This window comes from Mya arenaria, chromosome 12, assembly GCF_026914265.1.
Source record: "Mya arenaria isolate MELC-2E11 chromosome 12, ASM2691426v1".
NCBI lineage: Eukaryota > Metazoa > Mollusca > Bivalvia > Myida > Myidae > Mya > Mya arenaria.
The window spans coordinates 62,497,370-62,785,727 of record NC_069133.1 but is presented as its reverse complement, the minus strand read 5'-3'; the positions used below and the strand labels follow the sequence as shown (position 1 = coordinate 62,785,727).

General features: G+C 34.3%; 7 protein-coding genes and 4 long non-coding RNA genes across 26 annotated transcripts; 8 read left to right on the top strand and 3 right to left on the bottom strand.

Moving 5' to 3' along the window:
• The first annotated feature begins 6,102 nt into the window (after window positions 1-6,102).
• LOC128212423 (uncharacterized) lies at window positions 6,103-15,418 on the top strand. 3 transcript variants are annotated; one of them, XR_008257453.1, is made up of 6 exons: window positions 9,992-10,060; window positions 10,828-10,971; window positions 11,218-11,328; window positions 11,934-12,011; window positions 13,927-14,033; window positions 14,868-15,418. It is a non-coding gene; the product is annotated as an uncharacterized LOC128212423 (long non-coding RNA). The 3 variants fall into 3 exon arrangements; XR_008257452.1 differs by lacking the exon at window positions 9,992-10,060 and adding an exon at window positions 6,103-6,149 and having other exon boundaries at window positions 10,828-11,328; XR_008257451.1 differs by having other exon boundaries at window positions 10,828-11,328.
• A 15,542-nt stretch (window positions 15,419-30,960) lies between these two features.
• On the top strand, window positions 30,961-36,207 carry LOC128210870 (uncharacterized). The gene has a single exon (XM_052915224.1). The coding sequence runs from the start codon at window positions 30,961-30,963 to the stop codon at window positions 36,205-36,207; it is 5,247 nt and encodes a 1,748-aa protein (XP_052771184.1).
• A 38,467-nt stretch (window positions 36,208-74,674) lies between these two features.
• LOC128212129 (uncharacterized) lies at window positions 74,675-159,661 on the bottom strand. Of its 4 annotated transcripts, none has more exons than XM_052917414.1 (2): window positions 159,615-159,661; window positions 74,675-76,546 (listed from the first exon to the last, which is right to left on the bottom strand). In XM_052917414.1, the coding sequence occupies exon 2, from the start codon at window positions 76,518-76,520 to the stop codon at window positions 75,717-75,719; it is 804 nt and encodes a 267-aa protein (XP_052773374.1). In that variant the 5' UTR covers window positions 76,521-76,546; window positions 159,615-159,661; the 3' UTR covers window positions 74,675-75,716. The 4 variants fall into 4 exon arrangements, with proteins under 4 accessions (XP_052773374.1, XP_052773373.1, XP_052773372.1 ...); XM_052917413.1 differs by lacking the exon at window positions 159,615-159,661 and adding an exon at window positions 89,122-89,222; XM_052917412.1 differs by lacking the exon at window positions 159,615-159,661 and adding an exon at window positions 81,263-81,396.
• A 16,667-nt stretch (window positions 159,662-176,328) lies between these two features.
• Window positions 176,329-191,211, bottom strand: LOC128210349 (WD repeat-containing protein 54-like). Its single transcript, XM_052914640.1, has 9 exons — window positions 190,927-191,211; window positions 188,377-188,442; window positions 188,086-188,155; window positions 187,334-187,390; window positions 185,504-185,581; window positions 182,336-182,468; window positions 181,749-181,911; window positions 181,031-181,096; window positions 176,329-178,607 (listed from the first exon to the last, which is right to left on the bottom strand). Exons 1-9 carry the CDS (start codon window positions 191,152-191,154, stop codon window positions 178,479-178,481), a joined length of 990 nt encoding a protein of 329 aa, XP_052770600.1. The 5' UTR covers window positions 191,155-191,211; the 3' UTR covers window positions 176,329-178,478.
• A 3,127-nt stretch (window positions 191,212-194,338) lies between these two features.
• LOC128211930 (uncharacterized) lies at window positions 194,339-201,093 on the top strand. The gene is made up of 2 exons (XR_008257357.1): window positions 194,339-195,460; window positions 196,476-201,093. It is a non-coding gene; the product is annotated as an uncharacterized LOC128211930 (long non-coding RNA).
• A 141-nt stretch (window positions 201,094-201,234) lies between these two features.
• LOC128211927 (uncharacterized) lies at window positions 201,235-229,996 on the top strand. 7 transcript variants are annotated; one of them, XM_052917071.1, is made up of 9 exons: window positions 201,235-201,741; window positions 208,209-209,211; window positions 209,636-209,812; window positions 214,824-214,877; window positions 219,066-219,179; window positions 220,025-220,151; window positions 227,081-227,276; window positions 228,859-229,047; window positions 229,329-229,996. In XM_052917071.1, the coding sequence occupies exons 2-9, from the start codon at window positions 208,227-208,229 to the stop codon at window positions 229,611-229,613; spliced, it is 2,127 nt and encodes a 708-aa protein (XP_052773031.1). In that variant the 5' UTR covers window positions 201,235-201,741; window positions 208,209-208,226; the 3' UTR covers window positions 229,614-229,996. The 7 variants fall into 7 exon arrangements, with proteins under 7 accessions (XP_052773031.1, XP_052773032.1, XP_052773034.1 ...); XM_052917072.1 differs by lacking the exon at window positions 201,235-201,741 and adding an exon at window positions 202,683-202,954; XM_052917074.1 differs by lacking the exon at window positions 201,235-201,741 and adding an exon at window positions 206,871-207,097.
• A 4,264-nt stretch (window positions 229,997-234,260) lies between these two features.
• On the top strand, window positions 234,261-243,872 carry LOC128211912 (RING finger protein 122-like). The gene is made up of 6 exons (XM_052917037.1): window positions 234,261-234,333; window positions 235,962-236,064; window positions 236,497-236,536; window positions 237,762-237,800; window positions 239,476-239,555; window positions 240,975-243,872. The coding sequence occupies exons 2-6, from the start codon at window positions 235,973-235,975 to the stop codon at window positions 241,183-241,185; spliced, it is 462 nt and encodes a 153-aa protein (XP_052772997.1). The 5' UTR covers window positions 234,261-234,333; window positions 235,962-235,972; the 3' UTR covers window positions 241,186-243,872.
• A 1,507-nt stretch (window positions 243,873-245,379) lies between these two features.
• Window positions 245,380-260,544, top strand: LOC128212474 (protein regulator of cytokinesis 1-like). Of its 5 annotated transcripts, none has more exons than XR_008257462.1 (16): window positions 245,380-245,490; window positions 245,789-245,912; window positions 248,119-248,241; window positions 248,552-248,785; window positions 249,003-249,173; window positions 249,846-249,995; window positions 250,538-250,685; window positions 251,244-251,380; window positions 251,492-251,590; window positions 252,169-252,315; window positions 252,569-252,688; window positions 253,117-253,182; window positions 254,438-254,569; window positions 254,892-254,961; window positions 256,151-256,235; window positions 257,495-260,544. XR_008257462.1 is itself a non-coding variant. In XM_052917952.1 (16 exons), exons 1-15 carry the CDS (start codon window positions 245,480-245,482, stop codon window positions 256,220-256,222), a joined length of 1,905 nt encoding a protein of 634 aa, XP_052773912.1. In that variant the 5' UTR covers window positions 245,380-245,479; the 3' UTR covers window positions 256,223-256,235; window positions 257,495-260,544. The 5 variants fall into 5 exon arrangements, 4 of the variants coding, with proteins under 4 accessions (XP_052773912.1, XP_052773915.1, XP_052773911.1 ...); XM_052917952.1 differs by having other exon boundaries at window positions 254,892-255,062; XM_052917955.1 differs by lacking the exon at window positions 256,151-256,235.
• Window positions 260,545-266,962: 6,418 nt separating this feature from the next.
• On the top strand, window positions 266,963-272,007 carry LOC128212049 (uncharacterized). Its single transcript, XR_008257376.1, has 3 exons — window positions 266,963-267,078; window positions 268,440-268,513; window positions 269,407-272,007. It is a non-coding gene; the product is annotated as an uncharacterized LOC128212049 (long non-coding RNA).
• A 95-nt stretch (window positions 272,008-272,102) lies between these two features.
• LOC128210996 (uncharacterized) lies at window positions 272,103-273,904 on the bottom strand. Its single transcript, XR_008257185.1, has 3 exons — window positions 273,419-273,904; window positions 272,795-272,858; window positions 272,103-272,345 (listed from the first exon to the last, which is right to left on the bottom strand). It is a non-coding gene; the product is annotated as an uncharacterized LOC128210996 (long non-coding RNA).
• A 219-nt stretch (window positions 273,905-274,123) lies between these two features.
• LOC128211529 (antiviral innate immune response receptor RIG-I-like) lies at window positions 274,124-284,685 on the top strand. Its single transcript, XM_052916427.1, has 12 exons — window positions 274,124-274,252; window positions 275,743-275,835; window positions 276,426-276,580; window positions 277,426-277,610; window positions 278,675-278,873; window positions 279,713-279,881; window positions 280,176-280,271; window positions 280,495-280,667; window positions 280,939-281,014; window positions 282,141-282,368; window positions 282,672-282,839; window positions 283,384-284,685. Exons 1-12 carry the CDS (start codon window positions 274,210-274,212, stop codon window positions 283,977-283,979), a joined length of 2,181 nt encoding a protein of 726 aa, XP_052772387.1. The 5' UTR covers window positions 274,124-274,209; the 3' UTR covers window positions 283,980-284,685.
• The last annotated feature ends 3,673 nt before the right edge of the window (window positions 284,686-288,358 follow it).

Below are 288,358 nucleotides of genomic sequence, written 5' to 3'. Positions count from 1 at the left end.
AATCTGTAATTGTATTGTGACAAATCACTGGATCTAAAAAATAATTGAACGTATATGTTTATACCTTATGCAGGATAATACACTCAAAATAAATTCGATCAAGGCAACATCCGTCAGCAACGTTATGGATGCGTTAAGCAAATGTAATCATGGAAAAATTGTAATAAACAATTCATGACAATTTTTAGGGAACTTCCAATGCGCACGGACAGTGAATGCCAACTATTCTGAATTGTTGAATTCGATGAATTTTCAGTTAGCCAAAGTTCTGTTTTTGAATACATGTTTCATAAAACAGATGCTTTATTTTTTCTCTTCTTTACTTTTCTTAGTTAAAGTGTGCATTGTTCTGTATACACTTATATCTCCTGATATTTGTATAATTGGTTTATGTAATAAATGATACATATTAAACTTCCTGCACAAGTTCGATTGCCAGAAGTCGAGCGAAAAAAACAACCATGAAATATGTTGATACTACAATATTATCAACACAATTCAGGGCCACAACTTTAGAATAAATAGTGTCAAAAATACAACGATCATTACATTTGAGGTAAAAGTCTTCGAACATACAGAGTCTGATATAAGACTATGAATATACTTCGGGGTAAGAGTATTGGAACGGTCAGTGTCAAATAAACATATATCAATAAATTTTGGAATAATAGCATTGAACTGGTCGGATTGAAAAAAAATAATACAAAAAATCAGGTACACGCTCAGTGGTCGAAATTTAAAAAAACCCCACCTGTTTAGAGGCGTAAGACATGACTTAAACGACATTGGACTAGAACCATTTACAAATGAACAACACATACACAAATAAAAACACCACAAACAAACCATTCATGCATCAAAACAACTTTACCGATGATGGAATCACCACCTTCGAACAGTCAGTGAAACACGAGTTCACTTACATATGAGTCTACTGGGGGCTGAAACTTGTTCATATAGACATAATATCACCAATGTTCAAAAACAAAGACTTGTCAAGTCAATATAGTTCCATATAACTACATTCCACTATCAATGTAAACATGCAACTACCAATATCAAACATTCCACTATCAATGTAAACATGCAACTACCAATATCAAACATTCCACTATCAATGTAAACATGCAACTACCAATATCAAACATTCCACTATCAATGTAAAACATGCAACTACCAATATCAAACATTCCACTATCAATGTAAACATGCAACTACCATTATCAAACATTCCACTATCAATGTAAACATGCAACTACCATTATCAAACATTCCACTATCAATGTAAAACATGCAACTACCAATATCAAACATTCCACTATCAATGTAAACATGCAACTACCAATATCAAACATTCCACTAGCAATGTAGAACATGCAACTATCAATATCAAACATTCCACTAGCAATGTCAAACATGCAACTACCAATATCAAACATTCCACTAGCAATGTCAAACATGCAACTACCAATATCAAACATTCCACTAGCAATGTAAACATGCAACTACCAATATCAAACATTCCACTATCAATGTAAAACATGCAACTACCAATATCAAACATTCCACTAGCAATGTAAAACATGCAACTACCAATATCAAACATTCCACTATCAATGTAAAACATGCAACTACCAATATCAAACATTCCACTAGCAATGTAAAACATGCAACTACCAATATCAAACATTCCACTATCAATGTAAAACATGCAACTACCATTATCAAACATTCCACTAGCAATGTAAACATGCAACTACCAATATCAAACATTCCACTATCAATGTAAAACATGCAACTACCATTATCAAACATTCCACTAGCAATGTAAACATGCAACTACCAATATCAAACATTCCACTATCAATGTAAAACATGCAACTACCAATATCAAACATTCCACTATCAATGTAAACATGCAACTACCAATATCAAACATTCCACTAGCAATGTCAAACATGCAACTACCAATATCAAACATTCCACTATCAATGTAGAACATGCAACTATCAATATCAAACATTCCACTAGCAATGTAGAACATGCAACTACCATTATCAAACATTCCACTAGCAATGTCAAACATGCAACTACCAATATCAAACATTCCACTAGCAATGTAAACATGCAACTACCAATATCAAACATTCCACTAGCAATGTAAAACATGCAACTACCAATATCAAACATTCCACTAGCAATGTAAAACATGCAACTACCAATATCAACCAGTTAACTTTGTCAAACATGCAAAAGTCAATGTTAAACATTTCACTAGCAATGCAAATCGGAAACATTTAAAAAATAAATTGATACATTACAAAATAGTTCATTCACGTTTTCTATAATGTGAAGTATTGAGCAGAACTGTGTATAGTTTTGACTTGATCATTTAATTTTATATTTTGTTTTCAATAACAACGAAACAATTTTCATTGAAACAAATATAAATTAATGTAAATAAATATGACATAAAATTAAACATTAAGGTTAATGTCACCATTTAAATATGGTAAGCTTATCTGTGCGTCGAGAATCCTTTGTTATTCTCAAAATCAAAGCGATGATATCTTGCCTAGACAAAGTTTGAATTACGTTGCATTGGTGTGAACAGGGTATAGTAGGATTAATATAACATCCTTTTGCTCTTGGAAGTTGTGTTCGAACGAAATGTACTTTTACAGAATCGAAATTCACGAGACACCAGCCGAGTAAAATCAATCGTGTAAGTATCATCGAGTGTCAAAGGCGACACCGCTGATCAAAACGAATAATTTATAATCCTGTTAGTATACACGTTATTAAAATCACATAGAAGAGTTAGTATAATATAAAAGATTAATTTGAATAACGCATTTTTTTCTGACGTCATTTCGTTACACCTGAATAAGACTTGCGACGTGACGTAAGCAACGTGAATATATATATATATAGCCATATTGCATTGGATTGGAAAACAGACCACAGTTTTTTTGCAATATATATCTATTGCAGATATATGATGCATATATAGAATAATCCTGTATGATTATTGTCGATTCTATTTTTTTCTGAATGTTACAATGATAGCTAACGGTCCTAATGGGCTTCGTCGAGTACAACCATTTATATTAAAACAGTACGTTGCGTGTCTAGTTTCAGTCTAGTCTTCAATGACATGTTTGACACACATCATCGTTTATACAATCATATCGCTACACCATTTCTGGCCGATAATGAAATTTTCGCAACTGACATTCTTGAGCAGGCGTTCTAGATTAAGTGGAGTTGAAGTGTTCTTTTCGAAGATCCTCATTTGCATATGATTTCATGTGAAATAATCAACGTTTATGGAAATTTCATAGAACATGAAAGTGTTAAAAGGAGAAAAAAAAATGGAAATATGCGTTGGAATTCACAACATTTTCGTTTGATAAATATGCTTCTGCAATGTCTAGTCAGAGTAAACGACTATCATATCAATTCAGTTGAATACTATTTACGTTTCATTGTTACAACTGTTTAAACTGTCTGTGACACTTGCTATATCGGATTGTCTGTTGGTGTGCAAGATTTGGAGGCAATGTGCCAGTCTACAATGATTTACTGAAAACTAGGAGACCAGCAGGCAATTAATAAACAATAAGCTTCAGTCGGGTTGAGAATCTTGGTGTTACTGTTGGTCCACATTTCTTATCTACTATCGCCTAGGATGTTTTAACATTCACCTGAAAAAACAGCAGCATATGTATATAATAAATGCTATTATAAGCAGTGCCATACTGACAAAGTTTTACTTGGTAATGTTTTAACAAGTGAAACTTTTACTTAATCCAAGATATCCACGTGTACTTAACATATCAGGCAAAACAGGTATTTGGTCTTCGGAAAACTGCCAGAAACGCACGGAAAAGGCCATGTAATTAAGAGAGACTAGGCATAAAATATTGTATTCCAACGTCTCAGTGCTGTTGAGAACCTGTCACGGTATGACGTTTGTTTCTTACTGCAGTAATTCGCATATTTATGCCTATGTCAAGATAGTGTTAGACAATCTGTACTTTGCTGTCTGCTATATAATTAGGTATGAATATATATTCATCATGTCTTATAACTATAGTCATATCTAAACAACATATAGATCCTTTAAAGTCATGTAATTATTCTCGTGACCTATAATAATTATTTTTAAGAATGCTTATTAAGTTTGGAATTATAGAGATTGAATATCAAACATTTTCATCAACAGTTGTGATGAAACAGGTTAAAGAATGGTAACTATGTCTATACAATATACATTTTTAATAATATCTTTTGTTTACATATAGGTAATTAAAACTTGGAATAATTCAACTGTTTACACGTGAAACATTATTCTAAACATACATACAATGCTATGGCGAAAAGAATTATTGTATATAAATTTATAAAATATATCTTAAACATCGTGCAAGGTTATACGATTATCCGCTTTAATTTTAGTATGACAAAATCACCTGATAAATGTAGTAGTATTGTAGACAAGTGCTGTATCGTTATAGCTGGACAGGAACAATGTTCATCAGAAATTGTTATATGTACCAGTTTGAAAAGACGGGAATAGATATATGTGATAACTCCTTATATGTAATACTCTTAGATATTACTATACCATATTGGAAATCTGCGTTAAAGCAAACGTTTTAAATTAAAAATGAAAATACAATTTGATTAATAACTGCATTGCAGTTATGATTTTTTTATTTTGTCTATATTAAGATGACGAGTCTACAACTTGCAATCTACTGCCGTTATATGAAGGCTCTGAACAATTATCTTGTGTTATTTTTCATCAATGGCTTGAATTATATCTAATTGATAGGTAGTGAAACTTAAATTGTTAAAATTTGACCAAATTGGCACTCTAAGTGTTCGGTGAAATATCAAAGCAGGTACCAAACAGATAAGGATTCCTTGTTTTAAGCCAATAAACTCTGTTTCAAACGAGACAAACACACAATGTACACATTATTCAGACAGACCACATATCCATAAACAACTATTTATGTGTGAACAATGGTTAGGATCAAAGCCTTATTGCGGTCAGGAAAACCAAAACGCACTGGTATTTAAACTGTTTTATCTGTTATATGTAGAACAATAATTCAAGTCGTTTGCGTAAACAATAGCCGTGTAGTGTCCGTTACTTCAAAGACAACTTTTTTTACGTTACATTAGTCGATTGCAATGTACATATATTGGTATTAAGAAGACAAGGGAACTGCTTCAATGCGAAATGTACTGGGTCGTGGGAAATCGGGTTGGGACAACTTTTGTAACATAAATGTCTATTAATATATATGCAAAAAGCTACAGAAACATGCTCAGTAGCACAAAACTTAAACATAAACCCGGTTAAGTGGCAATGGACAACGCCAAAGACATAGAACACAAATTCACAAACAAGAAACATAGAACAGCACACAACTTACAAACAGCACAGTACAAAAATAGTATATAGGTTGTTCAAATTGGCAAAATATCCCATTGAATTGAATTTGTATATATATATATATATATATATATATATATATATATATATATATATATATATATATCTACTACAGATATTAAGGTGACCATATATATATTAATCTAGGCATTATGGGGACCGCTGGATTAAGGCGACAAAAATTGGTCTCCTTAATATTTTCAATCCAGATTTGATGTATCAAATGTCAATAAAAATGTCCATTGACAGTAAGTTGATAAGCTTGAATGTTTATTTACGAGATCGTTTCATTGTTTTAAATCTTATTCTCTTTTAATATTAAAAAAAATATTCTTAAACTTTTGTGTGCGTATATTTGTGTATCCATAAAAATAGCCATTAAGGCGACCAGGGAAAAAATCATAATTTTGGTCAAAAATAGCTATATACTAAGCATTTTTTATTTGTTTTACTTTATTTAAAGCCTATTGTATATTATCCCGAAGTTTCATTCCATAAAAAACAGAAATAAGGAAATTCGATATTTCGTGTACCATCAGCATCCAAATTTTCAAGTATACAGAAATTTAACTTTCCGGAATATAACGGAAATTTTCGGGTATCTCCGTGGTACCATCTCCGTGGTACCATCTCCGTGCAATTATGCAGTATGGCGTTCATCTCTTACGGAAAGAGAATGGTAACTTGGTAAGTGTTTAAAATATATATTCAACGTTTTTTGCGTTTATTTTTATGACTTTTGTACAGTAGTATAAATCGTCCACCCTTTGGATAAAAAGCAAATGATTTATCCGGATTTTGTTCATCCGAAACTAAATCACTAGTATCAACATCCGGTGTAATTTTTGCTTGTATTTTGGAGAAACTCGATTGATTTCTAGCAAACTTGGTTTACCACTACATCGTCGCTTATTATTATTTGGTATGTTCCAATCTAAAAAGGGATTTGCTCCCTTAACATCTCAGATTTTAATAAATAAAAGACGAAAGGATACAAATGCCTTACATTTTGTTTGTCAATGTCATGTCATTATTCATTCTCATCACCTTTGAATAGCAGAACAGAACAAACACTTTCACCAATTCGTATTGTGGCTTTTTGCATGTGTCTTAAATTCTCATATTTGATAATAAATGCAACAATAAAATATTTCCCTTATTCTGCCACAGTTATGCACCAGTCAATTGTAACCATGGCCCCAGGTCTTGTTTATACCGGGGATATCAGGGGAAATGGGCCATGTTTTTACCTTCCAGGTGGACCGGCAGTGCTGAGTGAATGCGGTGTTATTGTTTTTGCGCTGAAAACAGGGAATGGGCCTAACCTAGGATGTCCCCAGGGGCATTTGACGGGGATCTGGTCATTTCGTAACCTTACCATTTCGTAACTGCTGAATAATGGTTATTTCGTAACCATTCTGTTAGTCAATTCGTAACTGTCAAGAAATCAATTGCTCATATGGTACCATTTAACAATGTGATAAATAGTACACTTAGCACCTCGTTAAGTGTATTGTTCGAACCTGGATGTATATGGCACAGCAACCAAGACACCAATTGGGAGACAATAAATTTGCTCAAATTCTCACTAGTAACAAGCCAATAATTTATGTTACTCAATAGTTATTAGATTCATATATATATATCATGCTAAATTAGAAATGATTTGTTACCAAAATATGTTAATTATTTTCTTACATTTTGCTTACTTATAAACAATAATTTAAGACTGATTGCGATGTATTTTTGAGTAAAATTATGTTTACATAAATGATCATTCTTGACCTATTTCATTGACTATATTTGTTTGAATTGTTTAAAATGAACAAAATTTTGTTCTGTTCTTTTCTCAATTGATCCATATTCTGCATACTTTATATCTGAAACTGACAAAAAAAACTGCTACAAAATTAAACATATCGGCACATTTTTAATACAATAAGCATATAAAAAGCGCATACTCTCATTCGGCAAACTCACTACATTTTACAATACTTCTATGCAATTTAAAAAAAATGAAATTCTAAAGTTATATGGTCTATATATTTAAAAAATATTGGCTTAAGGTCACAATTCCTCTCAATGGTAGAACATCTATGAATTAAAAAAAAAAATTACATTTAATATTCAGCCTACTAATAATATTTCCTTCGCAACATAAAAAAATAGCTAGTGTGAATGTTTCTATTTGTCATAGTTTCAGAGTTTATTGGCAAATCACACTACACTATTAGGAATAAAGAAGGAATACAACTACTAGATTTAACTTTGTTGATGTTGTTATTTTTATGTTTTATACTTACAGTAAACTTATTTTGTAAATTCAAATGGTATTAAATTAATTCCGCATAATTATAGGAGTTAACGGTTAAGATATGACCATTCGATTTCTTAACGGTTACGAATTGACTAACACAATGGTTACGAAATTACCAACAATGAGCGGTTACGAAATGATCATAATTCATTTGACAGGGCTTTTACCAGCTGTTTGTCTGTGCAGAGCGGGAATTTTACCTGGGATTGGCTGGACCGAAAGTCAAAGTCCCCACTATTAGCAGGACCTTGGGGGCCCATGCTGCAATTGACTGTTGCATTATTTGGATTTTTTCTTAACTTTACGACACGCCCCCCTACAGTATTTTATAGTCAAGTTAAGTAATATTTATTTACAGAAATTGGATAACTTAACAAGTAAAGTAAACTGTACTGAGCTTTTGAACAAACCTACATACTTATAAATCAAAATTGATATTTTAGGGTCTACACTGAATAAACCCAAAATGTTAGTTTTGATTTGCTAAATTCGAGTATTTAGTCTATCCACACAAAATTTACAGGATCATCAGGTAACAAATTTTCTAAAAATTCTCTGTTTTCCAAAAAGGGAAGACAGGTTTAAGTGGGATTAAAAGGTTGCTATCTGTGACTCAAAAATACTGTTCAAAATTGTGAGTATTCATTTATTTTTTGTTCAGTAAAGAGCATGCAATGGCATAGTGGTTGGATTAGATAATCTGACAGTGGTGCAGGACGTCAGGAGTTCAAATATTGTTGTGAGTTCAATGTACCAAAAGAATACCTTTAGAATACACAATTATCTATAAAAATGGCAGAGCAAATTGCCCATATTGTAGTAATGTCTTAGATTCAGCTTGGATAACTTGGACACAGTAAGCGGTTCACACCCAGGGAAATTCTCAGATAAAACAGTGCCTATAAACTTGAACAATATATTTTTCATTGAGACAATTAAAGAAAATACATTATTGCTGATCTTCTGAAAACAAATCTTCTAACATTCAAATATTTAATTTGTTGGATGAACTAAGGTTTATATTGATAAGAGATTGCTTCAGTTGGATATTAACTAATCACCAACAAAAATATATGCATTTAAATCACACAATGTAAACAACTGCGCCACAGATAGGTCTGGTTGGTCTGTTGCTTTAGTTGCTAAGTAAACATAATGTCAGTGATTTCATCACTATTTCTTTTTTTACCATTTGAATCATAAAAAGATAACAAACACAAGAACTTAACACTTTGTGAATATTTAAGGAATGTAAGGGGTCAGATTTCAGATTGCTCATTATTTCTGGAACACTAAATAATTTATTTGATTGTGTACACTGCACTTTCTTGTTAAGCATTCATCCAAATCATTTGGGTAAATTTTGGCAGAAAAACTGCTTTTGGATTTATACTGGTCATCAAAACCGGCACTGACAAAACATAAGACGTGTTTAATTTATGTGCGGGAAAGAGGTTTAAAGGTGTTGGCCCACAGCGAAAGGCTTGCGGGATGCAGTACCCCTTCAAGTAGTTCTTGAAAAAAATGATTCTCTCAGGTAGCATTTGATTATGTGTACATTGTATTATTGTATGTATTTTCAAGTTTACACATGATTTATATCAGGTTGGTATAATTTTAGTTTTATTTAAGTCTTAAAATTTTGACATTTTTTTTAAGATTTGCCTGCCCCTGTCAGAACACTTAAATTCTTGGTCTTTGGACTATTGTCTGCAACTTCAAAACACACTTTTTGGAACAGGACACATTTTCCTGATATTTTATCCAGTTTGACTGCAATATAAGTTGTATTTATCAATAATTTAAGTAAAAAATGACATTTATATTTCCATAATTACCTGGTAGTTATTTGTTAATTTGTTTTAATTCATGGATAGGTTTATTGCGAGTGTCATGGAAAGCTGGAACTTTTCAGTACACAACATGCAAACTGAGAATGAACTGTGTGTGCCGGCTTTGTGAACAAAAACGCAATGCGGCTATGGTAAGTTGCGTCAAGATAACCTTGGGCCCCCCCCCCCCCCCCTGGACACGCAATACAATTCGTGTTTCGCTGATCTGTTGGCTGGGATCAGATCATCCATTTAGGGATTTAGATATGTTACCCCAGCCACCAGGCTGAATGTGTAATTTTACTCAATACTAAGCTTTGTTTTATTGCGAACATCATGTTTATCTAATTGCAGTTGCTGCTTGGGACAATTAAGTTAAGTCAGCAACCTTCTACCAGACTGCAAGATTCATCTCTTCCAAAGGATGTCGTACCTTTCCAGGTGGGTGTGCATTGATTGTTTGATTGATTGATTGATTGATTGATTGATTGATTGTGAGTTTGTGTAAATGAATAACTGTGAAACCATAACCAAATGTTGGGCTGTAAAGGTGTGTGAGTATGTGCATGCTTCACATATTCGCCATCCTGGTTGGCATACTGGATCGTCATCAGACACTCTGCCATGAATGTGAAAGAGTTTAAAGCTATTTCTTATTTTCCTGTGTAACTATATTGATTTTTTATTAAATTTACGCTGCCGTGTTACTGAGTAACAATTTGAAATTGGGCCAAAATCATCAAGCTAGAGCTTTGCATAATCTTTTTGAAACTTCTGGGAGATTTCTGCCCTTGAAAGTATTTGCTCGCAGCCCGCCTCAAAGTTACACTTTGTTCAGTATTTAAAGCTTTCGGATACACTTTTTTTGTTAATTTGAGATCTTAATGAGGCTACATTGTACTTCTAAGTAAATAGATGCTCAAAGTAACAAGATGCTCTGGGTGTTCACTGGGTGACAACGGCTACCCAGTATTGGTTGTTTCTTTTTTCTGAAAAGATATTTCTTGTGAATTGCCCAGTTGCAGTGGTTTTGACGCCACAGAACCAGCACAGCTCCATGACAGATATACATGTTTTCGTCATTGATGTCAGTACTGCTGTATTGGAGGCCTCACAATTTCTGTGTGGAAATGTCATCTGATACACTCATAACGGCGTATTTCTAGCATAGCTTTCATAAGTGCATGGCCATTTTCTGTCATTTACAGATACACTGTGTTGTGTGTGGATAAGAAATGCAGAGTGGTACCACCAATCACCTAAGCCACCATTCCCCTAACAGACAAAAGGCTCATGGGGACAGTTCCTGCAGTTTACAGCAAAGCTCTCAATTGTAGCCCTACAAACTTCAGGTAAGTGATAAATCTGGGCTTCAAGATATCTCTGTACTCACTTTAAGTTTATACTTCATTTGAACAAAACTTACAATTTCAGCATCAAAATCCAGGTTTAGATCCCAGACCGAACTTTGTCTCCTTCATTAAACTTCATTTCAGATGATCTATAAGCCACATACATGTTCACTACTTATGGCGGATAAGAACTTTCGCAAATTGATTATAAATGCGTTTTCCCAGATATACACCCTCCTCTTGCAGACACTGCCGATGGTGAAGCTTGGGTGCACTGGGCCGGTTATCCAGCCGTGTGGAATCAACATCTCCAGCTGAACTGGGGCCGGGAATTATATAAGAATCCTTAGCAGCATGGTGAGCTTTTGTGTATTTATTTCCAGGCTTGTATACCCGTCCAGACTTCTGCGTTTAACCTTTCCTTTCGTCATTTTTCTCAGAAAATGTAGCTGTCTAAGTGCCTATTCCATCAATGAGTATCACTGTCTTTCAATTGCTGTTGTGGTACAGTTTAAATAGCAAAGGTTTATGGCCCTGCTTGTTTGCAACTCCTCATTCAGTTTTGTACAGCGAGAAAAGTAAGGGAATTCTAGAGGTTTACTAGAATTATGGATTGTTTTTCTTGAGTTACACAGTATATAAGGAGGAATTAGTGGGTACACAACTCCTCATTTTATTCCTGTTTATTATTTATATATGTAGCATAGATGTGTACAAGACTTACGGTACTTTAGAAACATGACATAAAAGAGCTCACTTTGATTTATTTTCTCAAAAAAAGAAACTTTTACTGCATAGTAAGTAATGTCTTCTGCTCATCTTTACGACATCATTACATGGAATGATGTCAACTTCCCAAGACACATTTCCACATGGCGCAGCTCATTTATATATATTGCTGATGGATTGTTTAGAATGGGACAGTTTTAAATCAACATAATGTTTTAATCGCCATTTTACAGAGTGCCAGCCAGTCATTGCTGTTCTTTGCAGTGCTGAGGAGGACAGTCCTGCCAACATAACAGTTTGTTCAATAACAGGTAAAAAACTGGTCTCACTTTACATTTTCAACCACTGTTCAATCGTAACAATTATCAACGAACCGGCTAGTCTCAATCATGCAGCCGCTCTAATTAGAGTCAATGAACGATATAGATCCGGATACAAGCGTCTAGATGATCGAGACTAAATTGGCAACATGAGAACATTTATTTCATTTCCTGATTCTTGAAAATTACGTGAACAAATGACAATTCTACTACCATTTAAAGTTTGATTAATTTTCGGACAAATGTGTTTGTTTTAATTTGCCTTCCGCTTAAAGTGAACGTATATATACTGGGCAAAAGTGCTGAATTTCATCGTCAATGACAGTGATTATCCAAAGTTTGAATTTGGTTCGGACATGTTTGACGGGAATTCAAAGACATTTTTTGTCAGCAGTCTTATATCACAGGTTTCCATGTGAAACTTAACTCTCGATCAAACTATGGTAAAAGATCAAATGCGGGGCTCTGTGTGCGGCATAGACTGCTAATTTTTATTTAATATGATGAAGAGCTAGTTAAGTTATCTTTGTTAAAAGTCTTCATTTGAAGCAAAAAAATGTTTCAATATCCTGTATGAATTTTCTTCACCGGATATCGATTCATAAAAAACATTGCTCCAGGGTGCGGAGCTACTTTTTGCTATATGTCTATATGGAAAAATCTTCTCCTCAGAAGTCAACTTTGTTCCCCAATGTGCAAGGCACAATCGGTGAAAATAATTTCAGTAAAAGTCACTGACCATTATGCCCCCCCCCCCCTTCGAAGAAGAGGGGTATTGTGCTTTGCACATATCGGTCGGTAGGTCGGTACCGTCTACCGTCTGTAGACCAAAGCTTATCTGAGTGATAACTCAACAATTCCTGGACGTATGGTCTTCAAGCTTGACATGAAGGTTGGGCCTGACCAGTAGATGATTTTAGGGCTCATCAGGTCAAAGGTCAAGGTCACAGTGACCTTGAATGGTAAATTAATTTTAAAGCTTGTCCGATTGATTACTCAACAATGCCTAGACCTTTAGTCATCAAACTTGATATGGAAGTTGGGCCTCACCAGTAGATGACCCCTATTGTTTTTAGGGATCATCAAGCCAAAGATCAAGGTCACAGTGACCTTGAATGGTAAAAGGTTGTCCAAGTGATAAATCAACAATGCCTGCACCCATGCCCCTCAAACTTGACGTGGAGGTTGGGCCTTACCAGTAGATGACCCCTATTCATTTTAGGGGTCAAAGGTCAATGTCAAAGTGATCTTGAAAGCAAACTCGACAATTCCTGGACCAATCATGCAATTCAGTCTGAATGGTCATCAAACTTGACATAAAGGTTGGGCCTGACCAGTAGATGACCCCTTTTGACTTTGAGGGTCATCAAGCCAAGGTCAAGATCACAATAACCTTTAATGCAAAAAAGATAACAAATCCTCTCCCAGGGATATCTCAACAATGCCTGAACCTATGATCATCAAACTTGACATGGAAGTTGGGGTTGACAAGGAGATGATGATTATTGATTTTAGGAGTCATTGGGTCAAACGTCAAGTTCACAGTGACCTTGAATGCGAAAATGTTTGTCTGTGTGATAACATGTCAATGCCTGAACCCATGTCCCTCAAACTGGACATTTAGATTTTTGTAGACCAGCTGATGACTCATATGGATTTTGAGGTCATAGGGTCAAAGGTCATGGTCATAACACACTCTATCCTCACACTTTGAATGGTCATAATCTTAAAACTGCCCCAACGGCATCCAATGTCAGTGACTAATCAGCTGTCATTTCGGTCCATGCTTATTTCATTCAATTGTTCATATAATCCTGACAACATGGCGCTCAGGTGGGGGCATAATGTTTGACAAACATCTCTTGTTATTATTATGATTATTATTAATAAACTTTTACTATTTCAGGAGACAAACAGAAACACAGAGGTGCTATACATTCCGATGGAAAAGACAACAAAAGCATCTCCCATCATTTTGGCGTGGCTCAGATCAAGAGGAGAATTTTAAGAAAGGTAATAACTGAGCAGCTAAGAACATGCAAGTTGCACTGGTTAGAGTGTAAGACCCATCTTGCTTCATAAGAATTGATAATCATCAATGTATTAAATCAAGAAATTGAAACATAAGTGTCTTGTCTTTTGCAGTGTTTTTGAAATAGAATATAATTAAAAAAAAAAAAAAAATTAATATGATTGTGAATGTGTGATGTTTTCTTCTGATCATTCTCTCTCAAAAACCAGATACAAAAACATATTTGTAGATTTTTTTGTTTTACTTGTAAATATAGTTTTAAGTTTGTATTTTAGGCAAAGCCTTTTATTCTGCTCAATACAAACTTAAATATTGTAAGAGTTATGGCCCTTTGTAATTTTATATATTTTCACCAGCTGCATTATAAAGTCAGACCAAAAGTGTCCAGTTAGTGTCCAAACAATAACTAAGTTAGAATCCTTTCTCAAATCAGGTGAGCAATATAGGGCCATCTCTGTGTTTGTCTGACAAAAAAAACAATAATCAATCTTTGAGTTAAATTGACAAATATTGTTGTAGAATGTTTTGTGAAGACATACAATTGGATTACTTTTGTGTCAATAGGATTAAGGTTTCTGCACATAAAATTTATTTAGAATAGCATTTGGGTCAGTCGGTTCACGTTCAATATTACTGATAGTATAAGTGGAAGCAGTGACTTAAAATTAATTACCAAACAGTTTCTGCTCATTTGCTTTGAGTTAACATACGAGTTATGAAACTTGAAATACTAGTTCTTGGTGGCATAAATGAAAGACCTTCTTTTGTCACATTGACTTGTAATCAAGCACTAACTTCCTCTAAAAAAATTTCAGGTGATGGTTGGGCACACACAAGAAGACATAGATCACAGGTGTCCAGGCATATGAGTAGACTGGAGTTTCACACTCTGCCAAACTTACTTCATCAGAGGATCAGAAAGCTTCTCAAGATCCCGCACTGCACACTTAGATATAGTCTTTGACTACAACAAGGGGATGAAAGTACAGAGAGGTCCAATTGAAATCAATTCTGTGCTGCGTCATTTCTTCTTCTGGAAGTCGATGGACATGATTTATCATGGCATCAAGTGTGCAGTTTGTCGACTATCAGCAGTCTTGTTCACCAGCTGTGCAACTTGAGCTGGTAGCTTTATTGCTTGAAGCCACTGCATAAGAGGGGGAAGGTGCAGGCTCATCAAAGTCTCAAAAGTTGAAACTAGGAAAAGAATTTTGTCAAGAGTGTGAATCTATTTGCTTTGAAAACAATCGTTACAATGATTTGGTTTCCTTTGAAACTTGATACATACTATGTGTATGTTGAATGAATTGAGATGCTTAAATAAAGAACCGCTATTCAAATATCAGGAAACTGCATTTTTCATACTAAAGGGTAAATTATGTTGCCATTTCCTGTATGTATTTAAATAAGATATGTTTCCACAATTAATATTTTTAGGGAATTTTTCTCAACCTAATGAATGAGATTAAATTGTTCCAACGTTATATGAGCTTAATATGTGTTTTCTGTTTCTTTAAAATTGGTGAAAAATTGTCAGAAGATAATTAGACCAGTATCCATTACTGCAATCATACAATCAAATATACAGGGACAAGCCCACTGGGAATATAATATAATTAAATCCTGTTTAGGGGCATGAGGCAAACAGAGTTACTTTCAAACGTTAAAGCTGCACTCTCACATTTTGGACGTTTTGACAACTTCTCTCATTTTATGTCTTGGATTTGAACCATCCAATTTTTGCGAAAAATTAAATGGCAGATTTTTCTATTTAAGATGCAAAAAGCTACAGAAACATGCTCAGTCGCAAAAAGTTTAAACATAAACCCAGTTTAGTGGCAATGGGCAACGCCAAAGACATAGAACACAAATTCACAGACAAGAAACATAGAACAGCACACAGCTCTACAAACAGCACAGTGCATAAATACTATATATATATTGAACAATATATATATAAATAATTGGTATGTTTGTCAAGAAAACATTGATGTTTTATGCACTTTTCTTAAACCGTTAGTAACATTAATTTTCGAACGGAAATATGAAATCTGCGATCTGATCTTTTGTCAGCAATCTTTTATCATTATCATATAAGTTTGCAGATAATTACGCAACCATTTGCTCATTCCAAGACAACAAAAAAGTTGTGAAAACGGTATATCTGTGGGAGTGCAGCTCTAAATGTTTAATTGCTTGATTTTACTACTGTATTAGAAATTACAGGGGGTGGGGCATATTTTTAGTGGTTTTATTGCTTTTAATGATTCATACAGTCTTACTTCAGTCCTCAGGGCACAACTTACAAATAGACAAAACTGGATAATGGTCATATCAAAAGGTCAAAGATAATGCAAGCTGAACAATCATATTGTTCATGGCTTGTATTTTTGGTATATTTTATTGCATATGCTATAGAAAAGTTGAAAATTAAAAATAAATTCATAGTTGAAATGATGGCTTTGAATGGTATTGTCAGATGAGAAACAGCACTATTAAAAAATAGGTATAATGATACTTTATTTATTTTAATCAATTTTAGATATTGTATGAAAATTATATTATTTAGTACATGAGACCTTTTAAACAGTTATTGACAATATAACAATGTGTATATGAAGCTTTAGATCAACACTTAAAGCTGCACTCTTACAGATTGTCAGTTTAGACACAAAATTGTCTCAAAATCTGCTGATTTGGTTATCATTCCTTTAATTCAGTCATATTAGATAATTCACAATAGAACCAATCAAAAATGTTTGGTAAAACTACCGAAAATTTCATTTACATTAAATTGTTCGTAAAGCTTTTAGCCATAAAACATCATTTTTTTTTTAACATAAATATGATAAACTGCGATCTGATCTTTTTTCACAGTCTTATATCACTTAAAATTGGGTCTAGACATTTCTGCAAAAAAATAGTCCATTTATAGACAAACAAAAGAGTACCGGAAGTCAAAACGATCAATCGGTGGGATTCAGCTTTAAATACACCTTTTAAGACCGCTGTAAAATTCCAATGGTTTGCCTTAATCTTTAAAGCTAGCATACTGTTTAATTGACAACCATACTTAATGTTTAAAAGTGTCATGATAACTTTGTACAATGTTTTTATATAATTCATTAAAGAAGTCAAAACAAATTTGTTTATCTTGTAATTTGTTTTCTATTATTTAAATGACCCAGACAAAATTGGGAACGTCAGTGCTAGTTCTTTTACTATTAACATCCCATTAAGTTTCTATTGGAGTAGCAGCAAGGAGGTGTTACATTAAGGATGCATCATTTAAACCAAATTTTACATTCATGTGCACATCATACAGGCGTGTAGCCGTCTATACGTGAATACGCGGCTGAATCCTCATGATTCTGAAAAAAAATCAACCAAAGTTGCAGTATACGAACTTGACTACATGAATCTAAAACTGGTTATTTTCCAGTACTAAATCATGCACATCGGAACGCCCAGAATGCACTAGAGTGCACCATGGTTTTCAAAAAAAAAGAGGGGGCATGCCCCGGAACCCCCAGCACATTTATGAATCCACATGAATAGAGGGGTAGCTACGCCCCTGACATTATTGAAACCACAGTGTGGCTAAACAACACTTGTATGTTTATCCTACGCAGTGATCTCCCATGGAAATGCAATCGTCAAATAATCTGAAGGGGCTGTTTATATGGACTAGATTTGAAATGCACCAAGTGTTTAAAAAAGTTGATTTCAGTCACGAAGAGAAACAACCATACCCTACACTTGTTGGAGCAAGATGAAATGTCCACTTTACGCGAGAAAGAAAGTACATTGAAAATGTTCATTTGATTCAATTGACTTTATCTTTTTATAAATATGTTGCAATACATAAAATACGTTATTTGTTATAATTGTTTAACAATGTTGAATTTTATTTGGCAAATGTATAAGAGATTTATATATTAAGAAACTCAGCCGATAAAGAGGATATGATTATGACATTCTTTTTTTTTTTAAATCTTTCGAACATGAGTTTTTGAGTGAATATAAGCGAAGCGTTAAGGGTTTTTTGAAAATGCATTTTTACTTGGATTTTATAGATTGTTATTACGAAATAAAGTATGGCGAATCAAACGAAGTGTTAAAGCTAAGCTTTTGATGGCTGAAACCCTTCAATAAATGTTGAAATGTGCTAAAATATAATCTGAAGTCCAAAATTTTGAAATGAGTTACTAACCCGATTCAACAAAAGGCTGTTGCACAATCAGTTATTCGACACCTTAGTATGAGTCCCTGTGGGCGAGTGGATAATCGATCCGTTTTTTTTATTCTATGTGTTATCTGCACCCCCATGTGCTTGCTCCCAACTTTAACAAGATTAATTTTTAATACTTTAATCGTTTTTTAGAAATGCAATTGAAGTATAAAAGAAAATCAACCTGGTTACTATTATTTCTGCAATTTCAGTACCAAGGAGTAAAATAAATATACATGTAAGTGTTTTCAGATGCTTTACAAAAAAATATGTTTGGTGCCAAAACATGAGAGAGTCTCTTTAAACGGAAAAGTTTTGGCAGTTACTCAGTCAGTCAGATGATGATAAATATAATACATAGCATCATCGCTCTGGGGTACGAGAACGTTGTATACAAAGTATGTTTTTAGTCTTTTTACTGAACATGCGTCTGTTTATTTCGATGTCATAAAAGGTTTAAACTGTTTAAAGGAACTATAACATTATGAAACAACAAATCTGATTACAGATATCAGTGGCAGATCCAGGAATTGACTTAAGAAGGGGTACGTGAAACTCATGGGCTTAATCTTTCCACACCCGCCCCTCCCTCAGAACAGAAATTGAATGGCTTAAAATGTTGGACCGGAGTGGGGGTTAGACTCCCCTAATTTATAGTCCGAAAAAGTGCATTTTTATCTTAATATTGTATTTTTTTCCCGATATTGACTGAGAACGTATTATAAACGGACGATTCAAAGGGGTGGGGACAGCGCGCGCGCTGGGACCGACCCCCCAACCCCCCTTAATCTGCAATTGAGTACATGCATTAAAACCGTCTCCGTAGCCTATTGGTTAAGGCGTTCTATACCCTTCATTCAATGGACTTAATACTTCACACATTTGTTCAGGACCATCAGCCAATGAGGTTACATAACTCCATATCCTTAATACAAGTTATGGCCCCTGATTGACTTAGGTTAAAGTTTTAGGCAAGTAAAATTTAAGGGAAAAGAAGTTGGGATTTTAATAAAAAAAACTTCCATGGGTCACAATGAACCCAATGAACAATGTTCTTTAATCATGAGCTAACTGTTCAAGCGTTAACAGACACATTCGTGTGCAGACTAAACTTTTATTGTTTTTACAAGCACAGAACTTGTATTTAGCATTTACAGTTTCTATATAATTCAACTGAAAGTTCTATTTAACCATAATATATCAAATATTAAGTCACCATTCACTAGCGGACTGAGAAGGGGGCGCAGTCGGCGTGCGCTCCCTTTAAAATCGTCCAAGTTTACTTTTTGTGTCAATATATGAGAATAAAATAATAAAATACGCACATAATGCATCATTTCCGACTACAAATTGTTAAAACATGGATGGCCTTCATTGAGTAACCCTCAATCCTCCTGCAAACGCCCCTAAGTAACGCCCCCTTCTAACGACAATTCCTGGAACCGCCCCTGGCCATTATATATTTTGTTTATCAAACGGTACACATACCAAGTGACTGAAGCTGAATTTCATTTAATGAATGAGATGGTCTGTAAACGATTTTCGATTAATATCCAAAGAAATGTGCAGTCCTCCCGTTTCGACTGGTCATTGTTTGTGGATTTATTACACACAATTATAAAAAAATACTATTACAAAGTTGTCTCTTAAGGTTACGGGAGCCTTCACTGTCAAAAGTAAGATATATATAATTTGTCCCCCTAATGCCATAAAATATGGATGGTCCCCTTAATGCCTCAAAAATAATATAATATATACACTGGTCTCCATAAACCCTTCGACATATATACCTGTCTCCTTAAAACCTGCAACATACTTACAAATTATTAAGGAGACCGCAAATTACGTATATTTTTTGTTAATTAATATAAGATGCCTAAATCTTGTACACATAATAAATGATCATTTCAATACTAAATTATCAACAAAAAAGCAAAATAAAGTATAAAACAAAAAATATACAAATTGTCTCCTTAATGCCGTAAAATATATACGGTCTCCTTAATGCCCTAAGTAGATATATATATATATATATATATATATATATATATATATATATATATATATATATATATATATATATATATATAATTGGTATGTTTATCAAGAATTGTTAGGTACCGCCTTGGAACGGTCAGTAAAATGTAAATTTACTGGGGGTTTAAACCAGTTTATGTGCACAAACCTCACTCTTATCCCAACAATTCTTAATAAAGATAAAACGCAAAAGATAAATCTTATCAAAGTATGCATAAACTTGAGGAAACTTATCAATAAAACAAATAATAATAAAAAACGAAAAGGTAAACCCCAAGTTCTTCAATGATTAGAGATCCCAACTCTATCTGCAGACGGAGGGAAACAATTCAGAGCACCTAATGCAAATACTTTTCAAAGATACGATGTTGGCTTTCATAGCTGTGTTTGGCATGATTAATTCTCTCTCAGCCATACACTGGCGTAAGTATGTGCCGTGAGCAAATAAGTTACAGTCAGACGACTTGCAGCAACATTCCGGCATTTGAAAATAAGTATGTCACGTTAGTGTCGCAGCGAATATACTGGTACACATTTGGTATAGTTATACATACAAAATGTAGTGTATGTTGCATTCCATTTATGTTGTCGCTTTTTAATTTTCATCCTGTCAGTTCGGTTATTTTCGTCAAATTTCCTGCTATTTCATATATGAATTTTTAGTTGAAAATATTATGTTTATTCCTTAGGGCACTAAAAGTTTGCATTTAGCTTGTTTATGGTTGTTTTACAACATCAGCATCCGTTTTGTACAAATTAGGCGTATTTACTGTTGTTTTACAAAATAAGCGTATTTGTTGGATGAAATTAGCGTATTTGTTTAACAAAATCAATGTAATTGTTGTACAAAATGTGCATAGTTCATTTGTTTAACAAAATCAGCGTCTATATTGTGCGAAATCAGCGGATTTCTTGCACGAACTCAGCCTATATGTTGCACAAACTCAGCGTTTATGTTTTCCAAAATCAGTGCATTGGAATACATAAGCCGCACGGCGGTCTAATTCGTTGGTCATCTTATTTGGTATGCTATTATGAATTGCACCATTTATAGTTTTAAATCGATTCTTCGTAATTGTTGTTCATAGGGATAATTTCTGAAATGAACATATTTAAATCGGTATCGTGTCCCAAATTGCTGGATCTCAACTAATTGTAATCATTTATCCATAACATACAACATACAGTGTAAATTATGAATAAAAATATTCGATTAAAGCAAAACACATTAACTTCTTCATGTATTCGTTATGCATATGAAATCAGGGAAAATTCGTGACCAGAATGCAGAAACGTCCAATATACGTGAATTGCAAATGCCAGCTTTACAGAATTGATAAATTCAATCATTTTTCAGTCGACTACAAATCTGACAATGCCATCCATTTGAAAATGTACGCAGTAAAATATTCTTTAAAGCAAACTTAAAACGACAAAAAAGAGCATCTGTTTTATGAAATATGTATTGGGAACTAAAACAGATAAAATACTATCTTAGCGAGACAGTTATGTTAAGATTGGTAAAAGCGACATCTATCACATAGTTTACCATCTGTTAACCCTTGCTTATATTCCGTATAATCACGAATGGTAAAAATAAATTTTAAACAACAACTTTGCGTGGAAAAGCCGGGCATCAGAATTTACATTTAAGTTGATTTCACGTATCGGGATAGAGATGGCTTATTTGTGCGTCGAACTAAGAGGTCGTACTCGGCTCGAGGTTATTCGGAGTCGCATCGTGCAATTTAAGACTTGTTATCACTTAAAGCCAAAAGAAATGGATATGGTCGTATTTCACTACAGTGCAATACGGACTACGATATTTTGCAATATGTATCGCTTCCAGTTTGATTATGCGTATATAGTAAATGCCTGCTTGGCTAATGATGAGTAATTCTTGAGCAGGTCAAAATTACCTCAGTGCTTTTAACGTAGAGATAGTTAAAGGTTGCTTACCAGCGCCGTCTAGTAAAACCAATTTATATAAAATCTTAAAAAAGATATAACTATTCCGTCGTGTGACTAGTTTTATCTTACTATGGACATCGGAGTGTTACAACTTAGCCATTCAGTTAAGAAATATAGGAGCGGAATTTTACACTGCAAAAGCATGCTTGACACACATCATCGTTGATCCATTCATGACAATACACCATTTTTATCCGATAATGCATTTAATAAGATGTCAGAGACAGAGATGATTGTTACAAAATCCTGTCATCTTGAGCAGACGTTCTGAATGAAGTGATATTGAAGTGTTCTATTCCAAGTTCTTCATTTGCATAGGATTTGGGGTAAAATATCCACTATAAGTAATTATAGGAATTTCATCGAGCATGAAAGCGTTATAAAGAAAAGTCCGACTTGTTTCTTGTTTGTGATTTATTGTGTTTTATGTCGTTGGCGTTTACCCTGTGCCATTAAACATGGTTAATGTTAAACTTGGGCTACTAGGCTTGTTTCTGTAGTTTTTCATAGAAATAATGGGAACATGCGTTGGAATCCACATTTGCATTTGCATTTTGTTTATCCGAATGTTAATTGCAAAGTTTAGTCAGAGTAAATATCGACGAAATTTACTCTGAGTAATAATATTGACGTTTTCCTAGTTCAACTTTTAGAAAGTGAAGCGTCAGTTTTCATTTATTTTATAGACACTTGGACAGCAAAGTCAAATATTCAAAAATAAGCTTCAACTTATTCGACAGTTCTTGCACCATTGGTAGTGTTCTGAACATTTCCAATGTTAACCATTACCTAAGATATGTTCATAATCACCTAAAACAGACATTCAGATGTGAATTATAATAATGAGCAGTGGTGTTTTGCGATATACAGTTTCAAGAGTTAAACCTTCTATAAACTTGTACAAATGTAACCCTATCATTTAAATCCAATATATTCACTTGTATATCTTCCAATCTTATATATGACGTTACACATAACAGATCACATTATCTTGACAAACTATGTCAAAAATATTGCTCTTTGATAAACATTATGAACTTTAATATAAAGTTAAATAACTCGAAAAATTCGCTTCTCTAAATAATCATCTGCTGAAACTTGACTTGCATGTAAACACATTATAGTTTAAGTATTAAACGTCATATCTTTGTTTGAAATGTAATCCGACTCAATTGAAAGCTGATTGAGTTGCTTACCTTTGTAAATGTAAGAACATGTATGAAAGTCTCGTACTTTAAAATACAAATAAGATTGTGATTGTGAACTAGACTCATTTTGCATATATTTTAAGGACACATTGGTTGAAATATTTAAGATGCTGCTTGTAAAAAAAAAAACAATTAAAAAGTAGGTATTTACCCTTAATGATTCAACCTGGGATTGTCCCAATGCCAAGAACCATCAATATTGTTAAATCAATAATGAGCACATAACCTCAGGGTCAATTTAATGTATTTTTTCTCATGATGTTGACACAAAGTGAAACACTTTGGTATTCTGTTAGCAATACTGACAACCAATCGCATATCTATATATATATTATACATGATAAGTTGTAAAGCTGACAAAAGATAATAACTCTTTTTCGAAAAATAGTTTATGATTCTGTGCCTAACATTTCTTTATATGTGAATAACAGTAGCAACTTTCGGAAAATGTAAACGCGTGTATTTTAATTAGGATAATTTTCTTTTGTCTATAGTAACCCATTCAGTTACAAAATATCTTAATAGCAGTGACAGCTTTAATACTAACACTGTATGTATGTCTGGTGAGTTAATGATTGTTTAATTCTTTGAATATGAAATATGTTTTCTCTTATAGTGCTTGTATATTCAATCACCTTCTACCACAAAACATGAAGCGTTACATGAAGCCTTACAGTGTGAAGAACATGATGTTATAAACACATTTCCTAGTACAAGGTCACACAATCCAAACAACGATATTAACACGGTATCTTCAACAAATGCATTTAAATCCATCTTATTAGCAAGTAAACTAAAAACAAGACTAGGAGCCGATGATTCGTCGTCAAATTTATGTTCATTTGATTCCATGACAATCGCCACAGAGTACTTCTTATAACGAAAATGTCCAAGACCAATATAACTAACAAACTAACGTCACTCGATCTTTGCTTTTCCCGCCTTGTTGTATGTGTGTTCGTAATGAGTCAGGTCTTCAATACGGTGTGACTCTTTACAATTTAACCCGGTAAGATAATATAATGTTAATGATTAGGTGATTTTATATTGGCCTAGTTATTCGTCCGAGGTTAGCTGTATTTGCCTGAGCCCGAAAGGGCAAATACAGCTGAACGAGGATAAATAACTGGGCCAATATGAAATCAACTAATTAATAAGTATTTTATTAATTAACTATTACCATTTTGGTTAAAAACATTCTTATCACTTACTTTTAGTTTACATTGAATACGTATTTTAATATCCTTTATCCATTCATGGTGTCAGTCTGCTTTCCTAGACTTGATTTTGCTGATTTTGACATGCATCCTTAAAGTGAAATTGCACATACTTATGAAAAAAGCACTGTACATTGTAAGGAAGCATGTCTTTTCGTCTTAATTTTGTAAATCATTTGCTAAAACGACAAATGTTTCACCTTCGTCGTCCATTTTGTCGGTGTACAAAATCATAATAGTCGTAAAATCCAACAACGAGTTAAATACAACTGTTTTATCAAACCGTACACAGTGGTTCAATCATTCAATAGGTTCAAGTATTCCAAATAGAGTTATACGAAGCACAACAATTTCAAAACAGTCGGAAAACGGAAAACAAAATGGCTACCGTTAAAAATAACTTCCAGCATATTTCTCATATAAGGCGAGTTTTGACAGCCAATGAAAATGGCCCATTTCTCAAATCCTATATTAGGCGAGTTTTGTAGCCAATCAAAACGGAGGAAACTCATATTAAGCGAATTTGGTTGATATTGGCCGAGTTTGGTCGATATTGAGCGAGTTCTGGCATATATTGTCTTCAATTGTCTGGTATTGGTACAGCAATTGCCTCTGTATCTCGTCAAATACGTAATAGTTGATTAATAATGATATATACACCGGTTCAGAAGGAAACAAATGAGGTATCAAAGTAAACTGCAAGGAAATATTTCGGCATCTATCACCACAAAATATTTCAATCTTGGCATGTCAAGAAATAATTCAAGGCTTGGTCGTTACAGTTGAAATCCAAAGGCCAAGTAAATTGAATTAGTCATACTGCTAAACCTCGAACGACCCCTTAAACAGTAATAAAATTTCTGACTGCAACACTTAACCGGCCTTGTAAGTATAAGTAGGTGATCTGGAATAAATAACAGAGTGCAGAAAACTTCATTATAATGCAATTGCAAGAAGGAAATTCTAATTAATATGTTATATTAAGCCTGTTCTAAATCCTAAGAGTCCTTGATATTATTGCTCTTCTTTTCATTTCTTCACAGTTGTACAAGGACTTGAGTGAAATGTGCAAGTAATACAAATATGACCTATCAGTAATATGACCAATACGACCATAATAAGTCTATATTCCCAGCGTCCTGTGGCCTGTGAGAAATAATATATTTGGATAAGTGTTGGATTTATATAAATAAACTAGAACAATTAACCTTCTTGACATTGATTCAAGATATTTTATTCGTACGACGCATGCTGTCTGTACAGGACGGTCTGGTTTCCACAAATGATAGAAACCAATCCGACCATTTCACACTTGAATGTGCTTGGTGCGTTATTATTCTGTCTTCCAATACAATTATTTGGTGGCTCTAAAAACACCGCGAGTATTGCGACCTATATTTGTTCTGTTGAATTAAAAACAACCAAGCCATACTTGAATAATATATGTGCAATACGATAGAATAAGATAGGGCTGGGAATGGAACCATAAAATGGTTTCTCTTATGCCAAATAACATAATTGCACGGGGCGTATCCCAATCTAGATATATCCTCTTTTAAAACTTTATACGAGTCCATACCGATGATTATATATTCTGGTCAGATCTCTTCTGTGCCTCTTTGTTTAACCCATCTTTGTTACTGGCGTTTGACTGCTTTGCAGCCATTATCACTAGTTATGTATCACAATGTACGGTTGCTTGGTGGCGTTCTCCACAAAAAGTGTCATTGTTTCGATACTTGTGGAAGCTTTCTATCGATTTTAGGTGATTGTAAATATAATGTTTTAATATGCATAAATTTGACAAGTAAAGATTTTGAAACATGCACTTTTGAGTTCGTAGGAAGTAGTGAGGTACTTCAAAACATCAATATCACAGTAAAACACAAAGAAGTTGCCAAACCATATCATGCTGCTATGTAAAAAAGACTAGACACTGCAGGTTCGTGTATGTTTTTATTTGGTAAAACCTTTGCCAGTACTTAAATATATTAAATGTGAATGAGTATAAAGACAGCTTTATTTTGTGTTCGATAGTTTTCTTCTCTAATGGAGAATAAATGAAGGTAACGATGATATTTCAATAAATGGTATGTTTATCAAGTAGAACTGTCTGCCTAATAACAAACATTGACTGGCATTGTAATGGCACAGGAACGGAAAAAGAACGAAGAATTGTGAAATGTTTTTTTTCAGTGCTCATTGTTTTAAATAACAACATAAACAAGTGTTATACGGTATCTTATATCTCAAACGGTGGCATGTTAGAGAGTTTGGAAAATTAAAGTGAACGTCTTTATTGCGTTCATAGAAAAAGTGGTAGGTCATTAACCTCAGTTTGTATTTGTTATCGGAGCATACTTTGCTAGTTTTACGTCATTCAAGTTTCATTTGATTTCGGTTTAAATATTTCTGTGAAAAGGAGTCATTTACTAAATTACGTGCACACATTCTACATATCTTAGGTTTAGGAAAGTATTAAAAACATTTATAAACAGATAAACATACACAGAAATGATTTATTTTACAGCTTATAATCGCAGTGTGATACCGATCCAATCGCGGTGATATGGTAGTACTTTACGCGGTGTCGATGTTTATGTGTGTGTACGTATTGTTCGTGTTTGACCGGTAATGAGCTGTTGTCGAATTTCAAACCTTTACCATCAAAATGTTTTTGACAGTTCGAATTCAAAATCCCACTTGCAGTAAGCATCATATAAAAGGCGATGTTGCTGCAATCCGCAGTACTAGAACGAACACTGTAGTTGTTTCAGTTTCCGTTGAAGTTTCAGAACCTCGTTTGGGTGTCTGGGTGTGTCCAGCCGCAGGGTAAAATGCATGGCTGTTTTTTTTTATAAAAATGGAAGACAACCTTGAACTCTACAGTTCTGGAAGACATTACTGTATACATCGATAGGTTTTTTAAATGATAAAATTGTGCTTTGACTTTTATATCCTCCTACGCTAAATGCTCCTTTTAAATTGTGTTTTCATTACATATGACACATTCTTGTTCTTGTCTGAATTAAGCGTGCCGTTATTTTTAAAAAACAAAACATGTCTTTGAACTCGGGTTTAACTCTGACGATTTCAGAGTATAGGTGAGCAACTCATGTCCCCCTCGTTAAATTTCAAACTTGCAAACCTCTATGGCAACGCATTTGCGCATATTTCCGATAATATTTCTTTCTCTCTATCTAATTTAATTTAAAATGTATTTGCGATAAATCCAAGAAAGCCCTGACTTATTACAATGTGTAAAAACAGGTGTAAATTTTTTTATAATCAAGTCCCTTTGATTTGAAAATAGAACTTGAAAAATGAACAAATGATTTACAAAATAAATCGTTTCGTAAGTGATGATTTTTATCAAAAGCTTAACCCTAAACCACCCATCCATGATTTCAGAGAGTTGAGTTTGAAAGGGGCAGATGGGAACAAAATACCTTATTTAGGTTATATTGAGGCTGACATAAGAATACCTCATGCGAACAATGGCAGTTTTGCAGTTCCAGTGTTAGTTGTAAACAACACTGATTACAAATTGACAGTGCCAGTTGTAATTGGCACTAACATGATTAGAATGTTAGGTGGTGAAAATGAAGAAAAGCTAACGGCGGTGTGGAAGTCAGCGTTAATGTCTGTATCAGCCAGCACTTCAGTGGGTACTGTTAAGAGAACCAATACCAGAAAGGTAGACGTTCAGCCCTTTCAAATTATTACTATTTCGGGTTTTGTTAGGAAACAATCTGATAGTACGACTGCTGTCACTGAACAATCAGAAATAGCTTCTTCTAGAATAGGTGTTTGTCCACGTGTGGTTCAATTACGTGGCTCAACCAAGACTGATAGAAAACCTGTCAGAATTTTTAATATGTCAGCCAAACCAATTTCCATCCTGTCAAAGTCCGTTTTATGTGAATTGCAAGATGTGAAAGTATTACGACCTTGATCACCATCCGACGATTATTCAATACAAAATGATAAAACTCAGACGACCAAAGGAGAATTTTTACAGAAAATCAAAGTTCATTTGGATCATTTTGATACAGAAGAGAAAGGGAAGGTTGAAAATTTGTTGTGGAAATGGCAGGACGTGTTTTCACAGGGACCTCTTGACATCGGTAATACTGATCTGGTAAGACATTTGATTAGATTAGACAATCCTGAGCCGTTGAAGGAGCTTTATAGAAGAGTACCACCTGGAATGATTGATGAAGTTCGGGAGCACCTTCAGAAGATGCTTTCTATAGGAGCAATCAGACCATCCAACAGTCCATTTAGCTCCAATGTCGTAATTGTACGGAAGAAGGATGGGACGATTCGCTTCTGTTTCGACTTTCGGAAGTTAATTTTCGAACGCACAGAGATGCATATCCCCTTCCTCGGATAGATGACACTCTTCATCTTCTCGCAGGCTCCAGGTATTTCACCAAATTGGACTTGAAGGCAGGTTACTGGCTGGTGGAAGCTGACAATGAGAAAACGGCATTCCAGGTTGGAAATTTAGGTTTCTTTGAGGCAAATCGTATGCCATTCGGACTTTGCAACGCACCAGCGACCTTCCAGAGATTAATGGAGCGTTGCATGGGGGCGATGAACCTCGAGGAATGCCTGATTTATCTTCACGATGTCATTATTTTATCCTCAACATTTGATCAGCACCTCGAGCGTCTTGAAGCAGTCTTTCATCAGTTGAAATCCCACAACCTCAAGCTGAAGGCATCGAAGTGTGAATTCCTGCAAAAGGAAGTAACCTACCTCGGTCATGTGGTTTCGGAAGAAGAAATTAAAACAGATCCGTCCAAAACGGTAGCTGTAAGGAACTGGCCAATCCCTAAGACATAGAGGTACGTAGTTTACTCGGGTTTGCTGGCTACTATCGGAAGTTCATTGAACATTTTGAATCGATAGTACGACCGTTAAACGATCTCTTAGTTGGAAACTCTGGCAAAACACAAAAGTCGAAGAAGCCCGTCTTCATTTGGGGTACTGCTCAGCAAACAGCGTTTGATAGCATCGCTGAGAAGCTGCCTGTGCTCCAGTCTTGGCGTATGGGGACTACAGTAAGCCTTTCAAGGTCCACACAGACGCTTCATCAAGTGGCTTAGGTGCTGTTCTTTACCAGGAGTATGAAGGTGTTGACAGGGTTGTGGCATTCGCAAACAGAAGTCTGAAATCCGCCGAACGGAACTACCATTCAAGTAAGCTTGAATTCATGGCTCTTAAATGGGCAATCACTGACAAGTTTCATGATTACTTGTATGGTATCCCGTTAGAGGTGTATACCGATAACCATCCGCTCACCTATGTTCAAACTACCGCCAAACTTGATGCCTGTGGTCAGCGATGGGTTGCAAATCTGGCAAACTATGATTTCAAGATCAACTACCGTTCAGGCAAGTTAATCATTGAAGCTGATGCCTTGTCAAGAAAACGTCCTGTAACGCCGACTGAGTCTGAGGAATCCCTCTCTGAGAGTTCACACACACTAACCGAAGATGTTATACAGGCTTTTCTACACGCGTATACAGCTACTCCTCGTGATTCATCTCCAGACACTGAGCTAGGGGTAGAGGATGTTGATCTGTCATCGCCACAACTTCTCAAGTCCGCGGATTGGGCTTAAGGTCAGGATGCAGATTGTACACTTGCTCGAGTAAGGTCACTTGTCGCTCTTAATAAAACACTAGATAAGGATACTTACCTGCATGTGACGCCTGAAGTTAGGAAATATCTTAGAGATTATGACCGTTTATTCCTTGAAGATGGTATCTTGTATCATAGAGCGATACTGAAAGATGAGAATGTCAACCAAGTTGTCCTCCCACAGTCTGCACGTTTTACTATTTTTAAGGCATTGCACGACGACCTTGGTCACCAGGGCCGTGATCGTACTATCAGTCTGGTTAAGGAGCGCTTTTTCTGGGTTGGAATGGACTCTTGTTCTGAAGACATTAATTATTGTTCCTTCTATAGTCTATAACAATTTAGTGGACACAGACCTTATTCGAACTGATAGTAAGTTTCACGATGTAGTTAATATTACGGACCGCAAAGTACTGTGGACTTCCGGGGCCATGCTTTCCGGTTTAGAATTTTCGTCGCGATAGAAAAATAAAGAAGTTAAATCAGAGTGTTTCTTCGTTGTAAATTCGCCATCGACTTATCGTATCGAACATTTGGTAGCAGAGCGTGGTTGTAAATGTTATAGACAGTGTATCGTCGCTTGTTATCAGCCATGTCGGAAGCGATCGACGATGAAATCTTCGAGTTGAAGCTGCAGAAAAGCCGTTGTAAATCGGCTTTTACGAAGACAAAAAACAAACTTTTGAGTGCCGTTTCGATAGAGGAAGAGTTAGAAAAAGAGGAAATAAGAACACTTGAACAGGAATTTGATAAAACTCAAGAAGATGTGTCTCAGATATTTGAGAAACTGTGCGTTCTGTACAAAGGAAAAAAGGACAATGGAAACCTGGAAAAAACACAAAAAGAAATGGAAATTAATGAGGCGGAGTACAGCAAAACATATGAAACTGTTCAAAATTTGGTAGAAAAATCCATCTTGAGTGACAGTGATGCTGGATTAGTTCACGAAGATCCAAAGGAGGACACAAAACTAGGAAATGATATGTGGAGACAAATGAAACGCGTGTCCATTCCAGTGTTTAATGGGGACAAAAAGAAGTATCAAGCCTGGTTTGCTGCGTTCAGTGCTTGCATTCATAATGCACCTGCAACAAAGGAATATAAACTGTTGCAGCTGAGACAGTATATATCCGGATCGGCATTGAAAGCAGTGGAAGATCTCGGACATTCCGCAGCTGCATATGACGCAGCATTGGAGCTCTTGGAGAGAAAGTTTGGTGGAGAACGGCGGCAAGTGGCAAGGTACTTGGAAGAGCTGGAGAAGTTCACTCCGATGAAAGAGGAAAATGTAAGATCTATTGAAAAACTTGCAGACTTGGTTGATTTAACAGTGGTGAATCTGACTGATGCCAAAAGACTTGAGGATTTAAAAGACGGTGCACTTTACATTCGCATTAAAAAGAAACTGCCCGAGAACATGCTAACACGCTATCACCGCTACATCCATGTAAATAGTGAAGAAGAATCAGTAATCGCGCTTCGTAAGTGGCTCCTTCAAGAAGCAGAATTTCATACGCGAGCCGCAGAAACTGTGTATGGAATGGCGTACGGACATAGTGCTGAGAGACAATGTGCTGAAAGACATGGCGCTGAAAAACAGTACGGTAAGCAAAGACCACAGCATCGTTCTTTTGTCACACGGAATAAAGAAACATGTGTCTTTTGCAATAGTGACGGTCATGTGATCTGGAAATGCTCCAGGTTCAAATCCCTTCCGGTGAATCGAAGATGGGAAATCGCAAAAGAAGCTAGGCTATGTTTCCGTTGTCTGGGAGACGACCATCATGGGGGTGAATGCAAGTGGGACAGGCGTTGCGGGATAAACGGGTGTCCCAAAAATCACAACAGACTGCTACATGCAGACAGCAGGCCCGCCCAGAAGAACAACCAGAATGAGGCTGCCGGCTTTCAAAGAACAGCAATGACGCATACCAGTACATTCGTGTCAAGAAAAGACAGTACGCCAGAAAAGAGGTATATTGCTCTTAGAACTGTCCCTGTGATTGTTAAGCATGGAGGGAGACACATGCAAATAAACGCGTTACTTGACGATGGTAGCACAAAGACCTATATCAACGAAGATGTCGCGTGTGAGCTCGGTGTACAGGGTCGCGCATCGGAAATGACTGTAAATGTTCTAAATGGAATCTCGGACACATTCCAAACAATGCCTGTTAGTGTAGGGCTGGAAAGTTTGAATGGTCATGTGAACATGAATGTTGATGCAAATACGACAAGAAATGTGACTGGAACATTAAAAACAATAAACTGGAATGAAGAAGGACAAAATTACCCTCATTTGCATGGAATAAAGTTTCCTTGCATTAAGAATGACAAAGTGGACATGCTAATAGGTAGTGACTACGCGCAGCTACATTATTCCTTACATGAAATTAAAGGTGCTCCGAATGAACCGATAGCTCGACTGACACCTTTAGGATGGACATGTGTTGGTCCATACTCTAGTTCTGGAGAGAATAACACTTTCAACACCTTTTTCCAGAGTGACATAGAGTTGAACAATACACTGAAGCAGTTTTGGGAAGTTGATAGTTCTGGAACTACCGAAAATAATGTTCTGACAGTGAATGAAAAAAAGGTGATAGAAAAGACAGAAAAAACTGTGAAATATGAGAATGAAATGTACACAGTTGGATTACCGTGGAAAGAAGTAAATGTTAGTTTGCCCGACAATTATGACTCTGCCTTGAAACGCTTAGAAAATACAGAGAAAAGGTTGAAAAAGAATCCAGTGGTCTTCAGTGCGTACCAAAAAACACTTGAGAACTATGAGGAGAAAGGGTATATTCGCCGAGTTAAACCATCCGCAAAGAACAATCAGGGTTGGTACCTACCGCATTTTCCAGTAATACGTTTAGACAAAGAAACTACAAAGATCAGAGTGGTGTTCGATGCTTCAGCCAAGTGCCAAGATGTATCGCTCAATGACAAGATTGAACAAGGGCCAAAACTGCAGAGAAATTTGTTTGATGTTCTGTTACGTTTCAGAAGACATGAAATTGCACTGATTTGTGACATACAAGAGATGTATCTTAGAGTTGGAATTATAGAATCGGATAAAAAATTCCAAAGATTCTTGTGGCGGACAGACCCAGAAGATCCTCCAACCGAGTACGAGTTCAACCGGGTCGTATTTGGTGTGAACGCATCGCCCTTCTTAGCTCAGTTTATTGCTCAAAGAAACGCGAAAGAATATGAAAATGATTATCCAAGGGCGGCAGAAACAGTTCTAAAATCTACATACATGGATGACAGTATGGATTCGGTGTGCACAGAGAAAGATGGTGTTGAACTTTACAAACAGCTGTCATCACTTTGGAGTAAAGCTGGAATGTATGCGAGAAAGTGGCTTTCCAATTCAGCAGCAGTGCTAGAGAACATTCCGCAAGCAGATCGATTAAAGGAGGTTGATCTCAGTGAAGGGGGGTTACCAGCAGTCAAAACTTTGGGTGTTTTGTGGGTGGCCGACGACGACCAGTTCACATTTCGAGTGAGTGGGCCATTAGAGGGTATGCAGTTTACCAAGAGAACATTTCTGAGTAAAATCTCATCGTTGTATGATCCGCTAGGGTTTTTGGCTCCTTTTACCGTGCGTGCTAAGCTTCTAATGCAAGACATTTGGGTATCGGGAATAGATTGGGACCAAAAGCTTAGCCAATCAGACAATTTTAAGGTTATAGAGTGGTTTGAAGAACTAAAACTGTTGCCAGAAATCAGAATTCCTAGATGCATTAATATGGGATTAAACACTGATGACTTTGAGATACATACATTTGTAGATGCTAGCAGCAAAGCTGTCGGTACAGTTGTTTATGGTAAAAGTTCAAATGGAAGTAGTGCCGTCATCACTCAAATTGTTGCAAAGAGCAAGGTCGCACCGATAACTTCCGTCAGCATACCGCGTCTTGAGCTCATGGCAGCTATACTAGGGTTAAAAACAACCGTGAACGTGTGCCGGGCAATAGAAATCGACATGAGCCATGTGACATTTTGGTCTGATAGTATGAATGTTCTGTGGTGGATTCGTGGACAGAGTAGGCGCTACAAACCATTTGTGGCCAATCGTGTTGGAGAAATACATGAAAAGTCAAGTCCGAATCAGTTGCGATATGTCCCTTCGAGTGAAAACCCTGCAGACATAGTTTCGCGTGGTATGTCTGTTGACAGTTTGGTCGAAAGCAAAATGTGGTGGCAGGGACCCGGTTTTCTTAAGGACTCTGTAGAATGCTGGCCAAAGAATCCAGTCGTAAAAGGATCGGATGTCGATGTCGAAATGAAGAAATCCCTGTCCGTAGAAGAAAACTGTACATTTCTTGAACTATCAAAGAGAGGACCAATGAGAAGCGACGACCATTCTTGGCGGCTTATTCCGGAGAGGTTTTCAAGTTGGACGCGATTGGTCAGAGTATGTGCCTGGGTGTATCGTTTCGTTACAAACTGTGTCATCGAGAAACAGTCACGCGCTACTGGAGAGTTGACTGTTTGCGAAATCCGCAATGCTGAAATCGTGATCATAAAGCAAGCACAAAACGACTGTTTCAAAGAAAAAATCGCAAACATATCGCGGGGACAGAAACTTTCGAATAAAAGTAAGCTAGTCGGGTTGAATCCAGTGCTAGATCAAGATGAGCTTGTTCGATCAGATGGTAGACTGAAGTATGCTGAATTCCTTTCGTATGATATTAGATTTCCCATCATCCTACCAAGAAAGCACTGGGTTACCAAACTGATTGTTAAACATCATCATGAACAGGGTTTCCATGTGGCAGGGACAAGTCAGACGCTTGCAAGCCTATCCTTGCGTTTTTGGATCCTGTCTGGACGAGAAGCCATCCGCGAGTGGGAAAATGAGTGCATGAAATGTAGAAGAAGAAAAGCACAACCAGCAACGCAGATCATGGCGCCACTACCAGATATCCGGCTGCGAAACTCTATGAAAGCCTTCTGTCAAGTCGCGGTCGATTTCGGTGGTCCGTATATCACTGTTCAGGGAAGGGGAAGGCGCAGAAAAAAACGTTATCTGTGCTTGTTCACCTGTCTTATGAGTAGAGCAGTTCATTTGGAAGTGGCTTTCGGGTTGGACACCAGCTCCTTTATGAACGCTTTCTATCGTATGGTAAATCGACGTGGTCTTCCAAAAGAAATGATATCAGACAATGGCACGAACTTTGTTGGCGCAGATCGTGAATTGCAAGAGTTGGTAGCAATGTTAGACACTAGTAAAATATCAGAGGACGGTGCAAACAAAGGTATACAGTGGCATTTCAATCCCCCGCTTGCGCCGCATTTTGGCGGGGTTCATGAGATTATGATTAAAGCCGCAAAGAGAGCTGCGTTTGCGGTTTTGAAAGGTGCTGACGTGACAGATGAAGAGTTAATAACCGCATTCACTGGAGTAGAAGCGTTACTGAACTCCAGACCATTGACCTATCAGACCGCAAACCCGTTGGACCAGCTTCCGCTGACTCCCAATCACTTCTTGTTTGGGCAAGCCGGTGGACATTTTGCCCCAGAGTCGGTCGACACAACCGATTATAGTCCGCAGAAACGTTGGAGACGTCTCCAAGAACTCGTGCGTCACTTCTGGGGACGTTGGATGCGTGAGTGGTTACCTAGTTTGACATCCCGGAAGAAGTGGTACTTTCCACAACGAGACCTGAAAGAAGGAGACGTCGTTCTGGTAATCTCACCAGACACACCACGAGGTCATTGGCCCATGGGACGAATAGAGGAGCTCCACAAAGGCAAAGACGGTCGCGTTCGTGTTGCATCGGTGCGCGTTAAAGACACCACCTACACTCGTTCGATAACAAAGTAATGTCCACTTGAAGTGGATCGCGTATAAACCAGTGTTTGAATCAACAGACAAGCGCGTAAAGACGCTGTAGCGCGTTAAAGACGCTATTATGTTCAACACAGTGATTCCGCGAGTGTTGGTGTAAATTATTAATTGGGCATAATAATCCCAAAGTGTTTCCGCGCAGCCATATCTTCGCGTGTGATCAAAAGTTCCCATTAAATAAAGCGCGAATCGGGAACGAACCCATGACTTGATGTGCAGAATAACAAATGACCCGCCAAGATGAAGACATGATGTCGAGCAGAGACTCATATACATGCAATTGTCTAGGGCATGTACAACAGATTTATGATTGTATCATAAAAATGTGTTCTGTAATAATTTTATTAAGTCAGAATCAGAACTGCAAGTGTTAGCAGTTGTCTGAGTGCCAAAAAAAACTTCATTTTTTTGTCTCTTATTTAACAGAGATTTTATGTTCTTCTTAATTCAGAAAATTATCTGTATTCATGGGTTTTGGCACCCAGAGTTTTTTGACTGTATTCTCTAGGAGAGTTTACCTTTAAAAAAAAAAATGGTTATGTTAGCCTGTGTGTAACATTTATAGAGTATTATAGAATTTTGGTGATTATTGATGCAAGATGGTATCTGCATTGTCTGCATTTAAGCAAAATTATTCAGTTAGGGTCATATTTTCCTAATGAAAAACAACACAAAGCCGTATCTTGGGTTTGATGTTGGGTTCATTTGGAGAATGTGCTTGAATTTTTTTTTTAAGTATTTTACAAAGTTGACAGGTAATGCAGTTCTTGCAGATCATTTAATGGTAATTCTGAATGTGTGCCAACTTTAACAGGCTGTCAAGTAACAGGCTTGTTATCAATCTGTGGAATTTTGTAGGTTGATTTTGAAATAAGGTTGGATCTTGTAAATACTTAACTGTTTTGGGGGTAAAAGAAAGTGCCTTTTAAGTAAAAAGTATAATTTCACACATTGATGTTGGAATTCGTTGTCAAGAAGGTATCCTAGTTGATAGGCAGTATTAGAGATGTGGAATCAAAGTAAATGCTGTTTGTTTGTTAGTCTAGTGTAGAGTTAGTGTTAGAAATGACAAATAGTGTAGATTCAGATCAGACCGCCTGGAATGAGGGTTTGATCCAGATCTACCCTTTTTGACTAACAAACGTGTACATGGGTTTTGTACCTTTTATAAGTGTAATCTGGTATGATACAGATTTATAAAAAGTATTTACTAAGGTTCACCAAGAATTTTGTATTTTTTCATTTTTGTAGGTAAATTGTTAGAAGAAGGGAAATAACTCTTGATTTTTACCATTATATTGAAATACAAGTTTTGTAGGAGTTGTCTTTCTTGCAATGTGCATTTGAGTACCTTTGGTTGAGAATTTTATAGAATTTTTGCAGTGAATAGTAAGTCTTTCAACTTGAAAGTTGTTGAAAGTTGTAAAATGTAAAAATAAATAAATAATAGCACACATTTGAAATTTTACTGTCGCCAAGTATGGGAGCGGTAGGGTTCACATGCGTGGAAAAGGTACTTGACGGCATTTTGCTGTTGGAATTGTTTATCTTATAGTATTTGGCAAGTTATGTTGAAAATTGCATTAATTTGTCAAGAAGGGGGAAATGTTCTGAAGACATTAATTATTGTTCCTTCTATAGTCTATAACAATTTAGTGGACACAGACCTTATTCGAACTGATAGTAAGTTTCACGATGTTGATAATATTACGGACCGCAAAGTACTGTGGACTTCCGGGGCCATGCTTTCCGGTTTAGAATTTTCGTCGCGATAGAAAAATAAAGAAGTTAAATCAGAGTGTTTCTTCGTTGTAAATTCGCTATCGACTTATCGTATCGAACAACTCTTGCATCTCAAAGTGGATGTGACCGGTGTATCCGTCGGAAGACACCTCCCGCAGTGGCGACAGGATTGGTAAATATAGCTTCATCAACACCGATGGAACTCGTCTGCATTGATTTATTGTCATTGGAAATGTCTAAAGGGGGATATGAGAACGTTTTAGTTCTCACGGATCACTTTACGTGTTATGCACAGGCCATTCCTACACGCAACCAGACTGCTCGTACCACTGCACGTGTCCTGTTCGACAATTACTTTGTTCATTATGGATTCCCGGAAAAATTACACAGTGATCGAGGACAAAACTTTTTGTCTCGAGTTATACAGAGACTCTGCAGGACAGCTGGCATCAAGAGGACTCGCACCACTGCATACCACCCCAAAGGGAACGGACAGTGCGAGCGGTTTAATCAGACCCTGTTAAAAATGTTTGGTACTTTGCAGAATGACCGGAAGACTGATTGAAAGTCAGCGATTCCCACCCTTGTCCATGCGTATAATTGCACAGCCCACGAATCGACGGGTTATTCACCATACCAGCTAATGTTTGGTCGCCGACCTCGTCTCGCGCTCGATGCTGTGCTTGGTCTTAAACATCAGCAGGTTAGTGGAGCTAGTCCATCTGATTATATGAAGCAGCTCGAATCTCGTCTTCGTGACGCCTATAAGATAGCTGGGAAATCAGCTAAGCGTAGTGGACAAAGGGCGAAGCACTTCTATGACCGGCGTGTCAGCGAGTCCAAGATTTTGGAAGGTGACAGGGCTCTGGAGAAAAATCTTGGTCTTAAGGGAAAACACAAACTAGCTGACGTCTGGAGTGAGCATGTCTATATTGTTGCTGATCAACCAGATTCCACTATCCCTGTATTTCTTGTTAAACGGGTGGATGGAAAGGGGGACATGAAAACACTGTATCGCAACAACTTACTTCCGATGTGACACCTCCCTGTGGCTGGTTTGACAACATCTGATAGCAACATAGATGCATCTGATGTATTTCAACCTTTTTCGCAGGTGGAGGATACAGATGTTAGGTCCAGTTCAGACACGGATACCTCTATATTGAACTCATCTTCGACGAAGATATACAGACCGCCGCATAGAAGAGGACCCGGAGAGACAGGTATCCTACCTCGTCGTTCGAAGCGACAACGACAGGCTCCCGCATGGCAGACAAAATGCGAATTTGTGCTTGTTTAGTGTGTATATCTCTTGAGTGTTGTGCAACATACTGGATGATAGTATGTGTTTGATATGATGTGTTGATGGTATTTTCTTGAATTGTTTTGTCATTATTGTGCACATGTTTGTTGCCATGCTTTAAGCTACTTGTAGTCTATTTAATGGATGTTTGAGCATTCGACTTTCGGGTGTTGTATTCGAGAGTTATTGGTTTTTAAAAAAAGGGTGATAAAATATTATTGGTCTGGATTTTGCTTATCTGGTTGATGTTATAACTGAGCGGACATTTTTGTTAGAGGTGACATTAAAATGTTTTCTAAGTGGTAATGTTCTTATCTGGACTTGACATGTTTTAGCATTGTCGAGGACGGCAATTTTCTGAAGGAGGGAAATATGTCACAGTGTCATTTTAATGCTTTATTGAAATAACGTTTATCGTAATCATTGAAATAAACATTGAATCGATTACTGAGTTTCATATCATCATTTGTCCCATCTGCAACTAAACTTGCTATGCATTCATGTACGTGTTAGGTTATTATAGCCAGAGCGTAGATTACTTGTTAAGGTAATTTATACCTCTAACAATAGCATCTCATTTAAACCATTATTTGCATGCAAGTTTACCCAATAACAGTACCTATACACCTGAACTGTTTGCGGTTGGTCAAGCGTAGCGAGAGATAAACTCTGCCATTATTCGCTTGACCATTGCTGGACTAGCATGATTTACAATGTATAGTGTACATATATATTGCAGTCTTCCCGTCTTCTATGAACCCTAAAAGCCCATCCGGCAACACTTACACTGCACCTCATGTTTAGAGTTTCCAATTAAGCTCGTTTAATAAAGTTATCAAATAAAATATAAATCATACACACGTGTGTAGAAGTAAGCATAAGGTACAGCTGCATCATGGAAGTGTTGAGAGTCTGCACCACCAAAAGTTGTGGAGCTGGCGTTTAATGGCCATGGTATGGTTTCATCATCCATATTTCATATCAATATGCAAACCAAAATGCAAAATAAACACTCCTTGCGATAACGAATCCGCATGCCAACAACAACTACACTCGATAAAATTACACATTTAAAATTACATTACGATGTCATGGAAATAACGAATGGACCTTAAGATATCGATACGTTACTAATGACCTGTCTCGTGCTGCTCATGAAAATCAGCTTGGCTTGGGTTGTTGTTAGCTGCCTTCGTATTAAGGAAAACAAATGAAACTGTTGACATCGATGTAAACGAGATAATTCTGTCCAGATCATGTTTGTTTCCGGAGATGCCTAAGTGACACGAAAAGTGTTCTTGAAAGACATTTAGAAATTGTTTTAAGGCATTGTTTTTATGGACGTTTTACTTAGACCACGACATGCGCTCTAGACAAAAAACACTTAATGTAAATTAAAAGAAGAATACTAGGATTATTTTCCAGTTGTGCCAGAATACCTTTTTAACGAGCTTTATTGTTAATTGTAAGCACGAGATGTTTTTGTTAAGATTCTTTCTGTAATATCACGTAATTATGAAAATGTTAAATATAACAGAAAACTCGTTTTAAATTCATTATTAATAAAAGACACTAAAACCCTGAGCTGCCTCTACTAATGTGATTCATGTTTTAATCCTGTGTTGCATTGAAGATCCTCTCGAACATTCAAAACAGTAATGCATAATTTGTGTCTTTGTGTAATGCATTCATATTTTTGAGTTGCTTTATAATTTCCATCACTGCATCAGCCGATTTTGTTATTTTGGAGAAAGATAAAGCTAAATTATGCAACGCCTTTGGAAAATTCGAATTATTAGTTCAATAAATATTGTTTGTGCCTTTCACACTAATCGAACTACACGGTTGAATTTTATTTTCGGAGGTACACCTTATTATTCATTTCAATTTCGTTATATTTTATTTAACGGCCAACCGTTCATAACCAGTCATAAAAGTGTCTGCAACCAATCAAACGGTTCTCCAGCGGTCTTCGTGTCCATGTAGAAATTAATTTTACAGATGTTGTCTTGTACCAGACGTTGTTCAGAATCAGCGTATTTGTTCAGCAAAATCAGCGTATTTTTCGGATAATATCAGCGTACTTGTTATTTAAAAGCGAATACTTGATGTGGGGAAGCAGCGTTTTTGTTGTACAAAATCGACGCAACTTTTGTACATAAACAGTGTATCGTGTGTGCTAAAGCGATTATTTATTCAGCAAAAGCAGCGTATTTGCTGTGTAAAAGCATAGTACTTGTTTTGTAAAAGCAGCGTGTTTACTCAAAAGCACATAGTTGTTGTTAAATATAAGCTTTGTTGTACTAAATCAGCCGGATGTCGTACAAAACCAAGCGTTTGATGGACAAAGTCTACGTATTTGTTGTGCGAAATCAGCGTATTTCTTTAACAAAGTCAACGCAATGGTTCTGCAAAAGACAGCGCAATTGTTACAAAATACACGAAACAATAATCTTTATTTTCATGCAGGTATATGGTAACAAGAAATATTAGCAATATTAATAAACATCAAATTTAAACATTATGGTTAATGTCACCTACTTCAATATGGATAGCTAATCTGTGCGTCGAAAATCCTATGTTATATGTTATACTCAACATCAAAACGATCGTATCTTACCTAGACGAAGATTGTGATAAAATTGCATTGGTGTAATAAGGGTATAATTGGATTATTAGATCAGCACTTTTTTCTGTGTGGTTCTGTGGTATGGTTCTGGGTGGTTCTGTGTGGTTTTGTGTGGTTCTTTTTTGGTGTGGTGCTGTGTGGTTCTTGGTTCTGTGTGGTTCTGTGTTGTTCTTGGTTCTGTGTGGTTCTGTGTGGTTCCGTGTGGTTGTATTCGACTGAAGTGGACTTCACAGAATCAGATTTCACGAGACACCAGCAGGGTAAAGTCAAAATAAGTTAAAACCAAAGAGAGCCGAATACGAAACCCCTTATCAAAGCGAATTACTAATAATCTATTATTATATGCAGTATATATTTGTTTTCTGACGACATTTCATCACCTCACAATAAAACTTGCTAAGACGTGACGTCAATAAACTGTAATACGTCCGTTTTGTACAAGGGAGGGATATCGACAACAATACTCTGCAATTCATATCGTTTGCAGATCTATGACGCGTATATAAAATATGCGTATATATGGTTAATGTCGATATTTTTTCTGACTGTAGAAATGATAACCAAAGTCTTCTAACGTGCTTCGACGAGTACACCCATTTATATATATCAATACAATTATTTATATTTGTATTGTTTCCGTTTTAAAAGTATTTCGTTATGTTTCTAGTTTCAATTTATTAAACTATGGAGACCGGACTGTTATAACTAACTAGCAAGCCATTCAATACAGGAAATATGGAAGCGTCATTTTAAACTTCAAAGATGCCTAAAACACATCATCGTTGATTCAATCATGTCGCGACAACATTTCTTGCAGATAATGCAATACACGAAATGTTCGCATCTGACAATCTTGAACAGATGTTCTGGATTAAGTGGTGTTGGAGAGTTCCTTTTTTTCAAAGATCCTCATTTGCATATGATTGGGGCTGAATAGGCAATGTTAATTAAGAAAATATTGCAATTTCATAGAAGTTTAAAGCGTTCAAAGAAGATATGCGTTGGAGTTCACATTTTCTTTTTGAAATAGTGGCCTTTTTTCTTCGACTGTATTCTGCAATGTTTAGTCAGACTTAACAGCGACAAAATCTATTCAATTGAATAATATTCGTGTTTCCTTGTTTTAACTGTCAGAGCACGGTGTCACTTTCTATATAGGCTTGTCGGTGAGTGTGCAACCTGCAAAGTTTTGAGGCAATGTGTCAGTCTTAAATGATATAATGTAAACTAGGAGACCAGCAGGCAACTACTAAACAGTAAGCTTCAGTCACCTTGAGAGTTCTGGTTTCCTTGTTTGTCCAAATTTCAAATTTACTATTGCCTAGGATGTGTTTACATTCCCCTTAAAAAAGACAATCAAGTGTATATGATAAGTGATATTATAAGCAGTAACAACCTAACAAATTTAACCCTCGATCAATTTGTTAAAAGTTAAAACCTTTACTTACCTCCAAGATATTTACGTGTACTTGTACACATCGTGGTATTTACATAACAGGTCATATGACCTTGGCAAAATATGTCAAAAACTTGATCAAAATTAATTACATTAACTCCAAACTGTCGCTAAATAAAGGACTCAAACGGGATAGCTTTCTTAACATTTCAGCAAAAGAAAATCATTAAAAATTAGCCTATTAAATTCAGGTACATAATATACCACCATGTATAATGCAATATTATATTATATTATGTTTGTATTGAACAAAAACATTTTTTCTCAAACTAACACATCTTGCAAAACAGGTGTTTGGTCTTCGGATAACTACCAGAAACGCACGTAAAAGGCCATTTAATTAAATCCGACATGGCTTAAAGAACATATTCCGACGCCTTATCATCATCACGCCTGTCACGGTTTGCTTCTTACTGCAGTAATTTGCTTATTTATCTCTATGTTAGGATAATGCTAGATAATCTGTAGTTTGCTGTCTGAAACATGATTAGGAATCATTGCATATTCATCAGAACAGAACAGAACAGAACATAATTTTATTAGACGAATACCATCACAGTACATAGTCAAATAATATCCAATATAAATTCACATTTACCAATATAAATTCAAAAAGTCACATAATACAGAGTAAGGGAAATTCTATGTTTTACAGATTCTTTAATATATTTTGACAGATAAAATATTGTATTTTTATTTTCAGATTTCAACAATTCTATAAACTTGTACATACTTGGTCTTATGTAAAAATATTTCTTAATATAATTTCTTCTAATAACAATATAGAGTTTCAGAGTTTATTTCAGAATACAATAGGCAATACGCCCATGCGTACACAATCAGTAAAATACGTTAATGTTTATAACATAGTCAATGGTCACTCAATCTTCCAATCATACAGTTACAAATCGGTTTAACAATCACAGTTCCATAGAACAACATAAACACAGCGAGAGGAATAACCAAATCCGTAATAACTATCGTAGGCATTTCTCAACTCGAAAGCTTTAAAAACACACATAGATAATTTTCTATTTACATTAGTATTTTGAGAGGTGAATAATTCTATAAATTTAAGCATATTAGGTCTTGCATAAAAATATTTATCTATGTAAGCTTTTCTTATATCAGTATACAATTTACATTCAAGAACAAAATGATATTCATCTTCCAGTGACTCACATAAATGACATTTTCTTTCCGAATAAGGTATAGCAGCTGGTTTATGCCATCTACCAGCCTCTACCTGTAATCTGTTTGCAGACATCCTTAATCTTGACAATGCAATTTTATACTTATCAATGTTAACATCCTTTAAATATGTTGTTATGTTGAAATCTGCAAAAAGTACATAGGTTCTAGCTCTGGTAGACTCTGTTAATTCAGAGCTCCAACTCTGTATAAAAATATCAGTAACTCTTTGCTTAAAAACATTTAAAAATAAAGATGTATCCCCAACTCCTTGGTTTAACCATACATCATTGAATCCAAGCCTCTGTAATAATTATCTTAACATATATATCCATGATCTATTATTTGGATTTCTATCTACTTCTAAATACGTTTTATCATATACAATTCTGACATATTTTATGGTTTGCATGTTTACTATTTTAAGCCAATATCTAATCACATTTACAGAACGTTTACTAAACAATGAAGTCCTACCTAGTTCACCATAAACAAACTTATTTTGAGTTTGTTTTCTTACTCCTAATATTTCTTTACAAAAATTTAAATGTACTCTTTCTATTTGCTGACTATTAAAAAGACCCCACACTTCAGAGCCGTAACTTAAAACTGGATATATAAGTTTATCAAAAATATCTAATCTATGCTCCACAGACAACGTCGGAAATTTGGATAAGCACTGTCAAAGTTTATATATACCCTTCATAGCCTGCCCTGACAATGTTTCAAAAGTACTAGTAAAGGAACCACCTGGTGTAAATACAATTCCAAGATATGTAAACTTGTCAACAATTTCTAATTCCTGGCCTTTATACCAAAATTTTAAATTCCTCCTTAATCTACCGCCTTTCCTAAATATCATGGCCTTTGTCTTTTGTGAGTTAACATTTAACTTCCATCTATCACAATATTTCTCTAGTAATAAAAGACCGTCTTGTAAACCAGCCTCTGATTCTGACAACAAAACGATATCATCAGCATACAATAATATAAATAGTTTAAACACATCTAAATCTATACCCTGATGGTTATAAGTCATAAAATACTTTTCTATATCATTTAGATACATAGAAAATAAAAATGGAGATAAGGATTCTCCTTGACGAACACCTAACAAACATGTAAAACTTTCACTTAAAGCATTGTCATATTTTACTCTAGACTTAATATTCCTGTACATTGAACGTATAATATCTACCATTTTACCTCTTACCCCAAGTTAAATAATTTTATACCATATAATACCCCGTACAACATAATCGAATGCCTTGGTAAAGTCCACAAATGCAGTAAATAACTTCTTATTTGTATTTGTGAAATAGTTTATAATGCCATGTAGAACAAAAACATTATCAATAGTTCCCATATTTTGCCTAACGCCAGCCTGAGCCTCAATATACACTTGATAATTTTCAGCCCAATCAGTAAGTCTATCATTCAAAACTTTAGTAAATAACTTTCCAAGTATACTCAATAATGTAATACCTCTATAATTACTTGCAACATTAACATATCCTTATTTATGTAAAGGCAGAATGAACCCTTCAGACCACTTCTCAGGGAAATAACCAATGTCAAATAATTTGTTAAACAATTTACATAAAGCTGTACTAAATGCATCATTGTTTGATCCATACTTGAAAAATTCATTAATAAAACAGTCAGGGCCACCTGATTTACCATTATTTAATTTAGTACAAGCCTTTCTGATAGCCTCTATAGTAAAAGGTACATTAAGCTCCTCAAACATAACATTTAATTCTCTTTTTAAATATCTTTCATTGAAATACAATATGTCTTCATCAGGTTGGAAAAACACTGATTCAGGATCATTTATAGATCTGAAATATTCTACAAAATCACTGGATGTAAGGGAGCATGAGCTGTTAACAATAGACCCTTTAAGCATCTTCCAATACAATTTTGCATTATTCATTTTAGCATTTTCTAGTTTACATGTTTGTGACTTGTCAAATACAAATTTCTTTTTTCTAACCTTATTTTTATAATCTCTCCTTGCATGCACCATATCTATTCTTGTAACATCACAAGGGTTATTTCTATAATAATTCAAACATTTATAATAATTTCTCTTTAAATCAAAACAGTCACTATCAAAATATTCAGCATCTTTGCAAACATTTTCTTTTCTGTTATCATTTTTTTTACAAATATTCCTTTTAAATAAAGGTTTACATATAGTATCCACTATATCAGTAAAAGACAAAAGATTTACATCTAAATCAGCATTACCTCTTGATAAATCTATGTTTTCACACAATAACTCTAATTGTTCAACCACATTATCAGAACAAAGTGCTTGCAAATACAAATCCTTCTTTTCATCATCCCATTTATATTTAAATGGTATATTCAAAACATCATCTTGCAAACCTTGATTCATACTAGTCTGTGTACATGATTTTAAACCAAAACCAATAACACAATAATCTGATATAATATTAGGGTCCATAATGCCAAAATATGAAATACATTGAAAAATATCACTTTTACATAAGACATAATCAATCAAACTACAGCCTTGAGAATTTACAAATGAAAACTTTCCAATATCCTTATCTAATCCACACCTTCCATTCACAATTCTTAACCCTGTCGCCTTACAAAATTCCAACAACTGTTTGCCATACTCATTTACAGTCTTATCTTTACTGACTCTTGGAATACAATCATCCATAATATAATCATCTGATAATAAATTCACAACATGAATATTTTCATTTTCAACATAATCCGGCTTTTCACCAACACGTGCATTGAAATCTCCACTTATTACAAAATTACAACCATAGTCGTTCATTTTTTCTAAATAAATCATGTCATTTATCAATAAATCAAATATATTTGTATCGGCAAACATTTCCCTACTACTACCCTGTGGGACATTATAAATTAAACACAAGAAAATATCATTGCTGAGATTAAATAAATTACCATTTATTTTCAACCACAAAACACAGTCTTCAATTTCTTTCACTAGTTCCACCTGATCTGTCAAACTGTCATGTTTATACGCTATTATACCACCACTGGCTCGTTTAGATCCAATAATTTTATCTTTTCTACTAAGTACGAAATATTGAAATCCATCCACATCATAAATTATCATTCAACCACGTTTTAGTAAACAAAAGAATATCATTATCATTAAATAACTTTTTAATTTCTGCACTGTCTAATTTATTATAGGTTTTCCCCACAAGTCCTTGAACGTTTAATACACAAAACTTGACCTCTCGTGGCTCCTCCCCGCTGTCCTACTTCTCCAATCGACCTTGTCTACCATTGGTTCTCGACTCGCTGTTCTTCTCGACCCCCGCCGGTTCGCTCTTCCGTCCACCTCCCGTAGCCTGGGATCCCGTCAAATTGCCACGGTCTTGGTTTACCACAGTTCTATTTTTAGCGCTTGACACGGTTTGCTTCTCTTTACCTCGTGATTCCCCTGGCAGTGATACATGTTTTGGTGTATTCTGCAAGCCTGTTTTTAATTCATTTTGTGGACTGTTTGACTTTGTTGTGTGATGAGTGGCTTTCTTTGAAGTATCCTTAACTTGTGCATCATTCTTTACGGAATTATCTACATTATTTTCGATAAGTCTGACTTTCGATATTCGCTGTTTTTCGATTGGTTACATGATAATGTCTTGTTTACCTTTTTGTGGGCGTTACCCCGGTCATTTACCATCAAGTCCCCTTCTTCGAAAACCTCACCCACACTCAGCTCGCTTTCACCAGACGATTCATCTACTCTCACATCGTCATCAATGACAGTATCGTTTGAGTAAACTCGAGGGTTTTCTCTCTCCCTCTGTTGTGATTGACTCTTGCTGTCATGTGAACCAGTCAGCCTGTCAGATCCTAAAACCTTAAACCATTCAGGAAACATGTCATTCACAACTTTTCCATTGATAAAAAGCTTAGCTGGAAACATAATTTTAACCTTTTGTCTCCTACTACGACCCTCTTGAGCTTCCTGGGAACTATATAATGCAGATCTTGCTTTCGAGATTTCCTTTGGATATTGTCTATCCACGCCAAATGAGCTCCCTTTTAATGTATATGCATTTTTCATTATTGTCTCTGTGTCTATGTAATCCCTGAATCTGATAACCATTGGCCGTTTAGGATCTCTTTTCCTGTTGTCAAATATTTTAACCATTCTGTGTGCCCTCTCAATATGCATTTCAATAGTGTCAATATCTAGTTCATTGCTCAGAAAGTTTATCACAAGCTGATTGCTGTTACCTATTAACCTTTCTGTCAAACCATACACAACGATGTTGTTACGCATGCTTCTAGCTTCTGCATCTATGGATTTGTATGAAAGCACTTTAGAACTCCAAGGCTGAGCCTCACATAATCTTTCCATACGAGTCATCCTTTCATCCATTTCCCGGTAACTCTTGTTAATATTTTTCATTTCAGTGTTACAATCTGATTGTTGGGTTTCAATTACTCTGATTTTATCATAGTTTTTATTCACTTGTTTAAATATACTTATCAACTTATCATCGGTTGTCATACTTGCAAACATATTTGATGAGGTGCTTGAACCACTTGATCCGCTTTTGAACTTCCTTTTCTTTCTTCTGTTTACAGTTTCGAAACCGTCATTTTGCCTTTGTTCGAATATGTTACCTGTTTGAATGTTATATTCCACATTATCCCCATTATCCCCACTACTCATCCGACCACTTTCGGTCATACCCTCTCCATCCCTTCCTGAAGCCATATCACCAGGAAAATAATCCGATTACTTCGTTTAGATTGATTTAAATTAATATTTAACACACTGCTGAAAATACCTGTGCTGACCATTGACCTTGACCTTATATATTACAAGGACAAATTAATACAAACTGATATTCATCTTCTATGTCACGAGTGTTACAAAAAATACAGTAACGTTGAATATTATTAGTTGCATATCTGCCAGTATGGATTCTTAGAGAATGCGCCGAAATTCTAAGTCTACTCACAAAGAATCGTAAATCATGTGGAAGAATATTTAAGTATTGCTCGTAGCCTAATGTATCTTTAATACTTTCATACAATTTTAACACATCATCCTGTCTTTAATTAACAGTCATGTCTAATCAACATATAGATACTTTAAATTGATTTCGTAAAATGTTACAATTAGTCTGACCTTTATTAAATTTGAGTTTTTAGAAGAAAAACAAAATGTTTCAACATTTCTGGTACAAGACATTTCATGACTATGACTATTTATTAACTGGTAAAAGTAATACTATTGGAGAAAAAGGGTTATATCTTTATAGCGGGTAAGGTACAAACTTAGTCGGAAACTTGAAAAAGACAGGATTATATATATTTTTAATCAACACTGATATGGAGCTTTCAAACTTCCCTTGTTCGCGATATTAGTATCATCTAAATTGATACTTTTGTTATGGTTTAATAGTAGGGTGAAATATGTCAGCTATATTTCTGACCATCGAATACAATCTTTGAATATAAGCAAATGGGTTTTATAACTGTCATTGGCATGATTATTTCACTCTCAGACTCAGCAAAACACTGGCGCAACGTGAAAGAATGAATCGCGGCAAAACGACTTTCGACAACATTCCAGTATTAGAAAATAAATAAAGCACAACTATGTTGCAGAAAAGGTACTGGTGAACATTTGAGAAACCTATGCATAAATAATGTGGGTGTAAAATGTATTCAGATGTTGCTTTTTAATTTTTCATCCGGTCGGTTTGGTAATTTTCGTCAAATTTTCTTAACTTTTAATTGAAAACAAAATGTTTATTCGTATCTTAATATCTGGAGGTCACTAAAAGTTTGAATTTTGCTTCCAAGGTAAACCCGGTATCTTTGCTAATTTTGTTAAACATGTAAAACATTGTTCGGCGTTCATTCCCGTCTCTACTTCAAAAATAATACGATTATGCGTTGTCTGCATCCAAACGTTGTGCCAAATCAGCTTGTTTGTGGTTTGTTTACAACATCAGTATCCGTTTTGTACAAATTAAGCGTATTTACTGTTGTTTTAAAATATAAGCGTATTTTTTAGATGAAATTAGCGTATTTGTTTTTGTTTTACAAATAAATGTAATTGTTGTATAAAATGAGGATATTTGTTGAACAAAATCAGCGTCTATAATGTGCGAAGTCAGTGCATTTCTTGCACAAACTAAGCGTATTTCTTGCTCGAACTCAGCGCATTGGTATGCAGAAGCCGCACGGCGGTCTAAGTCGTCGAATTTGGTATGCTATTATGAATTGCATAATTAATAGTTTTAAATATTCGATTCTTTGTAAAAATAATTAATAAGGATTATTTTTGAAATTAACATATTTAAATCGGTATCATGTCCTTAATTGGTGGATTTCAACTAATTGAATTCTTTTATCTATAACATACACCATACAGTGTAAATCATGAATAAAAATATTCGATTACGGCAAAACACATTAACTACTTCATTTGTTCCTTATGCAAATGAAATCACGGCAAAGTCGTGACAAGAATACATGAACTTTCAATTCACGTGAATTGCGAATGCCAGCTATTCTGAATTGATGAGTTAAATCATTTTTCAGTCGGCTACAAATCTGACAATGCCATCCATTTGAAATTGTAGGCAGTAAAATATTCCTTAGGCAAACTTAAATCGACAAAAAGATTACAACATTACCTGGTACAAGGTCACACAATCCCAACATAAATATTGTCACGGAATATTTAACGGATGCATTTAAATCCATCTTTTAATCAAGAAATCTAGATACTAGACTAGAAACCGATTATTCGTTCTCATATTTATGTTCATTTGATTCTCAAGACAGTCGTCACTGAGTACTTACAATAACATGGAATAATAAGTAGTATGACCAAACAAAAATGTTCAATACCAATATATGGGCACACTGACGTCACTCGATCTTTGCGTTTACCGCCTTGTTGATTTGTGTTGGAAATGCATCAGGGTTATATTACATAATGAGCAGACTTTTCACCCAGTGACAAAATGATCTCTACATATGAGCAAAAGAAAACATATGTGGTATCAAAGTAAACTGGAAGGACATTTCTCGGCATGTAGCCTCACAAACTTGGAATGTCAAGAAGTTATTCAAACTTAACGGTACAGTTAAACTCAATAGGATGAGTGAATGGAATGGATATCATGCTGCTGAACCTGGGAGGACCCCTAAAACAGCAATGAATCTTCTGAATGCAACACTAAGTTGGCCTAGTAAGTGTTGATGAAATTTTCAAGTATGTAACCTGCAATAAATGACAGAGTGCAGAAAACACATCTTCATTATAATGAAATTGCTAGAAAGAAAATCAAATTAAAAATGTTATATAAAGTCTGTTCTATATTCTAAGAGTCTGATATTTTTGCTTTTATTTCCATTTTTTCAGTGTAATACAAAAACAGAGACTTAATCGAAATTTGCAAGTAATAAAGCAGAAATAATAAGTTGTATGACCATTATGACCATGATAAGAAGATATTCCCAGTGTCCTGTGGCCTGTGATAAATAATATCTTTGAATCTGTGTTGGATTTATACACATACAATAGAACAATTGACCTTCCTGACATTGATTAACGATGTTATATTCGTACGACACTTGCTGTCTGCCCAGGGCGTTATGGTTTCCACAAATGATAGAAACCAATCCGACCCATTTCACACTTGAATGTGCTTGGTGATTCCGAATGATCATTCTGTCTTCCCAAACATTTTCGTGGTGACTCTAAAACACCGTGAGTATTGTGACCGATATATTTTCTCAGGTTGATTAATAAAATAACAAGCACAACTTGAATAATATATGTACAGAATAGATAGAATAAGATGGCGCTTGGGATGGAGGCATACGATGGCTTCTGTAGCCATTCCTGTAAATAAATAGTTCCAAAGAATTAAAGAAATTCACTCTCACACTTTAAGTATAGGTTGTTCTTACTTCCGAAAGACCATAATTCAAAATATACTTATCGAAACATCAGATAATAAGATGGCTTTGCATGCTACTCTTGTTCAACCAAAATGACTTTAATTACTCCTAACGATCATATGTATAACACTGTGTTATATATAAGAGTCAAGGTATTTGTTTGCTGTTTAAAAATGTTGCGATAACCTAAAAAATGACAATTTGTATTGCAATCATGTGCGTATATATTTACGACATGGCAAGGTACTGACTAGCAGTGTATGGAGCTATTGCAGTCCACGTTCAGTTTTCATAGGAATAAAACGATATAAATGTGTTACATTTACCTTATAATCTTTTTTCGACATAAACTGAAACAATTTCTAGCATGTATAACAATTAAATTAAAAAAAAAGAATTTGCAAGGATCTTTCGCATTTTCATGAAGAATATATTGTTTGTAAATGTTCACAAAATATGCCAGAAAATACTTCAGGAATTCCAAAGACTTAAATAACGCAAAACATATTTTCCATCGAAGGTAATACTAACTTAACATTATACTGACACAGGAAAGGAAAAAGAACAAAGAATTATGAACAAAAAATTCAGTGCTCATTGTTTGACAGAATGTAATAGGGCATGTAATATCGTAAACAGTGGCATGTTGAGAGAGATTGGGAAATTAAAGTGAACGTCTTTATAGCGATCACGGAATCATGTGGTAGGTCGTTAATCTCAGTTTATGTCTATTATCGGAAACATACTTTGCTAGTTTGACGTCATTCAAGTTTCTTTTTATTTCGGTTTAAATATTTCTGTGAAAAACGTCCATCTATTAAATAACGTGCACACATACTACTTTTTATAAGGTTAACTATTAAACACGTTCATTTATAGATTGACTGACACCGAAATGTTTTATTTTCAAAGCTTATAACCGGCCCGATTGCCGTGACATTGAGCTACTTTAAGCGGTGTTGATGTTTACGTGTGAGGCCGTGCAGTCATGTATTGTTTGTTTTTTACTGTTTATGATTTGTTGTCGAATTTCAATCTTTAACCATCAAAACGGCTGTCGAATACTACATCCCGCTTGCAGTAAGCAACATATAAAAAGCGATGTTGTTGTCATTCCCAATTACGGATTGTAATAACATTAAAGTTCGTACAGTTTCCGTTGTATGTCCAGAACCTCGTTTGGGTGTCTGGATGTGCGCTGCCACAGGGTAAAATACATGTCTATTATATCATAATGTGAGACAACCTTGAAATCTGTGGTTCTAGAAGACTTTTCTGTATACACCGATAGTTATTCAAATACTAAACATGTGCTTTGACTTTTATTTGCCTCAGACGCTCAATGCTCCATTTTAATTGTTTTAATTGTTGTAAAGTATGACACAATCTCGTTTTTGTCCGACTAAGTGTCCTTATTTTCAAGCACAAAACAAGTATTTTTGTTTGGGATTAACCGTGACGAAGGGTGTATTTCCTAGGTGAGCAACGCAGGTCCCCCTCGTTAAATTTCTAACTTGCAAACCTATTTCTGAGAATGTATTTACGCAGATTTCCAATAATATTCCTTTGACTCTGTCTAATCTAATCTAAAATGAATTCGCAATAAAACCAAGAAACCTGTGACTCATTACAATGAATGTCACAAACGTTTTATATCTTAGACGTTCTTAGATCCCCTTCACAGCATTCATTAAGAAAATTCATTAACTTAATACAGTCTTGTCTAACTTAAAAAGAATGTCATTTCGAATCATGCATTCATTACGAAACGTTGATGACAAAGACATATGACAAAGGATTGTCCGTGAAATTACATGGATTTTTCAGATGTGTTTATTCGTATTGGTATAGTATATAATACCTATTGGACGGTCTCTTACAGAGCCCGGCAAATTGCGAGTTTTGGAATTGATTTTTTCTGTATGAATTGTAAGCATTTCAAATCTTTCTTAGTAATGAAACTAAATAATTTAAAGGAAGCATGAACCATATAGAAAGATGTCTATAAGTTTTACATTCGAACTCGTCGACTTAGTAAATGATTGGGAAAAACATATGCAGCGCATGGGCAGCTGACAATGCTGTATTAATATCAAGTCTTTATCTAGCATGTATAATGCATTTGGTGTCAATTAAAGAATTAATTGGGGTTGATGTCATTATCGGGGTAATAAATGCAGTTGGGCTAGTATGTGTATGGAGTCCGAACGGACGCGTACATTAACCAGCCAAACTGCGTTCAAATCACCGATATTGATATCAATCACGCATTTCATTTCCATTAGTAGTTTATAATTTCTCTCAAGAATTGGTATAAAATACTTTATTTCATTTAAGAAAACCTAACAGTAACTCTTTCTCACCCATTTTGTTAATAGGACAACCCGACCGTAACTTGAAACTGCCTATCATGTTATGTCAAAATAACGCGGGAAAGACAATAATCACTTCAAGTCACTTTTTAACATAACATTTAAACGTTCAGGACACCAAGACAGTGAACATATTATAAATTAACACTTTCTTACATGTTGACTGAAGTTTTTCTTGATACACAATTTTCAATTTATATGCATATAAATATGCGATGATTCGCAATCCGAACATATCCGAAGATGTTGCGTTCATCGGAAAATATTCGCATTTGCCGAGACGCAGTTCATTTAAAGAATGAAAATTGAAATATTACTATTCTGAGATATTGTCCCTTTGATTTGAAAGGAAACCCAAGTGGTGTAGAATTTTAAAAAATGAACAAATGATTTACAAAAATAAATCGTTGCGTTGATTATTGCCAAAAAACAACAGTGAACTGAAGTTCATAACACTAACAGGGATTACTGACTTGGAAAGTTTATAACCAATCTCTATTACTTGTTTTATCACATCACCGAGGTTTATTCGGCTGGTTATTAACACTTTTGTCTGGAGCAAGACAAATATTGGGTTCAAGCTGCAAGGATTTGATCAAAGGTTGGTGTCATCTTTTTTAGAATCCCTTTCAGAAAGTGGTTCGAATATTGGTTGTACATCTGAAGATAAGCAACGCAAAAATGGCTTTAAACTTGCATAATGACCTTTACGTCTATGGGCGATGGTTTCTTGTCGAATAGACCATCACAGTTGTCAAAGTGACATTCAACTTCGTCAAGGAGAGTACGATATATCAAACGGACACAATGTTCAAATCATTGATCTCGTACTGAAACAGGATGGTTTTATACAATAACACGACTTTACACCTTAGGGAATAAGATATGTCTTTATGAGCGTAAATAACACAAACTATATAAGAAACCACTTGCAGACACTGTTATCAAATACCTTTGAAAAACATAGTTTTCGATCCGACTGCCTTGTGCCACGTCAATGAACGGTATTCATAATATAGAATATCTTATTTTACATTGTTTGACTAAGTTCTGAAGGTTACCAGTGTCTTCGCATTCTCAATGGAACTGCAATATTATCGTTATTATAACAAACCAATAAATCATAATAACAGGAAAACCGAATGTTGAAAGAGCATATAACTACAGAAGCTACATATACGGTCCTTGTCACATATTTTCGTATTGACGCTGGCGGCATGTGTACTAATTTTCATTCTTAACATCATGAACGGATTTTATGTAATTGACTAGCGCATATTGTACACACGGACGACTAACGAGGGATCAACTGTTACCAGAATACCTCATCTTGATTTCTTTGAAAAACATGAGAGCTAATTTGTCTATAATAGTTTTCAATCATGCCAACGGCATTGAGAGGACAACCTTTCTACAGTGTGATGTACTCCGCATGAAGCAGGAGTAGTATAAGATCCATCTACACGTTTATAAGAACTTTGCATCGGTTTTTTGTTAAGCGTCATTTGATTAACTCAATGCCAAATCAGTAATGAATTGCGAAGTGACATCTGATTATTTCGATGGTAAATCGTTTATTAATCACAACATCTAAATTATTTTGCCGTCTGTATTACAATTAGGAATCCTCACGCTACAACCATTTCATGTGTTTAAAGTGATTTAGGTATCCCATTGTAGTTCTTCCAGTTACCTAGTGATTGATCTGGCGTTTTGCTCCAACCCCCATCAGGGTGATGGGGTGACATGTGATCCCCGCCTTAAACCACTACTGAATGCCGGATTCGAAATCTTTATCTGGTCAAAGAGTAGTTTAGGTTAAAGGGACTATACACCAGATTGTTGTAGGTTCAAATGGTGTAAATCCTACAGCTTATTGATAACAATATTTGAATAGATACAAAATGTTTCGTGGCTAACTGTTTTTTTTACCTTGTAGGAATATAGTTCAACTACGTTAGCCATCGGGAAATGTCATGCATTACATGGACCAAGTAGTCTTTAAGCGGATATTGGTGTCAATATCGTTGCAAAACGCTGGTTTTTGGCTGCTTCGTCATTTTTCTATGTGTAATATAACGTAAAAGTTACAGGTGTGTAGTCGGAAACTAAACGACAGTCTCAAACGACTATGAATGTTATCAGCAATATTTACAGAAAGTTTGAATAGACACAAGCACGTGTAGGTCTTTCCAAACTCTCCCCTGTCAAAACATACCCTTATCAATATGGTGATGAAACATGTAGTTGAACAGTAGTTGACTGATTTCAATTCACTTTTTTCAATAATAAAATAAAGTCATGAATAAATCGGAGTGTTGTTGTAAATGTTGTTGTTTTCAAATTCAGTCTAACTTGAAAAACTATTTTACCAGCTTTATTGGGAGCAATTAAGGCATTGTCGAATTTGTTTAAATTGATAAATGAACAAAAAACAAGATGAGTAAGGCCTCCGGATCAAAACTACTTATCGGAGCAGTAAATGAATGGGCCTCGTGGCAGGAGCAAGGAGCAATACAAAGACAATGTTTCAAATGCAAAAATAAGTCCCGTACTTTACATATAACGAATTGTTTAATTGTTTGACTACTTGGATGTATTTTGTTTTTAGCGTATTTTTACATATTTTCCATACGATCTCGATATTGGTAATTCTTTTATATAACATATCGCAAACCATTTTTCTTAATTTAAATCGGTCTTTTGATAACCATAACCTTATTCGCTTGGGTATATTTATCTGTATATTTATCTGTGTTGTTTTGGGTTTATGAAGATCTGCAAGTGCCATGTTCACATCGATTGTGGAATGTCGCGGTCAAACTCCTTTCGTATCATGCGAAATAGGTTAAAATATAGAAATATAGAAGCAGTAGCTCTCATGCATAACGCTCTGTCTTTAGAGGGAAAAACTGTGAAGAATTGGCAAGAATTTTTTGTTTCGAACCGTTTGTGTCCCATGTAGAAATGCTTTAAACCGACCACGTTAAAGAACAAAGATGTTTAATTCCGAGAGCTGAGATCTCACACATGGATTTCCTTGTAGCTCACCCTATATCTATCTTCAAATATTCTGATATGGATTTGATTGGGAATTGCAATCACTTCTATCTCATTATCTGTTATGCATATAAGTCATGAGCCGACTTCCAGGTGAACAGAGGTCATTTAAAATCAAATACATGTATTAATTGTTTGGTAGCATGGTTTCATCTTCAAGCATTTATTACAGCTAAAATGCTCGTATGACCGCGATAATATTAGTCATACATATTGCCTATCAATTCACAAAATTGCAAAGTTAACTCTCCTTGCGAAAAAACACCCCCGTGCCATCCCAGCTATGCCCTTTACTCAAAATAAATTACATAACGATGTCTCGGTCAACAGAATATCGACTGAACCTTAAAATATCGAATACATTACAAATTATCTGTATCATGTAGCTCATGAAAATCAGAAAAACAATAAATCTTCTTGACATTGATGTAAACGAAGCCTTATATCGTTCTGTCCAGATCATGTTTGTTTCTCAATGTGCCTAAGTGACACGGAAAGAGTTCTTGAAAGACAACTGTTTTATTATGTACGTTTTATTTAGACAACGACATCCGCTCTAGACGAAAAAACACTTAATGTAAATTAAGAGAAGAATACTTTAAAACAAGCTTTATTGTTAATTGTTGGTAAAATATCGAAGTTCCTTGTAAATATACTTTCTGTGATATCGCGTATTTATAAAAAAGCAAATATTAACTGTTAACACGTTTAAAAATAAAAATTAATATAAGAAATTCGAACCATAAGCTGTCTTTGAAGTGCAGGTTATGTTTAGAAGTAAGACAAATAACATGCAGGAGAAACAATGTTTTGCTCTTCTTCTTTGTTCTCATTTATTTTTTACACATAATACAAACAATTCACATACATTAAAGCATTAATAGCATTAGAACTATTATATGTTTTTTGATAAGCCCTAATCCCCCCCTACTACACACACGCACGCCTGCACACAAACGCACACAAACACACACGCATCCATTCACACGTACACATTCTTCCAGTCTCTCAGGCTTTTCCCCTAATGGATTTTACAAGCTACGTATTGTAGTTAGTTATACATATTTAAAGGTGGAAAGGTATTAATAATCAATAATTGTTATAATTTGCTGAATCACATACTGGTTATAATGAGTAATTTATGACCGTATTATACGTTATGTTAGAGTGCTGAATTTACTGGGACTTTTATCTAAGGATCGAGGTTTAAAACTTTCCATTTCTTCTCGTGGGTATCATATTTAACAGTGCGATTTGCGATTCAATTCTTTTTCTTAATGTCAAATACTGTTTGTATGAGTTAAAAATCGGTATAGTGTTTTTATATTTCGTAGAAAAGATATAAAATTTCAATAACACAATTAAGAAATTACATATGACTGTGTATCGTCCATTTCCCTGAATGCCTACTCATGCTTCTTGTTTGGTTATCATAATATGTATGATTGCAAAGCTAAATAGATGTTAAGTTCTTCCCATTAAGGTTGTATCTTCTGGCAGTCCCAGAATACGTGTTCTATTGTTTCTGTTTCTATGCTACAAAAGTCACATAGAGGTGTTGATTTTATTTTACATTTATAAAGATATCTATTTGTCGGTATTATTCTAAATACAAATTTAAACTGCGCAGACACGTGTCTATTGTAGTAATATATGTTTGCCTGTAAATTGACTTCCATTTTTTGTCGTCATCTAAACTTGGAAATAATGTTCGCCATTTACTTTCTGACGACGGTTTAAAATATGTCTTTGCTGTAATGAATAAAGGAATTTATTAGTCTGTTTCGATTTCAGTAATTTATCAGTTAATTTATCTGGTGGTATTTGGTTAATCGTTTCTGACATAAGTTTCGGTTTTAATGATTCTGGTATTGAAATAACAAGTGTTAGATATTTTAGAAAATCTTGTTTATTAAGGTCATACAGAAATCATCAAAAGTTCATCAAACTTGTAGTAGGTCTTTGCTCTATAATCGTAAATGTGTTCAAATAGCTTAATACCCTTCTGATACCATTCTTTATAAAAATAAGGTGCGACCATTTTGTTTAAGTAATTTGTTATTCCATATCACCATTTTGCTTATAGTAATTTTATTATTTTCATCGTGATAATTTTTAATATTTACCCACGACTTCAATACGTCGTTCAAAAAGGTTTTTTCTTGAGAAATGTGTTTAATTTCGTTTTGGTCTAGATTGGATTCAAAAATAAGATTGTGTCCATATTTCTTTAGTTTTTCGTGCATGAATATTTCCAATCCCCATTATTATTTTGGATTAGATATCGTTTAATCCATAGAGATTTTAGTGAGCCTAGCAAGTGTTCTATATCTGTTAATTTTAGACCTCCATATTCATAGTTTTGACATATTATATTTCTTTTAATCTTATCAGGTTTATTGTCCCACAAAAACTCAAAAACTGCTATTTTAATGTCGTCAATTGTTTGTTTACTTGGATTAGGAAGAACTGCAAAAGGGTATATAAGTTTCGGAAGTGCAAAGGTTTTAACGACTTTTCCCATGAGTGTGAGCTTTCTGTCCTGCCACTGCTTTAAGCAGATTCTGAATTCTTTCACTTCGTTTTCTCTGTTCTTTTGTATATTTAGTTGTCTATTGTTTGTAAAAGTCATGCCTAGTGTATTTGCGGTGTCAGAAGTCCATATAAAGTTTTGAGTGTTGCAGAAGTGTGCATTTGTATTTTTCAATGATCCCACCATAAGGACTATAGATTTATTGGTGTTGAGGTTTAGGGCTGAACAATCAAAGAACATTTCTAGTGTCTTAACAAGAGTATCAAATAATTGTCTACTACAGTTATTAAAGAAGGTTAAATGGTTTTATCATTAATTTCAATCCCTTCAATTTGAGAATTGTTTGTAATATAGTTAGAGAGAGGTTGTAAACAAATTATAAACTATGTCACAGACAAGGGGCAACCCTGTCGAACGCCTTTCTTTAGTCCAAAAGATTGTGAAAGGTTTCCATTATTAATTATCAAACTTTGAATGTCATTGTAAAATAGCTTCGTCCAATTCAAAATGTCAGGTCCAAAATTGAATGATTTTAGACATTCGTAGATGTTTTTGTGGCTTAAGCTGTCAAAGGCCTTCGCAAAGTCAGCAAAGAACAAGAGCCCAGGTTTGTTTTTATCTTTTAGATATTCAATGACATCAAAAATCAATCTAACGTTTTCTCCAATATAGCGACCTTTGACAAACCCAGTTTGAACATGGTTTATTATTAAGGGTATCACTTTTTTTATTCGATTATTTATTGCTTTCGTTGCAATTTTATAGTCTACGTTAAATAATGTAATTGGTCTCCAATTTGATAATTATTCTAAGTTTTTATTTGGTTTTGGTATGAGTGTTATTATACCTTGTTTTTGAAGCGCTGTTAAATGTCCATTAGTAAAAGAATAATTTAGCGACTTTATTAAATATTTTTTTATACTATTCCAAAATATCTTTTAGAAGTCTGCTGTTATTTCGTCAGATCCAAGGCTTTTGTTGCATTGCATATCTTTAAGAGCAGTTTCGCATTCATGATTTGTTTAAAAACCTTTGCTGGCCTCTTTTTCTTCTCCAGTTAATTTTCTATTAGGGTTTTTCTCTTCTTAATATAGGCTTATGTTTTGTGTTTACACAACTTATTTAGTACACGCTTTTCGGTGATTTATAGAGATTTATAAGTGAAATAAAAATGATATTTAAATGAAATAACATCTTGATATGTTTCACTGTTTTGAAATTTTAGCCGTCTCTCACTTCCAAAGCGAATGTCAGTGCGGACAGCGCTGGGACACAATTTAAACAACGTCATTTGATATCCCTTTTGAGCATATACTAAAAAGGAACATAGTTGGATTCAGCATAAGATCGCAATATTTTTCAGCTCGTGAACACCAAAAGTAAAAGGTTCCGCTCTTTTTACTTACTCGGTGAAATATATTACGATCATGTACTGAAACAAACAAGTGTTCTCCCTTTGTTGGATGTTTCAAACTATATTTCTCCAACTTTTAGAAAATAGGGCAAATATTGCAATGTGGTGTAATGCGGTATGCCGTGATTTTCAGCGAAGACAACAGTTGGAGACCAGTATGACTTTATTCAAATTCCATTTTTTTTCTGACAGATTTCACTAACATCATATCTAAGAAAACCCTGTTTTGAAATATATGTCAATATTCGGCTACACGGTAATTAAAGGAACTTTAGTTAGTATCATCAAGGATTTGCCTACACCAAACTGAGATCGTTTAACCTATGTTCGATTACCATTCTGAAATTATATTTGTTTAAAGACTTTTCCACCGATGGATCATTTTCTTGCTGTCAGTTTGAAATTCCTTACTCAAGCTTAAGTAAGATTGTTCATCTCTGTCCGTAACCCCGTCTTCTGCGTAAACTGCGTTTTAATAAAAAAAATATTGTAAGTAAATTTAGCGCATATATTCTACCCGTAAGCGAAGGCTTATGACTAATCTATATTTTTTAAATGAAGCCCAGGTGACCAGTAGCGTCCACTTTCTTCTTAGTTCCGGAGACAAAATAAAAGCGTTGAAAAGCTGTATGCGAAGCAGCGCCTGATCTTACTTGTACTCACTGGCAATACGAATCGAATCCAAATTATTCCTTTGGGGTCCCAACTTGTAACCGTGAGTGCTTGTCATTACCAAAGACTAGGTAATGTAAATACATGAATTTCTAATACAAATAGCTAGTTTCATAACAGTAACTGATAAAGCTATATGTATTAGGATTTCTGAATGTTGCTATAATTCTTGAAAGTTCATTCCGAGTGCATAAAAAATAAAATGAAACCCGATCTAGGCTGATGACGTTTAGACTATTTGTAGCTAGCAGGGGACGTAAAGGTCTTTTAGTCAACACATTTACATTTTCTGCTTTTTATCTATCACTATCTTTCCTCGGTTCCTTACCGATATTTATTCAGGCTTAAGGTTCACTTTAATATTCACATTTACGTTGCAATCTTATGTCCTTATTTATATAAAATTGCTTTTCGATTCGCCTTATTTGAAACCGAATAATACCATACGTCCTCGTTTATAAGCCGGACGATGAATTATTTTAACATGTTTTGTCAAAGGGAAGATCTGGCGGTTGCAATACTAAAGTATGTATTCCTGCGGCATGCACCCTAAAAATACCCCGGAATAAACAAGGGTTCTATTTACCAAGATATATGAGATGTATATCTAAATTTATATTCGTTTCGTATCGTTATCGGTTTGTGTACGAGGGCTAATCTAAAATTGCTTTGTCAGGCTTGCTTATAAAACATTAAGTTGTTTAGTGTTTCATGCCATGAAACGCTGTTTCAACTGTCTGCATTATTTAAGAGCAAAGATATTATCGGTGAAATGAAAGATATTGTCGTTCTGTGAAAGCTTTATTTTTATTTTATTTAAATAAATTTCCCTCCGATCCAGAGGGTATACATCCGTCAGAGCTTCATCGTCGGATACCCCCGATTAACTACTACGCAATCCTTCGTTGGGTATTGTGGTTGATTCGTCTTGGAAAATCTTGAAATCATGAATAATTAATGAGGCAGTTTTATTGGGACTGCAAGGTACCAGTGGCTTTCCCGTTGAAAGAATGTTCTGGCGATAGCCGGAATTGAACCGGGTCCTCCTTTTTAGTACGATAACAGCCTACAGTCAAAACCACTCGGCCATGGGGACTACAAGCTCTACAAGGTTTTAGAATAATAAGTTACTTTAAACGAATTTATTTCATTGTAACATACGAATTCATTGGAAGAAAAGTTGTCTCCCCTGCATCCTCCATATTCATAAAAACGAGATAGTGTCAGTCAATTTCCACGGGATTTAAGAAGTATGGAATTAGATATCGTGCTTGTCGATCATTCAGAGCTTTATATGTCTATTTGTTGCATTTCTGTGACAGGATAAATATTAAAGCTGTAGATGTTAAAAATATTGCATTTATAAAGGGTTTTGTTTTATTCCTGGCAGCTTAACGTTAATTGCGTGGGTTGCAATTTAAATCTTCAAAAGCAACCCCTGCAGGCTAAGGACGAGACTGAAACAAGCATCGCAATTTCTGCTCTGCAGCTCACGCAATACTGTTGAATCAAATCCTGGATAAATGGTTGAGCACGAAATGCATCAAGCTGGGTGTTATATTTAAAACGCTTATAAATAAGTTGTAAAACTATTGATAGACGAACCTTTAATTGAAGTTTTCGAATCCACAGTTAAGGATGTTCCAAAGTACAGTTGTCTATTTGTTGGGATTTAACAAATACGCACATACTTACTTTCACCAATAATTGTCTTTTACATCTTAGGTATAATTAAGATTTTTAAATCTAATGTGAAAATTACAATGAGTTAAAATGTCGTACGAGCCAGCGAAATGTCTGCAAATAAATTAATATGTGGCCAAAAGTGTCAATGTATGTTGTTTGTCTCGGTAAGCGTTTTGTTTGGGTGGTTTACGCACGTGCCAGTTACGACCAACCTCGGTTCGGCTCAGGATTAAATTCGATGAAGGGCTACATGTGGAGGCAATACCTTGATAATCTTTGTATTACAGATTTGATTATCTATATCTTAAAACGTAAACAGTCATAGTTTAACAGTTAATTTAACAGAATAATACATCGATCTTAACTTAAAAGTGGTGTACGTCAAGGCAATAAAACCTAGTACTGCTGAAGGATATTAGCCGAACAGTTGAGAGGACCAACTTCGTATTGCCGAAGGATATTAGCCGAACAGTTGAGAGAAGCAACCTCGTTTTGCCGAAGGGTATAAGCCGAACAGTTGTGAGAACCAACCTCGTATTGCCGAATATTTAAAATATTAGCCGAAAAGCTGTTTTGTTTTTTTAATGTGAGTTTATCAAGGTCTGCCCGGGCCCATTGGCTGGCATCAGACATTTAGTTAATAAATCACGACGAAAGGTGTGATTATTTAATTCAAAACATATATTAAGTAAAACAATGTTATTATGCGTACATCAGATATTTAGATAATGCTTAAAACTATATGTGTAAAAAAGAACAAAAGCTCTCATGAAAGTGAACTATTTGATGGATTTAATTTAATCAGTCGATTCCCTTGTTTCTAAAGTTAAACCTTTATTGATATGTACAAATAGAACAGTTTTGTTCTTTAAAATGAAATAGCAAGATAAGCTAGCCTTTTACTTTTTTCATCCAATCTTGGACATGTTTGGACCACACCTTACACAATATGTTTTACATGAAAAAACCTCGGTTACACGTATAACGATTGATTTCGGCAACTAATTTATTTGATTTCAGTCCTTAGATCAAATTTAGTGAACATCTGACTACAACGTATATGATAGCAACTTTCGTATATTTGTTGTCCGAACGACACATTTGGGACTTCTGTCATTCATTTGTCTGAGAACATTATTTTGATACCTTTGTTAGATAGCAAATTCACTTGTTTAATAGACAGTGTATGAAATTCGTCGCACGGAAACTGTAGATTTCAAGGCATATTATATTCTAGATTTTACAACAATAACACTTACGTCACCCGAAGTCTGGCAAATTTGCATATTAAGGCCATATTTGTCGCGATATTTGCATCATTCGATACGTTGTTTGTAATCAAGTTAGAAACATTGAATGCATAACAGTGTACGGAATGTCGTGACCTATTTAAATTTACTTTACAATTTTCCGAACATAAAAAACATCGAAGTATGAATGTGCCATTTAAAGATGTTTAAGCGAGTAGCACAAATTTCGTATTTACAAACGTTGCAAGAGATCCAATTGAAGTTTTCTGCAAGTAAACAAGTTAGATAACGTAAGATAACTGTCAATGTTTCCGGGTCCTCGGTACGTTCCCTACAAGTAGAACGTTTTATGTTGTTGTTGTTTATTCAGGATGAAGGTACAATCCATACAAGCAGGACGTTCAATGTGTTTTCGGAGGTCGTAGGTATGATCCCTACAAGCTGAACAGTGTTTCCAGGTCTAAGGTACGATCCCTATAAATATTCATATAAAAAAGCAAACACAGTAGTCGAAAGTTTAAACATAAACCATGTTAATGACATAGGGTCAATGCCAACGACAAAGAACACAAAAACAAACAATCACAAATCAACAACAAGGCTACGACAAGCATTTCCTCGTGGACATAGGGTATAAACGGCGCAACATTGGAGTAAAAAGTCTTCATGGCGGATCCGTGCTATATAAGAAAACATACGTCGCAGGTTTCAATTCCCGCCATAACATAAATATACGAACGTTTCTGGTAGGAACGTTTCATAGGACTGCCGTGTTTTAGTGATATCACTAGTACTCGTGTAGCCAGGAGTAAAACTTTACACGTAAGCATCCTGTCTGTGCATTTTACCCTACATTATAGAACGACGGACTATTTTACTGGGACCGACACCAACGGGTGTTCGATAGCGTCGTAAAATAAGTATACATACAAAAAAGTAGGTTGCTTATATAATGTACTTTGACCCTGGTTTATTACTGCCTGTGCCTAAGCAGCAGAGGGTCATAATCAACAGTACTGAATAATGTCCAGATTGTCAGCGCATAAATATGAGTTAAGATTAATTTGTTACTGAAATTATAATTTCGCATCCAGTTCAACGATTTAAAGGGTTGTTCAAATATTATTCTTAGCAATGATCTTTTATACACTCCCTTTAACCATCAAACAGTATGTGCGAAACTATGCGAAGGGAGATAACTTCTCATGGTCCTTTATCTCTATATGGAATGGATTAATGTCCACTGATAATTATTTCTATAAAAAGTAAACCTTTTTACAGAGAAGCTTTATATATCCTTTGTTGTTAAAATACAATATAAGAAACGATGTATAAAGTGCATCTGTAACTCTGCTGTACATCAACGCATGGTGTTCGCTTCGTCAATACTTATAACACTTAGGTTTAACCAGTATTACTATCATACAATAACATATAAGAAATCAGCCTTGAAACTGATAATAAACGAAACAAACCCGTAAACGAGTTAAAAGTTATAAAGCGTTCAATCATATAGCTCTAACTAAATTCAACTACGCCTGCGCAGCTTAGATATAGCCAATTTTCATAAAATGCCTAGTCCTAGTCAGCTCACATGGTATGCCTTATCGTAAGTAGCTGATATAGAATGCCAAATATTCCATATCACTGCCTTTTCGAGGCTTCTCACAATTTATGCCTCTCAGAAGGAAGGTCAGGTAACGGCTTAAATTACCAAGGCAAAAGGCACTCCGTAACCTTTGGTGTGTCTACGACTTGAAATATATAGTAATTATGTAATGACTTTACTTTATGGATATTTACCTAAATAGCCTTCCAATTTAATCAGAGCTTTAGATGTCTAAAATGTTTCATTTATGAAGGTGCACCCCAAGCCTCAACCCCCCCCCCCCCCCACCACCACCACCAAAAAAAATGTGCAAGTTTACTTTTTATTTCAATAAAGGAGTAACAATTTATCAAACACTCCCAAAATGCACCATTTCGGACTAGTCTGTCAGAGCTATAGATGTATAAAATAATGCCTTTTGTAAAAGGTTCCTGTTTTACTTCATGGCAACTTTACGTTAATTGGGTAAATTGCAATTTTAAGCTTCAAACGGCACTCCTGGAGGCTAAGAAAGTTACTGAAAAAAACATTGTAATTCTATCAAAAAATAATTCTCTTTTCTGTTCTGCTGCTGATATAATACTGCTACATTCAATCTTTGATAAATGGTTTATTACGACTTGCACTGAGCTTGGTGTAATATTTTAAAGGTTTATAAACAAGTTCTAAAACTATAAATAGACTTACCTTTCATGGACCTTTAAGAATCTACAGTTTATGGTCTACCAAACTTAGTGTTTACAGTTTGTTTGGTTAGCACAAGGAGGAACTTATTTAACCAACATTTGACTTTTGCATGACAGGGATGATAAATTAATTAAATCCAAAATAAATCTTGAAATGAGTAAAAGTGTATTGCACTTAGCCATCGAAATGTCTAAAATGGAAATTTAAATGTAAGACCAACATTGTCAAAATGCATTGTTTATGTTTCATCCAAGCCTAAACATGTTTGATATTTATGTAACGTGCGACGTCAAACAAGCCAAACAGATCCCTTCAGAGAAAAGCCTGCTCGACCGTGAAGGGGTCCGCTGGTCTTTATAAACAGGAAATTCTCAATCCAGAGCCCGGGCTTTGCTAATTTGCATTTTACCATTCAATTAAACAAACGTACTATGAACGTGCTTCCGTCTATAACGGAATGTTATACTATGAACGCACACCCGCCGCCTACAGCGGACCGTTACATTATCATGAACGCACATCCGCAGCTTACAGCGGACCATTACATTTGTACTATGAAAGCACATCAGCCGCCTACAGCGGACCGTTACATATACTTTTAAGGCATGTTCGACATATAGGACCCACGGTTATTCATCTCGAGAACTATTTTATTTAATTAACATTTCAATGAGTGAGCCAGTGACTACAACGTATGTGTTGATAGCGACTTTCGTACATTTATTGTCGGAAATACACATTGGGAGCTCCTGTCATTCATTATTCTGAGAAAAATATTATTATAGACAATTTTTGATGTAGCAAAATCACTTGCTTTACAGACAGTCGATGAGTGTTGTCGCCCAGAAACTGGGGACCTCTTAGCATATGATATTCTTGTTTTATCTTTATATTGAATCCAATATTTAGATCCAAAAAGACAAAGCGTGATTAATATTTTGAGTTCTTTATTTTCAGTTGTCTCCAATATGTTTATTTTATAATATGTTTCCAAATACTGAACTGAGCTATTTTTAATAAGCCCTGAAACAAACATAGGACATAACTATAATTCAATTGTAAATAATACAATGTACACAAATACAAGCAATAGAACACAAGACAAAATACACAAATACAGCGAGTTCTATTAATTCATGTAGGTTATTAAAACCGTTAATATAATTAATTATATGGAACACAATACAAAGAAATTTACAATTCTTGATATACATAAAACACACACACACCTAGAGTATAATCTCTAGTAGACTATAATCATATATACTTCAGTTACTGATATGGAGGTAGACAGATTTCACGCTCATCCTCTTACATGTTTTATGGTAAAGCTGAAACATGCATGTTAATAAATATTAAGTTATTTGTTAAAACACCATGTCAAATTCCAGCAATAATAAATCTCAAATAACTATTTGAATCTCAATTGCAATACAAGTAGAATAAAAACATAAAAGAAGCAAATACCTTTAATTTAATGTTTTCCCTTCCAATGAAATTTTATTAAATTAATTAGAACCATCACGCCAGAAACCAAAATCAGAAATGTTCCTGAGAAGCATTATTTGGCCGAGGCTCACCAAAAGCTTGAAACAAGACATTCATTGGTTAAAAACTCAGGAAAACATATACTCATTGGTTGCTAAAAATGAAATGAATATTAATGACAAAACATGAAAACCAGTTTGGGAACCAACAATTCTATCTTAATCACATGACTGGTCAGGTGACCGACATCATGAAATAACAGTTAACAGTAAACAATTATCAATGACCACATAAATACCGTAAAGTCCCTAATGATAACACATGCAGGATTATTCATCAAGTCATGAAATATCATAATCCCTCTAAAAGTAACCCTTACTTAAAAATATTGAAGATTAATAAAAAACATTCACATATTATACTATATTACATACTCATTTCTACAACAATCACACTTACGTCAACACACGTCTGGCAAATTTGCATACTTGTGCCATATTTGTCAAGATATTTGAAACATTCGATAGGTTGCTTGTAATCTTATCAGTGGCATTCAATTCATTACAATGAATAGTGTATATTCATCTTTGTAAATTCGAATTGATTTTGTCAATTGTCTGAAAGAAAATACACATTACACACCTTAGTACGAATGTGCCCGTTTCAAGACGATAAAGCGAATCGCACAAATATCATTTGAACAAACTTTACGAGATATCCAGTTGAGGTTGCCCAATGCCAAAATGGACCCGAAATTAGTTTGTTTCAGCTAATAGCTGTCTTAAATTATTTTGTAATTCATGTTATTGTTATTTTCAAAATTCATATATATATACAGTATTATAAAACAAACAGGAACATGTAATGATTCAACTTCATATCAATTTAGATGAGCAAATGCATTTATATAAGAAACAAAATTAGGTTAGAGCTGTCCTCGTAATTGAGCTTAAATAAGTTGGAGTATATTATTAGGGAAAATATGGATGAATCTCAGTTAACCAGGGGTAACCATATTCGTATTAACATCCTGTTTGTGCATTATACCCTACAACGCACACTGACGGAATGTTTTCCTTGGGCCGACACTGGTAGTTTTTCGATAGAGTCGTTATATAAATATATATTTATTAATGATAGTTGCTTATATATTAAATGATGCCCTGTACTGAATAACGTAATGATTTTCAACACATAAAACACAACAAATGGGTTAAGCTAAATTTATTTTTGGAATGATAGTAATTTGCATCGAGTTCAACGTAATCTAAATAATAATCTTAACATTAATCTTTTACATACCTTTTTACCCTTTAAATATTATGTGCGAATCCATGCGAAGGGAGATAACTTATCTTGGTCCTTCATCTATATATGGAATGGATTAATGTTCACTGATCAACTTCTCCAATACAAAGCTAACCTATTATGAGAGAGGGTGTTCACATTCTTTTTTGTTTACAACGGTGTATAAAGTGCAATTGTAACTCTGTATCTTGTTTGTGATTTGTTGTTTTTATGTTTTATGTTTTTGGCGTTTACCCAGTGCCATTAAATCGGGGTTATGTTTTAACTTTTTGCAACTGATCTTGTTTTTGTAGTTTTTCGCATCAATATTCTTTTATACATATAAGCATGTTGTCCGATTTGACAATACGGATAACCCTTAGCTGTACTCAATCCGGATAACCCTTCGCTGTAACCAGCATGTTATATTTTGGTAAAAAGAAAGTGGTTTGATTTCCGTAACGTTTCATGAATATGTACAAAAATTAATTTACTGATGGCGAGAAAGAATTGGATGCCCCTTGTCGGTCAATTAAAGCGTTCTGTTCTTAATATATTAACATTTACGTGTTAGCCTGTCGACAGACCATATTAAAATGTACATATAATCAACTAAACAATATTTTTATCGTCCGTATTCTTAATATGAAAATAGAAGGAATAAAGGTAGGAACTTATCGCATTATCGTCTGTTGAGTTATCGTAGTTTTATTGTAGTACCAAACTACTTGCTAAATAGCTGATGGTTAATAACACACGCATAGTTTTGAAAATTCCAGACCGCAAAACGGTGGGTAAATTAACGATCCATATTTTTTTACTATTTTTTACTGCTATGTCATCGAATAATTAGAGAGGATTGTGACGCCCTCTTTAAAGTAGATGGGACATGCAAGGCTGTAAAAGTCAGTAATTTAGTCGCCACACCAAGTTTTGTCCGTAAAATAACTCGAAAACCCTTTCATGATGAAACTTTATTTGTATGTTGCCTTTGATCACTAAATGACCAATATTGTTTTAGAGTCAGTGGACTTAAGGTAATGTCATGTCAACTATTGCAAAATCTTTCTCCGCATGATAACTTCTGAATGTTTTGCCCTTGCACTAAGAACAGTCATTGTAAGACCATGAATCTTCTGACCCCAATTTCTCGAAACTTCTTAAGCTTAACAGGCTTAATTCGCTTATTTCAATTAGCAAAAAAACATACTGAAAATAGATTTTGATAAATGAAAAATGGTTTATTCTGATAATCATACAGATTTTTCCTACATAATTTCAAAACCTTCTTAAAGAAGAAAATATAACACATTTTATAGAACAACGAAAATAGTAAGATTAGCTTAATCCTGTTATAAGGGACCTTTGGGAAATTGGGGCCTGAGGATTAAATTCATCAATAAGCGTTGTAAACGCTACGAACACACGTTCACAAACATTTTGTTTCCATATATAAACCCTACAAGGCCAAAGACGTCTGCTATACCATCGTAACAGTGTTATTAAGAAGTCCTCAACATTCCTATTGGTCCTGACATTTTGCAACAGAACTCTTCAATACCAGGCGGCAGGTTCCACATGAAGTTGACGTCCTAGACGTAAATAGACATACAAAACATGGGATTGACGCATAAAATGCACTCTAATGTCTATTAAAAATACATACGTTCTTTAGAGCAAACTTACGAAAAATTCCCTTTAACAGGAAGTGTGAATATAACTTGATGCCAGCAATATTAAGTGGACCCAGGGATATTATGACGGGGATCGTTATACGTGTGGTGCAGTCCATTTTCCGTAAACTAATTTTATAATCCATAACGAATATAAACATAAACTTTGTAATAAATTTAGGAGATCACAATTAAATAAATGAATCGCATTACTTTTTCAGGACATTTCAATTACAAGTACCATTTGTAACATCTGGGGTTGAGATAGGATCTAGATTATCGTTAAATTATCTGTCAGTAATTGACCATTTGTGTTAGTATGTTGCTTAAAAACAAACACTTTCAATTTTGATTCTTCTCGGATGTATCATTCTTCGCCTGTCGTATTTTAACAGTCTGCATCAAATTTAAGACTTTTTTACACGCAAATGTTCTCATTAAACCGGTTATGATTTAGTAATCGAAAACATTAACATTTTTAAAGGACACTATACTCTATTTTTTGTGTAAATTTCGTGCTAGACTTTGTGTGCATCTTAAACTGTGCAAACATTATATGTGACTCGAATTTATTGAACAAAAAGATACGTACATTACGATTTATAAGTTAAACTTTTTATGTAACTCTCTTGTGTGTTACTAAATAAAAAGTGGAAAAGAAAATGGCACCGCACGTACATTTTTGCCGGAGTAATTTACTGTGGCAGACATAAGCAATACCGTGCTGCGGATAGGGGGCTCACAAGGCCGCGTCCTCAATCACATAAAATCTAAGCAGTAAAACCTCAATAAATATCAAGTGTTTTATATCTAATCGCAATTATGCACTAATTTATCCCAGTTCATGACAGCAAACTCATAGAACATGAACAATATACATCCCGAAATGATAACAAAGATCTTCATACATGTAAAGAATATACGAGTATGTGCACTTCAAGTAAGCAATTTTCCTATTTTATGGTTTTCCAAATAAAGCAAGATTAACAATATTGTGTATTCTTTAGAACGAAGCATTCTTTTAGTCGACTGAAGATAGATAACCGCTGAAGGGACTCTCAAGCAGTGATCATAGCATAATTTTCCTTGAATCACTAGCCAAACTTCAAATGATGATTTAGCAATGCGAAACAGAAGTTTAGACTCGTATCGAAAACCAATCTTAAGAACTTAAAGTGAGAATTTGAATTGTCAAGCATTAAACGAGATTAGAACAAAATTGAACCATTTTTGCAGCGAAAAAAATAGAAACAGTCTGACCTTCTCGAATAGAAACCTGTGTTAAAGATGGATCCTGTTTCAACCGATTGATCCTCAAACTGATATCATTGGATCCCTTTCCCAATAACTTCGGGCATACTATTCTCTATGATGACTGATGAGTTTGCACATTCATGAATTACATTGAAGTGACAAAATCAATTTATCTAATGGATGTTTTTGATATTTGGCATCCTATGATACTTTTGCCGGCACGTCCAAAGGGAGTTCTTTTCAATCTGTAATCTAATGTGATACACGTTTTCCAAGTAAAATTCGATTTCATGGAAAAGGAAGAAAACTTTTTTACGGTGTGTATAACTTCTTTTTATTCGATGATTAACACTTTCAGGTTTTTAAAATCCCTCTCAAACAGTACTGATGAAGATAATCAAAACCAGTAAAAAAACGACAATGCGCAGTTGCAATGATAATTCCTAAGGGAAACCAATGCCAGAACTTATTCTATATTTTTTCCTTCTATGTCAATCAGATTTTTTAGTGAATGCAGTACAAGTTGCTTAGAATATTCTGTATAATGTTATATTTTCAAAACAATAAATTACATCGCATATGAATATACTTTTCTATTTATTAGAGATAAAGTTTCTATGTATCTGGGTGTTGATGTCTTTCACGCTATGTATCAGCTGTTTTACTCGTCATCGACAGGAGTAATTTCGAAACATTTTACTTATACCGTTCTTTCAATGCCAAATACACATAGCTTACATGAAGAACGTAATACGTAAATATTTGATTTTACCATTAAAGGCTTGACTCATTTTGTGGATTTAAAAAAGACAATGTCAGTTATCGCCATGCATCAACGCCAATCTAACACCTACTAACGGGTAAACGTTTTTCGACAAGTGTAAAACAAACATTGATGCTTTACCTGTCTTATCAGCTAGAAATCAAATAATAAGATTCACTACTGCGACACGAAGTTCCCAGTACACACCTTTTCTTGCTCAGTGCAAGCTCGCTGTCACAACTAGCGGATTAATGTTGCAGAGTAATAGCCATGAATCTGCTTAAGAGGTATAGAATTACTCACCAAAATTGACGAATGTCATTTGTAATGCTATGAGCGACAACATTTTGTATTAAAAGCTAATATCACGCCAATTAATTTTGGATTTGGAAAGTCGGACTACTTTTTCTAGTTCTTTATTACCAATTCCAACAAAATGTCACTGAAAGCATACCAGGTATGCGTTACACTATTCAAAAAAATGATTTCCAATTCCAACACTTGATTTAATTTTGGTACTGAACGCCAGGCACAACCTCATATTAAACAGCAATTATTCTGTGCTCTCATACACGAGGATTTTTAGGTTCTTTTTAAATTTCTTCCGATTTTTTATCATATGTTAAACTCAACGTGTACACAGAAGCATCTAGTTGTGAGTAATAACTTTAGTATGTTAATGTGAAGTTTGACAATTTGTACTTACACAAAAGAGGGTTTTTCAATATTTCATTGACTTTTCGTATCTAAAGACTTAAATAACCATGCTCTTAACATGTTAACTTCATATAGCATTGACCTCCCGTCAAATCATTAGTTATTGTTACTAGTAAATAACGTTGGGTTAATATAGCTGAACCACCTCGAACGATATCAATTGACGTCATTGCCACTAGTAAAGTCATTTTTAGAGGCCATGAGAACGTTCATAGGGCAGAGATCTATTAAGGTGGACACCTTAACCACAAGAGCACTCTCACCCTCGCTGTTCCAATATAAAACTGGTTTAATGGGACAGTTACAGGACATAAAGCAATTTGTTGACAACCTTGTACATAGAATATGAACAATCTAATATTACTACACCATTACGTGAGTGTCATCAGTAATAGAATGTCAACTTCATGGACCAGCCCAGTAGCCAAACATTTAACGAAGATTTTGTTAAAAGACAAAAGGATCATGGCAATACAAAGATGAATATACATAGACTTCATTGAGAAATGCACCAATTTTGTATGCAGAGATCGATTTTGTCTATTGCTCCAAAATTTAGCATTTTTTCATGGGTTAACTGTGACATAATCTTTACGAGCCATCTTTTTAAATCTGGTTAATCAATAAATTTTAACATTTCAATTTGTGAGCACAACATTTTTTTCAGATAATATCAAACTGATCAAGCTTAAGCTTTATTAATATAGAATTGCCCAGTTTATTTCTCAATGTTTCAAATAGGCGGCAGCTGTATGTGACTTCTCGATTTGACCTTATCGTGCTGAGCAATGTGAAGCGTCTGGAGCCATGTTTCACACTTATTCACACTTTCTACACCGTCTGGTTGCCCAGACGCACGTTTAATACGGACGCTTCCTTGCTTTCTTATTACGTCCTTTCCAGAACATGTTGTCTCAGTCTCATTAGCTTTTATTTCGTCGAATTTGTTTAAATTGTCCCTACTGAGTGGTAATTTCTTAGAGCAATCAACGGTGACCTTGTCATTCAAACTGTCAATTGACGAATCTCTGCTTAATGCACTTTGGACGAGCTGTTTCCTAAGCAGTAGGCGTGGGGAGGCTAATGGTGACGACACGAACGTTTTGTCTGGAGACGATAATAAAGAATCACGTGATGAAATGATACTGCGTCTACTTTTTGGTGTTGATGGTGGTGTTGGCGTTTCCGACACTTCACCGTTTTCAAGGTAACTTCTTCTGCGAAATAATGGGGATGGTCCTTGAACAACAACGCAATGCATTTCGCGGTCAATAGCACTTTTATTCGTGTCTATATCATCTACCGTTCGCTCGTATGACTCAGCAATTTCAGCATCAGCCTCCGCAAGTTGCGGGCATGAATTGTATCTCGATATTGACTGGCTTGATCCTCGTCTGTCTTGAAAATTGTAATACGCATTTGCATATTCATCAGCATCGAAAGAATCGTCTCCAGTACGACTTAGTTTTCTGGTGACATCCAAATAGGTCGTCTTTCTCGGGGAGTCAGTTAATCTTGGGGTTCGGTCTTCCGCCATTGTCTGTCACAGTCTGGTAATTGCTTCTGAAAATAAATAGAAAAACCCTGATAGGTTGTTTGTTTAATGTGTCTTTTCAGGATTTCCTGTAAACGTGAACGGACCACGTCAGGCCGTATTTATTCCCTAGGGATGCTCGTCAGGCTAGAGAGACGAATGCGTGAAATGAGGAACGATGCCGTGTGTCAATTACGGCCCTCATTAACACGATTGAACTGCTTGTTACCGACAACATAATGTTTCAGGCTTCTATTGTTTGTATGCATGCATTGCTTCAGGAGTGAGGTATTTTATGACTTCCTTAAACAAAAAAGTCACCGAACATATGGCTTATAAAAACACCGACTTTACGAACTATTTTATTGTTAAACGACGGCATCGGAAATAAAATACAAAGTATCGTGCCTTCAACGGTTTGATCCCGGGCGTATAAATTAAAAGAATACAGCTCAATTGAAAATACAGGAATGGCCCGTTTGTTAACATGTATCAATACATTTGTTTAAAGGCACACTGATCAAAACCCGATAAACAATGAAACACACAGCGCCAATAGACAACGAAACACACGGCGTCAAAACATAACGAAACACACAACTTTAAATGACAACGAAACACACAGCGTCAAAGACAGCGTGAACAGACAGCATGAAACATTACGTCAATAGACAACAAGCCATTCATCGTCAATCGACAACAAAACACAGAGCTTCAAAAGATAACGAAGAACACAACGTCAAAAGACAAAGAAATATACAACGTAAATACAGCAAGCCATTCATCGTCAATTGACAACGAAATACACAACGTGAAAAGATAACGAAGCACACAACGTCAAAAGAAAACGAAGTATACACCGTAAACAGACAACAAGACACACAACTTCAATTGACAACGAAGCACATAGCGTCAAAATATAGCAAAACACACAATATTTAAAGACAATGGAACACATAACACTAAAATGCATAAGACACACATACATATTAAAATATCGTTATCTCTTTAGAATGGGTTTAAACTTGTTGACAAAGTCTCAATATCACTATCAATATACTTTTATTCAAGAACAACTGTGTCATGATATTCTCTTTTACCAAACCTTTCATGTCAAAAAACAATTCATTGCAGACAGACGTTTTCAAGGTTTTCCCAAAATCGATTAATTCTGAAATAAATGGTGTATCCTATTTGCTTTTCATGCCGACAGTATCGCATGTGAAGTAGAAAACTTGATAGTTTGTTCAGGTATTACAGAGGTATTGAATTACTTTTAATAATGTTTATATCCAATAGAAATTTTAAACATCAATTTTCAACTAGAAGTTGTCTTATTCAGGTTGTTAATACAGAATAGCTGAGTACATCTCAAGGAATAGTACTTTCGGTCACTCTCCTTTTCTCTTTTCATGTAAGTGTATCGAAATAATTGAAAATATACGATTATGTGTCCATTTGTATTCAGAAATAATGCTCATTTCCATTTTTTCCAATTATGTCTGAAACGAAGTATTATTTTCTCAAAAACACATCTTTATCTGTCGATCGTTAATCCAGAACAAAACCACTTATACGGTAGATGTTTTCAGTAAAAGAAGGGGTTATTTATAATAAAAAATACCTACACTTTTAATAGTTTAGCGGATGTTTCACACTTAGACTGCAGACTTAGAGCTCGTCTTGTATGCAATGAGCTAGGTTTTATAACACGTATATTTACATAGAATTGCCATCAAACAAATCTCGAAAAAAAATCTTCTCTCGCATTATTTAATGACAATATCCATGCTATGTCGAGTGTGTTGTTTCAGAGAGGAGAGATTTGCATAACGAGAATAACAGGACTGTCAACCTTGCTTATGAGGAAGATTACAGGAGTTCAAATAGTTCTATGGACTGTCAAGCTGGCTTATGTGGAAGATTACAAGCATTCAATGGTTACTAGGGACGGTCAGACTTGCTTATGTTGTAGATTGCATGCGTTCAATGATTTCTAGGGACTGTCAACCTTGCTTATGTAGAAAACTACAGGGGTTCAACGGGTTTTAAGGACTGTCCTTCTTGCCTATGTGTAAGCCTACAGGATTTCGACGGTTTCATAAGACGGTCAACCTGGCTTATGTGGACGGTAACAGGACTTCAATGATTTATAGCGAGATTATTGCATTCATTCGAAAGAATATCCTTCGTAACAAAAAATATCATGTTCAAACTTTTAATATCATTCCAATGACATCCCGATTTCAACACAATTTAATATGATTTCCACAATAATATATAATACAGTTAGAAAATTATTGCAATAAATATTTTCTCAAGAATGCTATACAGAATATGACTGTACGGGAGCCGTCTTGATTTGAAGCGTATTGGAGCTAAATGTTAATCCCTGACTGGGTAAAAAGGGAAAATGTTTTAAATACACAGAGGCGAATGTCCGTGAGACGTGATACTTCAATGAGTTTGTTATCAGCAGCATTTAAAAGATATATCAATAGATTGTCCCGCATCAATGTTGTTAGTTACAACGTTATTCAAGTTGATGTTTTGAAAGTTTTTTTAGTGTACTTGTTTGACTTTACGCTGTTGATCAAGAATACATATGACATTGCAAACAAATCGAGTGACAAATTCAACATACCCCGTAAAACATTTCCTAATATTTCAGCAATATAGTAACCGTCTTGGCACGGTCCGTAAGAACTGTTTGGGGTTTACCCCGCCTTACGGGCGCTTTATCGCACACTTGAATAGATATTTATCAGCAAGTGTAATACTGAATTTCTTACTTTTAATCCTGTTTATGATTTGCCATGTGTTTATTCTAACGTAATACATGAGAAAATATGCTTCTAGATGAGTAAAAAAACATACTAAATACATTGATATGAATTAAGCAAGCTTCAATATGGTAGAATGAGTTGAGTTATTGAACATTACTTACTTAAACAAGCTTTCTCAAACAGGGTTTGATTTGTGTGTGATTGCCTCCTTTTGATATTCATACATTTAATGAGCTACTTGGACAAGCTTGATGTTTGAATACATTTGATTTCAGCTATGTGCACATGTACGTCCCTATAAAATGCTAACTATTTTCAAACTGCTGTATATAAAATGTTCCATGTGCATTCGTGAATCCATATACGCAAGCAACATCTTCCAGCTTTATGTCAATTTGCTAGATAATACAGCTTCATTGGAGAAAATAATTATGAAGCCTTGTAACTAGTAGATATTCAATTTAACAAAAATACAACGCCGCCGAACTTCCTTTTTGAAGCCATCCTTATATATTTCATCGATTATTAAAAATGTATAGCTTCCACTCACGAACGAGGAGTTCAGTCTTTGAATATTATAAAACTAAGCCGTACATATATGTAACATTTGTCGAAGTAAAATCATATCGTTTAAAACATAAAGCATGTAATTCACTAAACTATAAGTATATGTTTTTTATAATCCTGCATATAGGAGCGTCGATACATGTTTGTGTTTTATCGATAATTATACATCAGGAAAGACATGAGATATGTATTAAGTCGTTTCCTGTTATCAATGGATAACTGAAAAAAATAGGATATCCAACTGAAATTTATTAAGACTAGTTAATGCCACCATACGCCACTTAACGGCAATTTTGGAGAAGGTTTATATCCGCTATTATTGCAAACAATGACTTCCATTACAACCTCGTATTGGGTCGGATATAAAACTGAAATGTTATAACATTGGTCTTTTAAGTCGGGGTTATACCTATTTACTATGCACTACCGTTCAAATTAGATATACTTCATAATAACCAATTATAAGGTGAGCCCGTCTGGGTTTATTGCAAGTTTTGATGCGATTTGTTAACATATTCCGAATCTCTGAAATGAAATGCACTATAAACCTATTTATTAAGTATCAAAGCGATTTACAGAGCAGAAAAGAATAGTGCAGAACAAATAGTTTTGACTTCAGCACAAACAGCTCATCGTTATATTACATAAATTCTAAATACGCGTAAAGGTATATTAGAATTGAATCCATTGCAAACTGCCGATAGGGTTCAGTTTTGATCACTTTTGTTTTGTTTTATATGCGACAAATATTTGTAGCCTATGACACATGAAGTAAATACGCTAGTACACGTCAATCGATGCATCATGAAATTCATGTATAAATTACTGTGTCGTTGGTTCATCGCAGTGCCAGCAATACAGTATTAAGTCCTTCTGTCAATTAAGGTATAAGCTACAAGTCTAGCTCGCACCCCTCGGTTACTATAATGTATGTTTCGATTGGTCCAGGAATCATATTTTGGTGGATAAACTTTTAATTTTTCGGTAAAAAAACCAATAGGAATCACATGAAGTGAATTTCTGTATACATGTTCATGTATTGTTGTTTTCCATCATAATATAGTTCGAGGGTGCCATCAAAACTGTGTTAAATTATATTAGATAAAAGAACCGATAGAATCTTTTCGCTCTCAAACCTTGAGTTTCATGGTAGTTTTTGTATAATCATTGGTGAAATAAACAAGCAAATTAGAGAGAAAGAGGAACACACACTTCTGCATAAAAGCGTCCAGTAAACGAATATGTAAAGCATTTACATAAATGTTACAATGTTTTACAACCAGTCAACATTACAAATATATCCATTAGTTTGCCAGAAAATGATGTCTGAGAAACTGTTTTAAGATCCAAAAGCATCAACTGTATGCTCTATATTTTAAAAAGAATACTTACTTGCTAAATCCACATTCATTCCACAAGCCTTCAATCAGATTTAAATCCTGCTTCAATGGTTTTTCTAAATCGTAAAACTGCTGGCGACAGGGAAATGAAAATTTAGAGCTGAATCAATATAGCGTGCTTCAAACTCAGCTTCGATGTTATTACAGAACAAACTGGTGTGGATATAGAGCGCGGATAGTAATGGAAAACTCACTACAGAAGACAAATATCTGATGTCACTCGCTTGACCATTGATTAATACAAACAGTGTTATGTTTGTTTTCTAAAGGTCATCATCATTATCCGTATCTTATTATGCAAAGATTGCAATGACTGTTAAAAAGTGTTTACACATTCAAGTACGATCATATGGTATCAGAAAAAGTGTGCGCACGGTAAAAACTGATTGATATGCAATAGTAAGTGTTTATTTTTGGTTTCCCAAACAGCTTAGTCGGCAGGCTGGGTGCAGACCTGTGATTTCTATTCGTTTACAGGATCAAAAATAACAGCTGAATGGAGCGAAATGCCTGTCGAATATTTCTATACTAGCCAGTGCGCATAAGCTGGCTTTTCAATATCTCACTTTAACCAATTAATGACTTAATGAAAATTTGGCGGTTTGATATATATATGTGTGTGTGTGTGTGTGTGTGTGTGTGTGTGTGTGCGTGCGTGCGCGCGTGTGTGTGTGTCTGCTTTTTATTTCCTCTCATCGATATACATATACGCAAAACATGCGTGTGCTAATAAACAAATGAAAATAAAAGATGTCGAAATAATTCCATTTGCAAATAAACAAATGATCAGCTCAGGTATACAATAGCAAACAGGAAGATTATACAATAGCGAAATAAATGCATTTGTAAAGAATATGTTTATGTCAAAAGAAAGAAAGGGAAAAAGGCTTTTGCAAACAAGCAAAACGTTGCGTTGTCAAGATAAATGCATATGCACATAAGGACATACTGCAAAGGTTTTCCGACATGATTACAAATAAACAGAGGAGATAAAGGAACATGTATGATGTTTTCTAAACATGTGTATCGATATAAACTTATAAGCAAGCATGTTATTACATAAATATGCAATCAGTGAAAAATCATTATCGATCAAATGCACATTACATTCGTCACTAGCTTATCTTAACATTATAGTTTAAAGGTATATATAAAATAGTTAAGCATTTGTAGACAAAGTGTATTGCTATTCTCAAATATTGTTTCTGCACTTTCTTATCTATGAAAGCTAAATGTATTTTTCCAATCAAATAGTGCAACTTAGCCTTATCATTTTCAAGAGAAATCAACGAGCATGTGTCGTTAAGAAAGTTTTCCGAAATTGTACCCCAAAAATAACTTCTAATATTAGACAATAAAATACAAAAACACAGAGCATGCTTTATAGTATTATTTATAATAACACCACACTCGTGACATTACATAATTGACTTATTTTCATTTATGCTAGGTTAAATCCAACGTTTGCAAAATTACAATCTGTCCGGCGACCCCCTTGGCGGAGGCATGAGTCAGCACATTAGCTTATTCAACCTTACATATATTTTATGAACTCTTGGGACGTAACAGGCCGAGGATAAACTTCTATGTCTAACACGTATGCATAGGCAGTTAAAACATGTATGTTGTTTATTGGTGAAACCAGTATCTATTACACATATCAACAATACAGCAATCAAAAACAAAACTTTCACTGAGGTCATTGAAAAGGGCCCATTTGTCTATATCCAAGCAATTTCAAATTTCGATTACTTGATTATCAAAATGCACTCAGTTTAATCAGTGAAGATGTTTTTATTTTAGTGTTAGATCTTATTTAAGTTCACGAGTGCCACAGAAAACGTTTTCTTATATATTTTTTTCTGTGATGAGTGAGATATAAAAAGGACAATGTTTCACTGAAATTAACTAATGCTTTTTCCTTTTTTTTATTATTTTCGAAGTTAATATTGTTTGCTACGATGCTTACCGTGGGACGCCCTCAGGCAAAGTTTTGATCGCTGATGACGTAGCTGCCATTTGAAGTAATTCTCAAATAGTTTTTTGTTTATAGTTTTTTACTTGTGTTTCAGTGCAAACACTTAAGGAACATTTGCCAATGCACTTTTATTGATGCATCTATTTTCCATATCATAACATTTTAATGCACAATTTTATTTTTAATCTGAACAGGGCATACATTCGTTGCCAAATTACACTGGTAGCCATTTACTGAACGCGTCTTTGAATGATAGAACAGGTCAGCAAAATGAATATGGATTAATATTGAATTGAAGCAGTTTTCCAAATTTTAGATTTTTCTAGAGCTATTTAATCACCGATCAGACTGATGAGCATGAAGATTGGACGTTTTTGAGATAAAGAGTGCAACCATCGCTAGGTTGTTGACACATTTTGAGGCGTGGTGGGGTAAACAAAACTATCATTTACTTCTTGTGTGAATTCGTCAGGAAGATACGCTCCGTGTATGAATATGTCACGTGTTTTGTTATGGGGATGTCACGTGCACTGTTGTGGGGATGTCACGTGCACTGTTATGGAGATGTCACGTGTACTGTTATGGAGATGTCAAGTGCACTGTTATAGTAATATAATAGTGATATTACTGCGTACAGGGATCGGGATGTCACGTGTACTGTTATAAAAATGTCACGTGTACCGTTAAAGAGATTAAGATATCAAGTGTACTGTTCTGGAGATGTCACGTGTACTGTTATAAGGATGGATTTGTCACCTGTACTGTTATACAGACGGTATATATGCATTTATATGCATATCGAGGAACATGGACTAAAATATGAATTAACCACCTAAAATATGTATATCTTTCACAGTACTAGATGGAAGAGACTGAGTGGATAATTCGATTTCAGGCTTGGAAAATGTTCAATATAAATTCGATTGGACCTAAAATTAGCAAAAGACCATACCATATATATTTTCCAGTTCCTTAATGAATAACGTTGTCTAACAGTCAAACTCGCTTTCATTAACTGGACACTTTTGTACCGTTTAACAAATTATTTTGTCAATAAACTTATGTTAGAATTTGAAATACATGAAATTGCTTTTTGGTCTTGATTAGAGATAATGGTCTTTTACATTCCTAAAACAAGCACTGTTTAAACTGATTGTAGTCGATAAAGTTAACTTTAAATGCCTGGCGATATTATTTTGGTAATGTATGAAAAGGTTTAAAGTACAGATGAAAACACGTAACTAGTAAACCGAAAATAATATAAGTTACATATTTCGGTTTCTTATTAAAATATTTCAAAATTCAATACAACCAATTATTATATCGTTTTTGTCATTTACCTTACACATTATTAGTAAGTCAATGTCTAATGTAATGTATGACATAAGTAAGTCCGGTAATTCTTCAATTACATCATCTTGTTTGTTTATTCTCTTTGTACGTTGTGTGTTCGTGTTAAGTGTCTGTTATGCACTACCATTGCACCTTTAAACGGGGAAAGTGTACAATGGTTGGATTTTTATTGAGCTCGAAGTTCCCATTGTAGTGTGTCTTAATCAAATTTTAGAATGACGCGTTTAATATTTAAAGCTGAGAACTCTCGACCCAACGATGCTCCAACTCTCATATCTGCTAAAGGCTCATTAATCTTTAACCATTATAATCCATTCTTCAGAATTTTGTCAGATACCTAAATATATTCGCTCAGACAGTGACTCTTAATTAACTGTGGCAAACACTTATCTGACTAAATGGTGAGCGGGAAAGAAATATGAATTGACGACTGTTAACAGTAAAATGTGTACGTCTAAAATATTGCTGTGCTTTAAACATATCTTAGAAGAATTATCTTCAATTTAACGTTGAAAAATATCACTTGGCACTTTAATGGCAATACGTTACACTTCAACAATCAATGTCAGATTAATGCTTTCACTGTTTAAGATCACTATGCATAAAACAGACTGGATAAACATTGGAGAGCAGATACAAATAAAATGATACACAGCCATAAGCGTCGATGACAGGTAATGAGAATGAGAGATTTGATTTGATCATTGTATCAATAACTAGGCAATCTTGATTAGGAGTGAATGCAAACAGTCTATTCAGTACTGTTACATGCCTTAAGGCATGTGATTAAGGCCGGTTCTCCATGACCACGTGTGGGCAATCCGCAAACGAGTACCGCATGCGTGTTTCGCATCCACAGAAATCGAACAAGCAAAGCAACGAAATAACGAGCAGTGAGCGATTTTTCACGCAGGCGGAGGTCAATTGCGGACTTGACGCAACTTAGAAACCCAGATATTATGGAAACATATTGAATTGGACAGAAAAATAGAGATGCCGAGGTACCAGCTGTAATTGCTGATTCAACTGTAACATATACTTAATATTCGCCACATGTGTTGGTGTTTATTACAATACTTCGTCTAATTATTCAATAGGTAACAAAACGTATCTTAAAAACAGACAAATGGCGAAGATGTCGCGGAAATAGCCGCCGGTGAGTCCCCCACACATGCACACCAATTTGAACGGACCAGATGGTACGCAACCGGATTAAAAGTAGTTCTCGATGACAAACATATTGCAAACTATTATAATGAATATATTCATTTCATTCCTTGTCACAAACGCTTATAATTTAATACCATCTATGGCATATGTTTCTTTTAGATATTTTTCTAATCTAAATAAGATAAGAAGCCTTTTATTGGCCCTGTATGTATTTAACCATAGCGCTTTTACAACTTTTGATTTTTCGAAACTCAAAGTCAAACCTCATATATTACAGCTACGTCACAAATAAAGAAGGTCCCTTATACGTATCACACACCAACAAGACAAGCGTTTACCAACAACAAGAAATAAACGTAGTTATAGGATAGGTTGCAAAAATTACAAGACATTAATAATATTGATCTAAAAGGAGCCATCTTCTAATGACCTCATTTGTCAATAAGTACTTCGCATCCTCCAAACGCTTCTGAAGTTAAATATTTTTGTTTTAGTTTTCAAGATAATTTGATCTTCAGGAAAAACATGAGCGTGAAATGAAAAATAATGAGGGAATAAACTGTAATATTTGGTAACGCATGCTCTTTAGGGCAACTGAAAGCTTCTAAGACCGGAATATGAGCCTCAATTTGCTTATAATAATTTGCTAATAATGAATGCATTATCTCGATTCAAATTTTAAAAAAAGCAACAGGAATCTTTAAATCTAACTTGACTTATATTAATAAAATATTGGCTCTCATACTTACAATAGTTGCCTTTATATTTTGTATGTTGTAATTATAACGATATGTCTTCATAACTAGTTACTCAAAGAAAGACAGTAACAAAGTATTTTTATTCATTGAAATCGACAAATCAAATGAATATATCATGTTGGCATTCCAGGCTTGGTTTATTTCTTACACCTCAAGCTTATCAGACAACAAGACAAATTATGTATTACATAATTCATGTTATTTGTGTAGCTGTTTCACCGTCTACTACCGTCACCAGCCCGCAAGAGGACGCGTTCTAGTTATACGGGGAATATGTTGGTGGACATACATGAAAAGGTAAGTTATTTCAAAAAACGTTCAAGTCATTTGGTATAGTTAAATCATAAGATATATCCCGGGATGACACCCCCATAGTTATCTTTCTATCGGTTAAGTTCATGTTCACACCTTGCTGCGAATCATGAAAACAGTGTCTGAGGTGTTTTAATTGTAAATTAAAACAATCATGTCAAACCCTTCGACTATTAGCAGTGTGTAAAAATAGTAGCTACTAAGATAGTAAGTATTCGTGCTTGTTTCATATTTCATTAGAATACAAATTAACAACATATTTTTTTTTATGATAGCCATAATATATAATGCAAACGGAGAAGGAACCTATGCCTGCGTGTTTCATATCTCATCAGAATATAAATTTTAAACACAAAACACGCAATTCAATGACGGATATAATATGTGACGCATGCGTTGAAGGACCAACGCATCAGGGAAATTTTATTAAAAAGATTGTAGGTATTTTCCGGCCTACTTTTAGACAAATCGCGACGTTTATGGATGCCCTGTCATACTGTATGATAACGCGAAACCAAGCCCGTTGTCGGGCGGCAAGTGACAATTCAAAACACGGTAGGTGTCTATCTGAAAAAATATAGTTTTTACAAACGGGGATTAATTTTAGTTAATAAAAATAATAAAATGATAATAATAATAATAATTATAATTATAATAAAAATGATAATAATAATAATAACAATGATAAAAAATAATCATAATAATAGTAATTAGCATAAATAGGTCTTCACTTTTCGTGTCGCTTTAGCAACCTCACTCGTTATATCATGTACGTCATCTTTTTCGCATATTATTTGTGGTGAACTGTATGCGTTGACGATTCTTTTTCAGCTAAACAATTGTCAAACACAACTTCATTGCACACTATTTTGAAAAAATGTATCTATTGGTCTCCCAGGCTTTACTTGACATAAACGCGTGATCAATTGTCAGCTCGGTAAATAATTGAATTTTCGAGTTCAGATAACGATTGACATTTTGTGTGAGTGTTTCTAACGAACACTAGCATCAATTTATTGCTGTCTACGTTTATGTTGAAGGAAAATATGAAGTCTGAATTTAATTCAAATTCGGCATCCGTTTCTTTGTTTAATATGATCATTTTCAGACAGAAAAGATGTTTTTCTGACGTTTACTTGAAACGGTTCTTACGGTTTTGTCATAATACTTGTCATTGCTGTTATATTTGAAGAAGAAATGGGTACTACCGCTGCTTCGTCCTATTTAGTGAATTAATCATTAGGGGTAATGTAAATGTATGGCTGAATTGTACACGTTTACCAGCGTGTTCTTTCCGTTTTAAGCTAGCAAACACATACTTCCATAACAGCCCGAAGCTATTATTATATATTGGCACATGCCAATCAATGCAACTCAAAGCTTTTAAGCATTAAATTTAATACGATAGATGATCCAGAAGTGCCTTATCCGTATAATTGAGACAGGAAACATGTTTTTGTTGGAAAATGAGATCACGTTTATAGACAAAATATTGAATTTTATTATCCGATAAGATAAAATGTCAGACAGTGTTTTATATGATACATTTGCGACTACATGAATTGTGTTAAGTAATGATTTTGCGAAATATTTGATGACTTTTCTCTAGTTACTGACGTTTCAAGCCTAATTAACCCTCGCAGAACATAAACACTAGATGATTGTCTGCAAAACGGCAACAATGACGTGCCCACTTATATCACAATTAAAAAACAGTTCTAAGAAATATTGCTATTTTTGTCCCAAACAAATTGCCGGAGTACAGGATGAACAAGACAAAAATAATGATATCTCTAAAGTGTGACCTCGACCTTTGTCCTATGTATATGGTTCTTAAACGCGAAACACCGTCATCTAATTGTGAACTCTTGAATCGAATTAGTATACAAACAATGTCGAAATCACAGCAAAGATCTGACAAAAAAATCTATAAAAAATTCTGTTTGGTTTGCCAACCGCGGGGAACGGGTTAAGGGCGCTTAAAACATTGTTGAAGGCCTGGAGAGACCGCTACCCCAAGAAATGTCTAGAACGGAATTTCTCTCAAAAAGGCTGTTAATAAATGGAAGACTTCCGTCCCAGTGAATTTCACATGTTTTTCCTGTTTCAGGGTTGGGGTTAAAAAATTGATAGATACATCCAAGTCGCAAACATCAAAGCCAAACATACAGGAACGAGAAACACAGCGTATATGTCTAGTAGTGATGTAATTTGTATACTGTTTGAAAGGAAAACAATAAAATTTAAACAATAAAAAACATAAAAAATATTATTACTTACTTGCTTTCTTTACATTCAGTCCAAAACTATGATTCAAAATACAAAATCCTACTTGAACAGACATTGTTCTCATGAAGCAATATTATATTGTTTAAATTGACGTCATTCAAGTGCCAGTTTACATCTGAATCAATAACACATGCTTCTCATGGAAAATTGGTTGACAGTAACCTGGATGCTTTGAATGCTGCAGACATATCGTTCGTCTCTTACTTGACCATTGATCAATTAATATATGCAGTGAATCGTCTTGCTGAAGTCTATGTGAGGGTTAAGTATCAGAGAGGCAAGAAGTATCGAAGTTAAAAATATCATGAAGTGGCTGATATCGGCCATTTTGTATGTTAGTAAATTCCACGGGGCAAAAATGACCGATTGATATTTGTATCGCCCACATACACAGACATGGCATTTTTTTGTACTTATGCGCATCGCCAGTGTGAGTAGTTTAATAATCCTTGATAAAAAAAATCCTCGATTTATATATTAAAATAGAAGTGTAGTAAACCCCCAGTAAATTAACATTTTACTGACCGTTCCGAGACGGTACCTCACCATCTTTGATAAACACACGTAGTTTGTTATAGAGTATTCATGAACTGTCTACTTTGTAGAGTTTTGTTTAATGCTTATTGTTTCTGGTGTGTAATTGTTTGCTTTTGTGTTGTATGTCTTCGGCGTGTACACTGTGCCATTAAACGGGGTTTATATTTTAACTTTCGGCTACTGAGATTGTTTCTGTAGTTTTGTGCTGTTGTTTCATGTTTCTTGTTTTTTATGTTTTGTTTTTTGTGTACTATGTCTTTCGCGGTTATCCTATGCCATGGATTTATGTTTTAAGTTTCGACTACTGATCTTGTTTCTGTTGTTTTTGATATAAATAATAGTCGAAATTACCAACCATATATCATGATTAAAAATATACACAAACAAGTCTAATCCTAATTCAATACACTACAATTTCTCAAAAGTTTTTTTTAACTCCTTAAGAATGACTCTTTTAGTGAATGATTACAACCTTACAATTCTGCTGAATTCATGATGCTGCCACAAAATGTTTGTCACGCGCAAGGACATATTTCCCGACTATTCGAACAAAACACAATACGATTTTTCGCAAATACACATGTTTCAAAACTATTCACAAGGGTATTATACCAGACTATATGCAACATAATCCCTCAAAGTATTGAATACATTACATTTCTGACATATATATTGAGAATTACCATGTATTTGCATAACGTGAATGGATTGATAGATAGATGGACGAATCTCAATGAGATATTTGATAAATTTTCGATTGCCATTATAATGAAAAAAGTCAACAGCTTTTGTCTTATGTATCTTTTGTTGACGAGAATAACTTCAGTTTTAACTTGATGCCATCCTTGTTACGAAAACAAGAAAGTAAAGCCAACATTTCATGAAGGAGGGATAGCAAAATAAATTCCATAATCTTCAATATTGCATCAGTGTTTTATTAAATCATTTTTATATCTAACTTGTCTTTTTGCCACAAGCTGTTTAGATATTTCGCTACCCGTTTTTCTGCTGAACCTGTCAGTGTTATTATTATTGAATTATTATACAATTTCAGGAATAAAAGGGTTGAATGAAAACTTGTTTTGAAAAGTCAGTAAAGAGCTAAGATATATACATCAGTACTTTTAGACTATCATCAAAAGCGACGCGATGCGAACGCCAACGTTGTTTGGATAGGCTTTTATTAGAGGCTTTAGTCGACAATTATTGCAACTAGATATAATGTACGTATCATTTCTGGTTACATGTACATTAAGTTTCTTTTGAATATCTTAAAGTATATTTCAGTACGACGATATTTTGATAATGGTCAGATGCAGCCGCCGACGACCAAGACGGCATGTCTATGACAAAACATCTGCAGCTTTCTTCAAATAACAGACGAGCATAAACGTTTCTTAAATTCGTTAACTTATGTCAACGATCGGTCTCAAATTAATGTAACGATACGGTTATGGTTTTAAATTGTGCAACAAAAAGAAAGTAATCGGTTTTACAACTGCGTTAACGTTTAATGCCTATTTTTGTAACATTTTAAAAGTAGGATGGAAGATCCGTATTAATAATTAATAGCATTCCATATAGTAAGTTTCAACGTGTTGGTGCTCCATTCTATGTAGAACACAATTTATAAATCTTCTTCTCGGTAGGTAGCCGTAGTTTTTATCGCGTATAGATGTTATTAATCGATACTTAATTTGTCATCCGTAATAAATTAAGAACAAATGAACCAAAATGTGCAGCTTTACGATCTTTTTTGTCTTGGTTCTTATCTTATATTACCACAAATAATGACAAAAAAAAATCTCCAAGCACAAAGACCTTGTATATTAGCAAATATAATATGTTTACTTAGAACGCAATAGGCTTAATAAAAACAATTTCTACGTGCAATTGTTCACAGTTTAAAGTAAATGGAATATATATGGAAATCAAAGTTTCAATCCTCCAATAACAGTTTTTATGTTGCTAAAATAGAATTGCACTGTCTGGAAAAAGAATTACTGCACACATATTAAAAGCAAAGGCAGGCAGATGGCATAAGCCAGTAAGAATTACAGACGGCAAATGTCATTTGTGTCATTTGTGTAATACGCTCGAAGATGAGTACCATTTTGATATTAAATGTAAATTGATATTAAAAAGGTAGTCACAGATGAGATTGCTGATGAAAGAACAAATGTCAATGTAAATAGGAAACAAGCGACGTTTGTATGTAAGGCGATAGATAAAATAAAAGACAAAATAAAATACGGATAATTCTTTTATCTTTTATGCTTTTCGATGAAAAATGGAGTCTGGTTTAAGACTGAAATATGAGCCGCAATTATGAAATGCTTATAATGAATGCAGTTGGTTAATAACAAAGGTTAAAACAAAAAACAAAACAAAAAACAGAAACTTGAGTCAGTAGACCTAACCAGATTTATATTGAGAAAATATTGTTTCTTATCATGTTTTGATTCATTGAAATCTAGTTCCTAAGCGAATCTATCCCGTCTTTGTTTATTTCTTACACCTCGAGCTAATTAGAAAACAAAACAATTTTCTACTGTATATTTTACAATATTTTGTGTTGCGGTATCACCGTGTCCTACTGTCGGACGAATTCTAGTTATCCGGGGAATATAATGGTGGACACACAGAAAAAGAAGTATGTAATTTCAAAAGTTATTTGGAATAGTTCGGTTATAAGATATAGCCGACCATGATCTTCTAGTAAGTTTATTTTAACGGTATAGTTCATTTTACACTGCATTACCTGTTTGAGGAATAATCACGCATGCATTGCTGCACTGTTATTTCAAGCCCATCGACCAAATTCGGGAAGTTAAATGGTAGTTGCTAAGCTATTAAGTATTTTTGCGAGTTTCATAAGTCATCAGAATATTAATTGACTCCATAAAACAGGCATTTTAATGACAGTATTAAAATATGACGCATGTGAAGGACGACCTTAGCATCAGGGACGTTAACAGATAAATGATTGAGGCAATTTCATCCACAAACCTAATACGTAATAGGATGAACTGTCATGCTCGCTATTATCGCGGAACCAAAATTCAAAACAAGGTCGGTATCAATCGGAACAAAATATACTTTTTAAAAGTTAGGAAGAATTTAACTTAAAGCTTAACATGTGCCTCGCTTCAATTTATAAATTTGTTAATATGTACCACAGTGTGAGCTAGATTTATTACAATAAAATATAATTCAACTAAAACACAGAATAACATATCGAATATTGCTAGTAATAAATTTGTCCCCTATACTGATTTTAATTGCAGTTGAAAATAATCTTAAATAACTCGCACGTTTGGTGTTGCTAATATCATACTGCCAGTAACATGCCTTTGCTTTGCATGCACTTTCATTGGAATGGCCGTAACAATTGGTATCACAGGCTTTACTTGACATAAAGACGTCGTCAATTGATTTTGTCATCTCGGTAAAAAAATCATATCGAGTTCAGAAAACGTCAAACATTTTGTGTGGGTGTTTCTAACGACCACTAGCAACAATAAATTACTATTTAGTTCTTTTTGACGTCGACAAAATGCAATTTCAATTCATTTCAAGTTTGGCATTTGTTTTCTTTTTAATGTAATCATTACTGACAGCAACGTAGTTTTCCAACAAACTTGAATAAGAATTTAGGATTTGTCAAAATGCTTTCAATGATTTTTATATTTGAAAAAGATTTATCTATAATTCCTGCTTCGTTATATTTAGTTAAATAGTGCTTAAGGGTAGTAATGTTATTTGACCGTTGATTTATACACGTTTACCACCGTTAATGTTCTGTTTTTGCTAGTAAACACACATACACCTCCATTACAGTCAAATGCTATTATGATATATTAGCACATGCCAATCAATGCAACACAAGGCGTTTAAGCATTAAATACAACTGATGATCCAGAAGCAAGTGCATTATCCTCATAATCGAGGCACGGAATATGTTTTTTGAAATATGAGATATAGACAAAATATCAAATTTATTTTCCGATTGCTGAGAAATTGTAAAACAGTATTTAATGGTATACATTTGCGTCTACAAGTTATATTTCATTACAACAAGACATCCTCAATGACTTTTAACCAGCAATGTAATAAGATCTGACATTTTACTGGCGTTTAAAGCTGCGCTCTCACAGATTGAATATTTTGAATGTCTGAAAACAAGTGATAGATAGAAGACTGTTGACAAACAATCAGATGGCAGCAATGAGCTTCTTAATAAAACTATCAATAGTTTATTTGTCCACTAGGGGAAGGGGTATAGTGTCCTTAAGACAGCGGGCGATAGTCGTTAATTTGACAGGCCCGGTGACACGGCAACCCCACGAAAGAGTCTTCGACGGATTTTCTTACAAATGGTTGTTGATGAATGGATAACTACCCAGGGTGTTTGAAAAGTTTCTGTCTGTTTCAGGGCAGGGGTAAACATTGATCACGAACGGTACAAACTGGTATATGTCTAGTAGTGATGTTATCTGTATAACATTTAAAAGAAAAACAATTACCATACACAAATAACATAGTGTTACTTACTTGGTTTTCTCTTCACTCATTTCAAAACCATTATTCAACCAATAAAAAATCCTGCATGAACTGACATTTTCATTCATATAATAATATTGTTTTGTTTAAAATGACGTCATTCAAGTGTCAATTTACATCGAAATCAATAGCACATGCTTCTCATGGAACACTGGTAGACAATAACCTTGATGCTTTGAATGCTGCAGACATATCGTTCGTCTCATACTTGACCATTGATTAATTATTAATATAAACAGTGTATCGTCGTGATGGAGTGTAACGTGAGTGTAGTATCAAAGAGGCAAGAAGAATCGAAGTTAATTATTCCATATAATGTCTGATTAATTATTTAATCAAATCAGTTAATGACTAAATGGAAATTTGGCGGTTTTATATATATATATTATATATGTTTTTTTTTTAATTCTTCTGATATATACATAATAAATTCATGTGCTGACAAACAAAATAAAATAAGATTTGTCAAAATATTTACATGTGCAAATAAAAATGTGTATCCACATAAACTTTAAAACAAACCTGTTCTTTAATAATATGCAATCATTGAAAAATCATTATCAATATCAAGCACATTATATTCGGGAACAATTAACGTTTGATTCACATGATAGTTTAAATGTACACACGTGACATTACTTGTTTGATTTATTTTCATTTATGCTCGGTTCAATCCATAGTTTGCATAATGCGAATCTGTACGGCGATCCCCTTGGGGGAGGTATTAGTCAGCACATTAGCTTATTCAACCTAACATATATTGAATGGACTCTATGGACGTAACAGGCCTAGGATAAACTACTTTGTCTTGTCTAATGGCAGTAACACGTGTGCAAAGGCAGTTAAAACATGTCTGTTATTTATTGGTTCGACCAATATCTATTACTCATATACACAATACAGCATTCCAAATCAATACTAAAAAGACAAGATACACTGCTATAATCATTTAGATAATTTAGGATTTAAGTATCAAAGATTAATGATTTGTAATTTAGAAATTACCAGAGTGATTACGCTGAATCCCTCTTCTGTTATTAAAATACTTCTACAGTGAAAATACTTACTTGTATGTTCAAATGAAGGTACGGACATTATAATTTAGGTCAACTGAAACCTAACAAACAAACTTGAAACATATACGGATACAACACCGGTGATAGAGTAGATGCATTTACGACATGCAAAGATACAAAAAAACTGAGGTCAGTGAAAAGGGGCCATTTGTCCATATCCAAACAATTTCAAATTTCAATTATATGATTATCAAAATGCACACAGTTTAATCAGTAAAAAATAGTTTTAGTGTAAGATCGTATTTTAGTTCACGAGTGCCACAAAAACGTTTTCTAATATAGTTTTTCTGTGATAATGAGTGAGATATAATTCGATGTTTCACTGATATTAGCAAATGCTCTGTTTCTTTTATGATTATTTTTGGAGTTAAATTTAAATATATATATATATATGTATATATATATATATATATATATTTCTTGATACGCCCTTATTTGAAGAGAGTTTTTGCTACGCTGCTTACCGTGGGACGCCTCTCAGGCAAAGTTTTAATTGCTGATGACGTAGCTGACATTTGAAGTCATTTTCAATGTTTTGTTTATAGTTTATTATTTACTTGTGTTTCAGTGCAAACATTTTGGGAATATTCACCAATGAACTTTTATTGATGCATTTATGTCCATATTATAACATTTAATGCACAATTTTAATTTTAAACTGAACAGGGCATACATTTATGGCCAAATTACACTGGTAGCCATTTACTGAATGCGTTTTTGAATGTTAGAACGTGTAAGCAAAACAAATATGGTTTTATTCTGGACAAAAACAGTTTGCCAAGTTTTAGAATTTTGTTTAATGATACATTGTTATTCAATCACCGATCAGGCTGATTTACTTGAAGATTGGTCGTTTTCTGTATATGAGTAAAGCCATCGCTTCATCATTGTTGACATCATTTACTTGTTGTGTGAATTCGTCGAGAAGTTCGTATTACAAAGTCAAACAGTTTAAAAAGGTATATGATTTAGAGGTTAATACACGGCGTAGCGGGGCCATTGAGTGTTAATTGGCCCGAGTGACTCATAATGGCCCCAGACGTAGTCGAGGGACATTATGAGCACGAGGGCCAATTATCACTCAGCGGCCCGGCTGCGCCGTGTATTAAACTCTTTCATACATATGGGGGTTTTATTAATCCGTAAGTTTGAAGTCTTCTTTTTATAGTTTAACTGCAATCCAGTTGTGCATTCTTATTTGCTTCTGGCTTGACTGCGATGAGTAAACTCACTCTCAAATTAAATTTTGTTGTTTAGAGTAAGCCAAAAAGGAAAACAACATTTTGTGGTCATTTCATGTTCCAATCAATTTCAATTGTTCAGCTTGAAAATTCCTGAACAAGTCTATCCGATTTATTCTGTACAAATCACTGACATCTGTCGTTTCATGTTTTGAATGCCAATATTCTATTAAACTTTAATAAATATGAACACGTAGCAAGAAGAAGGACTGTTTTTAAACAAAGATGAAACCAAAACGTGGTATTATTGATGACAACATACATGTACAGTTGTTGTTTTCAAGTAAATTCAATTTTACCGCTTCCTTTGTTTTGTTTTTAAAATGTCAACACTGTATAAAAAACGCTGCCCTAATATTCTACACTGGATATCAAACACTAGCATATTATCCTAAACTGCGTAAGCAGATCAATAAATTTTGATTATTTAGTCAATACATTATTTTACATTCGCCAAAATTAATTTTAGGGCAAAGATTGAATTCACGTGCGAACGTTCTACGGGCCGCAAAATAATAATCGATAATCGGCCCGGGCCACAAAACTGATAACCGCTAAACCATGCAAATAATCGCGAAATCCCTGTACAAATGTGTACCTATATATAGTAACATGTGTATTTAAGATAATATAGCACCGAGTGTATGGAAGTGTAGTTGTTTTGTCTGTAATTTCTTTAGTTCTAAAGCAAATGATAGAAAATTCACATATCTTCAAAAACACATTTGAAAAAATAGGATAACCAATTTTCTTATAAACGGTAAGTTTTGTATATTTCCAGAAAGATCTTTATTTAATGCAACGCTGTTGACTTTAACCTCCATATTTCATGAAAAAAACCGCTTAATTACAATAAGTTAAGACCAAGCAACGGGTTAAACCTTACAAGCGGGAAGTGTTTGCATTAAAAAAAACTTCCTGGAACGGCTTGAACAGTTGTATTATTAACAATAACTCGCTTTTCTTGGAACAAACAGTTTGTTCTTAATTATAAAATTATTTGGATCGATGTGTTCAGTTGAACGTAAAATGAATGTAGTAACATTTCCGCAAGAGCACAATCTTATTCGTTACTGACCCTGTAAGCTGGATACAAATAGGATGTGTTGTGTATGAAATATGACAAAATGAATAACAGAGAAGAATTGTTAAGACACTCACACTTCAATCAAATAATACTTATTTGCAGAATATTCTGATACATTCTTAATGTTTTTTTAAAATGTTTCTTATATATGTTATACGCAGACGACATAGTTATTTTTGCAAAAATTATTGAGGAATTGCAATTAGCTTTAAATACATTGAAATCTTATTGTAATCGTTGGAAACTTGTTGTTAATGTCAGGAAAAGTAAAAAATTGATTTTTAGGAAAAGAGGTTGCTTACCAAGAAATACTGTGTTTTGTTACAAAACTGAAATTATTGATATTGTAACTAAGTTTACATATTTAGGTATTGTTTTTACCACTACGGTGTCATTTTTTGAAGCACAAAAATGTATAGCGGGGCAAGAACTTAAAGGCATTTTTGCAATGAATATGTTTTTACATACATTTACAGATCTATCAGTGAGTCATAGAATGGAACGTTTTGATAAACTTATTACTCAAATTTAAAACTATGGAAGTGAGGTCTGGGGGTTTGTAAAGGGAAATGCATTATAACGATAGCATCTTTATTTTTTGTAAACGAATGTAAGATGAATTGGGGCGAACTGACTTTCAAATGAGAAGGTATTATAACATAGTTAGGTTCTGGTTATAGATTTTTAAATCCAAAGAAAAGAAATATGTGACACACGTTTACACCATGTTAAAAAAGGACTTGGAATCCTATCCACATCGTAAATCTTGGTGCTCTTTGATAAAGGATTTATTGTGTTCTCTTGTTTTTATGAAGTTTGGCTTTTCCAAGATGTTAGATATGATAACATTTTTCTCGCAAATATACGACAACGCTTAAAAGATCAGTTTACTCAGAGCTGGAATGGAAGATTACAATATTCTACAAGGGCTAATTTTTATAATATAACTTGTTTTAAACCTCAGCCATATTTAGATGTAATAAATATTAGTAAATTTGGAAAAGCTTTAGCAAAGTTACGAGTTTCCTCACATAGACTATGTATAGAAACTGGAAAATGGGCTAGACCTGTATTAATACCCGTACATGAGAGAAAATGTATCGAATGTAATATTTTAGAAGACAAATACCATTTTGTTATTGAATGTCCATTGTATAATGATATTCGAAACTCTTTTTTGCCATCCTACTATCTACGACATCCTAGTATGCACACATTTATAGAGACACTTAAAATAAAGGAAAATTGAAAAATTTGAGTATATTTGTTTACAAAGATTTTCCCATTATGTCAAATAGACATTTTGTAACAGTCTAGTATTATAACCATTGTCATAAAATTTATTAGTTAATATGTTACTACACAAGTACGTACTATTTGTATTTGTCACCATTGTGCACCTTATGACTCATGGGTCTACGACCTTCTGGTTTATTATAAATAAAAACTTGAATCTTGAAAAAAAAAAAAAATGAAAATTTGAAAACAAAATAATATTGCTTCATGAAAAAAATGCAGGATTTTTTATTGATTGAATCATGGTTTTGGACTGAATGTAAAGAAAGCAAGTAAGCAAAAATTTCTTATTTATGTTTGCTATTGAATAAATGTATTGTTTTGGTTTCAAGCAGTATACAGTTACATCACTACTAGACATATACGCTGTGTGTCTCGTTCGCGTCTGTTTAGCTTTAATGTTTGTGACTTGAATGCTCCTATCAATATTTTACCCCATCTCTGAAACTGACAAAAACATGACAAGCACCCTGGATCGGAAGTCTTATATTTATCAACAGCCTTTTGAAAGAAACTCAGACCTAGACTCTTTCCTGGGGTTTCGGTCTCACCCTACCTCTTTACCCTTCCCCGCGATGGGAAAACCAAATATTGGTAGTTATATAAACAAGCTCAAACCAAACATGCTGACTGTTAAAAACGTTCCTTTGATTTCCCTTGTAAAATTTCTAGTTCAAATTAGATTTTTTATAGATTTTTTATTAGATTTTTGCTGAGAGTTCGACATTGTTTGTATAATAATTATATTGAAGAGTTCACCATGAGATGACAGTGTGTTGCGTACAAGAACTATGTATATTGGTCAAACGTCGAGGTCAATTGAGAGCAATCATTGTATTTGTCTTGTTCGTACTGTTACCATGCCATTCATTTTGGGAAACAAAGAGCAATCTTTCTTAGAACTGTTTATTAATTGTGATATACGCGGGCTCGACAATGTTGCCGTTTCGCCGACAAACAATTAATGTTTATGTTCTGCAGGGCCAGATTCGACTATTAGACTTTAAACTTCAGTTACTAGAAAAATTCATCAACATTTATGCGAAAAGCTATAGAAACAAGCTCAGTAGCAAAAACTTTAAACATAAACCCGGTTTAATGGCACTGGGTAAACGCCAAAGACATAGAACATAAAATCACAAACAAGAAACATGGAAGAACATCACAAAACTCCACAAACAGCACAGGGCATACATGATCCAGTATTACGTGGACTTCTTACATATTTTCTATATTTTTCGTCCAAATCATTTTAAAATTCATGCACATCTTATTGAAGTATTCTACATAAACGGTATGAAATTTAGATCTGTAAATTTTTTGAGTATTGAAAAATTACGGGTTCTTAGACAACAGGAACGGACGGTCGGCGCACCGTCTAAAATGTACGTTCACAAACGTTTTATGTATCTTTTACAACATGCTTTTCTTCCATGTTTTTCTATGAAATTCCGCCAAATTACGTCATATTAAGCGCTGACTTCATACGAATATACTTTTCAAATTTCTGACGTCATTTTCGTTTAAAAGTTGTAATATTCTGACTTGATTACAAGCACAGTCTGGGATACAACATCTCGTCACGGACACAGATTATGATAATACTGGCCGAGGTGGAAATGAAGCAACATGTGCCGTTCATTAGTATTTAACTGGCATTAACGTTTAAGAGAACAATGATATTCCATAGAAGACGATAAGGAAAAGGGACAGAAAAAGACAAGAGGCACAATGTTCTCGACGTCGGTGAAGAACGTCATCAGAGGGGATCGCCGTTTGACAGCACGTTGTAGCAAGCATAGTCGGGACAAGGTACAGAAGTCCAAAGGGTTTTAAGAGAAGATTTAGGCGTGCAAAAAGTTTGTGCGAGATGGGTGCATCAATTGCTATGAAAGGACGAGAGAACAAAACGTATGCGTTATTCAAAAACATTTTTGCAAAGATTTGCATAAGAAGGTCAACAATTAATGAACCGAATTATTTTGAATGTTTTTTTTTTAAATAATCAATTATTTTATTTTTTTTATTTTTTTCTATTTATTTATGTCAATCATAATATATGCAGTTGATTACGCGCCATGTATCAATGTTGGTTGGTAAACTAAAAAAATATGACGCTTTATGAGCGCAATGTCATTGACGTCACTGGACTGCGCCGGTCAGGTTCAACCATATGTCGTAATATGATTGTAATTTAGCGAAAATTCTATATTTGCAAAATTCCTAAATTCCAGGAATAATATAGGATATGCTATATGTATTGAATGTGAAGTTTCTACGTTCTATGTGAAATGATATTTGAATTATTAAAAAAAATCCCAAAATGAATGGCATGGTAACAGTACGAACAAGACAAATACAATGATTGCTCTCGATTGACCTCGACGTTTGACCAATATACATAGTTCTTGTACGCAACACGCTGTCATCTCATGGTGAACTCTTCAATATAATTATTATACAAACAATGTCGAACTCTCAGCAAAAATCTGATAAAAAATCTATAAAAAACTAATTGAACTAGAAATTTTACTATGGAAATAAAAGGAACGTTTTAAGCAGTAAGCAATTTTGTTTTGAGCTTGTTTATATAACTACCAATATTTCGTTTTCCAATCGCAGGGAAGGATAAAGAGGTAGGGTGAGACCCCAACCCCAGGAAAGAATCTAGGTCTGAGTTTCTTTCAAAAGGCTGTTGATAAATAGAAGACTTCCGATCCAGGGTGCTTGACATGTTTTTGTCTGTTTCAGAGATGGGGTAAAAGATTGATAGCTGCATTCAAGTTACAAACATCAAAGCTAAACAGACGCGAACGAGACACACAGCGTATATGTCTAGTAGTGATGTAACTGTATACTGCTTGAAAGCAAAGCAATACATTCATTCAATAGCAAACATAAATAAGAAATTTTTACTTACTTGCTTTCTTTACATTCAGTCCAAAACCATGTTTCAATCAATAAAAAATCCTGCATTTTTTCATGAAGCAATATTATTTTGTTTTAAAGTTTTCAAGTTTTTTCAAGTTTCAAGTTTTTATTTATAATAAACCAGAAGGTCGTAGAACCATGAGGCATAAGGTGCACAATGGTGACAAATACAAATAATGTGTACTTGTGCGGTAACATATTAACTAATAAATTTTATGACAATGGTTATAATACTAGACTGTTACAAAATGTCTATTTGACATAATGTGAACATCTTTGTAAACAAATACACTCAAATTCTTCAATTTTCCTTCATTTTTAGTGTCAATTAACTCTATAAATTTGTGCATACTAGGATGTCGTAGATAGTAGGACGGCAATAAAGAGTTTCGAATATCATTATTCAATGGACATTCAATAACAAAATGGTATTCGTCTTCTAAAATATTACATTCGATACATTTTCGCTCATGTACGGGTATTAATACAGGTCTAGCCCATTTTCCAGTCTCTATACATAGTCTATGTGAGGAAACTCGTAACTTTGCTAAAGCTTTTCCAAATTTACTAATATTTATTACATCTAAATATGGCTGAGGCTTAAAACAAGTTATATATCTATAAAATTTAGCCCTTGTAGAATCCTGTAATCTTCCATTCCAGCTCTGAATAAACTGATTTTTTAAGCGTTGTCGTACATTTGCGAGAAAAATGTTATCATTGCCAACATCTTGGAAAAGCCAAACTTCATAAAAACCAAGAGAACACAATAAATCCTTTAACAAAGAGCACCAAGATTTACGATGTGGATAGGATTCCAAGTCCCTTTTTAACATGGTGTAAACGTGTGTCACATATTTATTTTCTTTGGATTAAAAAATCTTTAACCAGAACCTAACTATGTTATAATACCTTCTCACTTGAAAGTCAGTTCTCCCCAATTCACCTTACATTCGTTTACAAAAAATAAAGATGATCGCGTTCTTATGCATTTCCCTTTACGAACCCCAAGACCTCACTTCCATAGTTTAAAATTTGAGTAATAAGTTTATCAAAACGTTCCATTCTATGACTCACTGATAGGTCTGTAAAATTATGTTAATACTTATTCATTGCAGAAATGCCTTTAAGTTCTTGCCCCGCTATACATTTTTGTGCTTCAAAAAATAACCCAGTAGTGGTAAAAACAATACCTAAATATGTAAACTTACTTACGATATCAATAATATCAGTATTTCTTGGTAAGCAACCTCTTTTCCTAAAAGTCAATATTTTATTTTTTCAAACAACAAGTTTCCAACAATTACAATAAGATTTCAGTGTATTTAAACTTAATTGCAATTCCTCAATAATTTTTGCAAAAATAACTATGTCGTCTGCGTATAACATAAGAATCATTTAAAACAACATTAACCTCTTAACCTTCTAAGCCACTTAAGTTAAAATAATCTTCTATGACATTCAAGAGCATGCTAAATAAAAACGGAGACAAACTTTCACAATGACGAACCCCTAACACACAATCGAAGTGATCACTTAACTCATAACATTGTTTTACCCTTGATTTTATAGACGAGTACATAGTTCTAATGGTGTCAATTATGTTACCTCTAATTCCTAGTTGTATCATTTCATCCACATGTTCTCTTTAACAACATAATCAAAAGCTTTAGTAAAATCAATAAAGGCCTTCATTCAAAATATGTGTAATTAAACCATGTAATACAATGTAATACAAAAATGACGTCATCTAAGTGACAGTTTACATTTGAATCAATAACACATGATTATCCTGGAAAATTGATTAATAGTAACATGGATACCTTGAATGCTGCAGACATACCGTTCGTCTCTTAATTGACCATTGATTAATTATTAATATATACAGTGAAACGTATTGCTATAGTCTTAAGTGAGTGTTAAGTATCAGAGAGGCAAGAAGTATCGAAGTTAATTTTACCATGAAGTGGCTGATTTCGGCCATTTCGTATTTTTGTATATTCTGCGGGGCAAAAAAGACCGATTATTATTTGTATCGCCCACATACATAGACATGGCATATTTTTGTACTTAACAGCACCGCTATTGGCAGTATTTTCATATTGTCGAATGTACGCATTCTCTTTACGAACTTTTACTACGTTGTTGTGCACACAAACAAGTTAAGCCCCCCCCCCCCCCGGTAAATTTACATTTACTGACCATTCCAAGGCGGTACTTAACAATCCATGATAAAAACCCTTATTTTTATATATTAAAAATGTTGTGTGTTAATTTAACATTTAAATGACCGTCCCAAGGCGGTACCTAACAATTCTTAATAAACACACCTAGTTTGTTATATAGTATACATGCACTGTGTTGTTTGTAGAGTTTTGTTGTTTTTCCATGTTTCTGGTATGTAATTATTTATTTTTGTGTTCTATGTCTTTGGCGTTTACCCTGTGTCATTAAAATGGGTTTATGTTTTAACTTTCTACTACTGAGCTTGTTTCTGTAGTTTTTCATATAAATATTGTATGTGGAGATTTGTGCTGTTATTTCATGTTTCTTGTTTGTGATGTTTTGTTTTTGTGTACTATGTCTTTCGCGTTGATACTGTGCCATTAAATGGGATTTATGTTTATAAAATGATTACGTTTCCACTACTGTACTTGTTTCTGTAGTTTTTGATCTTAATTCATTTCACTAAATTTTCTCAAAAGTGATTTCAGTGAATGAAACGAAAATGAACCGATTTGCTGTATTCCGAAATTTACAAGTCTGTTGAATTCATGTTGCTGCCTAAAAATGTTTGTCCTGCGCAAGGACCTATATCCCGACTATTCGAAAGGACACAATACGATGTTTTTCGTATTTACACATATTACCAAACTATTCACATGGGTATTATACCAGACTATATGCAACATTATCCATTAAAATGTTGAATACATTACATTTCTGACATATATATTGAGAATTATCATGTATTTGCATAACCAGAATGAAATTGATAGATAGTCGGACGAATCTCAAAAAGAAATTTGATAAATTTTCGATTGCAATTTTAATGCACAAAGTCAACAACTTTTGTCTCCTTTATCTTTTTCCTGGCGAGAATAACATCATTTTTAATGTGATGCCTCCCGTTTTATGAAAACAAATAAGTAAAGCAAAACTTTCATAAACGAGGGGATATAAAATGAATTATATAGTCTTCAATATTGCATCAGTGTTTTGTTAAATCCTTTTTATATCTAACTTGCCATTTTGCCACAAGCTGTTTAGATATTTTTTCTTCCATTGTACCGTTTTTTGGCTAAACCTGTCAATGTTATTATTATTAAATTATTTTACAATTTCAGGAAGAAAAAGGTAACATGAAAACTTGTTTTGAAAAGTCAGTAAAGAGCAAAGATGTATACATCAGTACTATTAGACTATAATCAAGAGCAACGCGATGTGAACGCCAACGTTGTTTGGATAGGCTTTTAGTAGGGATATATGTCGACAATAATTGCAACTAGATATAATGTACGTATCATTTCTGGTAACATGTATACCAATTTTCATTTGAATTTTAGTATGACGATATTCAGATAATGGTCATATGTATTTTACGCCGCCACAGCCGCTGACGCCCAAGACTCCAAGTCTATAACAAAATATTAACTGCTTTCTTCAAAATAGCAGGCGGGCACAATGTTGTTGTTTTTTTAAATTCGTATACTTATGTCGATGATCATTCACAAATTATGGTAACTAAAAAGGTTATGGTTTTAATTTGTGCAGCAAAAAGAAAGTAATCGGTTTTACAAATGTGTTTACGTTTAATTGTCTATTTTTGTCACAACACTTTGAAAGTAGGACGGAAGATCCTAATAAATTATAAATAGCAGTTCATAAAGTAATTTCAACTTGTTTGGGCTCCATTCCTGTATCTTTAGTTTACATTGTATTAGTTATATCTATTTCCTTCAAATAATCATAAATGATGTAATTCAATAACTGAAAATGGTAAAATTGTAAAAATACAATTTATTTGAATAAATCTGCTTTTCGGTAGGCAGCTGTAGTCTTTTTCCCATATAGATGTTATCGATTAATACTTAATTTTTCACCGTAAAATATGAAGAACAAATGAACCCGAATGTGAAGCTCTACGATCTTCTTTGTCTCAGTTCTTATCACGTATTGTCATAAATAATGACAAAAGCCTTTCCTCCAAGCACAATTATTCGGATTATTGACCAATACAAAAAACGGTACAAATGGAGCAAGATAATGGATTGCCAAAGTACGTACGCATCCTTGTATATTAGCAAACATAATGTTGACTTAGAACATAATTGGCTGTACAAGAACTATTTCTACGTGCAGTTGTTCACAGATTAAAGTAAATAAAACATGTATGGAAATCAAATCTTAAGTTTCGATGCTACATTTATAATGTTGATGTTGCTAAAATAGAGTTGCTTTGTCTGGAATTTCTGCACACATATTACAAGCAGAGACAGGCAGATGGCATAAGCAAGTAGGAATTATATAAACGAAGGCAAATGTCATTTATTTATTGTGCTAGAAGATGAGTACCATTTTGATATTGAATGTAATTTGATATTAGAAAAGCATTCATAGATAAGATTATGTATGACCAAATATCAATGTAAATAGGAAACTAGCGACGTTTGATGTAACGCTATAAATAAAGGAGAAAATAATATACGAATAAATATTTATCTTTCATGCTTTTCGATGAAATATTGGGTCAAATTTGAAATTTCGCCTCAAAATAAAGAATGAAAATATCGACTTTAAGAACTACATTTAAGATCCATTGTAGTAACTTCCCCTTGATCAAAACTAAACACGTTCCCTCACAACCATAAAACGTTGCCAAACAAAATATTAAAATTTAAAAAAGGTGGCATGATTTTAAATAAAGAAATATTTGGAAGCGTACACCTTACCATCTATTAGCAAAATGGAAATCCTGTTTTATAAACGGGTACTTGAACGTTGAAGCTGAATATTTGAACATTTGCTTTCATTCAAAACAAATAACAGACGGAACAGGTGCTCGAAACATACATGGGATGTTATATCATCGTAAGTATGTTTTAAACTGTTTGTCAACTAGCATCACAATGGGATTGCCAAACTCAATGATAATAGCTTCAACTAACAACATGCGGGCAATATCAAAACCAACAACAAAAGCTTCAACTAGCATCTAGTGGTAGATGTCAAAGCCATCGACAGTAGCTTAAACTAACATCATAGGTGAAACTTTAAAATTTATAACCATAGCTTCAACTGACATCATAAGGGAAAGTCAAAACCATCGAAAATAGCTTCTACTAGCATTACGACTGAGCTGTCAAACTAATAAAGAATAGCTCAAACTGACATTACAAATAAATTGTCAGAAACATCGACACTAACTACAATTAGATTCACATGGGTCATGACCCAACTTACGGCAATAACTTCAACCAGATCACAAGGGTAATGGCAAACCCATCGATAATAGCTTCACTTATTATGAGTATTACCAATGACATTAGTAAATCCTTGGATACAAATGTTAAAAAATAATAATCGGTAAACCTAACCGGATTTATATTGAGAAAATATTGTTTTTCATCCGTACAATTATTGCCTTTTATATTTTATATTTTTATTTTCAAAAATAGGTTTACTGTCCGCGTTACACGTTTTTACTAAAAACAAAAGAAAGCATAGAAGTGTTTTCATTCATTGAAATCTAGTTACTAAATGAATCTATCACTTGGGTTTCCCCGTCTTTGTTTATTTCTTACGCCTCAAGCTAATCAGACAACGAAACGAATTGTGTACTATATATTTTAGTTGATGTTGCGGTATCATCGTGTCATACCGTCGGACGCATTCTAGTAATACGGTGAATATATTGGTGGACACACAGGATGTAATTTCAAAAAAAGATCAAGTAATTTGGAAAAGTTCGGTTATAAGATATATTCGAGCATGACTTCCTAGTAAGTTTATTATAACGATGTACTTTATTTTCACACTGCATTACCTGTATGAAAATATTCAAGCATGCATTGCTGCACAGTAATGTCAAGCTCAAGTCAGGGAGTTAAATGGTAGTTGCTAAGCGATTAAGTATTCTTGCGTGTTTCATAACTCATCAGAATAAAAATTGACAACATAAAACAAGCAATTAATGATAGAATTAATATATGGCGCATGTGATGAACGACCACAGCATCAGGGGGGATAAAAGAAAAAAGATTGAGGCATTTTATCCACAAATCTAATACGTTTCAAAGACGTCCTTTGTCGAGCAAGAGACAAAATTTCAAAACACGGTAGGTGTCTGTTTGTACAAAACATATGCCTTTTATAAGCTAGGAAGAGTTAAACCTAAAGCTAAACAAATGAAAGGTGCTTCGCTTCAATTTATAAATAAGTTAATATATGCCACAATGTCAGCTAGATTTATAACAATGATTATTAATCAACTAAAACACAGAACAACTCATCAAATATTGCTAGTAATAAATTTTTCCCCTATACTGAATTAAATTGAAAAATGTCTGAAATAACCAGCATAAATAGTATTTACGTTTTTGTTGCTAACATCATACTACCAGGAACATGCCTTTCCTTTACTTGCACACAAAGTGCACCGTAACAATTTGTCTTACAGGCTTTACCTTACATAAATTACATAAAGACGTCGTCAATTGATTTTGTCAGCTCGGTAAATAATTTTCTGAAAATGTTTACATTTTGTGTGAGTGTTTCTAACGGACACTAGCAGCAATATTTTACTGTCTAGGTTTCTCGTGGTGAGAACAATTGAAGTTTGAATTCAATTCAAGTTTGGCATCCTTTTCCTTTTTTAATGTTATCTGTTTCAGACAGCAACGCAGTCTTCCTGTCGTTTACTTCAAAAAGTATTTACGTGTTTGTCAAAATGCTTTTCAATACTTTTACTATAACTCTTGCTTCGAGTTATTTTAGTGAAATAATGCTTATGAGGAGAATTGTAAATCGATGAATAATACACGTAAACTATCATTAATGTTCCGTTTTTGCTAGTTAACACACACAACCATAACAGTCCAAAGCTGAAATGATATATTGGCACATGCCAATCAATGCAATGCAACTCAAAGCTTGCTTTTAAGCATTAAATACGATCGATGATACAGAAGCGCATTATCCTCATAATCGAGGCACGGAACTTTAATTGTTGGAAAATGAGATCACCTTTATAGACAAAATATCAAATTTATTAATAAGAGGAATTGTAAGACCGTGTTTAATAGTATACATTTGCGTCTACAAGTCATATTTTATAACAACAAGAATTCTTTAATGTCTTGTTTCAAGTAATGTTATACAATCTGAGATTTCACTGGCGTTTAAAGCTGCACTCTCACAGATTGACTATTTTGAATGCCTAAATATTTAGTGAAAAAGACTGCTAACTAAAACTCCGATTGCAGTTTTTCATTAATTTTCTACCTTCGTACATTGATACTGATAAATTTGTTTTTCTTTAAGCGATTGTAACGCTTTTATAGATAAAACATACATTTTCGTTTGTTAATAACTAGTAGTCACTTTTATTTTGGGACATGCCAAGCAGTCAGTAATTTAGCTATGAGCTTCTTGCTATAACTATGTTTTGTTTGCCCACTGGGGAAAAGGGGTAAAGGGCAATTTAGACGTAATTCGGAATTTTGACTGGCCCGGTTACACGGCAACCAGAGGAAAGAGTCTTGGACGGATTTTTTTTACAAAGAGTTTTTGGTGAATCGAATACTTTCTACCCAGGGTGTTTGATATGTTTCTGTCTATTTCAGGGCTGGGGTAAAACATTTAGGTACATTCAAGTCACAAACAACAAAGTCAAACAGGACATACTCGGTTATTTCTAATAGTGCAATTATCTGTGTAGCATTGGAAAGCAAAACAATAATCTTACACAAATAACGTAAAAAATAAGAAATTGTTGCATACTTGCTTTCTCCACATTCATTCCAAAACCATGATTCAACCAATTAAAAATCCTGCTTGAACTGACATTTATATTCATGAAATAATAATATTTTGTTTTAAATGACGTCATTAAAGTGACAATTTACATCTCAATTAATAGCACATGCTGCTCATTGAAAATTGGTAGACAGTGGATGGATGCTTTGAATGCTGCAGATAAACCGTGTATATCATACTTGACCATTTCTTAATTATTAATATAAGCAGTCAATCGTCGTGCTTGGGTTGTTGTTTAATAATATACCATGATTGAAAAACAATTATCGATAACAAGCACCAATTTATGTTTGTTTTACATGATGGTTTAAGTGTATATTTAAAATAGTTAAGCATTTGTAGACAAAGTGTATTGCTATTCTTAAGAAAGGTTTGTGCTTTTGCTTCTTGATGAAAGCTAAATGTCCTTTTCCAATCAAATAGAGCAACTTAGCCTTCTCCTTTTCAAGAAAGATCAACGAACGTATGTCGATAGAAAACATTTCTTAAATGGTATTTTAAAAATAAGTACGAAAATAGACAATAAATTGTAAGAAAACAGAACATGTTTTACGGCATTATTTATAATAACACAAAACGAGTTACATTACATAATTGACTTATTTTCATGTATGCTAGGTTCAATCCAAAGTTTGCATAATGTGAATCTGTCCGGCGATCGCCTTGGCGGAGGCACGAGTCGGCACATAAACTTATTCAACCTTTCATATATTGAATGAACTCTAGAGACGTACCAGTATTTATGCGAAAAGCTACAAAAACAAGCTCAGTAGCAAAATGTTTAAACATAAACCTGGTTTAATGACACTGGGTAAACGTCAAAGACATAGAACATAAAAACAAAAGATCACAAACAAGAAACATGGAAGAACAGCACAAAACTCCACAAACAGCAAAGTACAATCATACTTTATATACAAAACTGGGTATGTTTATAAAGTATGTTAGGTACCGCCTTGGAACGGTCAGTAAAATGTAAATTTACTGGGGGTTTAAACCAGTTTAAAACAGGTCTAGGATAAATTACTCTGCCTTGCTAAATGGCCGTAACACGTGTGCAAAGGCAGATAAAACATGTCTGTTATTTATTGGCTCAACCAATATCTATTACACATATCAACAATACAGCAATCCCAATCAATACTGAAAATAGACAAGATTACCCTGCCATAATCATTTTGATAATTTAGGATTTAAGCATAAAAAATATGGTTTGTAACTGAGAAATTACCAGAGTGGTTATGCTGAATCTCTCTTCTGTTGTTAAAGGACATCCGCAGTGAAACTAATTACTTGAGCACTCAGATTATTTAGTGAAAATGATTTGGTTTCAGTGTCTGATCTTGTTTTAGTTCACGAGTGCCACAAAAAAAAAAACGTTTTCTTATATAGTTTTTCTGTGATAACGATCAAGATAAAATACGATGTTTCACTAAAATAAACAAATGCTCTTTTTTATGATTATTTTCGGAGATTTTTTTTATATACCCCCTTATTTGATGAGAGTTTTTGCTACGCTCCTCAGGAAAAGTTTAATCGTAAATAACGTTGCTGCCATTTGTTTGTTTTTTAATAATTTATTTTTTTAATTGTGTTTCAGTGCAAACATTTTAGGAGCATTCACCGAGGGACTTTTATTGATGCATCTAGTTGCCATATATTAACATTCAGCGAACATTTTTTAAACTGAACAGGGCATGCATTCATGGCCAAATTAAACTGGTAGCCATTTACTGAATGAGTCTTTGAATGTAAGAACGTATAAGCAAAGCAAATATGAATAAATATTGGATTAAAACAGTTTTCCAAGTTTTAGAATTTTGTTTAATGATACATTGTTATTCAATCATCGATCAGTCTGATAAGCATGAAGATTGGACGTTTTCGAGATAAAGAGTGAAGCCATCGCTAGGTTGTTGACACATTTTGAGGCGTGGTGGGGTAATCAAAACTATCACGACCTTAATGTGTGAATTCGTCGAGAAGTTCGTATTACATTGTCAAACAATTTAAAAAGGTATATCAAAGATAATATAACACCGAATTTATGGTCGAGTAGTTGTTTGTATTTGCAATTTATTTGTTTTCTTCGAAAACAAATGTCAAACATCCATATTGCTTCAAAAACATGTGAAAAATAGGATAACCATTTTTCTAATAAACAGTAAGTTATGTTTATTTCCAATATCTTTATTAAATGCAACCCTGTTATAATAAAACTCCATATTTCATCAAATATCAAGATAATTACGCTTAATTACAATATAGACAAAAAAACGAGTTCAACCTTAAAAAAGCTGGAAGTGTTTGCATGAAAAGCCTTTTTGAAAACGGCTTTAATGAAAAGCTGTTTTATAAACAATAACTCGCTTTTCTTGGAATAAATTTTATGTTCATAATGATAAATTGATTTGTATCGATGTGTTCAGCTGAAAGTGAAATGAATGTAGATGCATTTCCGCAAGAGCACAATCTTAGTTGTTACTGACCCTGTAAGATAGATACAAATAGGATGTGTTGTTCATGAAATAAGAGGAAATGAATGATATATCAGAATTGTTTAGACACTTACACTTCAATCAAATGATACTTATTTGCAGAATATTCGGATGCAGTCTTGCTTTCTTTGTTGTTTTTCTCTGTTTTGACATAAAACCAGTCTATTTGCATGGATATTCCATAGCATTTTGAATAGCTTTTACTAATATTTATCACCATGTTCCGTGTATGAATATATCACGTGTTTTTATGGGGAAGTCGTATGTACTATTTTGGAGATATCACGTGTAATATTATGGAAATATCACGTGTTCTGTTATAGTGATATAACTGTGTACTGATATAGAGATCGGGATATGATGTGAACTATTATAAAATGTCACGTGTACCGTTAAAGAGATTAAGACATGGTGTGTATTGTTCTAAATATGTCACGTGTCCTATTATAGGGATGAATTTGTCCTGTTCAAGAGACGGTTTAAATAAATATCAAGGAACATGGACTAAAATATTATTTATTTACCTAGAAATATGTATTTTTCTCACAGTACTAGATGGAAGAGACTGAGTGGATCATTCGATTCCATTTAGAAAAGGTTTAATATATATTCAATTGGACTTGAATTGAGCAAAAGACCATACTTCCACACTCTCTGGTTCTACTTGACAGAAGTGATTAGTATTTTAAGTAATGTCGTAATTGTTTATTCAGTTCCTTTAAATATTACCGCTGTCTTAAAGCCAATATCCCTTCGTTAATGGAAAAGTGAAACCTCACGACGATTGCTTCAACCAACATCGAAAAAGTAATGACAAATCTTACGATAGCAGCTTCATTTAGCATCGCAATGGTAATGTCAAAACTAACAATATCAGCTTAACCAGCATCGCAAGGGTAATGTCAAAACTTATGTTAACAGCTTCAAACAGCATTGCAAGGGTATTGTCAAACATAACGATAACAGCTTTATCTAGCATCGCAAGGGTAATGCCAAAACTAACGATAACAGCTTTATCTAGCATCGCAAGGGTAATGCCAAAACTAACGATAATAGCTTCAACCAGCATCGCAAAGGTAATGTCAAAACTATTGATAACAGGTTCATCTAGCATCGCAAGGGTAATGTCAAAACTAACGATAACAGCTTCAACTAGCATCGCACGGGTAAAGTAAAAACTAACGATAACAGCTTTAACTAGCATCGCAAATGTAATGTCAAAACTAACGATAACAGCTTCAACTAGCATCGCAAGGGTAATGCCAAAACTAACGATAACAGCTTCAACTAGCATCGCAAGGGTAAAATAAAAAACTAACGATTACAGCTTCAACTAGCATCGCAAAGGTAATGTCAAAACTAACGATAACAGCTTCAACTAGCATCGCAAGGGTAATGTCAAAACTAACGATAACAGGTTCATCTAGCATCGCAAGGGTAATGCCAAAACTAACGATAACAGCTTCAACTAGCATCGCAAGGGTAAAGTAAAAAACTAACGATAACAGCTTCAACTAGCATCGCAAGGGTAATGTCAAAACTAACGATAACAGCTTCAACTAGCATCGCAAGGATAATCTTAAAACTAACGATAACAGCTTCAACCAGCATCGCAAGGGTAATATGAAAACTAACGATAACAGGTTCATCTAGCATCGCACGGGTAATGTCAAAACTAACGATAACAGGTTCATCTAGCATCGCAAGGGTAATGTCAAAAGTAACGATAACAGCATCGCAAGGGTAATGTCAAAACTTACGATAACAGGTTCATCTAGCATCGCAAGGGTAATGCCAAAACTAACGATAACAGCTTCAACTAGCATCGCAAGGGTAAAGTAAAAACTAACGATAACAGCTTCAACTAGCATCGCAAGGGTAATGTCAAAACTAACGATAACAGCTTCAACTCGCATTTCAAGGGTAATGTCAAAACTAACGATAACAGCTTCAACCAGCATCGCAAGGGTAATATGAAAACTAACGATAACAGGTTCATCTAGCATCGCAAGGGTAATGTAAAAACTAACGATAACAGCTTCAACCAGCATCTCAAGGGTAATGCCAAAACTTACGATAACAGGTTCAACCAGCATCGCACGGGTAAAGTCAAAACTAACGATAACATCTTCAACTAGCATCGCAAGGGTAATGTCAAAACTAACGATAACAGCTTCAACCAGCATCGCAAGGATAATCTTAAAACTAACGATAACAGCTTCAACAAGCATTGCAAGGGTAATGTCAAAACTAACGATAACAGGTTCATCTAGCATCGCAAGGGTAATGTCAAAACTAACGATAACAGCTTCAACAAGCATCGCAAGGGTAATGTCAAAACTAACGATAACATCTTCAACCAGCATCGCAAGGATAATCTTAAAACTAACGATAACAGCTTCAACAAGCATCGCAAGGGTAATGTCAAAACTAACGATAACCGGTTCAACTAGCATCGCAAGGGTAATGTCAAAACTAACGATAACAGGTTCATCTAGCATCGCAAGGGTAATCTCAAAACTAACGATAACAGCTTCAACCAGCATCGCGCGGGTAAAGTCAAAACTAACGATAACATCTTCAACCAGCATCGCAAGGGTAATCTCAAATTTAACGATAACAGCTTCAACAAGCATCGCAAGGGTCGTTTTAAAAATAACGATAACAGCTTTAACTACCATCATAATGGTTATGTCAGTACTCATGATATCAGCTTCAACTAGCATCGCACGGGTAAAGCCAACACTAACGATAACAGATTCAACAAGCATCTCAAGGGTTGTTTCAAAACTAATAATAACAGCTTCAACTACTATCGCAAGAGTAATCTCAAAACTAACGATAACAGCTTCATATAGCATCGCAAGGCTTATGTTAAAACTAACGACAACAGCTTGAACCAGCATTGCAAGGGCAATGTCAAAACTAACGATAATAGTTTCAACTAGCTTCGCAAGGGTAATGTCAAAACTAACGATAATAGTTTCAACTAGCATCGCAAGGGTAATGTCAAAACTAAAGCTAATAGCTTTTACCATCATCGCAAGGGTAATTTCAAAACTTACGATAACAGCTTCAACCAGCATCGCAAGGGTAATGTCAAAAATAACGATAACAGCTTCAACTAGCATCGCACAGGTAATGTCAAAACTAACGATAACAGCTTCAATCGTCAAAACTAAAGATAACAACTTCAACTAGCATCGCAAGGGTAATTTCAAAACTAACGATAACAGCTTAAACTAGCATCGCAAGGGTAATCTCAAAACTAACGACAACAGCTTCAACCAGCATCGCAAGGGTAATGTCAAAACTATCGATAACAGCTTCAACAAGCATCGCAAGGATAATCTTAAAACTAACGATAACAGCTTCAACTAGCATCGCAAAGATGCTATCAAAACTAACGCTAACAGCTTCAATCAGCATCGCACGGGTAAAGTCAAAACTAACGATAACAGGTTCAACCAGCATCGCAAGGGTAATCTCAAAACTAACGATTACAGCTTTAACTAGCATCGCAAGGGTAATATGAAAACTAACGATAACAGGTTCAACCAGCATCGCAAGGGTAATATCAAAACTAACGATAACAGCTTCAACTAGCATCGCAAGAGTAATGTCAAAACTATCGATAACAGCTTCAACAAGCATCGCAAGGATAATCTTAAAACTAACGATAACAGCTTCAACTAGCATCGCAAAGATGCTATCAAAACTAACGATAACAGCTTCAATCAGCATCGCACGGGTAAAGTCAAAACTAACGATAACAGGTTCAACCAGCATCGCAAGGGTAATCTCAAAACTAACGATAACAGGTTCAACCAGCATCGCAAGGGTAATCTCAAAACTAACGATAACAGGTTCAACTAGCATTGCAAGGGTAATATGAAAACTAACGATAACAGGTTCAACTAGCATCGCAAGGGTAATCTCAAAACTAACGATTACAGCTTTAACTAGCATCGCAAGGGTAAAGTCAAAACTAACGATAACAGCTTCAATCAGCATCGCAAGGGTAATCTCAAAACTAACGATAACAGCTTCAATCAGCATCGCACGGGTAAAGTCAAAACTAACGATAACAGCTTCAACAAGCATCGCAAGGGTTATCTCAAAACTAACGATAACAGCTTTAACAAGCATCGCAAGGGTAATATGAAAACTAACGATAACAGCTTCAACTAGCATCGCAAGGGTAATATGAAAACTAACGATAACAGGTTCAACCAGCATCGCAAGGGTAATCTCAAAACTAACGATTACAGCTTTAACTAGCATCGCAAGGGTAAAGTCAAAACTAACGATAACAGCTTCAATCAGCATCGCAAGGGTAATCTCAAAACTAACGATAACAGCTTCAATCAGCATCGCACGGGTAAAGTCAAAACTAACGATAACAGCTTCAACAAGCATCGCAAGGGTAATCTCAAAACTAACGATAACAGCTTTAACTAGCATCGCAAGGGTAATATGAAAACTAACGATAACAGCTTCAACTAGCATCGCAAGGGTAATATGAAAACTAACGATAACAGGTTCAACCAGCATCGCAAGGGTAATCTCAAAACTAACGATTACAGATTTAACTAGCATCGCAAGGGTAAAGTCAAAACTAACGATAACAGCTTCAATCAGCATCGCAAGGGTAATCTCAAAACTAACGATTACAGCTTCAACTAGCATCGCAAGGGTAAAGTCAAAACTAACGATAACAGCTTCAATCAGCATCGCAAGGGTAAAGTCAAAACTAACGATAACAGGTTCAACCAGCATCGCAAGGGTAATCTCAAAATTAACGATAACAGCTTCAATCAGCATCGCACGGGTAAAGTCAAAACTAACGATAACAGGTTCAACCAGCATCGCAAGGGTAATCTCAAAACTAACGATTACAGCTTTAACTAGCATCGCAAGGGTAATATGAAAACTAACGATAACAGGTTCAACCAGCATCGCAAGGGTAATGCCAAAACTAACGATTACAGCTTTAACTAGCATCGCAATGGTAATATGAAAACTAACGATAACAGGTTCAACCAGCATCGCAAAGGTATCTCTAAACTAACGACAACAGCTTCAACCAGCATTGCAAGGGTAATGTCAAAACTAACTATAACAGCTTCAACTAGCATCGCAAGTGTTCTTTCAAAACTAACGATAACATCTTCAACTAGCATCGCAAGGGTAATGCCAAAACTAACGATAACAGCTTCAACTAGCATCGCAAGGGTAATGCCAAAACTAACGATAACAGCTTCAACTAGCATCGCAAGGGTAATGCCAAAACTAACGATAACAGCTTCAACCAGCATCGCAAAAGTAATGTCAAATCTAACTATAACAGCTTCAACCAGCATCGCAATGGTAATGTCAAAACTAACGATAACAGCTTCAACTAGCATTGCAAGGGTCATGTCAAAACTAACTATTATACTTTCAACCAACCAGCATCGCAAGGGTAATAAAACTAAACATGATATCTTCAATTAGCATCACAATTGTTTTTCTTAGCATTTTACTTTAAAACGGGAAAATTGTTAGATGGTTGCGCATGTATAGTAGTTCCCATCGTGATATGTCAATATTAAATGAAAGAATGACATTACATAGTATAATATATATATAGCTGAGACATCTCGATTCAGCCTTGCTCCAACTCTTATATCTTATAAGGGCTCATTCATCTTTAACCATTATAAACATTTCGTTAGAGTTTTGTCAGAAACCTAAATATACGTTCAGACAGAGGGTCAATTAACTGTGACTTAATGATGAGCGGTAAAGAACAATATATGATTTTACGACTGTTAACTGCTAAATGCGTACGTTAAATTGTTTGCTGTATTTGAAAAAATAGGACAGAAGACTATCTAACATTTAACGTTATAACATATTATATCACGCTTTACTGGCAATACGTGACACTAAAACAATCAATGTCAAACAATGCTTTCACTGTTTAAAAGCACTGTGTATAAAAGAGATCGGATACAAATTTAAGAGCACATACAAACAAAAATGATGCATATCTAGCCATAAGCGTCGATAACAGGTAATAAGAATGAGAGATTAGAAAATTGTTGTATCAATAACTAGGCGATCGTGATTTGTAGTCTATTCAGTACTGCTATATCCCCGTAAGCATGTGGTTAAGGCCGGTATTCCATGACTCCGTGTGTGCACTCCGCAAACGAGTTTCGCTTGTGTTTTCCGCATTCGTAAATTTCGAACAAGCAAAACAACAAATTATCGAGCAGTGAGCAATTTTTCACGCAAGCGGAGGCTTATTGCGGACGTGACCCCACTTAGAAACCAAGACATTATGGATTGGTCATAATAAAGAGATGCCGAGGTATCAGCTGTATTTGCTGAATATCGCCTTAATGGTTTTTTTTTTCATTACAATACTTCTCCTAACACGTAACAAAACTAATGTAAAAAAACAGATAAATGGCGAAAATGTCGCGGAAATAGCTGAGCGTTATCCGATGCTTAAGTATATCAGAAGATCCCCCATACACACATACTTTGGAATGGAGTTCCCTTTGTACCAAAGGGTAAGCAATATGGTAGGAAGTATCTGTTCACAGACATATTGAAAACCATGATAATGAAGAAAAACATTTCATACCTTGTTACAAACACTTACAGTTTAATACCATCTTTGTAATATGTTTCTTTTAGATAGATATATTTAATCAATCTAAATAAGATTAGAAACATTTTATCGTATCTGTATTTACACATCGCGCTGATAAAACTTTAATTTGTCGAATTTCCAAGTCAATATTTATATGCAAACTACAGAAACAAGCTCAGTAGTCGAAGTTTAATTATAAACCCCGTTTAATGCCATAGGGTAAACGCTAAATACAAAGAACACAGAAAGAAACAATCACTAACCAGAAACATGGAACAACAGCACTAAACTCCACACAAAAACAGTACATATACATTATGTAAAAAAACTCGACGCCATAAATTCAGATCCTTTATATTACAAATCAATAAGACCAGCGTTTACCATACAAAATGAAATAAATATAGTTATTAGATAGGTTGAAAATCAATCTAAATATTTCTTATATTGATCTAAAAGTTTCCACTTTACTGACCTCATTTGTCAATTTATACTTTTGATCTTCAAAACGCTGCTCAAGTAAATAAAATGTATGTAAATGTTTTTTCTGGGTTTTAAGATAATTAAATCTTCGGGACAAACATGAGTGTTAAATAAAATATAATGAGGAAATAAAATTTATTTGTTGACAAAAGCTCTTCAGGGCAACTGAAAGTTTAAGACCGAAATATGAGCCGCAATTTTAATTTGCTAATTATAAATGCAGTTGGTTATATACAAATGTTTAAAAAAAAAATAAACAAAGGAAATAAAAACAGAAAATGCTTAATCAAACCGGATTAATAAAATATTGTTTCTCATCCTTATTACTCAAAGCGAGATGGCATCAAAGTATTCCGATTCATTGAAATCTAGAAACAAAACAAAACAAATTATGTATTATATATTTTACAATATTTTAGGTTGCGGTATAACCATGTCGTACCGTCAGCAGCCCGAATATATTGGTGGACACACAAGAAAAGGTAAGTAATTAAAAAAAAGTTCAAATAATTTGGAATAGTTAAGTAATAATATAAAGCCATGGATGACCTCCTAGTAGTTATATGTCTAGTCATGTCAAGCCATTCGACCAAAATCATGGAGTTAAATGGCAGTTGCTAACATATTAAATATTCTTGCGTGTTTCACATCTCATCAGAATATAAAATGACAATATAAAACAGGCAATTTAATGATATAATTAATATATCACGCACGCGGCGGAGCAGCATAGCAACAGGGAAGACTTAAATAAAAAATTGTATGCATGTTTCATATCTACTTTTTGACACAGCTTAAAATTTTAGGGATGCACTGTCATACTCGCTATTGTCGTGGAACAAAGTCTTTAGTTGGCCAAGTGGCGTATTATAAACACGGTAGGTGTCTATCAGAACAGTATGCACTTCGTATAAGCTAGAAAGACTCCAACTTAAAGCTAAGCACACTGTAAGGTACTTCGCTTCAATTCATAAATGTGTTCATATGTACTATACAGTGTTCGGTTGATTTATTTTAATGATTATTAACTCAGTTAAACAGAACAAGTCATTGAGTATTGACTTGCAATAAATAAGATTTACTGGTTTCAATGACAGTCGAAAGTAATCTGAAATAACTAGTATAAATAGTTTTTACATTGTGTGTTGCTTTAGCAACCACACCCGTTTTCTAATATACGTCGTCTCGTACGCATATTGTTAGTGGTGACCTGTGCCCGTTGACGAATTGTTGTCGGCTAAACAAATGTCAGTGATTCATGAGACCAAACGTAAGCGTTATCCTACTCTCAGGAACATGGCTTTGCCTTGCTTGAACAATATAAAGACCGCAATAATTTGTCTCTAAGGTGCTACTTGGCATAAAGACATCAATTGTTTGTGTCAGCATGGTGAATTACTCAATTTTCTGATTTTAGAAAACATTTGACATTTTCTGTGAGTGTTTCTAACAAACACATGCATCAATTTATTACTGTCTAGGTTTTCTTGACTGTAATAATTGAAGTTTAAATTAAAGTCAAGTTTGGCATCCGTTTTCGTTTTTTATGATATAATTTTCAGACAGCAACAAAGATTCCCTGTCGTTTATTTGAACTAGAACTCCGCGAGTCGGATGTGTCGCCTGACGAATTATTTACTGTCGACATTATAGCTGTTAGATTGGCATTTTATTCATTTATAGACAACGATGTTGCCATTTAACTTTCAAGTGTAGGTTGTATTTTTGTAGAGGGTCACACAAGGAAGCTTCCTGTAAAGTTTCATTGAATTTGGACTGATAGTTTCAGAGAAGATGTTTTTAAAGCAAAACAGGAAGTCGGCCATTTTGTTGTTGTTGTTGTTAATCAATCGTAACCCTTGTTGTATTTTTGTAGAGGGACACCCAAGGAAGCTTCCTGTCAAGTTTCATTGAATTTGGCCAGGTAGTTTCAGAGGAGATGTTCTTTAAGCAATTGTTGACGGACGGACGACGGACAAAGACCGATCACAATAGCTCACCTTGAGCACTTCGTGCTCTGGTGAGCTAAAAAAGTGTGCAAGGTAAAGTTAAACATGAAAATTAACAAAGGGCAATAACTCTAATATGGAAGCAAGAGATACAGTTTTTGTGCACTGCAATCCCCTTCAATAAGATCTATCTATCTATAAAGTTTCAAGTTGATAACTCTTATAGTTTTCGAGAAATGCCCCGGACAAAATTTAAGCTTGAAAATTAACAAAGGGCAATAACATATAGATGCAAGAGTTACGGTTTTTTTGCACTGCACTTTCCCTCCATCAGATATACCTACGGAATAAGTTTTAGGTTGATACCTCCTATAGTTTACGAGATATGCCACGGACAAAACCTATGCATGAAAATTAACAAAGGGCAATAACTCTAAATATATGGCAGCAAGAGTAACGGGTCTTGTGCACTGCACTTGCCCTCAATGAGATCTATATAGCTATGAAGTTTCAAGTTGATACCTCTTATATTCTTCAAGATATGCCCCGGACAAACTTTAAGCATGAAAATTAACAAAGAGCAATAACTTTAAAACTAAGAAAGCAAGAGTTACTGTTATTGTGCACTACACTTGCCCTCTATGAGATCTATCTACATATGGAGTTTCAAGTTGATAACTCTTATATTCTACAAGATATGCCCCGGACAAAACTTTAAGCATGAAAAATAACAAAGGGCAATAACTCTAAAAATATGGAAGCAAGAGTAACAGTTTTGTGCACTGCACTTGCCCTCAATTAGATCTATCTACATATAAAATTGATACCACTAATAGTTTAGGAGATATACCCCGGACAAGCGAAAATGGGATGCGGACGCCGCCGCCGACGCCGCCGACGCCGACACCGACAAAAGTAACCCCTATATGTCGTCTTTTCAGGCGACACAAAAAGTACTTACGGGTTTGTCACAATGCTTGTTGAAGCTATTATACTTGATGACGATATATCTATAACGCTGCTTAGTTGTATTTAGTTATATAATGCTTATAAGGAGAAATGTTAATAGATGATTGAATTATACATATTGACTACCTCAAACGTTGCGTTTTGCTAATTCCATAACAGTTTGAAGCTATTATGATATATGGGCACATGCCAATCATGCAACTCAAAGCTTTTAAGCATTATATACGATCGATGAATCAGAAGCCTAATAACCTCATAATCGAGGCAGGAAACCTGTTTTGCTAGAAAATGAGATCACTTTTATAGACAAAATATCAATTTTTATTATCCGATAATAGAAAATGTAAGACAGTGTTTAATAGTATAGATTTTCGTCCATAAGTCATAACTAATAACATTTAGAGTTCTGTTAGAGTAATGATATTGGAAAATATTTGATGACTTTTTCGTGTACCTGACGATTAAAGTCTAAAAGTCGTATTGAGCCCCGCAGAACACGAGCATTAGATGTTTGTTGGCAGAACGGCAACAATGACGCGCCGCCTATATCACATTTAATAAACCGTTAAAAACGATTGCTCTTTAACCTTAAATGTACCGTAACTGTTGGAAAGTCGATGGCTATGCATGACAGTGATGTCGAACAAGCTAAAAATATATATATTCTGGGCTCGTATTCAATTAATAACATTGATTGAACTTAATATTAAGATAAGAAACTAAGTTTTTTGAGTGGCCTGTGTATTCAGCTTACCAAAGGAATGATTAAGGCATGTCAAAGGATAAGGATAAAATCATTATTGAATACTGGCCCAGAAAAATGAACCCTAAGTATTACCTTTACCTTTGTGCTTCATACTTTGACCATTTTTGACCAATGATCATTGAGTGTGACCTTGACAATTGACAAAAATGGGTCTCGCATTCGACATGCCGTCTTCTTAAGTGATTATTTATTTTTCAAGTTATCTTTATCTTATTCACCCAATGCATGGCCTAGTCACAGACAGGACAACCAAAAACACAATAGACCCTTGAGTTTGACTTTGACTTTCGACCTACTTGCTCGCGAAACGCCTTCTACTCATTGTTAACATTTGTACAAAGTTATGTTGAAATCCCAAAATGAATGGCCTGGCTACAGCATGAACAAGACAAACATAAAGATGTTTGATGAATGGCCCTCGAGAGTGTCTTTGACCTTTGACCTATATAATTATATGGTTCGAATACGCGAAAAACAAGTGAGCTCTTGAATCGAATTATTTCAAAATTCATCAATGTTTGGCTAAATTACAACCTGGAAAAGCCTAAAGCAATGACGTTCAAACTTTGAACCGCTATTGTGGCGACTATTTCGAACTCATAGCAAAGATGCGACAAAATATCAACTATTTTTAACTAGGAATTTTACATTGAAAATTAAAGAGACGTGTCAAGCAGTCAGCAATTTAGCTTTGAGCTTACATATAGAACTATCAATGTTATGTTTGACCAACGGTGGGGAAAGGATATTGGAAGCTTAAGTCAGCAGACGAAAGTTGGAATTTTGACACAACCGTTGAAACCGCAACCCTAGGAAAGAGTCTTTGTCCGATTTTCTTTCGAAGAGTTGTTGATGAATGAAAGACTTTGGACCTAGGGAGTTTAATGTGTTAATGTCTGTTTAAGGGCTAGGGTAAACATTGATAAGTGGATTCAAAACACAAACATCAAAGCAAAACAGACACGAACGAGATACACAGCGAAAATGTCTAGAAGTGATGAATTAACAATCGAAACCAAAACAATGTTACACAAATAACATAAAAAAATAAGAAATTGTTACTTTCTTGCTTTCTCTACATTCATTTCAAAACCATGCTTCAATCAATAAAAATCATATTTGAACAGACATTCTCATCCATGAAACAATATTATTATGTTCTAAATGACGCCATTCAAGTGCCAGATAACGTCTGAATCAATAGCACATGTAAAATCATGGAAAATTGATAGACAGAAGTTGGATGCTTTGAATACTTCAGATAAATCGTGCCTCTTTTACTTGACCATTGATTAATTATTAATGTATAAAGTCCATCGTCGTGCTGGAGTCTTTAGTCAGTATAAAGGGCCTGCAGCGAAGCAGAAGTTGATTGAAAGATCAAAATTCAAAATGTTTAAAAAAAAATAGTTTTGAGGTTCAATATTTAACAAGCATGATTCATATAATCTTTGCAACATGAAAAGCTGTAATTAGAACTTGAGCATTTTTTACGAAAGAATATAATATCATATTTTTTCCAATCAAAAAGCATTTAATTTAAGTTCTTAATGCAGAAAAGATATGTTTATGTGTCAAATTTATCGTAACTGCCCAATCAACAATGTATTGGGGCTTTGAGTTGATTGCAGCTATTTAAAAAAAAGGATATATGCATTTTTGTAACCCGGAAAAATAATTCCATCCGCTGTTTTCCTTTTTTTCTGAATAACTTTTTTATTTGACAAGATATCATCCATTAAAACCTCTCAAGACATTGTTGAATAGGTAGTCTGGGTTTTTTTGACATAAAAACAAAATAATAATATCTGCAGTCTTTTCCGAAATAACGTCAATGATTATCCAAAATCTGATAAAATCTTTTTTTGTAAAATGTCTTTAGCTCATGTCACCAAGAATACATGTTCTACTCCCATAAAAGATGGTTGCTCAAAACTAATTAAAACATGAACTTTTTAAACGTTTAGTGTTTGACCTTCCCCACCCACTTTTGCATTTTGGCCAGACCTTAAGTATCAGAGAGGCAAAAAGTATCGAAGTTAACAAAACCATATAATAGCTGATTTCGGCTAGTTCGTAGGTTCGTTTATTCGTCACGAAAATGTCGGGGCGGGGCGACGACCGATTATTATTTTCTATCGCCAACATACACAGACATCGTTTTTATACTTAAGCGCACCGCCATTTTGCGTATTGTCGAATCTTCGTATTCTTGCTATGAAAATACTACTACGTGGAAAACATCCACCATATATCATGATATTAAAATACACAAAAAGATTCTTGTCTTGATTCATAACATTACATTTACGCAAAAGTTGTTTCAACTTCTTTAGAGTGTCTCATTTAGTTAAAGATACGAAACGTAACTGGTTAGTTGTATTCATAACCTTACTCTTCTGTTTAAATCAAATTGCTGCAACAATATATTTGTCCTGTTCAATGACTTATTTCCCGACTTTTCGAAGAACACAATATGATATTTTTCACATGTACACTTATTACAAGACTATTCACAAGGGCATTATTCCAGACTATTCACACGCATTATACCTAAACGTTTTGAATACATTATATTTCTGACATATATATATTGAGAATTCCCATACAATGTATTTGCATAACGAGAATGGATTGATAGATATCTCAATAGGGTATTGGATTACATTTCGATTGCAATTATTATGAACAAAATCAAAACAAATCATATAGTTTAGGTTTTCTTGAAGGGAATAACAGTTTTAACGCTTTACATTCTTTGTAAAGAAAACAAGAAAGTTACACAACTCTTTCATGAACGAAAGGGAGTAGAATGGAATCTGTAGTCTTTAATATTGCATCCGTTTTGTACAATCCTTGTGTATCTAATTTGTCTTTTAAGCTTCGTTTTGCTACCCTTGAACAGTGTTTCAGCTGTCAATGTCAATGTTCTTACCATTGAACTACATTACAATTTTATGAATGAAAGAGTAAAATGAAAACTGATTTTGAAAACAGTAAAGAGCATAGATGTATACATCTGGAACATTAAGACAGTCAACAAGAGCGAAGCGATGCGAACGCCAAAGCTGTATTGATTGGCTTTTAGTGGGGGCATAACTCGACAATTATAAAGACTAGATATAAGGTGCGTATCATTATCATGTAATAAGTTTCATTTGAATATCTTAAACGATGTTTTAGTTACGGTCAGATTGCTGACACGTCAAGGCCGCCGCTGCTGCAGACGGTAAGGACACCGAGGCTACGACAAAACATCTACTGTTTTCTTCAAAAGAACAGCCAGGCATAAACGTTTTTCAAATACGTCTACTTGTGTCGACGATTAGTCTTAAATTATTGTAACTTAAAGGTTATTGTTCTTAATTGTGCAGCGTAAATGGATGTGTATGGTTTTACAACTGCGTTTACCTTTTTTGTTTCAACACTTTAAAAGTAGGATGGAAGATACGAACCTATCATAACTAGTAGTTCATAAATTTAGTTTCAACTTGTTTTGGCTCCAGGCTTGTATTTTTAGTTTCCATTTTACTATCTTATGGTATTTTAAAACTCTTTTCCCTTAACTTTCACTAATAAAGGATTTCATGTAAAAACTTAAAATGGCAAAATTGTAAAGATACAATTTTGTTGAATAAATCTTTTTCTTTGTGCGCAGCTGAAGTCTTCTCCCCATGAAATATTATCGATTTATACATAATGTGCCATCTGTAATAAACTGAGAACAAATGAACCTGAATTTGCAGCTTTACGATCTTTTTTGTCTCGGTCCTTATCTGATATTACCACAAATAATGACTAAAGCCTTTCTCCGAGCACAATTATTCGGAATATTGACCAATGCAAAATACGGTACAAATTGAGCAAGATAATTAATTGCCAAAGCACGTATATACTGTATGGTCTGGTATATTAGCAAACATTATATGTTTACTTAGAATGGAACATAATTGGCTGTACAAGAACATTTTCTACGTTCAGTTGTTCGCAGACAAGATTATATATATGAGAGCTAGAACATATATGTAAATATAAAATATTAAGTTTCAGTCCTACAATTACAATTTCGATATTGCTAAAATACAACTGCTTTGTCTGTGGCATAAGCCAGTAATTATTCCATATAAAGAAGGAAAATGCCATTTGTGTAAAGAGCTCGATCATTTTGATTTTGAATGTAAACTGATATATTCATATATAAGATTTATTATGTTAGAACAAATATGATAACCGATTCGTAGAATATTTCGCCTCTCAAATATCAGTGTAAAAAGAAAGCTAGCAACGTATTTACTTCAGGCTATAAACATAAGACAAAATAGTTAAACGATGACGGATAAATATTTTTCTTTTATGCTTTTCGAAAAGATAAGAGTTTTATCAGTTAAATAACAACTGTAAAAGTATAAATTTGATATTTTCATTACAAAATAAGGTGTGACAATATCAACTCTATCCAGATATACTGTCTAAAATCCATTGTAGCTATTTCCCTTTGATTAAACTAAACACGTCACTTCTAAACCAAAAACTGTTGCCGAAAGACGTCACGAGAACTGTTATTGAGATGAAAATGTCACATGTACTGTTATAGAGATGGAGATGTCACTTGTACTGTTAAAGAGATTGATATATCATGTGTACGGTTATACAGATGGATATGTCACATGTACTGTTATACAGATGGATACGTCACAGAGATGTACCGTAATAGAGATGGAGATGTGATGTGTATTGTTATAGAAATTGATACGTCACCTCTACTGTTATAGATATGGCGATATTATCTGTACTGTCATAGAGATGGATATGTCACCTGTACTGTAAAATATATGAAGATGGTATGTGTACTGTTATAGAGATGGATAGAGATGGATATGTTATTTGTACTCTTGTAGAGATAAATATGTCACCTGTACTCTAGAGACAGTTTATATTCATATCGAGGTACATGGACCAAAATATTAATTAAAGAACTCCGCCACCTAGATATATTAATGTATCACAGTACTTCATGTAAGAGACTGAGTGGATTAATTTGATTCCGAGGTTTGGAAAATATTCAATATAGTTTCGATTGGACCTGAAATGAGCAAACGACCATACTTCCATACTCTCTGGTTCTACTTGACAGAAGATATTAGTGTTAAAGTATTGTCTTAGTGTGTGTTTTCAGTTCCTTCATGTATAGCGTTGTCTTAAATCAAGGCAAAGCTAAAATCGCTTTCGTTAACTGGACTTTTTGAACCGTTTAGCAAATTACCATTTAAGTTAGAATTTGAATTATCTGAAATTGCTTTTTGGTCTTGATTAGAGATAATACGGTTCTACATTCGTGAAAAGCAATGTTCATACTAAATGTATTCAATACAGTTGAACTTAAAATGCCTTGTGGAATTAGTTTGGTAACATCAGAAAAAATTTAAGTACAGACGAATGCATTAAACAAATATACCGAAAACAATTTAAGAAACATATTTCGGTTTTTTAATTCAAATATTGCAAAAACCAATGCACCCATTTATAATATGTATTTTTGTCATTAATCTTACACGTTATTAGTGAGCAGGTCATAACCTTTCATATGATTCACGTTATGGTTCTTCAACATGATACGGGCGATATCCAAACAAATGATAATAGCTTTACCTTGCATATTTAGGGTAATGCCAAAATCATCGATAATAACTTCAGCCATCATCACAAGGGTAATGTCAAAACTAACGACAATAGCTTCAACTACAATCACAAGGGTTATGTCAAAATTGACGATTAAAGCTTCAACAAGCATTACTAGGGTAATATCAATACGAGCGACAATAGTTTCAGCTAGCATCGTAAGGGTAATGCCAAAACCAACGACACTAGCTTCAACTAGCATCACAATAGAAACGTCAAAACTAAAGGCAATAGCTTCGTACAGCATCACAAGGGTTATGTCAGAACCAAAGACAATATCTTCAACTAGCATAGCAAGGAAACTGTTAAAACCATCGACAATAGCTTCAATTAGCATTACAAGGGAAATGTCAAAACCAACGACAACAGCTTCAATAAGCAATGTCAAAAACTATCGACTATGGCTTCAACTAGCATCACAAGGATTATGTTAAAACAATAATTATATATGCAAATCTACCGTCTGTGTGATATCAAAATATCATCTATATGTTTTACTGCTTGTGTACGGCATATTGCCTTATATGTTTAAAATTCTTTAATTTCTACAAAATCACTGTTCCGGATCGATACTGCCACCAGTCGAAGCACAGTCTAATTATATGTTTGACATTAATGAGTCCGGTATTTTATTTTATCTACATTATCCTTGTTTGTCTATGTTCTTTGTTCGTTGTCTGTTCTTGTTTGATGTCTGTTAGGCACTACAGTTGCAACTTTAAACGGGGAAATTGCAAAATGGCTGGCTATTGATACGCTTAAAGTTTCCATTGTAGTATGACAATATGTCAGAATTACATTATAAAGTTTTATATATACAGCTGAAAACTCTCGACCGAACGATGCTCAAACGTTTATATTTACTATAGATCCATTCATCTTGAAGCATAAGAAACCGTTCGATAGAATTTTGTCAGATCGCTAGATTTAATCTAGCAGACAGCAAGTCTCAATAAACTGTGACTAAACGTTTATCCAACTAAATGGTGAGCGAGACATATAAGTTTACGTCGATAGTAAAATGCTAACGCCAAAGATTGTTTGCTATGCGTTAAACATATCAGAGAAAAAATAACTACAATTTAACGTTACAAAATATCATATTACGTTTTACAGAAAATACGTAACACTTGAACGATCACTGTCAAATTAATGATCTCACTGTTTAAGAGCAATGTGCATAAAAGAGATCGCATAAAAATTTAAGAGAATATATACAAACAAAATGATGCATAGCCAGCCATAAGCGTCTATGACAGGTAATGGGAGATTAGAAAACAGTTTTATCAATATTTAGGCGATCGTGATTTGTACTGAATGAAAACAGCCTATTCTGTACTGTTATTTGCCTTCAAAAATGTGGAAAATGGCCGGTATTCCATGACTTCGTATGCGTACTCCTAATACGAGTTCCGCATGCGTGTTCCACATTCGCAAAATATCCGCAGATATTATAAAAAATATATTGAGTTTGCCAGAGATTAAGATATGCAGAGAGAGAGCGCTGTATTTTCTGTAGATCGCCATAAGTAAACTGTTCATATACTTAATGTGCTTCAGACTCCACCAACTTTGGAATGGAGTGCTTTTCTACCCATACATGACATATCAACAGGAAAAGCGTTTACCAACAAAAAGAAATTGATGTAGTAATAGTAAAGGTTGAAAAAGTACAAGCCATTAATTATATTGATCTAAAAGGAGCCACTCTTATGACCTCATTTGTCAATTAGTACTTCGCATCATTCATACTCAGTATAAAAACAGTTATTGTTTGTTGTAGTTTTAAGATCATTAAAACATGAAACACCAAAGAGAAATGCAAATATGAGCCGCAATTATAACTTGCTAATAATGAATGCAGTTGGATGGATACAAAAAACATTGAAAAGAAATCGTTAAACCGAACCGGATTGACATTTATAAAATATTGTTTCTCATTCTTACAATAGTTGCCTTTTATGGTGGTTTTTTTAATGAAATGCGTCGCATTTCGTGTTTTTATTATAACCTATAAATAAGTATTTATGCGCTCATTACATGTTATTACGCAAAGAAATATAACATCAAAGTATATTGATTCATCGAAATCCAATAACCAAATCAATCTATCATGTGTGCGTCAGTAAACGGTAAAATTCAAAATACATTACCTGTTTGAGGACAATTCACGAAAACCTTGCTGCAGATCATGGAAACGGTGTCTAATATGGTTTAATTGTTAATTAAAACACTCATGTCAAGCCCTTCGACCAAATTCCTGGTGGAAAATGGTAGTTACTAAGATATCCAATATGCCTTTAATATCTCATAAAAATATAAATTAACAACATAAACAGGCAATGTAATGACGGAATTAATGTATGACGCATGCGGCGGAGGACCATAGCATCAGTGGGGACTTAATAAAAGATTTGGGGCATGTTCATGCCTATTTTTCGATAAATCTAATGGGGTGTTATAATGCAATTTCATAGTCGCCATTATCGTGGAACCAAGATAATTGTCGGGCGAGTGGAAAATTCAAAACAGAAGGTGCTTATCAGAACAATATGCACTTCTCATAAGCTAAGAAGAATTAACTTAATTTAAAGCTAAAATTCTCAAAGGTACTTCGCTTCAAATTATAAATGTGTTCATATCTGCCACAGTGTAGGGTTAATTTGTTTTCAATGATTATTAATTCAGTTAAAACACAGAACAAAGTCATTGAGTATTGCTAGCAATAAATTAGTCGTCTATAGTGGTTTTTTCTTGATAAACATATCAATTATTTATATATATATATATATATATATATATATATATATATATATAGTGCTGGTCTATGTTTCTTGTTTGTGATTTTGTGTTCTATGTCATTGGCGTTTGCCCATTGCCACTAAACCGTGTTTATGTTTAAACTTTTTGCTACTGAGCATGTTTCTGTAGCTTTTTGCATATATATTAAGGGCAGTTTAAAATAATCTGAAATAACTTGCATGAACAGTTTTTACACTTTGTGTTTCTATAGCAACTGCTCATGTTTTCTCATGTACGTCGTCTAGTACGCATATTGTTAGTGGTGACATGCATGCAGTGACGCATTGTAGTTTGCTTAACAAATGTTAGTGACTTTATGCGACTGATGATGAGCGTCATCATGTTGCCAGGAACATTGCTTTGCGTTTGCTTGCACACTATTTTGAAATACCGCAGCAATCGGTCTCCCAGGGTGTACTTGATATAAAGACGTCATCAATTGATTGTGTCAGCTCGGTGAATAATTCAATTTTCTGATTTCGGAGAACGTTTGGCATTTTGTATGAGTGTTTCTAACGAACACTAGCATCAGTTTATTACTGTCTATGATTTTTGACGGGAAAAATGAAGTTTGAATTTAATACAAATTTGGCACCCGTTTCCTTTTTTAATGTTATCATTTTCAGACAGCACATGCCAATCAATGGAACTCAAAGCTTTAATCCAGAAACGCATTATCCTCATAATCGAGGCAGGTAACATGTTTTGTTGGAAAATGGATCACGTTTATAGACAAAATATCAAATTTATTATTGGATAAGAGAAATTGTAAGAGCGTGTTTAATAGTATACATTTGCGTCTACAAATCATATTTTATAACAACAAGAATTCTTTATGACTTTTTCCAGTAATGTTATACAATCTGACATTTCGGTGGCGTTTGATGCTGCACTCTCGCAGGTTGACTGTTTTGACATACTTTGTCTTGGAATGAGTCAATTCTTACGTAATTGTATGAAACTGGTAATTAAAGGCTGCCGACAAAAAACAAGATTGCAGTTTTTCATTTGTACGTTCGAAAATTGATCCTGATAAATTCGTTTTTTTTAAAGCGTTTGAAACGATTTTAGCGGTAAACATCAATTTTCGACCGTAAATAACTAGTATTCAATTTTACAATGAAAATTAAAAGGACATGCCAAGAAGTCTATTTAGCTATGAGCTTGTTAATAGAACTATCAATGGTTTGTTTGCACACTAAGACAGCGGAAGAAAGTTGGTATTTTGACAGGCCCGGTGACACGGCAATCCCAGAAAATAGTCCTGGGCGGATTTTCTTACAAAGTGTTGTTGATGAATGATACACTTCCGACCCAGGGATTTTCACATGGTTTTGCCTGTTTCAGGGGTGGGGTGAAACATTGAAAGGTCACAAACATCAAAGCCAAACAGACACGAACGGGACATACAGCGCCTATGTCTAGTCGTGATGTAATCTGTATAACATTTGAAGGAAGGCAAAACAATAATCTTAAACAAATAACATAAAACATTAGAAAATTGTTCCTTACTTGCATTCTCTACATTCATTTCAAAACCATGATTCAATCAATAAAATATAATCCTGCTTGAACAGACATTTTCGTTCATAGCACAATATTTTTTTTGTTTTAAATGACGTCATTCAATTGCCAATTTACATCTGATGATGGGGTGTAGGCTTATTTATACTCGCTCTCGGGCCTGGCCCATTCGAAGAGTGGTCCTTCAGATGGTTAGTCATTTTCAGTTTTTTAAGCATAGTGCACAGACAAATGTAATCCTGGTTTGAGCTATACTGGTTCTTTAACGTGCAACAGTGTATAACACTGTCACACGGGACCCCCATTTTACGTCCCTCACGGAAAACGACTAGTATTTTAGTGATGCGACGGGGAATTGAACCTGCGACACCTGGATTGATAATCAAGTGTGTTACCATCTGACCACGGATCCGCGACATGAGGAATCAATAGCACATGCTTCTCAAGGAAAAATTGTATACAGTAGCCTGGATGCTTTGAATGCTACAGACATATCGTTCGTCTCGTACTTGACCATTGATTAATTCGTTGAATTGTTGAATTTATATTATATTTCTGACATATATGTTGAGAATTCCCATACCATGTATTTGCATAACGAGAATGGATTGATAGATAGATGAACGAATCTCAATAAAAATAATGATATTTTGTTATTGCAATTATAATGAACAAAGTCAACAGGTTTCGTCTTTTTAGGGTTCCCTGGCGGGCGAGAATAACATTTTTAACTTGATGCGGGGTTTTTTAAGAAAACAATACAGTAAAGCAACTAGTTCATGAACGTAAGGAAGTAAAAGTTGAATCTTTAGTTCTCAAAATTGCATCCGTGCTTTGAAAAATCCATGTTGTATCTTACGTCTTTTTACCGCTAGCTTTTGAGCTTCGTTTTGCTACTTTTGTACCGTTTTACAGCTGAACCTGTCGATGTTTCTATCATTGAATAATTTTATGAATGAAATGATTAAATGAACACTAGCTTTGAAAAAATCATCAAAGAGCAAAGATGATTAACAAGAGCGGCACAATGCGTACGTCAACGTTGTTAAGGTAGGCTTTTAGTTGGGTGCATGTCTTAACAATAATTGAGACTAGATACATTGTGCGTATCATTTCTCGTAACATGTATACCAAGTTTCATTTAAATATCTTAAACGATATTTAGTTGTTGTAAAATCTCGTACACGTCAACTCCGCCGACGACAAAGACGCCAAATCTATGACAAATTATCTACTGCTGTCATCAAAAAAGTAGACTAGTATAAACATTTCTCAAATTCGTCTTCTTATGTTAACGATTAGTCTCGGATGATTGTAACTTAAGGTTATGGTTCTAAATTGTGCAGCGTAAAAAAAGTCCATGGTTTTAAAACTGCGTTTACGTTTAGCTTGCTATATTTGTAAAAGCACATTGAAACTAGAATGGAAGATAATAACCTATCATAAGTAGTAGTTCATAAAGTCAGTCTCAACGTGTTGGGAATCCACGCTTGTATTTTTAGTTTTTATTGTACTATTTTATATCTATTTCGAAAATTGATTTTTTTTTTGCCTAACTTTCGACAAAGAATCATAAAGTATTTAATGTAATAATTTAAAATGGTAAAAACACAATCTTGTTGAATAAATCTACTTCTCGGTGGGCAGCTGAAGCCTTTTCCCCATGTAAATATTATCGATTTATACTTAATGTGTCCTCTGTAATAAACTGAGAACAAATGAACCCGATTTTGCAGCATTACGATCTTTTTTGTCTCGGTCCTTATCTGATATTACCACATATAATGACTAAAGCCTTTTTTTGAGCACAATTATTCGTATTATTGACCAAGGCAAAATACGGTACACATTGAGCAAGATAATGAATTGCTAAAGCACCTGTATACTGTATGGTCTGGTATGTTAGCACACATAATATGTTTACTTAGAATGGAACATTATTGACTGTACAAGAACAGTTCTACGTGCAGTTGTTCACAGATTAGAGCTAAGCTATTAAGTATTCTTGCGTGTTTCATAACTCATCAGAATAAAAATTAACACCATTAAACAGGGTATTTAATGTTACGTAACATATTACGCTAGCGCTGGAGGACCATAGTTTTAGGAAGAGTTTAAATAAAAGAGTATTATGCCTACTCTTTGACAATTCTAATACAGCTTAGGATGCATTGTTTTACTCGCTATTATCGCCGAACCAAGTTCTTCGTCGGGCAAGTGAAAAATTCAAAACACTGTAGGTGTCTGTCAGAACTTCGTGTAAGCTCTGGAGAGTTTTACTCAACACATTAAAAAGTACTTCGATTCATATTATAAATAGGTTCATATGTGCCATAATGCTAGATTGGTATATTACAATGATTATTGATTCAGTTTTACAAAAAAAAGTCATTGAGTATTGCTAGTAATAAATAAGTCCCCTAAACTGGTTTTAATGACAGTTGAATATTATCTGAAATAACAAGCATTATTACTTTCTTTACATTTTGTGCTGCTATAGCAACCACGCCTTTTTCTCATGTACGTCGTCTTGTACGCATATTCTTAGTGGTGAACTGGATGCGGTGACGAATTGTTGTTGGCTTAACTAATATCAGTGACTTCATGAGACCAATAATGAGCGTAATCATACTGCCAGGAGCGTGGCTTTGCTTGCAAACAATTGGTCTCCCAGGCTGTATTTGACATAAAGACGTCATCAATTGATTGTGTCAGCTCGGTAAACATTTCAATTTTCTGAGTTCAGAAAACGTTTGAAATTTTGTGTGAGTGTTTCTAACGAACACTAGCATCAGTTTATTGCTGTTTATTTCTTTTGACGGGAAAAATTGAAATTTGAATTAAATTCAAGTCTGCCTGTTTAAATGTTAACTTTTTCAGACAGCAACGAAGTGTTCGTGTAGTTTACTTGAAAAAGTACGGGTTTGTCACAATGCTTGTAAATGTTGTTATACTTTAAGAATATATATCTATTACCTCTGGTAAATTGGTGGTTGAATTATTCACATTTACCACCAATTAACATGTCCGCTTTTGCTAGCTAAGACATCCTTCCATAACTGTCCAATGCTATTGTGATATATTGGCAAATGCCAATCAATGGAACTCAAGGCTTTTAAGCATTAAATACGATCGATGATCCAGAATCGCATTATCCTCATAGTCGAGGCACGGAACATGTTTTGTTGGAAAATTAGATCACGTTTATAGACAAAATATCAAATTCATTATCGGATAAGAGAACATGTAAGACAGTGTTTAATGGTATACATTTGCATCTACAAGTCATATTCTATAACATCAAGAAATTTTTAATGACTTTTTCTTGTAATGTAACACAATAGGACATTTCACTGACGTTTTAAGTTGTACTCTCTCGCAGGATATTTTTGCGTAAATGTCTGGAAACCAGTGATATAAGACTGATGGCAATAATCAGATCGCAGTTTTATAGTTTCACGTTCCAAAATTAATGTTTTATGCCGATAAACTCATTTGTCTTAAAGCTTTAGCACGTTTTTATCGATAAATCATCAATTTTTGACCGTAAATAACTAGTATTTAATTTTACAATGGAAATGAGAGGGACGTGTCAAGCAGTCATCAATTAACCAATGTTTGGTTGCCCATCGTAGGTAAAGCGGTATAGGGCGCTTAAGACAGCGTACGAAAGTTGGGATTTTGAAAAAAACGGTGAGACGCAACCCCAGGAAAGAGTCTTGGTATGATTTTCTTTGAAAGAGTTGTTGATAAATGGAAGACTACCGACCCAGGGTGTTTGACATGTTTTGTCTGTTTCAGGGGTGATGGACCCTGATTCAATCAATAAAACATCCTGCTTGAATTGTAGACAGTGGATGAATGCTTTGAATGCTGCAGACATATCATTCGTCTCTTACTTGATCATTTATTACTTATTAATTCATGCAGTGCATCGTCGTGCTGGTGTCTACGTGAGTGTTAAGTATCAGAGAGGCAAGAAATATCGAAGTTAATAATAATATGTAATGGCTGATTTCGGACAGTTCGTATGTTCGTATATACGCCGTAAATGGCGTGGCGAAAATACCATATAATTTTGTATATCCCCCACATACACACACATTGCATATTTTTGTACTTGAGTGCACCGCCAACTGCCTTATTTTCGCGCTGTCGAATGTTCGCATTCTCGCTACGAAAATACAATTTGGTTCAAAATACCAACCATATAAAAACAGAATCAGAATTATAACTTTATTCATTATTTTACATTTTCGCTATTAGCGCGATTGGTTGTATTTGGAACCTTACTATTCTGATGAGTTAATGTTGCTGCTTCCATATTTTTGTTCTGTGTAAAGACCCATTACCCTACTATTCGCAAGGACACTATACGATTAATACGATTTACATAAATTTTCACATTATTCACAAGGGCAATAGTCCATACTATTCTCAATCATTATGCCTTAAGAATTTGAATAAATTTTATTTCTGACATATATAGTGAGAACACTTACAGTGTGTTTGCATAACGGGAATGGATTGATTGCTAGATGAACGAATCTCAGTGAGAATTTTGATATTTTTTTTATTTCAATTATAATGAACAATGGCGACAATTTTCATATCCTTCAGGTTTTCTTAACGAAAATAACAGTTATAACTTGATGCGTTCTATGTTAAGAAAAAAACAACTATTTCATTCACGTTAAGGAATAAAAGTGGAATATTTAGCCTTCAATATTGCATCCGTGCTTTTTAAAATTCATTTTGTATCTTACCAGTCTTTTGAGCTTCGTATTGCTACCCTTATACCGTTTTTCAGCTGAACATGCCAATGTTCTTATTATTCAATTATTTTATAATTTCTTGAATGAAATGATTAAATGAAAACTAGTTCTGAAAAAGTCAACAAAGAGCAAAGATGATTTACTTGTTCAGGAAGGCTTTTAGTTTTTTTTTTGGGGGGGGGCATATCTCGACAATTAATGAAATTAGATATAATGTGCGTATCATTTCTGGTAACATGTATACCATGTTCCATTTTCATATCTTAAACGATATTTTAGTTATGGTCATATTTTTACACGTCAACGCCACCGCAGTCGCCGACGACATAGACGCCAAGTCTATGACAAATTATCTCAAGTTCGTCTTCTTATGTCAACGATCGGTCCTAAGTTATTGTAACTTAAGGGTTATAGTTCTATATTGTGCAGCGTAAAAATAAGTATATGGTTTTACAACTGCGTTTAGTTTTTACATGCTATTTTTGTAAGAACACTTTGAATGTAGAATGGAAGATAATAAATAAATCATATCTAGTAGTTCTTTACGTCAGTGTTTGGTCACCATGCGTGTATTTTTAGTTTCTATTTAATACCTATTTCCAAAATCGTTTTTCTGTCTTTTTTGCCTAACTTCCTACTAAGAATCATAAAGGATTTATTGTAATAACTTAAAATAGTAAAATTGTAAAAACACATTTTAAATACATCTACATCTCTGTAGGCAGCTGTAGCTATTTTCCCATGTAAATTTTATCGATTGATACTTGATGTGCCATCTATAATAAACTGAGAACAAATGAACCCGAATGTGAAGCTTTACAACCTTTTTTGTCTCGGTACTTATCTGATATTACCACAAACAATGACTAAAGCCTTTCTCCTTGCATAATTATCCGGATTATCGACCAATGCAAAATACGGATAAAAATGAGGACGATAATAAATTGCCAGATCACGTATATACTGTATGGTCTGATATGTTAGCACACATAATATGTTTACTTAGAATAGAACATAATTGGCTGTAAAAGAACAGTTGTACGTGCAGTTGTTCATAGATCAGAGCATATAATATTGCGATAATAGAATTACTTTGTCTGGAATAAGGGTTACTGCACACAGATAACAAGAAGTGGCAGGCAGATGGCATAAGCCAGTTGGTATTCCATATAGAGAAAGAAAATGTCAAAACTGTATGGGGTCTCCAAGCATAAAACTTTAACATTACGACCAAAGGCATGAAGAAAACGAAAAACTCATTTGAACATCTGTTACCTTAAATAGTTGGCAAAACCAGTATAAAAATATATTAGAAAAATAACTGTTTATGCGAAAAAGAGGAAAGTATTTTTTCCTGTCAAATGGAGTAAAATTTTAGACTTTATTTCACCAAGTGATAATAGAGAGAAGTGTCTGACGTGGGCAGAAACCGCAATTGAAATACAAATGATTGTCTTTGATATTGAATATGATAAAAATGGTCTTACATCAAAATGAACTGTTTTCAGTGTGTTGTATGCTACAATATTAGAGCAAAATACTTTTAACTTCAGTCAATTGGAAAACACTTAATAAACACAACGTAGTAACCTCACCAGGATTAAGATCAGGCAAGACAAAACACATAGATTCGGTATTCTGCATAAAATGAAATTGGATCCTGTATATCAGTACACCCTAAATTTGGGCTCCTGCACAACATTACACACGAACTTGGGGCCCTACATATGCACAACACTTGGATCATTTCTTATGACACAGATTGAATAATGTCAATGAGTTAATAACATTGGTCGAGAGACATCAGTACTCTCGGCTGATTCAAGTAAACTCTGCAAAAGAATGAAGTTATGAATATTATTGAAGCTGGATTTTTTTTATAATTTCAACTTTTTAAATTGGTATGCCTTGCAAGCATTTAGTCTTTGACAGATAATATCTTATCAAATATTTGCTTTTTAAAGCCCAACTTAAAGAATTAAGTGGAAAATTTCAAAATACGGAACACTTCTTGACTGCTGTGACTTTCTTGTAAAGGTTTAAAACCTGGCGCGTGACCTTACATTTTCCTTATCCGTTCTGAATATACTTGAAACGTATAAGTATGTTAAATAGGATGGCTTCAAGAATTGTATCCGTCTTTTCCCTTTCGTTCTGTTGATATTTTAATTTAATTTTATTCTTATGAAGAGCAATGGTTTATCAACATAACTAACTGCGTGTATTGTTCATAACGTTAATATTTTTCCTCAAAAATATTTAAGTTTCAAATTTCACAAGATTTTTTTTTAACTAAGTACACTTTTTTCAAATATTTTTACAGGCATTGACCACTTTTGAACACGGAATCGCTCGAAAGCAATTGTAAGTATGAACGGTCAAAACACAGGCTTTATATAGTTGTTTTCCAATTTTTGACTCTTTTAATACGTTTATACATTATGTTTAAAGAATCTTTCTTCGAGCATGTGCGTCAACTTTCAGGATTGAACAGTAATGTCGACTTTGTTGTTTCTCAAAAAAGATATTTGCGTATTCATGAGAAAACATTAACTGGAATTCTATTTCTGAGAAAGAAAAAAAAATCACTGATATTTGAGAAAACATTTTTCACACAGAAGCGCTTGTTGCATTTTCTGTTTATTTCATTCATTACAACTGTTTGCATGCACAAATGCTAATTTATGTCTTATTTCAAACGGGGTGGGGTTGAGCGCCCGTAACCCGGTTGAAACCCCCAGTGAATTCTCACATAATGTTAACTAACCGGTTACCCCAACATCTACTAATATCGATAGTTTGATATGTGTGTAATGTGTATGTTGTCTTGTAGCGTGTTATGCCTTTAAACACAGCGCTGGTTATATTTAGGTTCCCGGGTTATCCTTTTAATTACCATTGCTACATCGCAAAGATATTGCTTCCTTTGCGGAAGGTTTTGTCAGATAATAGAAAAGTTTCTCAAACCACAGAAAACATTTTGCAGTCGTCGACAGTAAGACTCGATTCGTTGTAGCTTTTGGAAGCCTTTGGCCGCCCGACCGCATATATGTCCAAGTTTGTTTGTGTTTTCATTAAATCATGCATTACCGGCGTGTCACGAGGGTATATCGCTTACAAGAGACGATAAAACATTGAAAATATCAGAGGACATCGCTTCGTTTTCATATATTTCATATAAGATTTCCATAAATATGTATAAGATTTTTGCCGCAAATAATGACATGAGCACAAGGTCATGTAGAATTTACAGGGCTACCATCTTTTAAATAACACGTAAAAAAATAGCAAATACTTCAGTTTATTTTCTTGGCAATTTCAAATTTAAATGCATTGCATCTCTGGTTCACAGCAGCTTTTGCCTGTAATTGCACGAATAGTGCGGATAAAGAAATATAAAACACCAACACCGAAGGTGTTTAAAAAAAGGTTTTGTATTATGCCGCGCAATAAATTCCGCAGGGATTGTAAATATTATCTTCTCTAGTTGATTCCCTCAAGTTCACCAAAGGTCACATCATTGCATGCGTGTTATTTTTGTTATTTAAAAAAAGAGTAAAATCCAGAAGAACTTTCTCTCAAATTCTTTAAGAATATTGTTCATTCTAAACTTTCTCTTCATAGAATAGTTAGTACGTTCTAGAACATTCCAAACAAATCCCGTCAAATACATTATTAACCATGTATCATGGCGGAATATAGTGAAAACACGGTCACCATGCAGAAAAAAGATTATTTAACAACTATAAATACAAAGACATATGACAATTTACAATGAAAAGCCGAATCTTGAATACCCATATATGTAACTCCATATGACCATAACGACAGGCCTATTTTGCCATGCATTTATAACCATATGACCTTTACAGCAAAACTATGTTGTTTGAAAATCCATTAGAAAATTTCATATGGTTTTGACATATAATGAAAGTTTTTGCTGAGAACCACTGATGAAATCAGTCGATAGTGAGTTTCATATCACTGCGCCTAAAAGCTTAGCTCCAAATGTTTAAAGGAATAGAACATGACACGACTTACGACTTATATGAATTGAGAGGCAATTTTGAATCATTGTGTTTGAAAATATAAATCTAGAAGTTGGTTGAAAAACTGTTAAAATTTCTATCACACATGGTTAATTCATAAGATTGGAGCAGAGAGTCAAAGGAACTGGTTCATTTTTATTAGGATGAAGAACTCCTTGAAATGTAAACAAAATTATTGTAACAATGATAAAACATTATTAAAACTTTAAATTAGAGTTAAATTGTTAACAATTATTCTTTAAAAAGATAGACAATGCCATATTTCGACGAAAAGCTTTAGTAACGCTATTGAGGATTGAGGTTTGGTGCAACATAATGCGAACAATTCATTTTCCAAAATTCAACGTGTGTAAAAAACGTTTTCTAGCCCGAATGCATGATTTGCAAACCGTTAATAGTAAATTCAACTAAGCATTTGAAACCTTGAACCACACTGTAGCTGTCTTTAAATCATTAAACGTAGTTTTAGTAGTCGCCTACTTAGATTAACGTTACTTATGCATTTGGGATACACATGTAAGTCTGCGCAAACACAGCTGACAAAACTACTTACGTCCGCTTAGGTTCAACCCGGTTTCACGATCAGTTCTGATATATATTTGTATACTTTATCCATTATCAACATAATTCTTACAGAATACAGTTAATTATACTAAATGTAGGATTTTAGTGTCGATTCAAAGGTAATTATACTAAATGTAGGTTTTAATGTAGATTTATATATTGAAATTTGTTGTCAATCGATCACTTTAAATACTATTTTGGATAATATTATTTCTTATTCAAAAACCTTATAAGATGGTATGTGTACTTTGAAAGCCCAATACAGCATTTCTGTGTTTTGTTCTCCAGTATTACTTCGCATTTAACTAAACATTTCTTAGAAATGGTTTCATTAACTTTTGTAGTATATGTGGCCTTATGATCGTTAACAAGGCTCTTCAATCATTCAACCCAATGACCTTGAGTCTGCATGTATATGACCAACTATCATGGCCTTTACATACTAATGCAACTGGGTGAAGTAGCTTCTTCGAACATTTGACATAGTGATCTACTGTTTCAGAGCCAAAAGCTATAATTAAACTTGACCTAATGTATATGAAGACGCACAACGGGCACCTTTTGTGATCAATGATAAGTATTCGTTTTCCATGTATTGCCAGGAGTGTGCTGACCTTTTTCTACGTACTTTTGATAAAGTTATGGAATGATACTTGAATGTAACTCCAGTTATAAATCGAGAACAAACGATGCCCACACGCGCAGCTTTAAAAGTGTTCTTATCGTGTTATTGAGCATCAATGGCTTAAGCCTACCTCTCAGCATTCCGTCATTCATGCAACTGACACATGCACAATACGGTAGATATATATCAAGATAATAACAGTGCGATTAGATTGATCCAAACAATTATGATTCAAACTAGCATTTACATTATTTTGGTTATCAGCATATTGCGTCTTGGGTGATTAAACAAATTTGTATAATGATGACGGGTTAATATCTATACGAAGTTATACTCGCTTCACTCTTTGTTTGATAAATCGTATTATATGTTCTAATTGTTGAAATGTGTTCTTCTATAACTTGATATTTGGGTGACTATTTAATACTCACATATATGTTTTACTGCTTGTGTATATACGCATGGACATACTGCCTTCAGGGTTTGGTATAACCTCTGATATTGTAATGTACTAAACGACAAAAGCTTTTCGAAATGCGCTTATTAATATTTCATTATTTCAATAAAATGTGTTTTTTTTCTAGTAAAATATCAACAACAAATGTAAACATTTTAAGATCAATGTTATAAAAATTATATCAATACAAAATACACCTGAAATAATATGTTGACAGGCGTTGTTTAAATTATTGGAAATAACTCAGTAATCAGGTATAAGATTCTGCATAACATTGACACGGAATAGGGATCATATATATCAATACACCCTTAACTGGGTTCCTGCACCACAATCTACACGAACTTGGGACCCTGCATAAGCACAACACACATCGATCAATACTGTCTGATGATTCAAGAAAATTCTGCAAAAAAAGTTATGAATATTGATGAAGCAGTTTTTTGGAATAATTTCAACTTTTTTAAATTTGTATGCCTTGCAAGCATTTGGTCTTTGTCAGATAATATAAGTTATTTGCTTTTAATACCCCACTTAAAAGATAAAGTTGAAAAAGTCAGAATATGAAAAACGTGTAGACTGCTGCGAACGTCTTGTTCAGGTTTAAAACCTGGCGCGTGGCCTTTCATTCAACTTAGTCTTTCTAAATACATTCACGCCATAAAAGTCTGTTAAATAGGATGGCTTCAAGAATTTTATACGACTTTTTCCTTTGGGTTCCGTTCATGTTTTACTTCATTTCTGTTTTGACGAAGAGCCGTGGTTTATCAACATAACTAACTGCCTTTATTGTTCATAACTTAAATGTTTGCCTTCATACATATGCATGTTTCAAATTTCTCAGTAATCATTTATTGCAAGGTACACTTTTTTAAATATTTTACAGGCGTTTCTTAAACTAAGAAGGCATTTGTGACTTTTGAACACACTCTCTACGGAATCGCCCCAGTGCATTAGGAAGTATGAACGGTCAAAACACAAAATTTTAAAATTCGTATGTTTTCTTCAGATTCAATCTTAAGCAAGCACGATACATTTCTAGTCGTTTAAGCGAGCCTAACATGTGCTATGATAGTTTTAGGTACCAAAATGTCAGCATATCAAAACTTCTATTTTAAGAATGAATTTTGAAATTGTGATACTAGGAAGTGAATTTGAGTTACAATTGTTACAAAATATTTCTTATTTAAAATGATAGCATCAAATTCCACACGGAACTGTTGACTGCATAGTCTAGAACATGTTGAAAGCAATTGGAAACTCAACAAACATCTGATACAATAATAGTTCGTAAACGGTGCCCACCTCCTAAACACAACTAATCTTGCTTCCAAGAATATAAGTTATACCGTGCTAAAAGACTTTACCTCACAACATTAACAAAGATCAATTTTTGCGTTTTCTTGGCACTTTGTATGCATGAAAACAAATGTGTTAAATATAAGAGATCTTGGCTATTTTTATTGTTCTCGTTTATATTCGTAGATAGAATTGATATTTGCCTAATGGCACCTTATGATGCAATACCATAGAAATCTTATTTTAATGGAATGGACGTGTTCATGAGGATTGTGCAAAGGGAAAGAAAATAGATTAAAACCGGACTTCTTGTCACAGTTCAAATAAATTGGTGAACGTTCAAATTTGTTATGGATGTGCTTCAACATAGTTGTTTTCCCATTTTTGACTCTTTGAAACGTTTAAACATTATGTTTAAAGAACCATTCTTCGAGATTCAGCGTCAATTTCCATGAATGAACAATAATGTCGACTTCGTAGTTTCTTAAAAAGCTATTTGCATATTTATGAGAAAATAATTAACTGGAGTCATGTTTCTGAGACAGAAAACAAATCACTGAAATTTGAGAAAACAGGCTTCACAAAAACACGTTTGGTGCATTTTCTGTACATTTCATTCATTGTGACTGCATACATGTACTGTGAGTGACTAGCCCCCCCCCCCTCTTTTTTCTCCTCCACCTCCTTTCCTCATTTCTATCATTACTATCACCCCCCCCCCTCCCCCGCTACCCTAACCTCCGTCTATTTTGTAAGAAATTATATTTTTATAAATATAGCATCTGACCACCATTACATGGCGTAATACTCATATTGTACCAGTTATTTTTGGATATTTCTATTACTTCGTACCAGCAGTAGTGTATCAAACAATTCCTGAATATTTTTTAATTATTTGTACTCACCATACCTCTATCAATAAAAACAGAAGAGAGACTTAGTAAAACCAATTATGGTTAACTCTCAATTCTGTAATTTTCTCACTGTTCATGCGTTTCTTTCACTCCATATATTGTATCTATGCAGTTCTGTATTTTCAAATGCTTATTTTACTGTGTTCAATATTTTCTGTAAATAGCAGTAAAGGCAAGCTCAAACACAAATTCCTTTCAAAACGGAGAAAAGCGTTTAACGTTTAGGTTTGAAATATTATTAAAATCAACTAAGTCATACTGAAATCGCCTTTTTCACGGCAACGAGGGCATATCGCTTACAAGAGACGATAAAACAATGAAAATGACAGAGTACATCGCTTTGTATTCGATATTTCCAACAAGATTTGCATAAACATGTATAAGACGCTATTTGCAGCAGAAAACGACTTGAGCACAATGTCATCTAGAATTTACAGGGCTATCGTATTTTAATTTTCGCATAAGAAAATAGCAAATACTTCAGTTTATTCAGTTTTTATATGCATTGCATCTCGGGTTTACCACAGTATTTGCCTGTAATTGCATGCATACTTCGGATATAGAGCTATAAATATACACACACCAGTATGTAGTACACAAGGTATGTAAAATAATAGGCTTTGTATTATGCCGCTCCCATCACACAATAAACCTCCACATGGAGTGTTAATAATTTCACTCAAACACGCCAAAGGTCACACCATTTCATGCGTGTTATATGAAAAATAAACTACGGGAAAATCTATAGTAACTGTCTCGCAAATTCTATTCAAAGAATCTTGTCCATCCTAAAACTTCTGTACATGGAAGTATCAGTACGTTCTAGAACATTTTAAACAAAACCTGTCAAATACATTCTAAACATATCATGGCGGACTTAAGTGAAACCAGAATCTCAAATCACTGCGAAGATTTGTTTACGAATGTTGAGTGTAAAAGGAAATGCAATGACTTTTCGGATTATATAAATGAAAGGCGTATCTGAAGCATCGTGTTTTGAAATGGATAATATAATTTAGTGTCAATCGATCGCTTTAAATACTGGTTTGCATTAAAGCATTACAATATTTATTCAAAAAATCAAAATGGTATTAGTACTTTGAAAGCCAAATAAAGCATTTCTGTGTTTTGTTCATCACCATAAGTCTGCATATACTTTATACGCCATAGAACTGGTTTCATGAACACTTGTAGTAAATCATTTTCGGCAACCACGGTACTTTCTTCCGTTACACTTCATGCATACACAACGAAGCATGCGTAGTGTGTATCGGATTTATCCGACGATGGTAGTAAATGTGGCCTTAACATCGTTAACAAGGCTCGTCAATCATTCAACCAAGTGACTCTACACGTATATGACCAACTATCAAATTTAGCCTATGCATACTTATGCAACTGGGTAAAAATTGTAAATAGCTCTTTTGAACAGTTGACCATGTGACCAACTGTTTCACAGACATAGGCTATACTCAAGCTTGACGCACATCTTGCAACGTTTGTAATCAATGATAAGTATTCCTTTTCCATTTATTGGTAGAAGTGTGCTTTTCCTACATACTATTTATAAAGTTATTGAATAATACTAAAATGTAACTTCAGCTATAACTCGAGAACAAACGATGCCCACATGCGCATTTAAAAGCATTCTTATCGTGCTATTGAGGCAACAATGACTTAAGCCTCCCTCTCAGCACCCGCCATTCATGCAACTGACACATACACAATACGGTAGATGTAGATCAAGATAATAACAGTGCGATTAGATTGATCCAAACAATCATAATTTAAACTGCGTTTATACTTTCTTGTTATCAGCATATTGCGTCTTGTGCCATTCAACCTAGAGTTTGAACTCAAGAAATGCTGTACTAAGTATATGATAATTTATATGAAAAAAAACATGATGTTATTTTTGTCCTAACCGTTTTGTGGACAAAGTTGAACAAGGCAAAGTTTTGTCATACTTGTATCACGCATGTTAACAGAGTACTGCAACTACGTTGCATAATTACATGTTTTCTTTAACGACACCAAGTTACGCACACACATGTACCGCAGACATGCATGTAAGTCGTGTGTCAGCTTTACCCACACATACATAATTATGTTCGTGAATGTCCACTTAACGCATACATATATGTGAACTCGTGTACACAAACAAACATGTGTACTCGTATGTCTTATTTACTCATGCAAACATGTTACCCATAAATACAGGTGTACTCTTTTTCTTACGCACATATACATATTCCGCACACATACATGCGAACGTGTGTGACACGATGCGAGCAAATACATGTGAACTCGTACGTTTTCATAACATACTCATATAATTATGTGTGTAATTCGAATGTTTACTTAAATGGCATCAAGTCTCGCGTAAGGCACAAACCAAACTATACACAATACGCTTCCAGAACGTATTCAATGTTATGTGAGATAAATCACTATAAAAATATGTGCTAAAGATCGAAGGTTATTTCACCGACCAATGGTTTCATAATAAAGTACTTAGGTAAGATCGCAATATATTTCACTTCATAACATCAGAACTGAATATTTCTCTTAAGGCCGTGCTTTTAAATATTACTTTTGGTGCACTGTAAATATATTACGATCTTACATTGTAACAACCAATTATCTTCTACATCATGGTTTTTACAGTAGCTCAAGGTGTGATATTGCTAACAGATGTTGACGTTGAAACATTTTCGATAGAAAACCCTAAGCAAAATATCAATTGTACTACCACTTTTATATTATTGTATCGATATTGCACTATAATAACATTGTGTTGAACTATTCCGTAGCTGAACAAAATACTGCAATGCAGTTGCCTAGCAATAATATCATAAGTCTGGCAATTTATAAACAATAAATCCATGCTTTTGATATCCACGGTTCGTTTGTTACTTAATTGTAACGATCAATTAGGATTGGCTTTATGTATATACGTTTATAAGTTTCTAAGTTACTTACTTGCTATCTCAATAGTTAATCAAATCGCCTTCAACACAGTTGTTATCTCGATAGAATGATTTTTCGCTAAACATGTCAATATCATGTAGAAGAGGGATCTAAATCAATACGCTGAGCTTCAAAAAACACACAATGTTATCAAAGAACAGACCGATATAATTCAGGGGGTCCAACGTGATTTGTGTTTGCCGAATTTTAAGTGAAGGAATTGTGTGAAGCTGAATCAAATGGCGGCGTTTGAATGAATTTCGGTGTTTCAGGTAGGTATTTTCACCTTGTAAGTGAGTTACATCACCATTCTCGCAATATAATTACGCCTACCCGGAGACCACACGTGTAAGCGTCTCTCGTTTTTTAAACTTTTGTTTCTAGAGGCCTTAACAAAAAAGTTATTGAATGTATAAGCTGAGCAATTGATTGTTTACGAAGTGAAAATAGAAAATTGCGTGACTTGAAACTGTGTTTTAAGTCCAAGTTTACCATTATTGTACCTTTTTTAAACTATTTGTTATTGAATTTTTGCATCATTTATCTTTTCGACGGCTAATGCACTTACATGGGCACGATACGGCCGATTTGTTTATGTTCAAACACCTTTTATGTTGGGCGACGATGTTTTATGCAGTTTTTGAGTAAAGCAGAATCAGAATATGCATGCATTAATAAAAGCGTGCTTTAATAAGTGTAATTAAGTCATGAGCTGTAACATATGGCAATATTAATGATAAAAGAATATATTTATCAAATAAGAACATAACGCGTATTTGTTATGCAAAATTACCCACCAGATACACTTGTTTACTATTTTAGCAACATTTAATTCTTTAAAATGCACCATTTTAAACTGCCAAAGATAAATTTTTCGTGTGGAAGGACCCCACAGCCACTTTGAACTCATCGACGATGTTGAGGGATTAAGCACTTCACTGCGGTCAATGACTTATGTTCACTGAAATACGTGTACTAATTTTAGGTAGTCTTACAGGGTCTAGAATAAATTGTAGAGTATAATTATATGGTAATATACCCGGATGTATAAATGTCTTCTACCTGCCAAGATGGAATAATAAGATGCATCTAGTGTAAAAATGAACAGTAATTTCCCTTAGTTATAACCATACCATATCTGCAAAATACATTTACGAAGCAGACTTCTACAAACCAAAACATGGAACAAGAGGTGAGTAAATAATGAGTAAATATAGTTCAATTACTATTGTTTTTAGTTTTAAGTAAATTAACAGCGAAATCCTCAAGATGAGGTAAATGCAGAGTAGTATTGTTCATAAGCCAGTATTCATGAATCTCAATTAACACGACATTAATTCAATGGCAGGAACGTACGTCACTTGTACTTGCTGACATGATTCCATGCGGTTAATGAAAACATCAACAAACAAAGTATTTTTCATTGTTGACACTATTTTCGACAAAGCTCCATAACATGCAATAGCACGACAAACAGTGATGTATTCATTTTATTCATGGCGATGCTTGATTTCTGAACCCTACTCTTCGTAAAAACTTAAGCCTTAAAATGGAATAAGTATTTTTCTAGATCGTGTTTTCTACGGACAAAATTTTATTGCTTTAGTCAACTCAAACTTTTTAATGTTATATGTTATGTGTTTATGTTATGTTATATGTTCTTGCTAAAGTACCATATAAATCTTGTGAAATGGTTGTTTGACTGTTAACGAAGAGTCCGATTGCCTTAAATGATTCCACGCCGACGCAGGGTTCCCGGCGGACATCGTATGAATATTTGTCATAATATGGGTGGCGTTAAAATAATGAAATAGTGGATATTTCAATATATTCTTGTGTTATGAATTCGTTTGATTTGCATATCCCATTAGTTGACAGATAACATCAGACTGAAAAAATATTGCGTTCATTGTATTTGCCGTATTGCGGGACGTTCATATTACATCAAGAGTTCTTACATTGATATACCGAGCAATAATTTAATTGCCGAGTACATATAGATGAATTGCTGGAATACTATATACAAGTAATTTTGCATTACAAACACACGGTACGTTCAAATTTGATTTTGTTATAAATATTAACATATGTTACAGCTCGTGTCTTCTATTAATGCATGCACATTATGATTCTGCTTCACACAAAAACTGCATAAAACTTCGTCGCCAAACATAAAAGGTGTTTAAACATAAACAAATCGACCGTATAGTGCCCATGTAAGTGCATTAGCCGTCGAAAAGATAAATAATGCAAAACAACAATAACATATAGCTAAAATAGGTACAAGAATGGTAAACTTGGACTTAAATCACTTGTTAAGGCCTCTAGAAACAAAAGTTTAAAAAACGAGAGACGCTTGCACGTGTGGTCTCCGGTTATGCGTATTTTTATAGCGAGAATGGTGATGTAACTTACTTACAAGGTGAAAATACCTACCTGAAACACCGAAATTTCTTCAAACGCCGTCATTTGATTCGGCTTCCCTCACTTAAAATTCGGCAAACACAAATCACGTTGGACCCCCTGAATTATATACAACATTAAATGGAAAATGAATCCAGCACCAAAAAAATAGTTCCGTTTGTATGTCGCTTGACAATTGATTAATACGATCGTACATTCATCGCAATGCTTCTTTTTCAAAAGTCATCATTTTTATCCCATAAGTCATTGTGTTTCACCTTGAGCACCTAATGGGGTCATATAGCTTCTAAAAAGACGACTGTTTTCAAGTGGAGTGATAACTGAAAGACATGGGTTGAATGTTTCTTGAACGTAATCAACTCGCGAGGTCATATACACATATATAAATGTACCATCATTGCAGTTATGCTGTAAAAGTCATAAAATGCCTGCCACCGTAACAACCAAAGTTTCAAAAATGATACATCTATGGAGATAGAACCAAGTACAAACGCTCCCGTCGAGGCTTGAAAATATCTCTATCCCATCTTCTAATGAACTGAACATTGCTGTAACGTTAATTCATCTGTAACTGCCTATCTCATTTTAGATAATTATAGTTAAGGACTGAATGGTGTTAGTGTGTAAGCCTACTTATACTCGCACTCGGGAAAGGCCCATTCGGTGAGTGCCCCGATAGGAGTGTTGGTCATATTAAGTTTTTAGAGCATTTAAGAGCACAGACAGAATGTAACTCTGGTTAGAGCTACCCTACTTTTACATCCATCAGGGTATAGTACTGTCAAACGGGACCACCGTCCCCCAGGAAGACAATTAGTATTTTAGTGGTGAGGCGGGAAGTCGAAACCTCGTCCCCCGTATTGACCGTCAATTGTATAACCACTACACAACGGATCCGCTACTGTAAGACATAATTATGTTTGTGGTCATTTGTATATTGGTGGTAGGTGTTAAAATTAGGAATGCCCGTTGTGAAACTTATGATTTAACTCGGCCAACAGGTAAAACAAGTGGGTAGGAGGGAGGCGGATCATAGGTTGGCTTCTTTCTTACCTTGTCGTGTTTATGGTTTCGGCCAGTGCATTTGTAATATCACTATGTGGCTTGCGGAATACATCGATAAATGTGGTTATATGTGCAATCAATGTTTGAATATTGGCTCACTGCGTTTATCTCAAAGAAGAACCATAGAAATTTGTCTCATTCGATATTTGTTAAAAACCTTGACCTCGGATATGTCTAACAATAAAATACCAATCTGAACAAACGGGCATTTTGATAATCATCCTTAATAACATACAAAAGAATAAGTCGTAAGAAACGCCAACAAAACGTTTTTGCTATGCAGAAATTTATATCGACTACTACATTTAAAGGTCAGGCGGTATTTGAAAAAAAATTGTGATAAACAAGTATTTTAATATATGTTTTTACAACCCAAGGGACTATTCAAAATCATAAACAAATTGAATATTCATTTTTTTACATAATGATGGATACAACCTTGACTCTTGTACACACTTCTGTATGGTGTGTCTGGTAGATGGGATTATCGTAGTGAACTGGTCATATTTCTTGTCATTTTCTGGTGGTTGAAAATTTCTAACCGTGCAGGAATGAATAAGAAATAAGATACCGTTTATATAAAATCTTTTATATGTCATTCACATAACTTAATTGCTGGAAAGCATTTTCATATCATTTGACAATAACAATAAGAGTATATGGCTACACATGTTTGACCGTTACAGAAATACTATTTTACCAATACCTGTAAGCAACCGTTTTTACTGCAAAATCTGATATAATGTTGCTACATGCTCTTTTTGCGATGTATGGATGTTTCTACGAACAATTTTCTAATATAGCATAATGTTCAGTTTAAATCCGTCATGAATATGGGGCAATGAACCTTTTTCACTATTAACATGTTATTCGAAATCCATTAGGAACATTCATATGGGTTTGACATAAACTTAATATGGTTGCTCAGAAATATCGAAGCTGTCTATAAATTGCTGTGACTAAAAGCATATAAATCCGAATGGTGCGCGAAAAGCAAATGACTAAAAGGCTTCTCTAAAGCATCAATTTCGGAACATAAATTTGAGCAAGCAGATGGAAGAAATATATCATTTTATAAATACATCGTTCATATTTTATTACTATTTTGAAGCGAGCATGGTATGAATTACTAAATTGCAAATCAATGGTTGCATTATTTAATCTTTCTTTAAAACAATCACAGCACATTTATATGTGTTTAATCCGAGCTTAACATGTGCTATGATAGGAGATTTTAACAAAAAGCATTTGAATATTTATGTGAAAAACTACAGAAAAAAGCTCAGTAGCAAAATGTTTATACATAAACCCGGTTAAATGGCACTCAGTAAACGCCAAAGACATAGAATTCAAATGCAAACGTGCTTCAAAAACATAGGTAGTTTTAGGTACCAAAATGTGAAAATATCAAAACTTCTTTTTTTTGGAGAATCAATTTTGAAATTGTCATACAATGAAATCTAGTGAAGTCTAGTTACTCGTGTTACAAACTATGTCCTATTTAAAATGATAGAATCAAAGTTCCACACGGAATCGCTGACTACATAGCGGAGAACATGTTGAAAGCAATTGGAAATTCAACAAATACCTGATATAATAATATTTCGTAAAATGTGCCCAGCTCCTTAAGACAACAAAATTTGTTGTAAAGACTATAATTTATACCGTTGCAAAAGACTGTACCTCACAACATTACCAAAGGTCCACTATTGCGTTTTCCAAAGACTTTGTATTCATGAAGACAAATGTGTGAAAATATAAGAAATCCTTGTTATTTTTATTTTTTTCATTTTCATTCCTAGATAGAATTGACATTTGCCACAATGGCACCTTAATTTCTAATACCATAGAAGTCTGTATTAAGTTCAAATTTGCTATGAATGTGCTTTAACACAGTTGTTTTCCCATTTTGGGCTCTTTTAATACGTTTATACAATATATTTAAAAGACCATTCTTTGAGCATCAGCGTCAATTTCCAGGAATGAACAATAATGTCGACTTTGTCGTTTCTAAAAAAGATATTTGCATATTTGTGAAAATTTAATTAACTGGAATCATGTTTCTGAGAGAAAAAAAACACGGATCTTGTGAAAACATGCTTCACAAAGAAGCGTTTGTTGCATTTTCTGTTTATATCATTTATTGCAACTGTATACGTGAGCAGATGCCAATTTATAGGAATTGAATTATGATTTCCAACAGTGAATTCTCGTTTAATTTTTTTTGACCGGTTATAGTTATGATTAAATAATGTGAATGCTGTTTTGTAGCGTGTTATGTCTTTAAACATAATGCTTTTTACATTAAGGCTCCCGGGGTTGTCTTTTTAATTACCATTGTTTCATCTAGAAGCTTTTGCTTCCTTTGCAGAAGGTTTTGTCAGATAACAGTAAAAATTCTCAAACCATAAAAAACATTTTGCAATCGTCGACAGTAAGTCTCGAATTGGTGTAACTTTCTTGAAGCCTATGGACGCCCGACTTCATGTTTGTCCAAGTTTTTTTTAATGCTCATGCTTTATCAGCCTTATTGAAGAGGTTGTTAAACACTTCCTGTACGGGAACGTTAACGTTGTGCTATGTTTTAGGCATACCTTAATCCAGGTGTGTGTGCAGTAGGACATTTTCTTGCAATCTCATACTTACAAATATCGACCGTCATGAATATTTTGTGATTATATATCTACTTGCTATTATATGTGTATTGAACTGATAATATTATTAAAATATATACTGGTTAAACCATTCATTAAAACGGAATAAATTGACCTCGGATACCATAAATGTCTAATACGATGACAGCCGCAAGATATATACCCTGACGTCAAGCAACGAAGACCACGCATAATAATGATGACGGGTGTGTCACACTTCATTGCATTGGGACCACACCACATCAAATAAGAAATAAAAAATATGAATTGGGCGTAGCAAAGAATTGAAAACGGAAACAAAACAATTGAATAACAGACAGGTATTGTAGATCATAGATCAGGTCAAATAAATCTTATGGTCCACGAACCATAACGAATGACACACTATAGTTACCTAAAGCCGGGCGGGCAAAACAAAAAGCGCAATTATTATTCAGAACAGTCGAATTGGCTGCGGCTTCAAAAGTAATTGTGCTGGGGTTCCAGTTTTCTTTGTCGACATCTTGTCACTTACTTTGATACGTTATATTAACTTACTTTAAATTTCAATTTATCGAATGTTACTTTGCAACATTCTCACGTTATTTAGTAAACAAGCACAAAAAAGAAGTTATTTTCAAAAAGGAGAAACGCGTTCAACGTTTAGGTTTGAGCTGTTATTGAAATCAACTTAGTCATACTGAAATCACATATTTAAGACAACGAGGGTACATCACTTACATGAGACGATTAAACATTGAAAAAGACAAAGGACATCGCTTCGTATTCGTATATTTCTAATAAGATTTGCATAAACATGTATAGGACTATATTTGCCGCAGATTACGACAAGGTCATCCAGAACTAACAGGACTATAATCTTTCAAATAATAAATACGAAAATATCAAATACTTCAGTTTATTTTCTTGGCAGTTTCAGTTTTTAAATGCATTGCATCTCTGGTTCACCACAGCTTTTGCCTGTAGTTGCACGAAAACCAAGGCTTTAGAGATATAAATACACACACCAAAGGTGTTTAAAAAAAGGTTTTGTATTATGCCGCGCAATTCCGCGGTGTAAATATTTTCTTCTTTTTTTTATTCTCTCAAAATCACCAAAGGTCGCATCATTGCATGCGTGATAAGGAAAAAAAAGAGGAAATCCACATGGATTTTCTCTCAAATTCTTTCAGAATCTTGTTCATTTCTGTACATAGAATAATTTGTACGTTCTAGAACATTCGAAACAAATCCTGTCTAATTCATTCTAAACATATCATGGCGGACTAAATTGAAACAATGTCACCATTGAGATGAAACTAGATTATTAAAAAACTAACAATACCAAGAGATATGATAATTAACAATGGAGTACTGAATCTAAAATGTCCATACATGTAACACCTGTTACGCCATGACTTTATAACCATATAATCACCACACCAAGACATTGTTGTTGGAAAAATCATTAGAAATTTTGATAAGGTTTTGACTTATAATAGAAATTGTTGCTAAGAACCACTAAAATATCGGTCGACAGTGAGTCTCAAACCACTGCGCCTAAAAGCTTATGGCTCCAACTGTTGAGAGGAATAGGAAATGCCATGGCTTTACAACTTACATAAGTGAAAGGTGTATATGAAGCATCGTGTTTTGAAACATAAATTCGAGAAGTAGGGTGAAAGAAATGTATGAATTTAAAACTTTAGCACGGATACTTATTAAAACAATGAAATGATAGAAAGGGCTATATTTTTTCCGAAAAGCTATAGTAACGCTATTGAAGATTCTTAGCTTTTCGCATAAATATTGGTTCCACAAAATATAATTCGAACGAGTCATTTTCCAAAACTCAACGTGTGTAAAAAGGTTGTTTTCGAATGCAAGTATTGCAAATCGTTAGTAAACAATTAAGCATTTGAAAGCTTGCACCTGACTTAATATATCTAAATATGATTAGATGTTGTCTTTGCAGTCGCCTACTTTGCTAAACGTTACTAACACAGTTGGGATACACATGGAAGTCCGCGCTTACACAGTGTGTGCATACCACGTGATAAATTGCGTCATAAATGTTACGTCCGAATGTAATATTTTGCTTCGAATGAAGTCTTTAAACAAAGATAATTTCACTATTTCTTCACCATTAAAAAACGAAACAACACGCCTTCGGTCTTTTACCAGATTGGTTGAGAGTTTAGTTTCTTAAAACACTTCGCCAAACCTTTTCACAAAACTGCCGCTTGGTGACTATACATGTTTGTTAGAAACAGGCTTGTTGAAGTGTTCGAGAAAACTAATCACAGACGGAGCTCTTAACGAAAACGAAGGCGGTGCTCTTTAAGTGACATTTTCTGCCTTTTGTTTCAATAAAATGGTGAAGAAAAAGAAAAGTTATCTTTGTGTTACGTCATCCATCATTCGAAGCAAAATGTTGCCTTCCGTCATAGCATTTAGTGCGTTATTTATCACGTGGTATACACACACTGCTACACAGCTGACAAAACTAATTTACAACGTGATAATATTACAGGTCCTTGTGCTAAATTTCAACCCGGGTAAAGATCAGTGCTGATTTAGGTTTACAGGAAAAATAGCTCATCATTGTCATTGACTTCGTCGGTCTGAATGTTAAAATTCGTCAAGTATTTTATTGCCAGAGACAAACATTCAGTAACGAGTTTTACAGAATAGTTATATATTTGTATAAAAAACAATTTAGCGCCCGTCTGTGAAATAATTAGGATACTAACTGAAGATTTGAAAACTCACATCTGGCAACGATAAATAATGATAAGTATTCCTTTTCCATTTATTGACAGTGGTGTGCTCAGCTTTTCCTACGTCTTTATTATAATAGTTATTGAAAGATACTTGAATGTAACCTCAGTTATAAATCGAGAACAAATGATGCCCACATGCCCAGCTTTAAACGTATTCTTATCGTGTTATTGAGGCAACAATGGCTTAAGCCTTCCTATCAGCACCGGCCATTTATGCAACTGACACATGCACAATACTGTAGATGTAGATCAAGATATTAACAGTGCGATTAAATTGATTAAACAATCATGATTTAAATAGTGTTTATACTTGTTATCAGCAAATTTGCGGCATTGGCTTTCGTGCCATTCAACCTGGAGTTTGAACTAAAAAAATATATGATATTTTATCTGAAAAAAACATGTTATGTTATTATTGTTGTAACCGTTATGTGCCCAAAGCTGTTCCAACAAGACAGCGTTTTGTCATTCTTGTATCATTCATGTCATTTTGGTAATACAATTTTAAGAACAAAACACACTGTTACTACGTTGCATTCTTACATGGGCACTCTTGTGTCTATTCTACTGACACCAAGTTGCACACAAACATGTTACTCACACAAACAGGTGTACTCTTATCTCCTTTAAACTCATACTTACATATTACGCACATATACATGTATAGTCGTGTTCCTTTTTAACTCACACGTACAGTTGTACTCTTATCTGAACTTTACTCATGTGTACTCGTGTGTCTACTTTACTCAAATATACATGTGTGTCCGTGTGTCTACTTTACTCACACATACATATTACGCACACATATATGTGTACTCGTAGGTCTCCTTAACTCACACGTACATGCTACTCACACATACATGTGTATTTGTGTGTCTACTTTAAGCATATGTACATGTTTACTCGTGTGTACACTTTAAGCACACATACATGTTCACTCGTGTTTCTGCTTTACACATATGTACATGTTTACTCGTGTGTATACTTTACGCACACATACGTGTGTATTTGTGTGTCTACTTTAAGCATATGTGCATGTTTGCCCGTGTGTATACTTAACGAACACATACATGTTTACCCGTGTTTACTTTACGCACATGTACATATTAACTCGTGTGTATACTTTACGAACACATGCATGAGAACTCGTACGTCTTATTAACATGCACATAAAAGTGTGTTAGTGTGTCTACTTAAATGACACCAGGTATTTCTCTTTAGACACCAACCAAACTAGACGCAATACGCTTCCATAAATGTATACAATTTATGTAAGATAAAAAAAACTATAATGATATGTTTTAAAATCGGTGTAAGATCGACGTTTATTTCACTGACCAATGGTTTCATTCTCATTGTGTAAGATAACAATATATTTTACCAAATTTAATATTTCTTTCGTGACTGTGTCACTCGTAAAACATACTTTCAGTGCACACTCGGTAAATATATTACGATCTTTCTTTGAAACAATCAATTATCCTCTACATCATGGTTCTTACTGTAGCTCAAGAGTATTACCCAGAGGTGAATTATTGCTAACAAATGTTGACGTTGAAACATGTTAGATACAAAACACTGAGCAAAATATAAATCTTGTACCACTTTAATATTATTTTATCGATATTGCACTACAATAATAATGACATTGGGTTGGAATCTTCTGTAGTTGAACATAATACTGGAGTACAATTATATCATAGCTCTGGCATTTTACAAACAGTAACTACATGCTGTTATAGATTGTTCGTTTGTTACATAATTGTAATGAACAATTAGGATTGCCTTATATATATATATATATATATATGTATATACGTTAATAAGTTTCAAGTTACTTACCTGCCATCTCTATATTTGTTCCGATCGCCTGCAGCACTTGCTGTTCCGATAGAATAACTTTTCTCAATCGCTAAAAAATATTCATGTAGAAGAGGGATCTAAATCAATACGCCGAGCTTCAAAACCCGCCTCAATGTAATCAAAGAACAGACCGATCTGATTGTATACAACATTAAATTTAAAATGAATCCAGCTCAAAAATAGTTCCTCTTGTATGTCACTTGACCTTTGATTAATACGATCTTACATTCATCGCAATGCTTCTTTTTCAAAAGTCATCATCATTACCCCTATGTTAATGTTTTTCACCTTGAGGTGTCTGCCATATAGCTTCTAAAAAGACAACTGTTTTCAAATAAACTTTTATATTACTTCTGTTCTCTCTCAAATGTTGCTATATCCTCCCGGCTTCTAACTTTGATGAATGTGCACGCAATCTTTATTTTGACAATGCAGTTTTGTGATATTCTTTATCAAATATTACGACACTTTATTCAAATTTAAATTCCTTTTTAAAGTAAACGTACTATGCTGAGTTAACAACATCAAACCATGTTTGAACATACTAATCACAAAGTCTTTGTTTTAACATGGATACTTCGGTTGTTTCAAATTCAATCCATAAGTAAACCGTAGGCAGATTTTGCCCAATTCGTTTTTTCATTAACGTTTACAAAGGAGTTGTCTCTGGCATAATTAGCATATAAAGATTTTTAAGATTTCGGTTACACTTTAAACTGTCCACCAAGTACACCAGGTTTACTGATGGAGAACCAAAGTATTTTACAAGATTTGTAATGTAACTAGTCAGACTCATTGAAATTATAAATTCCCCAGACTTTATGTCACTATATTAATACGTTTGGACACAACTGTATATTAGAATAATAACAGTTTATCACAAATTAAGCTCAATCTAAGTAAGGTAACATTTTTATTAATACGCCGTTTATCAATACACTGTTTACCAATACATCGTCTATCAATATAAGTTGGGTTTCCTCTTCGAAACGGATGGATTTTAGAAAAATGCTTAGAAAATTGCTGTGTATGCATTGTTAAATTCAAATTTAATTTTAAATTATTGTAGTTTCATATGCATCATGTAAGACATGTGAGATAAATTTACTTGATTTATTTGTTAAATGTATTTATAATGAAAAGATTCCATTTATATCCCCGAGAAACTGTACATCCAGGCACCCAAAATTGGTTTATTTGAATCGTATTTAGGATACATACGTTCTTTTCTCCATCCAAAATTGTACTCAATTACAAAATGATACGATTTCAGAAGTGATGCTTTCCATTCTGGTAATTGTCCATTTATTAGAAATCGAGTTTACCATTTTCTCTGAAATGGGCGCAATTTTTCGAAAGGTTAACTTGCCTTTATGCAAAAGAGAAACATGTATAGTCATGATGTTATGAAGTACTATATATCTGGTCTCGTGTAAACATTAGTTAAGCTAATAATTATTTCGTTACATTAAAAATGAGTTAGGAGAGTAAAATGGGTTTTTTTTCCAAACAATGTGCATACTTGGCTTTTTCTCATATTTAAGGACTTGAATACGTACATCGCTAGTTTTATATTGACATCTGCCAGTTAATAGGTGAACAATTCTACAAATGTAATCACATTTGATTTTGCATAATACTACTTATCTATTCATGTTATTCAGCTCGAAAACACGTTTTTACAATCTAGGGAATACGTTATGCTTTGAGTTGTCAGAACATGTGCATGTAAAGTGTTGATAATGGAGGGGTAAACTGAAAGACATTTAACCCCGGTTAGAGATACGAGTCATAAAATGTCTGCCACTATTACAACCAAAATTTCAAATAGAATACAGCTAGGAAGATAGAACCAACTACAAGCGCTTCCGTCGAGGTTTGAAAATCCTCTAACTCTTCTTCTAATGAGTTTACCGTTGCTATAACGTTAATTCATCTATTACTGCCTAGTCCTTCTTGAATACTGTTTTAGGGCAGACGGGTGTTGGTGTGTAAGCTCATTTTTACTCGAACTCGCGGAAGGCCCATTCGGCGAGTGCCCCAATAAAATTGTCATATTAGGTTTTTAGAGCACAGCCAAAATGTAAACCTGGTAAGAGCTACACTTCTTTTACGTTCATCAGAGTATAATACTGTCAAACGGGACACCCCCCACCCCATTTAACGTCGTCACGGAAGACGATTAATATTTTAATGGTGAGGCGGGGATTAAAACCTCGTCCCCGTATTGACCGACAAGTGTGAAACCACTAGACCACGGATCCGGTACTATAAGATATATGTTTGCGGTCATTTGTATATTGGTGATAGGTGTTATAACCAGGACTGTCCGTTTTAAAACTTATTATTAAACTCGGCCAACAGGTAAAACACATGGGTAGGATGGGGGGGGGGGCGGATCGTAGGTTGGTTTCTTCCATACCTTGTTGTGTTTGTGGTTTTGGGCCAGCGCCATCTGATACAATAATATTTCGTAAACGGTGCCGACCCTGCTCCTTAAAACAACCAAATGTGTTTTAAAGAAAATAAGTTATACTTTACCGTTGCAAGAGACTGTACCTCAAAAAGCTACCAAATATCTACTTTTGGCGTTTTCCAAGCACTTTGTATTCATGCAGACAAATATGTTAACATATAAGATGTCTTTGCTATTTGTTGTTTTTCTTTCATTTACATTCCAAATTGGTGAAAGTTCAAATTTGCTATGATTGTGCTTTAACATAGTTGTGTTCCCATTTCTGACTCTTTGATACGTTTATACATTATATTTAAATAACAATTCTTTGAGAATCAGCGTCAAATTCCAGGAATGAACAATAATGTCGACTTTTAGAAAAGCTATTTGCATAGTTATGAGAAAATAATTAACTGGAATCATGTTTCTGAGGAAGAAAATAAATCACTGGTATTTGAGAAAACAGGCTTCACAAAGACATGTCTGTTGCATTTTCTGTTCATTTCATTCATTGTAACTGTATACATGAGTAAATGCCATTTAATGGGGAATTGAAGTCTTACATCAAACAGGTGTGGGGTTGAGCGCCCGTAAAGCGGTTGAAACCCTCAGTGAATTCTTCTAAACACAATGCTGTTTACTTTGAGGCTTCCGGGGTTGTCCTGTGAATTACCATTGTTTCATCTAGAAGCTTTTGCTTCATTTGCTGAAGGTTTTGTCAATAGAAAAGTTTCTCAAACCACAAATAAAATAGATCGTCGACAGTATTGGTGAATTGGTGTTACATTCTTGCAGCCTTTGGTAGCCCGACCTCATATTTGTCAAAGTTTTTTATTTTTAAATCCTGCATTATTACGTGTACGTTAACGCTGTGCTATGTTTTAGGCATAACTTCATCCAGGTATGTGTGCAGTAGGACCTTTTTTTGCAATCTCATACTTACAAATATCGAATATCATGATTACCTTGTGATTATCTGACTACTTGCTATTATATATGTATTAAACTAAATATTTCTCAAAATATATACTGGTTAAACCATTCATTATTACGGAGTAAATTGAACTCGGATACCATAAACGTCTAATATGATGACAGCCGCAAGATATATACACTGACGTTAAACAACGACGCCATGCATAATAATGATGACGGATATGACAAACAACATCGCACTGGGACCACATCAAATCAGAAATCAAAAAAAATATGAATAGGGCATAGCAAAGGATTGAAAATGGAAACAAAACAATCGAGTGTACAATAACAGACAGGTAATGTAGATCATAGATCAGGACAAATAAATATAATGGTCTACAAACCATATCGAATAGGTACCTTACGCGCCTCGGGCGGGCAAAACAAAACGTGCACGTTTTTTAAAAGGACAGTCAAATTGGCTTCGGTTTCAAAAGTAATTGTGCTTGGGTTCCAGTTTTCTTTGTCGACATCTTGTCATTACCTTACGCTCAATGTCACTTAATCAAAAGTTAATGTGCAATCCCCTCACGTTATTTAGTACAGAAAGAACAAAAAAAAAAGCAATTTTCTTTCAAAGAGGGGAAAAGCATTCAACGTTTAGGTTTGAACTGTTATTGAAATCAACTAAGTCATACTGAAATCTACTTTTTCACGCCAACGAGGACATATTACTTACTAGAGACGATAAAGCATTGAAAATGTCAGAGGACATCGCTTCGTATTCGTATATTTCCAATAAGATTTGCATAAATATGTATAAGACGATATTTACCGCAAATAGCGACTTGAGCACAAGGTCATCCAGAACTGACAGGGCTATCATCTTTTAAATAACACATAAGACAATAGCAGATACTTTAGTTTATTTCATTGGAAATTTCATTTTTTAAATACATTGCATCTCTGGTTCACCACAGCGTTTGCCTGTAATTGCACGAATACCAAGGCTTTAGAGATATAAATACACACACCGAAGGTGTTAAAAAAATGGATTTGTAATATGCCGCGCAATAAATTTCCACAGGGATTGGGAATATTTTCTTCTTTATTTGATTCTCTCAAATTCTTCAAAGGTCACATCATTGCATGCGTGTTATCTTAAAAAAAAAACAGAAGAAAAATAGAGGAAAATCCACATGAATTTTCTTAAAATTATCCTTCAGAATCTGTTTCAGTTTTATATTTCTGTACATAGAATGATTAGTACGTTCTAGAACATTCGAAACCAATCCTGTTAAATACATTCTAAACATATCATGGTGGAATTTAAGTGAAACAATGTCACTATGGAAATGAAACTAGATTAGTGTGCAACTAACTATACAAAGATATATGACAATTAACAATGGATTACTGAATCTAAAATACCCATACAGTCATGTAACACCATATGGCCATAACAACAGGCCTATTTCGTCATGCCTTTATAATCAACCATAACACTTAAACAATGCTGTTTGAAATAATCCATTAGAAATTTTGATATGGTTTTGACATATAATAAAATTGTTGCTAAGAAACACTAAAGAATCGGTCGACAGCGTGTCTCAAATCACCGCAACTAAAAGCTTATGGCTCCGAATGCTGAGAGCAATAGGAAATGCCATGACTTTACGACTTACATAAGTGAAAGGCGCTATTTCGAGAAGTTGGGTGATAATTATATAATATGAAATATATACATTGTAATTTTAAAACTTCATCACGCATTGGATCAGAGCGTAAACAGCACTCGTTTACTTTTAATAGGGTTATGTGAACAAAAAGAACGTAACAATGATAAAACACAATTTTAACTTAAATTTGAGCTAAATGGGTAACACACGGGTAACAATTATTTAAAACAATGATAGAAACTGCTATATTTTGCCGAAAAGCTTGAGCATTGCTATTGGTTCCACAAAAAACATAATACGAACGAGTCATTTTCCAAAACGCAACTTGTGTAAAAATATTTTTCTAGCCCGAATGCAAGTATTGCAAATTTTTAATAGAAATACAACTAAGGAATGTGTAGCTTGTACCACACTGGCGATGTCTTTAAATGATCAAATGTTGTCTTAGTAGTCGCCTTCTTTGATATGCGTAAATAACGCAGTTGGGATACACATGTAAGTCCGCGCATACACAGCTGACAAACTACTTACTCACGCTTAAGTTCAACCCGGATAAACGATCAGTGCTGATATATATTTGTACAAACGATGCCCACATGCGCAGCTTTAAAAGTTTTCTTATCGTGTTTTTGAGACAACAATGACTTAAGCCTCCCTCTCAGCACCCGCCATTCATGCAACTGACACATGCACAATACGGTAAAAGTGGATCAAGATAATTACAGTGCGATTAGATTGATCCAAACAATGATAATTTAAACTGCGCTTATACTTATTATCAGCAAATTGCTTTTGTGCCATTCAACCTGGAGTTTGAACTCAAGAATTGTTGTATATGATACTTTATTTGAAAAACACACTATGTTATTATTGTCTTAACCGTTATGTGCTCAAAGTTGTTCCAGCAAGGCAACGTTCTTTTCATACTTGTATAACACATGTCAACATGATAATACAATGTTATGCAACTTCGTTGCATACTTGCATGGGTACTCGTGTGTCTACTTTACGCACACATACACTGATACAGAATTACTCATATGTCTACTTTACTCACACATACATGCTACGAACAAATACATGTGAACCCGTACTTCTTAACACACACATACCTGTAAGTGTATTCGAACTTCTACTTAAAGGATAGCAAGTCTCGCGTAAGGCACGACCCAAACTACACGCAATACGCTTCCATAAACGTATACAATATTATGTAAGATAAACTAATATAAAAGGTATGTGTTAAAAATCTGTGTAAGATCGAAGTTTATTTAATTGACCAATGGTTTAATACTAACCTACTTAGGTAAGATCGCAATATGTTTCACTTCATGAACATAAAAAAATGAATATTTCTCTTGTGACTGTGCCACTCGTAAAATATTACTTTTGGTGCTCACTCTGTAAATATATAACGATCTTACATTGTAACAACCAATTATCCTCTGCATCATGGTTTTCGCTGTAGCTCAAGAGTGATATTGCTAACAGATGTTGACGTTGAAACATGTTAGATCGAAAACCATGTGGAAAATATTAATCGCGTACCACTTTTATATTATTCTATCGATATTGCACTAAAATTGCAATGACATTGGGTTGAACTCTTCTGTAGCTGAACAAAAAACTGAAATGCAATTGTCTAGCAATTATATCATTTTACAAACAGTATATACATTCTGTTAATATTCATTTTTCGTTTGTTACGTAATTGTAATGACCAATTAGGATTGGCTTTTTGTATATACGTTTATAAGTTTCAAAGTTACTTACTTGTCATATCAATATTTATTCCGAACGCCTTCAACACAGTTGCTATCCCGATCGAATGACTTTTCTCAATCGCTATAATATTTCTAATGTAAATATCATGTAGAAGAGGGTTGTAAATCAATACGCCGAGCTTCAAAAAAACACAATGTTATCAAAGAACAGACCAATGTGATTATAAACATCAAAAAATGGAAAATGAATCCAAAACAAAAATAGTTCCTCTTGTATGTCACTTGACCTTTGATTAATCTTACATTCATCGCAATGCTTCTTTTTCAAAAGTCATCATTACCCCTATGACATTGTGTGTCACATTGCGGTGTCTGTCTTAGAGCTTCTAAAAAGACAACTGTTTTCAAATAAACTTTTATATCACTTATGTTCTCTCTCCAATGTTGCTGTATCCTCCCGGTTTCTAATTTTGATGAATGTGCACGCAATCTAAATTTTGACAATGCAATTTGGTGATATTCTTTATCAATTATTTAAACACTTTATTATTCAAATTCAAATTCCTTTTTAAACTTAACGTATTATACTGATTTAACAACATCAAGCCATGTTTGAAAATACACACCTTTTGTCCAATTCTGTTTTACATTTACGTTTACAAAGGAGTTGTCTATGGCATAATTAGCATATAAATATATTAATGAGTTCGGTTACACTTTAGAACTCTCTACCAAGTTAAGCAGGTTTACTGACGGACTACCAAAATATTTTACAAAATTTGCAATGTTACCAGTCAGACTTTTTAAAATCATTAGTTTTCGAGACTATATGCCATTATATAAACAAGTATATGCGCAACTATAGATTAAAATAATGACAATTTAACTTAAATTAAGCAAAATTTAAACATATATAAGATGTTAATGCACTGTTTACCAATACATCGCCTATCAATATATGTTCAATAATCTCGAAACGGATGGATTTTAGAAAAGATGCCTAGAAAATGGTATTGTGGGCATTGTTATATTCAAATTTAATGTTAAATTATTGTAGTTTCATATGCATCATGTAAGACATATGAGATGAATTACTTGATTTATTTACTAAATTTATCTATAATGAAAATATTTCATTTATTTCCCACAGAAGCTGTACATCCAGGCACCCAAAATTGGTTTATCTGTATCGTATTCAGGATACATACGTTCTTTTCTTCCCCAAAAATTGTAATTAATTACAAAATGATACGATTTCAGAAGTTCTGCTTTCCATTGTCCAATTGTCCATTTATTAGAAATCGAAATTACCATTTTCTCTGAAATGGGCGCAATTTTCCGAAAAGTTTACTTGTGTTAATGCAAAAGAGAAACATATATAGTTATGTTATAAAGTACTTGATTTCTGGTCTCGTGTAAACACTATATTGTTCCATTAAAGGGATTTAGGAGAGTGTAACGTTTTTCCCTTAATGAATACACTTTGTTTTTCTCTAATTCAGAGCCTTGAATACGTCCATCGCTAGTTTATATTGAAATTGGTCAATAACATAGGTTAATGATTCTACAAATGTGATCACATTTCGTTTTTGCATAATAATACGTATCTGTTATTTATGCTCGAGAACGCGTTTTGACAATCTATGGGATAGGTTCCGCGTTGTCAGAATACATGCATGTATAATCTGGGTCTTGGAGTGGTAAAATTAAAAAGTCATATGTTAAATATTTGATGAACGTATTATCACTCGTGATGACCATTGCTGCAACGTTAATTCATCTGTAAGTGACTATTCCTTTTTTAAGGATAAATATAGGACAGAATGGTGGTGGAATGTAAGTTTATTTATACCCGCACTCGGGAAAGACCCATTCGGCGAATGATCCGATATGAGCGTTACTCATACCAGGGTTTTGCAGCATAATGAACAGACAGAATGTAACCCTGGTTAGAGCTATCCTTCTTTTACGTTCACCAATCATTGTCAAACATGACCCCCATTTAACGTCCCTCTCGGGAGACAATTAGTATTTAAGTGGTGCGGCGAGAAATCAAACCCTCGACCCCTGTATTTTCAGTCAAGTCTGTAAGCACTAGACCACGGATCCGCTACAGTAGGACATAAATTATGTTTGTGGACATTTATATATTGCTGGGATGTGTTTAAATCAGAAAAGTCCGTTGTGAAATTATATATTTAACTCGGCCAACAGGTAAAACAAATGGGTGAGAAGGGAGACGGATCGTAGGTTGTTTTTTCCTTACCTTGTTGATTTTGTGGTTTCGGCGGGTCAGTGCAACTGCAATATTACTATGTGGCTTGTGAAATACATCGATAAATGTGGATGTATGTGCATTTAATGTTTGAATATTGGCTTACTGCGGTTATCTCATAGAAGAAACACAGGGATAGGTCTCATTGTTTGGCCAGGAACAACTTTCGAAAGGCTTTGGGAAACACGATTATTGGACGAACATCTAGTAAACAACATATATTGGTAAAGAAATGAACGCTGCTTCAGACTGATCCCAAAAACGATAAGGCTGTCATCACATGTAAACTTCAGATGCGAATTGATATGAGCATAGGAAACATATTTGATTGTTTTTATTGCCATTCTTGCATTTAATCACGAGTTTTCTGTTTTCGGTAGAATATAAAGAAAAGCATACACTGTATGTGTATCATAAATAAAGGGACTGCATCAAATGGCGATTTTCATCAAGTAAACAGTGGTTGAAATTAAAATCACCAATGATACATGTACATTTACATAAATTTAGAACGCTTGGAAATATAATAAGGGTATCATTGTTATGGCATTTGGCATTGGGTGTTTAGTACATAGGGTGTTTAGGTCATCTACTGTCTAAAAAATCCACCTCTTAATGGTTTGTGTATGAGAAATGTCTCCAAAATTGGAAATTGCATTTTTTTTTTTGGCATCGCCTGAAGAAGAAAACATCGCGAATTATTGTTATATTGTATGTGTTAAAAACCAAATAGTTCAGATTTGTATATTTAGAAATTCATTTTGTCCAAGTGTCCCGAGGCCTGACGTCATAATTGCTTAATGAATGCCAACATTTTCCGTCAACATTTTCGCATAGTTGTTAATTTTTTTGTGCCGTCCTAATGGACTATTCAAAATTGTAATCAAATAAAGTATTTTTGATTTTTCAAAAAAATATGTGTGCAAAGTTGACTCTTGTACTAGTTCGTGTTGTTTCTGTACATATCGGATTATAGTATACTTGTTAGATTTCTTTTCATTTTTTAATTTCTAACATTACAAAAATGAATTAGATAACGTTTAACGATATAACAACAACATCAAGATCAAATGACCTCAATTTGTTGACGATTTGACAATGACATCAAGATTTTACGGCCATAATCGTTAGACAATTTGACCATGACCATTTGAATATTACACCAAGATTATACGGCTATATTTGTTGGACAATTTGACCATGACACTAATAAATGGGGCCATGATTGTTGGATCATTGACCCCATAGCACCCAGATTAAACGGCAATACTTTTTTGACCATGACACCAAGATTCAAGGGCCTTATTATTTTGACCAAACATCAAGTCATACTGCAATAATTTTGGACCATTTGATAATGACACTACGATTATATGGTTATAATTGTTGGACCATTTGACCATTACACCAAGATTATACAGGCCGTACATTTTGACCATTTGACCATGACACTATGCTAAATGGGCCAAGTGTCCTACTATTTGAACATGACACAAAAATTATAGGATCCTACTTTTTTACCTATGACCATAAAATCAAATTGTAGAATCATATTTGTTGGAGCATTTAAACAAAAAAACTAAGATTATACGGCCTTAACTGTTTGACCATTTTCCCAAAATTGCATGATTATAGGACCATAATTGTTTGACCATATGACCATAATGTTTGACCATTTGACCACAACGCCAATATTATAGTGCGACAATAGTTTGATCATTCGACCGTTCACGGACCTAGCAAACCGTATTTTACTGCAAAAGCTGAAAACATGTTGCAACATCTTTTTGCAATAAATATGTATAGATATTTCTACGAACAACTTTCTTTTATTGCATAGTGTTCACTTTTAATCCGTCATGAATATGGGGCATTGCACTATTTACAACATTTGCCATGCTATTTCAAAATCCATTAGGAACAGTCATATTGTTTTGACATAAACTTGATATGGTTGCTCAGAACCATCAAAGCTTTCTCAACTTACTGTGACTAAAAGCATATGAATCCGAATGGTGCGCAAAAAGGAAATGACGAGGTTTAATGACTTATGGGCGTCTCTATTGCATTACTTTTGAAACAGAAATTTGAGCACGCAGATGGAATAAATATATCATTTAAAAATATTCATCGCTCATAGTTTATTACTCATATTATGCGAGCATAGATTAGAGGAAAGCCAAGTATATACATTTAGGAAAAAATAGTTGTACTCACCTTAAGCCGTATATACACATTCATTGTATTTCATGGACATGTGATTTTTTTAAAATGAAAAGTTGTACATGATTTTTACTGCTTCTGTACGCATGAGCTTATTGCATCATGTTTTTGAAATGAACATTTTACCCTTTCAATCGAAAACAAACAAAACCTCATACACATAATTACAAGATTTTTGTCTCGGTTTTAATCCTGTAATCGTCCTAACTGTGACTTAGGCACCGTCAATCAGACTGACAAATGTACAAATGCAGTAGATAAAGTCAGGCAGCCCTGCATAGCGGTGTATAGAAAATGTGCTTGCATTTTTGGTACCCTAGACCCTTTTGAAAGCATCGCGCCACCTTTGGTATTTTTTTCGTATTCAAAATGGCGCCCAAGATGGCCGCCGTTGGATTCAAATGTATAATATGCGTAGCAATATCTGCCTGAACCTTGACATTTTGTCGCATGTCATAACATTTTTAACTTTCAAATAAAGGACATATGTCTTATTGTGAATAAACATACAGATTATTGATATTCAAAAAGGCGTCCAAGATGACTGCCAATTGTACGAAAATGTTAGATATATTATGAACTTCTATTTGCTTTGATGGCTTGTCAAAAATAGCTTAATGGTATTGCTTTAAACAAAAAAAAATCAAACATCCTTTTCAACAAAATCAACAGCCAAATGGCGTTCAAGGTCGATGCCAAAATGTACCAAAATGTTGCTCTCTTTGAAAGTTCAACATTGGACAAGTACACTTAAAAGCAATAATATGTAATAGGAAAGTAATTTTAATCATTCAAGAACAGAACATAACAGAACAGAACAAGAAGGTCGACAGAATGAAGTTTCTTTAGGTTTCTGCATTCTTAATTCATGATATATAAGGATTATGCAAGATCCATGCTGGTGCCATCACGTATGCGCTCGCGACTTGCTTCTTTGCACTAAGATATTTTAAGAGAAAGACCAGTGGAAGTTCGATAGTAACTGTTGCTCAAATAGTGATTTCTTGAGGCGTTTATCGCACATGGCATAACTTATTATCGATGTTCTAATGAAGGGAATATATGTGTTATGTGAACGTCAATTGATCAGTCACGCCAACGGCTCCGATAAATTTTACATAGAGAGTATAAGTCCGAGCAATACACGATAAACTACGACTATTCGATGTCCGTTACTGTGGAGTTATCCCAACGTTTCCGTAATATAGCAGTGCTGGGCCATAACAGGGGCCTAATAGTTCGTTTCTTGAACTTGTGTTCCAATCGTAAGTATTCGTTGATATTCGTACTGTTTTCGAAGAATAATACGGGCCAGTGTTGTGACCATTAAAGCAATGCACAAAATCGCGCCGTCATGCTATATTTGCATTATTTTGCATAACTTTTGATATCTTCTGTATATACGTAATTACAAATTGAGAATGGCCAAAATTGTGTTCAAATGCTAATTTGTCGTCACTGTAACACATTTTCTTCAAATTGAAGGGAAAAACGAGCTAGCTAGTGACCATTTTGACATCGAATATGTGCCACATTCGTTGACCTTAGTGGTAAGTTGTGCTTCATTCTGCGTCACAATACAACATGAATGATCAGGAATGAATTATGATTTGTTACGTTTTACTTCATTTTGCTATGCATACAACACTGTTTCATAAGGGATTCAGCGCTTTTTCTAATGTGCGATCTCCTACGACATTTGTCTAGTACAAAACACACTACAACTACTTGACGAGATAGGACGTTTCCCCTGTGCGTTTTTTTATGACAGCATTATCTCAGCAGTTACGTAGCGTTCGAACAGAGTTTGCACGATTCATTACGCTCTCTGGATCCTGTGACAGCTTTATTATACGGGCATATTCGTAGAAGCAACACGTACAAGCGTAGCGCGTTTATACAGCCATACAGGCAGCTTTATCGATCGTAACATAAGCCGTAGTTGGTTATTTATTGTTAGATATAATCAAGCTAATTGTCGTATTAGATCAAACTCGAGTCGCATCGAGACAAAATCTTAACATTGAGAATCGTATTAAATCGTGTTTGATGAGAAGCAAGACTTAACAAATCATATTTCATTCCTCATCAATCAAGTTGTATTGTCGCGCAGAATGAAGCACAACTTACTACTTCAGACAACGAATGCGGTGCATATTCGAGGTCAAGATAGTCACTAGAGAATCGTGACATTGAGAGTAGAAATGGCAACAGCAATGGCCACTATTATTATTTTTCGAAAAGAGTACGAATGTGATCGAATACTAACGATTGCAACACAAGTTAACGGACAATCTGTTGCGCCCCTGTTACGGCCTAACATGACTATATTACGGAAGCGTTGGGATAACTTCACAGTAACGGGTGTCGTGTAGTCGTAGTTTATCGTGTATTGCCCGGACTTAAACTCTCGATGTAGAATTTATCGGAGCCGTTGGCGTGACAGATTAATAGGCGTACATATAAAACATATATTCCTTTCATTAGAACATCGCTAATAAGTCATGCCATGTTCGAAAACCCCGCAAAGAATCGTGTCACTAGTTGGGCAACTATCGATTATCCACTGGTTCTCCTCCCAAAATATCTTAGTGTAAAGAAGCAAATCGCGAGCATACGTGATGGCATCAGCATAGTTCTTTTTCGTAATCCTTATGAATCATGAAGCACCTAGAATGCAGAAACCTGAAGTAATTTCAGCAAGATATTGAAAATCGGGGCAAATCGAGACAAAATCGTCTCGGTGAGAGGCTTGCCTAAATTATCAAAAGAGTTCAATGAACCTGTTGTCCGTCTTTATTTCTACAACCATATTCTCATGTTGTTGCCATCTTAACATTGTGGCGACCTTTAATTGTCCAAACTGCTCTCTTATTACATCTCATTACATTATAGTGTACTTGTCCAATGTTGAACTTCCACATTTTGGGACATTTTGGCAACCACCTTGAACGCCATTTGGATGTTAATTTTGTTGAACAGGCTGTTTGAATGCTTTTTTATTGGTTTGTTTGTTTGTTTCAAGCAATCATATTAAGATATAGTTTGACACACCATGAAAGCAATAGAAAGTTCATAAGAAATTTAACATTTTTGTACAGTTGGCAGTCATCTTGGACGCCATTTTAATAATATAAATCATCTGTACTTTTAGTATAATTTTTTTTATACACAATAACACATTTCCCTCATTTCAAAACTACAAATGTTACTTTTGACTCAATGCCACGGTTCATGCACATATTTCTACGCATATTGTACACTATGTACAACTACCGTGTGTGTGTTGTCACATTGTCCCACATGTTATTTGTACAACTTCCGTGTGTGTTGTTACACTGTCCCACATATTATTTGTACAACTACCGTGTGTGTTGTCACATTGGAGATTGGACAGTCATAAGCATACATTAATGAATATGGTGCAGGCACAACATTGGAGATTCAAAAAAATTAGTGTTGTAATGGCACAACATTGGACATCTTTGGATATTAAAACCGAATGTCATGCAGGTACGACATTAAACATTCATTATTGATTGTCTTGCTGGCACGACATTTGGCATTGGACATTCAAAAACATAGAAGTCATGCTGACCCATATATATAAAAATATTAATGTCGTACTGGCATCGTTTTGGACATTGGACATTCAAAACCAATGCTGTGCTTGCAAAACATTGGACATTTAAATTTGAATGTTGTGTTGGCACGACATTTGACATTCAAAATGAATCTTGGGCCGTATTCAATAACCGACTTAAATCGGAGTTCTTGGTTGGACTGTAAAAATAATTGACCGATAGACTGGATGGAGTCAAAGTATAATAATTGTATATTGAATATTTCGCCAGGCGTTGCGGATCCCTGGTCTAGGGGTAACACACGTTACTGTCAATCTAAGGGTCGCAGGTTCGATTCCCCGCCAAACCACTAAATTACCTATCGTCTTCCGGGAGAGTCGTTAAATTGGGGTCCCGTGTGAAAGTGCTATACACTGGTGCACGTTAAAGAACCAGGTTAGCTCAAAACGTGGTTACATTATGTCTGTGCACTATGCTCCATACCTCTAAAATGACTACAATCTTATCGGAGCATTCGCCGAATTGGCTTGTTCGATTGCGAGTAAAAATGAGTTTACACACATACACACTAGCCAAGGCGTTACCAAAACTATACCCAATAGTTGCCAATTCATCATTGTTCGTGTCAATCGATGCTGAACTTCTACGTCGTTCACATTGCTTGCTACACATATATATATATTTACGAATTGGCATAGATGTTTAAATAGATTTATATTACTACATTTCTTCCATGTTATGTTGGCATTTATTAAACGAGAAATCTGTTAGTTGCTGTTATTTTGTCTGAAATTATATTTATAAATGTCTCTTCATTTTGGTGGAAATAAAGAATGTCTCTATCTATTTATAAGCCGCATCGTGCGATTATGGGCTTTTGGACATATTTATTACAAATCAATTTTTCATTAATAAAAAATGGAAAAATGTTTTTTCTCTATGTATATCAATTTCTTCCAGACTTAATTCTTTTAAAGGAATGTCAATGGCCCATCATTTTCTCGACGTTTTATCACCATTCGTTTTCCCATGTTTCCATAGCAACCACGTATTTCGTCCCGACTTATTTTCACTGCATTCATAGTCTGTGTAGACAACGGTTCAATGGATAAAACAAGTGAATCTTCTCATGTTTCATTTATTTATGTTCCATTAAGATTCCGTGCTAGGAAAACAACTAAAATTTAAAGCTAGTTGTAGTTTGATATGTTAATGTTGCACGTTCTTGTAAATAATGTACCTTCGTATGACGTCGAATTTAGTCAGATTCCAAATGCGCAATACATGGTCTCACTTCTTAACACGTATCTTTCGCAAAACAAGTGATATCACCATGAACTGTTCAGAATTTCTTCCTGAAATGTCACTTAATTCAAATACTCAATAAAATAATAAAATCAAGCGTATGCATGCCCGAAGGCCCAAATTCGCACGATTGGGCCCATTTAACATACTTCAGTTTCTGAAAAGGGTCTAATAAATACATATTTACTCTTGTTGAACCTTATCAATAAGAATACAAAAAATAAAATTAAGCATTCAATATAATTAATAATAGAAAATTGTTTATTAAAGTTAAGGTTACTATGGGCTTTAAACCTCTTAGAAAATGTAATTATGCCTAAAACAGGACAGAAAGTTTCAGATTATCGTCGGCATTACACTTGTATTTTATCTGATTACAAGAATTATGCAAAGTATGTTCAGTCTTGGCATGACCCATAGTTCAACTGACTGGAATGTTTATCAATAGTTGACTTCAAATGTACTCTTAAGATAATGGCTCACTTAATTCACATAAACAGAACAACAAACTGCTTTACCAGTACTTTTTTTTCAATTTTATTTCCATCAGTAGCAAAGATTGCACATACGAACACAGGAGTTATCAGTGGAGGGGTTTGGTGCCAAACAACAAGCATTTCTACCACAACAAACAAACAATGCACTGTGCAAAAAGCTTCTAACCGCTATATCTCAACATACTCAAAGTATATATCATTTGAACAGCATTTTTCATTGTGTATAAAAACTACCCTGTTTCAACATTACACATGTTCAAATATGTATCACACAGAGCAAAAAACTTTTTTCAATGTTTCAATGTCATGTTCGAAAATGTATCAGGGAATCACGTTTAAACAGAACTGTGCAAAAGTGATTTGGTTTAAAAAATCATTAATCATTAACACCGTTTAGAATAAACATTATGCTTAAACTGACCCGTGATCATTTTAGTTTGTATCTTAATCTTCACTCCTTTTAATAAAATTCACAATTTTAATATCTGCTAAGGTAAATACATTGAAACTTTTACACCATCTTAATTGTAAATGTGAAAAACAGGTTTTCTTAAATTTTGTCTCATAATGCATTTGCTATCTGACTTTCATGTAATTTATAATTAATACTCTTTGTAAAATGATTACACTGAAGCACACAAAAAATACAATTAAAATACAGTGTATCATTATTTGTACCAGTATACACCGGGCAGTACTGCAAATCGGAAACCTGTGAAAATAGGCTATTGCAATATGAATTCATTAGCAAGTCTACAATACATCCCTTTAAAGTTCTGGAAATAGAAACATCAGAAATAATGAGTTTATTGCAAAGCTACAAACATTTGAAAATATTTTTTTTAACAAATTTCAATACAAACACCCCCCTGAGTACCTATGCTCATTACCAAGAATGGAGGTCAAAAGGTCATTGTCAAGGACGCACATGGTTATTACTGATTTTTTTTAAAACCATGTTAACAAAACTACAAACATAGTCGAAGTTCCATTCCATTACATGAAATCATTCGTGACTAAGAAACAATATGTTATTTTTTTATTATATTACACTATGTCGAACATGTGACCCCATTAGCAGAATCACTTTTGACCCTAGGGGTACAACTTGAACACACTTTTTTCTGTTAAAGTCTTTATAAAACAAGTATTATTATTTGTACCAGCCAAGGGCTAGACCTGATTTGACTTGAAGGTTACAGGTAGAGGACCACTAGACAAAACTAGATACAAAATATCTTTGCGCCAGTTATTGAGGTTTACTTGAAGAAGATGTTCAACCTTTTCCTCTGTAAGTCTACTTAATCCATATACAACAAGTGGTCCATAGGTCGGGCCAGATTTCTTCAAAGTGTCACCATTTGAACAAGCTAGGAAGAGGACCACTAGAAAAGGATAGATATTAGACCAATTATCTTTGATATCTATATAGCCAATGCAATTCATGAAATTTTCACATGTTTCTACAGAAAATTATAATAGCTCAGCTTGAGCACTTTGTGCTCAGGTGAGATAGAGTATATCAAAGATAAATAACTTCATTAAGTTACCCTTAAATACAGTTACAAGAAGAAGTCCACAATCAGCCTACAACATAAACCACTTGGAGGTCCCCAAACAGGAATGTAAATACAATTAAAAGCCACAATTCAATTATCTTAGTACTCAATACGAAGCATTAAATAGCCATAACTAACATTATACAAAATATGATCAAATGGAATCGCAGTCAAATGGCAAAGAATATCAATTAACAAATAAATAACAAATAAAGTAAGAAAATTGAAATTGAGACAATTGAAATGGTCAGAATCTTGTGCGAGAAAGGCCAGAGAAAACAGGATTATTTTTTTTAATTGTATAATAATTAAACCTTATAACCGGGAATCAGAAGAAATCTGAGAGAGTCATGCCAGAATATAAATGTATAAAAAAATTCTTGCCATCTGCCTCACTGATCTTTTTTATTCATTTATAACCTTTACAATTGTTTTCTGTGGCCTAGGAATAACAGAAACGAAATGTTACATTCTAACAACACATAGACCACAATACTGATCAATAACCCAGTATACAATAATTAGGAAAACATAAATCTATCACTCCAGTTAACATAAGGCATGACTTTACTGAACTGTTTTATGAGATTACAATAAACTAAACTCCTACACGAAGCCTTAAGGCTATTGCACAAAGAAGGAGATGTCCGAACAATCATATCCAGTTATACAAAATCCTCGGCCTCCTTCGTGTATAAACTTGGCCCCTACCAGTTGTTGGTCAGGTACTGTGTCCCCAAACTTAAACTCGATCTGAAATGAATTCAATCTCCGGTTATTGTGGGTCTGCATCAAGCTCTCTCAAATATCATGCAAGTCTGCAACAAGATCTCCCAAACTTCATGCAAGTCTGCAACAAGATCTCCAAAACTTCATGCAAGTCTGCAACAAGATCTCCCAAACTTCATGCAAGTCTGCAACAAGATCTCCCAAACTTCATGCAAGTCTGCAACAAGATCTCCCAAACTTCATGCAAGTCTGCAACAAGATCTCCCAAACTTCATGCAAGTCTGCAATAAGATCTCCAAAACTTTATGCAAACCTGCAACAAGATCTCCCAAACTTCATGCAAGTCTGCAACAAGATCTCCCAAACTTCATGCAAGTCTGCAACAAGATCTCCCAAACATCATGCAAGTCTGCAGCAAGATCTCCCAAACTTCATGCAAGTCTGCAGCAAGATCTACCAAACTTCATGCAAGTCTGCAACAAGATCTCCCAAACATCATGCAAGTCTGCAGCAAGATCTCCCAAACTTCATGCAAGTCTGCAGCAAGATCTCCCAAACTTCATGCAAGTCTGCAGCAAGATCTCCCAAACTTCATGCAAGTCTGCAGCAAGATCTCCCAAACTTCATGCAAGTCTGCATCAAGCTCTCTCAAACATCATGCAAGTCTGCAGCAAGATCTCTCAAACTTCATGCAAGTCTGCAGCAAGATCTCCCAAACTTCATGCAAGTCTGCAGTAAGCTTTCACAAACCTCATACAAAAAAGCTCCCTCAAACTTCAAACAAGTCTGCAGCAAGCTCTTCCTAACTTCATGCAAGTCTGCAGCAAGCTCTCTCAAACTTTATGCAATGCTACAGAAAGCTCTCTCAAACTTTATGCAAGTCTGCAGCAAGCTCTCTCAAACTTAATGCAAGGTTACAGCAAGCTCTCTCAAACTTTATGCAAGCCTGCAGCAAGATCTTTCAAACTTTATGCAATGCTACAGGAAGCTCTCTCAAACTTAATGCAAGGCTACAGTAAGCTCTCTCAAACTTTATGCAAGCCTGCAACAAGCTCTTTCAAACTTTATGCAAGCCTGCAGCATGCTCTTTCAAACTTTATGCAAGCCTGCAGCAAGCTCTCTCAAACTTTATGCAAGCCTGCAGCATGCTCTCTCAAACTTTATGCAAGTCTGCAGCAAGCTCTCTCAAACTTAATGCAAGGCTACAGCAAGCTCTCTCAGACTTTATGCAAGCCTGCAGCAAGATCTTTCAAACTTGATGCAATGCTACAGGAAGCTCTCTCAAACTTAATGCAAGGCTACAGTAAGCTCTCTCAAACTTTATGCAAGCCTGCAACAAGCTCTTTCAAACTTTATGCAAGCCTGCAGCATGCTCTTTCAAACTTTATGCAAGCCTGCAGCAAGCTCTCTCAAACTTTGTGCAAACCTGCAGCATGCTCTTTCAAACTTTATGCAAGCCTGCAGCATGCTCTTTCAAACTTTATGCAATGCTACAGCAAGCTCTCTCAAACTTAATGCAAGGCTACAGCAAGCTCTCTCAAACTTTATGCAAGCCTGCAGCAAGATCTTTCAAACTTTATGCAATGCTACAGGAAGCTCTCTCAAACTTAAGCAAGGCTACAGCAAGCTCTCTCAAACTTTATGCAAGCCTGCAACAAGCTCTTTCAAACTTTATGCAAGCCTGCAGCATGCTCTTATAAACTTTATGCAAGCCTGCAGCAAGCTCTCTCAAACTTTATGCAAGCCTGCAGCATGCTCTCTCAAACTTTATGCAAGGCTGCAGCAAGCTCTCTCAAACTTAATGCAAGGCTACAGCAAGCTCTCTCAAACTTTAAGCAAGCCTGCAGCAAGATCTTTCAAACTTTATGCAATGCTACAGGAAGCTCTCTCAAACTTAATGCAAGGCTACAGTAAGCTCTCTCAAACTTTATGCAAGACTGCAACAAGCTCTTTCAAACATTATGCAAGCCTGCAGCATGCTCTTTCAAACTTTATGCAAGGCTACAGCAAGCTCTCTCAAACAAAAGCCTTTAGCAAGTTTACCCAATCTAAATGCAAGCTTGTTAAAACACTGCTGTTCAGAATTTGTCAAGTAGAATAGTTAAAGGTGATTTTACAAAACTGAATAATATGCTTTGAACAATATGTAAGGAGTCACAGAAACCAATCATGCACCAGCCTGCAAATTTAACCAGTAGTCAGAGAGTCCAAGACTTCCAGAATCTTACCGCGACTCATTTTAAGCTAGATAGTCGTGTTGACACTAAAGTTCAAAAGCGTAATGAAGAAAAGGTAGAATAAAATTGGGATGATCAATAACTTTTTTTACAGAAAATTAGTTTACAATGATTGGAAATATTCAGATTTCCTAGTTTTCAATTTGCCTATCAATGTAAATTAATTTTTAAATATTTGGTAGACCAAGATTTTTCCTATCTCAAGCTTACAGATGGTGAAGATCCGGGGATGAGCTGCCAAACTCTCACATAAGAGTCCTGGCTGGCAGAAACACACTGAAAAAGCAAGAAGTTTTGCATGATTATTTTTTGCGCATCTTAATAAATTTAAGAACAATTTCCATCTTTAATACTGTTTGCAAATACTTAAGACATAAGAAGAATGTACAATTCTACGCTATTATATCCAAAACAGTGTTGATTTGATGAAGAAATAAAAGTGCTGTGAGGCAGTACATATATGCCTATGCATCACCAATACACAGGAATCAATTGCTGATGATTAAGGGAAAGATTAAGGGAAATTATTTGAGGTAATATGTTATGACACATTGTAATCAATTTTTTGTACAGATTGGAAAAGTATATAAGGTATTTTGTACAGGGTAAGAGCGAATGGTCAATTTTGTCAAAATTTTAAAGGGCATAACTCTGAAGCTAGAAGAAATCAGGCTGGTTATCAAAAATATTTATAATATGACGCCAAAAAAATTGTCAGCAATAATGTTCAAGATTTGGTGAAAATGGTAAAGTTAGAGAGCAGGAGATCACGAAAGCATGTTCACAAGGACCATTTAATATAATGTTTTCAGTAAAAGTCTACAATGCTAATGTAAAGAAACAACACTGAAACAGATTGTAACAGCTCACAAACTCATAAAATATTTCTTGTAAATACTTTATGCCATAAACATTAAATTTTGTATACCAGTCCAGAATCCTTAGCAATATCTATGGCGTTGATCCATCTGGCGTGTGCGTCCACCATAGCTCCAAGTCTTCCTGTAGCAAGGTCGTACACACCAATCTGTCCATTGCCAAAAGCCGCCACGAGAATACCCTTCCATATTGCCAGGCTACAGCAACTCTCACTTGAAAGGAAAAATACTAATTAAAAGTATAACACATTTGCTTTAAGACTTGAACAGGTTTGAGAAATTTACAGGCTGGACTCTTACATTTTCAGATTCAAGTAAGAAACTAGATGGGCATTGTATGCTAAACCCTAAAATCACTGGCCATGTCTTATCAGTGAAAGTGTCATCTGATCATGTTTTTAATTTGCTAATCCTGAACATTAATGATATTCATAATGAATCAGTTATTTCAAAATTGGTCATAGTCAATAAGGCTTTATATATTTCAATTTGCAAAATTAGCTTTCAAATTCAATTAAGTTTTTGACACTGTCAGATGTCATTTCAAACTCAAATTCATTTGGTGACATTTTGGATTATGTAAGATGGCCCTTCGTAATTATATTAACTATTGACAATGACTAATATGAACACTTACCCCTTCCCATCTATCTTGCCAGACTGAGACAGGGAGGAGCCTTGGCATTTCCAGATTACAATGTTGCCATCTTCATCACTACTGACCAGTGAATCACCGTCACCAACCAAGTCACATACCGCAACGTTATGACCTGTGGAAATAATGGATAAAATACATGTATCATAAAATTGAATTTTTTCGATTTTTTTTTACATTGTCACAGCCTTCAAATGATAAGTGATATAAAAGCAAATCTTGGAGATCTTGTTTGTTTTGCAAGAAATACAATGCTTTTTTCTTTTTGTTAATGGAAACAGTGTCTAAATGTTGTCTAACATATTGCAAAAATATCTTGAATTTCCTAGAATAAAGTCTCATTTTTGCAAGGGGAACCTGTATCTTTAAAAGGCAGTAAATTGCACCAGGAAAAATCGCAGATCTCATGTTATCTGTTACAGCAAAAAAACCACCAAATTTTCTGAGAGCAATTTGAAGAAAAAAAAAGATGTTTGTAAAACATGTATGTCTCCCTAATGGAAGCCAATTAGTCATTTCACATTTAATGTCTGTTGGGCCATTTAAAATTATGACCAACATCCCTTCCAACTTTTGAGTATAGTAGGTTTAGTAATTGAGCAGTTTTAAATGTTGTTTCAGTAAAACTTGTTTGCATCTTCATGATGGCAGTGAATTTGTTAGTATAACTTAAAATTAAGACAAGAGCTGTCACAGTATGTGACGAATGCCCTGAATGTGACATTGACTAATGAACAAGGTCAGTACATGAAAAGTTGATCTTGCCTTTACGTGTCAAATACATATGGCAAGTTATTTTAAATTGCCTCTGAACATAAAAAAATGCCATACTTGACAACCTACACTGTTATGTCCTTATATTCAGCATTCCATTGTGAATAAACACTAAGAGTATCTTTCACCTTAGAGGTAGGGACATGGGTGTTGTACCCGACACGTCTTCGTGGTATGTCAAACACATGTGGCAAGTTATTTTAAAATATGTCCATACAAGAGAAAGTTACAGCCCGGACACGACAAACTATACTCTGTGTCCTTATATGCAGCATTACATTGTAAATAAACACAAAGTGTGACCTTGAACTTAGAGGTAGGGACATGGGTCTTGCACGCGACACATCGTCTTGGTATGTCAAACACATGTGGCAAGTCATTTTAAAATCTTTCCATACAAGAGAAAGTTACAGCCAGGACACCACAACCTATACTCTATGTCCTTATATATGCAGCATTCCATTGTGGATAAACACCTAAGTGTGACCTTGACCTTAGAGGTAGGGACACGGGTCTTGCACCCGACACGTCATCTTGGTATGTGGAACACATGTGGCAAGTTATTTTAAAATCTGTCCATAAAAGGGAACGTTACAGCCAGGACACCACAACCTATACTCTATGTCTTTATATGCAGCACTCCATTGTGGATAAACACCTAAGTGTGACCTTGACCTTAAAGGTAGGGACACGGGTCTTGCATGCGACACGTCGTCTTGGTATGTGGATCATGTGTGGCAAGTTATTTTAAAATCTGTCCATACAAGGGGAAAGTTACAGCCCGGACACGACAACCTATACTCTATGTCCTTATATGCAGCACTCCATTGTGAATAAACACTAAGTGTGACCTTGACCTTAGAGGTAGGGACACAGCTCTTGCACGCAACACGTTGTCTTGGTATGTGGAACACATGTGGCAAGTTATTTTAAAATCTGTCCATACAAGGGAAAGTTACAGCCCGGACATGACAACCTATACTCTATGTCCTTATATGCAACACTCCATTGTGAATAAACACTAAGTGTGACCTTAACCTTAGATGTAGGGACACGGGTCTTGCGCGTGACACGTCGTCTTGGTATGTGGAACACATGTGGCAAGTTATTTTAAAATCTGTCCATACAAGGGGAAAGTTACAGCCCGGACACGTGTTACCGGACACACAGACGGACGGACGGTGCGATTTTAATATGCCCACCTTCGTGGGGCATAAAAAAAGGTATTGCAAGTTTTACATATACACATATAGCTGGTCAATTAAAGTGTAACCAATATGTTTATAATGATACAATTATGTTCTTTCAACTTCCGTGTAAAACATTTCAATTATTAATCATTTTAAAAAAATCCTAAAACACCTGTTTTGAAAGATGACCATGACTGTGGACAATCTGTTAACCTTGACCTTTGATAAAATCATAGGGTCTACAGGCAATGACCAGCCTAACAATTAAGTTTCAGGACATTAGGTCCAAGCATATTCTTGCTATCAATCAGACCATTTTTTGTGTTCAAGGTCAATGTCTACTTTTGACCTACTGACCTCAAAATCAATAAGGGCCATCTGCTGGTCATGGCCAACTTGCCTACCATGTTTGAGGATAGTATGCCCAAGCATGCTCTAGTTATCAATCACACAAGCAAGGGCACCACCACCATGACCTTTAATCTACTGACTTCAAAATCAAGAGGAATCATCTGCTGGTCATGACCAACCTCCCCACCAAGCATGAATAGTCCTAAACATTCTCTTGTTATAAAATGGACAAGGTTCGGTCTACCGAGCAACAGACAGACATGTGCAAAGCATTATACCCCTGCTTTGGTTTAAACTTATTTAATTTTACAACGATTGTGAAACAAGCTATTGCAACTTATATGAATCACTCTCATTGGCACGATGTTGCGCAAGAGTGTGGTCTTGTGTTGTGGGGGAAACCGGAGTACCTGGAGAAAACCCACTTGTTCGGCTTTCTGACCACTAACCAAACTCACATGCGCCCAGGCCGGGTCACCTTGGTGAGAAGCGAGGGCGCAAACCACTGCGCTAACCGGACAACCTTGTCACAAGGGGTGGCATAGATTGTGTACTAAATGATATAATAAACACCAAAGCAACATCAACCATTTTTGTCATGATGTACATGTATAAGGTTTTAATTTATCTACCAAATATGAAAATTGATTTTTTTAATTCAAAATCAACATGTACCATCTACTTGTAATTGTCTACCTTCATTAAAAACATTGAGTTGTTGATTGGAAACCAAACCATACCTGGTTTACCATAACGAAAAGAATGATTAGTACAGGAAATATACATATCAAATGTGCATCCTCCATTTTTAACAATACAGAATCAATGTCTATACCTTGAAGTGTGTTGACCAGTGAAACATTGGTACCCTTAGGAGGGACATCAAACACTAGAATCTGCCCTTGCTGTGTCCCTGAAATAAGAATCTTCATTTTAAAGCAATGTGAGAGTGGTCTAGATGTCTGATTTCCACCGCAGAGGTTGCAGGTTAAGCCACAAGGGATATCTTCTTTTTGTCTTGACAAGTACTGGTTTCTGTCTAAGAAACCAACACAAGAACGATTTGTGTCAGCTTACGAGGACCATTCTATATTTAATGTTGTCATGAATTTCATTATATTTTATAAATTTTATAAATTTAAGTTTTATAAATCGTATATACTTCCTATGTTTGACTATTGTTGTAGTGTTTGGGGGAAAAGCAAGCAAACGCATACGAAACGAATAACCATGCTTCAAAAAAGAGCTGCTAAAATTATTCTCTTTAAGCCTATTAGAACGCCATCGCATGAATTATTTAAACAATTAGAATGGCTTCAATTTGAATACCGTTGCAAATATCAAACGGCTGTTATGGTATATAAATCTATTAACAATCTTACACCGAGTTATATAAGAGACATTATAAAGTTATCAAACAATACAAGATATGGATTACGATCTTCTACGCGACAAGACATTGCCCACATTCGACATAAAACTCAATACAAGAAACACTCGTTTGCATGCTACAGCGGGACAGTTTGGAACTCTTTACCAGAACGAATACGTAAATCGAACACGGAAAATACATTTAAAGCCTGCTGCAAGAAGTTCTTTTTACATCATCAATTGCAAAAACCGTTGTAAGAATTGTACGCATAATTCCATGACTATTGTTTTTTTTACATTATATATATCTCGATTAAGGTGTTAAATACATGTGTGACTGTCCTACTTACTCAGTTAATAAATTTTAATGATACGATTTGTTAACCTTTATGTACAAATTGATGTATTGTTCGGCATTGATCTTATAATTAATGTATTATATTCATGTTTCTTTATGTTTTCGTATAACATTTTAATACGTACCCTTTTGAAATAACATAAATTTATGCTTACGTTTTCATTCTAAGCATTTATGTGTGTGTGCGTGTGTATGTTCTTTCAGAAGGCCACATTGTAAATAAGTCGTGTGTTATGTTTTGTTTATAATATGATGCCTATGTCTTAATGTGTTACCTTCTTTAAATAAAGTTATTATTATTATTATATTGCACGAGATTATCCTGCATTCTACATAAACATGTATATCATCCCTTAACCAAAAAATCAATACCTCATTTGTATATAGGTTTGTGCATTATACACGATTGTATTTTCACTGTAAAATGTTGTACCATCAATTTGTTCAAAATGACAGGAAAACATTCACAAAAAAATGCTTAAATTTGGAGTTATATTCAGGCACGTTATAGGTAAGGCTTGTCTGCAAGAATTATATTTAATGAAATGTGTAATGTTTATAAAAATAATGAAGTTTCATATATGGCAGTTTGTAGATGGGCTAAACATTTCAGAGTGCTAAAAATGTCATTTTTGGAGTAGTAAGGAGTTGTCGCGGTTGTTCCTGTTAAAAATTAAGAATCCTAGGAGCACTTTCTTACCCTGGAAAATACTGCATTGTTTTTGTTTCTTCCTATGTATAAAATTACGCCTACCAGTAGTACTAGAACAGGTATGCATGTCTTGCAAGTTAACATAAACCATCCAAATGGTTAACAGTTATGCAATAATTTTTTAACTTATCCATTTTTTTATTTATTTTTTTGTTTGAATACCTCAAAGCTTAGGAAAAGCTGCATTCAGAAATGAAAGAATGGTATGGAAATACAGAACCTACCAATACAGAGGTAGTTTTCTCCAACAGCTGCAATCCCTCGCCCAAAGTTTGTCTGGTCTAAAAATAAAATGATACGTTGTGAGTCAAAACATATAACTTTATATATATAAGAAACAGCAATTCGTCACAAAGACAAAAACATGTACATGTGTTTTGCTAAAATAAATCAAAATATTGTAAATACCCATCTTGTTATAACTTTTGTAAATTCGCCAGAAAACAAAAGGTAAAATATAAATACAAATAAGATAAAGAAAAAAGCAACTTTCAACCAAGGAGAGGTAACTGTATGTACTTGAAAAGTAAGGGACAGTTTGGTTGTTTGTATCACATAGTTCTGATACACTTATTTTGTCAACAAAATTAGTAGGTAAGAAAAGAAAGAACAATAAAAGAGGTCTAATAAAAAAACTTTTCTGGTGAGTTTATAGTCATTCAAACTTTTATCAAGAATCGGCATGAGAACTCAAAACAAGACACCGTTACAAGCTGAAAATAAGGTTCATATGTAGAAGGCCTACTTGCTTTGAAAATATTTTTGGGTAATTTAAGATGTTGTTTGGAAAAATAAATGTTGACAGATTGGTAAAATTAAAAAAAAACAGGGGCAATGATACAGGTAAGGAAACAAAAGTGTGAACATATTTCTTTTCATGGGTAAATTATTTACATAAATACATACATTTATATTTTTCTGTTACACTCTTTTATTTTAAAAATGCATTAAATCCCATTGATTGAATTATAACTACCTGACACATCAGCGTTTGAATCCCCAAGAGCATGCCAGTACACCATAGCAGATCCATCATACTCGAATACCTGTTGAAATTAAGAACAGAGTAACGCTTAACAAAATGACTTACCGTAACATAATTAACTAAATGAAATTATAATTAATTTCGGTTTAAAAGACACATGTTCTTTGCTGTTCATTGTTATGAAAAACATATTAAAAATGGAAAAGCACCAATAATACAATAGTTATGATAGATTTTGTTTCATAGTGCAACATTATTATTTTTTATTTTTTTCTTGCAAACCTGAATTCCTTTAAGAGAAGTGAGAACAAGAAGAGCTCTTCCATTCCTCAGTGTCACCCATTTCGTCTGAAATAAAAAAAGAATATACATGTACTCCCTTTTATATAATATGCCTGAAACTATATGTAGCACTTAGATTTTAAAACCTTATGCATCTCCAGATATCGGAAAAATCTGGTACTCCATTAGGCGCTGCGCTTCAGCATGTTCTGTGGGACAATCAACTTAAGTTATCCTTTAAAGCTTTATAATAAAAGGCATGCCTGGCTACAGACCCAAATAAAAGTGTGTTGTACGTATATAGTTTCAAGTCTCCCAATAATCCCAAACACTTTTGTCAATTTCGTATATCAAAAAAAAAAAAATGTAAAATCAAATTCATCAGTCAGTCATTTGGTACGTATGGGTAAGATTAAGAACCAGCTGCCTGATTAGCTCAGTTGGTAAGAGCACTGTACTTATTCCGACAGTTGTTGGTTCAAGTCCCACATGGGGCACACTTTTCCTACAAGGTTTAGGGGCACACTTTTCCTACAAGGTTTACTTTACTGGTGTCAGAAATAAAAGGCAAGAGTTCATCGATTGGCCGGAAATGTTAACTGAAAGAGGCTAAAAAGAGGGCTGTGCAAGTGCTTCAGCAGGAGTGGGTGGACACTGACCATTCCTCCCAGGTTTATATAATATTTAGAATGGATATACATGAAAATATAGTTGAATATAATTAATAACACTAGTGTAATGTAATGTTAATGGAATGTATTTATATAATGTGGTGCTGATGATGTAAATCATGGTTTGGGGAGGAAGCAATGAGAAAAAAATAGAGATAGAGTATTCATTGATTTTCATTAATTCCTCAGCCCTAGATAACCTTTACCGGATGGAACAACTTCAAATCGCGTAGAAATACTCTTATTAAGTTATCTAAGTAAGCTTATCCTAAAATACGTATTGTCTTCAAATTGCACCTGAAGATCAAAAGAAAAGAATGCATGTGTAATCTGGCAATATCATGGGAAGAGCTAGTTAAAAATAATAGACGTGTTATACAGGTTTCTTCCAATCCCTAACATCTAAACAGGTTTGTGCAAAAACTGGGGTTTTTTGAAAATTTTGAAATTGTTTTTAGAGAAGTATTTTATGTTTGAAAAAGATATTAAAGGTTTGTATTCATATATTACCATGTAAGTGCTAAGATATATTGCACATGAAAACCATTAAATACATTAAAACACAGGATTTACCTTTCCAATAAAACGAAACTTGACTGACATAGACAACAGTTATGCCAAGTGTAACAACTCAACCCAATCGTAATCGGCCACCTCCGAAAAGCTTTGAGATAGACCTTGTAAATACAATCTTAACAACTTGGCCATGGCCGAAGTGTTCTCCGATTGTCGTAAACCTGTGAACCGCAGATTTGCATGTGCCCTTCATTTACATATCGTTATGTTTTGACAGTATGAAATGGACAAAAACACATCATGCTCATAATTATTCCTTGGATATTTATTTTTTGTGTACGGAACTTATATAAAATAACATTATCTGAAATAATTCTTGTTTTTATGATATTTTATAGATGCAATATGCTTTATCCCGGAATCCCGATCGGAATAACTACCCACTTTTGGTACAAGACAATTTGTATGTGAAGGATTTGCCATAAACATACACAGCTGCTTCAGAGTCTTTGACAACTTTTGTTTTGCTGACTGCCCAAATGTTACAAAAGTTCCCTAAGTGCACATTATTGTGGCTAGGTTAGATATATTACTACAGGACAAAGTGTCATCACAACATGTCGTAGTCTAAAATAATAGACGTGTTATATGGGATTCTTCCAATCCCTAACGTCTAAACGGGAATGTGCAAAAAACGGGGGTGTTTTAAAAATATTGAAATTGTTAAATGTTTTAAGTGAAGTATTTTATGGTTGAAATTGATCGTAAAGAGTTATATTCATACTTTACCATGTAAGTGAAATGTTATTTTGCACTAAACAAGCATTTAATGCATTAAAACAAGTTGTTTACTTTTCCAATAAAACGAAAGTTGACTGACACATAAAACAATTATGCGAAGGGGAACAACTCGATACAATCGTAATAACTTGGCCTCCTCCGACAAAGCTTCGAGATAGGCCTCGTTATACAATCGTAACAACTCGGCCATGGCCGAAATGTTCCGAGCGATTTAAAACTGTGCCCTGAAGCCTTGCAGGTGCCCTTCATGTATATATCATTATATTTTGACAGAATGAAATGAAAAAAAGCCGTCAAACTCATAATTATAAGTTGGATATTTATTTTTTATGTACGGAACTAATAACTAAAATAACATTATCTGGTAATATTTCTTGTTTTTATGATATTTTATAGACTCTATATGCTTTAACCCGGAATCCTGATCGGGACAACTACCCACAATTTGTATGTGAAGGACTTGCCATATCAAAAATCTAAAAAAAATCTGCCAACGTACAATTATTTGGACTAAACATGTCGTTGAATAATTATGCAATATTGTAGGTCATATCAAATTTACCTGCATGATCATAGCAGTGCCTTGTTGAGTAGCCGATGGTTCCTTAAAAAGCACCTGTCTGTGGGTCACTTGCGAACCGTCAGTAGATGTACAAATCATGTTGATGAGATATTTGTGAATAACGGCATAATTTAGGAAACCCTTTTCAGCATTGTTTAATATGGTTAAGTTATTACAAATCATGGATGCGCTGCTTTTCATTGGCAGTGGCTTTTCCTTTCGATACATGGTGAAAAATTAAGATAGTGTTAACGTAAATGTTGTCAAAAATCGTTGCTGTGAACGCTTTCACGGTACGCGATAATTTTTATGTACGTGAGATTAGCATTTGGATGCAGGCAACAGTTTTTTTGCCAATGGGATGTTGGTTAGGGACCACTTCATAGCTTTCAATGCTATTTCAAGAGTGTTGAAATACTATTTCCGCCCTAACGGGCAGTGATTAACCATAAACCATACACAGCCAAAATTAAGCGTTTTAAACTTCCAAAAAATAGTTTCTAAAATAACGATGCGAGGTGATGTACAGGAATCACGTGAAATCCACTCAAAACGTGAAATCTACTGAAAACTCATTCATTTTAATTAATAAATAAATTTATTGTATACATATTGGACTATGCTTCATAAAGGGTTTATATTTCAAATTTTATTGAAATTGGTTTAATTAATGATCGTCTGATTGTTGGATCCGTCTATGTGTTCCGAGTGTAAAAGAACGGGGGTTGGTATGAAATGCATACAACAAAGAAATAGTGTAACGCATACAACATAGGCAAAGAAGGGTTTTCACATTTGCATACAACATACACAAAGAAGGATGTTGAGAAACGCATACAACATAGAATAAGAACAAAAATATTGACATTGAAATTTTATTGTTTAAATCAGATTATTATGTTTATGAGTTTAGTCAAGTGAAAAATAGTTAATTCACTTTATTTTTTAATTTTGCTTTTAGAATTAAAACCTAATTGATTGTTTTTTAAACTTCTTGTTTTGTTTGAATAGGGAAAAGAACCTTATTTCAAATCATCAAAATTGGTTTAATGGTTTAAATCTAGATTTATAAAGAAACAATTTATTATTTCTTTTATGAAGACTTTGAAATCGGGGAAAGTAAAGACAAAGTCCTTGGATAAATCGTGTTATAGTGTTTTCTTTCCAATAAAATGAGTTGAGAAATAACAAATATACGATTTTCTGGAGCAATTTAACATGAATGATTCAAAATCGTAAAGTTGTGTGTTTCCCATATGTGTAGAATCTGTAGAAACTTTTATTTCGTTTATTGACTTTATCTTCTTCTGATCTGTGTATCTTACTCAGCTTCTGTGTATTGATCTTAATCTTTATTGACCTATATGCTGTCTTGTGACAATCCTTTGATTTCATTTATTGACTTCCTTATTATAAACTCCCCAGAATTCTGAGACAATACTCCTATTATCCATGATAGCAGGTGCTATGCAATCGTTTGTTTGTTCTTTATTCACACATCGTTAATTTAAGGGATGCCATAAAGATAGGTGTTAGGTGACAAATGAAAAATATATAATGAATCATGATTATGTCATTTGGACACCTTATGGCAGACAATACACATAAGTAATCTCCAATAACTGGTATTTTACTGTGACCCTTAATTTTATTGGATAAGTGATCTCAATCTTTATTGAATTTGATGATTTTGTAAATCTAGACAACTCATTAAGTTTAACGCCAAACTAAAACACAAAATTCCGGGAAAGCAAAAAAAGCCTTTTTTTACTCTGCATTAACGCCAAAATTACTCATTAAACATCAAGGACTCCAAAGCAGGAAAAAAAGATTTTTATTTATTTAAAGTTTGAGGCAAATTGAATTCATAAAATCCCTTAAATAGAACCATTACCAGAAAAAGAAAAATGTGACAGCTTTGTATATCTTGAAAACATAAGAAATTATAATGAACCAGTTTCTGAAATGTTTCTTACTGGTCAACCTTAATTTGACTGTTAATGACAAAAACTTTACAAAAAGCTTTCTTTGAAACATATGGAAGCAGCACATATTTTATATAGAAAACATTTACTTAGTACGTAATACTATATAATGTCTCCCACTTTTCGATGAGGATGAAGAACGGTGGAAATATAATTTTAAAATGGACCCAACAATTTCGCCTGCATGTCAAATTCACCACACCCGTCAAGACCAACAAATATTGTGTTAACACACCTTCAGATAATTCAACAAACACTGAGGAATTTCTATGTTTTTCATGCAATATTTAAGTAAAAAATTACTCAGTATAGTAAACAAATAAATGTACATTTATCATGTGTAAACTCTTTACATCCCACATGCTTCTCTGTTGTATTCATCATTTTTTATATAATATATTTATGCAAATGTGTTGTTCATTTTGGATACAATTTATAATTGTTACATATAATTTACAATAATTCTTGAAAATACATTTATGTCTTTTATCAAGTACCAGGTGCTTTACTATACTTATGAGAAATTATTTATATCTATTTATTTTATATCTGATGTATTGTAATCATGCAGTGTGACATGATATGTTTCTGTTTCATAAATGTGCTTATATAGTATACACAATGAATACAATCTTTATTTCATCCAATTGCAAAGTTTTCATAAACTTTTTGTTTCCTTCAAGCTATTAAACCAATTTTAATGATTTAATATAAGGTTCTTTTCCCTATTCAAACAAAACAAAAAGTTTGAAAAACAAATCAATTATGTTTTAGTTTTAAAAGCAAACTTCAAAAATAAAGTGAATAAGCTATTTTTCACTTGACTAACCTCATAAACATACTAATTTATTGATTTAAACAATTATATTTCAATGTCAATATTTTTGTTCATATTCTATACTGTATGCGTTTCTCAACATCCTTCTTTGTGTATGTTGTATGCAAATGTGAAAACCCTTCTTTGCCTATGTTGTATGCATTACTCTATTTCTTTGTTGTATGCATTTCATACTGCGCCAACGGAGTTGTGGGGGGGGGGGGTGACTCTAGTGACAAAGACATGTATTCTTAATACATCAATTACAAGTTATTGATTTTATCTTACCAAGTTTCATGGAATCTTGCTCACCATCAACCTTAACAATCTTGGGACAATAATTTTATTGTAATAAAATCTAATCAGACATAAGTTTATACATAGCACAATTAGTATCTGCTTTGTCTGTTCTGGGACTAACGAATACAAAAGTTGATGCTTTCAGCCTTTCTTCGCTATAAATATTTAAATAGAGAAACATAAAGTACTCCAAGCTAGTTTTTAAAACTAGTGATATGTAACCGCGCCAACAATAGTTACTTACCCTTTTTATAAATATGCCATTAAACCACAGATAGTTAATGTAAATGGCCGTTAACTAGTTTTATGATTGTGGCAGACCCGAAATCCTATCGATAAAATGATTAATCTGTTGATGTTTTTTTTTGCATTTGAAAAATAATTGAAAAGAAATAATAATCAGATCAGGTTTACTAAGGTTCATAATTCAGGATATAGCCTTGAATTATATGGATAGTCTTTAGAGACATATAGACTATTCACCAGTCAATTGTAACCACCCCAGGTCCGGGGGATACCGTGTGTGGTTACATTTGACTGGTGCATTAGAATGACTTTAAATATATAAATGACCTAGTCCACCTAAATGGCCAACAACGAGTCTTTTGATGTTTTTTATACCATGGCAGGCTCATGACGTCCACCATCCCAGTAAATAGTAGCGAACGGTCCTTGCACAGAGAATCCTGGCGGCCACAATTCTGAAATTATCTCCGTTATAAATTGAAATTACTATGAACATATTATTGCCTACTATTAAATCACATATTTATTTATGTCATTATGCCAAAAAAGATGTTCAGATGTCATAACACACTTACATGTGATGATTGTTTATCAGGTATACCGATATCTGTGAATCTTGGACAAATCTGACAGGTTGTGTACATGACATGGTATTCGTGACCAAGAATGTAATTATGTGAAAATAACAACTAATGACAAATTAAATCCTGTTCAGATCAATGTCGGGTATATAATGAACAACTCATTATTATTCAAAATCGATGCATTATAATACGATATATTCTTTCGCCCGGTGTTGAATGGTGGAGAGTTTAAGCATTACAGGGATACACAAGAATGTCAAAATAATGAAAAAGTATCCCTGATCGCTCATTATTGTAGCTAATAAATGACCGTGGTGGTTTACTAACAGCACCAAAAAATGAAGCTTAAGAATGGAATGATGCTCTGTGTACACCTAGAACTCTCATTCATACATGAATGTAGAAATTCAACTAGTGTAAATCATTTGTTGACTCTTTTCAGCTGCAGTGAAAAGATGAGCATTTTAACCTGATGATGTTGTATGTAACTGTGGACCAAGAGCTGGCTCCCAAGTCCTACTTCACTGATCAGGGCTGGCCGTTCAAAAAAACAGGTTTACCAGACAACGCAAAAACTTTTTCTTCACAGGACAATGTGACAGGTAAAAACTAAAAGCTTACCTGTCACAACAAATTTTTACCTGTCACAATGTTTCAAACAGTATTCAGTAACATCAGCCTAAATCTTGATTTTAAGCCTCTTATATAAATAAGTTTTGTAATTTACCACTATAACATGTTTAGATTTTCTTGGTTAGATGTGTCCTACTGTTATTAATGAAAAAGGAAAGTAAACATCAGGACAAAAAAAAAATTTCGGATCTTTTAAGTCGTAATTTTTTTCCACCCATGCCTCCCCCAAAAAATCATATTCCGTTGGCCAAACCATAGGGCAGTTAGATCTAACTCTTTAATTCAAAATCAAATCATCAGTTTCGACGTGTCAGATGTGTCAAACAAATAGTCTAACAACATCCATCAGCCAGATGAAACTGACTTATTGAAGATATTAAAACATTTTGTTAAAATAATTGAATTTTCTTGTCACACTAGCTAACAAGTCAACACTTAACAGACAATAAACATATATACACCTATCATGGTCATAGTGATGTTATGTCATGTTTTGTAATTCAATAAAATTTTAACAACAGAAAGTTTCTGTTATAAGTGTGTAATGGTTTTTTTAATTCAAATATGTAAACAAGATGTTTTGTTCATTAGAGTTTGTTCTTGATGCAATGATTAAACACGCTTAACATGTACAAGTAAATATTAAATAACAGCAATAAATAAAACCTGAATCAAATCGAAAATAATCGAATTAACATGTTTGGTATCGGAATCAAATCGAATCGAGCTTTGAGTAAATTGTTGCAGCTCTATTGTTGGTGAAATTGGTAAATGTAATAGACATTGTTGAAGGGATTGGTACATGTAATAGACATTGTTGAAGGGATTGGTACATGTAATAGACAGTGTTTAGGGGATTGGTACATGTAAATAAGATGGTTGGGGAGGGGGGAGTATCAGTACATGTAATTGATATTGTTTTGTGAACAGTACATGTCATTGTTTTGGGATTTGTACAATATATATTTTGTTCTTAATTTCCAGATCTTTCTGTGATGACTGAAGAAGTTGGACGTGTTTTCCTTTCCAAATTGGAATGATGTTTCATTGGAACATTCAAGCAGGAATCTGACGAAGGATATGGAGATTGTTAAGAATGATGGTGATGAAATGAATGAAACTACGCGATAATAACATACAAGTACAGGTTGACAAGGAAGAAAGAAAAAATTCAACACAGCCTGACGAAAACAGTGAAGAAGAAACCTGTCTTATGGAAAGAAAGAAAATGAAAATAACGATATGGAGACTGACTAAAATTACATGAAATAATTTGTTGAAAGGATATCAAATGATATAATGGATAAAAGATCAGAAATTGAAGTTAGTGAGGTATTTTCTAGTTTGACAACATTTAATGAAACAGGTTCAATTGAGAGACGATTCGAAAATGATTCTAACATTTTCTTTTGCTTTTAACGAAATTGGTGGTATTCATATAAATGATGAATCAAAAGCTGTTATTCAGGTGATCAGATAACTGAGTCGCTGTCAACAAAATTAAAGAAAAAGAAAACAGAAAAGAATATTATTTTTGCATGTCACATTTGCGAGAAAAGGTACTGTGAGAAACACTATTTGAAACAGCACATAAGAACTATGCACGAAAACATTAAAATCATTTGTGAATACTGTTCGAAGGAAATTAACAATAGCAAGGTTTATAACGCTCACAAGAGGAAGCATCATACTCTCAACAGTAAATATGTTTGTGAAGTATGTAATAAGAACTGTTTTGAGAAAGAGTATTATACTGTACATAATTATGAACATGCATTCTGAGATCCGACCATATGTCTGTGACATATGCAAAAATTCCTATGCATACAAGACAAACTTCTCTAGATATGTGAGAAGCTATGGAGATAAGAAATTATATCCCTGTAGAGAGTGTGAGAAGAGGTTAAACAGTAATGAATTTTTGAAAGAACATGCAAGAGGTGCCCATGGGTCTTGTACATTGATGTGTAAATGTGGCAAGCAGTTTTCATGGAGGTCTTCATTTGCACGACAAAAAAGAGAGTGCCCTGCGCATAACTGGAAATAACCACTTGTTAAATTAAATGTTAATTGTGTTTTCTTAAGACATGTACATCAATAAAATTTATATTGATTTTGCCATTTAAGTTAACTTCATGATTAGAGTAGTGTTTTTACTGCTTATATTCATATTTAAGAATCATAAATAATACAAATATAAACATAGGATATATTTGGCTTACTTCCCTTTGTAAACATATTTTCTGAGTAGACACTGATTGTCACATAGGGAGAGTATCCATCTGGGATGGTGAACGAACTTCTCATGATAAATGCAGCTTTGTTTGTCTCTTATGTGATATGCTTATAAGTTATAACCAAAAAGATAACTCTTACCCTGATCGATACTGTCACCTGGGTAGGCACATGAATATAAGTACATATATATATATATATACAGAAATAATATATTCAGCAATGCTTTTATGGGTCTTTCCCCTGTCGTTCATTTCAGCTGGAAATGAAACAGATATTGTCCATTTATCTTTGGACAGTTTTACCATGACTATTTTGTTGCTTATAATTTGTCTCTGGTTTTATTGTATAAATACTAAAACTTTAGTACGTTTCACCAATTATACTGAAAGCATTCTGCTTATCTGAGTAATTTAATAAAACAACTCCTCAGATTAAAATAAGTAAGAATGAATATTGATCTTTTCTTGAGACAATGCATTGTAGGTCAAAGACAAAGAATAACAACTATAACCCTTTAATTCAGACCATGTACTTGAGGAATCTGATCAATTAATCTCTTTGATTTTTATCAATACTATCATGATGTGTCAATTGTTTGAATGCTTTATTGTTAAGAATTTAAGAATTTATTGAAGTCATTGAGAGTCAATCAAATAATACGAATCTTGCAGCATTTCAAAATTTGTATATTAAGTGTTCAGTGGAAATTTATCATATTGAAATAGTTTGGAACTACAGGACACTAAACAAGCAGTCATGTCAAGCATTTTAAGTGGAGTGAGTGACATTTTACTTTTATTTATAGAATTGGACTTGTCCGCTTGCTTTGTCAATCTCTCTGAAGATCTTGTTTCATGCCTTTAAACCTGCAGCAGCCATTTGTATATACCTGGATATGTTTTCAATAGGTTTCACTTAATTTGCACATTTATAAGATTTGATTGGCCAGTGGTATTTATTGGATATATATCAACCATTTAATAAACATATCGGACACTTTATATGTGTGTGCACTGTGCAGTATGATTTGGTTAAAGGTCAATAGTCTGTCTATCTATTTCTGAAAATACATACTTTGACCATTTAACAATTTAGTGTTCAAGTTTATAATTGTTTACACATTGGTTAGGTTGACCAAGTAAAATATAACTACAACGAACTGCACATCAACATGCAATACTAAAATTACCTCATTGGCCAATTTGTATTGAGGTTTGTTAACACCTCCAAACGTGTTGCGTTACAAGCCACAAACCACGCCTCTTGAACTGCCTTTGGGCATGCGCAAAGGTATCAAATAATGAAACTGCTTATAACAGGATGCTTTCCAGGTTAAAGTCATATTAAACAATTAATGCAGATAAACCTAAATAGAGGCATTACATATTAGAAAAATACTTAAAAAAGTTAAGTTGTGTACTGCTTGGGGTTTACACTTTGTAAGAGTTATTGCCCTTGCATTATTGAAATATACAGAACCTACACGTTTGTTGCACAAATATCTCCATAAGTGGTTGGCATTAACTTCTGAAACTTCATCATAGGAACATAATAATTTGTTCAGCATGTAAATTTAATTGTTCACCTGGGTTTTTGTGTGACATGTCATGGAGCAAGACCACAGTTCTTACCTTAGACTTAGTGGACAATGAATGCAAAAACCTTCAGTCTCACATATTTTAAAAAGTTGAGTAGACTTTGGCTATTGAAGCATCATATGTAATTACTATGAAAGCTGACAACCTTCACAAACACTGGAAAATTGTCCATTGAGTTATGGCTCTTGATTAATTGGTAATAGGACTGGCAAATCTTGTAAAGCTGTAAGTTCATGCAGCTGTGGACATTTATTTAGTAATTGTTCAGCATAGGGGAGGGGGGATGCTTTTTGTGCTGCTTCACTAAAGTTATGTGAACTTTGTTTTATCTCATTTGTCCTGGTAAATGGACTACCAATTTATTTAGCATATTTGCAAGGTCAGAACACCCCATGGAACTTTTTAATGCTGAAATAAAAATTAGACAATCTTAAATTAAAAATATTTTCCATTGTCAACAAATGATCACCTTTTGCATACATGATTAGTTCATTCCTGATTTTGAAATTAAATAAGTGATTCTTCTTTGTAGTTTAATAGACTTCTCATATTTAATGCGCAAAATGAACATAATCTAAATCTTCCTGCTTGCAAAATTAGGTTTGTCTAAATTCCAATCACATACTTTTCAACAAAGACTGTAAGCAAGGATTTTCTTGTTTTGTTTGATATTTAAGTACAGCGATAGAAATAATCAATCTTTTTTACACAATGCTTTTATACAACTTAAGAAAAGCCAAACATTGGAACAAATTACGTATTGATATTGAAACGGGACATCCTATTGTTAACATTGTCATAAATAATGGTTACAGACATAAATATGAAAGTATTTGACATTAGCGTCACGGATAGGGTGGGAATTGTTTGAATTATGATGTTCAATCTAGTAATAATACAATTACCCTTGTAAGAAATCTATAGTGCATTGGTTTTATTTGTCTGTCTATGTATTTCTCCAGTACATTGATATTATTTGTAATGATATCATCTGAACAATTCAATATTGACTGATTTCCTGTGAGCTTCAGTAAACTTAACAGGTGGACATTTGAAATAAATCCAGTGTCCAAAGATTTAGTTGGTTGAATTTTGTATCAAAATGCTCATTTACCTATTATTTCAACTGCCAGTATTATTCATTTCATGAGAACTGTAATAATTAAGGTATTTTTTAAGCTTGTATCTTGCTTGAAGAAAAACAATTTATGTATTGTGATAGCCCTGGGCTATACGTTCAAAATTTATTCACCTTGTATTTACATGAAACTTAGTCCACATGTTGCTAGAGAAATTTAATGCACATGTTGAGCAAGGCCAGAGTGTAACTTTTGGCTTAAACAGGTGTGGAGTCATGCCTCTTATAATGAAAAAACAAAAACAGACGAGCACTGGCATCCGCTTAAGGTACTCTTGCGTTGCTTGTCCTTTCTTTGTGAAGAAAATATGTTAAGGTTTGATGATTGACAAAGTCTTTGTCGATATTGGCGTGCAAAAACATTAACATTAGCCAGAGCTATAAAACTACTGAAGATATTTAAATGAAACTGAATTGCACACAGGCTGCCAGAGATGATAGGCAAATGTGTTACAAGGCCGCTAATAAAGGCTTTAATGATTGTTCTGTTATGTCCCTTTTGATTGAGAAAGAAAGCAAATGATGTTAATTTTCTATGTTGTGTTTTGAAATTATTTGTGTGTTTCATTTATTGGTAATTGTATTGTTGTCAATAATTTATTAAATTAATAAATATCAAAAATAGATAGTACCATGATACTTGTCATGTAAATAGTTTACCGCTATAAACTTTGTCATGGTCAGCCTCATAAGCTGAAGCATACTTTATTCATAATTCAAGATTTAGGTTTTGTAATATTGTTGTCAGAATGAATATTTTATGACAGAGGATTTGAATGGTAATTGCCTTGTGCTATGATCATGGATAAAAGCTGTCATTGTCTTGTCGCTGTATTGAAAGGCCTTGCTGACGCTAAATTGAATTTTTGTCATTATATTTTAAGCTTAATTATTTTTGAACAATTATTCGTAAAAAGGACACAATGAAGTCTTTGTTTCTCCTGTTTCATAAAATTGATTTCAACTTTCAATTTTTGAAGTCGACTGGTTTAATAATGATATCAGTAATGTGTTGATTTATTATTATAATTTCTGCATGTATTGTTTTCATGGGAATGGTAATTATAACTATTCATATTACATAGAAGAAAAGGGGTTATCATTTAAATTATGTTTAGTCAGTCGATGAGGCTATTTGGGGATTATAATTGCTTAAAAATAACTTTCACATATAAATTATGCTTATTTGAATGAAGATTTTCCACAAAGGACAGTTGTTAACTCATTTGTTTCAAGGAAATATGGATTTGATTTGGAGCATTTAGTCGGAGCAATTGTGAGTTTGGATGTACAGTGTCATTTCAAAGTTGTGCATTATGCAAAGAATATAAGTAGATAAAAAAACAAAACAAATATAAATATCATGAATAACAGAAAATGCCAAACAAAAGTATGGGCTGTTTTTCGTTCATAATGTAATTAGAAAGAAGTTTATATTTTTCTCATGAGTGAAATATTTCTCTTGTTTTGCCAAAGTCTTGCATTATTTTCATATATGGTTCTCATGAAATTTTCAATTCTGCTCATTTTCTAAAATGATTTTTTAAAGATCTCGTCATTTTAATTTTTTCTCATTAATTTGTACTGTCATAACAGAGCTCTGAAACTGATTACTATCCTTGATATAATCTCATAACTTATATTATGATTTTTTTTCAATATTTGATAACATTCTGTGTCAAGGTGGTGTGCGGGGGTAGCCATTTCTTCTGTGATAGCTCTAGTTTTTAATTTTAACCTCATTACAAATCTGTGAAGCTGATATTATAGGAGTTATGACACTAACATTGTTGGATTTAACAAAAAGTTTTAATTTTAATTTGAGAACTTTCATTGTTCTGTTTGAATTATAAAACCTTGTAAAAGAAGTGTCAGTTGGTGTTGTTTGGTTAGCCATTTTGTAAAACTAGCCTATTGTTATTTATTTTTTTCATAGATTTTTGTTGAAGATCTTTCGAAAGATTAAATTTTCCCCATTCATAACCAGAGAATTGGACAAAAAGTGTAAGCATGTTTTGTATTGAAATGCTCAAAATCATAAGCTTTTCATAGGTTGTTAAACCAAGATTGTAATCAAAGGAAATTATGCTGAAACATTAGTGATTTTGCGCTTTCCCATATCACGGGGTGTAAGAGAAAGTGTACTAAGTGAAAGTTATTAATGAAGGAGATATTACCTTTCGTCTTTCATCCATAGTGGTTGTTATAACATGTAATGGTGATTGTGTTCATCATACACATAAGGAACAATGAAAGTCTGACAGTTCAAATTCTCTTCTGTCAATCCTTTAGGCACTTCACAGGGCTCAAAATGGCTAATTTTCTTGTTTTCTTTATCAGATTTTAAGAATGATTATGCTAAAATGAAATTGCATTTTGCTTTAAGTGGGTCTATAACAATTGGTCTATGATTTGGATTTGCAAAAAGATTTAAAAACTAATGGAAGTGAAACTTTTGAGTGATTTTTAGTTCACATTCTCCAAACATTGTAAGTATTTGTTCATGTTTTTTGTTATTGTTAATCTATAACATAAATTGTTACCAATACTATTATATAAAAAAATCATTTTTAGCTTGTCTATGAAAAGATTGCGGTAACACATAATTTTCATAAGGCTGGTGTTGTCATCATTGTTGGCTAAATTGTTAGTTTTGGCCATGCCTCGCAGTCATTACAGACTAAATGATGAATCTTAGTTTACAATTACAGTACTAACAATAAGTGAAAATTAAAGAGATCAAAGAGGAACTAATTGATGTCAACAGTGATTAAAATACTATGCCTCACGATGTCAGTTAACAACTTTGCATGCACTTTTTGGTAAAATAAATGTTAATATATTTCCACAAATTGATGATATAAGGAATGTAAGAAAATAACTTGGCAAGCCTTTTAACCAACTTCCATGCGTGCCCTCGGGTTGGATTTTTCAATCTGGACGTGAAACACATGATATATATATTATTATTCTATTGACTTATATATGCACAGGGTCAATTCTTGTCTTAAAAATACAAATGGGCATTTGAGGGATAGTGGTCTTGTGTCTTGTCATATTGTTATTTAAGTGTTTTTACGTATATTTCAAGACATGATTTATTTGTTCACTTTGAACCAGTCAGATAAATTGAAAATTAGTTTTACGTGACCCAAGTATTTAACAATAGCTGGTCATTTATGACGGTTTGGTTTTGCATTTTTATGCCCACCTTCGTTCGTCCATCCGTCCGTCCGGCTCTATAACTTTCCCTTGTATGGACAGATTTTAAAATAACTTGCCACATGTGTTCCACATACCAAGACGACGTGTGGCGTGCAAGACTCGTGTCCCTACCTCAAAGGTCAAGGTCACACTTAGTGTTTATTCACAATGGAGTGCTGCATATAAGGACATAGAGTATAGGTTGTCGTGTCCGGGCTGTAACTTTCTCATGTATGGACAGATTTTAAAATAACTTGCCACATGTGTTCCACATACCAAGACGACGTGCCGCGTGCAAGACCTGTGTCCCTACCTCAAAGGTCAAGTTCACACTTAGTGTTTATTTACAATGAAGTGCTGCATATAAGGACATAGAGTATAGGTTGTCGTGTCCGGGCTGTTACTTTCCCTTGTATGGACAGATTTTAAAATAACTTGCCACATGTGTTCCACATACCAAGACAACGTGTCGCGTGCAAGACCCGTGTCCCTACCTCGAAGGTCAAGGTCACACTTAGTGTTTATTCACAATGGAGTGCTGCATATAAGGACATAGAGTATAGGTTGTTGTGTCCGGGCTGTAACTTTCTCTTGTATGGACAGATTTTAAAATAACTTGCCACATGTGTTCCACATACCAAGACAACGTGTCGCGTGCAAGACCCGTGTCCCTGCCTCAAAGGTCAAGGTCACACATAGTGTTTATTCACAATGGAGTGCTGCATATAAGGACATAGAGTATAGGTTGTCATGTCCGGGCTGTAACTTTCCCTTGTATGGACATATTTTAAAATAACTTGCCACATGTGTTCCACATACCAAGACAACGTGTCGCGTGCAAGACCCGTGTCCCTGCCTCAAAGGTCAAGGTCACACTTAGTGTTTATTCACAATGCAGTGCTGCATATAAGGACATAGAGTTTAGGTTGTTGTGTCAGGGCTGTTACTTTCCCTTGTATGGACAGATTTTAAAATCACTTGCGACATGTGTTCCACATACGAAGACGACGTGTCATGTGCAAGACCCATGTCCCTACCTCTAAGGTGGAAGATACACTAAGTGTTTATTCACAAGGGAATTCTGAATATAAGGACATAACAGTGTAGGTTGTCAAGTATGGGTGGTATTTTTTATGTTCAGAGGCAATTTAAAATAACTTGCCATATGTATTTGACACGTAGAGGCAAGATCAACTTTTCATGTACTGACCTTGTTCGTAGGTCAATGTCACATTCGGGGGCATTCGTCACATACTGTGACAGCCCTTGTTTTTTCATGTTTTCCATAAAACGCATCAGAAATATTGAAATTTGATGTTGAAAAATCTACCTTGTGATGTTAATTTACCTATCAAATAACAAACAAAAATCATAAAGCTATTGGCATAATTAACTACTTTTCTCATACCTCAGATAAGTAGATCCAAAAATTTGGCCATGCTTGAAATTCTTATCTTGCCCACGGGCAAAGATAAAACCGTATGGAACTTCTTTTTTATTGTCATCACACAATTACCTCCCTTGTTGAAGACTGTGTAAATGAAATCTAATTAATGTTTTGTTCTCACTTTAAACATGTTTTAAAAATATATCATGATCATGAAAAGTGCATGCATTTATTTCTGTACATAATGAGTCTCATGATTTGTTTGAATTGCTGCCAATAATTTATATATGATCGTTTCAAATGTTTAACATTTAAATCACCCTCGGATGGAATATTTATATAAGTTTGCTGAATCATACTGCGAAAGATTTGCCTCAGTAACTATATTTGAATTTCAAGTTAATTACAATAAGTAGTATATAGAATTTGAAATTGATACAATTTATTACAATAAATGTGTTGAGAACAAATTTGGTGTGAAACTATTTTATGTGATTTCCTGTTTTTCGGTAGCTGTTAAGGAATGATTGTACGGTCATGGTCGCACACCACTAAATTTTCAATTTATCTTGGCCTTTTAAAATTTAAAAGTCTATAGACTTTTGTAGTTACTGTCACTTAATTTGTAGAGTTTACGAATGTGGAATAGCTCTAAGAATATGATAGCATGATTCTTCAATATAAGTGTATTGCAAAATGACCCAGACAGCTTTTAGTATTCAGACTTTTTTCCAAAATAATATGATTAAGTTTGTTGTCACAGTTTAAGTGCGTGTTGACCATTTAGCTTATCGTAACATGGCGTGTATGTAAGCCAATTACTTTAAATAATATGAACAACTTAATTTTCTTTCAATTATTAATTTTTATGCATTTTCAAGGAATATCTAGAAATCTAATCTAGAAATTTAATTACAGTGCAATATTCATGTTTTGTAGTCAACTTGTTATATAAATGGTCGTTAAAACATAAAAGCAGATTTTTTATGTAATTAAATCAGTATCATTAAGCAGTTTGGAAAATTGATAGATGAAATAAATTAAAGCGAAAGCTATATAATGTATGTGTATGTTTAGGCCATTGCTGTGTTGTATTGTCAGTAAGTATTAGCATTGAAAAATAGTGTCCAATGTTGATGAATTCTTTGAAAGAATATAACGCTATAAACCCAAAATGCTTTAGAATAATATTCCAGCTACAATTGTTATTAACAGCTTATGGCATGTTCAAGTTGATATTATTTTAAATATTTTAACAAGTACTTAAAATATGAAAATTGAAGTTATTATTCGCTTTCAAAAGAATATTGAACTAGAACTCGGTGAATCATTTCATGCTGACATGTTTGTGCAGTGGGCATGAAAAATAATGTCTGTGTAAATATCTCACTTCTTTTCAGTTCCATAATCCTATGCTAGCCAAAAAAAATAAAATTGTTGGGCCAGCTTTATGACGTATTTGACTCTTTTGTTTCTAAATCAGTAAATGCAAATAGCCTTTAGCTTTATAACTGCATGGAACAGGGGAATATTTTTATATATATATATTGGTATGTATCTTTATATCAAAAATAATAATAGTATTTTTGTCTTCGCATTTGTTTTGGAGAAGATAATTTTTATACTTTTATTGCTCAACTAGGTAATTGCTTTTATGGCAAAAGGAAATATTATTAACAAAACATTACAATCTCTTAGCCAAAGTAAACACAACATTCAATTGACACTACTGGAATGTAGCAATTATAGAATACACATTATTGACAGAGAACATAGACCATACATTAACATCAAAATCATTAAAACAATCTTTTTGTGGAAAATAGAAATGTAAGTACTTTGTTATGAATACTTAGTGAATACTTAGTGTTCAATAGAGTATAAATTTATGAAGCTTATGAATGTTTAACTATAACCAAACTGTACAATATTTATTAATGCTTTATTTGTTCCACTAAGCTGTATGTCTTGCAAGTTTTATCGGTAACCTACGATATTCAGATAAATTGGTATAAATAATGGGAAAGCCAATTTGAAACAGGTACACTGTAATTATCTTTAAAGCGGATTTCAGGACGGCAAGCATTTTGAACGGTTTAAAAGTATTGGAGAGGACTTTTCATGATTCATTTCTCCTTCATTGAAGTATCTGCGAAGTTTAACTATGAGGATTTAAGGGCTATCTAGTACAATACTTCGACTTCGTAAACCTTTTAATAAATGTTGCTGGGGACTTTAGATAAAGGTTTGTGACAATACTGTCATGTTAATGGATATTTTTTTTATTGAAAAATGCAAGCATCTTTTAATTTTATGTTGTAATTTATATAAATATATATTTTTTATTAAATTATTTGTATGAACAAACTAGGTAAAATAAAAATATTAATAATCAAAAATTGATTGGGATTGAGTTATATATTGCCATTAAGGAAACATTTTTACATTAACAGTATACAAAGAAATTATTAAAGGAAAATATGATTTTTTTGTAAAATTCTTTTTAGGATTATGAAAAAATATATTGGACATATTACAATTTGAGATCATGATCAATATATGATATAACTAAGTCTTTTGCTTTAGAATTCCAGACATTCAGATGTAATGAACAGCACTTTTAAATTTTTGTATTTAGTTGCATTAATATTATTTGCATAATTCCATATAATGCACTATCCAAGTAAAATATTGGCAACAGACCGCTTTAATAATAATGATAAGATTAAATCTTGTTTTGGATTTCATTTACATATTTTGCAAGTAGTTTACAGTTTTTCAAAACTTTCATATACTTTTAAGTTTGTGTCCGACATTTAGGTACTTATGTACTAATTATTTTTCATGAAATATTGCCATTTTGATTATTCCATGTCAGTCAGTAGTAGGAAAACTGTGAACATGGGGTGTTGGTTAAAAAATTTAGTACAGTTTTAGTTAAAACATTATTCTAAAATTACTTTTTTAAGTTCAAACAATGAAAGTGCTGTAGGAAAATTATACTTACCTGTAAACTTGTGTATACTTGAAGCAATAAAATTTTATCCATACGGTTTAGCAGATTAATTGTATTGGTTATTGTAATTTCAAAGTTCTTTTATTTCAGAAAAATTACTTTGTTCATTACAAAATCGTTATTTCATTGATTTCAGAATAGTTTTGGAAGTAAGATGGATCGCATTAAGCCGGAGAAGTTGCCACGGCAACGTGTTCAGAAATTGTGGCGAAATGTTCGATGGGCTGAAACATTTCCTGATGACTCATTGACAGTTGATGAAAAAGACATTACTCCAAATTATGCTCTCCGGAAAGTTGCGTTGCTATTTGAAAATAAAAAATTTCGTGAGTGTGCATCACTGATACGGAGACTGAATTGTGTGACTTTAAGTAGCATTCTACATGAAGTTCCGATAGAAGTGCTACATGATTCCCTACCTCAGAGTCTCAATGTACTAGAGGCTTTATACGGGAAACTGTATGAAACTTCCGACAGTCCAGAAGAGTTTCCAAAGGATGATCTACAAATTGAACATTTTCTGTTGAAACTTGTTGGTTTATTCGCTCAGCAATCCAGTTTGAATAACAAACATGAGAAAAATTCCAACAGTGTCTACCCATCTTGCAGGAGCATTTTGCGTATTATTTCCTGGGTGGATCCAAATACAAGGCGCAATATTCGGAGTAAGAAGCGTGAATTGGATAAATGCCTCAGACATTTAGGTAGACATGGGCTTGTAGAGAGTTCTGAAGGCTCTCTTATGAATCTACACGATGCATTTAAAATAGAATTCGAAAAAGTAGTGTACCAATACCGCTGCGCATTACACAAACTTGAGGAATTAAATCTCTCATCAAAACATCCGACAGGGAGTTCTGTTATTTGGGGGCCAGCACCCTCATCTTCCAGCCACCATCGTCTCATGCAAATAACGCGTGATGACGTACAAGAGCGCATCATCAAAAATCGTACACTCTACAATTTGTCTGAGCCAGCTATCCTGAACCAGTATTTGAAGAAGTTTATTCACGCTCTGGAAAAGCGGATTGAATATGACAAAGTCATTCTCTTCCACGATACGGAGCTGAAGAAAATCAGCCGCTCGGACGACGAGGAGCAGAAGTTCTTGTCTGTTAGTCTCAAAGAATTCTCCATGGGTAAGGATTCGTTCACCTTATATTTAAGTAGATTAGCCTATGCAAGTTTGTTTTAACTCCATTTTCAAGACCAATGTTAGGTTATATGAATCATATATGTAGTGACTCTGCGGGGCTTCCTGGGTAAATACCATCATTTTTTTAGAGGTCACCAGTTGAAAATTGTATTCAGTTATAACTAAAAGGCTCGTGCTTTTCTACCAAGGAGAGGTTACCGGTAAATATCATTGTTTAAAATAAATAATATTTCATGCATGTAATCACCATTAAGTTAATAACAGTGTGGTTAAAACTATAGAACTACGTGAGGTAGCAGAGGAGGATTTCCCAACTGCTGACGACAATGACAATGTCATTGTATCTAGCAATGAAAATACTACCATGCAAATTTGCAATGTCACTAATTACCATGATAATTTGGCAGGCTACAGTGTGGTTCTGCAACTACTGAAAGAGGTGGCTGAAGAGGACGCCCAAACAGATGATGGTGATGATGTGTTTGCGTCTAGCGATGAGGACACAATCTCACCTCTGATGCACAAGGACCGGGTCCGCAGTCTCTCTAGCACCAGTAGTCTCCTGTCAAATAAATCATCCTCAGGTATCTGCCATTACAAGCTATTGATCCATTCTTTGAGCTTTCCTTTTAATTTTTTAATGGTTTCTTGTGTTTTGCACAGAGTGTTTGATTCCTTTTTGATGTTTGATAGAGAAATTTATCAAAAACTCAAAACTGCATTTGTCATTTAATTCAGCCATAATTGGTCATATCAATGCATGTTTTTATAATGCATTTTATTGCAGTGTGCATTTTTTTTTTCAAATTGATTTTCACTTTGACAGACACGCATTTATTGAATTTGTCTTTAGTATTTCTTTTGCATTTTGTTCCTTCATTAATTCAGTAGCATGTCTAGGGTGTTCGTTTCAGAAAAAAACAAACAAATGAGGTATTATCCTAGAGTTGGCACTATCTTAGGCAAGGTATTTTCCTAGCCATGGTGTAGTCCTTGCCTTGGTATAGTCTGTGACTCAGCCTTAGTATTAAAAAACACAATATTGTGGGCCAATAACTGGAAACCATTCAAGATATACATGTAGATAAAATCCTGATACGTTGTTATTGTTGTTTTGTGTTGTTGTTTCTTGTTCATTTTTGTTTATTGTTGTTTTTTACTTTGTTTTTTGTTGTTGTTTTCTGGGAGGGGGGTCCTTGGGTTTATGCATTGAGACATTGTATGTATCTCCTTCAGTGTCTGTTTGGTTTTGAATCTTATGCCTCTAAACAGCGTCATTGTTTTCATATTTCTGGAGACCTTCGTAAAGGATTTCTTTTGAAGAAAACTAGTGTATTAGGCTATGGAAATTTTAACTTTTCTATATTCAATACATGCCCTATTTCTGGCCAGGGGATTTTGCTTTGGAAATAGGGCATATGGCCATCAACTAGAGAGATATGGTCATTAATCACTCTTGCATGGGCATTTTTTATATTGAAACTTGCATTTATTTTTAACTGGAGACCACTCTATAGAGTACATATGTTGCTAAAAAATTAATGCAAAAAGCCATCTAGTCTATAAATTACCCGAGCACACATTCATAAATAATGAGTCTGTGAGATATTCATCCCCCTCTAAAGGACCCGGGGATGGATTGAAATCCTGAGGGATTCCCCCACGGCCCCACCCCCTGATCCTGTCAGGGGATATGACAAGAAAGTCATATACACAAGAAAAAAAAATATTGTAAGACTCACATCTATTGCCAGCCCCACATCTTTGGATAATCTCACAAACATGGCCAAAACCGCATTACTGGTACACACAAAACATGGGATAAGTTGGGGTGGGGTGCAGGAGCTCACCCTTTATTTTCCCCTTACAACTATTACTTGGTTAAACTAAAGGAAGATTCTTTATATTGTTATGTACATCAAGCTTGAACAAGTTCAGTAAATATTTTATTAATAATTATTTGTTATCATCTGTACAATTCATGTTTGTTTGAAGATTTCAGCAGGGTTTTTCATGTTTCAATTTCAATTCAGCTATATGTTAAAGCCCAACAATATTCTGCAAAGAAGCACTCGAAATCTTTGAATTTCTATTGCTGTTTCACCCGTTTTGGTAAACAGACATCTAAATCCAATAATATGTTGACCATCTTGTTAATAAGATGATGTCATAGAAAGGTTAGTGACGTCTGATATAAATCACAGTTGTGGGGATGTTTCAGGGTTTTTGCCATGGTTGTGGAAAAAATTGGCCACGTAACTGCGAAATTATAGGCCATTTTTTTCGGTTGGATTTGGATTTGAGTCCTACATTTGTATACCAGTTAAAAATACACTAGTGTGTATATATGGTCACAAAGTTTAATGAAATGGTCATGACAAATGACTTGACTGAATTAAGATATTAAGTCTTTACTTCTTAGTGGTATTAATTAACTTTATAATCTGTGGTATTCATTGCCTGTAGAAAACTCAGGGTCTTATGATTCACCACGTATAAAAGAATTATTTAAAAAAAAATAACTTTACAAATAAACAAAACTTTTTCTCACCAAAATAGGTCTCAGACGTTGTATAGAAACGAAATATCTCAACAGAAAGATAAAAAACATTTATTTTATTTGATTTTGAGTCTAGACCAGTACTGTATGAAATCAATCTGATCAGAATTTCTTAAAGCAAACACTTTGCATTCTCTGTTCAAATAATACTAATGATATTACACTGCCTAATAACACTTCAGAGAATTAATCAGTGAAATAAGTCCGGATCAAGAGGTTTCAACATTTAATTAACCATAAATGATCTTGTTTGAAAAATAAATACTGAATTATATGATAAAGTAAATGACCTTTAAGTTACAGCATTAAGCGGAGTCAGGTGCTATTTAAATAAATGTATCCAGCAGTATAATGCTAGTGACATTGTTTATTTGTATATATTGTTAATGGAATTAGGATTAAGATCCTTCATGGAAACAGCATACATGTATATTTCAAAATAGAAATGCACATAATGGGTTGATTGTTCAGAACTTCTTTAGATTTAACAACTTAAAATGTTAATGACTTCATTATTGTCTTTGACAGCTTTTCTACTCTGGAAGTTTCATGGACACACTTGCCATTTGCATTCTTTAAAAAGATTTGAGAAAACTGTTTCAGCTGTACTAGCTTTAGCACATCATACAATTAAATAACACTTTTAAATGGTAATTAGTTTAATTTGTAAAATATTGCATATGCAGGGCATGCAATTGTTTTTTGTATTAACATAAATAAAACTCAATCCATTTGTTATAATAAATAATGATTGCCACAATGCATCAAAATCCCAGTTAAGCTGATTTGATCACATTTTTTTTTTAATAACTTCTTGAAAAAATTATTTTCGGTAATGTCTTTCATCAATAACTGCGATTTGTGACTACTTTCCTCAAGCTTTGAGCTTAAAATAATAAACTAAAACAATGTTGTCATGAAATTAAACCAGTTTGTAAATTATATAATCATGCTCATTTGCTTGACTCTGTGTAAAAATCTATTTCATTTGATCATAAATATTGTTTATAGATCAAAGGTTATCAATATAGGTATGCATAAAATTCAAATAAAATTCCTTAAGTCATTGTTAATAATTGGAAACTCTGTTTTTCAAGGCCTTTTGTAATCACATATTTATAATATGGAAGCCTTGTATTTCATATTTTTAATATTCCTTTTAAAAGAATGAAACAAATAAATTGTTATGTCTGACCTGTATTGATATTGCAAAATTAAATAATAACCAGAAAATAAACAGCATTGACTCTATTTGGTAACATTGTATGTAAAGTTAGTTTTGAAATCCATGGTTTGTTACATAATTCAAATAAAATTAGTTTGCTTGAATTAAAATGATCCTGTGATCGGCAGTGAAAACAGACTTTTTAAAGTTATTATGTCAATATTTTTCTCACTAACTAAATACAATTACACATCAATGTTACCAATTTAAATACCTCGTTTCATCCTCAAATGTTATTAAGTACAAATATGATATAGATTATTCAAAATCAGCTTACTTTTCTTCATATTTAATTGTGTTTTTTTGTACTGATGTCAGATATCAAATTTTGCTTGAAAAAAAATATGATAAAAATTTAACTGCACAAGAATTACTTATATTTTTAATACACGTGATTATTAAATTCAGCAATATCGGAGAAAGAAACATCAACTCTGCTTTTGTTTTAATCTGTGTATATTTAAATAGCATGACATACAATGTTGCAAAGTTTGATTGATATATATGTTAAATAAAATATGTTTAAACTATGAAATCTTCTGGGTATTTACATTGTTTGGGTAATTTTGAAGGGATATAAAAAATTAACATTTATATAATTCATATGTTTGTGTTCACTTGTAAATCAGAATTATTTCCTTAGAAGAAGATTGGATATAAAAATTATGTAATTTATTCAGTCTTAATTAATAAATTATTTGAATATCATACAAATTTAAAAAAAAAACTGATGATATCATTTATACAGATTACCATGATCTGTGATGTTAAAAGGTAATCTCAAAAATATGCTTCAATTCTTTCAGTTCCATACAAAGTACTTATCATAGTGCGGGATGTCTATCCAAAGATCTGCAATTACTCAGCATTTCTACCTAAATTTGAAAAATAAACAAAACCTGTACAGACTTCATAATTCATCATCCTAAATTACCCCTGCAATTTAGCTAATCTGAAAACATTTAAATTATAATTGAGATTTTTAAGGTGAAAAATAAGCAAAGTTTAAAAGAAAAGCTCTTAAACATTAGGTGTTAAATAAATATTTAATTAAATGAAAAGTATGACCTTAAGTGTACCTTGAATAGAAGGAAATTACAATTTTCATTTGCTCTTCAAAGTTGCTATTTATTTGGCATGGAGCTAAAGAAAGCTTTTTGTTAAGCTAATATTACTTTATTGTCAGATTCAATTATAACCTTAGTGTTCAACCAAGATAATTATTATATTTGTTAAATGCATTTAACCTGAGATTCTCAACATAGTATTGTTAGGATAGAAAAACTCCTGTGAAAAAAAAAGATGTTTTGTTCACTGGGTATTATCATATTGCTGACTAAAATGGACTGAAAAGGTTCCTTAAACCTGCTCTGTCACAGATTGACAGATTTGACTTTTCTAATTTTTGTCACATAAATGCCTTCAATTCAGTCATAATATAACTTAAAATAGAACATATCTCATTTGTTTGGAAAACTGCCTAAAAACTCATTTTTCTTAAAGCGTTAAGTAACCCTTGAAGCCATATAACATCAATTATTGAACTTAATATTAATAACGTTAATTATGACCTTAAAATCTTCAAATACAATTGCCATGCATCATTTGTCTAGTTTTTCCCCTTGGTCTACAGAGAAAAACAGACAAGCATACAGGCATCCTGTAGTACTCTTGTTTCACGATTTGCGATGCTGGCTACTGCTGTTAACTTTTGGAATTTCTTTGTCCAAGGGGAATGGTGGAAAGCATCCTCAAGGTCTTCCTTTAAATTTCTGTGTTTATGGTTTAAAATCATTTGTGACTCCCATAGGTGGCAGCACTGGTCGACGACGACAGTTGATGAAAGGACGGTCATTTACTGCAGGTCTGTTTCCATGGAAACAGTGGGATTTTTAGACCTATGTGGTGGAGAAATAATATTTTTGATAATTAAGAATAATGTAGAGTGCAGAGGTGAAACTTAAATTGCAATAAAATATATATTAAGACTAATATATTTTTTGAACTCCAGTACAGGAACAAAACAAAATGGTTCAAATGAATGTATGACTTTTCCACAATCTAGCTTAAAAAAGAAAGGAGTGTATTCTAATTTTTAATGTAAAACAAAAGGCTTGGACATATTTAGGTTTCACCTCTGCAAGTGTGAATGGTTTCAGTGCAAAATATGTTGGCCTACTGCTACTTTAAAGTTTGTTATTTATGTAAATTGCCATTCCTTGATTTGATGGGAATCATGTTGTACCAAGCATTTTAAAAAGATTTCCAACGAAAGACGGATTTTTAGAACAAGGATGTCATTTAGCGGTCAATTGTGAGGCCCGGCAGATGGTCGTACAGTACGCGTCAATTTGTGGTTGCAACTCTTTCACTTGAGAGGGCATTTTGGAATGGAGGGGTCAAGCTCACTTTCATTGAAAACAGGGAAATGGTTTGGGCTCAAACAATCCAATTCTGGTAGGATTCATGATGACTGATGAAACTCCTGTGTAAAGCAGGCAAATGCAGAGATTTGCCTTTGGATTTAACTTGGGGTAGTTAAGTTCAATTTCACGGTTACCGGTACTGAAAAAAGGAAAACAGTCTCCCTTTCATTACTTAAAATTATTATAGGAATGTCATCTTTAGAAGTAATGATATATTGTAAGATCACATGGTGGGAATGTTGGGTTCTGAGGGGACAAGGTCAAGGTCTCTGTTTCTTAAAAGACAACAATACATTCTGCTAAAAATTAACTTCAGACAGAAGTAGTGTATAGTGATTACACTTGTTATATATAAGACTAATGAATGTGGAGACAGATCCTGTTATTTACTTCTGGGATGTTAATGTCAAGGTCAAGGTCGCTGATACTCAAATAGGGGAAACTGTTTACCTCTTACTTGAGTTAGGAATGATGTATTATAAGTGATGAAACTTGGTATGTGGCTCATGTGAAGACATACATTGGGATTGCAGTTGGGGCTGATGGGGTCAAGGTCACTGTTACTTAAACAGGAGAAAAGTTTGCACCAAACAACTTGAGTTAGGAATGATGTAAAGTGATGAACTCTGTATCTAGTAAGTACATATAAACATGTACCTTGAGTTTTTAGGATCACATTCAAGGCTTCCATTTAAATGATAGGTAAAAACAGTTTCTGCTTAATAATTTACAAAATTGAGGGTTGAGACTAGACTTGAAGCTCATGGGGGGACAGACATTGGAAAGCATTTGGCTTTGAAACAAACAAAGTAAAGATGAATGTTTCTACTCAAGACTTTGATAGCCCGAATTAAAACCTGGCTGGTTTTTGCATTTTTTCAATTCATTCTTTCATAAATTGAGTAAAGATAACTTAAAATGAAATATTTGTCATAGATTTTGCACTGAAGGTTTTTAGCAATATTTTTGGGTATATTAGTGTTGAAAGGAACAAACCGTATAAATAATTTATAGTGTGATGTGTTTTGAATATAAGTATAATTATGTTTTTGCTTTATCATACTAAATGTGTGGTTCGATGACTAACTTATTGTAGCTTGTGTTTACTGGTATATTATGCTAATAGGTATTTTTTATTCAATGGTCATTAGTTATTAATTTACAATAATTATCAAGTTACATGTACCTGCAATCTTCTGTTTCTGCCAAGAAGTTTTGATTTAAGATGAAGTGTTTCCCTGAAAATGATATCATGTTTCAATTATGCATAAATTCATTTTTATTTTTTTTGGTAAATCAAACTGTGTTGAAGAACTTAAATTTGAATATTAATTTCAACAAAAAATGCTTGGTCTTTTTTATTGACAATGCTAAAACAATTATGGGGCAGAAATAGCACTCCATACATTCTTGCTTGCTTTACAATGTCACACTGGGTTACTATATTTGCTGTGATGGGGCTTACAATATATAAATTCATCTAGTTTTTGTCGTATTATAAAAGCATACAATTTTTTTTTTATTTAAATTGTATGTACATAAGAAATATTTGATGTCTTTTCATAATGGATTATAATAAGTTATTGTACTTATAAAGAAGTAGTGGTCCTTAAGTCTTATTTCTGGGCCATGGAACAGATATTGTACTGTCTGCACTGTGAGACCTGCTTTATTTCATAATCCTGATTTGCTTACAAATAGAAAGCTGAAGGTGTCTTTTTACACATGGGGGCAGAAAAGTGTGGACCATCCAGTTCAGCAATTTCATTATTCAATGTTGGATCTTTAAGTTAAAAAAATATCCAATTAGCATTATAATCAGAACTGCTGCAAATAAATTACTGCAAACACTATCTTAAATCACAGCAAAGGTATATGACACCAGCTTACATCAACGTTGGTCAGAAAGTTTAATGGTGTGGTGTGTAAACATATTCAAACGGAAAACGGCAGCTCGGGCTTATCAGCCAATCATGGCAGTGTCACTATTAGAATGGAATAGTGTTATGGCTGTTGGAGAAGCAAATAAGGAGATATACTTGAAAGAGCATTAGAGTTATCAGTTTAGATGACATCCATATAATGATACTGTTCACAGTTTAATGGCCATAGGTGTTAAAAATGTTGCTGGATAAATGTCTCTTGTTGCTGAAATGTCCTATATCTTCTCCAAATGGTTTACATCTTCTGAAGAAGCTTCTGTAGCATACCATTGAGATGAGACTGGACTTTGGAAGACCCTCGGTACACCATAAAGATCTGGGGTACGTCATGCATCGTTAGCAGATTGTGTACCAGCTCTGCTATGTCTACCGACAATGTCAAGACAGATTTAAATACCACAATATAAAACAGCTATTGCATTCAATATTCTCAAACCAGTTTGGTCACTCACAACTTGTGAGTACACAATATGGTGCCATAGCCCAGATTTAAATTAAAAAGCTGCTAATGTTAGTTTAACATTTGTAGAATATTATAATGTTTGTCAGACAACAAGAGCAGATGGCATTTTTGTTTGCTGTTCAAGACTTCTCACTGAATGGTAACATCTGTTTGGTAACTCGATGTTATTTAATGCTCCTATTTTGCTATCATGTTTTATATGTTTTTCTTTGTTACATTCCTTATTACCCAAAATTAATACTTACCTAGCCAGCCCCCCACCTCGGACAATGTATTTGTCAAGTCAGCTATTAATGGTCCATACAGTCATTGTTAATAAGCGTATAAAATTTCACAAGTACGATAATAAGACAGTAATAGCGATTTTGATGTCCATTATAACTCTGATTACCAAATTTTGTAACATGATATTATTAAAGTGCATTATGATTTTATATCATACAAATAGACCTTGGTGAAGCTTTGTGTTTCCTTTGTTACGCAGATATGAAAGTTTGCTATTGTAGAAAGTCACGATTTGAATAAGATTAAGTGAAAACAGTTTTGACATTTACATGATAATGAAATTTGTATATCATTTTCAATTAATTCTTTATCTTCTTTGTAGATAGTTTAGATATTAGACAGTAACATAAGAATGTTGCTTGCAAAATATTTACATAACATTTGATTGTGTCCTTTTGCAAATAGCTTCATCATTAAAGAATAGCTGTTTTATAACTTAACAGACAAAATTGCTGTCCGCATATGGTTCCCTGCATGCTGAAAACATGTTCTCAACTGAGTCAGTTAGTACATAGGCTCACTTTGTGGACACTGACTGTCCTTCTTAAGATTTTCCACAATATGTTCTTACTATTATTTTGGCCACATTTCAAATAATAAACACATGAGATCAAACATACATAGAGAAAAAGAGTTGTTTAGAATTAGTTTTATAAGACCCCAGTCTCCAAAACATAATTCTTTTAATGCACATGATTTTGAAATATGTTTTTAAAATTTATCCAGGAAATTGTTATAGATTTTTCCATTTACGGATGAAAATTGGAAGAAATTTGGATTTAAACTTTAACATACTATTTCAAAACCCTTTTCTAAAGTCATAAACACCCCCCAAAAATAATTTCATTTTGCTTTATTTTATTTAAGGCATCGAAAATTCATATTATATTAAGCTGCTTCAACCTATATAATCAAATATTGCCATTTTCTATTAGGTACTCGTCCATCCATTATCCATATGGGCCAGACATTTCGTCAGGGTGGGAATGGCCTTCAAAATGGCTTCCACTCATTCAACCTTCAAAATGGCACCCTCCCTGCGAGAATTGGTGAGTACCCTGTTTGAATTTGAGCTTATATTGATATAATTGTTGAGTGCTTAATTACGCGACTCCCGCTCATCATCCATTCCGCAAGGTCAGTAACAGACTTCACACCGCTAGTATAGAGAAGTACTTTAGTCAGTACTCAAATCACCATTATGTCAATGAGTAGAAGTAGTAGTATAAGTGTTCCTACAAACAAGATTTGAACATACTGACGAATATGTGAGTACCTGAACTGAGGCTGTAACCCTCATTTTTAATAAAAAAATAAGGATCACTTTGGACTCAGAGGGTGGTACAAGGGTATTGTATGCTATACAGGATTTGAGTAGAAAATGAAAGCAACGGGGCGGGGTGTCACACCCCTCTAGCCTAGCTCTCATTCTACTCTCTGTTGAAAACCAGCAGTTAGCACTGACTATAGCCATATTGTATAATAATTGCTAAATTATAAGTACCTGTTTATCTAGGTTGCTATGTCTCCTACAGAAATGAAAAAAGGAACTTGAATGTACATCTAGAGGATAATTGTTTGTTTCATTGTGAGATTGCTATAAATTTCACAATGAAACAAACAATTAACCTCTATATGTCCATTCAAGCACCAAAAGCAATATTTTATGAGTAGCATATATATATGTATTTCACTGATACATCTTTATAAATCATGTTATTTAATCCTATTGTTTATATTCAAAATCTTAGTCATGTTTAATGTATGGTATTTTCTGTACCTGCTTGCTTTTTTTGGATAAACAGTGAATGGTATATTAGTTACCTTATATATATATAAGAGTATATCCTATTTCAACTTAAGTCAGTGAAATTATGATATGATTGTTTTACAGGCAAAATGATATCAGTCGGTGAAGAGAAATCCCTGGAGCACCAAGTAGACGTGCTGCGTGCCCAGCTAGACCACTCCCTAGACACGATACACCATCTGCAGGAGAGGGAAAAACAATGCCTTCAAACGTATGTAATTGCTTGGTCCATATTCAAACCCTTTCTCAATATATGTACATGGTTTATGTATATGTACATGAACGTGGTCTGGGTATATGTTCATGTATGTGACCAGGCTATATGTTCGTGGTCTGGGTATATGTACATGTATGTGACCAGGCTATATGTTCTTGGTCTGGGTATATGTTCATGTATGTGACCAGGCTATATGTTCGTGGTCTGGGTATATGTACATGTATGTGACCAGGCTATATGTTCTTGGTCTGGGTATATGTTCATGTATGTGACCAGGCTATATGTTCGTGGTCTGGGTATATGTACATGTATGTGACCAGGCTATATGTTCTTGGTCTGGGTATATGTACATGTATGTGACCAGGCTATATGTTCTTGGTCTGGGTATATGTACATGTATGTGACCAGGCTATATGTTCTTGGTCTGGGTATATGTTCATGTATGTGACCAGGCTATATGTTCGTGGTCTGGGTATATGTACATGTATGTGACCAGGCTATATGTTCGTGGTCTGGGTATATGTTCATGTATGTGACCAGGCTATATGTTCGTGGTCTGGGTATATGTACATGAACGTGGTCTGGGTATATGTACATGTATGTGACCAGGCTATATGTTCTTGGTCTGGGTATATGTTCATGTATGTGACCAGGCTATATGTTCGTGGTCTGGGTATATGTACATGTATGTGACCAGGCTATATGTTCGTGGTCTGGGTATATGTACATGTATATGACCAGGCTATATGTTCTTGGTCTGGGTATATGTTCATGTATGTGACCAGGCTATATGTTCTTGGTCTGGGTATATGTTCATGTATGTGACCAGGCTATATGTTCTTGGTCTGGGTATATGTACATGTATGTGACCAGGCTATGTGTTCTTGGTCTGGGTATATGTACATGTATGTGACCAGGCTATGTGTTCTTGGTCTGGGTATATGTACATGTGGTCTGGGTATATGTACATGTATATGGTCTGGCTATATGTTCTTGGTCTGAGTATATGTACATGTATGTGGTCTGGCTATATATACATGTATGGGGTCTGTCTATTTGTTCTTGGTCTGGGTATATGTACATGTATGGGGTCTGTCTATATGTTCTTGGTCTGGGTATATGTACATGTATGTGGTCTGTCTGTATGTTCTTGGTCTGGCTATATGTACATGTATGGGGTCTGTCTATATGTTCTTGGTCTGGTTATATGTACATGTATGTGGTCTGGCTATATGTTCTTGGTCTGGGTATATGTACATGAATATGGTCTGGCTATATGTTCTTGGTCTGGTTATATGTACATGTATGTGGTCTGGGTATATGTACATGTATATGGTTTGGGTATATGTACATGTATGTGGTCTGGGTATATGTACATGTATATGGTCTGGGTATATGTGGTATGGCTATATATGTACATGTATGTGGTCTGGCTATATATGTACATGTATATGGTCTGGGTATATGTACATGTACATGTATGTGGTCTGTCTATATATGTACACGTATGTGGTCTGGGTATATGTACATGTGTGTGATCTGGGTATATGTACATGTATGTGGTCTGGCTATATATGTACATGTATGTGGTCTGGGTATATGTACATGTATGTGGTCTGGCTATATATGTACATGTATGTGGTCTGGCTATATATGTACATGTATGTGGTCTGGCTATATATGTACATGTATGTGGTCTGGGTATATGTACATGTATGTGGTCTGGCTATATATGTACATGTATGTGGTCTGGGTATATGTACATGTATGTGGTCTGGCTATATATGTACATGTATGTGGTCTGGCTATATATGTACATGTATGTGGTCTGGCTATATATGTACATGTATGTGGTCTGGGTATATGTACATGTATGTGGTCTGGGTATATGTACATGTTTGTGGTCTGGGTATATGTACATGTATGTGGTCTGGGTATATGTACATGTATGTGGTCTGGGTATATGTACATGTGTGTGGTCTGGGTATATGTACATGTATGTGGTCTGGGTATATGTACATGTATGTGGTCTGGGTATATGTACATGTATGTGATCTGGGTATATGTACATGTATGTGGTCTGTCTATATATGTACATGTATGTGGTCTGGGTATATGTACATGTGTGTGATCTGGGTATATGTACATGTATGTGGTCTGGCTATATATGTACATGTATGTGGTCTGGGTATATGTACATGTATGTGGTCTGGCTATATATGTACATGTATGTGGTCTGTCTATATATGTACATGTATGTGGTCTGGGTATATGTACATGTGTGTGATCTTGGTATATGTACATGTATGTGGTCTGGGTATATGTACATGTATGTGGTCTGGGTATATGTACATGTATGTGGTCTGGCTATATATGTACATGTATGTGGTCGGGGTATATGTACATGTATGTGGTCTGGGTATATATGTACATGTATGTGGTCTGGGTATATGTACATGTATGTGGTCTGGCTATATATGTACATGTATGTGGTCTGGGTATATGTACATGTATGTGGTCTGGCTATATATGTACATGTATGTGGTCTGGGTATATGTACATGTGTGTGATCTGGGTATATGTACATGTATGTGGTCTGGGTATATGTACATGTATGTGGTCTGGCTATATATGGACATGTATGTGGTCTTGGTATATGTACATGTATGTGGTCTGGGTATATGTACATGTATGTGGTCTGGCTATATATGTACATGTATGTGGTCTGGGTATATGTACATGTATGTGGTCTGGGTATATGTGTACATGTATGTGGTCTGGGTATATGTACATGTATGTGGTCTGGGTATATGTACATGTATGTGGTCTGGGTATATGTACATGTATGTGGTCTGGGTATATGTACATGTATGTGGTCTGGGTATATGTGTACATGTATGTGGTCTGGGTATATGTACATGTATGTGGTCTGGGTATATGTACATGTATGTGGTCTGGGTATATGTACATGTATGTGGTCTGGGTATATGTACATGTGTGTGGTCTGGGTATATGTACATGTATGTGGTCTGGGTATATGTACATGTATGTGGTCTGGGTATATGTACATGTATGTGGTCTGGGTATATGTACATGTATGTGGTCTGGGTATATGTACATGTATGTGGTCTGGGTATATGTACATGTATGTGGTCTGGGTATATGTACATGTATGTGGTCTGGGTATATGTACATGTATGTGGTCTGGGTATATGTACATGTATGTGGTCTGGGTATATGTACATGTATGTGGTCTGGGTATATGTACATGTATGTGGTCTGGGTATATGTACATGTATGTGGTCTGGGTATATGTACATGTATGTGGTCTGGGTATATATGTACATGTATGTGGTCTGGGTATATGTACATGTATGTGGTCTGGGTATATGTACATGTATGTGGTCTGGCTATATATGTACATGTATGTGGTCTGGCTATATATGTACATGTATGTGGTCTGGCTATATATGTACATGTATGTGGTCTGGCTATATATGTACATGTATGTGGTCTGGGTATATGTACATGTATGTGGTCTGGCTATATATGTACATGTATGTGGTCTGGGTATATGTACATGTATGTGGTCTGGATATATGTACATGTATGTGGTCTGGCTATATATGTACATGTATGTGGTCTGGCTATACATGTACATGTATGTGGTCTGGGTATATGTACATGTATGTGGTCTGGGTATATGTACATGTATGTGGTCTGGGTATATGTACATGTATGTGGTCTGGGTATATGTACATGTATGTGGTCTGGGTATATGTACATGTATGTGGTCTGGGTATATGTACATGTATGTGGTCTGGGTATATATGTACATGTATGTGGTCTGGGTATATGTACATGTATGTGGTCTGGGTATATGTACATGTATGTGGTCTGGCTATATATGTACATGTATGTGGTCTGGCTATATATGTACATGTATGTGGTCTGGCTATATATGTACATGTATGTGATCTGGGTATATGTACATCTATGTGGTCTGTCTATATATGTACATGTATGTGGTCTGGGTATATGTACATGTGTGTGATCTGGGTATATGTACATGTATGTGGTCTGGCTATATATGTACATGTATGTGGTCTGGGTATATGTACATGTATGTGGTCTGGGTATATGTACATGTATGTGGTCTGGCTATATATGTACATGTATGTGGTCTGGGTATATGTACATGTATGTGGTCTGGGTATATATGTACATGTATGTGGTCTGGGTATATGTACATGTATGTGGTCTGGGTATATGTACATGTATGTGGTCTGGGTATATGTACATGTATGTGGTCTGGGTATATGTACATGTGTGTGGTCTGGGTATATGTACATGTATGTGGTCTGGGTATATGTACATGTATGTGGTCTGGGTATATGTACATGTATGTGGTCTGGGTATATGTACATGTATGTGGTCTGGCTATATATGTACATGTATGTGGTCTGGGTATATGTACATGTATGTGGTCTGGCTATATATGTACATGTATGTGGTCTGGGTATATGTACATGTATGTGGTCTGGCTATATATGTACATGTATGTGGTCTGGGTATATGTACATGTGTGTGATCTGGGTATATGTACATGTATGTGGTCTGGGTATATGTACATGTATGTGGTCTGGCTATATATGTACATGTATGTGGTCTGGGTATATGTACATGTATGTGGTCTGGGTATATGTACATGTATGTGGTCTGGGTATATGTACATGTATGTGGTCTGGCTATATATGTACATGTATGTGGTCTGGGTATATGTACATGTATGTGGTCTGGGTATATGTACATGTATGTGATCTGGGTATATGTACATGTATGTGGTCTGGGTATATGTACATGTATGTGGTCTGGCTATATATGTACATGTATTTGGTCTGGGTATATGTACATGTATGTGATCTGGGTATATGTACATGTATGTGGTCTGGCTATATATGTACATGTATGTGGTCTGGGTATATGTACATGTATGTGGTCTGGGTATATGTACATGTATGTGGTCTGGGTATATGTACATGTATGTGGTCTGGGTATATGTACATGTATGTGGTCTGGGTATATGTACATGTATGTGGTCTGGGTATATGTACATGTGTGTGGTCTGGGTATATGTACATGTATGTGGTCTGGGTATATGTACATGTATGTGGTCTGGGTATATGTACATGTATGTGGTCTGGGTATATGTACATGTATGTGGTCTGGCTATATATGTACATGTATGTGGTCTGGGTATATGTACATGTATGTGGTCTGGGTATATATGTACATGTATGTGGTCTGGGTATATGTACATGTGTGTGGTCTGGGTATATATGTACATGTATGTGGTCTGGGTATATGTACATGTGTGTGATCTGGGTATATGTACATGTATGTGGTCTGGGTATATGTACATGTATGTGGTCTGGCTATATATGTACATGTATGTGGTCTGGGTATATGTACATGTATGTGGTCTGGGTATATGTACATGTATGTGGTCTGGGTATATGTACATGTATGTGGTCTGGCTATATATGTACATGTATGTGGTCTGGGTATATGTACATGTATGTGGTCTGGGTATATGTACATGTATGTGGTCTGGGTATATGTACATGTATGTGGTCTGGGTATATGTACATGTATGTGGTCTGGCTATATATGTACATGTATGTGGTCTGGGTATATGTACATGTATGTGGTCTGGCTATATATGTACATGTATGTGGTCTGGCTATATATGTACATGTATGTGGTCTGGGTATATGTACATGTATGTGGTCTGGCTATATATGTACATGTATGTGGTCTGGCTATATATGTACATGTATGTGGTATGGCTATATGTACATGTATGTGGTCTGGCTATATATGTACATGTATGTGGTATGGGTATATGTACATGTATGTGGTCTGGCTATATATGTACATGTATGTGGTATGGGTATATGTACATGTATGTGGTATGGCTATATGTACATGTATGTGGTCTGGCTATATATGTACATGTATGTGGTCTGGGTATATGAACATGTATGTGGTCTGGGTATATGAACATGTATGTGGTAAGGCTATATATGTACTTGGTCTGGGTATATGGTCATGATATTTGAAATAGATCAAGTTTCCAAAATGAGTTATTGACCTTGAATTATAGCTCATTGTGTAAAGAGTGCAGCCATTTTAAACGGAGTCCTCATACATTGTTCCTAAACGTATGTGACACAGTTTATTTCAAAGTTTGTATTCTGCATTTTCTTAATGTGGAATATTTTTAATAATAATAGTAATTAAAATGAATAGTTATGGGTAATCATGATTAATGTCTTTGTATTATGGCAAATTGAAACAAATGTTTAATTTTTGCTATATTAATAAAATTGATGAGGATGTCATTTCAACCATTAGATAGATTTATCATAATTTATTGCATTGTTTATTTAGTGTGTTAAGTCAATGGAATGAGCACTATATATTCAGAGAAAGTTGAAAGTTAAAGGTATTCCGTATATACAGCCTACCAGGGCCCATTCTAACAAACATTCTCGAGTAATATTTTTTGTCATTTAATAAAAATGCTTTTTTGAGTTCGAGTATGATTCTACACTCAGACTTGAAACTTGTAATAACCATGGACCCTGGTTGTCTATTGCAAAAAAGTAAAAATTACATTATTTCATCTTGTCTTTAACTCGTATAAAAAAGCGTGGGTGTTTGATCTCATAAAACATTGTCAATCATCATTTTCTTAATTTACTTGCAAATTAATGATGTATGTAAAACTAATTTCCATCATCTCTTTAAAACAATTAAGTCATGGTAAACACTAATAAAAAAATAATATTTGGTAAACTAGTAATTCTCTTCTGGTATATTAAGTTAATTTTATTATCCATAAATGTGCCTTTTTCCAGCATGTCTGAGCTACAGCTCCAAATCAACAACCAGAATAGCAAACCTCAGGATGTCGCAAAACTGCAAGAACTTGTACGCAGGTTTAAGTCCCTGTACGACACAGATCGAAGAATAGCTCTAGAAGCACTTGACTCACTTACTGAGCTGAAAGAAGTCCACTCGTTAAAGGGAAAAATACTCTTCTCTGTTATTGTTGTACGTATTGAGTAGGTTTCAGAAAACCTTGATTATTATTTGCTGCACTGTGTCAATGATAAAGTCAGGCACAGTCATATAACCATTTATTAAAGGGACTAGACACCAGATGATACATTTGCAAGAAAAAATGAAAATTGTCAAAAACTTACATAAAATTGACATCATTTTGTACAATGCATTAAATCTTACTTACTGATGTATCACATGGCTTACAACACATGCATCTTCGCAGTTTTTGCACAAACTTCCAATTCAAAATTTACTTGGGTTGTCTACCACTAAGTCCCAGTAAGTTTAAAAATAGCCTTGGTATATTTATCTGTACTCATAAACAGATATGATTTAAACTGGGAAACAACTAAGCGCTAATTTTAAATGGGGAAACACAGATGAGACAGCAACATGATTGTTACGTTTATTATTTAAGACATAACAATCATGTTACAGCATTGACAGTTCTAGGCTTGTTTGAGAAATACTGTATTTGTGAATTATGGACCATCTGGTCTCTAGTCCCTTTAATCTATCACTTCTGGCCCCAGGAGCTTAGCTAGTACCAAACATGTAGCAATGCCTTGTTTATGTTTTGTTCACTAGTCTATATCAATGAAAGGATTCCTTGTTCATTTGTTTCATTGACTTTTATAAGCTCAACTGTTTTTTGAAGGCAAAATGTCAGGGTATTGTGACAGCATTGGTTGAGTTGTTGATGCTGTTGTTTTCAGTATGCAAACACTAACCTTAATCATAACTCAACAAATGTTAAAGATATTAAAAAAACCTTGTTATACATGTTGCCAGGGACAAAACCCACTTGTTTGATTAAAAACAATAATCAGATGAGCACATGTGAGCATTTGTGTTCCCTCTGCAGCGATGTTAAAATCATATTATATTGAAAGGTGTATTTCCATTTGAAGTTCATGTTCATAACTGTTATTGACTCATCTTCATTAATAAAAATAAAAGTGAATGATAATAACACTCTTTAATATGACTTTGAAACTGAATAATTACATTAATGATAATTGTTATCATTCATTTTAAGTAATGTGTCTTTTGCGTGCATAATTTATCGAGTATTAAATTAGTCAGATCGTATGAAAATTATGATAATCGTTTTGAAGAAAAAAGGCAAGATATTAACATATCCTTGGCGTTGACTTTGCTACAGCTGTGAACAAATACTTAATAACTTGCATATGTATACAATGACATTGACAAAAGCAAGGCCAATAACGTCAGCTTAAATATATCACCAGTTGTGCCCCTTGACCACCTGAGAACAACTAATGAGTGTTGACATCCACTTACAGCATTATTGCCTGGTTATATAAATTAAATACAAAGACTTGCTAACTCTTTCATTCCGCTGATACATGTACTTCAATGATAAATTGAACATGCAAATTAAGCAAATGGAACTGTTCATCTTTTGCATTTCTTGAACTGTTGTCTTCAATTAAAATACTTACTATTGTTGTTAGCAGACAGAACTGTAAAGTCTTTGGTTTTTATGATTAACCTTTTCTTTATTTTATTATATTATTATCAAACACTGTGTTTCATTATATTCCAGCTTTCCTTTCGCTCAGTCCAGCAAATGTTACACGAGTTACGAGGGAAGGTTCGTCACCTACTAAAACTTCCTGTTCCAAACATGCCCATGTCCACCCCTGATGATCCTGTTGCTATGGAGATGGAGACCCACATAGAGAACTACCTCTGTCGGGCTGAACAGAGGTTTGACATCTCAACATGTGTACAGGTGAGTCCTCTTGGAATCTTACGCAATAAGTTTAAAGTCCCTTAAAATACATGAACTAATTATTGTGTCTTGACTGTGTTTATAAAGAAAATATATCAAGGTATTATTGGAATGCAAAACTGTTACGTGCATAATTATCACACTATATACCATAAACATATAAACATGTTTCAAAAAGCTTTGCAAAATTGGTTGTTAGATTTTAAATTATTCAAGTATAAAAATATATATACATTATCTCATAGATTTGCATTACTGATGTATTTTCTGGTATTATTCAGGAGGTGAGCTCCCAAATATTCGCCACTCTGTATGACTATCCATGTCTCAAGGAATGCGAGGGGCTCGTATCATACATCACAAATTGTGTTCATTCAGCATGGACCTTGAGTGTACAGACACCACCGTTTCTGATCGTGTATGACTCGCGAGTGTTTAACAACGAGGTACATGTGCGGACAGAGGATTCCGATATTCAGTCTGTGATGATTCAAAACTTTTTATGGCCTTCTTTACTGCAAGGAAGTAATGGGCCGTGTGTACAGAGAGGAATTGTTGAGACTTGACATAACATTAGTTTTAATGTGTACGATGGAGGAGACTTTCACATATTATTTTTTCAGCTTTAATTTAAACCTATTTAATGCCAGAGTTACATTTTATTTAAAAGAATTGTTAAACAAACTTATTTTTTAAGTTAGTTATTAAAGAAGTGTTTAATTATTTATTTGTTTTACAATATACATTTATTTTTTGAAGCCAAAGAATTCTTTGTTAAATGTATTGTGGTTTTTAAAAGGTGTTACACACAGTAATGGAGTTTACAGACATGGGCATTTATAACAGTCTGCATTTGCATGTATTTAGTCCCACCCTTGTTATATGGCTTATGGCTTTTACAACTAATGTTCATACCCATTAAAGTGTTTAAAATAAAATAGTGTACATTGTTGTCTTGTCCTTTATTTTGGAGTCTTATCTGTTCCAATGGCCAATATCAGATAGATAGTCATTTTGTCATCACTATTCATACTTATTAAAATAATGAAATATGTACTGTTAAAAAGCACTACAAACAGATAGCTGCAAAAAGAGTGAATTCTACTCCGTGCACATATATATTTCATGTGATACAAAGTGCCGGCATTTAAGAAAATCTTAATTAAAATAGAAATGGGTAGCCATGAAGGTCTCCACATAACATTACGCCAAGAATTATAAGCTTCACGCTTTCCACAGACTTAAGAACTAGATGTCAAAATATTTACAAAACCATTTGGAATAATCTTCTGGCCAATGGCATCTATTGAAGTTTCTTGGTAATAGGTAATACCATTCTTAAGTCTGTGAGTGGATAAAGTTTTCGTAAGACCGTTAGACAGTCGGCCTTGACTAAAGACAATAGGACCTTTTACTGGTCAAGGATGACATACCACTTAAATATCATGATCCTACAGTATGTCAGACCGTTCTCGAGTTATTGAGGGGGCAAAAAAGGACTAAGAAAATTGACAGTGACCGTTGACCTACTGACCTAAAAAGAATAGTGGTCATCGACTGGTCAATGACAACTTACCACCGAAGTGTCATTTTCCTACATCAAACCGTTCTTGAGTTATTATGCTAAAAAAGTTTTCAAATTCTTATGAGTGTTGACCTTGACCTTGACCTTCGATAAACTGATCTCAAAATCAATATGGATCAATTACGTGTCAAGGGCAACCTACCAAGTACGTATCATGGTCAAGGTCAAACCGGTGTGGATTTATTGTTACAGATTGGTCAACCGATATCATTGGTAAATGTTGGTGTTACTGTATGACCTGTTCAGTGAAAACTTAAGGTAAATGTTACAATATTCAAATAAAATCTTTCTTTTATTGGGACGATTGTTGAAATGAATTTTGTATTATTCCCCGTGTATTCATTAGTTTTCAGTGTATTAAGCTATGCAGAAAATAGATTCATTTTGAGGTTAAGATTATTTACTTATGTTGAATTTAAGAACTGTACTTGTGTTCAATTTAAGTATAAGAAGGGCAACTAGTGATTTATTAAAAACTTGGAATTGTGAAGGGTTGTTCGCAAAAGGTGGCATTGCCATACAAAGAGTCATGCCCTTGGCGCAATTATTCCACTCAAATTACCTTTGCCTTCAGTTCAGCCCCATCGTCATGCCCTTTCCGCTGACAGTCAATAAACATATCTGGGTATTTTTGCTTCAAATTGACAGGTTGGTACCCTTCGCTCAAATATTCATTCCAATTACCTCTTCGTTTAAAACAGTAGCCATGACCTTTGTCGTTAGACTTCATTCACATTATTCTTCCGTTTAAAACAATGACATATATGTGACCTTGGTCATTACCTTTCCGTTCAAAGAAACAGCATGTTAGTGAGAGTAGTTCCATTGGAATTAAATCTCAATTCAAATGGATGAATGTCCTTGACCTTGGTCATAACCTCTCAATTCAAGACAACAGCATATCCATATCCATATTGATTTCATTCTGACTACCTGTCATATAAACAGCACTATGTCCGTGCATTTGGTCCTTCGAGTCCATTCCCGTTACCTCAATTGCAGAGAGAGGCACCCCAATGACTTTTGTTCTCAGGTTCCATTCTCAGTACTTCTCAATTGAAGGTATGGTAACGCCCCTGATCCTAAGATTCCCTCCTCGTTACCTCTAAATTTCCAGATTGGTCCTTATAGATTTCTTCCTCGTTACCTCTAGATTGATCCTTAGATTCCCCTCGTTACATCCATATTCTAGATTTGTTCTAAGATTTTTCCTTGTTGTATCTAGATTCAAGGTAGATAATGTCTTTACCCGTAGTCTTTAGATTCCCTCCTTATTTTTAACCTCTAGATTCAAGCTAGAGGCATGTCTATGCCCTTCGTCCTTAGACTCCTTCCTCCTATCCTCTACATTCAAAATAGAGAAATGTTTATGCCTGTGTTCATTAGATTCCTTCTTCAATACCTCTAGATTAAAGATAGAAAAATATTCATGCCTGTGATTCTTAGATTCCTTCCTCGTAAGACTTTGCGTCTAGATTCAAGATAAAGACATGTCTATACCCGTGGTTCTTAGATTCCTTCCTCGTTACGTCAAGATTTAAGATAGAGACATGTCTAGATTCAAGATAGAGACATGTCTATATCCGTGGTTCTTAGATGCCTTCCTCGTTGCGTCTATATTAAAGATAGAGACATGTCTATACCAGTGGTCCTTAGATTCCTTCCTCGTTGCGTCTAGATTCAAGATAGAGACATGCCTATAGATACCTGTGGTTCTTAGATTCCTTCCACGTTACCTCAAGATTCAAGATAGAAAAATATTCATGCCTGTGGTTCTTAGATTCCTTCCTCGTAAGACGTTGCGTCTAGATTCAAGATTGAGACATGCCTATACCTGTGGTTCTTAGATTCCTTCCTCGTTGCGTCTAGATTCAAGATAAAGACATGTCTATACCCGTGATTCTTAGATTTCTTCCACGTTACCTCTAGATTCAAGATAGAAAAATATTCATGCCTGTGATTCTTAGATTCCTTCCTCGTTGCGTCTAGATTCAAGATTGAGACATGCCTATACCTGTGGTTCTTAGATTCCTTCCTCGTTGGGTCTAGATTCAAGATAGAAAAATATTCATGCCTGTGATTCTTAGATTCCTTCCTCGTTGCGTCTAGATTCAAGATTGAGACATGCCTATACCTGTGGTTCTTAGATTCCTTCCTCGTTGCGTCTAGATTCAAGATTGAGACATGTCTATACCCGTGGTTTTTAGATTCCTTCCTCGTAAGACGTTGCATCTAGATTCAAGATTGAGACATGCCTATACCTGTGGTTCTTAGATTCCTTCCTCGTTGCGTCTAGATTCAAGGTAGAGACATGTCTATACCCGTGGTTCTTAGGTTCCTTCCTCGTTGCGTCTAGATTCAAGATAGAGACATGTCTATACCCGTGGTTCTTAGATTTCTTCCACGTTACCTCTAGATTCAAGATAGAAAAATATTCATGCCTGTGATTCTTAGATTCCTTCCTCGTAAGCCGTTGCGTCTAGATTCAAGATAGAGACATGCCTATACCTGTGGTTATTAGATTCCTTCCTCGTTGCGTCTAGATTCAAGATAGAGACATGTCTATACCCGTGGTTCTTAGATTCCTTCCTCGTTACTTCTAGATTCAAGATAGAAAAATAGTAATGCCTGTGATTCTTAGATTCCTTCCTCGTAAGACGTTGCGTCTAGATTCAAGATAGAGACATGCCTATACCTGTGGTTGTTAGATTCCTTCCTCGTTACCTCTAGATTCAAGATAAAGACATGTCTATACCCGTGGTTCTTAGATTTCTTCCACGTTGCTTCTACATGTAGATTCAAGATAGAGACATGTCTATACCCGTGGTTCTTAGATTTCTTCCACGTTACCTCTAGATTCAAGATAGAAAATATCATGCCTATGATTCTTAGATGCCTTCCTCGTTGCGTCTAGATTCAAGATAGAGACATGTCTATACCAGTGGTCCTTAGATTCCTTCCTCGTTGCGTCTAGATTCAAGATAGAGACATGTCTATACCTGTGGTTCTTAGATTTCTTCCACGTTACCTCTAGATTCAAGATAGAGGCGGTTCTTAGATTTCTTCCTTGATACATCTAGATTCAATAGACAGACATGCCTTAACCAATGGGCCTTAGATTCCTTCCTCGTTACCCGTACATTCAAGAAAGAGGCATGTCCCGATACACGTGTTCCTTAGATTCCTCCATCGGTACATGTACCTCAATATTCCGTTTTCGTTACCTCTACATTAACATAAAAAACATTTTTTTATTCACATTATACTTTCATTCAAGATAGCAACAACCCATAACTTAAAACGTTTTTGTTACATTTATTACAGTTTCCATTTAATTATTTTATCCCAAATACATTGATTACTAGTAAATAAATTTAACCACTGTAGTTGAGGTGGACCGGGGAAAATCCATGGATTCAGCCTACTTCCATTTTACAACCAAAGACAGCAGAACATGGAATATGCCAAAAAATGTTGATAAGGAAGAAATATTAATAATTCAATCATTCGTGTAATCTGGGACCAATAACAAATCCTACTCCCAGGCGTAATGCAATCGTTAGAACATATGTACTTGCACTATTACATGCCACCGCAACATTTCTGTACGGGTACGGTTGGCGTACGGGAAATAACTCTCCTGTCAGTCATAAGTCGTAAAATTAGAACATATAAACAACGACGTAGAACAGCTAATTGAGGTAATTTACTTTTATGTAATTAGAAAGCAGATCTTTTTGCAACACAAAATTCAATGCGACAGTGTCATGTATGGAAACCTGTTTGATTGCAAGTGTTAAGATATCATTCTGTCCAATTTCACTGTGATGTCCTTTTATAATTCATCAGTTTATAAGCCAACATTACTCTGTCGGGTGCAGGACTAAGTGAACCACCCCCTAAGTGAACCACCTCCTAATTTCGAATTTTTAAAATTGAATGTAATTGAAAATAAATGTGTGGAGCATGAAAAAATTCATTGCCCACAAATTAATCTTAATATGCAATATAAAACTGCGCCTGGACTAAACATCATTTAAAAAAAGCCTGGACGGAAGACTATCTTAGTATCTATCTAAACAAGTAGCTACAAAGAAACAAGCCCCTCCAAGATCATAGTTCTTGAACACTCAATCCTGCACAAAAACACACATACATGTATGCAAACAAAAAACCAATCCAAAAATGATTTATCTTTACCATGGCACAAACATTTCTAACTGCCTTTCATCAAATTCATCAATATGCAAATACATGTTTTCACCATACAAAAATAGGACAGAGATGACTTCCCCTTCTCTTGTCAACTGTTTTGGTTGCGTCATTCGTAATCTGTGCATGCCAAGTATTGAATATCCTATACATGTAAGTTTACTGCCAACTATGGTGGCTGATGCTACCTTTTGGGTGCTGTATAATATAGCGATAATATAGCTATGTGCTATTTTTGAAAGTATGAAGATATTTGTTCGCATAAAAGGTACATTGCACTTGATTTTCTGTACAATAAAGTTTGCGTTCATTTTACATGAAACAGTCAACCATCCTTGACCCCTGTTAGTGGATTTTCGCAAGAAAGCCGGCCAGTGTCATAGATATGTAAATACAAATTAAAAAATCTTGATGATTTCTTTGATGAACCTGAAAAGTATTTCAACCCAAATGTAATGAAAAGGGTAAAATGAAAATATAAAAAAAAAAAAAAATTATAAACACTCAGCCACGTTTTTTTCAAATTTTCTAAGAAATGCAAGCGCGCTTAATGGATTTTAAAAAATGCAAAATTTCCAAGAAGTGCTAGTGTAATTCCTCATGGATTTGCAAAATTGCGGCAGAGCTTTCATGCTGTATAAACGCACAAAAGATCAGAATCAATCCTTTATTGCCAGATAAGATGAACACTGCAGTCTAAATTACTCAGCTAACCGTGCTGCCAAAACACACTACACTCCTCCCCATATTTGCCAGTCATGCTTATCAGTTGGGTTAAGTGGATTTAGGATTTTATGTTGATATCAGAGAAAAAAAGTACTAAGCTTGCTTTAAATGCACCATTTCCGATTAGAATTGATAATATTCTTCGAGGGAGTTCCCTTAACCCACCTGCAAACATTTTAAATCAAATAATTTTCAGTTATAGTGGAGGGGCCCATGTCAAAAGGTTGATCCTAAGTTCCAACATCAATTCTTGGATCCGCCCCTGAATTGGTGTTTGCAAAAAAGGTGGACATCCTGTCAGTACTTAAGAATGATCTATCTGATTGCCTCAGTAATATGGAAATTGAAATGTTACTCTTCATCAGTAATAACTGTTGCCTTGTATTTGCAGAATGGGCTAGCATGGATGTACCAGGGTCTGTCTCTCTGCCCTTGTTGGGTATTGGTGTCTTCACCCTCCTGCTCAGCTGTATCTTCTGTTGCTACATGTGGAAGTATGATTGTTGCAATTATTGTGCATATCTAACATTTAAGGCTTTTTAGGTAGTACACACTAATGGCTGGCATACAGTACTGTGATGAAAAAACATGAAAACTTGTGCACTTTTAGGCTCTAGTTCCGGTATTAGATCATTTTGCCAGAGATTATTGCTCAAACCTCCAACCCAACAAGCAGAATGGGCCTAAACATCTACATATACCTTGTGGTTGTTAAACACTAAATATCTTAAAGACAATAATGGCACTCATTTCCGAGGACACACAATGTCAGTTTATTGCTAGAACACATATTTTATAAAATCAATCCATTTCATTAGTACAAGTGCAAAATACTTTGTAATAAACTTTGATATCTCAATTTTCTGGTTGAAAATTCAATATGGTTAATTTTATAAATCCTCCCTAACTTCGCTTATCTGTTACAGGTTAAAAAGAGATGCAAGGAAGGAAAGAGGGTACAAACGGGTATGACCTTTTAATGAACAGGTGTTAAATGGCACTTGTACCTGTAATTTCAGTACATGTATTAGCATAATAAAAGAGATGACCTACAGATAAGATACTAAAAAAATGAATGTTGTTTGGACTTGATAGCTCAACTTTTTGAAAATTAAGGAGAGCTATACTCCTTAACATAGCGTGGCTGTTGGCGTCAAACCTTGGTTAAGGTTTGCATGTAAACACCTTAAAGGGGCTGTACTCCGTATGATGAAATAGCGAAAAAAAGAGAAAATTGTAGAAAACTGACTTAAACTTGGTATCGATGTGTACAATGCATTGAAACTTACTAACTGAAGTACCACGTAGTTTACAATTAATTTATTTTTCACAGTTTTTTGGTATTTTTCCATTATTTTTTTTTTACTAGGTATGTCTACCAGTAGAATTCATTCCTTATGCGTGATTGGCTAGTCGATGTTATCACGTGATATTACCAAGTTAGGTATATAGCTGAAATATGCCAACCGTAGAGAGAAAGCCTTCGTAGCACAGTAGATACTACACTGGACTGCAATTTGGGCAACCCCGGTTCGAACCCGGTCTCCGACTCGATTTTTATTTTACATTTTGGTTTTTTGTTTACAATTATGATATCAAAGAGTAAACTATTTTATTAAATAATTGTTCTGAGATCCGTTACAGAAAAAACGTTTTTTGGTGCCAATCTGGTGTACAGTCCCTTTAAAGTTATTATCTCAGCATATACATCATGTATTGCATTAGATATCCAACCTACTTAAATAATGAAGTTAGATAATACCAATTTGAATATTAAGCAAAATTATTTAACTTAGCAGTTTTGGTTAAGGTTTTACAATTAATCTAATTTTACAGTTATCTAGCATGTTTCGCCAAAAGTTTGCAATCATTAAATTTAATAACAGCGGAATAGTGGAGCGTGCTGTGACTGTGACAGCTCCTGCTTTTTTCTCAGAATTTATTTAATGTTTTCATAAAGTATTGGGTATTGTTCATTTTTGCATTACTGAACAATTAAACTTGGTATAAGCTTAGTGCAGCCCATCTGCTTATATCATTGTTTAGGAAAACAAAAAATAAACTACTGTATTTTAGTGATGTTTTATTTTACATGGATATATTTTATGAACTTGTATTTCATAAATAAATCATGTTGAACCAGGCTTGTTATACAAGTTACATGCATGAATGTTTCTGTTTAATCCTTCAGATGGAGTTCTCACCCAGTAAAAAGAGTCTTAGAAATGATGTAAGTTTGCATTAAATCAAATAAATTGTCACAAGATATGCTGTTAATCAATCTTTTGTAGGGATGCAAATGAATGGCAAGATTGATATTCGAATACTCAGGATTTTTTTCAATTGAATATTCGATAACCATAATGAATCTTTTAGAAGTTGTAGTAAACTAATACTATTTGCTATAAACCTCGATTTCCTAATCATTGTATGTTGAATTATGTTACCCACGCATGGGTCTAAAAACAGACACATGGAATTTCTAATAACGCTTATTACACAGGTAATAGTCAAGCTCTTGAATGTTTACGGGATCATCTGTTAGTGTTTGTTTGCTCTCTCCATAGATGTATAATTGCACCTTCAACAATGTTAAGAAATATGAATCTTGTTAGTAAATCTTAGAATGTTTCGAGAGCAGATATTCACAAGGAATGAAGAAGAACTGATCTTCAGTATGTTATATCATGACATCGATTAATTGGCATGGTAATTTAAATGTATATGAAAATCATTTATACTAGCTGAAAGTCACTTGTCTTATTACCAGTTATTGTACAATAGTACCAGTTGATAGGTTCTATATTGACATATGACGCGCATGCAGTGTATTTCATCCCGTTAACGCTTTCTGGCATTAGGTACCAATCATTGTTAAAATTAGACAAAAGTACTTTATACACAACAAGTCAGCAGCCGGCAAATGGTTTATTTTTTTATTCATTGTACAACAAAAACAAAAACAACCAATATCAATTTTGACTTTCGAATACCAAATGTTCCATCAAATATTCATTTGCATCCTTATTTTTTTGTGAAAAAATACATTGGGTTAATTGTTCAGAAGTTCATTGAAGTTCATAACATTGTTAACATCAACTGTAAACAGTGGTAAATCATTAAGAGAAAAAGTGCAGTAAAGAAGAACCATAGCTCTATTTTTGTCATTTACAGAGTTATTGCCCTTCATTACCTTTATATTGTTTGGAGCATAACTTGAAAACTATTGGATAGAATTTTGATTTACTTCATATAATGATAAAGCACAATGAGATGAAGGGCAGTGTACATGAACCATGCCTCTATCCAGAGTATTGTCATTTTAAGGTGGGATTTCTTAATATTTCATTGCCATTTTCCATCTGGAGCGTTTGTTTTCGTGATAGCTCTAGTTAAACATGTTCTAATCCTGTAGACCTGTCAAGTATATTAAAACATGCTCTATGCAGGCAGACCTGTCAAGTATGTTTAAACATGTTCTAATCCATTAGACCTGTCAAGTATATTAAAACATGCTCTATGCAGGCAGACCTGTCAAGTATGTTTAAACATGTTCTAAACCATTAGACCTGTCAAGTATATTAAAACATGCTCTATGCAGGCAGACCTGTCAAGTATGTTTAAACATGTTCTAATCCATTAGACCTGTCAAGTATATTAAAACATGCTCTATGCAGGCAGACCTGTCAACTATCTTTAAACATGTTCTAATCCTGTAGTCCTGTCAAGTATTTTAAAACATGTTCTAAGTAGGCAGACCTGTCAACTATCTTTAAACATGTTTTAATTCTGTATTCCTGTCAAGTATTTTAAAACATATTCTAAGTAGGCAGACCTGTCAAATATGTTTAAACATATTCTAATCCTAAAACCTGTGTGTTTTAACATATTTTCATATTTTGCAGACTTGTCCTGTGTGTTTGGATGAATTTTCAACCAAAGAGAAGATAGCTGTGTGTACATGTCACCATGTTTTCCACTCTGTGTAAGTATTTACATTTATGTTCTCAATAATGTTTCCCCTTCGACAAAGGAAGACATACCGGTACTGCCATTTCTGTCATTATTCTTTTTACCTTCATTTTCTTGAAACATTTTTGTTGTGTGTAGAACTTGGAACTACTTGAAGGAATTAAATGAATATTGAAAGATGGCAATGGGAAGTTGTTTACCTGGTAAGAATTGAAGCTCTGGGTCAGAAACTACCTAAAGGAATTGATTGATCCTTTGAACATTTTTAGATAACAATGTGAAGTTGTACACATATCAGAACCTTTAACTCTTGGACTCTTCTGGCAAAGTCATGACCCCTTATACAAAGCCTAAATAGGAAATGATGTAAAGGAATTCAATGATGATAACATTGCCAGTACAAGACCATTTTTGCAAACTTTTAGGTTATGTCCTATATCACTATGATTTACTTAAAAAAAATATCATCTTAAATATTTCTATGAAACCTCTGGATGGAATTCGATAGAGAACTTCCTCCCCTTGTTTTTTTTTTCCTATTTTCATTGCTCATTTCAATTCCTTTCAGTTTTTAGCTCACCAGAGCACAAAGTACTAAGTCTGAGCTACTATGATAGGGTGATTGTCTGTCGTCTGTAGTCCGCCTGTCCATTCTTTTGTTGTCAACATTTTCCTTCAAACAACTTCTCCCCCTAAACCTCTGGGACAATTTCAACCAAACTTCACAGAAATGTCCCATGGGTGGTTCACAACCAGAATCCTTCAATGCAAGTGGTTCCAGGCAAAACTCTGGTTGCCATGGCAATAAAAGGAAAAACTTTGAACAAAATAAAACCATTGACCGAATTTCAAAACAATGTCAGAGAAATTATTTTTAGGTGACCCCGTAACAAATAATTTACCCTATTGTGATTCATAAACACATGGCTGCCAGGGGCTACTTTTCAAAATATGTCTATATGGAAACCTTTGAAAATCTTTTCTACAGAAATTTTTGGTCCAATGTTAAAATATTTTCACAGAAATGTTTCTTAGTTGAACCTTTGAGCAACATAGTTGTTAATTATTATTACATTTTTTTTAATTAGTTACTTCAAACTTCATGAATTTATTCACAAGAACTATGTGATGTAAGAGCTGGCCCTTAGAAACCAATACATATTTTCATTTTTGGTACGCCCATTTAAAAAAACAGATGTATTATAGTTTCACCTGTGCCATATGGACACTCGGCTTCCAGTAGTTGTCCAATCAATAACTTAAGAACCCTGTGTCCAATCAGGTGAGCAATATAGGGCCATCCTGGCCCTCTTGTACATAACATTTCATCAGTTTTCAAATGGGCACTTATGGTTTCTTTCTGCATATCATTCAATTTCTTAATTGCAGCATATGACGTTTTATCATAAAGTTAAGCTTTGTCCCATTTCAGTTGTCTGCTAGAGTGGTTACGTCACAAAAACAGCTGCCCCATGTGCAAAGCCCCAGTACGACAGGAAGCATCCCCCGTTTTACCCGGCGTTGTTCCCTCTGAATCCACCGGCCTCATTCTGGCTGTGGAAATAATGAGACCCCCTTTGAACAATAACAATGGATCTGGTAGCGAGAGTTCAAGAGGGACTGTTGACCGATTTGTGGTGTAAACTATAGTGGTGTATTGGATAAAGAACAGGAGACGGACAAAATCCCCCCTGGACAAAAACCTCCCTACCAAATTTTGCATAGGCAGACAAAATAACCTTGACGAAATCCTCCTCACCAAAACTTACATAATGTAGAAGCATAAATTTGTGGTAAAATTGTTTTAAATCGTAATTAAATAAAACATTATACAACTTATGCGATATATATATGGTTTAAACCACTTGAAAATGGTTAAGAAAAGTTGAATAGCATACAGGGGGATTATACATTGTAGCTGATTATGCAAACATTATTGGGGAGGGAGATTTGTCAGAGGGTGGGAGGAGGGGGGTTGTCCATCTCTTGCTAAAAGTTTGCTTAAGTTATTATACTCTATAGCCTTGAGACTTATGCAAAGATTAAGAAACTTAAGAAAAAGAATGATAAACAGAATTGCATGTGTAAGCTGTTCACACCACCAATGAATGTCTGTGATAAAATGATTTAAATAAAGTGCTCTTATTTGTACAGTTTATATTTTTGTAATTAATCAAATAGTTATAAAAAGTTAACTGTTTTTAATTCAAGAAAATTTAAGATAAATTAACATGAAGTTTGATTGTTCGAGTCTGTGTTCATTGTGTCTAGTATATTGAGGATTTGTTGCGTTGTTGATTACATTTTTTTTCTTAATCTACGCAGCTCCTGTTATGTTTGTGACTTATAAACTCATTGTTATAAATTAGATTTTTTTACCCAAAATTTTTGATATTTTACCATTAAATTTTGTTATGATGTTGTTTATTTGTTGGTTTTTATTAACATTTTATCTTCTTTTGCACCATTTGAATGTGATGTTTATATACTGTTGCACATGTGAACATAACCATGCTTTGTCACCAGCTTTCTATTAGTGCTTAATACTGTTATTTCAGTCACTTATAATCTACTTATATTTAGATATTAATCAATGGGGTACATGTATATGTATGCAGAATTAGTAGTAATTATACTTAATGCATTCACAGTCAGATGCCTTTGTAGGACACTCTCCCTTATATTCAATTAGTTTTGTCGCATCACAAGAAGGCCAAATGTTATTTTCCAAAAAAAATCAACATATTATTGCAGATAAATTTATTCTGGGTGCAACATTGAATTTGTCTTCCAAATATTGATCAATAGAGAATGAGAGAATAGGTGCATATAGGCATCAGACCATGAATGTTACAGTATGTATGGTGAATTTGCATGTTTAAGTTGACCATGATCTAAATTAAAGTATGATAGGACAAAAGACTCATCTCTTACATCGTCTACTAGTTTTGCTTTAGAAATAGAAAATAAAAAAAATGAAATCTTAAACTGTAAATCATATGTCATGGTCAGCATTTTAGTTCAGATTTAAACAATTTGCTTATTTAACTCGATATGAAAGCTATGTTTCTATCATTGCTGGTCATCCTATTAATTATGTTTTTATTGTTAACGCCGGTGCTATATAATAACCGGTATATATTTATAAATGTGCAATTTAATCATTAAAAAGGTTGCTGAAGTTTTATGGATTTTAATCCAAATAAAGTTTGAAGACTTTAGAAGTATTTTGGACAACTTGGATTTGTCATATTGTGTTCGTTGCTTTTGGGAAGTATTTTTTAGTGGAAGCGGGTTAACCAATTTCACAAGGTTTAGCATTCAAGAACCAATTATTTGATTAGCAGCAAACTTCTCTCGTTTGATATTTCACGAGGTTTTAATTTATGATTATTAAACTGTCAGAAATGTTAACAATCTACAGTGCCTTGTAGTGTGATGTTTTAAATGGAAGACAGGTTACGAAACACTTCATGTGCAGGTGCGTCCACCTCAAACAGGTATGTGTACAGCGTGAAAGTTTAAATTAGTTCTATAGGTAGGCTGTTTGGTTTGTTATAAACGATGTTAACCAGACATATCTCTACAGGTATTGTTAATCAAATATGAAATTATATTGTTATATTTTTTGTCTACTACATTTTTGGGAAGTAGATTGGTGTTCATTCATAATATAGTCAAAATTGATGCACTTCAGTAGAAATTTGAAAGTAAAAAAAGCTTTTGTCTTTGAATATTTTGTTTTATTTTACTTTTCACTACTTATAAGACTTTTTAATTGCAATATACAATTGCATATAGAAGTTAATCCTAACAGTACTCATTTTAGACCATGAAACAATTGCCCAGGTGGTACTTAGGAAAAGCTCCATTTAGATTCTCTGATTTTTTAAGTAAAAATTCTAAATTATATAACATTTTATATAACATAAAACCTTCTACCTCACTCATATTAATTTTCTGAAAAAGGTAAAACAGCATTTATGTCATCTCTTAGTTGCTGATTTGAGCAGAATATGGTTTTCAAAGAAAATACTATTAAGAGATTTTATATTGATGTTAATGAACTATATTCTATACACTGTATCTTAACCAATAACAGCTCAATATTTCCAGCATTGATGAATATATGTATATATATTCCTGTTGTGAATACCCTACATGAAATTATTAGCATGTACATTATGACTGAAACTATAAAAATCATTCCTACATTTGATTATTATTGTTTCTAGGAGTGTTAAAATATGTGCATTTTGCTTTGTGGTATAAAGTTGTGCAGTTTTACTATACCGTTTTTATAACATTAATGCATTAAAATTGCATACAAGTTCTTGTGTTTGTTTTCTGTTTTCCACTTAATTGCGTATTGCTTGAGTATATTTCAATCTAATGAGTCACAAAGGTAAACACTTTTTATGAGTTAGTTTTTTTTCCGTTTTAAATTTTACATTATGTTAGGAACATTATTCCAAAAGAACAAATACACACCATTTCTCCCATTTTTCTACCATGTTTTATTTGTTGTTGTAGAAGATAAGTCCCAAATGTTACCTGGTTTAACAAAAAAAGGGATCAATATGAATTTGTTCTCATTGAATGATTTGGTATTATGCTTTGTATTACATGACATTCATATACAAATACATAGAATTTATATAGCGCAAAAATGATAAAATATTCTTTTGCTCTTCAAAATTACAGAAAACACTTAGAAATAAATCTGTCCACATCTAAACTATCAGTGCGCATAAAACTGACTAAACAGATAGGTTTTCAATTTTGATCTAAAAGTGGCTTCAGATATTATGTTTCGATAACTTCATGTACGTAGATAATTCCACCATTTTGAACCAATGACAACGATTGATCTGTCAGCTAATTTGGTTCGTCGCATTGGAATAGTAAATTGAGTGTCCTTATGTGATCTAAGTCTGTATCTTCCTCGAAAAGGTATTAACGTTTCCCTCAAATACAATGGGGCTGTACCATTGCATGCACGGAAAACCAGCACTCGAACCTTGAAAATAATTCTGGCCAGTGTAGTTTTTCTTATTTTGAAAATTTCCCACTTGAATTTTTAATGCAATTTTGTGGCCGTCAGCTTATCAATACAGATCACCTGGATATTTCTGCACTACTATATTAAGAGCCGAAATATACAGGATAAAGACCACCGGTCCAGCACAAGAACCCTGTGGAACTGCGAACAGCAGTGTATGTCATTTATAATTGTTTATAAAAAATGTTAACATTATAAATCATGGTCCGTAAATTCTGAAGATGGTCAGTAATGTCCCAAAATCTGGTCCGTAATGTCCCTAAATCTGGTCCGTAATGTCCATGGACCGTAATGTCCGAGTTGATTGGGCAATTGCTTCTCACCTATCTGTCCCTGTTTTGATTCCTGCCCTGGGCGCATGTGAGAATGGTTTGTGGTAACCAAGCCTGACCAGCAGGTTTCCTCCGGGGTATTCCGGTCCCCCCCCCCCCCCCCCCCCACACACACACACACATCACAAGAACATACTCTTGCGTAACATCATGCCAATGAAAGTTATGTTGTAATAACTTTTTTCACAATCGTTTTAAAATATAAATGTTTTAACTTATAAACACTTATGTTGTTTAAAGTCATAATAACCTTTGTAATATAAGTAACAACAAAGGGTAGAATTAAAGCTGTTTTCTAAAAAACTCCTACGAACCTTATCGTTATATTTATCCTGACATGTTATTGCAGTGACCGTGTGAAGGGAAGTAACACTTGCAGTGAGTTTATATGAATGGTTATGTGTAGCCTGTAAAGTACGGGTTGAGTTTTATAGAATCGTGACCGGAAGTAGACTCAACAGCCAATTAAAATACAGAAATATGCGCGACGTTTGAAATGAAAGAAATAAAAACATAATCCAATTTTTAGTTGTTATATATAAAATGGAATCCGGGTAAGTATTTTTTTATTTACTTTTATGCAGATTATTCAGACTTTTAACATTTATGATTATAAATTCATAATTGAATAATATTAATGCCTGGAAAGTTTAAAAAAATCAAATTTGCTATTTCAAAAGTCAGTAGTAAATATCTCCAAATTTGTATTAATCGGACATTCTATACGCTAAGTGATTATAATTTGAAATAATTCATTGTAAATAATCCTGAAATCCTAATTATTGTGGGCGTATTATGGGATACCACGAAAATATGTGACATTAACAATTTTTTTTAACATTTGTTTTGTAGTAACCAACAGCTGCTCACTTCAATCCAGTCTGCTTTGGGAAAGCTTTATCAAATTTGGGACAGGATTGGTATAGGCAAGGCAAATCAAGATGAAAGAAGTACAACCGTTCTCAAACATGTCCAGGTTGGTTTTGATCCACATGATCGCAGATTTCATTAGTACAACTTAAATAATTTTTGCTAGTTGGTCGATAGCTATTCATAGCTAATGATGTCCCTGTTATGTCATACTGACTGAAAATAAAATTTTATTTGATTTGCTGAATCATAAGTGAGGGATATGTATGATGCTGAACAAAATTGGCTAACTGTTTTGTCGCAATATGAATATGCCATGGAGACCAGACGTGTATTAAGTGAAGTACTTTATGTTTGAAATGGATAACAAAGGTTTATATTCATATTTAACCATGTAGGTGCAAAGATAATTCGCACAAAACAAGCATTAAAACCATTAAAAAACAAGATTTACCTTTCCAATAAAAAGAAACTTTACTGACACAGACAACAATTATGCCAAGCGGAACAACTCGACCCAATTGTAATAACTCGGCCACCTCAAACAAGCTTCAAGATAGACCTCATGAATACAATCGCAATAGCCAAAGTTTTACGATGGTTGTTAAACTGTGATCTGCAGTCTTGCAGGTGCCCTTCATGTAGATATTGTCATGTTTTGACAGAATGAAATTAAGAAAAAACAATCAAACTTCTAATTATTCGTTGGATATTTATATTTTGTGTACAGAACTAATATAAAATAACATTATCTGGTATTTTGTCTTGTTTTTGCGATATTTTATAGTTGCAATATTCTTTAACCCGAAATCCCGATCAGAATAACTACCCACTTTTTGTACAAAACAATTGATACGTAAAGAATTTGCCATATCAAAAATCGTGAAAAAATTCTGTCAATGACAATTATTTGGACTAAGTTCACAGAGGCCTTAACAAAAATGTTATTGAATATATATGCTTTAAATGATTGCTTAAAAAGTGAAAATAGAAAATTGTGTGACTGGAAACTGTGAAATTTTATTGAGCTATTGCATCTATTTCTTTCCAAAGGCTTGTGCATTTAACAAGTGTACTATATGGCCATTTTTTAATGTTTAAACACCTTTTATGTGGTCATGGAATTTTCATGCAGTTTCTGTTCGCTGCAGTTGAATATTCCATATGTTTTACAAGAACATTTTTTTTTTAATAGACAACTAATAAAACTAAATTCTTACATGGTAAGAAGTAAACAGGAACATGTTTTAAAAATCACTTTTAAACCACAGACATGAGATTGAGAACGAATCGTTTTGTTGTTGCATTATATTTACAAAGAAAATTTGTAATAAGGTACTGTAGTGACTTTAAGACTTGATAAGAATATGACTAGATAACTTAACATTGTAACCTCTTAACATATCCATATTAACTAGTATTAACCAGAACCAAAACATTTTCAAAAATTTACTGGTAGTCTGTAGCGCTTACGTTCCTTGTTTCTATAATTGATTGTTCAAATTTCACTATCCATTGTTGCCAAAGTAGGCCTTTGAAATCAATTGTCAATTATAATTGATCATAGGTACAAAACTACCTGTAACCTGATGAACTTGTATACTATTCTAGCTCTCATGTATGTGCTCATAATACATTAAACTATGACTTTTTATATCTACGGAGGAACTCTTAAAAGTAAAAAAAAAATGCATTTAAGAGGTTACACATAAATAATATTAATATATCTTGATCACACTTCCTTTCAATTACAAAACTAGCATCGGAACACCAATAATGGGACATCGTGATTATTAATTATCATCTCATTAATGAAACACGCAAATCCTATCAAAGTCCAACCTACTGTAACAAAAATAAGCTTTCAAAGAGTGCCTTTCAGGATCAGTCCCTTGGCCTTTTTGACCAGAGTCCATTGTTTTATGCCTTGCCAACTTCAAATTAATCTTATCTTGCATGAGTTATCATATTTTAATATCTCAGAAATGGTTGATATGCATATTCATTATTTTTCACTTGTTTTTTGAAGAAACAAAATTGAGGTATTGTTATAGTCTTCGTTTTTGTTGTTGGCCGTGGTGTTGTATTTGTAAGGTGGAAACTTGGGGAAAAAAGTCATGTATGTCAAGGCCTGTAACTTTAGTAACACTATATTTGTGTTACTTTCTACATGTGGTGCTCTTGGTATATAGTTTAACAAGAGCACCACTTGTGGAATGAAATGCAAATATTTATTATTAGCTTACCAGTATGGCTTGTACTGAGATGCAGAATCCCATTTTACACCTGTCTTGATACATGTACATTTTCAGGGCCTTCTTGATGATATGGTTGATGAAGAGGAAGTTCTAGAGAAACAGATTGAAACAAGAGTGTCCGACCTCACTGAAGAATTGGCCCAGCTGTCAAAAGAGCTGCAAGTTTCTGATTTCAAGGTAGATTCGGCCCAAATTAGGAATTTTGGATATTTCAACTGAAACAAATAAAATTCGAGTGTTTGGGATTCTTAATGGTTTTTTAGGAAGTTAGACAAAATACATGTTATTTTCAAGCAGAAAGAAATATGAGAATATTATTTGTTTTTCTTATTAACAGATTATTGAGTGCTGCAGCTAATATAGTGCACACACATTGTTTTTCTAGTCAGCTCACTTTTGTACTGCATCAATTAAGAATATTTTTTTGGTTTCTTTTCAATTTGTGAAACTTATTTTTTTTTTTACTCAATCTAACTTTTATTTGTAGCCTCCAACTGGTCTGTCTATCTTACATAAAGAAAAAGAATTGAGAACAAAAGCCAACAGTCTTCGAGCCGAGAAGAAAGAACGGCAAAAAATACTGGCCAAATTACGTGCAGATGACCAAGCCTTGTGTGACGTTTTATGTATGACCCCATACTACATCCCCTCTGGGTCTACACCTACTGGTGAACAGTTGAAGGAACTAGAAACACATATACACAAACTTTCAATGGAGAAGGTAACTGACTTTGTGTTAAATCTCAGTTGTCTTTTTAAATATTAGTGGGTTTTTTAAGCTATGAGATGTTTCAAATAATATAAAAATATTGAAAATGAAGACAAATAGAGATTTGAAAGATAATTTTGTTTAAACACCAATTGTACTCCTTTAAACAACTTTTTTTTGTATATTTATGTTTTATAAGAAAGTGTATTAATTGTTAACTTTTCCCCAGACTCGGCGCTACAGCACATTCATAGACCGAAAGAAGCATATCAGCGATCTGATGCTGGAGATGGAACGCAGTCCAGAGACTGCCTTCGAGCAGGAAGTGGTCGTGGAAGATGAGTCACGGTTTGTCCTCTCCTGCGACAACATGAGTGCTCTTGAGGCCCTGCTGTCCGAGGTATTCATCAAAACCATTGTCACAAAACCAAAAACAACATGAAGCAACTATTGAATAAAACCTTATGTGTATCAAATATTAGATTATACCTTGGACCAATAACAAAACAAATCCTCCTCCAAGATTATGCATAGATCATTGCACATGAGTGGTCATTTCATTTGGAGTTTATTAAATAAATTTTGTAAGATTTAAAAAAGGCCTCGGCTCATGACAGGGACATCATTTATTATATAAACTAACATTATGTGTATGATTATACATAAAAATCATGTGATATTTCACTGGAATGATCTATTAAAAGCAGTTTCACTGCATGAACAGTAAAAGCACTGAAGTTGAACATTTCAAATTATCCAAAATTTGATCAATTTCTTTATTCTAAATCATGTGTCTACATGCTATGCATTTTGATTAAAATAGAGGAATGAATTATGATTAAGAATAGAGGAATGATACTTAGGGCTTTCCCTTTTAAACATAAAAACCCTGGGGGAAGGCTCTTTTAAATTATGCCTACCCCTTACAGAAGCAAATTTACCCTTGTGGGGTCCAAAATAGCGAAAAAAGACACCCACCTATATACTACCTCATTAATTGGCTTCCCCTCGTGGGTTAAATGTTTAACTGGAACAGCCCTTATCATAACATCTTGTTGATCTAATATTTCAGCTGCAGTCTACAAAGGTGCGTCTAGTGGAGACGGTGAAGGGATTGTGGGAGCGAGCAAGAATGCTGTGGGAAAGACTGGAGGTGCCGAAACATGAACAGGAGATGTTTGAGGAGGGGAAAGAAGGATTCAAGCCAGCAGTTATGCAGGCAGTATGTACATACAGTCATCAAAAAAAGCAGAAGCCTGCACGCTTGATCTGAGCTTGTAAAAATAATCCGAGTTTTGTTATACTTTTATTTAATGCTTGTAGGTTAGAATCACATAATAAATAAACTATGATTCATTTGAACATAAGATTGTCTTTTCCAAAAACTGTGCATTGGTCATTCATCCGTAGGAGTTCTTCAGCTACTGTATATCTTTAAACTGGGCCCATGATAAAAGTATCATTCTTATCTTTCTGATTTATATAAATGTATGTTTCAGGATATTTGTTAATTTGCTTAAATGTCCACAGATTTTAGTCCATCTTAAATATTAATTGAATAACTCGGGGTATAAATAATAATCAGGATAATACCTGGGCTTGTTATAAGTTAATACTATCAGACATGTGAGTTAAACCCTTTGGTAATATGAACATATAGTACTCACAAAGGCATGTTAAATGTAATCTTAATTTCGATGACTTAGACAAACTATTTTGATAGTCATTGCGTTGTCAATATTGCTAACTTGTATCTCCCATCAGTTGCAAGTTGAGGTGAAGCGATGTGAGGCCCAGAAGTTAGCAAATATCCAGAAGTTTGTGGATGGCATCCGTCACGAGCTCGAGACCTGGTGGAACAAGTGTTACTACAGCGCCAAACAGCGGGCAGAGTTTAAACACTTCAGTGACAGTGAGTAGTTATCTGATATAAGCACTAGTAGACATTGCAAACAGCTGCCATATTCTACCAGTCTGAAAATAATATTTTTATAAATATTTCCATTCCCTGACTGGACGTTGGTTCATACAAGTTTTGCGAATTCTGTATATTAGAACATTTTTAATGTGGATCAGGTTGTCCAATATTTATAATGGTACACACTGCTTTTGCTACTAAAATAGGTGGTACAAAATTGTTAGCCTGCTTTGTCAGATAATAATTATATAGTTGATTGGAGAATATAACGTACAGTAAAGTATGTTTTATATATATAATTGCACATGTATATTATCTAGACTGACTTCTTGTGGTGCAAGTGTAAAGGTTTACTTTTTATGTGAGGTCATTCTCTTCCAGTTATGAAATTTTGGACTAGCATTCATAAATGACTGACCAAAACCTTACAAACCTGTGTTTCGATTATCCGGATAATCCCCCTTCATTGGGTTAAACATGATGAGCTCAGCTTCTATGTTATTTTGGCATTTTGCACAATGAAAGAAATATCAGGTAGCAATCTAATTACAGGCGACTACACTGAATACTTACTGACAGTACATGAGCGTGAGGTAGCAACGGTGAAGGAATATTATGAGAACAACAAGGGAATCCTACAGTTGGTCGAGCAGAGAGAGGCGCTCTTTCATAAGATGATTGAGTTTGAGGTAAAAATATTTCTTGTGTTGTTTTTTCAGTATCATTTTTTAATAAATATTGCTTAACTGTAGATGAGTTCAGTATTCCAGATAAAAATTGTGGTTTATTGTGTTTTACAGAAGAGAGCCAATGACCCTAACCGTTTCTTCAGTGACCGAGGTGGCAAACTACTGCTGGAGGAGAAGGAGAGAAAGTCTCTCATGAAACAACTGCCCAAGGTCAGGGAATATTAAGTGTAGTTAAGCAGTGTTAGAATATGAGACTTTCAAGTACTAGCCCATTTTATTCTATTTTCTTATGCTAAATAAAACAACAACTTATAACCCAAACTTGATAGGTGTGTAAATCATAGGAATTCTAAAATGTTCAACTAGGTAAGGAATGGTTTTACAAACTTTTTACAAAAACTTTTGACTACGACTAGTTTTGGTATTTCATTAAAAGGTGGTAATAGGTACTAGACAGATTCACATTGCTAAATAGCTGTTAACATGTGCTATTTATTTACATCGGATCACAGTTGGATATAAATAATTATGTAATGTCTGATTCTTGCCAGGGGCCGGTTTGTATTGTGAATATAACCGTGTGGTGGTATGAAGACATAACAGAAGCTGGAATAAATCACTGAAAAATGGAACATCTGAAGATATTTTATTTAAGAAATCAAAGCACATCTAGTAGAGGCTACTTCCTTGATTTTTACCCATACCTTAGTCAGAAATGAGCCAAAATGCTTTTCTATTTGCTTAATACAGTGTAACCTTGTTTTAAAAAAAAATCTAATTCAATCTAGGTTGAACAAGAGGTTAAGGACAAGATACTTGTATGGGAGAAGGAACACGGCCGGATCTTCTCTGTTAACGGGCTACCCTTTATCACGTACATTGAAAAGACATGGAAGGACCATGAAGAACAGAAACAACGGGAGAAAGATGAGAAGGTAGTTGGGAGTGCTAGATTTTAATTGAAATTACATACCAAGAGTTGCATTCAAAGAATCTTTTGCTTTTTCTGAGGATTGCAATGGACTGTTTAGATATGTAGAGTTTAAAACACTGGTATCATAATGTTTTCTTTCCACTAGAAGTCGCTGCAAGTACTTTTTTGTTTTATATATATAAAAGTAAAAATGCCAACTTGATGTTAATAAATATGCATTTTTGACAAGCTTGACATTGGTTATGTCTCCATAGCAAAAGGCAAAGACTAAACAGATGAATGAAGAGATGTTGTTTGGGAGCAAGCCCAGTACTCCTGTAAAGAGGAGGTTCCAGCCCACGAACACACCCACCAAGACGCCCAAACAACGGAAGGTAGGTAGGGCCCAATGCGGGTACAGATAGTTAGTTACACTTGTGCAGATTGTATTGTGTATGATGTGTGTTGTGAAACAGTGTATGCTACTTAAGTAAATGGGGAAAGATCACAGCTTAAAGAATGTAGAATAAGTCTGATAGTAATTTAAATTTAATTGAAATAAAGCAAAGGAAACTGTCAGATAATTAACTAGATCAGTTGCCTGATAGTTCCTACTGGTTTTGAATTGAGTAGTGGTATAATGTCATTCAATTTAAGTACCGGTATTTGGCTTGAAACATCTTGAAACTGGCATTGACGCAAGATACATTTTCTATGTTCCTTTTCAAGATCCAAATTTCTCTCAAGTTTCCGAGTAAAAATGCTTTAAATTACGATGCAAACAGGGATGATACTTGAATGTGTGTACGTTGTGTACTAACAGATAGACTACAGTACAACCTGTAGCACAGTGAGTTCCGCCTCATCTCAAGGGTTACGTACACAAAAGGTACATTCTCTAATGCATGTCACTAGTTACCCCTTTCAGTTCACAACATAACATTTTCTTCTCCAACTGTTCTTGCTAATACATGTCAAATTGTTGTGTTCAATGTTTGCAGGGTCCTCAGTCTGCTTTGGGGGTAAGGGTCCAGTCATTTGGCAGGCAAAATACGAGCAAATGGGGGACATGGCAAAGCAATACTTAAATTAAAATCAATGATTATTCTACTTGTAAATTTATAACCGTTAATGATATTCTACAAAATGACTGTTAATTTACAACTGAACATTTTTTTTTTTATTTATTTTTTTTGGAGAGGGGGGAACTTCAAATTACATAGAGAAAATAAAATATACTTTTCTTATGGAGGGAATGCCCAAAAGGGCAGATTGGTGTCCTAGTGTGCTATTGCTGTTATACTGAACAGAATATGAAGTTTCAGGGCTTCCATTAAGAATTTTAAACTGAAAGTTAGTTTAATATGGACGTTTTTCTCCTAAAGTATTGAATACAAGGAAGTGCAGTCCCTTGAATATGGAAAATATCAACTGCAACTGAAAAGCACCAAATCCGGCAAGAATATTCAAACATGGATCATTTTAATTAAAAATCAAGTGGATATTTAACCATAAAAGTAATTATGACACCTAGTTTGTATTTTAAAATTCCAAGCAATCACTTTGAAGTTTTATAATAATTAATAAAGTTTCTGTTCTACCAGCCCATTGTGGAAGTTTAAGGATATTTTGGGGGAGAATTTCTTCAATGAAAGCCTTGAAAGATATTAACGCAGAAAATGCCTTTGAGTTGATTGCTCTTAAGTTACAGTTTGAAAATGGCATGGTGTTCTGCAATTTTTCTGTTGAATTTTAAGCATGCCTTATCTTCAATAGTTAACAAAAGCATCAGGAAACATATCTATGAATTAAATAGTTGAGAATCTTTGCTCGATGCCTGTGCTCTGTGCTTTTAGATGTCTGCACTTAATCTTTTAGTGAAAGAATTTTACATGAACATAGGATGGCTTGCTAAAGTTAAATACCAAATAATTTCTATTAAATGCAATTTATGATATGTATTATCAGCAAATGTCGAAATTATGGTATCAAGAAAGTTGTTAAAATGTTTCTTTTCTGGAAGTTATTACAGAAAAATGCTGAAAAAATGTCGAAAGATTAATCTTAAACTGATTACTTCATGTACCAAGTTTATGAAGAATTAGTTATGTATATGATTGATTTAACATGTACTTTTGTTACAGGTGAATGACACAACAAAGACACCAGGGTCGACGAGTCGTTTGCAGCAGTCAACAGTTTATCACTCGCCCTACAGGAAGATGGGAACCAACACTGGTCCCCACTCTAACAGGATGGCTTCAACAAGCAAACTGGTAAACTTGTACTTGTATGCAAGGATTTCTATACATAATATTTTTTTGAAGGTGTGACTTGATGTACTTTGTATTAATGTTCCTTTGTTGCCTTCTACTTTGACATATATCAGACAAAATCTTGTTATGTTTATTTGTCCCGAGGTCAAATAAATAAAAGATAGAGGCTTACGAATATTTGAGTAGTGGGTCAGGAAATGCCAAACAAACTTTTAATAAGAGACTACATTTTGTTGGCATTATTTCTTTAATTATATGATCCAAGCATTTATTTCTGAAGTAAAATAAGATCCTGAATCACATAAAACAAATCAATTTCCAGGCCCCTGGTAGCAGAAATCGTAGACGTTCAAACCGGCTAGCTCGGAAGGTGTTGGGTGATCGCAATGATGGTACGAACGAGAGCCACGTGTTCTCACAGACCACCATCAGCTCTGTTGAACCTGGTGGGAACGGAACTCTTGCTTCTACTGGATCTTATCAGGAGTTTGCTGTGTGTATATTGTACACTTGATTGTCTGTGCTTGTCTTTGTAGTATGTCTTGTTTATGTGCTTATGTGATTGTCTCTGCACTTGCTCATCTTTCTTTGTTCTTATTTGGTCGTTTGGTTTTACAATAGCCTCAGTGTCTTCAACATGTGTTTTCTAAAGAAAAAAATAATTGAGATGTCCTTTCGTTTAAACACAGAAAACTTGGGTATCAAGAGTGATCACTCTGGCTTTAACAATGGTCAAGTTATGCCCCTTTATTAACTAAGAATAGCAGATTAGCCCTGATCTCGACTTGCAATATTCTTGTTTTATACATTAAGACACTATAGTTATCAGGGATTTTGAAATGTGCTACTTGCCAAAAAACAAATTTACAAGGAAGTTATTTTCAAGAATGTGCAAGTGTGTGTTTTTTTTTTATAAATTCCTAATGTCTCTAATGGCTCATATGTATGTCTCTGAACGTCTGTCTGAATGAAAGAACTCAAAACCTGTGTTCTCCTGTACTCTGTTGGTACATCAAGCCTTCAACTTGCATTTCTTTTCTTTACCAATAGGTCTCCATTGTTCACATTGTTGTTTTACGTTTTAAGTGCTAGAAAACATGCGTTTTTAGACCGCATAACACTTTGGTAAAATATTTACCGATTTTTAATATTTTGTTTTCATTCCTGATAATTATTTGTAAGGTTACTGAATAATTAAAAAAAAAATCGTTTAGAAAGCTTTTTTACTGAGACCTCGATATATTTTGTTGATTATGATGACTCCATCCTCTATACCAAAAGTAGTATTCTGTTAGCAGTACAAACATACCATTAATTGACTGACAAATGGTTGTGGTTTAAGTGCATCTCAAACTCATGACACAGTACTCTTCAAATGTTTGCTTAGATCAATTTGCTAGCAAAGGAAATAAGATTATATGCCATTAATTTGTCCAATGGCAGAGCCGGGGTTATCCAGAAATGTCTCTATACCCATAAATCTATTTTAATAAAATACATTTTGAAGAATAAAAAGCTGTAAATTCATACATATATTGATCTTGGTGTAACAGAATTCTGAATAGACCATTCTTACTGTAGTTACAGGTACCAGATAATCTACACTCAACGAAACTGAAAACCCCTTCACCTCTCAAAGTTAAAAGATTCTAGAACACCACCAAATGTAAGAAACTATTTGTTTGGCAACTTTTTCCCAGAAAAAATAATTTTGGCATGTTTCCCTTTTGATAATGATGTAACTTTTTATTCTTCAAAATATTAAGAATTTTAACAATGCTAACCCAATTTACCACTTGTTGATAGTGAATAGTTTTGCAGTTGTCTGTTTTATATGTTTACATTTTGAAAATAACTATTGTAGCAGGTGGGTCTTTGTCTGCATAAAATAACCTAGACAGTTCCTAGAATACTTATACCAGCTGCAGGTTACACCCAAACAGCTTTGAGGTTTAATGATAAGATTTGCACACACAATACACATTCATACAAACTGTTTTAAGTTAAAACTAATACAATATTTTACTTACACTTGATGTTTGCATGAATGTTGTTGCATGATAATAAGATTAATACAAGTTACATTGCAGCGAGTTCCCACCAGGTTTTGGTTATGCCATTCTTTTTTATTTCATGTTACTTGTCAATGCTCACATTCGTTTCAAGGTATTTCAAAAGAAACTGAACAGTTTTTTCATGAACAAAAATAATTTTTGATACATATTTTTGCTAACTGATGCAATGTATTATCAAAGCTGTTTTTTAACAACTGTTTTGTTTAATATCTCTATGCTAGATTTAAAAAAAAAAGGATTGAAGCTAAACATAAAGATAAAACATTGTGGCCTTATACTCTCTCTGTTACAGTATCACAAATTGATTGACAATGTAAAGCGAGATTGTTTAGGTTAAAATTATTGTTTTTTCGGTGCAAACCATGTGTTAAAAGTGTATTTCTGTTGAAACCTATGAAGACATGGGCAACACAAGCATTTTTTCAAGGGGGGAGGGGGTCAAGAAGGAGCATTTCAGAACAATTATGCAAGCCAGAGTTAATGGTATTGCTACAGTGTATATATTGTCTCGGGCAACATGTATACTAAGTGTCATTGGAATATCTCGGAATTGTTTTAATATTAATCAGAGATAATGATGATGCTGACAGTGACATCAATGTCAATCACAATACCAGTTGAATTAAAAAGACTTGAATTAAAAAGAAAGAACTTTCCACACCTTAGAGTCTGAATGCTAGAATAGACCTGCATGGCTGTCTTACAAATACCATCAATCTTGTTATGTAGCTGTTCAATGTTACCATTTGTTTTACTAAAAATAACAGTCAAGTATGTGTATCCACTCAAGAATTTTTTGTTCTATTAATAGTATTAAAGTTTTTATAATGATAATGTTGTTGTATTTCAGGGGGGCCTGAAACCGACAGTGAGGCCTTTCTGCCGCAGCTCTTTAGCTCCCCAAGGACAGAGTCCGATAAAAAGCATGGACCATCATAGACTGTGAATAGACAACAGCGTGGGAATGCCATGAATTCATTGATAGTACACGGTGGCAAAGTGGCATCCATAAAACGACCATCACAGATTGTGATTTTTACATAGCGATTAAATTCCAGGCAAACATTTATGCTACACAGTGTCAGAGTGGCATCCATAGAACAACCAACATGGAATGCAAACATTATGAACATAAACCATCAAATACCATATATATTATGCTTTGGCAAAAATAATTTGTTTTGTTTTTGAATCAAACACAACTTAATATACTGTCGTAGCTGAAATAACACTTGCTTCGTTGATATATGAAACATTTACAACATAGACTGAATGATACACTACTGGAATCAAGCGATTGTGTCCACAACCATAAACTTCACTTGTGAGAAAGCACTTGCTACATCAATTCATGGTTAGAAATCATAGAAACAGCCAGAATATCACAAACTAAACTGTGAAGACATTGTGCCTTCATTTACTATGTGTGTACCTTCAGACTGTTTGCAAGAAATCATAAATGCTGAGTGATCAAATAAATCTCATTTAACTTATGACCTTATCAATTGGGCAGTAGACTTGAGACATGGATGTGGCTTTTATTTTCTAGGAAAATATTTGCATTTTGTGCTCTCAAAAATGAAAATGCTTTCAAGGGATATTTTTATTTGTATTTGTATATAGAACAATTATAAACATTATAGTGTTTTAATATTTTAAAAGCAGTACAATTACAGAGGAATGATCATTATTGGACATGTATCCACATATATCTTGGTATAAAATTGATACCTGAAGCTTATTTATGTATTTTATTGTTAACTTAGGTTTAATAATTTTCATTTTTGGGCAAAGTTGTTCTTGTAGTCATGCAAGTTATATTTAAGCTAGTGGGCATTTGCTTATGATGTTTACCATATTTATTTCATTATAAATTGCAATATTTTGATTTGTTAATACTTGTAAAGCAAGGAAAAATGTAGTGCAATGTAATATGTGTTTTAGTAATTTTATATTTGTTATTAAATATAGAATGTAATGGTATCCACTCACAAAAAATAAAATGTTTTGTTGTTGACCCTGTCTTAATTTTTTTTGTAATAACCATTTTTTAAAGTTGATGTCATTGTAATTGCAGTTGTTTAATATAAAAGGTCATTAAATAATTACTTAAACTTAACAAAATCCTCTATTTATTTTGTACAAGTAGTCTGGTAATGATATAGCAGAAGTAATACCCCAAACATTCTTTGCATAATCTGGTTTGTAAGCTTTATAGGAACAACTAGTGTACAACCCTGTACCGCCTTTATATATGTGTGTCTATTTACTGGCTGTAAATTGCTCCCGTTTTGGGGCAAGTTTCAACTTGTTGTATTCTACTTGATATGCTCTTCGTTTGTGTGATTTTCAATTGGAAAAGTCGAGAATTGTATTGTTACAAACTGAGTTCGACAGTGGCGTTGGCAATGTGCAAAATTGTTAAATGCTTGACATTTCTTTGAAATCTTTGGACATTCACATGGATTACATGTATGGCAGTGTTCGACCGTTGCCATATATATGCAGAGCTCTCGTGAACAATTTCTACCTAAAGTGCATGTTCAATGTCATTCTTTGAATTACAACTATATTATACAAATTAATAATAGAGAAGTTGTGAAGCACTACTTGTACATGTCTTTGATGTGTGAACTACTTGTATAGGTCTGTGAATGTGTGAACTACTTGAACAGGTCTGTGTATGTGTCAAGTACTTGTACAGGTCTGTGTTTGTGGCAACTACTTGTACAGGTCTGTGTATGTGGCAACTACTTGTACAGGTCTGTGTATGTGGCAACTACTTGAACAGGTCTGTGTATGTGGCAACTACTTGAACAGGTCTGTGTATGTGTCAAGTACTTTTACAGGTCTGTGTATGTGGCAACTGCTTGTACAGGTCTGTGTATTTGTGAACTACTTGTACAGGTCTGTGTATTTACACAGACCTGTACAAGTAGTTGCCACATACACAGACCTGTACAAGTAGTGGCTCCACAAGTATAAGTACAAATAGTGTTCCACCTCTCATGTTGTCATACATGCCATATTTCTGAGAGGCTTCCCAGGGGATTTTGGTCTGAATTCCAGGGGATTTTGATATTGCACCAGGGGATTTTTACGCGACGAAAATTTGCGCAATATCTGCATTTATAATATAAGAATTAATACAGAAATACACTCAAATAACAATAATTTTTGGACTTAGTCATCATGGTCCTTCATGGAATTTCACACTCATAATATTATTGATGCTTTCTACTGCCAACCTTAAGCAAGTTTTGAAAAAAAATAATAAAATATTCCAGTGGATATGGATCCCCCAGCAGGGGACCAGGGGATGGGTCGAAATTCAGGGGGATTTTTTCCCCCACCGGGGGATATGGCATGTATGTGTTGTATTTTAATGAACATTCTCCACTTAACTGTGAGTGACATTTCTAGTGTGTCATCATTATGTACATAGCTCCGTATATTTCAATTTTATCTCTTTTACAGGTTCTTTCTCTTGCTATCTTTCTAATCTATGTTTGTGTGTCTTACAAAGATCATCCGTGTAGCAATCTGGTTTTAACATATTGTTTTAAACAGTAGGTGCTTGATCATAATTTTAATCACATTTCATAGATACAATAGAGAAGCAAATAAAAGGATATGCTATTATCAAGTTTTATGTGTCATCAACATGAAGTGTTTATAAAAAGACATTAAATGTTTATGGAAAACAGTTGTATTGTATTTTATATTTCATTGGGCCATCCTCTAAAATGTTTGCAGTGACCGGACACCAGTCTTTGACCCTTGGGAGAAATAAAAAGATTTTTTATTTATTTTGCTGTAACAGTGTTCTTTTGTTTCATGTAAAGAAATTCTATACTATTTACAAATTAATCCCAGACTCATTGTTACTAAGTATGACTCACTGCTGTATGTGCTGTTAAATAGTATATATCAATTCCTCATTACCACTTTAATTGATCGCCTGTTGCAATACATACTAAATTTCTATAACCCTGCCAACTTTAAGTCGACTTTCAGAATTCTTTGGGTAATGAGGCTCCGTTGATATAGAAATGTGTTAATATTTTGATACCGAAAAAGAAGAATGTATTTGGCTATCACGTAAAGTAGGTTTCAACACACCCTTAACAAACACAAGCAACTCCGTTTGCGCTGACCGGACGAGTTTATTTGAGTAACAACAGATGCAAGGTCATACAGGTGACACAACACAATAAGAATCTATCCTTAGGAAAAAATACATGTATTTATATATATATATATATATATATATATATATATATATATATATATATATATATATATATATACTAACAGTTTATGACACTTTTTATGGTATTTTGTTTTTTTCATTCAATCAACGTGTTTCAACGTGTTTGCTTTCCCCTGCGTCCATACTAGTTCGCCTTAGACTGATTTCGTTCTACCTAACCTTGTTCAATATATAAATACATATTAATCTATCGGCATTTATATAAGGCCTTACCACCATTTTACATATTTCAGTATAAATATCTTCCATTCTAAACATACATTTATACGTACATTAATCTCCCCAAACTGAGCACGTCAAAACCTTATCAGAAAACACATGTATCTGAATATAAATCACAACAACATGGATTTGTTCAAAGATAAGATCGATAGTAATCTCTGTGATACTGGCCGTCCAGGCCAGAACTCTCTTATCACCAAATACCACTGAACCACGTCTCTTTTCCGCGCTTAAACGACACCCCCTACACATAGTGACCAAGCCAGTTTTGGTCAGGCTATTTTGAGACAATTATTCTTCGCTATACGGTGTAATACGGAGAACAATATGTCTCAACACACCCAACCAAATGCAAGCAACTTCGTTTGCACTGCCGGGACTAGTTTATAGAAAATTAACTAAGTTACGGCAGGTAATGCAATTACATTTTTGTGACCCCCTTTTTTCATCTTTCTAGTTTTTAGGTATACACAAATAAAGAACACACATCAATCAGCATATGTGAATAGACAGTCTTTTTTCTCTTAAGGTTTTGATCGCTATTTTTTTTTGCTTCATCACACAAATACTTCACAGATCTGTTAACTCTGGGATCTTCTAGCCTCTAATTTGTTAGCGTAAATAGCTGACGATATGACACTACGACTTCCCGCTATCGAGCAAACGAGTTATATACATTGCAACTGTCATGGCACTGGCTGGCCGGTATTGTAAATTCAATTAAACACAGTATTTAACAAAACTATTTAAACAACCGGTATACGTGTCCGTTGTGAGAAGGTGCCCTTGACTGTAACACATGACCATTCTCTAACTAATATATCTTAATGATGAATGTTAATGCCAGCCTCCTACATCTTCTGTTGAATGGTGGATTTTTGGCCAGGACCTGTTAAAACAACGCACATTAGTTCTCTGACCCAAGACAAAACATGTTATACAAATTTAACGTTAAATGTTATCAAAATGAAAATGAAACAGATCTTTACTTAACATACCATTATAACCTTTCCCGGTACAAATAGCACCTTGTTTCGGCAAAATTGTATACCCTTGTACATATTTTTTCAAATTCCCTTCGTCGTGCAAAAAACAAGGCCAATACGGCGCTAACACCCATACGGTACTACCAGTTTGCTCTTCCTCGAGCATTTAGATACATCTAACTATCAACTTTTACTATAAGACGAAGCAAACCTCTCCCAATAGTGTGTTAAAATATGTGAACCAACTTGCTGATGCAAACAACTCGTCGCAATCTCCGCAACTACTCAAAAATCTGCTTGATAATTATCTAATGTCGAAATCCATTCCGGTACAATTGAAATACAATTTTTCCCACATAGCCGTAAAATGCCTAAATATAAAAAGATCAAATACTCTTTTATCGCTACTGAATCTTTTATCTTTTAAAATCTACTTGGCTGACCATGACCCGCCAAACTGCTTCGATTTTTCTCCTAGTATAACTTTTTTGTCGTTCTGGCTCTGACAACTACCCGATACAGTTAAATTCATTATACGATAAAGCTTTAAATTACCAAACTGTCTACTTTGATTATTCATTAAACAACTCACTTCCGGGAGCGATCTACTAATCAAATATTCACTTAAATCTGAACCATTTAACTTGCTCGCATCAGAGAGCAAAACCCTATATACTGTCTTCAGGGAATTGCAGTCCATTCGCTTCTGGAAGCGACTTGCAACCAAACTCAGTGAACAAATCTGTACCCACTCCCAGTGGTAATCTACCCATTTCCGGCACAGGCGTCTGACTCATTGTTTGTTTCTAAAATGTTGATTAAAATCCTTTTGAGTACATATAATGAGATAAGCAACACACCTGGAGATATTTAATGACTTTGATATATTTACAAAATCCTATTTTTCAAGAGCAGACCTTTTTTTATTTCCACCGTTTTAGGAAATGTTTTAAATGGTAATTTATACCCACATTCTACAACACCTATTATAAACGGGTCACCAGAAACCTCTCGCCATTTTGAAACATGCTTTCTAAGCCTACACGCGGGTGAACTTACATCACCAGATTGAGTGTTTTCTTTGGCGACAGATACGTGACCTTCACCAGAACTTCCGGTAGCATGGAGCTGTGGCGTTAAGCTACATAAAACACAATAAACGGGGACTGATCGAGGGTTTGACATTAGAGGGGGCGTAACGTAGTGGTGTCAAATTGAGGCTTGCGCCCATCCCTCAGAATCGATATTTATTTGTTAGGGTAAACACTCTTCAGTCCGATATTTTGGCGTTTTTTTTTCTTTTTTGGATGGTGCCCGCTCAGGGCAGCGTTCATAGTAGGGGCAATCGGATGAAAAGTTACAAACCGATTTACCGCCTGTCTCGGTCGAAGAAAGAGTGCGGTTTTTCAATGCTTAAAACACCAGTAATATTCAATAGCTTACAAGAACATTAATAATTATGCTATAAACCTATAATTCTAAAGCACAAATGATATGTTTAAAATACATTACTTAAGAATGCATGATTTATTTTATCTTGATTTTTTTCCTGCGCGAGCTGACCGTTACATTTAAGGACTTTTTCCTTTTTTTGGCACCAACCAAATTACTTGCTAGAATAAATCCGGACTCCAAGCTTTACTAGAATAAGGGCCAGTGTTATTAAACTTCGTACGAAGTCTGTTTTGCTTACGAACTTTGTACGATGTATCTCAGGCTGTTTAGCCGTTTTATTAAGAATTTCGTACGAACAAGCGTCAAAATATATGTTGAAAAGTTTGGTAAAGTCATGTTATAATTTACTAAATAAAGTTAGTTTTCTTATTAGGTAAGCTTTTGTGATCGCACGGTCTCCGTAGTTGTGGTCGTCACGGTTTTATTTATAGCAATTGCTTCAGATGACTCCTGAACCAATGGTCGAATTTCAAAATATTTTCCTTGGGTGACCCTCTACCAAGTCTCAGATTAAATCTTTTCATCTACGTTGAATAATTAAGGTCCCTAGGTCAAATCTTAAAAAAAAACGTTTTATACTCTCTACATGCCACATTTAACATCCAATCCTCATGTATGAAATACGGGCAAAATGTGAGTCTACATGAAATGTAGGCTAAGTTTGAATTTGGGTTGCGTGGGGTTAAAAACTATGTATTCGGTCAAATTTTAGTAAAACCTTGTATACACTTCAAAGGCCACATTTTTCACCCAAACATACTGGTATTTTGTCAGAATGTTTGTTTCCATACAACTACCGGTACTACAAGGAACTACTGATACTGTTGCTCCTCCTCTGTCATGGGAATGTCTAAGTCTTTGTATTGTGATCTCAGGCTAGCGATATAGGGACTATTGGCTCTCTTGTTAAATAAAGCTTTGTTTTTCTAGAAAGAGTTGAGGACAGAGACAACTCCTGGTGGTGCTGCCACATCGACTGCGACTACCCATAGAAGTTCCGCTAGGAGCCCAAACCATAGCCAGGCTCAGAGTGCACCAGACAGTGAGTACCCATGCTACTCAGCTTAATAGTTATATATTTTACATATAATATTAGAATATTTATACTCCCAAAAAGTCAGAATTTTTTATATATTTTTTTTTGGGGGGGGGGGGGGGGGGTTATGTAGGAATATGTCCATAACATCTTTTCAGTGCAACTCCTCCTAAACCGCGCAATGACTTTTGTTTAAACTTTACTCAAAAGGAGTACATGATATGTAGATTTTAAGAGTTGTATTGTCTATTCAGCACTATACTTTATGTATGAATAAATATTTTAAGTTTACATAAAACCCTTTATAATACACAGCTGGAATCAAAATATACTTATAAATTACTTTTGTGCAATTGTATACTCAAATCACCATGTACTCCTGCCAAAGCATGGTTATTATCTATCCCAGGTACCACAACCTGCATACTATAAAATCATGCTTAATTGAGTAACTTCTGTTTCAGATATCATGGTAGATGTTTCGAGGTTTGGACGGAGGAGGGTACCAAAAAGATTTGATGAATATATTATGTAAAAACAATAAAAATAAAAAATGAAGTTCACAATGTTCTATTTTTGATCCTAGTGATTGGTCTATTTTTAGATCACCTAGAGCCAAAGGCTCAAGGTGAGCTATTCTGATCACTGCCCACTTTCATCCAAGTTTTCACAGGAATGTTCCTTTGGTGGACCTCTTTCAAAAATGTACTGGCCTGGCACGGCTTTCACAAAGCATCTCGAGTCGATATCTTGCTAAAACTAAAATTTCAACATTGGATATCTCATTCAATTGTATTGCCACTGCACTAAATTTGTGTCTGCTTGTGAAACTCCCATGTTTCACAGGCAGACAAAATTATTAGCAATAATATTGAGGTCATTATTTGATATTGAAATTTTGAGTTTGAGCACGATCTCGACTCAAGTCGCTTTGTGGAAGACAGGCCTGGTACTGGTTTGTTTTAAATACCAGGGATCATGAAAAAGTAATCTGTTGCCGTGATATAACTGAAATAATGTTGAAAATGGCGTAACACTCACCCCACACTCCTCAAAAAAACACAACAATATTAAAAACAAACACAACAAAACAAACATTTTCTTCAAGCTCTTTCATTTAATATCAAATACAGTGGTGTTTTTTGCTCCTGAACAGAGAAATAAGAAAATGAATGCAAACTATTTGTAACATTTAAAACATTTAAAACAAAAAAAAGCCTACAGAAAAGGGTTAACCAGCTAACAACAAAAAGTTAGTGCATTTTTATACACCAAACTGTTAGTGCATTTTATACATTTATTCTTGCTTGAGGGAACCATGTTACTGATTTTTTTAAAAAGAGGTTTAGTTTCATTATTACTCCAAATGTGGTATTTATATCCCCTGTGATTTCCAAATATATGTTATAAAATTCATTTAAAGGCAAATTGCAAAAGTATCAAGGTATGAAATGCGACAAACAAATATGTGTTGGGGTTGCCCCTTTCTGTAGGACAATTTTTTTTTTTTAAACGGCGCATTCAATGTGTACTTTATCTCTTCACATCCAAATAATTTTATTGACTTTGTCATTGCATGACAGAGATAATAATTGAAGAGACCTTTCTAAAAATGTATACTTTTATATACTTTCTGACATTCTTTTTTAAGTTCCAAAATATAGCAAAGGGTAGTCATCCCTTTGAATATAAAAACAGTAATGCTGAAGTCATTTATTTTATAAAGTTTTGTTTTATTAAACCTAGGAAGTAGGTAGGGAAACGTTTTGATGTGCTTTCCATCAGAATAGATGAAATGGTGCAATTTTTTTCTCCATATATTTAAAAAGCATTGGTTGGAATGAATAAAACAACTGTCATCTGGATGACATTTCTGGCTGGCTGACTTCTAGCTCTTTCATGTCGGGTGAAAAAAATGCTTATCTGGCAATATTGGCACTAGGTTTGCCTTCATCCATCTATCCCCGGGACATTAGATACACAAAGCATCTCCCACTATGGGGATTTAGACAAAAGTATTGGCTCCAGGGTGGGGAATTAGACACCCAAAAGGAAAACTTGTCTAATTCCCCTGGGTCTGCCCGCCGCCCCCCCCCCCCCTGGGGCAAAATATTGATAGGTGCATAGATCTACGAAAATTTCTACGAAAGCTCTTAGGGTGGCGTACGAACTTCGTAGACTAAAAAATGGCCGCCACAACAACAGAAATATTCTATATTGGCGATCTTTCATTTATTATGGCGTATTTTAACAAAACCAACTGCCAATTTCAAGACAGAAGACGATTCTGTGGAATCTGCAACCCGGTGAGTAAATTAACCGTTTTGACTAAATTTTCAGGGGACGCAACCTCGCGCCAACTTGAAAAACAAAATGCTCTTATTTCGATGCATTTCAAGAGCTTTGTTGTGATAAGAACACTGGAATATAGACTGAAATACTATCCAACCATTAGACTCATGGTATTTGAATTTTACGGTTTTTTTAATTAAAACAAACAAGCTAAAAACAGACTGATTTTATGACAGTGTTTACACTGATCTGTCATTTCATCTGTCAAAGTTTTTATCATTTATAATAACTTGCTTTGACTTATATTTACAAGATTATCATGTCTCTAATAGTGTTCAGAAATTCTAAATCAACATTGAAGCTTATAAATTTAAAAGTTGCCAGGGGGGTGAGGATGCGGGGGGTTAGTCCACCTAAATGGCCGTTAACGAGTCTTTTGACGATTTTTTCAATATGGCAGACTCGTGATGTCCACCATCCCAGCAAAAAGTAGCAAGCGGTCCTTGCGCAGAAAATCCTCGCGGCCACAATTTTGAAATTATCTCCGTTATAAATTCAAATTTCTACGCAAATATTATTGCCTACTAATACTATTAAACACATATTAAGTTATGTCAGTATGCCCTAAAAACATGTTAAGTTATCATAAAACACTTACAAGTGTTGATTGTTTATCAAGTATCCCGATATCGGTGAATCTGGGACAAATCTGACTGGTTGTGTACATGTTTAACGGTATTCGTGACCCATAATATATTAATGTGAAAATAACAACTCTAATGACAAATTAAGTCCAGTTAAGATCACTGTCGGATAAAAATTAAAAAAATTTGTCATTATTATTCAACATCGATGCATATTATTACAGTATACCATTTCGCCCGTTGTTAAATGGTAGAGAGTTGTAGCGTTACAGGGATACATAAGAAATGTCAAAATAATAAAAATGTATCCCTGATCACTCATTATTGTAGCTAGCGGGTGGGGTGGGATGGGTCAAAAAGTATTTTTTTAAAATATCCGGAGCAGCCAGAAGGTAAGCATAAGCTCTGGTCACAGTTGGGAGACTTGTTTGTCCCAAACTACATTTTTTTTTCAATTTTCTTGCGGCTCTGAAAACATTGCAGCTAGTAATGGGACTTGGACTGGGGACTCCGTGTTTGCAAGTTTGTGCTCTATCAACTTGGCTTACAGGCCCTTAGAACTTAAAATAACTTAAAACATGCAGTTGAATTGTTCAACCAGCTCGACAAACTGTTCCTGATAACTTAATTTGCAAACAATCTGACCTTTGTGGGTTAGTACTGGGACACACTCATGAACAGTATAATATTAGTACGGTAAACCTGGGTGCAAAAGTGGGACAGGTTCAGATCTTGAACCCCACGACTGATGACTACTTGAGCTCAAGCAATGGCTTTATTAAAACAGAAACCACCTTGCATTTAAAGAAAAATGCCAACCATATTTTAAGCTTCAGAAAAAGAACAGCCTGTTTATAAATAAATAGATTATTCATTTTTTATTTCAGATCTTGACATGGATCCAAGATGCTGGTAACTAGGCGGGACGGATTGTTACACAGAACTGCAGGTTTCTGGATGGGTAACTAAACTTCCATATTTCCGGTTTACTTGTGTTATTTATAAGCAAGATAAAAGTAAATACACCGTAAGAGCGAATCAAGTGGAAATCGTGCATTATGCATTATTTACAGTCAGTTTGTATCATTTTTTTTTACCAAATCTCAATTTAATACAACCTTTTAAGCTTATCATGCATATAGTTTGATGCACATTCTATAATTATAATATTAAAGATGTGCAGCATATATATGGAATGATCCACATCACTGGATACTGTATATATGTAACATTGCATGTGAAAATGCGTAGCAACAAGTGATATAAGACTGCTGAAAAAATTACATTGCAAGTTTTCATATTTATCTTCAAAAATTGATGTTTTATGCATTTTTCAAAAACATTAATTTGCGACAGAAATATGAAAAACTGCGATAAAATCTTTTGTCAGCATTCTTGTATCGCTGGTTTTCAGATGTTTACACAAAATTTGCTCATTTTTGGACAAAAGATAAAATATTATTAAAACTGTTAATCTGTAAGAGTGCGGACTTAAAGAAAACAAATGAAATAAAAAGGGTTTTTAATAATATCTGGCAGATAAGTCTGTTGTCAAAGAACCAAATTCAAGTCTGTCATGTCAGAGACAATACACTAATGTTATTGTATTATATTTGTATATGATGTATAGGTCCTAATTATTAGGTCTATAAATCCGGCTTTAAGTGATTTTGAGTTGTGCCCTTTATTTAACTGAGAAAACAACTGATGTTTTATTATACATATTTTACAAGTGGCTCTGTGAAATATTCTGTGACTGTTAAAAGATGTAAATTTAAAATATTTTGTATATGTACTGATTTTTTTTTTATCATTGTTTTTTTGCTCTTAAATAATTTTTGTTTTTCGTTTCAGAGACTCAGCGCCATGTCACAAATACTTCAGAACCTAGAATGAAAGTTACCGAAAGAGCAATAGACTTTCAAATCTCTACAAAATTCATCTTAACTGTTTTTCAAGGTGATACTTGAGACTACCAAAGACTTTTCAAGGAGAGAATTCACAAAACAGTTTATGCCACCATCTCATATCAAAGGATTGTGCTTGAGTTGAACAGCCTTCTAACAGAAACTGTTTCAAAACCTTCAATGGATTCATTCTGATTCAGTTTACCCTTGCTGTGATCTGAGCAACTATTTACATCAATTCAACATTGTAAATTGTTCAAACTTGAAAATTCTGTCTTCGTGCAACTCACATGAATCTATTTACTGTGGACTTTGATGTTGACTCTATACAGGAAGAAGAGACCATCTTTATACATGCTGGCATATCTTCTAAAAAGGAAACAAATATTATAACCAACATACTACACTGTTATGTCATCCAATGACTCAGCTACTGACTCAATTTATAAATACTTCAAAGGAAAAATGTCTCTGTCAATGTAATTACTGCTGTGCATAATAAGACATTTTTTATTATGCGCCCCTTCGAAGAAGAGGGGTATAATGCTTTGCACATGTCGGTCGGTCGGTACCGTCTACCGTCAGTAGACCAAAGCTTGTCCGAGTGATAACTCAACAATTCTTGGACGTATGGTCATCAAACTTGACATGAAGGTTGGGCCTGACCAGTAGATCATGTTAGGGCTCATCGGGTCAAAGGTCAAGGTCACAGTGACCTTGAATGGTAAATTAATTTTAAAGCTTGTCCGAGTGATAACTCAACAATGCCTAGACCTTTCGTCATCAAACTTGATATGGAAGTTGGGCCTCACCAGTAGATGACCCCTATAGAGCCAAAGATCAAGGTCACAGTGACCTTGAATGGTAAAAGGTTGTCCAAGTGATAAATCAACAATGCCTGCCCCCATGGCCCTCAAACTTGACTTGGAGGTTGGGCCTTACCAGTAGATGACCCCTATTGATTTTAGGGGTCAAAGGTCAAGGTCAAAGTGATCTTGAAAGCAAACTCGACAATTCCTGGACCAATCATGCCATTTAGTCTGAATGGTCATCAAACTTGACATAAAGGTTGGGCCTGACCAGTAGATGACCCCTTTTGACTTTGAGGGTCATCAAGCCAAGGTCAAGGTCACAATAACCTTTAATGCAAAAAAGATAACAAATCCTCTCTCAGGGATATCTCAACAATGCCTGAACCTATGATCATCAAACTTGACATGGAAGTTGGTCCTGACAAGGAGATGATGCTTATTGATTTTAGGTGTCAATGGGTAAAAGGTCAAATTCACAGTGACCTTGAATGCGAAAATGTTTCGAGTGATAACTTGACAATGCCTGTACCCATGGCCCTCAAATCTGACTTGGAGTTGTGTCTGGCCTGTAGATGAGTCCCTTTCATTTTAGGGGTCATTGGGTCAAATGTCAAGGTCTCAGTGACATTGATTGAAAAAAGCTTGTCTGTGTGATAACATGTCAATGCCTGAAGCCAAGTCCCTCAAACTTGACATTTAGATTTTTGTAGTCCAGCTGATGACTCATATGGATTTTGAGGTCATAGAGTCAAAGGTCATGGTCATAACACACTCTATCCTCACACTTTGAATGGTCATAATCTTAAAACTGCCTCAACGGCATCCAATGTCAGTGACTAATCAGCTGTCATTTTGGTCCATGCTTATTTCATTCAATTGTTCATATAATCCTGACAACATGGCGCTCAGGTGGGGGCATAATGTTTGACAAACATCTCTTGTTGATACTTGGCTCATTTTTTACATGTAGCTGTAACATTTTGGGCAACTTCTCAATTATTTTGTTTAAGACATTTTTTCATCCAGCTCATCTAAGCCTAAGTTAGTGTTCATGTTAACTTTTATGACTGCCTGTTTATTGTACTTTTTATAAATTATTTTTAATGACTTTTTCTCAAGAACCATTTGGCTAAGTATGTCTCCTCCTGAAATAGACTAATTCTTTTAGCTCCAGTTGTCTGTCTGTCCGTCTGTAACAAACTGTGTCTGCTCCATGTCTCTTTAATTTGAAGGATTTGATATAACTTCCCACAATGTACACCGTATTGAGAGGAAGCGTTTATTATTATAACTGTTGAGCAGTTTCTGAACTTGCCTGTACTATATCTTGCATTTACTTCAAGCTGTTAAGTGAACAATATAACATTGACCAATACAAGAAACTAAACCTTCTAGGTCACCATTTTGGAATAAAGTAATACTTAAAGCTCATATTTCCATAAGAATCTGCTCATATACAGTTTTAATAGCTTATACAAGTATATCATTTCAACATAACATCAGATCTTCCACTGTTTTATGTTTGCACCATTTTTTTTTAAACTTTGATTTATATATCATGACTTTTATTAACAAATACCAAACAGCAACTCACAGATCTATACTCATTTGGGCAGAATTTTGTAAATCCAAGCATTGTCATTTGATATTCAATGCTTTTTGGCAAATTGGGGCATTTTCTGTCACATTAAAATCAATATTAACAATAAATCTCCAACTTCAATATTTTCATATTTTTGCCCATTCTTTGCCAATTATTTGTTTGTCTATTGGTATACATGTATGTTTATGCATACTGTTTTTCAAAATAACGAATTAATAAAATGTTTGAAATATTTTATTTGTTCATAACTTATTTAATATAACAAAAAGATGACTGCATTTTGTTTTATTTCACATCATGATCACTCATAGAGCAAGACTTGAAGAAGTATAGTGATATAGCCACAGGTGTTTGTCTGACTTTCTCCTACCCAAGAGGGCATGTGTTTGAATCCTAAGTTGGAAAACACAGTTCAAAGGTCAGTTGATGTATCCTGATTGCAGGCAAAGAGAAACACTCTTTGATGGGCACCTGTAAAATAGAAGATACATAATCTTTACTATTATCCATAAAACGTGAAAGTTGTTAGTAAAATAAAAAAGAAATGGTCTAACATTTTTTTCAAATACAATTCTTGATAATATTTCTTGTAAAAGTACACATTTATCTTAAGAGATAAAAAAAACACTACAGTACAAATTTGTATTGTAAAAGCCATTTCTCAAATTCAAATGAAATGCCTGCATTGACAGTGATATTTGTATTAAGATTACATATATTGGTAAAAAATCGGTAGTTTGCAAGAAGCAGTAGCAAGTATTTTCTTATTTCATACTATGTTATAATGGCAATTGCATCTGTTTTTGAAAGACTGGGTCTAATAACACGAAAAAATATAATAATAATCCTACTCCCCGATTACTGTTTGCATAGTTTTTGCAATAGTTGGTTTAATCATACGCTGAGATATACAGTCATACCCAATGCTTTTCAGTGCTGCAACACTGCATCTCGGATGACTGAGCTTTTCTTTCAAAAGATTGCCTGCAATGAAAAACTTAATAAATCATATCAATAACAAACAAAGAGGATACTGTAATTGACAATAGGTCTACCTATTTGTAATGACAAATGTCATTTGTATACTGGTTAGTATATAGAATTATATATTAAAACATATTTGAGTGTGTAAACTTACATACCTTAAGGAAACAGTTCAAATAATATCCGCGAACTAAACTCTTTCTTAAATTTATACTTCCGGGGTTTTCAATCGAATAGAACAAATAATTAACGAACGTAATAGTACATTTACCTTTTGGGATGTGATTATTTAACATGTTAACGCCATAACAATTATTATACACAATACAAGCGATAAGAAATGAATATAGTTGGTATCGAAATGTGTCATAACCTGAAAACATTGCAATGTGACACAGGAAACAGCTGTTTAAACGGGTCAAACCATGCCGTAGCAACCGTAGTCGACAAAACGTTACCACCCACTATATTTATTAAAATAAATAGTAAATGTCTATTTTGATTATTCGAAAAGCAAAGCAGATCAAATCACTATTTGCGATTTTTTTTAGTATACTCACTTCTGCGGTTTTTGTACATTTTCGTCCAATCCTTCCCCATTTTGAAGAGTAATTACGTACGAAAGCGTTAATAAAACGGTCGCAGAAATCTTCGTATGCAACTTCGTACGAAGTGATCGCTTGCTTAACATTCATTCATAAAAAAATAGTCATGCATGACGAAAGTTGGCTCTTTAAATAACCACACTGTCAATAGTTGATAACAACGACACGATTTTGAAACCAGGCAGCTCTCCCTGTATAATTTTCTGCACATACACCAGAGGCACCGTCCCTCAGCACTTTCAGTGCTTTGATTTTCTCTTGTATTGAAATAAAAATTTGGACGATTTTATGGCGATGTAGTTAAGTTCCCATGGATCCGCTAGGGATCAATACTCATGTAATTGTTCGATGAACTGCCCTGACACTCCATTTTCCAGTGTAACACGCATCTTGTACTTAAAAAAGTGTTTGTTGAATAAAATACAATATAAAACTGTTTGTTTAAAACGAAAGTAAATTATTACCCTGTGGATACTGGCCACTGTTTTATGTACATGTAATTGCAATTTACTTTCGGTTTAAACAGACATTTTTCTTTTTTTCTTTTATTTTACAAACACTTTTCAAAGTACAAGTTATATCTCAAAAACTGAGTGTAGTGTACAATTGTTCCATTGGAATGCACTTTGTTTCGTTAAAATTGATAGGAAAATAAAGACCAATACCCGGGATCGAATCGGGTCGCTTTTTAATTTAGGCGATATCCAAATGTGACGTCACAAACCACGTGAGAAGACCAACTGACAATGGCGTCTTCACATATTTCTCTGGAGGATTTAAACCTATCTGGTAACTATTCGTCTATTTCATCTCTTATAAAGTGTTTTAAACTGACTATTGTTATTTGTTTTAACAATAATAAACGGATGATAGTGATTAACGACTTGTTTTTATCTACTGGAAATGAAAAAAAAACACACCAGGACAACGACAACGTTTTGTCAAGTTTTTTTCAATATAAGTGAAACAAATGAACGGTAATATCACACAATAATTTGTTTAAATTATTTTATATGTGTTAATGTTAATATAACCTGGTACAGTAGAATTGATCATCCCGCTTCCCTCCTTCAATTTCATCCACTTTTACGTTCACAACGTATATTGTTCATTTTAAGTACTTTTCACAACTATATATATGCAATGTTTATAATAACATGACATGATAACAATGTTACAAAGAGTTTAGAAGTATTAAATAATTAATGCTTTAACAACATCATAGCAACACATTACATACACAACATACAATGAAAATACAGTGGTACCAGTACACATAGCTTTACAAGGAAGAAAATAGATAATTGCCAGTTTCCATTTCTGTTACATAATACAAGTATTGGCATTTCAACTTCACATCATCTCGATCTGCATTTTAATCAAATAATACATATTAATTACGTTTATTCTATTTTTATTTAATGATTTGTCTTCAATGCTGGAGAAAAATTGTTTAAAAAAATGTTGAGTTACATTATCGTTATCTTTTTGTTCCACTTTAATACACATGCACTCTCGTGTATGTAATTTACCGAAACTGATAGTGAACATGCTGTACATGCAAGTTGAACGCGTAACAACTCTTATCTATCTAGTTCATTGTTGAACCGCATTCAGGAGTATTTATGAGTTCAATTCAATTGAAATAAATAACCCAACTGGCGTTCCGTTCCGATCCGGAAAACACCAAAGGGCTTAAACGAACTCGCTCATGTTTTGTTAAATGCACTTGATTATAACGAAATTAAGTGTGGAAAATCATTAGGAGTGTTAACACTATGATTCCAAAAGCTGGAACCCTTCGGCAAATGTTGATATATATTTGCTCAAATATCCTCTTTGAAGACCGCAATTTTCGTTAGCGCTAATAACGGCTTCGTTGTTGGGTAATTGGTTTACATTATCAAGTGATGTTATCAATGTTTTGTTTAAATCACTAATGTCAAAATATCCATCACTTTTGTATAAGTATTGGTGGCCTAGTGGTTGGGGAGTCGTTTGTCTAATCTATTCTTGACTTTAACGGCGTAGGCTCGCATCCTGGCAAAACCAAAATAGTTTGTATACCACATTTGCAATTTCGATATCATATAGTAAAATAATGATAAAATAAGTGTTTTCAGAGTAATTACCGGGAAAACTACTTTATGGTCCAAAAACATTGGCGGGTCTCTTTAAATATATACATTTTATTGTAGTAAATACGCATCTCTAAGTTAAACGTTAAATAGAAGTATTTATATTAACTGTTTAAAGAGTTACTTCACTGTATGTTTTAGGCGACCACGACACTGGAAAGAAAGAAGTGGATGTGACAAGAAACGAGCAAATGGTTAATAGCGAGGAAGAGTTTGAGATGGGTATTGCCACAGGTATATTTACCTCGGTGTTATTATCTATATTCTAGTTGAAAAAAGCAATAGGTGATGGTGGTAGTTGTGATAAGTGTTGTAGGAGTGGTGGTGTGGTGGTGATGGAGGTGGTGGTTGTGGCAACCTTATATAAAGATCAGAAGCCATGGAGAGTGATATAATTAACCGATAATCATAACATAAATGTTTAGTCGCGGATGATACTCACGTTTGGATATCATTATATGTTATCTTATTCTATGTTATCTTATATCTATTTTATTATACCAAACAACTATTGTGTACACACGTCTGCAATTGCGCAAGGAGTGAACAGTATCATATCTGCGATGATGTGATTCAACACTTTTAACGAACTTATAATTGCATATTACATTTAATGTGTTAAGGTGATTCGCGACAGTGGTGGTGGTTGTAGTGGTGTTAGAGGTGGTTAAAGTTACTGGGTATAGTGGTGGTTATAATGGTGGTTGGATATAGTTGTGGCTGTTCTGGTGTTGATGGTATCGGCTGTGGTGAGAAAATGATAAAAACTAGAAATTCGACGAAAAAATTATATGTATTAAGTTTATTAACGCGTTTGATTCCAGATCAAGACGATCTTGGAACGAATATCGATGACGTGGATATAAGTCTACGAGGTTACCAAGAAGAGTTAGCAAAAGAGGGTTGTGAGGGTAAAAATGTTATAGTGTTGGCTCCAACGAACTCGGGCAAGACCAGAGTAGCATGCAGAATTATGCAGGTAATCATAATGTAAAGATTGTCGAAAAATACTTTTCATAAATAAATTCGAAACAGTTTATGCTAGTGCTAAATTTCGTACCCTCGTATAGTTCATACGTTGTTTCATGAAAGCGTTTCAATTTTATGTATTCATTCGCTATGGGCAACATATTTTTTAAGATAGATGCATATGGTGAAACAATAATACAAAACACATTTTTTTAAAAATGTGGTTACTTTATATTTCATAGGGAAGTATTTTACTCGTTAGTTACAATATATAGACCAGTCGAAATGGTACTGATTTACTTGGTCGGCATTGCAAACTTATTTGTCTGTCTCTTGAAGTGTTTAAAACAAGCAACGCCTCGAACTCAAAAATAACTCTATTGGACCAATGTTTACAAAGTATGAATGGTCGGCCAGGAGTAAATTCCTAGTAGGACATTCTATCATATCAGTTTGCCAATCACAGTCTGGTACTCGAATGTACAATCAAATGTCAGGGTGTTAATTGTTTAAATGTCAAAATATCCATCACTTTTGTATACGTCTTGGTGACCTAGTGGTTAGGGTGTCGTTTGTCTAATCTTTTCTTTACCGGCTTGGGCTAGCATCCCATCAAAACAAAAATACTTTGCTAATAGCAAACGGTAAATCGCCATGTTTTTAAAATTTCGAAAGTTCTTGACTATTTCCGAGTATGCAATGAAATGGTCAATAATAATGCTGTTTAAGCTTCTTTGTTTAATCTCTGTACATTAAATCTTTACTTCGGGCCTTTTATTCTTTAATGCTCGTACACTTATTACTATATATTATGCCATGCGCAGTTATAAATTTATTTTAACATTTAAATTTAAGGTTCACCTCAGACAGAAAAAAGCAGAAAAAAAGAAAGGTCGTATTATATTTCTTGTTGAAAACGAAGCGCTAGCCATTCAGCAAGGAAAAGTTTGTGCAGAACTACTTCCTCTTTACAGGACAAAGGTGTTCAGCGGAAACGTCCAAAGGTCAAACAAGGACATGCTTTGGAACACCCTTGAAAGGCAAGTCACTGTGGGATTTTATTATATTTGAAACGAAATTATCATTATATCTTATAGCAAAACATATCAGATACGACAATCAATCTGATAACTTTCTTTTAAATTCATTTATTTAAGAACGATTGTGGAACAGGTTATTATAACATTATACTTCTCACTCTCGTTGGCATGATGTTATGCGAGTATGTGGTTTTGTGTTATGGACAACCGGATAACCAACTTGTCCGGTTTTGTGACCACAAACAAACTCGTATGCGCCAATGTCGGAATTTGCACCCACTGTTTACCTTGGCGACCCGGGTTCGATTCCTGGCCAGTTCGCATATAAGTTTGGTTTGTGGTTACCAAGCCGGACATTGTTATATATTATATAGTTGTGAAGCAAATACCTACAACAGTGAAAGGGTAATGGTACATCATACCACCATAGTGGGTAGTAGTGCCTGGCTTATATTTTGCACATACGGCCAATTGTTAATGTTTTAGAGTTGTGGAATATTGAATAAGATTTGTGCAAACTTGGCCTTTTTGGAGTTTATGAACGGAACTACTCTCACTCTTTCAGATGTATCACTCTGATTTATCGTACACATTACCGCTATAATCGGAAGAAGTGCTTAGCAGGCTTTTCGTGACATATAATGGTCATTTCTAAACGGAGTTGTGTTCTCTTGAATGCGGGATTTATTCACGTTTGGCTATATTGTGTTTGTGGAGCGAATTTCTCCTACAGTTTTAAAATATCACTCTGAATCTTTGCACACCTTACCACACGATGAGTAATAGCCTCTAGTGTATTTTTATTGACGCATTGCCATGACGTTAACATCAACTCCAGCCAACTTTTTTTGCATTATATTCCGTCGAAAACAGTTGTATTATTTTGGCTATATGAAAGATATTTTAATGACCTTGTGGAAAGTAGAAATAACTTGCCTTGATACAATATTAAAACATATATGATGACTTAATTTTTGTCTGGATTAATCAATACCATCCTGTCTCGTTGTAGCGTGCAGGTGTAGTTTTCACTGCTGTAATAGCTATATTTTAATGTATTGCAGAAGAGACATCTTTGTTGTAACGGCACAGATTTTTTTGAACGATTTAAAGGCAAAGAAAATTGAAAGCGTCAGAGAATTTTCCATGATTGTGTTCGACGAATGTCATCACGCAAACAATGAACACATGTATAATGAAATTATGAGGCGATATCTTGACTTAAAACTGCGGGGAAAAGTTGACTCTCCTGAACTTCCCCAAGTGAGTATCCATCGACGTTGCGTATTTTGTTATTTAATCTCACAGTATTGAGCGGCTTGTCCGTCAATAATCAAAACCATTTGTCCGACTATTAAGTAATACATCTTTCGACAAGTGTTTAATTATGACATTTAGATGTCATTTAAAAATATGAATAATGTGTTCATGATAAAACTATCGACATAGTGCTGTAAAAATGGTAATCCGGTCGCCCGAAATAGGTGTAGTAACATTTAATGACTGATGCATGTTTTATTTAGTAACCATGACTTAACTGATGTAAATAAACCTACTTTTTAATTAAAGAGACGCTGTTGAAAGGGCAAACGGCAACACACATTTTTTCTTGTAACTCAACTCCCTAGTGTTCATTTTATTGGCTTAATTTGTATGTATATACTGAAGCAGTTGCGGCTAAGCATGATTAAAGTGACGTATTTAATATCAATACACGCACCTGTATACCAAACATAATTTGTGAGTAATTAACGTTTAACTACGTATTAAATAATGCGTTCATGGAAAAAAATAATTATTGAAAGCAAGACTGTAACCGTGTTTGTAATAGCTGAAAACGCACAAATATTAGTCCTTAAATATTTACAGTGCCGTCTCATAAGGTAGAAATACCGTGTTTTCTGCACCTTTCTTTCAAATTAAAACACGGCATCCTTCACAAGAACCATTGTTTTCGTGATGTAATCATCCTTTTCGGTAAATTATAACAATTGTAATAATTGTGGTACATCTTATTTGAGAGTAAGAGTGCATCTTTAAACAGACGGTCATATATCAAGCTTCATCCCTCTCTGTAATTTCTATATAATCCCTCTTTGTAGATTGTTGGACTTACAGCGTCTTTGGGCGTTGCTGGAAAACCAGAACGGGATCAGGGAGAATATCATATGAAGAAAATAATGGCAAACATGGACGCAAAGTTTCTTTGTACAGTGAGGAGGCCAGATTCAATAAGAGAATTGAAATTATACGTGAACCCGCCAGTTGAAAGTACATATGTATTGTATTTGTTTTGACGAAATGACAACGGTCCATTTTTGAAGTTTGCTTATGCGCCATTTGGAGTTGTTTAGTGGTTTTAAAGTTGGAAAGTGTTGCGTTTTAAATTTTAACAGAAGTTAACATGAACGTCTTGACATTTAACTTTCCTTCATCAAGTTAATAATAGTCGGGGTCATATTTTTCGATTCAATTACAATTTAATAACAAATGATTAAAAAATAAAAACATTATTTATGTAGAGATATATGAATAAGGAGAGCAAGTGCTCTTTTGTTATTACAGAACTATTGTCCGTACCAGGAAGAGCTGACGACTTGTTCAAAAACGAAGTAGAGAAAATAGCCAAGCGCATCTTCGACCATATGGCAAAAGATCCAGGTTAATTTATGATATAAGTGATTACAGAGCATTTTTAACAAACTATTGTTTTCGACAAATATTATATCAATATAATTGTACAGTTTTCAGTTTAATAAGGAAGATGATATTGTTTTGTGTTTTTCCTTATATTTTGACAAAGATTTTTAAACAATTTCAAACCATTCGAAAGAATGCGAACTCTGGAAAAACTGTAAGGTATTTGATGTCTTTATTAACCTAGCTGTACGGAATGCTGCTCCAGAAGATAAGTTTATACAGAAGACATGCATATTGCCAGCAACATTTGGAACCGAGAAATATCAGCAATGGAATGCTGATTTCGTGAAAGCTATCGCCAAAGTCCAATCAGAAGACATCCGCCGAGTGATAAATCCTCATCGAATACATTTAGAGGTAATTTGTTTTAATTTCAAATTAAGTTAAGCAGTTGAACATGGGTAACGCTACCACATAGTAATGTTTATACAGATTTTTTTTTGTGATTTTGTTAAAAAAAAAACAATAAATCGCGTGTCAGTTTAAAAATAGTTCATGTATACGAACGGCCTTTGATAATAAATAGTGCTACAGATTATGTACATATTGTGCTCAAAATTAGATTTTTCTTACTAATTAAAATGACGTGTAAAATGGGATACAGAAGTAGTTTTATGTGACATTTCAGATGTACAACAAAGCCTTAATGGTTCATCGTGATGCAAGGATAAGAGATGCATTGGACATTCTTAAAGAGTTTGCAGGTGATATTTGTATCTAGTCTTTCAGCACTTGGTAGTTTTTTTTTATCAAATTACCTTAATTCTTTTACTTTATTACGCAATGTGTCTTCAAGTCGATGTTGAAAGGTCATAAACTCGATTAAACTTTAGGGAATTACTGTTTCCCCGACAGCTCCAGGCGGTAACCCTGACATTTGTTAATAACTTATTTAATCCATTTGTGTTCTGTCGGTGTTTTTATGGCTTATAAAGACCCTGTAACATTAAAGTGACACTCTTATTCAAAATCGATACATACACATGTATAACAAACAAATTCTTTCACTGATAAACCTTTGCTACTTACTAAATAATGCATTTATGGAAAATATTAATTACTGAAAACGATATTGTAACCGTGAATTTATTAGCTGGAACCGTAAAAATATTAAATGATTGGTGAATGCTAAAAGATTTTCTGTTATCTTCTGTCGTCTCATAAGGTAGAAATACCATGCTTTATGCAATTTTCTTTCAAACTTAACTCGGTATCCTTCATAAGAACCATTGTTTTCAACATTTAGACTTCCTTTTTGGTATATTTAAACAATTGTATTAATTGTGGTAAATCTTACTTGAGAGTAAGAGTGCATCTTTAAACTTTATGTGGTATTACAAGAAATAGTTTGTATGTTGTATGAGAATCTATCATGTGTTTCCAGTACGGATAGAAAAATCTTCTTGCATACCTAAAATATTTGGAAAAATTGGCGTAGAAAAACGCACTTTTGTACATGTCACCAAAAAGCGTGTGCTACGTTATTTACTGACGTCATGAAGTATTTTTACATCACCATTGACGTCAAAACATTCCTCTAAATTCGCGTTTATACGCTTATGCGCTTCATTGAAATGACATTTATACTTTTAGTAAACCATACAATAAATGAAAAATGAGGTGGCCCGTTGTTGCGCCCGACTCAATTATATGGGGGGCGGGGTTTTCCAGCACTGGTCACATGGCCGGAAAAACACGCCCGGTATGCAATAATATACCAGTTTATATGTGGCATAATTATAAAAACAACAGGATACGCATGCACTACGAGTAAAGACAACTTTGATAAATGTGTCGTTGTAAGCATTTACACACATACTTCATTCTTAGAACCTCGGAAAGAAACATTTGCCAACGAACCAGAAAACCCCAAACTGCTCAAACTAGAGGAGATACTGTTAAGGGTCCTTTGCAATGACCAGAATGCCCGAGGAATCATATTTGTGCGAACAAGGGAGTTGGCTCAAGCATTGGTTAAATGGGTGAACGAAACAGATAGTTTGAACGTTCTTAATGCTTCCGAATTCGTCGGACAAGGTGTTTCAGCTTCAGTTGGAGGTTTGGTATTTCATTGATTAGAAATGTCAGATAACAATTTGTGTTTAAAATAATGAATGACATTAACTTTAAAAGTAACATCTCGTATATCATCATTTGTACAATAAACGTTATTAGTATTTTCGACGATTATGATGTTATATATAAAAAAATTCTAGAGTGGAAGATTTAGGGTAAGAAAAGGTCCAGCATTTTCAATATTAACTTACAATAGAGATTTTATGTATTGTAGTAATCTGTATGGTATTCTATTGATTTATTTGAATTGCTTCTGTTTTAAAAGGGTAAATATATTTCTGATAGGGATGACAAAGGTTGGCCAGAAAGATGCGCTTGAGTCCTTCAAAGCTGGACAACACCGACTTCTTTTTGCGACGTCTGTAGCGGAAGAGGGTCTTGATATATCTAAATGCAACCTTGTGATTCGTTATGAACATGTCACTAATGAGATCGTTAGACTTCAGTCGAGAGGTAAACACTTGAAGACAAACAGTTGACGAAGTTAGAAATAACATATCAGTAAACTGATTAAATTACGAGTACCGACAAGTAAATGATAATTTATTTTGGCTATTACACGAAATAAATTACTCTCGTGTCCATTTCTTAGTAGAAACAAGTAAATAGGTTCTTTTTGATAGGCCAATAAAATATACCCCTTTGTGGGGATCAAGCCCTCGACGTCGTTGGCGTGTGGCGGAAGCATTAACCATTATACCACTCTCACCATTTACAATCACATATATCGACATTAATAGAGACAATTATGCTGTCGTAAGGGTAAACATCAATACAAGTATTTACAAAATTGAAAAAGGAAGGTATATTTTGTTGAAAAGGATAAAAGTATCGCGTATGACAGAATTAAATATAACGCTTTAGCAATTATTAATACTAGTGTGCTATAAATAAAGTTAAAGAAGCAAAATGTGATAACAGTACATATTTCTTGTGATAATAGTACATATTTTTCTTGCTGATAACCCCATTTTTAATGAAAAGGTACTAATTGTAGGGCGAGCGAGAGCGGAAAATAGCTCGTACTATGTTATTGCGGAGGAGGGGTCATGGATTCTGGAAAAAGAGGAAAAGAATCGTCGATGCGAGGAACTTATGGAACAGATTGTTGCACATATACAAGTATATATTGAAGATCATGCAAATATCTGGGAGAGAGAGCTCTTAGAAATTCAAGAAAAAATTAAACAAGAGGAAGAAAGACAGTCTCAAAAAAGAGAGCTGAACATGACAGATGCAAGTGGCCGCTTTGAATGCTTCAATTGCAGTTCCTTTATTTGCTTGTCTGACGACATTAGAGTCATAAAAGGGTCACACCATGTTATCATTGATGAAGATGCGAAACGACGCCTTATTCTCAATAGAGGGGCTCCAACATTTACTGAACCAGAAGGGGCACAATATGGAGGGACCTTGTATTGCGCAAAAGAGGAATGTCGACGAAAACTCGGATCGATTTGCACTTACAAAGGCTCTGAGTTTCCACTGGTAGAGATAAAGAGTTTCAGGATCGTTGATCATTTGGGAGAAGGCCACTCGTTTAAAAAATGGAAAAAAGTTAATTACAGAATTAAGGAGTTTATATTTCAATAGTTGGATGTTGTTGCCGAAAGACTTGCCAATGTGCAGGGTAGTGTCATTTTGTGTTTGTGGAAACGTATTGTTATGTGTTTTGTGAAAAAAAAAGATGTTTACTAAATTTAGGTATTTGGCGACACTAAAAATAATTGAATAATTGAAAATACTTTATTCAAAATAAAATTATTAAGTTGTTGATTCAAATGCGATGGTATGTGCATATTGAATAGTACAGTCGTTTATCGCTAACACTGATCCACGTCATTGTGTTGTTATTTAAACACTAATTTGACTGCATTTTTCTAATCTCGAACCATAACAGTTCGTGGGGCGAAAGCCTGAATGTACCTAAACCTTTTACATTGTTACATCTCTTGGTACTTTCTTTCATTCACCCCACGCACAGACTTGTTTTTATTTGTCAAGAACAGTTTATCTGTACCCTGGTACTTGCCTTGTAACGGCTGAAAGACTAATGGTAAATGGTATTTTATGATGTTTTTATTTATTTATTGTTTTACATTGTCCTTATTTGTTTCTATATAAAATTATTTATACATTGCAATGATATCAGTATTTCTTTCTCTATTAAGAACATTCATATATTGTCTGTGATTGCTTTTTCTTGTTATATCAATGACTTAGTCAAGTGTATTTAAAAGGATAAATGAGGAAACATAGAATACGTATTCTTGTTATGGATGTAGTAAAGCTAACAGTAAAAAAGAGTTGTTATTTGTTATATGTAAACACACCATGGAGATGATGGAGCTAAAGATCATTAAACTAATATTGCACAAGTCTAACATTACTGTTAACTTTCAAATTGTTCACAAATTGTCCTACCTAAAGAGAAAATTTATATTCTAATTCGATCCAAAAGTAATATCTGCTTATATGCAAGTTACATTCAGAAATGAACTAATTGTGTAATTGACTTGTTTAGTTCTTTGGTCGTTACTAGTATCTTGCTACGTATGATTCCTAAGGCGGTTAGTATCATTCTTAAGTTTAAATCTTCAAGTGGGACCAATATCTTTCTACATATAATTTCTGAGGCGGGGTTAGTATACTAAGGATAATTCCGCAGGCGTGACTAGTGTCTTTCTACGTATAATTCCTGAGGCGTGACTAGTATCTTTCTACATATAATTTCTGAGGCGTGACTAGTATATTTCTACATATAATTCCTGAGGCATGACTAGTATCTTTCTACATATAATTCCTCGGGCGTGACTAATATCTTTCTACATATAATTTCACGGGCGTGACTAGTATCTTTCTACATATAATTCCTCGGGCGTGACTAGTATATTTCAACATATAATTCCACGGGCGTGACTAGTATCTTTCTACATATAATTCCGCAGGCATGACTAATATCTTTCTACATATAATTCCACGGGCGTGACTAGTATATTTCAACATATAATTCCACGGGCGTGACTAGTATCTTTCTACATATAATTCCGCAGGCATGACTAATATCTTTCTACATATAATTCCTCGGGCGTGACTAGTATATTTCAACATATAATTCCACGGGCGTGACTAGTATCTTTCTACATATAATTCCTCGGGCGTGACTAGTATATTTCAACATACAATTCCTTTGGCGTGACTAGTATCTTTCTACATATAATTCCGCAGGCATGACTAATATCTTTCTACATATAATTTCTCAGGCGTGACTAGTATCGTTCTACATATAAATCCACGAGCGTGACTAGTATATTTATAAATATTATTCCACGAGCGTGACTAGTATCTTTCAACAAATAATTCCACGGGCGTGACTAGTATATTTATAAAAAATATTCCACGGGCGTGACTAGTATCTTTCAACAAATAATTCCACGGGCGGGACTAGTATATTTCAACATATAATTCCACGGGCGTGACTAGTATCTTTCTACATATAATTCCACAGGCATGACTAATATCTTTCTACATATAATTTCTCAGGCGTGACTAGTATCGTTCTACATATAAATCCACGGGCGTGACTAGTATATTTATAAATATTATTCCACGGGCGTGACTAGTATCTTTCTGCATATAATTCCTTAGGCGTGACTAGTTTCTTTCTACATATAATTCCTCAGGCATGACTAGTATCTTTCTACATATAAATCCACGGGCGTGACTAGTATCTTTCAACATATAAATCCACGGGCGTGATTAGTATCTTTCAACATATAAATCCACGGGCGTGACTAGTATCTTTCAACATATAATTCCACGGGCGTGACTAGTATCTTTCAACATATAATTCCTTTGGCGTGACTAGTATCTTTCTACATACAATTCCGCGGGCATGACTAGTATCTTTCAACATATAATTCCTGAGGCGTGATTAGTATCTTTCAACATATAAATCCACGGGCGTTATTAGTATCTTTCAACATATAATTCCACGGCCGTGACTAGTATCTTTCAACATATAACTCCTGAGGCGTGACTAGTATCTTTCTACATATAATTCCACGGGCATGACTAGTATCTTTCAACATATAATTCCTTTGGCGTGACTAGTATCTTTCTACATATAATTCCTGAGGCGTAACTAGTATATTTCTACATATATTTCCACGGACGTGACTAGTATCTATCTACGTATTAATACCAGGGCGTGACTTGTATCTTTCTACATGTGAATCCACGGGCGTGACTAGTATCTATCTACATATAACTCCACAGGCGTGACTAGTACCTATCTACATGTAAATCCACCGGCGTGACTAGTACCTATCTACATATTAATCCACAGGCGTGACTACTACCTATCTACATATAAATCAACAGGCGTGACTAGTACCTATCTACATATAAATCCACAGGCGTGAATAGTACCTGTCTACATATAAATCCACAGGCGTAATTTGTACCTATCTACATATAAATCCACAGGCGTGACTAGTACTGTCTACATATAAATCCACGGGCGTGACCAGTATCTTTCTACATATAATTCCGAGGGCGTGACTAAGTATTCATCTACATATAATTCCACGGGCGTGATTACTACATATCACGATACAAATTCAAAGGCGTAACTAGTACCTATTTACATACAAATCCACGGGCGTGACTGGTACCTATTTACATATAAATCCACGGGCGTGACTAGTACCTATCTACATATAAATCCACAGGCGTCACTTGTACCGATCTATATATAAATCCACAGGCGTGACTAGTACCTATCTGCTTATAAATCCACAAGCATGACTAGTACCTATCTACATATAAATCCACAGGCGTAACTATTACCTATCTACATATAAATCCACAGGCGTGACTAGTACCTATCTACATATAAATCCACAGGCGTGACTAGTACCGATCTACATATAAATCCACGGGCGTGACTAGTACCTATCTACATATAAATCCACAGGCGTGACTTGTACCTATCTACATATAAATCCACAGGCTTGACCAGTACCTATCTACATATAAATCCACCGGCGTGACTAGTACCTATCTACATATAAATCCACGGGCGTGACTAGTACCGATCTACATATAAATCCATGGGCGTGACTAGTACCTATCTACATATAAATCCACAGGCGTGACTTGTACCTATATACATATAAATCCACGGCCTTGACTAGTACCTATATACATATAAATCCACAGGCGTGACTTGTACCTATCTACATATTAATCCACAGGCTTGACCAGTACCTATATACATATAAATCCACCGGCGTGACTAGTACCTATCTACATATAAATCCACGGGCGTGACTAGTACCTTTCTGCATATAAATCCACGGGCGTGACCAGTACCTATCTACATATAATTCCACAGACGTGACTATTACCTATCTACATGTAAATCCACAGGCGTGACTTGTACCGATCTACATAAAAATCCACGGGCGTGACTTGTACCTATCTACATATAAGTACAGAGGCGTGACTTGTACCTATCTACATATAAATCCACGGGCTTGACTAGTACCTATCTACATATAAATCCACGGGCGTGACTAGTACCTATCTACTTATAAATCCACCGGCGTGACTAGTACCTATCTACATATAAATCCACAGGCTTGACCAGTACCTATCTACTAATAAATCCACAGGCGTGACTTGTACCTATCTACATATAAATCCACGGGCGTGACTTGTACCTATCTACATATAAGTCCACAGGCGTGACTTGTCACGGGCGTGACTAGTACCTATCTACATATAAATCCACAGGCGTGACTAGTACCTATCTACATAAAAATCCACGGGCTTGACTAGTACCGATCTACATATAAATCCACGGGCGTGACTTGTACCTATCTACATATAAATCCACGGGCGTGACTTGTACCTATCTACATATAAATCCACGGGCTTGACTAGTACCTATCTACATATAAATCCAC

Bases quoted from the DNA above. Each gene is read 5' to 3' on its own strand.
- LOC128212474 (XM_052917951.1), top strand. The intron at 250,686-251,243 runs GTGAGTAGTTAT...ATCTAATTACAG, and splicing joins GTTTAAACACTTCAGTGACA to GCGACTACACTGAATACTTA. The intron at 251,381-251,491 runs GTAAAAATATTT...TGTGTTTTACAG, and splicing joins ATAAGATGATTGAGTTTGAG to AAGAGAGCCAATGACCCTAA.
- LOC128211927 (XM_052917071.1), top strand. From the start codon at position 208,227: ATGGATCGCATTAAGCCGGAGAAGTTGCCACGGCAACGTGTTCAGAAA. The intron at 214,878-219,065 runs GTCTGTTTCCAT...ATTTTCTATTAG, and splicing joins AGGACGGTCATTTACTGCAG to GTACTCGTCCATCCATTATC. The intron at 220,152-227,080 runs GTATGTAATTGC...GCCTTTTTCCAG, and splicing joins GAAAAACAATGCCTTCAAAC to CATGTCTGAGCTACAGCTCC.
- LOC128210349 (XM_052914640.1), bottom strand. From the start codon at position 191,154: ATGTATCGAAAGGAAAAGCCACTGCCAATGAAAAGCAGCGCATCCATG. The intron at 187,391-188,085 runs GTAGTTATAATT...TTTTATTTTTAG, and splicing joins TTCAAACGCTGATGTGTCAG to ACCAGACAAACTTTGGGCGA. The intron at 178,608-181,030 runs GTAAGCTTGAGA...AATTCATTTCAG, and splicing joins TCCCCGGATCTTCACCATCT to ATCGAGTTTAAGTTTGGGGA.
- LOC128210870 (XM_052915224.1), top strand. From the start codon at position 30,961: ATGTCGGAAGCGATCGACGATGAAATCTTCGAGTTGAAGCTGCAGAAA.
- LOC128212129 (XM_052917414.1), bottom strand. From the start codon at position 76,520: ATGGCGGAAGACCGAACCCCAAGATTAACTGACTCCCCGAGAAAGACG.
- LOC128211912 (XM_052917037.1), top strand. From the start codon at position 235,973: ATGGATGTACCAGGGTCTGTCTCTCTGCCCTTGTTGGGTATTGGTGTC. The intron at 236,065-236,496 runs GTATGATTGTTG...TATCTGTTACAG, and splicing joins TTCTGTTGCTACATGTGGAA to GTTAAAAAGAGATGCAAGGA. The intron at 239,556-240,974 runs GTAAGTATTTAC...GTCCCATTTCAG, and splicing joins CACCATGTTTTCCACTCTGT to TTGTCTGCTAGAGTGGTTAC.
- LOC128211529 (XM_052916427.1), top strand. From the start codon at position 274,210: ATGGCGTCTTCACATATTTCTCTGGAGGATTTAAACCTATCTG. The intron at 280,272-280,494 runs GTTAATTTATGA...TTATTAACCTAG, and splicing joins CCATATGGCAAAAGATCCAG to CTGTACGGAATGCTGCTCCA. The intron at 282,840-283,383 runs GTAAACACTTGA...TACTAATTGTAG, and splicing joins CGTTAGACTTCAGTCGAGAG to GGCGAGCGAGAGCGGAAAAT.